Consider the following 208707-nt stretch of genomic DNA (forward strand, 5'->3'; position numbering starts at 1 on the left):
AGGTGTGGTATATACATAACAAATAACTAGTATAGGGGGCTTGTAGAAAGTTGCTATTTCCAACACTAGCAACTGTTTTGGAGGGACTCCATATCGCTGCAGTGGCTGTGGCACTGACTATACATACACTATCAATGGTGTGTGTTCTGAGGATGAAGGGGAATATTACTCTGGCCAAGGCTACACACCTCTACACAGTGATACACTTCAGCACAAAAAGCAGATCTAAAACATCTGTTTTTTTTTATTACTGGTAGTGCCAGCCTCCGTGGTCTCTTAATATGCAAAGTAAGCTTGGAGGCATACTCTCTGCCACTGTGCCATAAATTTCAATATTTACATTGTTCCTAATGGTAACCCATAGAATTGTAAATACTGAACAGGATACTAGCCAATTGTGTTTTAATAATATCATTAGTTACATTGTATATTTTTATATTCTAACCTTTTGTTTTTATTTGTACATTTTGTATAACTTCTAGGCTGAGCAAAGAGATGGAATATAAATCAGACAGACCCCCCCCCCAAAAAAAGAAAAAAAAAGAAAAAGAGATAGATGTTACAGGATCAGATAAATCAACCTCGGTTTTCTAAAAGACCCCAGCAATTTGATTGACAAATTGAATTGGGGGAGGGGGGTCATTAAAGCTATTGTGTAGTATTTGGAGAAAAAGTCCTGCTGCAATCTATATAAATAAAAATGTAATGTTGGTTTTTGGGATTAACGTAATTCAAAACCCACTGGACAAATTGACACCAAATTTGGACACAAGACACCTATCAGGCCAATGAGTGACCATCACTCACATAAACACTGAAAAACACAGTGGAAAATACTTAAAAAGCAAAAAAAACCCCAAAATTACATTGCAATGCCAATGCATGCACAAAACTAAACACACATATACACAAATATATACACACACATATATACACACAAAACACATATACACAGTCTGGGCCACAGCAACGTGGGCAGGGGATGACTAGTCTACATAAATAAAAATGTAATGTTGGTTTGTGGGATTAACATAATTCAAAAACCACTGGACAAAATGACACCAAATTTGGACACAATACACCTATCAGGCCAACGAGTGACCATCACTCATAAAAACACTGAAAAACACAGTGGAAAGGATGTTAAAAGCTAAAAAAGCAAAAAGATACTACAGTACATGCACAAAGATGACTCGCCCTGGCAAACAAAACACACAATAGCATATCCACACTCTCATTTGGACTACAGCTCCCAGCATCCCCTAGACCAGGCCCTTTAAGAGAAGAGGATGATCCAAATGCACTGCTTCTGAGATGCAAGCTTTCTCATCCTTGGATTTTTTGAGAGCATCCCAATCCCTGCATATTTCCAATTTCCTATTCCTGGACTACAACTCTCAGCAATCCTCCAGATAGACAGATTAGATAGAGATAGGTAGATAGGTACATATATTGACCAGGACGACTGCTGGGAGTTACAGTCCAAGAATAGGTAGAGAAGGAAGAAAGGGGAAAAAGAGGAAGAGAAAGAAAGGGGGGGAAGAAGGGAAGAGGAAGAGAAGGAAGGAAGGAGAGAAGGAAAGAAAAAAAAAGGGAAGGAGAGAAAGGAGAGAAAGAGGGAGGAAAAGTTGGCCACAGCAATGCTTGGCGAGTACAGCTAGTGTTGTTACTAAAACCCACTGGGAAAGAGCATCAGTAGATGACCGGATTCTTGTAAAAGGAGAGGCACTGCACAAAACATCCTCTTAAAACTTTCTGCCAGAATGACCCTTTATGTAGCTTCATAGTTTTCCAATTAGACAAATAGAAATCTTATCTCAAAAGCATATATCTGAAACCTTTTGACGATTACTTCTGAATAACTCGCTTCTTCCGCTGTTATCTTCAATCTTGCATCTGTGCAGGACATTGCTCTAGTGAGAAATGGGTTTGGCAAGCAGGCAAGAATCCAATCGGCTAATTGGTTCCAATCTGGATTTTATTAATGCATGAACACATGAAACAAAATAGTTCTCAGAATTCTCCAGAGTTAAAAGGAGAAAATGTTTTCCAGAATGAAGTGGCTGTATCAGACGGAAGGATTTTGATGGAAAGCACCCGCATAGTAAACATAAGAATCTGGACTCAAAGTTAAATGAGTAAGACCATTGGATTTCAGGTTTAATACACAACCATCTGAAATGTTCAACTTCTTGGACAGAAAAGAAAGGAAGCATTAAAGGATCAAGTAGCAATTAAAAGCCAGTGTTGACAAAATGTCACATCAGCTTCTGCTGTATTACATCAGACTCTCATGTGGTGCCAAAATTCAAAGCAGGAAGAGAAAGGCACTATTTAATATTTCTCAGAAACTAGCCTACATTCTCAGTCTAGGTTCTAATACAACTCCTGCCTGCCAATTCAACTTGATGAACCAGGAAGGGGGGGGGATGTATACTGAAGATTACCTATAGAAGATTTTGTCACTGGACTGGCTTACTACAGCAATGAGAGATCTTTTTCTTTTTGGCTCACCATTTGAGAAACTTCCCAGTGGCTGCATACCAGCAGAGGGTGTTGTTACTCTAAACACAGAGACATGTATACATGTAACACATCATTCCTACACAGATGCTAATCCTCCCAGACAGAATTTATCTACATGATTCACACATGTACATATCATCTTGCTAGTTCTTCTCTTCAGATAATGCATGCAGATCAGCAGCATGGGACAAATTTTCCATGAAAGAGTTTCTCACAGCGGTAACCAGGAGAGAAACACTTTTCTCCAATAAGTAGCTGATTGAAGATTAAAGAACAGCATTTCTTTTTATAGAACATATGTAAGCCATGTTCAGAGACCTCTTGCCTGAAGAACTGGGCAAAAACATTTCAACTAAATAAATTATTGAGACTAATTGGAGAAGTGTAGCACTGGTACTTGGGGGATAGCAATTGACTTTCAGCTTCATATTGAATAAGGCTGAGTGAAAATGCTCTCCTACTGTCAACACAACCATTAAACTTATCAGTGGTAAAAGTTCAAAGAAGAAGGTTTCATCTACTTTTTTTAGTGTGAAAAAGGTACCACTTATAAATGCCCCACTTCATTTTTATATCCTACAATATCACTTACGATGCCAAGAGAACCTCTTTTGCTCAACCAAATTCAACCCCCACAAAAACCGAGACAACAGTGAAGAATGTTGGGAATTATAGTTCAACAGTACTTGAAGGGCACAATCTTGACTTGAAAGTGTGAAGATCTAATCCAGCATTTCTCAACCTGGGGGTCACGAGGGGGGTGTTAGAGGGGTCGCCAAAGACCATCAGAAAACACAGTATTTTCTGTTGGTTATGGGGGTTCTGTGTGGGAGGTTTGGCTCAATTCTATCGTTGGTGGGGTTCAGAATGGTCTTTGATTGTAGGTTAACTATAAATCCCAGCAACTACAACTCCCAAATGACAAAATTAACGCCCCCCCCCCCATCTCCACCAGTATTCAAATTTGGCCATATTGGGTATTTGTGCCAAATTTCATCCTGTGAATGAAAATACATCCTGCATATCAGATATTTACATTACAATTCATAACAGTAGCAAAATTACAATTGTGAAGTAGCAACAAAAATAATTTTATGGTTAGGGGTCACCACCACATGAGGAACTGTATTAAGGGGTCACGGCTTTAGGAAGGTTCAGAACCATTGTAATCAGAATTAACAAAATTCAGTACGACTTATTCCCACTTAACGTGTATGAAGAAGTGGGAATTGTTGGAAGTCAACCCCACACTGCTGAAGTCTGCAGTCCTCAATAAGGAACAGTTAGCACTAAGCTAGGCTGAGGGAACCCCTTTCTCACAGGCTCGTGAATATCTGTTAATGTATCCATTTGTTCTCTCTCTGTTTTTCTCCTCCCACTTTCTAACTGAAACCGAAAGGTTTCAGTTCTACCTTTTTCTGCCTTTGCATACAGACCTCTTTCTACTTTGTGTGTTTGAAGAAATGTAATGTTTGGAGAGTTTTTCCTCTTTTTGAAACTTAGAAATAATGGAGTTAGAGAGAAGCTTAGACTCAATTCTTTTCTATCAAGAAATGCAATTCTTATATTTTTTAAATAAACTTTTTGAAACTTTAAAGAGTGAACTCTGCATCTTTGCCTCATAAGCTCAAGAATTCTTTTACAGCCACAATACTTCACCTTCTGCTTGCTGTGAGCTGACTGCTCAATTAAGTATCCTGTTTATATTTTTTGGATGCTCTGCTATTTTTTGGGAGAATTCCCTAGCAGGAATCAAGTGGTTGCCCAGATGTTGATGGACTACAACTACAGTATTCCTTGGCACTTGTTGTGGTGGCTAGGGTTGCTAGAAAGTGTACTCCCAAAACATCTGAAAGACTCTCTCTCATTTCTGAAGTATAGGATTTCAACCTAAGGATCATCAATAGGATACCCACAAGAAAAGTATTTCAGATTCTATACTATACAATTAGGTTTTCTATCTAGGCAGACCAATAGAAGCCATGCATTTCTTTTGCACAGTATGTGATTTATTTGTTGTACATTTATGTAGATTTCATTTTGTTTTTTAAAAAGTGCTTGTTTTTTTACATTATTCTTTACTTTTCTAGAAGATATAGAATAGATGGGAATATTCACACATGCCATTTTAAAAATGTAAAGAAGGATTTTCTAAATATTGTTGTTACCATTACAATGCTGATTTTATCATTTTTATCCACGTGGCAGCTTGATGTAATAATAAATAGCAAAACAGAATAAGTGAAACAGTTATCCTTAACCTGTTGTCCTCCAAATGTTTTTAACTCCCATGATTCTTCATAGGCCATGTTAGCTAGACCTGATGGGAGTTGTGGTCTCAAACATCAGGAAATCACCAATTTGGGAAAGGTCTTCAAATATAATCCAAGAAATAACACTGGTTAAATAAATGACAACAATAAAACCAGAAGTAAAATATTTTAAAAGCATAAAACCATACAAACACATAGAGGAACAGTAAAAAGATCAGTATTTTCCCCAAAGGCTGACAAAAAAACAAAAAAAAAACTATTTCCAGAAAACAAGCAATACAACCTTGAAATAGGGTGCAGTGGGGAATGTAGCCTTCCCAGTGTCGGCCTACAACTCCCTTCAGACCTAGTCAGCAGACTCAACTCAATGATGAGGGGTGATAGGAAGTTTAGCTATTTAAAAATTGATTAGTTTTTAATATCTTGTCCTATATCCAATGATTTCAGTGTGGTGTACAATAAAGTCAATTTAAAACAAAAAATAACAATACCTGTAATTCAAAATCTGAAAGGTTAAACATTCCTTCTATCAGGAATTAAAAAAGAATATTGGACTAAATAGGGAGCAAAAATGCCCAGTTGCTTTGACTTATTTGTCACCGTGCCTGTGAAAGCACAGCTCTTCAACTGGATGCTAAGGTTTATAGCTTTATTGGCCACAACTCCCTGAAAAACTAGGAAGTTGTTAATTTATTAGTCGGTATGAAAGAACATCTACATGGTACTGTGGTTATAAACAGTGTTAATCAGAATCAGTCAAGTTTTCAATAGAACAGACACAATAATGTCAGCCAGAAATTTTCCCCAAATCACTGGAAACATACTTGATTCACTGGCATTTGTGGAAGAACCCCCCCCCCCCCCAAACAGGCTGAAAAGCTCCAGTAGCCCAACCTTCACAATTGCTTTCTGTTCAGAACATTCTTCTGCAGGATTCGGAGTCGTGACATGACCACATCCCAATCTGCATAGGCACCTTCGAGGTGACGAGATATTTCTATTCCGGACTGATAGCTCTGCCGACCATGAAGTAAGCGCCAGTTGTCAAACACCACTATTTCACCTACAAAGAGGGGTAAATAAGGAATATAGCTGCCAGAAAGGTGACAACACAGAACCCACCAATGCAACTTTTTGACTTAATCGTCACCTTACTGAAATTCTATTAACTTGAGTGCTTAGTATGCCTCAAACAGAACTTGGTAAATGAATTTGTTTGGACTACATCTCCCAGAATCAATCTCCCAGAATCCAGGTGAATTTTGGGCATTGTAGTCCAAACCAATAATTTTTTCAAGCTCTGGTCACAACAGTTGGTGAGATGAAGATGTTCTAAGCTAGAGAGCAAAAATATGTGCTTTGCTCACATGATGAAGTCATGCTATATAATAAACATTTTCTTAGTGCAAAATTGGGATTACTTTGACAAAGACCTTTTTCCAAGCATGCCTTCTTGTTAGCAAGCATTTGGATGTGCCACTGGAAGTAAGCAAGAAAACTTTGTTCAGGTTTCTCTATTTGTGTGCACACCTACCATGAAATGACAAACACATTATTAAAACTTATTCAAATTCAGTATGCATTTCCAGAAAAACAAGTTTTGTATTTGGCAGAAAAGAAAGCTCCAAATCCCTTTAAAGCTATATAGGACTGAAAAGAACAGAGGATATATTTGTTATTCTTGTTAATGAAAGCCTTTTGGCTCATGCAAGCAATGTTAATAAAAGCCTTTTGATTAAAGTAAACAGTTTCTTTATTTACCTGGTTTCATTTTGTAGGTATATTTGTTATCTGTACTGTTCAAGAGATCAACATAATCCTTGAGAGCAGCGTAAAATGGCTTTACTTTTTCAGCAGGTACGTCAAATATAGTGTCTCTGGTTGCATTATTAAGGTTGATACGAATCACTTGGCCCTTTTCATCTATACTGTTGAGAAATGGAAAGGGGAAAATGTGTTTATCTTCAAAGTCAAGTCTTTTACCAGTTTTTGAGTGAGAAGAAAATCATTTTCTTGAAACTTTTTTTATTTTAGACTTTCAAGAATAAGACAGGCAAGTGCTTATCAGTTTCCAGGTTTCTTCATAAATGAGACATAAGGGATAGGAATTCAAAAATTTCAAAGATGGGACGGAAAAAAGAACTGTCAAGATGCCTTCATTCAGGCAATGGTCTTGAAGTGATTTGGCTTTTAAATGTCTGGGGTTTCAATCCAAATGTATTCATTCACATTTGTGGCATTGAATTATGGTTGCTACTCTTCTTTTTTTCTCTGACTGCTGCTATCTTTAAATAGATATGAGGCAGGCATATCAAATACGGTCCTCTGCTGCATGTTTGAAATTGCAGTTGCTATTGTATTTGCCATGCAGATGCCTAAAATTTTTGTATGGCTCATTTTTTTTAGTGAAGACCTAACAAAAATGCCTATATTTAATCTTGAGTGGGGAAAAATAATGTCAGCATTTAAAAAAAAAAACCAACACAACAACAAAACATTGACAGATTATCTGCAAGTCTAAAACAGGGCTTCCTTTAAAGTATTATGCTGAATTTTTAAAAAGATATCTATTAACAGAAGGCAGAATTCAATATAGAAAAGATAAATCTGCTAATGAAGAAATGAAAAGCATGTGTATTGCAATATAGTAAATCCAGCATATATATATAATTCTTAAAATCTGTCTTTCCCCACTAATCCACATGATGGCAGGCAAAGACCTACCATTTTTTGTTATTTCATTCAAAAAGGCATCTTCTGTCTGTAATTCAGGGTTAGACAGTGCTATCAGTGTGATAAACTGATGCTATTGGTCAGTACTATGATTGTTACTTACTCTATAATTCTTTGCTTGGATTCCATGGAGAAATCACAGTAATCAACTCCAACATCTGTGAAATTTACAAAGGTGGAGGTCAGGATTTTGAAGGCTTGAGGATTTAGTTCCTTAAGCTTATTTGCTACATGAAATCCATCCACAACTTCACTCTCGCCTCCAGCAGGAGTTTGTTTTATACAATGCAGCAACTGAATCTGTAACAAAATTAATGCTGGGTCATATCAGGAACCAGTCTAAGTACATCATCAGTCCGAAAAATTAGTGTACTATTTTCATTCCAAGTTTCAATTTTGACAATATACAACTCTTATTTCAAACCTACTAATACCTCAACTGGCAAATGGTTATAATTTGGATATTTTTGTGGCTTTTGTGCCCCATGAAAACCTTCACTGTTTACCCCTAGTTAAGCCCTCTTTAGTTAGAGGGATTGATATTTTATGCACAGTTTCTTGGGGGTCTGTCTAGACAGCTTCTTTGCATTTGAAGCCTCCATCGCCCTGCCTTTTTAATAATCACCTCGGGGGCGAAGCCTCAGGCAAGGCACTTCTGGTTCTTGGAAGAGTCTGCCTTTTGTGACTGGAGGGTGAAGAGAGGAGGGCCAGAGGGTCTACAAAATAGCATGTCCAGTTGGAGCTGTATGAGCTGTGTTCAAGTCCAGTCAGAGTTAAATATTGAAACCATCTTAGATTAACACCATGCAAGAAAGAGACAATAAGAAGAAATAAAGATTCAAGAACCTCAGTTCGGCCAGAACTGTGTCTATCTCTCAAAGACTTTACCTCTCCTCATAAAGACTTTGTAGTAAGACTCAAGAGGAGAGAAAGTCTAAAATTCTAGTCAGTTAATGAATTCTTGTTTGATTCAACCATATAGTCTCTGATCTGTTCTTTGCACAGCCAGTTCACCTTCCAAGTATTTAAGATAGCATGGCTTCTAGTCATTTCTGACGTACAACAATGCAAATATGTCATAGGGTTTTCTTGATTGTTTGTTCAGAGGAGATTTACCTTTACCTTCCTCTGAAGTAGTGATTTGTGCATGGTCACCAAGTGGGTTTCCATGCCTGAGCAGGGATTCAAACCTTGCTCTTGAGTTGTAGTCTAACACTGCAAACACTAAACTATGCTGGATCTCAATGGTTATAATATATTAATACAAGCATATTGCCCTAGAAATGAAGCATTCATAGTGAACATAACTTTGAGAATTTTCTGGCAAGAGAGAGGCCATTTCCATGCAGTAAACAGCTAGCTAATTTGGGCAATGAAACGAACTGCCGGTGGACACTATACAGATGCCTGAGACAGTTTTTGCAGTTATTCCAGAAAAACGTGGAGTCCACCAAGTGATAATTGCTTTCTGGAAATTCCAATTAGCCTCATTAATACAGAGGTATTTGGCTAGTTTTCCCTTATTTTGTGATACTTAGCTGTGTTAGGAACGACTGCCACGATCCCTAGCCAGGAGATCAAGGTGGCTGCAGTCTTGCACATCTGGAGGCCACCATGTTAGTAGGGAAGGCTGTACTAGGCATTTCTGTTCAAAAACCTGTCTATTTTATGTGTCTATTTTAATTATGTTGATATTTTAACTATGTTGATCGGGCTTGTGCCCATGTAAGCCATCCCGAGTCCCTTCAGGGAGATAGAGGTGGGATACCAAAATAAAGTTGTTGTTGTTGTTGTTATCTTTGAAGAATATATTTCATTGAGTCAAACAACAAAACAGTTACTCATCTAGCTTAGATGTGGGAAACCAGCATCTTGTAAAAAAACAATTAGTGATTAGTTTAGATAAAGTCTGCCCTTTGTTTTCACTTCTCCCTATGTGCTCTTTTGATCTATGTGCTCAAGCCTTTTGCTTCCTTCTCACCTGCAGATGTCACTTCCACCTTCTCTCAAGACATTAGTTACTCTTTGTTTTCCTTTTTCTAGAGCAGTGGTTCTCAACCTGTGGGTCCCCAGGTATTTTGGCCTACATCGAGAAATTCCAGCCAGTTTACTAGCTGTTAGAATTTCTGAGAGTTGAAGGCCAAAACATCTGGGGACCCACAGGTTGAGAACCACTGGTCTAGAGGAAGCATCCATGAGGCTCCAGCAAGGTATGCTTGCTTACACTCAAATAGGACAGCCAGCTTTTACGGGCTCTTGTAACCAATTAAAGCTCCACTTTTGCCCATTTCCTTTCCTATCCTAAGATGGATTTCCTGATACTATAAATGCATGATTTTCTTTTTTTTTTTAGCCCTACAAGTACATACAGAAACATTTATTCTGTTTCTACCACAAGCTCATGTTGCATTAATCCTGCTGCACTCTGCTTAATGTAGATACCAAACATTCCTACAATATATACCATTATATTATGGCTCATGACTAATTGAATTTTCCAGAGCACCATTTATCTGGGGAAGACAGTTTACAGAAAAATAATAATGCACAGTCTCTTCTCATATTAAGTATATTTGACTCATTGCATGTAGCAATTTGATGGGCTGTGGGGCATGCAATGGAGTTGAGGAGAATGAAGAATTTTCTCTCTGTGGCCTAGTCCCCTTTAACAATCCAAATGCCAAAGGACTTATTTGAAGAGCAGTAGGCTGTGGAAATCTCATCTACACAAAGCATTTACTGCAGTGGCCAGACAACCAATTCCAAATAAAAGCACAAAGAAAGCCCTTAATGTGCACGAATACTCCATGGTTTGTGCTATTATCATCTCACCATCACACTTGTATTCTTCCTAGTTTGATAAGCTGATAGATCTCAAAGTTGTGCGTGGGTTCATTTATATCTCTCCATCCTTTATTGTTGAAATATATGTTTGGGTGTGCCTCTGGGAAAAAGATGTGTCTTGTCTATGTGACAATAGGAGATGGAAGACTGGGTGCATCTAGATTGCAGAACTAATGCAGTCTGACACCACTAACAGGCATGGTTCAATGGGACTTGTAGATTTACAAAGTATTTCACGTTCTCTGCCAGAGTGCTGGTGTCTTAACTATGACTCCACAGCACTGAGGCACAGCAGTTAAAATGGTGGTAATCTGCATTACTTTTTTTTAGTGTAGATGCACTATAAATGCAACTGTGGCCAATTATGAGGAAGAAGGCTGTATGTATATGTGTATGCCTGACTGAGAGTGAGAGAGCTATTTTTAAATGTACCTTAAGATTTAATGGCACTAGTGGTCATTTGCCATGCCTACTGTGAAGAATGCTGACCATTTCTCTTTGCAAAAGTCAAGCCAGACATTAAGGGGCTGTGTTTTCCCTATGCATTCTTCTTCCCCAATGAAATAGAGATATGGGCACCAGCAAATTAAATGTCTGTTTATCTTCAGATGATCATCCACAAAACAAAACAAATGTAATTTAAGATGCCTCTGAAAAGCAATGTGACCTTGCAAGCCTTAGGACCAAGATCTGCAGAGACACAATGTTATATTTGCAACAAATAGGAAATGGTGGCAGTGAGGAAAGGACTCTAGCAGTACTTCTGAGACTGATTTATTTCAGTATGAACTTTTGTGGATTTCAATCCATTATTTCAGCTGCACTGATAAGAGAACAATAATAATGCCAAATTGTTTGATTATTGGACTATGATTCTGGAGATTAGGATTCAAATCTATGCTCAGCCATGGAAACCCACTGGTTATCCCTGGGCATGTCATATTCTCTCAACTTCAGATGTAGGCAAAGACAAATATTCTCTGAATGAAAAAGACATGTGATAGGTTTGCCTTAGGTCACAAATGGCTTGAAGACACACAGCAACAATAATTGTTGCGAGAGTTGGGATCAGAGTGCAATGGGATGCAGAATGATGCACATTATGACAATGGACATAAACCTCCAAAAGGGTTGTGCAAGACAATACATATCAGAATCTTTTTATTTTTGGAAGTCACATTTTCTTTTTTTGTGCGAGCTGTCCTAGTAAAGCTGCAGAAAACTGTAGTAAAAATAGAGTTAAAGACAAACATGCAAAGGAAACATGTAGAGAGAAGACTGCTTCCAAAATGTTTTTTAAAACCTATTTTTATTTCCTACAAGCATGTTAGTATTGAAGAGACTGAGAATAGCATATGGCAGAGTGTGATTCTTGGCACAAATGTGACAGTGAGCTAAGTTGCATTTGTTTCCAATTTGCGGAATACCCCTCCATTCCCATGCCATATCCACTTGTACAGAATCTAAATGAATTTTCAAGGTAGCACATTAGTCTGAAAGATTTGCTGGCATCTACTTAGCAGCACATGATCCTGGCCTGCTCAGGTCATTAATAATTTGATCTCTACAGATCATGAGAGCCTTGAGCAAAAATTTCCTATAGCATTTGGGCTGACCACATTCATCACTTGTCTTTGCAAAGGCAGGCAGAATGGTAGAAATATTGTCACCAGTGTCAGAAGTTCAGTAGTTCATTAAAGCATTGTACTGAAATACATTTTCATGTTTGCGCTTCTCTAGAAATGATGAATTTACTCCTATAAGAAGATCTATCTGAGAGAGTTTGAGGGTTTTCCTGTACTTTCTGTACATTCATAGCTATGCAATGAGTTCATGCACTACATAGCTGACCTGGAAGGTCTACTTTACACTTCTCCAAAGGGATGCTTGCTGTATGTTTTGAATTATAACCCTTATTGTCCTTGACCAAGTTTACTAGGGTGGATGAAGGTTGTGTTCCAAAACATCTGGAGCTTGGCATGCCAAAGAATGTTGGTTTACTTGAAAAACAATTTGGAACCAGTATAATTTCCACCTGAAGTTACATGGTTCATACTACTCAATATGCACTGCTTGGGGTTTGCTGGAAATTTAACACAAAATGAAGACACTCTTGTGAACCTTTGATCACATGGATTTGGTAGGTGGTTGTGGAAGCTGATAAATAGGCAAGAGACTTTTCTCGAGATTTCCATTTAAGGTTGCAGCATAAAAAGATTAAACTAGATTACCAAAAACCACACTAGAATTATTCCCTCAGCTTGCAACATGAGGATAGTTCAAAATTTAAATATGGAACATGTTTCTATTCACCAGACATCTGCATTGCACATAACTTTTTAAAAAGTAAGAATTTTACTCTCTTGAAAAGACTGCTGCCTTCTCTTTTCCTTCCAGTTTGCCTTGTCTTACCCCAGGTGGAAATTGAAGAACAGGATAGTCGGTGTGAAAACTTAGCTTCTCAGTGGTATACGCCACGTTGTTAGCATCTGCTTTGTCCTGGACTTGCCAAGTAGGCCTTTATAATTAGCAAAAAGAAAAAAAAAACAGAGAAAAAGAGAGAAATTAAAACAGACTGCTTATAAAACTCTAGATACACAGTACTACAACCACCAACTCTTTATAAAATTAATACCCATCTGAGTCGCCAAGGCCTCCCACTGTTCTGTATTCTGTTTCAGAAGCACCGAGACAAAAATAATGAGAACAGCATTGCTAATATCCATGATTTCAAACATCCCTCAATAAATAAAGAGAACAGGCCAAAAGGGTTGTTATAGTTTTTTTGGATTGTATGGCAATGTTCTAGAAGCATTCTCTCCTGAATTTCACCTGCATCTATGGTAGGCATCCTCAGAGGTTGTGAGGGCTGTACAGCCATGCTCTAGAAGCATTCTCTCCTGATGTTCCGCCTGTATCTATGGCAGGCATCCTCAGACCACACAACCTCTGAGGATGCCTGCCATAGATGCAGGTGAAACATCAGGAGAGAATGCTTTTAGAACATGGCCATACAACCCAAAAAACCTACAACAACCCAGTGTTTCTGGACATGAAAGCCTTTGACAATACATTGAACAGGCCAAAGCTCAGCAGTAGAGCATATACTTTGCATGCCAAACATCCCAGGTTTATTCCCTGGTATTTCCAGGAAGGGCTAAGAAAGACTCCTTTCTGAATCCCTGGAGTAATCATTGGATTGCTGGTTGATGATTATGAGAATTGCAGCCCAAGACCTTAGGTAGGCATCAGGTTTAAGAAGACTACTGTAGTTTTTGTGTGTGTGTTAGGAGCGACTTGAGAAACTGCAAGTCGCTTCTAGTGTGAGAGAATAGGCCATCTGCAAGGATGTTGCCCAGGGGATGTTTTGATGTTTTACCATCCTTGTGGGAGGCTTCTCTCGTGTTCCTGCATGGGGAGCTGGAGCTAACAGAGGGAGCTCATCCATGCTCTCCCCAGATTAGAACCTCCAACCTGTCAGTCTTCAGTCCTGCCGGCACAAGGGTTTAACCCATTGCACCACCGGGGACTCCTACTTCTGTAGGTGCTGTGAATCAGCAGAGACCCAAATATGTTGATCCACTAAATATTTCCATGTATTAATGATTAAACTCTGTAGCCCTGATTACTCATCTGGGGCCCCTTGTTCCTAAATTTGCAGTGAAACTGTAGTTTTTATATAGAGTAGACATCAAAGGCTCTCTGTCATGAAAACAAATTTTACCCTTCCTTTTCCTATTAAAAGCCAGTTGCCTAACTTATGTACTCTATTTCATTTTGTATTTTTCAAGATGAATGAGCTAACATGAAAAAGGGTGCCACGTTGACGATGGAAACAAATTATGTACTGTTAAACAGTTACAAATACAAGGGCACACAGAGCACCATATACTGCAATGCAATCAAAATTGGCTATAAGTGGCAAAAATTGGAACAGAACCCAAAGTAGAAAACCACATGCTAAAGTTTAAGTAAGATTTCTGTAATGGAATGCGGTCAGCAATGAAACCATCATAATATAGACCAGGCATCAGTGTGGGAAGCTTTTGGTCAAAGAACGTTGTAGTGTCTAATTTTCAGGGAACTGTCCACTTTGTCCTACAGCTTACTTCATTTAGCAAGATCTCTGGACCCTCTGCTACTCTGTTTCTGTCTATTTCTGGCTTTGTAATGGTTGTTCTTGCTTCCACATGCAGTCATGCTGTACATATATTTGGGTTTCATCCACTCTTTTATTTTTGCTTGAGGAGTGGTTAACTATGTTTCCTTCTACGAACTCAACACTTTCACCAACGCTTCTCCCTTGTTATATATTTTTGTTATAATAGCAGAAGAAAGAAAAGAAGTTCAACCTGGTAACTGGAAATGTAATGAGAGAAGGAAGGTAAGAGGAAAATTTCCATGGCAAAGGTAACACCTCCATTCAACACTTCATCACTGGGATCTCTGGATGAACCAAGACAATTGATACAGATGCAAAAGATATTCTATGTCTGTATCGGAAAATTTTGGGACAGACCCCCCCCCCCTCTGCCCTGAGTTTTAAAACACTGCAGCTAGTCCCAGAAATTCATGAAAAATGGACCATGTGGGATTATGCAGTGCGTGTTTTAGAATCATAACAAGTAAAATTAGGACATTCACCAAGACCTTTGGGCATTCTGGATGAGATCTCTGTAGAGTTGATGGAGAAGTCTGATTCTGTTAACCCAATCTAAAACTGGATGCAATCTCAGGTATCATATAAACTGTTTCAAAGGAAAGATATGAACATTTATTTGGTGTAGTAAAAAATATTCAATATATTGCTCAGGAAAAGAAGGAATAATTTGTTTTTATATAACATCTCCCTCATCAAAAAGATTTATTTGTTATTTGTCCATGGTCTGGATCTATGCTTTAAATTTGTAAGTGTAGGAACGAGAGAAAATCTTGAAAGCTGGCAAAAAGCAAATTCTTTTCCGCGAGATACAATGTCAAAGGGAATTCTACAAGGGGATGCAGTGCCTTATGTGCACAAGGGAATGCGAGCTCAGTTCTAAACTATGACAACCTCAACCACATTTCCACCATGCTTAATTTGATTTATGTCATCCTGGCCTGATGGTACATTTGGCCTCTTTAATTAAAAAGGTTCCAAACCAATTTTCTGGTTCCTAAGCAATTTTATCCCTGATTCTGAGAAATTATATCTAAAAAGGAAAATTAAAAAAACCCTACTTTTTAGAATCACCATGTAATTTTTAACAGCCCTTTTAATTTAATCTATGTCTTATGTGATGTGTGGATTTATCCCCTGGAACATTAGTTCCATGCATGGAGACACAGAATCACATGCATCCTGATGCCAATTTGAAGATGAACAGACTGGGTTGTAACTAGGAAACAAGAAACCTGATGCAATGATACTTGTGGGAGAAGGAAGGAGAACACAGAAGCTGAAAGGAAATCTGGGTAGGGGATTACAAAAAACCCCAAGATTATAAGATTGAATAGTTTTGGCTAGGGTGGACAATAGCCTGATGTGGAATTACATCAGATTATCTCTCTCTAATACTGGGATCTAGGTTTCCTGCCAAGTTTCCAGACCCCCCTGTGAATTCCACACAAAGCTAAAGAATTTCATTTAAATGGAAGAAATCCTACTACAGGCAGTCCCCAAGTTATGAACAAGATAGGTTTTGTTCTTAAGTTGAATTTGCATGTAAGTCGGAACAGGTACATTTTTGACTCCCCCCAGGGGTGAGAAAGGCGGTATATAAATACTGTAAATAAAAAAATAAAAAAATAAAAGATACATATAAGCTTTGGATAGGATAGGGTTAACACCCCTGTGGTGTTTGTCTTGCTGTGTGTGTTCCTGTTCAGAAGATTTCACTTCGCTTTCTGTCCCTGTGATAACTGGATTTTGAAAAATGTGGCTTATTGTGGAAACAAGGATTGGTGATAAAGGTTCAGTTGAGGAACCTTTTTTCCATGATAACTCTTTCAGTAGTGAATTTCCCTTCCGAGGGGTTGATTTCACTCTTTCTGTTGTCCCACTCCTGTTCTTAACTATTAGTCATTTGTAAGTCTGATGTTTGTAACTTGGGGATTGCCTGTACTAGGAAATCAGCATACAAGACAATTGAGCTAGGCTCCCTTTCTTACTGTTCTTTCAAGAAGGTGGCTCTTTCTATCTTGGCTACTGTATGTCCCCATGTACAGGAATAGGAAGTCAACAGTAAATGATGCCATGAGGCTAGTACTCCCTCTCTCCCTCTCTTTAGCAGCAGATGATTTCTCTCATACAAAGATCTGACAGGAGATTCAACAAAAGATTTCCACCAACTTCTAATGTTTTGCTTCCCTCTTCATCACATGCATAACCAGCCCCAGATTTCTTAAGATGGTATATTAGCATCTTTGAAATTTATGAATCTATGATCAGAATACTAAAAGGCAAAGACATCCAAGATGGATGGGACTTTCTTGAGGGTCAGAAACTGATAGCACAATAGCAAGCAATTCTGACAAGAAATAAAAGTGAGATGGGTCTAAAAAACCCACGATAGATGCATAAGATATTTTCAAATGCGATCAAATATTAAAAGGAGCATATATGAGATGCAGAGACAAATCATCAAGGAATTGTGCATATGTTTAGGGAGAGAGCCATTGGAGATTTCTGAACAGAACTTTGTTGGGTGCCTGTCAGAAATGATTTAGATGTGAGTTCCTACATTAATGGGACATGACCCTTGGGAACAATTCCAAATTTATGGTTGTACCTATGCCCCTGCAATTTTTGCTTGTGTATGCAAGAATAAAAATTCACTAACACGTCATTTTTTAAGTTCATATACACCTGTTAGCTTGAAGTGTATAAATTTTGAAGTTTGTGTTATCTATCTTCTGGGAATTAGTGATGATGATGATGATGATGATGTGACCTGTTATGTTACATAGCTAAGTAGGAAAGGTGCTAAGAAACCTTGATTTGTGAAGATGTGTGAGGAATGCCTGAAATCCATTTTCTTTCTCGAGATTAATATGTTTTTTTATTTTCAATTTACAAATTCATAAAACAGTGAAACAAATCTATATACATGTATATATGCATGAACAAATACAATACTTCAATATACAATATTTGTATTTGGTTATGCTCTCCCCTTCTTCCACCCCTCCCAACATAGTGACTTCCTGTCCTTGGGATGGAGACATTCATATATAGTTCCATTCTTCCTTCTTATTATATTGTTTTTCTATTATTCCTTCTGGCCTGCTATTTATTATTTTCCTTCTTAATTTTTTACATTATTTAGAAATGGTTTCCAATGCTTGATAAAGTTTTTTCACAGGAGGTTTCTACATCTTGTTAAACTCTTATTGGTTTCTGATGGTCATTGGGAATTATGGACATCCCATTGAGCATGGTCCAGTTGTGCATCAGTTTCATTGGTCACTTTGTTACCATTTTTTAACATTCATTTTAATTGATTTTAATGACTCAATAACAGCTTAATTTCTAGGCATACATTTTTTGCCATAATGTCCCTATAGGAAACAGTTTACATAAGAGCTCTATATTTAATTATTTTATGAAGTGGAGAGACAATGGTCCAATAGGGAGAATGTTACATGGTTTAGTAATAACAAATAGACAAAAGTTATAGAGTTTCGGCAAGGAGAGAATTATTAGACATCAAATCAGTGAATGAAAAACAAACATCATGAAGTTATCCATTTTTGGAAGAAATTAATTAAGAGCAGCAACAAAGACTCAGCTTAATTAGGTATATTATTTCATGTTTCTTCTAATAATTTATTCTAATGATTTAAACAGACCAAATCATATTAATAAATTTAACAAATTAAAAGTTGAAAGTGCTTAAAGCCATGTCAATTCATATTTGGGGGGGGGGCGCGGTGGGCAGTAAATACAGGAAATGGTCTATATGTATGAGCTAGTAATTTTAACTTCCCCTTCAAAAACATACTGTAGCAAAAACCATACAAAACGTTATGTGCCCCCCTCCCTCCCAATCTACTCAGTAGCTAGTACTGATGTGATTTTGGTTTTCTAAGAATTAATCATTATTTAAAAAGAAAAGGAATATCTTTCTATATAAAGAAAAGGAATATCAAATGATACCAACATTGGGAAATTCTTGCCTTGTAAACAAGTAGGAAAATACTAGAGGTAAAATTACATCTTTAACAGGGCAGGTTTTTTTTAATAGAATGAAAAAGATAATGGAATGGAATAGTTCTCTTTCAAGCCAAAGAAGTTTAAAAATACATCATCCCATGTTCTGGTTTTGCTTGAGGAATGGCTCCTGATTTTTTTTTTTACCTTTCACTGATAAAAAATATCAACATATAGCATTCCCATCATTTTGGAAGAGGATGGTCCTGATTAAACCTGTTGTTTGTCCTTTTCAGCTGCTTTTAAAATGGCCCAGTTTCTCCTTCCTTCTCCCTGTTTTCTCCTTTGTTCTCAGCTTATTTCCAATGTAGCAAACTGCATTCAATTTGTAAAGTACCACAGTACCTCAACAAGAAGGAGAGGAAAAGATTCAGGCATAAGCACACTGCTGCAATCTCTCCTAGCTTCAGTGTTCTCCTACATCAGTGGTTCACTGTGAGTCTCCAGATGTTTTGGCCTTCAACTCCCAGAAATCCTAACAGCTGGCAAACTGGCTGGGATTTCTGGGAGTTGTAGGTCAAAACACCTGGGGACCCACAGGCTGAGAACCACTGTCCTACAGGAATATTTTTTGCTACCTTGACCCCACTTTGTCACTTGCCCACATGGACGCTGCTTTTCATTTGTGAAATGTTGTAGGGTATGACACAATCGTAGGTGTGTGAATTTCATTGGGTTCTCTCAATAAAAGAGTACAATTACCCATAGATCAGTAGCAACAGCACAATCCTCCACAGTTGAAAATGATTTATTTTAGCTTGATTTATAGTTCTCTTTCAATACACTATACCCATGCTATATGAACCAACGAAGTAAGATCACAAAGTTTTGGATGGCGTGAGCATATTTTAGTTTTCACATAAATAGTACTCCAATAAAACTGGACAAACCTGCCAGTTTTGTCTGGCAGATATCTTGATTAATTGAACATTTTCCCTTCCTTAAGAAGGACCATTAGCCCATGGAAAAATCATTTAAGGGTTAGGCCAAAATTAGGAGTGGAACTTGCAGGATTTCATAGTTCTCCTGAAATGAACGGCTGCCTGTGTAACTCATGCAAAGGAAAGGAATAACCTTAACCGTGTTGATATTTGTAGTGGGGATGAGGAAGAGACAGTTTAAGCTCTAGCTTTCCAGTTTGAGTAGTAGTCAGTCAGATACACTTACAAACAAAATACATAGTTGTTTTGCTGGAAAGTCCATCATTCATTAATTAGGTCTCTTGCAGAGAAACCAGATAGCGTAGGGAAAGAAAAAAAAAAAGGAGGGGAGACTTCCTTTTCTATTTCCTCCTACTTAATTGGCTGCAAAGCTCCTATTAGCTATAAATCTCCTAGAGGGGTAATTTTTCTAATTAAAAAAGAGAAGTAATCACCATCACTATGCCTCCACTTCTTTCCTTTCTTTCTTCCACTTTACAGGACTCCCATTCCAAAATTTACTTACAGCCCAGAAGCTTTTTCACACAACACAATGATAGTTCCATGATTCTATTTTAGTTGCAGTTGTAGTTTGGTGTAGCACTAGAGCTCTTGGGATGAGAGTTCTTCATCTTTTTCCTGATCTAGAAATTCCAGGATTCTATCAGGTGGAAACTCTAACTGGAATCACAAACAGATGGGCCTGGAATCCTTTGAATGGAGACTTGTTTCCCCATTCTTCCTAGTGGCATGTATGCCTTGAAGCCGCATGTCCACTTTGGGAAACCTCCATAGGGTTTTCTTAGGCAAGGAATATTCACAGATCACCTTTCCAGTTCCTTCCTCTGGAATATAGCCTACGGTATCTGGGATTAATTGTGGAGGACTTAATCTAGGTCTTTCCTTTTCAGTCTCTGCATGTATGAAAAGGACACAGGGACCCTTTGAATTATCCAGCTATTGCACTACAATGCCACTTTAACTGCCATGTCAGCACTCAATTGAATCCTGAAATGTGTAGTTTGATGAGGTTTTAGAGCTGTCAGTCTGAGAATTCAAAATGCCTGTTCCTAAACCATCAATTGCAGGATTGCATATTCTGTTAAACCGAAGCCATAGCAATGCAAGTTACAGTAAAAAAAAGTCCAGTAGAGAGAGGGGGGAACTACTGAAATCTCTTGAGCTAAGAGTAACAGAGGATGTGCAGGTGCCTTTTTGTAGTTAAGAGTTGAATGTCACGTACAACTGCATTGCTGAGAGGATTGAGGTGCGTGTAGCCACATGTTTTGGTAAAAATCCTAACAGCACTTAAATAAAACCATTCCTCTATTTTTCTTTTTAATGAGACTCTCATTCACTGCATTTTGTTCTTCCCATCATTGCAGTCACACACATTAATATAGCAAATTTTCATGCCTCAGGTCTTTTCCACTCCTTTGGCTACTCCACTCTCAAACACCGCCTGCTTAATTCATCACATATTCACTATGCACAGCAGCCAATTGGCAAAAACAATGTTTCCAAATCAATGCCTTACTGTTATTCAGCTTCAGAATAATTGAGCAAACATTAATCTACTATCCTATGAAAGCTTTTGTAAGCAAACAGTTAATTTGTTTGCTTACTCCCACTAACCTAACCCATTGAAGAGTAATTACCAGATATACTCAGATATAAGCTGAACTTATGTATAAGTTTTGAGAACAAAATTATGGATTTTTGTATGATCTGTGGATAAGTAAGGGCAAATTTGTAGAAAGAAGTGCCACTGCCATCCTTGGCCACTGTTACCATTTTCCCATCCAAGCATTCAAATAGGGCAGAAGGAGTGCTGTGGCAAAGAAAATAGAGAAGGTTGTGGATTCTATGAGGTTTCCCTAGAACAGACTGAGCTCTTGTTTTTACTAATCTACTCAAAGAAGGGAATGATTTCTTTTTTTTTAAAAAAAGAGCTAAGGCATAGTACTCATATTGACACGTGAATATGTCAATCCAGGTTTTTTCAGTTGATTTTTTGACCAACAGTTCTAGACATTTATATGAGTATATAGATTAAGCTACTTTCTAAATGGGATGCAGATGAAACACAGGGTGGCAGGTTAATTAGCCAGCAAAAAACGAGCATAAATTGATCCCCCTTCCCTTGTTTGCACTTTGTTGTTTATTTGTTCAGTCACTTCCAACTTTTCGTGACCTCATGGGTCAGCCCATGCCAGAACTCTCTGTTAGCTATCACCACCCTCAGCTCCTTCAAGGTCAAGCCAGTCACTTCAAGGATACCATCCATCCATCTTGCCCTTGGTCAACCCCTTTTCCTTTTTCTTTCCATTTTCCTGTCTTCTCATTATGTGGCCAAAGTACTTCATCTTTGCCTCTAATAAGTATCCTTCCCTTCAGTGAGCATTCGGGCTTTATTTCCTAGAGTATGAACTGGTTTGATCTTCTTGCGGTCAAAGGCACTCTCAGAATTTTCCTCCAACACCACAGTTCAAAAGTGTCTATCTTCCATCACTAATCCTTCCTTATGGTCCAGCTCTCACATCCATAGGTTACTACAGGAAATACCACTGCTTTAACGATGTGGATCTTCATTGCCAGTGTGATGTCTCTATTTTTCAGTATTTTATCAACATTAGTCACTGCTCTATTCCCAAGAAGTAAATGTCTTCTGATTTCCTGGCTGCAGCCTGCATCTGCAGTAATCTTTGCACCTAGAAATACCGTACAAAGTTTGTCACTGCCTCCATGTTTCTCCCTCCATTTGCCAGTTATCAATCAGTCTGGTTGCCATAATCTTGTTTTTTTAAAAATATGTTTAACTGTAACCCAGCTTTTGCGCCTTGGTTATATATATATTTACACTATCCTTAGGTTATATCTCCAGGTTTTTTTCTATCCATTTGAACATAATCATAGCATACCTTTCCACTATCCTAACTGGGAAGGGGGGGGGGCAGAGATTCATAGACTGCCCCACCTCACAGAATACTACTGAGAAATTTTGGAGGATAGGGAATGACTTTTTATGATACAAAAAAAAAATCTCCTAGTATAATATCAAGTCATCTGAAAGTCATATTCTTCTTCGCAAGTTTGCTCGAGGAAGCACTTCTTTCAAGTCCCATCACCACTGATGGGATGTTTAATGAACATGTGAGAAAGTGTTTTATCAGTGGCTGCTTCAAGTGTCCAGAACTCATTGCCAAATGATGCTAGATTGGCATCCATTTTGTTGTCTTTCCACTGGAAGGCAAAATTTAAAAAATCCAGACATGTATTTGGCATTTAAGTTGGTTATTTTATTTGACTTGGTGCTTCTTTATTATTTATGTGTTTTAAATTATGATTTAATCCAATTTTTATTTGAATTGAATTATTACTCTAAGTTGCCTTGAATGCCCTTTTTTTTGGCAGAAAGGGGGGGATATAAATGAAATAAAACACATAAAAGCAATGGAACCAGAATAAACAAGCCAGGGAACTGTGACATGCAAGAGTTATAAACTGAAAATAAGTCAGTGGTGTGGTCTTTTTGTGTGCTTCCACAACCAATTTACTTCAGTTCTGTTCATCTTTTCAAATGGAAGTCTTCAGGCAGCCATTTGCTTCACTGTCTGCTTGTGCATACAGAAAGCAAGAGCAGCCTAAATGAGCAATCTGGGGGCATGTATGCACATGGAGCAAATGTGTGCGTGGCAAAGCACACCTAACAAAAACATGTAACAAAATCTAATTAAATTGGAAACTGGGGAAAATTTGGGGGGAAAAAATCAGGCTCAAAATAGAAGTTCATTAAAATGACAAAAATCCTCATTGGATATTCCACAATTGGTATGAAAACCTAACAGAAAAGCAATGTTTTGGTTTCTTCAAGATTCAGGTTTCTAATCTCTGCTCTTTCAAGGGCTAGGGTTGGAAACTTCAGGCAGGGACTGTTCTTGATGATGCATTCTCTTCGTTAAAAGGCGTTGGTGCATAAATTTTTATTATTTATTCATTTACAGTATTTATATTACATCCTTCTCACTCTGAAGGGTACTCAGGGTAGATCACAATGTATACATACACAACAAATATTCAATGTCTAGCCCAAAAAAAGCTACAGTAGTAGAGGAATGGACACAGAACATGTATGAGGTACCACAAAAATATGTATGTGTTCTAAGTATACAATATGGTCAGAAACAGAAAAAGAAAGAGAGAGGGGGATAGGGTAAAAAAGTAGGAATAAATCAAAAGGGCCCAACCACCAGAACAGCATGGACACAGTTTGGGATGAAGGGGGAATGACAATCTCAAGAACAAACAAAATTATGGACAGTAAAGGGACAGAAGTGCTGTGCAAAATATTGTTTTATACAATGTGATCTACCTTTAAATGTTATGTGACCTGGGACTGATCAATTAACCTGTACTAGCTTTAATCATACCGCTTTCAGTTGCAGCTGAACCCAAATTACAAATGAAGTTTTTAACAGGCTGACACTTGGCAGACATGCAGGTGAGTACAAAGTATTTAAAAATCATACCTAGTGGATGATTGCAATGTAAGGACAGTAATGTAAAGGAATGTGGTCCTGTACATTGTAGGATAGGTAGTCAAAACTGCATCAATGTATGTAGATTCCCCTCTGATATACAATGCTGAAAGGTATACAGTTGAATAAATCTGACTTTCCACAGCAAGCCCTAGATTGTCCTTAGGAAGTGCTATCTTACTTTTCTAAGGACACATCTTGCATTTATCAGATGTACTGTGTGTTTCAATCTAAGGAATTTGTATTTAATCTGTTCTATTTCACCATGTTTCTGATTTGCAAGCTGCAATATTTGGGGAAATAGTAAACTATGAAAAGCTGTCCACACATCAGCTAGGATGCAAGCTTGGTACTTCACAATTCCTCGGTGATCTGATTGTTTTGAAACAATGGGGTACAGCCATCTCCAAGAACCAGATTTATTATCTCTGAAGTCTACTGATTGCCTCATGTGTCTAGAAGCTACATTAACAAATCTTATCATTATCTATAGCAACTATAACTTTTATTACAGTTCCACAGACTTTCTCAAATCATACAGATTAAATCAAGTATTTCTAAATGTAATACAGAAATCTTCCTTCCTTTAAAAAAAATCACTGTTTTGTCTAGATGCAAGTCTGGCAATGCTAAAATCCCCTTTCTGTAGACTTGCTAACATAATTAACAATGTGACTTTAAATATTAGTTATAGCATAATGGAAATGCAATAAGGAAGTGCACATTCATTGTCAATTATTGTCTACTGAAAATGATTTTTTCTGTCTTTGTGCAATATTTGTGTAGACTAGAAATAGGAACATCCCAAATGTTATGTCTGTATTGTCAATGACCAACCAATTTTAGCATAAGAAGATGAAATTGTTGTTTTATTTCCATCATTTGCTGATTATTTGGATGAAGCTGCCACTTTCCTCATTCGCAAACAAGGGACTAATGACAGTGAAGGATCGGCTTTATTCATTCTCAACTTTGCAATTAACCACTTGGCTGGGCATACCCCACCCCCACCCCCTTTAATGTGCTATACTTATCCAACACTACATACACAAATACAATTTCCATGTGGCTTTGTACAAAAATATTATCAGTGGGAAGTAAATCAATGCCACTGCTTCTGTGCTCTAATATGGAAAGAATGTGAATCTTCTAGCCAAGCTTTGGAATATTTCTTGTCCTTTTCCTCTCCTTCTATTTATTTAAATAGCTTCAGCCAAAGGAAGAGAGACACAATTTGTTTCTCACATTGTTAAAGTTTGCTCAAAGCAGACATTTAACTGGATATGTTCTTTTATGAAGCAAAAGTTAGAGACAAAAAATTCCATCTTGGGTTTTCAGCTTTTGAGAATAAACTAAAATGTATCACTACATGTGGCATCACTACAGATGGTAATGTTTAAATGTGGGATGTATGCTATGCACCCCTCCTTTACAAGTCAAAGGAAATGATCAATTAACAGAATATCCATGCATATTTTGATGATGGCTGTACAAAGGTGGCTTTGGGATTTATGCAAGATCCCATGCAATCAGGAGAGAGACATCCAACGAATTAGGCTGGGCTCCCTCAGGCTTCAATCCAAGTGCTTCCCAGATAGAATAAGGGAGTAAGAGAAAGAACAGCTGGCAAAGGTATTTGAAAATTCAGATGCACTGACTGGTGCAAAAGGGGGAAATATGGCAACAGAATAGAGTTGCAAAACTGTGGTTAGCATTATTAGGGATGTACGAGCTTCAAATTATCAAAGGATAATACTTCTATCTCTATCACTTTACTGGGTGGAAGAAACTTTCTCTTAGCCTGAGAATCTGTAGTTTTGCAATGACAAAAATGATGACAGAGGACAGTTAATGTGTATCTTGAAAGGGTTCTCAACCTGTGGGTCCCCAGGTGTTTTGGCCTACAACTCTCAGAAATCCCAGCCAGTTTACCAGCTGTTAGGATTTCTGGGAGTTGAAGGCCAAAACATCTGGGGACCCACAGGTTGAGAATCACTGCGTTATTCAAAATATAGACTGGTTTCAAGCTTATCTGACCAAAATGGCCCTTAGTCATTAAATCCTTGGAAGTATTCTTTATAGAGGAAGCAGTATTGATATCTCCAGAAGACTTCAGTTCTGTCCTTCACAAGATCACAATTCCTGATTGATTGTTTGTTTTGGAAATAAGAGGAAGGCAACAGCAAACCTTTGAATAAATTTTGCAGAGAAAATCCTAACATAGGGTCACCATATGTTGGAGTCAACTTGAAGGAATGCAACATCATCAATGACAACATTATAATTTATGGTTATTTGTATTTGTATTAAATATAGGGCACTTAGAAGGGCTATTAATCCTTGAAAGGCTGTTTATAATATGCTAAACAAACTAAAAGTACATCCACATCTCACAAAAGCAGTCTGAGAGACAGTGGGCTCCTGATGCTGTCCAAACATCTGGAAGTGGGGACAACTGTTAAACCAACAGAGGAGTTTCTGCAGGATTGTATTTTGATCATCTGTTGCTGAAGTGACCCTACTTCATCACACTAGAGAAAACATCCACTTAAAATCCCGTTTCTGCCTCCTGCAGAATTCTGGTGTTTGTAGTTTAGTGAGGCTGTTAAAGTTGTTAAAAGTACAAATCCCAGAATTCTGCAGGAGGCAAAAACCAGGTTTTAAGTGGATTTTTTCCTCTAGTGTGATGAGGCCAAGATATACCATAAAGTCTGGCTATAACAAACCTCTCTTATGTTATGACCCAAACACACTGATATTTATGGTGTTTCACAGATTGCAATAGATCTGTTTTATAGGAGGGTAGATGTATAATGAAGTTTGCCCATGCCTTCCTTAAAGGTTAGGGGAGTCATTTCCAGGAAAAAGAGACTTTTTCATTAAAATGAGTTCAGGCATTTCTAGAAAGATGGACACTCTTTAAGGCAAACAAACTAGTCAAACATGAGCAAGGCAAAACTACAGTTAGGTTGATCTGTAATTGGTTATGTTAATGAACCCATCAGGATGATGTCCTTAAGAGCAGCCAGGTATTCCTGGACGACTTCTTTCCCAATTTGGGGTTGGATGTCCTCCAATCCCTCATCCACTCCATCTTGCTGAGGTTGAAGACTCTCTTTTTGTGAGAAGACCGAGGCAAAGAAGGCATTAAGTAGTTCTGCCTTTTCCCTGTCCCCTGTCAGCATTGCCCCATCTTCTCCTCGAAGAGGTCCTATCGCCTCCTTGTTTTTCCTTTTTCTACTGACATAAGAATAGAAGCCCTTTTTGTTGTTTTTAATGTCCCTGGCAAGTCTGAGCTCGTTTTTTGCTTTAGCTTTGCGGACCTTTTCCCTACAGGTGTTGGCTATTTGTTTGAATTCTTCTTTGGTGATTTCTCCCTTTTTCCACTTCTTGTGCATGTCTCTTTTGTGTCTTAGCACAGTTAGAAGTTCTTTGGACATCCATTCTGGCTTCTTTGCACTTGTCCTATTTTTTCTCTTTGTTGGCACGGTTTGCAATTGCGCCTTGAGTATTTCACTCTTGAGAAATTCCCATCCATCCGTAACTCCCTTGTCTTTTAGTATCTGTGTCCACGGAATGCTGCTCAGCGTTTCCTTCATTTTTTGGAAATCAGCTCTCCTAAAGTCCAAAATGCGGGTTTGACTTGTCTTAGTTTCGGCCTTCCTTTGTACCTCAAATTGCAGGAGCACATGGTCACTTGCCCCTAAGGATCCTACCACTTCGACCGCATCGATCAGGTCCTCCGCATTTGTTAGGATGAGATCAAGAGTAGCCAATCCCCTTGTTGCCTCTTCTACCTTCTGGACCATGAAATTGTCTGCAAGGCAAGCGAGGAATTTGTTGGACCTTGTACTCTTGGCCGAGTTTGTTTTCCAGCAAATATCGGGATAGTTGAAATCGCCCATGACTACTACATCTCTTCTCTGTGCCTGTTTGGTCAACTGTTGGCAGAAGACTTCAAATTCTTCCTCCTGGCTTGGGGGTCTGTAGTAGACGCCTACAACGACATCTTTTTGAGTCCCAGTTCCCTTAATTCTTATCCAGATGATTTCAAGCTGGTTTCCCAGATTGCTGTCTTGAATCTCTTCTGCAGCATAAGAGTTTTTGACATATAAGGCTACTCCGCCTCCTCTCCCCTTTGTTCGGTTTCTGTGAAAGAGGTTATACCCCTCGATATCTACATTCCAGCGATAGGAGTCATCCCACCAGGTTTCAGTGATCCCTATGATATCATATTTGTGGTGTTGTGCTAAAAGTTGGAGTTCGTCTTGTTTATTTCCCATGCTCTGTGCATTAGTGTAGAGACATGTGAGCCCCTGAGATCTTCCCTTGAACTGTTTAATTGGGATTATTGTGCTTTTGGTACTTGGTCCTTGTTGTGTTTGTGCAGCCCTCCGTTTAGCCTTCTGGCGATTCCTAGACATTATGGGTAAAGTAGTGTTCGCAAGGCTGTTGTCCCCCTCCCCCGTATTGATGTCACTCTGGATTGATGTCTGCCACTCTGCAAATCTTCTCTAAGTCTATACTGGTTATGAATGCTCAGGAGGTTGCCTTTGATCTAACTAAATGTGCCTAAACCTGCAATGATCTGTGAACTCTCATACAGTCATAGCATAGAAAAATATGTACCTTTATCCATTTTGAAATTACATTTTTGTAGCCCGGTTTTTTACTATGTGGGGATTAAATGACACAGAGAGAGCTTCAGTATGATTCAAACTTTGAGTCTGTCTTGAATAAATGTCTATTTCTCTTGTACATATCATAAAAGTATACCATTTATTTCCAAGTTGGGAAGATTTTGATGATTTTGGACAAAGAATTGGCAGATAAATAACCCGAATTGTTACGGATGAACTGGAAAGCAAATTAGGCAGAAAAGTTGGATCCAAAGTTAAAGTCAGTTCACTCTTGAATACTGATATAAGTTCTCATTCATGGACAGTGCCACTAATTATGATACTTGTCAAGCCGAAGTTATTGTCACTCGGAAAATTGCTTTATTGCTTGTGAGCAGCTTTAGGTCCCTCAAGAGGAGAAAGACAGCACAAAAATGCAATAAATGAGATTATGTATATCATAATTCATTTTGATGCCTACCCCAAGGGTTCAAATGGATTGCTCACAAGTGAATTTTGATTCTTAATAAATTCAAGTTCTATGTTGGACTGCTAGTAGACACTTCCATGTCATACTCCAAGAACTCTCTTGAAATGGGGATCACTGCTAATAACATACCTTCTAACTTCAATACTGCTGCTAAGGAAGTCATTTCTTTCCTTAATGTGTTCAGCTGAAAGGTTTTTTAAAAATGGTTTGTGGAACATTTAGGAGGTCTCATCCCATGCAACATCATACCATTCATCTGTAACCATCATTTGAATGTCATTCACATGTCATTAATTAAAGAACAACTCTGTACCAATTTGGTGTCTATTACCAGCGACAAATAATCCTCCAGTTATTGCACTCAGTTTCCAAGTGGTCTCAACCAGTAAGGGTCCGAATATAATAGTGGTCCTTAAAGAAGCAAATCCTCCAGTATTGGCACAAACACAGGTGGATCTTCTGCTAATTGGATTAGAAGGGGAACCCCTAGCCTCCTTGGATAATAAAGCATATTTATTTATTAAAATATTTCTATCCAGTTCTCTCTCTATGCCTGTCTGTTTCAAGACAGCATACAAGTAAAATCAAAACAGTTTCAAATACAAAATAAATAAATTATAACATATTACTTAAAATGAACAAGCATTAGACTATTGGAGTGTTTTTCCGAATTACCTTTTCAGTAATAGTAAATACCTTTGCTGTTGCTGAAATTACTGGAAAGGTAAACTGTCAAAGAAAACAAAGAATAAAAAACTGATCCATCCCAAGGAGGATTTGAATTGGCTGGAACGTTTTACTTTCATTTGAACCTTTTTGGGCTGCATTAGTATTACCAATGTAAATCAGAGTAATAGAATGTTCTTGTAAAAATTAACCAATGATGCAGTATTCTGAGATGTCCACTAGGATATACTTCTGAAGCACAAGAATGCATAAACATTTTAACTCACCCGTAAAATGTCAGGCGGAGGAATCCAATTCGTTGCCCTAGTTTAAGCAGCTCTCCCTGTCTACTAGCAGCTCCTGTTAGCAGTACGATTCCCATCTTTTTAAGGGTGGTCAACCATTTATATGCACTTGTGTCACTATGCAGGACCTCTTCAAAGGCCATTGTTGGAAGGTGAAGATCAGAACCCCAACACTGACGATCTGTAAAAATCATATTTCAAAAAAAGTACAAATTACATAGATTTACTTAGTCTAGAGTTAAATGGAATGAATTCATACTCATAGTATCCCTATTTTTTCTTGATATGTTGGGTTTATTTCCTCATGCTGATTACTATGAGCCTGATTCTAGCAATGGGCAGTAAGTAGGGTTGTGTGTCGATCCCATTTCCTTCGGTACCTGCGGCACATCAGGCACCTTCAGGAGCATGTAACGAGAAGGGGGCCCCTAACACAAAACCTTGCTTGACATGAAAGCAAGCAGAAGCCAATCATCGGCTTCCCTCTGCTTTCGTGAGCACATGGCACTCCATGCTTCCTTGCCTTGGAAAGAGAGAGTGCATGTTTGGCGTGCAGGCCCAGAAAGTTTGCGCCTGCCTGCAGCTGAGCACCTCTCCTCTAGTGTAAAACAGCATCAAATGATAGGAAGGGGAGCCTGGGAAGCCACCCCCATAATGGGCTGACAGAAAACTGATCTTTTGGTGCCCCAGAGCGAAAACAGATATCTGCCCTACTGATTTTGGGAGACTCCCAAAAAACAGATCGGGATCCCCACCAAAAACCAGGACATGAAATGGGTCAAGGTTTACCCTGAAAGCACAACCCTAATGGGCAGATTGATGCAGTTATCTCAGACAGCAGATGGTGAAGGCAGGTAGTGGCAGTGGAGCACAGGGAGAAAAGAGCTGCCACGCAACCTGTCCTGTACCCTGCAAGCTCTGTATCTGATGAAGTACAGATCCATGTCTTACAAGATTTTTTTAATTAGTACAGCTCAAAGGCTCTACATTTCATTCTTCTGTCTGCTTGTTGCAGTCTATTCGTTTTTTATATTTATGCTGTTGATAGCCTGATTATAAGATTCTTGTAGGTTTTTCAGGCTGTATAAAATGTTCTAGAAGCATTCTCTCCGTTCACCTGCATCTGTGGCAAGAATCCCCAGAGGTTGTGGTCATATTTAGGCTTTCCATCTGAACAAAACCAATTTGTGCAATGCAAGTGCAGTGGCAGTCTCTCCTATACGAATTGGTTAATCACTGCTGAGATTTTTCACTTGTCAATCATGCCTTTGCTGAAGACCTTGTGAGATTTGCCCTTTTATTGTTTTTTGTTGAATGCCACACTGCACGATTACTGATGACTAAGACTTAAATGGCCAGTGAAAGGGCTTTGCAGATTTCTTTTTGCTTACAACTGTGCCATTATAAAAAGGAAAAAATTAGGGGCAATAAGGAAGTAAAGTCCTTTCTTTCATTATAGGAAATTATATCAAGGAGCAAATGCAAGACACAAGTCAGGAACATGTGAAAGGCTAGTATACAAAGATGTAGCCATGTTAGTCTTGAATATCAGTATGCAAAGGGATTTTGTAGCACCTTAGAGATTAACTGAGGGAAAGAGGTTGGTAGCATATGCTTTTGTAGACTAAGTCTACTTTCTCAGGTACACAAAGCAAAGTATCTAAGAACAGACCCAGTATACCAACTCTGTTCACCCATCTACTTGGAAATATAATCACGGGGCCTAACAACATTACCAACAATATTAGATGTACTTTTACTTGCTCATGATGTAATGTGATATGCTGTATACCATCATCTGTCAACAATGCCCTTCAGCATTCTAGACTGTCAACCTTGCCAGTCTCTGTGCCAGAGGATAAATTGACATAAATCAGACATTAAGAATGGGAATTTACAAAGTCATATTTCAGAATGCTTTAATCTTCCTGGGCATCCCATCTGTGACTTCAGAATAGCTGTCCTTGGACATAAAAACAGTACAAAGGAAAATAGAAAAAACCCCAGAGAAATTGGAATACACCCACAAACTCAAATACATCGACAATGGGTTGAACAGAGACAATGGCTTTCTGGCACCCTACACCCAAAGGGCACAATTAAAACTGAATTTTTCACCTTATCACCACATCCACCATTTGCATGGCTATTCACACAGTCTGTCTCTAAGGTCTGTTTCCAAGAACTTCACTCCATGCATCTGAGGAAACAGTCTCACTCTACAAAAGCATATGCTACCAACGTCTTTCTCTCAGCTAGCAAAAAAACAAAAAACAAAAAAAAACTAATTGCTCTTGCAGCAGCACTTATAACAGGAAGTAATAAAAGTTAAAAACAATGCAACCAGGAAGCATTTAATGGAAGAAACAGAATGAGTTCCTCAGAGATGACCAACTAAGATCTTGGACATGGGAGCTGCCTCTTCTGGATAAAAAAGCTGCATGATTTCTCAGTGTGGAGACACATGATAGCAAAAAGGCAATGCTACAGAAGTAATAACTGCTTCTAACATGAAACTGATGTACATGCCATGTGATTTAAAATATTCCTTAGAAGAAGGCTAGGCAAAGTATGGCACACAGGATGTTCCTGGACTACAACTCCCAGCATTTCTCACCACTTGATATTCCCGCTACTGATAGTTTCAGCCTAGAAATCAGTTTTTGTCCATTCCTGTCTTCAACTGAATTTCCCCATTATCCCTTGAAGACCTAGAAAGATTGCAGCAGTTCCTGTCAAGACAAACAAGCTGAGCTTCAAAACAGAATTGCTTACACAGTGCCTACAACTTTGTGTCCATCTTCCATTAAACAATACATTAAACAAATGGATTCCTACTAGGTCATAAGCAATCCACATTAAGTATCAAGCGTACAATGTGTGATGGGAGTAAATGAGAAGACAGAGGCAGATAGATCACAAGGGAAGACATCTCATAGTAAAAAAAATATATCTCAAGGCTGCTTTTTCAAAAGCATTTGACTAGCTAGTGTTGCAAACAGGTTGTTGGATTAAATGAATTCCTTCTCTTGCCCTGTCAGGCTTTTCTCATGGATATATGAAGCCCTGTTGTCATGTGCTTTCCCAAGAACATGCAACGAAATAACTAGAGATCTATTTATTTACTTTTGGTGACATTACAAAGAGCCTAACTGATGCTAGATCATGAGCAGTGTGTGCGTGCCTTTAGTCTAAATACATGTCGAATATCCCTTATCCGAAATGCTTAGGATTAGAAGTGTTTTGGATTTCAGATATATTTTTGGATTTTGCAATACCAGTGTTTGCACATACGGTATGTATATAATGACATACCACGGAGGTGGGACCCATGTCTAGACTCAAGATTCATTTATGTTCAATATATACCTTATATTGGTCATGAACCGGTGCTTGGCCGCTGTCTTGGACTGGATGAGGGACAACAGATTGAAACTAAATCCAGACAAGACAGAGGTACTCCTGCTCAGTCGTAAGACCGAACAGGGTACGGGGTTACAGCCTGTGCTGGACGGGGTCACACTCCCCCTGAAAGCTCAGGTACGCAGTCTGGGAGTTCTCCTGGATTCATCGCTGAGCCTGGAACCCCAGGTCTCAGCGGTGGTCAGGGGAGCATTCGCACAATTAAAACTTGTGCGCCAGCTGCGTCTGTACCTTGGGAGGGCTGACTTGGCCATGGTAGTACACGCTTTGGTTACATCCCACTTAGACTACTGCAATGCTCTCTACGTGGGGTTGCCTTTGAAGGCTGCCCGGAAGCTGCAGCAAGTCCAACGCGCGGCAGCCAGATTACTAACGGGGGCTGGATACAGGGAGCACACCACTCCGCTGTTACGCCAGCTCCACTGGCTGCCAATTAGCTTCCGAGCACAATTCAAAGTGCTGGTGTTGACCTATAAAGCCCTAAACGACTCCGGCCCTGTTTACCTCTCCGAACGTATTCTCCCCTACGAACCATCAAGATTATTAAGATCATCTGGAGAGGCCCTCCTCTCGGTCCCACTGGCCTCGCAAGCACGCCTGGTGGGGACGAGGGACAGGGCCTTCTTGGTGGTGGCCCCGCGACTCTGGAACTCTCTCCCTCTGGAGGCCAGAACTGCTCCATCCATCCTAACATTTAGGAAACGGGTGAAGACGTGGCTGTGGAGTCAGGCCTTCGATGAATGAGATAACACCATAGGACCCTGGATGGAAGTTGATGTAGATCCATCTTAATAGGACGACTGACCACTGTAGTTTTATATATAGTGTTTTTAAAGTTGTTTTTGTAATTGTGATATATGATATTTTAATGAGTGTATATGCTTTTATGGCTGGAAACCGGGCTGAGTCCCTCAATGAGGTTGAGAAGCTTGGTATAGAAAACTGTGAAATAAATAAATAAATAAATATAAACGTAGCCTGGATGTAATTTCATAAATATTTTTTTAAAAAAATCTATGAATTGATTGATTCATATTCACCCAAGCCTGGAAAAAGACAAGTTTATAAAATTCAGTTCTGAAATGCTATCCAAGAGAAAATGGATAATTTGCCTACTGTTCCATGAAAAACTCATAATTTTTCATGGAGAGACCTGTTGAAGAAGTTAAAATTTTCAGGAAAAAATTAAATGATTCTACCATTCATAGATATTTCTTATATGCTCATCTCAGAGTCACAAGGAAAGGAAAAACAATGGATAATATGGTTGGGGTGAGTGGGTCAGAGGAAGGGAAAAATTCCAATAAATTCAGAGAGAGAAGGGGGGGGGAGATTTATTTTAAAAGTATAGCCAACTCTCTTCAATTATACAGAAGAAAAGAAGTTACAGTTATCATAGTTATAATTGTAATGTAATTTTAGAAATAGCAAAATGGAACACCAGAAGAAAGCATTAAGAACCATCTGCTCAAACCTAATAGTTTAATTACTTTAAAAGTTATAAAGCATATCATAATACTCATTTTTCTGATCAATGGCATGCTGATTGCACATATAAACATCTTTTGTCTCATAAAATTATTATAACCATGCAATATGTTTAATGGATTAATTATATTCTTCATTTGCTGAAAACCCCCCAATAATTTAACCTTGGCATGGTTGCAGTAGATATTTATTTTTATTTATTTATTTATTAATGCGCTTGTATACCGCTAATATCTCAGCCTAAATCGGCGACTCATTGCGGTTTACAACACTTAAAAAACAACAATACTCAGTTTAAAAACATAAAACACATATACAATACACAGTATTGGGCCATAGTTATAGTTTTCCAGGGGAATAGATGTAAATTGTGTTGTTGAGTTTTAGAATGGATCTTAGCAAACAGATTGTTTCGCTATCATAATTGCCCTTAACTAAACCATCAACTGTTATAGTGGTAACTAAGTGTGCCAATGGTACTCAGATGTGTTGTGGGAACACGCCTGCAAAAGGCAGGTGTTTCAATAAACATCTGGCATTGATATTGTATAGCAATGCCAAGATTGTGGACACTGAACTTATAAAAAAATTGGAGGCTCCACTATTGGGAATCAAGTTGGGTTAGCAGAAATTGTTTGTGATTTAACAATCAGAATCTAGAAGAATCTGATTATTCTTGGAATTGTGAAATACTAGTGTGGAACAAATTTGTTTGGAATATAGCCATGAACTTGAGCGCATAGTCCAATCAGCCTGTCTCCTGAGTCCAACCATGAGTGGGTCTTCACTGATCCACTCTACTGGGGCCAATCTGGCATGGTGTATGCTGGATTGGCCCCAGAGGTGCCAAATGCAAAACAGGAGCAGGAAGTGGATAGGTAATAGCATGTGTTTGCCTTACATTTAATAAACTCTCATATAATCCTTTTTTTTTTTACCTCAATTGCATCCTGACTCAAAATGCCATCTTTCCCCACTGCATGACCACCTTTGGACTATAATTCTTGTTCATTCCTGATCATTGGAGATACTGGCTATAGATTATGAGAGGTGCATTGCAAAATATGTATAACAAAAGATTGGGAAATTCTGCCCAATATAATGTATTGCCTTGCAGGCTATATTATGTGGGCAATGGATCACAAGTATTTTACCAATACATATCTCTGATTCCATAGCAAGTAGTATAGCTTTAACATTATTTCGGAGCCCAGCTCCATTTCTCCATGGTGCTTGTTCATTCAAGAGAACCCATAGGGAAAAAAACCTGAGCTGAAAGTACGTGGCTGGACCTTGACTGCAGAACATTCTTAAACCTAGGAATGATGTGGCAGAAGGAAACATATCCAGTTCAATTATTAAATTCCATTTTGGAAAGCAGGCTAAAACCAGAAACTTTGCAGATCTTCTGCTAGGTTTCTGGGCACAAATTCTGCAGCCTATCTTTAAAAATGTTACCCAGGATTTTTTGTTTCAAGTTTGTTGCCTCACATGTGTGTTTCTTGTGGCAGGCATGCAGCACTGTGCAGTCAGCAAAAGCTGCCCTGAGTTGATGACTGTGAGTAGTAACAACCATTTTTTATATCTGCAAGGTCTGCACTTTCCAACCACAACTAGCATGTCTGATTCCTCTGGCTTAAGCCTGTTAAGGGGAGAGTCCAAGAAACACAACACACACATCCTAATGTAAACCATCCACACAAATTATCTTTATATCTGACCTTGTGGTTCTAAGAAGCTGTGGCACGACTGACAAGTTGCTTGATTTTTCCAAATGTTCCTCAAATGAAAAAAGCACACAGTGTGATCCTTGAAGAGAAGTACAATCACACCTTATTAAAATTCCATAGCAAATTCCATATTTCTTAGTGTTTAATGTGTTGCACTCAATACAGAACCACTGTTTCAAAAAGCTTCTCCCCCCTCTAAAAACAGAGAATGTTTATTATCCTTTATAGGAAGTTATGTTGTAGTCACATCTACTGGTTCTTTACTGGAATAAGTAAACTTGCCAAACAAATCTATTTAAAGACAAATTTACAACTGATGTGACTGAAAGAGCATTGGGGGTATATGACAACTAATGGTTCAAGCTGTAAAGTTCATCTTCTAGTTTTTCATTTCCTCACATATACATCTATAAATGAATTTCCACAGCACATTGGATTGGACCCTGAAATCCAGGGAGTAGAGTTCTACTATGCAATGCTCCAGTTAATTGAAGGGAAAGCAATTTTCACCGATTTCTTTCACTTTCAAGTATTTTTCTGAAAATCTGTTCTCATAAATGGAAGATTAAATCATAAAAATGTGTAAGGTGACAGAAGGGGTGGAAAAGAAATGAAGAGGAAAATGTGATTACTGTTAAAATAGTATTTTCTTCTGCAAAGCCAGCATAACAGTAAAACCACAAGATAATAATAAATAATCAAAACACAAAACATCATGATGATCCAAGAGTTAGAACAAACTACAAAAGCCACAGTTGGGCAATCCAAAACAACCATATGTCACCAGAGTCACATTTCCGCCATATCTTGATCAGAGAAGGCAGAGCATTATAGATAGATAGATAGATAGATAGATAGATAGACAGACAGACAGACAGACTATAGATTCTTTCAAAGCTGCCAAGCCTCTTAGACAGGAGTTCCTTGTACCAGTATATTGTGGTATCTAGTAATGTGCCATATGGAAATTAGTTCAAGTCAGATTATTTATTTGTAACCCACTTTCAACTTTGCAAAATTCTAAAAGCAAAAAGCAGAAACTTAAAAAAAATCAAAATATACAAATTTGAAACATTAACAAGAATCCAATTCTGAGAATTGAATCAGCAACTCTTTCCAATAGCAAGGGGGAAAATGCTAAAATAAACATCCATTAAACTTGCCTAAACAAATATGTTTTTACTGCACTCCTAGACGGGTCAAGTTTTTTCACCTGGCAAATCTCTGATGTCAATTATTCCCTAGTTAAAGCTGAAAATGATAAGTTAGCTAATATTGATAGTTTCACTTCTGATGAAGATGCCATTTGCAACAAAATTGTTGGCTGCCCCTCAGTGTTTGAAAAAGGTTAATTAGAGGTACTAATGAATCAGGTCATTAAGCTAATGGAAGGTCTTCAGGATGTCAGACAGAAGTTCTTCACAAATCTTGACTGGCTACACTGAAGGTTCATATAGGAATAAGAGCTTTGATATTCCAAGGACGTATCTGGTGTTAAGAGAGAAAACAAACATCTTGAACTTATTGTAGAATCAACATGCTAAACACTAAAATGTTTGTAATGGTGGTGTTACACACTTCCAACTGGTTAACACCTAGCAACCAATGAGTTTCCAACTTAGTCCCATGTGTAGTAACGTTCTTTGTTCAAATTTGGAAGTTGCAAGGGCACTCCCCGTGATCTCAGGACTGCTGAATAAAATCCCACATTATCTGCTTTGAAGTGGAATATATGGCATTGTGGATTCAGATAGCCCAGTTCAAAGCAGATATTGTGGGATTTTCTGTCTTGATATTCTGGGTTATATGGCTGTGTGGAAGGGCCCCCAGACTCACTTTTCCCCCATTAAGGTAAGGAGGTGGTATATGAACCAAAGGCAATAGGTGAGTAGTAGGCATTGAAAAAGGATCAGGCTTCACAAACTCTACCAAGATGCAAATCTGTGGTCTCTTCATATAAAACAGTGGTTCTCAACCTGCGGGTCCTCAGGTATTTTGGTCTACAACTCCCAGAAATTCCAACCAGTTTACCAGCTGTTATGATTTCTGGGAGTTGAAGGCCAAAACATCTGGGGACCCACAGGTTGAGAACCACTGATAAAGCTTCCTTCTTTGGGTTTAGAACCGTTTTCAATAAATACAGCTAGTTTAGTTTCTAACACCACAAATTTATAGAAGTCTGCAAATACTCTTCTACAACATGGAAAATAATTAGCAACATGGATATGAAACAAACCACGATCATTAAATATAGTTTGATGAGTAATGTGTTCCAAGAACTTGAAAAGGAACTGAGCAAACACTAAGCCAAGCAGAGAACAAAAGCTTTTCCCAATGAAGTGATGAATGAACTGGCTGCTAAGCAAAAAAGAATGCTATATTATTCCTATATAGGTATTGTAAAAGGATGTGTATGGTGGGTCCATACATGCTGCCCATGTGCCTACTACCCACAACTTTCCTATATATAGTGGGAAAATAAATTATGAACACTTTTATAATTAGGAATCCAACACACAGTTCCCATTTCATACATTCTTTAAGTAAAACATATTTTTCTCATTTGATGGCATCAACACAAGTTCTTAGACATTTTCACAATGTCAGCTATGAATTAAATCTGTTCTTGGTTAATACTGATCCAAAACAAATGCATATGTACTAATTTGGCTTCCTCTCTATGTGTGGAGAGGGAGATATATATATATACTTTTTAAAATACACCAAAATTTTACAACTTCAATGTAATGGAAAAGTCCATCAAAGGAGTTTATACCTGTGGAAAATGGAATAAAACCACTCCCACATAGCAATTATGACATGCCATTACAACAAATACCTGCAGTATTGAATAGTAAGACTGCAATTTGAGATGGGCCCTTAAAAGATAGACTTTGGATCAAGTTTACAGTTTTTAGAAGATTTCTATTGTAACTCTAGTTACATTACCTTAGGTACCAACATACCTGTCTGTCCATTCATCAATTTGTGCAATTAGAGCTCAATATTTTTCAGTGTACAAAAAGGAATATTATTCCATTTAAAAAAAACAAAATCAAATTTAGCTACATCTTGAAAGTCTATTAAGTAGTGCTAAATAGGGATTGTCTTCTCTGCCAGCATTTGCTGGTGGTCAATGATTCTACTCAAATCATTCATTATTTTGCCATTTCAGCATGTCGCATTGTTTCCACTATTAACCACACTCAGGATAATTTCCACGTTGCTACTACAGGATAGAATCGAAGGCCATGAATTATGAAAACAGAGTTGTTAAAACATTCTAAAAAGGCATGCCTTAAATGCTCTCACAAACTAACTTCTTCCAAGGCAGCACCAAAATAGTTGGATTGAAAAATGTGTTTATTTTTCAAACCATATGCAGGAAATTTTAATAGCTTAGATTTCAGTGGGGAAAAGTCCACTAGTGTCTATTCATGTCTTTCAAAAGCAATTTTGCTACTACTGATGAAAAACAGATCTATGGGCTACCAAGAAAAAGAAAAAAAACCTTGCCAAAACACAACATGGACTTAATCAATGAGCTGTAGCACTTTTCACATTTTTCAAGAATGCATCATTCATTAGATAAACTTATTATATAATGCCCCCCCCCCCCCCAAGATGGTATCTGCCTTATTGGAAAAGACATAAAAACTAGCATGTCAGACAGAAAGCCCTTTGTTCCAAACATACCAGTACCAGTGAGTATGCTAGTGGGGAAGTGTTTCCCACTGGAGAGTGCATTGAAATGTGTGATTTCCCTACCCTAGGTTTGATAGGGCTAGTCTGCTGAGTGCATGTCTTAATTCTAATGCAAATGAACAGAACAAAGACCCTGACATCCCACCCGCAGAGATGAGGAAGGTGCCTTGGGTCGGACTAACACAGAAAGACTACATGGGCCTGTACCAACTGAGCTCTCAAGAGGTCTAAGATTTGGCCAGTGAATTTCCAAGGCTTTATTTATAGATCTCAAGGCGGTATAGAATAAAATCCATGTATTTATTGTTATTGATATTTATTTACTTTCTTGATTCATTAGTTTAAACCATGGGTCCCCAAACTAAGGCCCATGGGCCAGATGTGCCCTCCAAGGACATTTACCCAGTCACAGACCTAAATTTAAGACTTAGAGTCACCCTATGTCTGAAACGACTTGAAGGCACACAACAACAATTCTAATTAACTTGACTATGTCATCAGCCAAAAGCAGTCCCACACTTCCCATTGAAAAACTGGTAACTTTATGTTTGTTAAAATTGTTCATTTTAAATATTGTATTATTATTTATTTGCCCTTTTATACCCCCCTTTCTCTACCCTCAAGAGGTACATATAGGTAATTATATACCGTATATGCTCGAGTATAAGCCGACCCAAATATAAGCCGAGGCACTTAATTTTACCACAAAAAACTGGGAAAACAGATTGACTCGAGTATAAGCTGATGATGGGAATGCAACAGATACTGGTAAATTTCAAAATAAAAATAGATACCAATAAAATTATATTAATTGAGGCATCAGATTAAATGTTTTTGAATATTTACATAAGACTGTAATTTTTACATAAAATTTGCACACCCTTCCAATAAAAATAAATAGAGTAAAATAATAAATGTAATAATAACAACAATAATAAAGTAAAATAATAAATGTAATAATGATAATAATAATAATAATACATTTATTACGTATTTATAACCGAGTAAAATAATAAATAACCTTGACTCGAGTATAAGCTGAGAGGGACTTTTTCAGTCCAAAAAAAGGTCTGAAAAACTAGGCTTATACTTGAGTATATACAGTATTACCTTTGTACTATATTGTATCATTTAACATGACAGGTTGAAACAGTTTAAAACCACTCATATGCACATACTGGACAAAATCATCAGATTCCATATTTTAAGCTGGTGCTACAATGAAGAAATTGTTGGTGACAAAAACATTTCCAAAGTGAGTGCCACAAGAGAGAAATCTATCTCTCATACCACTCCACTGTATAGTGCCTCTACTGGTGCAAAACTGTGGACAAAAGGCAGAAATATTTCCTGCCAAAACCATTGATCAGGGCATGCAGATTAAAAGGAATTGTTTGTATCATGCCATGCTTCAAAAAATCTAGGTTTGATCTCTCTGTTTAAAACAAAAGCAGATTAAAACAAACTGTGAGAAGCAGGGCATCCAAGTGGGCAGTTAGCATAGATCATTAAATAATTCTCTTTTACAGAATGACATATTCCTTGTCAAGTTAGGAGATGTATTGGATTGTGATTTCGTGTAATATTGTGTATTATGTTTTTTATGGTTTTAATTGTATACTGTGCACTGTATATTTGGTGGTAAACCGCGTTGAGTCGCCAATTAGGCTGAGAAACGGCGGTATACAAGGACAGTAAATAAATAAAATAAATAAAACCTGACTACTGACTCTTGTTTGAAAGCAGAAATATCATTTTTAGTGTAAAAAATCAGCTCAAAAACTGGTATAACCACTCTCTGGCCCTCACTGTTGTCTGCAGAGATGTCGTTATGCTCCAAATTTTGAAGAGTACTTGTTTACAGTGGGGGACAAATTTTTCCTTATTCCTAGGGTGTAGGTGTTCATATTGCATAGAAACTTCATATTGTACAGAAAAGCTGCCTTGAGTCCTGCTGCGGGGGTGAGAAAGGCGGAGTATAAATGAAGCAAATAAATAAACTTTATACTATAATGGCAGTTCTATAGTTCCCTGCAAACAGCTGCCTGAACGCAGCTATTGTTGGAACAATAAAAAAATAGTAACAGTAACATTATAATCTTTTTGAAATGTATTTAACTAATGTGAGTTACAAAGGAGCTTTTGCTGGATAAAAGAAACCATCATGTCTAAAACTGAAAAACTGGCTTAGACAAAGAAGTAACTGTTGTTTGACTAGGTAACGCTTTGAATTCTTATACATATGCCCAATATGCTAATGAATATTAACTTTCATGCCACAGATGGGGCTTAATAGCCATTTTCTTTACATGGGATGCACATAACTGAAAGGTAACATATTTAAGGTGGGTCAGAAGATTGTGAACTCACAGTACCCAACAAATAGGAAACCGAGGGAGAAGCTATGAGGCCAGACTCAGGTAATATGGGGGAAGGGTTTGGACTGTTTTGTTGTGCTTCTCTGTGAAGGACACCAAGTCAAACTGAACTGGTTTTTTAAATAGACAAATCTTGCTCTTCGGACTGTCCTAATTTTTTGACCAACAGTCCTTTATATCACACACCCACCCTTGCATTGGACTATTTGACTTATATGACCTATCATGGCATTTAGAAGTGTGCTCACCTACTGAGAGGGGTGATTTGGAGCATTTCCAAACTCACCTTTAAGAGTGATTCAGTTGGATCCTCCTTAAGAAATTGTATTATGCATGGTACCCCCTTTCCCCCTCATTCATCCATGTATTGTATTAATATCTTAATCTTATTTCTATGTTTTTGATACATGTGTTTAACCGTCTGATGTTTTTAATCTATGTATTTTAACTATGTTGTACACTGTCTCAAGTTTTGAGGAAAGGTGGTTAAGAAATTATTATTAATATTACTATTAACAATCATAATCTTTCTCTGTTCACCATCCTCATGGTTCAATTGCTGAATTTATGCTTTCGTGCTGTTTGTTGTTACACTTTATTTATAATTTTATGGGTGTAAGCTGCCCTGAGGGCTCTGTCAAAAGTCAAAATAAAAATAATTTCAAAACATAAATAATAACTTAGAATACCAGAAAAATATTCCATGTCAACTAGGGATAATAAATACTGTTTTTGTCCAGGAATTATTGGAAATGTACCAAAATCACCGCATCTGTGAATGAAACATTATCTTGCAGAAGAAATGAGCATCACATCCTCAGCCACAGTTTGGATGAAGCAGACAGTCTAGTATAGATTTGCCAAATCTCACTGCTTCTCTAAAGGTGGGAGACAAAGATAAAAATTCTCTTGGCTTGCAGGATTCATCTCTAGGCAAGGGAAAAGGACTCTGTGCAAGTCTCCACCTAAACTATGGGAGCAGCAGCTTGCTACAGTTTGCAAGGCCGAATTGATTTGTTGATGTAACTGACAAAGGCTCTCCAGGGAATCTATGCATTTACTTTGATAACTTTTTCCTTCTCTCACAGACACAGCAGGTGGGGTCTCATCCTTGATCTGGGAACAATCTGCTTAACTAAGACTTGTGTCTCAATTATTAAACAGGAATATATATTTTGCTTGTGTTCCTTTGAATGATGTGAGCAAATGTCATTGCTACTTAATGCAACAGTAAGAACACACCATGGAACAACAGACTGTTTCAAGATTGGGAAAGGAGTCTGGCAGGATTGTATACTCTCACCCAACCTATTCAACTTGTATGCAGAACACATCATGTAATGTACGGGGCTTGATGAATCCAAGGATGGAGTTAAAATTGCTGAAAGAAACATTAACAACCTTAGTTATGGAGATGATACCACTTTGATGGCTGAAAGCGAGGAGGAGCTGAGGAGCCTTCTAACCAAGGTGAAAGAAGAAAGTTAAACATTAAAAACCAAGATTATGGCAACCATATTGATTGATAACTTGCAAATAGGGGGAGAAAATGTGGAGGAAGTGACTGACTTTGTATTTCTATGCACAAAGATTACTGCAGATGCGGACTGCAGCCAAGAAATCAAAAGACATTTACTTATTGGGAGGAGAGCAATGACCAATTCTGATAAAATAGTGAAGAGTAGAGACATCACACTGGCAACAAAGATCTGTATAGTTAAAGCAATGGTATTCCCCATAGTAACCTACGGATGCAAGAGCTGGACCATAAGGAAGGCTGAGTGAAGGAAGTTAGACATTTTTGAACTGTGGTGCTGCAGGAAAATTCTGAGAGTACTCTGGCCCACAAGAAGATCAAATCAGTTCATACTCTAGGAAATAAAGCCCGACTGCTCACTAGAGGGAAGGATATTTATTAGAGGCAAAGATTAAGTACTTTGGTCACATAAAAAAGAAGACAGGAAAGCTTGGAGAAGACAATGATGTTGGGGAAAAAGGAAGAGGGGCAGACCAAGGGTAAGATGGATGGATGGTATCCTTGAAGTGACTGGCTTGACTTTGAAGGAGCTGGGGGTGGCCATGGCCAACAGGGAGCTCTGGTGTGGGCTGGTCCATGAGGTCACAAAGAGTCAGAAGCAACTTAACGAATACACAACAACAAACTTAATGCATAATGCTAATGATATCATCATCACTCATTGGCTAGGTATCAAATTTTGGCCTGGAAATGTCAGGACCTGGAATAATCCTGAACTGGCAAAAGCAGAATGCCTTGTAGCTAAGCAGTGGAGATGCAGAACATTATGTTACTCTTGAAGATTGAGTTTTCCATTGTGTGTATGTGCATGTGTATACTTCATACTTCTCAGTAATCTGATTAATGAATCTTTTAAATAAATATACACATATGTTTTCCTAATATTTTATATGCAAACAAAAAATTCCGTCTCAAAGGAAAAGGCCACGTTGACCCCTCAAGAAAGCAAAGTTTGGCTCTCTCTGTTTGAAATCTGAAGAGGATTCCAACAAGTTGCTGACTTTACGCAACCATTTCCTTTCCTAGAACTTGGTTAAAGAACATTATGCTAATACCCAGGCTAACAGAGGTAGTTTATATTATTCAATTAAAGCATTTATGAACAGTTTTCTTTATTGATCTCAGGGGAAATTTAAGTTTCTGAATTGTAAAATGCTCTGGTTGGGGAACACAACAGCTCCTGTGTTTTATATTTTCTTTTACTGTCCCCATTACTCTACCCTTTTGACGGCTCACCAGAAGTAGGATGCTGAACTGGTTTACCTGTTTGTCTATTCAAAAAATAAGGCATAATGCTGCGTAAGCATTGTCTGTGTTGCTCAAGACAGCAGCAATACAGGAACTTAGAAACATCTTATTGGTTGCATGGAAAAGTAAAATAAATGGTTTTCTGTAACAGATGACACATTTCTAAGCTACTAGGGACATGCTAATGATTTCCCTTATCCATATTCAGCAGATATTCATAAACAGCAACATATTCATGATTGTATTTCAATCATGTGTGTCTGAAACTGATGTGGGACAGAAGGAGAACTTGTTGAATGAATGGAGACACCTGGGGGATTACAGCTTGAAATCTTACCTGTGTTTGTACTACCTCTATTGTCAGAAACTTTCAAATACTGCGGAATAACTTAATATTTAGCAAATGCAGGAAATCATATCAAACATTGGAAAATTCACTCTCCAACAAAGGAAATACCTATTTCATAAAACTGTCTGGCATGGGAACTTAGTGTTTATTGTGCATATAGCTTTAGGAATCTATGCATGGCTGCAAAAATTAATAGGATAGAATCCAGGCATAAAGTGAATCCAAGAGGCTGCATATACAATTGAGTGCGACAGATCTCCCTACCTATGATTTTGCAAAGTAGTTACTTTTATAGGTTGGGCACAAAAATATCCATCGCTTGTTCCAAGTAACATCCAAGTGACATTTTTAGGGAGACTGGAGTATTTACCATCACCATCCATTTATTGTGAAAAACTGTAGTGGTTTTGACAATGATGCAACTAATATTTATAAATATTTATTGCACTTATTTATTCCATTTACACCCTGAATTTCTATCAACATTTGGCAAATTTACTTTTTCTGGACAACTCCAAGAATCCCTTAGCCAGAATGGCATTTGTAGCCCAGAAAATAACTTTAATCCACTGACAGTTTTCAATCTCAAATATTTTTGAAAAATGTGAATAAAATCTTCTTAATTAGGGTCCTTCAAATGTGACAAGGCTGGTTCAGAAAAACAACTTACAAAATGTTCCCATCTATCCACTGGCCTCCTCCTGCTCAAGTAATATTTTCTCAAACATGGTCAAAAATGGACCCAGGAAAATTTGGGAAAAGTTAATACTTATAGCAGGTGGGGCAACTCTTCCCCTAACCCATAAGTACAGTCCTTAGTTGTGGCCTTCTTTTTCTGAGTGCAACATCCATCTCTTTCAGCAACAGAAAGAGATGAATGATGAAAGGCAAGCAGTCTTTCATGCAGCTCAAACATTGCTGTTGATGCTGGTTTTCAACTTTGTGACAGGTCACATGTAAACATTCTCTCCTCCAGAAAAGACTTTTAGATTAGCCTGGCACGAGGTGATGGTTTCATTTTATGGGATTTCTCCATAGCAATTCAGCTGCAGTTCTAAGGACAGCTTCTGTCTTTTTGGCAACAGGATGTGACAGAACTCACCAAAAATAATACTGTGGTGCCAGGAAGGAGTCCTTGGATAATCCTGATATGTGAACTAAAAACCATTTTTTTAAAACTTGTGCTCTTTTCTTATCCTTTTGACATTTATAAATCCCTTCTCTGTACAGTTGTAAGTGGTTCTATCAGCTTTTATTATTTAAAGCGTAGGATCTTTAAAGTGGTAGTTATACAGCCAAGCACAGACTGCTCCAGAAAAGGGCTAGCCAACCTATAGTTTGTGATTTGATTCTTGTAGCCCTCAGTCTAAGTTCTGGAGGCTTCCGCAGAACTTAGACTGTTTATCTCTTCCTCAGTAGCCCACCGGGTGGAGAGGATGAGCAAGAAACAGAGGAAAGACATAAAGGAGTGAGTTCAGTTATTTGTAGGATTTTCCCTGTGTATTGTTGCTGCTACTAAGCTTCTGACAGGTTTTCTCCAAGTGAATACTGTCCAGTTTTCTTTTAAATGCAAACTGGAGGCAGGTTTTTGGGTCAAATTCAGTTGCAAATGCCCTGTGTGTCCTATAGCAAAGATGGCAATATGCAGTATATATGAAAACTGGCATCCAACACTTCCTGTGTTGCCCAACCTTGAGTTAGAAGGTCCTCTAAGAACACCAGTGGTCTTATTTCAGGAGAAATTTCCAAGCTGAAATGTCTGCTGACTTTGAACCAGAAGATCCTTACGTGCCACAGAACGTGTCTCTACAGCATGTTCTAATATATAGATTCCTTTTTGTTTTCTTTTTACAAGGCACAGGCCAAATATGTTTGGCTTCATCATCATAGAATATCAACTGTGATTGCACCCTAGGACAAAACAAACATTACCTCATCCATTTGGACTAGAGGGAAAGATCAGTAGTTGTGGACTGTTTTTCTGTGAATTTGAAGCTGTTCAGAGTAACATGATCCCCCACCCCCCAATTATTAATGTTCTTAGTGAGGAAACCTGGATAAACTTCCAAGTAACCCAAGTGCTTTAAGATGCTCCATATTTGTGGGCTGAATGCAAGACTTCACAGATCACATGGATATGTGTGTGTGTGTGTATTAAAAGGATAAATTTGCTATGTTTCTCTGGTGTAGAGGCTGTCATATAGAAACAAAAAATTGTAGATTTCTAAAGGTATATTGTAATATGCTGCATATCAACCTGTCATCTTAAGACAAAAAACATATGCCATGATAAAATTACATTCAAAGGGAAATAAGTAATATAGTAAAGGAAAAATATAATGTAGTAAGGGAAGCGAGGAGGAAAAATGTTACAAAAATGGTATAGGACCCCTGCACAACTTTCACATTTTTACCAGGGGTAAAGGACATGTATTGGCATGGTTGAAACAAAGAAGTGTGTTTAATCACATGATATGGGAATGTGACAGAGTACAGGCATACTACAGAACAATTGAAGGAGAACGTAATAAAATGTTAAATAATAATAGTCAACAGAAATGTACTACTTGCAAGAATACCAGGAGTGTATAACGAGCAAAAGGAAAGAGCGGATGACAAATTAATAGCATGTGCACAGATTGTTTTAGTGAGAGTTGGAAAGATAGAACAAAGTGGACTCTGACAAATTGCTATAATTATATAGTAAATAGGTTAAATATGAAAATAACAAATTGTAAATTGAACAATATAGGCAAAATAGAAAATATTATAATAATTAAGGTATTGTGGGATCCAGTTATGAATCATTTAAAGAATGTATTAAGATGTGCAGTAGAAAAAATGAGATTAAGACTGACATTTCAAATATAATTTCTGTAGATTATTGTATGTTAATTGTATGTCTATGGCAGTGGTTCTCAACCTTTCTAATGCCACGACCCCTTAATACATTTCCTCATGTTATGGTGACCCTCAACCATAAAATTAGTTTTGTTGCTACTTCATAACTGTCATTTTGCTGCTGTTATGAATCGTAATGTAAATATCTGATATGCAGGATGTATTTTCATTCACTGGACCAAATTTGGCACAAATACCTGATACGCCCAAATTTAAATACTCATGGGGTTGGGAAGGGGATTGAGTTTGTCATTTGGGAGTTGTAGTTGCTGGGATTTATAGTTCACCTACAATCAAAGAGCATTCTGAACTCCACTAACGATGGAATTGGGCCAAACATCCCACACAGAACTCCCATGACCAACAGAAAATGCTGGAAGGGTTTGGTGGGCATTGACCTTGAGTTTTGGGAGTTGTAGTTCACTTACATCCAGAGAGCACTGTGGACTCAAACAATGATGGATCTGGACCAAACTTGGCATGAATTCTCAATATGCCCAAATGTGAACATTGATTGAGTTTGGGGAGAATAGACCTTGACATTTGGGAGTTGTAGCTGCTGGGATTTATAGTTCACCTACAATCAAAGAGCATTCTGAACTCTACCAATGATTGAATTGGGCCAAACTTCCCACACAGAACCTCCATGACCAACAAAAAATACTGTGTTTTCTGATGGTCTTTGGTGACCCCTCTGACACCCCCTCATGCCCCCTCCAGGGGTCCCAACCCCCAGGATGAGAAACACTGGTCTAGGGGGAGGCGTGGAGGGTAGGAGTGGGGTAAAACATCTTTAGAATAAAAAAATTACAAATCTTAGGCAACATCAGATAAGTGTAGCGATGCCTATCTGCAGCTGAGAAAACAGATTTAGTCTACAAAAGCTTATGCTATCAACTTCATTCTGTCCATCTCCAAAGCACTACAAGACCCCTTTGCATACGTTTATAAAGAGTTCTTTGTTCTTTCACAAACCTTCAAGTTTCTTGCTTTAACACATATTGTATTTTCATTTATTTTAGTCAAGAGCTTGGCCATGACACCTTCTTGCTCTATATTAAATGTTCAACTTATTTTAAAATAATGAGGCTGTGCAATTAAAAATTGTACTGTACTTGCCTAAATATCTTTAAAGACACTAGATGCTTGGAAGGAGGAGCCAGTAGTGAATTCCAGTTGCTGCGGCCTATTTTCAGATTGACAAATCCCCTCTGAGCATTCTTTGCAGGGAAAAAAAACCCTACGAAATCCATAGTGTCACATTATGTCAACAGGTAACTTGAAGGTGCATACTTATTAAAAACAGTGTTGCCTTAGTACAATTCAATGAAATGGTGTTCCTTACCTGGTAAAAACAACTCTTCTTGGACTTTTGCTCTTGCTTGTTCAGAAAAACATCTTTTTTTCAGCCATTCAGCCTCAAATTCACTGGTATGGTCATCTGGCCATATAATGTGCACCTTATTGCATAAAATATAAAAAAAACTTCGCTGAAGGAGGAGCAGGAGGTGAGTTTCACTGGTTCCTTTGCTACTTCCCTGCTGTTTCACAAAGCCCTCCAATACTCAGTTGCTGATTTTCAAGGGACAAAAGGGAGAGCAGGAAGAAGGAAGGGGCAGTTGCTGGCAAATGCTATCTCCTTCCCTTTTTAACTTGATGCATAGTTCAAGCCACTCAAAAGCTACCTGCCGAGGGAAGGAGCATTTCCACTTGTGGGGGAATCCAACTGAATGTACAGGTACAAAGCCTTTGTTCAAAGCACAGTCTTTCTGAGCTGTCCTAGACTTACTTCCTCTGAGGTCAGTCCCAGTGTGCTCAGTGAGACTTGTTCACAACCCTGTTAAGTGCAGAGTGTACAGATGGAAAACCTGTGACCCATGGGTAATTTCAAAAGCCTCATACAACTGATCAGTTAAGATCTCTCTAAAAACTACAAGTTCCTAACTTAGCAGCTTTCTTGGGAAAAAAAAGAACATAGAGGAGGATATACAACACAAAGTGACTGGAATGCACAGACATAAATACGGAAGTGCTACAAATAGATGGATGGCAGAGTAGTATCACCAAACTGTTGTGATTGATTATGGAAAGATAAGGGTGAGAAACAAAAAGGGAGGAGAGGAAAGGACCAAAAGGACCAATGTCTACTCCTGATTTTGGCCCTTTCTACCACAAGGTCCTGCCAAATGCTTGAAGAAGTTACTTTTGTATTATAAGGCCACAAAATCTCAAGACAGCACTGGGCAATTTGGAGAGTGGTAAACCAAAAGGTATTTCTGCAGATTCCAATTTTACCAGCTGTTAGTATACAATATAATTGGATATAGTTACTCCAGAGGAAATGAATATACACATCCCTGGTGTATGAAATTAGAGCCTTACATAATTTATCCCTGCCACAAAAAAAGAGAAAAGGATATGGGTTAAAATTAATATAAAATAATGTATAATAGGTTGCTGTGAGTTTTCCAGGCTATATGGCCATGTTCCAGAATCATTATCTCTTTATATTTCTGTGAAATGTCCAGGGTGTGAGAAAGAACTCTTGTCTATCTGAGGCAAGTATGGATGTTGCAGTAGGCCACCTTGATTAGCATTTAATGGCTTTGCAGCTTCAAAGCCTGGCTGGTTGCTGCCTGGAGCTCCTTTGTTGGGAGGTGTTAGCTGGCCCTGATTGTTTCATGTCTGGAATTACTCTGTTTTCTCCGTGTTGTTCTTTATTTACTGTCCTGATTTTAGGGTTTTTAAAATACTGGCAGGCAGATTCTGTTCATTTTCATGGTTTCCTCCTTTCTGTTGAAATTGTTCACATACTTGTGGATTTCAATGGCTTCTCTGTGTAGTCTGATATGGTGGTTGTTAGAGTGGTCCAGCATTTCTGTGTTCTTAAATAATATGCTGTGTCCAGGTTGGTTCATTAAGTGCTCTGCTATGGCTGACTTCCCCAGGCAGGAAGAAGCCAGGCTTTGAAGCTGCAAGGCCATTTAATTTGAAAAGCGATATGTTTCAGTGTGCATTTGAATGATGGTTAGTCCCTGTTCACGAATGCCCAGCCCTAATTTACTGAGAAGGTTATATTTCGCACTTTATCCTCAGCCCCGGCCCTATAGTTTGCTTTTTGCACAAGCCCATGCCGTGGCCTTTCTAATCTGATCATGCCCACCATATTCCTGTCGAGGGTGGTTTGATACACTTTTGCATTTTTTTAATATTTTGCCATTCTTAATTGTTTTAATGAAATTGTTAATGTTGTATATTTTTAACCATGTTTTAGCTGGTAAATTTTTGTTTAATGCTGGGCTTGGTCTCCATGTAAGCTGCCCCAAATCCCTTTGGGAAGATGGTGGTGGAGTATAAAAATAAATTTATTATAATAATAATATAATCAAGTGGCCAATTGCAACATTCGCACCTGCCTCAAGCAGACAATAGTTCTTTCTCCCACCCTGGACATTCCACAGATATATAAACCCCACTTGCCTAGTTTCCAACAGACCTCACAACCTCTGAGAGTGCCTGCCATAGATGTGAGTGAAACGTCAGGAGAGAATGCTTCTGGAAAGATGGCCATACAACCCAGAAAATTCACAGCAGCTCTGTGATTCCAGCCATGAAAACCTTTGACAAAATAATGTATAATAGTTAGCTTTAAAACACACACATACAATTACCTTTTTACTTTCTGTCACACCAATATCCTTTGCCTCAATATCAACATCTAGATTTTCAAGAAGCAGTTTGCGTGCTTTAGCAGAGTGTAAATAGCAGTCAGGGCACTGGCAGTTGTCTCGTAGCCACACAGAAGGGTAAAGGCTTTTACTCCCATCTTCCCAATGAATGCAAATAAACTGATTTGCTTCCAGAATTTCAACCTTCTTGATGGCTGCACTCATGTCAAAGGTCTGAACTGCTTGTGCTATCCCCGATGAATGTTGCCAAGGCCTCCTGCTCAGAGAGAAATGCCTTAGATGACTGAACTTGGCCTTTTGTGCTTGTAGCAGAGTTCGAGAATAATCTTGATGGACTTTCAGCCTTAATAAATATTTAACAACTGCAGTCCACATCTTCACCTTCTCTTGATTGATCTTCATGCCATAGATGAAGTCCCTTTGCCCCAATGACAGCTCCGACCTGTAGGAGTAAAGCATGTTGTTTAAAGGTTAGAAGGAAAAAGGTATTTCTTCCACTCCCTTAATATACTGTATTTATTTTCAATGTTCTATTCAAGTGTTCTAGAGCAAACATGTATTTTGATACTGAGTGCACAATTTTGATTTAAATGTGTTCCACAGAACCATGATTGTGGAAGGCAAGCACAGATTAACTGTGGTAAAATCAAGCAATCTGAATACTATGAGCCCTTTAGAAATATATTTTAGGAAAACTTTACCCACTGACACCTCTCCCTCCCGTACAAGGTGTGATACCACATCTGGAAAGTCTGATTCCTTGGGAATCCTGTTGAGCTCTTTGCCTACCTTTTTTTTTTGTTCTATAGATCTGCAGATATTTAATTGGCATTTTTAAAAGGCATTTTAATCAATGGCTCATCTACCTATATGTTATTAAAACTGAAACTACTAGATAGATATTTCTCTCTCCTGCCAACTACCCCCATGTAAAGTAATGTAATGTAATCGAATGTAATGTAATGATAAGTCAACTAGGCACCTCTGTATTTGTCCTGTTTGCAACAAGGTAGCCCAGGCTCGGTGTGGCCTGCAGCTCTGTTTGTATTTTACCTGGACCTACGTAAAGTGCTACCTGCCTCCAACTCTCCACTAACCAAAATTAGAACAATTTATGGGATTTTTTTTTTTAAAAAAAAAACCCTAGTGGAAATCCAGGCAGCTTGCTGTCACACACTTTCACACATGAAAGTTGAAACATGGCTAATCCAGTGACGCCCAAGATGTCAACAGTCCTGCTGATAATGAATCCATGCAAAGTTGATGGAGAAGCACACATTTATGATGCCAGTCTAAAGTTTACACAGGAAGGGTGGGAATTATATAGCTCTCCAGATGTTGTTGGAATGTAGACCTCAGCATTCCTTATTATCGTCTATGCTGGCTAGGACTCATGGAACCTGGAACCCAATATAACTCAATATATCTGGAGATCTGCATGGTTCCCTTCCCTAGTTTATTGGAAGGTCATGTTTTCCTGGAAAAATCATAAAGTTGAACTTTATAGTATTCGCTAATTCTATAAAGTTAGCTGGCTGGCTGGAAGCAATCATTAGTAAATGCGCGTGCACACATACACAAGAAGACATTAAGAATAGACTTGAAACAACATTAATACCCAGTTCCTACTACCTCATAGTCACAGAGACTGCCAAATTAAATATCTTTAATTTTTATGTTTTTTCTTTGCAAGCTGCAAAAGAGGGAACTGCAGACTGTATGAAATTGGTACATTATCTACTTGCATGGTACAATAATAAGGAAAATATGAGGTATATTTGTGCTCGTATATGTGCTGTGCCAGTCATTACCTTTTAAATGATTGGTGTGTGTTTGCTTAAAAAACATTATATACAAGGGAGTTTCTGTTTGACAAGACAAAATTGCATGCATATTGCTATTTCACCAATCCCTTGCATGTGCATAAGTGCTTTGTAGAGCAGGGTACTCACTAAAACCAGCAAGGTCTTTCTCACTAGCAGTATTCTCATACCTTATGTAGGATCTGTATGTGCCTCACCAAGAGTGCAGCAAGAAGGATGGGCAAAATGAGGTCATTGTACTAAGAATTCTTTTCCAAATATCTTGCATTTAAGAGAGTTGGTTGTTGCTTATTCGTTCAGTCGCCTTTGACTCTTTATAATCTCATGGACCAGATATACTGAAATTTGCTCACACATAAATAACATATATTGGTTGCACCTGTAGGCTTGGTTTACTTCCTCTTTGAGTGCAATGAGGCAGATGCAGACCCTGCATTCTATTATTTTAAAAAAGATTTTAAATGTCTTATTTCCAGACCTTTGTACTGGTCAGAGGTCTTGGACTAGGAATATAATAAATGTCAACTTCTATTGATTAAAGACATATGCAGAAGCCTCCCTTAAGCTGACATTACTTGAACTATGGAGAAAAATGAAATGCAGCTTTCTGGGCCAGATTTATATTATGTCTTTCCTTGAAACTGGATGGCATGAAGCTTCCATTAATATCAATGGAAAAAATAGCAATTCATTCCAGCTGAAGAATTTGCTCATTACAGAGCAAAAACATAATCTACAACAGCAAATACATTCCACATTACATTTTAAAAAATCAGGCAACATGTTCTTAAAATATTTTATAATATATAGTTTACACAATTGTCACAAAAGACATTAACCTCTTATACTCTTGATGAAATTGAAAATTGAAAGACAAGTTAATAAACAAATATGAAATTAAATCCTTGCAAGTTAGAGGAAGCAATGCATGAACCAATTATCTTGGCTCACTTTTCTACGCAAAGCAAATGCTCAAATTAAATCCATCCCAGGCATAAGAACTTGTTTTGAAATAGGCTAATAAATTTCAAATAAATCATCATTCCAAGTTCTTCTGATATCAAATCTTGGTGCTGTGGTTTAGGTATGCAAAGATTGCTGTGCTGACCTTTTTATAGCTCAAGGATGGTTGGAGCACTACAACAAACCTTTAATAGCTGCTGTTATTCAGATATAGCAGCAGCAATATTGGAAGAGATGTAGAACATGGAACACACTTTTTTTCTTCTGCTCCAGAGACAAGAATACTAACCAATGGATTCAAATGTCAAGGAAAGAGAGTCCATTTAAACATTAGGAAGAACTTATTTAAGAGCTAATGGACAGTGGAATATGCTGCCTCAGAGTGTAGTGGAGTCTCTTTCTCTAGAGATTTTTAAGCAGAAGATGGAGGGGCATCTTTCAGGAAGACTTTGGTTGTATATTCTTGCATGGAGGGGACAGTCTAATGGCCCTTGTAGTTCCTTCCAACTATTGGATTCTATAATTCATGATATATTCCAGGCCTCAAAACACTGAAGCCATAAGCTATCCTTTTCTATATCAGTCAAATAATTTTGTGAAGACATAGGAGACAAAGACTCCATTTACACCATCATATAATGCAGCTTGAAACTGCATTATATAGTAAGTATAGACTCATATCATGCAATTCAATGCAGTTAGACTACATTATATGAGTCTACATTGACCATATAATGCAGTTTCAAACTGCATTATATAGCAGTGTAGATGAGGCCATACTATGATTCCGTCTTATGTACTTATGATATAGGGATGATGTATGGGAGCTCTTCCCATGTGCTCTCAGGCTTCAAGCTTTCTTGTTGTACAAATCTTGAATTGCCCCACTCAATCTTACTGGGTATATGAGTGCCCTGTTCTAGCATCAGCAGGGACAACTGTGATGACTAGGCACTTGGACAAAGCTACATGGAATGTAGGAGGAATAGTGGTGACAATGTGGAGAAGCAAGTGTGCCAACATGTGGTCTATCATTAAAAGGTTTTAATCACAGATATAATGTGGTTTATTTTCTCTTAATTATTCAGTGGGATTGCAAATGAGGAGCACAAAACCATGTAGTGTAGACTTACTATAAATACTCATGTATAAGTTGACCTCAGGTATAGACTAAGGGCAGGTTTTAGGACCAATAATATGGATTTTGATATGATCTGTAGATGAATCAAGGGTCATTGTGTTGAGAAGGGAAATCACAATTGGCACTTCAGGGGGTCATCCACCCTTGCCTGCTGTCGCCATTCAAAAAAGCCAGAGCTGTCCAATTGCTGACAGAGTAGAAGGGGTTGGTACTTCTTTTGGATGGACTAAGCCAGTGGTTCTCAACCTGCGGGTCCCCAGATGTTTTGACCTTCAACTCCTAGAAATCCTAACAGCTGGTAAACTGACTGGGATTTCTGAGAGTTGTAGGCCAAAACACCTGGGGACCAACAGGTTGAGAACCACTGGACTAAGCTCTTGCCTTTCACCACTCTGCTCAGAGAAGGGCATGGTTCTCACAGTGACTCATGGATAAGTGTACTCCGGTTTTTTGGGTGTTGATTTTCTTGACTAAAGGCTCAAGAGTTTATACATGAGCACGAAGGATACATTAATTCTTTGCTTTGGGTCACTTTTGACAGCACAGTCCCTTAATTTCTCTTTACCACAATGGCATCTTTACAGTACTGCTAATATGCAAATATATTAAGAATTCAAGTTAGAAGGCTGAGAGCATATTGACTAAAATATGGCATTTCCTGGCAGCCAGAGCTTTAGTGTACATAGAAAAACGTAATTTAAGAATAAAATTATGAGGCAAAGAGGGAGACACTCAGGATGCTAGTATATGACCACTGAAGAAGTGGGAGTTCATAATATATGAGGTGAGATTTTAAATGCCTTATTGAAATGTGTTTTAAATAATCCTCCTGCAGTGGTTATACATTTTGTGAAAGAGTCAAGTCTTTTACAAGGCAATACTTGGCATGCAACATTATAGTATTTCATACTCTTACTAGATTAGTACCATACTGACCAGGAAGACCACCTATGCCTTGACAATGTAGAAATGGCTCAGACTGAATTAACTATGGAATAGTCTTTTAAAAGAGATCAGAGGAAGGTCCACTATATAAAAGGTACTGGTAGTTTTATGGCTAGTAACACTGCAGTTAACTGCACATAAACCCTAATGCATTAGCCAACTGCTGATGGGATGATAAAATAAGACATACTTGTCTTACACAAACAGTAATTACCTTTGAATCCCCTCTTTAGCCATTTGTACCAAACAGAATGGCTCTGCAAAGCCTTTGGGAGCAAAATCACTGCCGCAAAATGGCAGGCAATGTTTCCAATTGAAAGGGATAAATCTTTTTTAGATTTCTTGGCTTTGTTCTATAGAATCTTAGGGTTTGTAGTTTTGTGCGCAGTTATAAGAGCTGAGAATAAAACAAACAAACAAAAGCAACAACTGGAAATTCCAGGACTCCATAGGATGCTACCATGGTAATTAAGTTGGAACCATAGCACTACAGTGTGAAAGATGTTGGGGGTTGTAAATGTAAATAAACAGAAGGTTTACCACTGTTTCTGAACCAAAATATATGCTGCAGTATAATGTGTCACTCAGATTTGTGTAACGAGTAACAGTAACACAAGGTCAAACAGAGCAACAATATATATACAGCAGTCTCTCTGAATTATTACAGAGAACAGAGAGAATAAACAGTCCTTTTTACAGAGTCTTTAAAATATGCTTCATGCCTTAGAAATGATCAGGCTTCAGAGAGTTGTCAACCATTTCCTTCCTGGCTGTTTCCAGCCAGTGCCCTCTTCACTCTCTTCAAGGTGAAAGTGGCAGTTAAAACCGTTTGTCTCAGAGCAAGCTAGAGACAGTAGCCAGAATTCTGGCTCCTGGCATGCTCAGCCAATTAGCTGCGGACACATGTCTTTCCAGTCAAGCCACTACATCATGGTCTCTTTTTACAAATCCCCACAAAAGAGCCCTAAATGAAAGTTCTATGCTCATGTGAGAACAAGACTTACAAAAATCCCAGAATTGATTTTATTGTGCAATTCTCTTGATTCATTCATGGGTTCTTTTTCTGAGTGGGAGAAGGGTTCATTACCTTGTGTTTCATCTTCCCTTCTAATTTTCCTATTGTTGCTTTTGTCTCTTTTCTTTTCTTCAAAAGGAGAAAGCTGGGAGAGCTGTGCAGTCTCTTTTGCACAAGTTACTGCTCTTTGTCTAATATACCCTAAGAATGCTTGTGGCTCATAATTTAAAACAGTTTGTAGTCAGTGTGCTGAAGAACCCATGATCCTATCAATGCCATATGCAAAGTTAAATGCAATCTCCAACCCATGTATTCTGGAGAAACCGAGCTGACTACCGAAGAATTTGTGCATCACCATCTCAATTTGTAAGTTCACCTTATACAACCTCATGTCCCAAGAAGACTCTGAAACCAAAGTTTACAACAAATACCTTCACATTCAAGTACGACTTCAGTAAACACATTCCATGCATTTCGTTACAATAAATGAAGTGAATATGTTTGCAGAAGGCCTTATGATTCCATGGTGGTTGGAAAAAAATATAGAAAATGACACTGGCAACTTCTTTCTAAGACTACCCAAACATACCACATGTTTGCTCAATTGGATGCCAAGTAACAGATTTGTAAGGTATTGCTGTTCTATACAGAATTGCTCTTCTTTGGCAGAGCAACCGAAATGTCCCATCTTCCTTCCAGCACAGGATTCTTGTGTTGGAAGATAATTCAACATCTAACCTGAAAAGCTGCAGACTTTCAAACCTGGCTAATTCAAAACATATACTTTCTAACACTGAAGCCTTGATCCCAAGAGAATGAACTGATACAGTTACTGAAGACTCTTTGAACAGGCTTAAATATGCACTTTTATTTGTTACTGATGCTTATGTTTCTGGGTTTGATCCACTGTAGTGACTGAAAACAAATTCTAGGGCAGTGGTTCTCCACCTTTTTTTTTTTTTTTGACTAGGGACCATTTTAACCAGGGACCACTCTCCAACATTAGCATAAAAAGGGTTACAAATTAGTTTTTGGTCATTGGATAGAAAACTGCATTTGATAGACTGACGAGACTGTTTTATTGTTTTAATGCTTGTTGATGTATTGTTTTAATTGGGATTTATGTTTAATTGTGGTTTTACTATTGTAATTGTTTGTATTGGCATCATATCAGTGCCCAACGTAAGGCATTGACTCTTGCCATTATTTATGTGTAAACTGCTTTGAGCTCCCCCAGGGGTGAGAAAGGCGGTATATAAATACCGTAAATATGCTGTAAATAAATAAATAAATAAATCAGCTCTAGTTTCCACATCAGCTCTAGTTTCTGATATAGAACATATGCCATCCAATAGTCACCATCTGTTCACCCAGAGAAAATCATATTCTTTCTCAGGAACAGCTTATCTGAGTTGTGAGATTTTCAGAGCACAACCAGTGGCTTATGGGCCCTATGGTCCACAAGATCTGGAAGCAGGCCAAAACTTTATGAAGTTTCTTGCTAGACCTTTCTCTAGGAAACCAATACAGATGAATTAGTGTTCAAAAGTATCTTTACAATTCAATTCTATGTGCAATTGAAATTGGAAAGATAATTTCACAAGCCTGTGGTGGAAAAAAAATATCAACATTTGCAACATTGTAGTTTTTTAAAATGCCAAAATGATTGACCTACCGGTAATTTCAAAGCAGATCTATTTTCAAATCAGGTCCAACTTTTTGAAACACCCTGTATATTTTTGGAGCAATTATTTAGGGTTTTTTTTTTCATATGAGGAGTGACTTGAGAAACTGCAAGTCACTTCTGGTGTGAGAGAATTGGCCGTCTGCAAGGATGTTGCCCAGGGGACGCCCTGATGTTTGATGTTTTACCATCCATGTGGGAGGCTTCTCTCATGTCCCCGCATGGGGAGCTGGAGCTGACAGAGGGAGCTCAACTCACTTTCCCTGGATTAGAACCGCTGACCTCTTTGTCAGCAGTCCTGCTGGCACAAGGGTTTAACCCCACCAACAGGGCTCCAATGAATTAATAAATAAACACCCTAAAAGTGTTTGTGTCACAGGCATTTCTTTCTATATTACAGGAAAGAAGATTCCACCTGAACATTAGGAAGAACTTGAGAGCTGTTCAGCAGTGGAACTCCCTGATCCAGGGTGTGGTGGGGGCTCCTTCTTTGAAGGTTTTTAAACAGATGCTGTATGGCCACCTGTCAGGGATGCTTTGAATGTGATTTTCCTGCTTCTTGGCAGGGGGTTGGACTGGAAGGCCCATGAGGTCTCTTCCAACTCTAGAATTCTATATTGTTATCGATCCAATCATTACTTGATTTTGATTAAATGAAAACACTGATGTTCCAGTGCAATTTATTTTACTGCATTTGAAGACACCATACCAACAAATTAAAGTGTTTTGGAAGTCTTTTAGTAGACTTTTATGTCCTCATCACACTAGAGAACAAATCCACTTTAAATCCGGTTTCTGCCTCCTGAAGAATTCTGGACTTTGTAGTTTAGGGAGGCGCCTTTAGCAGTCTCACTAAACTACAAACCCCAGTATTTTACAGGAGCCATAAACTGGATTTAAAGTGGATCAATTCTCTTGTGTGATGAAGTTTAACCCCTTTCTTGCTGTTTACTTTTTGTTTCCTAAAAAAAATTCTTATTCAGTCACGTTTTAGCAAATATAAACCTCAAAGCATGGCTGTGTGTTGTACATGTGGAAGGGGAACCTGTAAGTGATGGAGCAAATCAGAGATCATTCCTGGATTTACAGTGGTTTCCACATTTTGGTCCTCCAGGTGTTTTGAACTTCAACTCCCAGAAGCCCCAGCCATTCTGGGAGTTCAAGTCCAAAAGCTTGGAGGACCAAAGGTCAGCTCAAGTCAGTCCTGGGGGAAAGGGCTTCCCCTTCCTTCCTCCTGTTGGGAAAGGAGGCCTGGCGCTTTCCCTCCTAACTTTCCGCCCGCCCGGAGAGAGGTGTGCGAGAGGAAGTGGGAGAAACACAAACACGCCGAAGTTGCGGAAACGGGGCGCAGCGTCTCCTTACCTGCGAGTCTCCTGAAGCGGGAAGGGAAGGCGGGGCAAAGGCTCCTCGCTCGGCCCCAGGGTCCCGCCTCGGCCTATGGAAAGGGCAGAAGGAAAAGCCGCGGGCGGGCGCAGGAAACACGCTCCAGCGAGAGGTTGTCAAGAGGAGGGGAGGGGAGGGGAGGGGAGGGGGGGGGGGGAGAGGTCAGCCCGGAGAGACCTTCCAGAGGCAGAGCGAGCAAACCCTTAGAGCGCACTGCATCACGGGACATAGAAGTTCTGGAGTTTCTTCCCCCTTCCTTTGCTCTTCAGTCTTCAGCGGGGAGCATCTGCACTGTAGAATTGTTGCACTTTAGCAGCACTTTAATTGCCATGGCTCAAGGCTCTGGAAGAAGGGGAGTTGTAGTTTCACAAGGTCTTTCGCCTCCCTTGCTTCTCCAAACTACAGTTCTGATGATTCCTGAGTCCTGGTAGTTAAAGCGGCGTCAAATTGCATTAATTCCACAGTGTAGATCATACATGGGCAAACTTGAGCTCTCCAGGTGTTTTGGACTTCAACTCCCAGAATTCCTAACTGGCTGTTTGGAATTGTGGGAGTTGAAGTTTGCCCCTGCCTGGGGTAGATACACCCTTACTGTCAGGAAGTTCTTCCTCATTTACAGGTAGAATATCTTTTCCTGCATATTGTTGAAGGCTGTGTTTTGAATCCAGGGCCCTGTGTCCCAGTCTCTTGAGCTTGCTCTGGGGCCCCAGGTGGCCCTTTCCCCATTGCCACGCCACTGGAAATTCAGGAGGTGACCTTGGGGACATCACACCTTCCCTGTTCCGGAAAACCAAGTGATGAGGTTACCATAAGATAGGAATGATTTAATGGCACACAACAGCAATGCATTCAGAAGAGAGCCCAGGCAGGCAAGAGCAGTTGCCCTTGTGGCATGTTTCTAGGTGCTGCAGAGTGGGGAAGGGTGGGGAATGCTCTCTGGAGCCAGGGCCGTAGCCAGAAAAAGATTTCGGGGAGGGTTGACAATTTCGGGGGGGGGGGGGGTTGAAAATTTTGGGGAGGGTTGAAAATTTCAGGGGGGGGGGTTGAAACCTGCCTCCTAGCCTACTCTGAAGCAAAGAGCACAGCAGGGGGCAGAGCAACCTTCAGTAGCCTGCAGCTCGCCCCTGTCAACCACCTCCACCAAGTCTGGCCTCCTTAATGAGAGCATTCAACACACACACACCCAACTTAATTGCTTCACTACATTGGCTATTGCTGTAAGTAATGACAGTGTGAATAAATTGTCAATATTTGCTTGAGATAGTGTTTACAGTTCTGGAGGGACTCTTAATTTTTTGCATCTCATAGACTTAGCATGGGGATTTGGTTAACCAGTTAAAATTCATGAGTAAACCAGGTTTTTTTTTTAAAAAATGAAATATTTTGGGGGGAGGGGGTGGGTTTGAACCCCTAAAACCACCCCCTTGCTATAGGCCTGTCTGGCGCATCCTCCAAAAAGTCGGTTGCCCTAACAAATTTGTGAACATCCTGTGGCTCCTCTATGATCCATCTGAACATGAGGAAGAACTTCCTGACTGTGAGAGCAGTTCAGCAGTGGAACTCTCTGCCCCGGAGTGTGGTGGAGGCTCCTTCTTTGGATGCTTTTAAACAGGCTGGATGGCCATCTGTCAGGGGTGATTTGAATGCAATATTCCTGCTTCTTGGCAGGGGGTTGGACTGGATGGCCCATGAGGTCTCTTCCAACTCTTTGATTCTATGATTCTATGATGACACGATGGCATCTTGTTGACAGGAAGCTTTCCACCAGAGTGGAAATCATCTATCAGACAGATGGCAAGCTATTTAACCTCAGCAGACTGAAAGCCAAAACCAAGGTTACAACAACATCTGTTATAGAACTCGAATATGCTGATGACAGCGTTATCTGTGCACATTCAGAAGCCACACTACAAGCCACTCAAAACACATTCGCAGAAGCATATGAGAAGCTCGGCCTGTCAATGAACAAAAGTGCTCTTCCAGCAGTCACCAGCCAATCCCTCTCCAAAGCCAGAAACACAACTTAATGGTGTAACATTAGAAAATGTTGACCATTTCAGCTACCTTGGCAGCCACCACTCCACCAAAGTCAACATTGACACTGAAATACAACACCACCTGAGATCTGCGAGTGCAGCATTTTTCTGAATGAAGCAGAGAGTGTTTGAGGACTGGGACATCTGTAGGGATACCAAGGTGCTTGTTTATAAAGCTATTGTCCTCCCAACCCTGCTCTATGCCTGCGAAACATGGACTGTCTACAGACGTCACATGCAACTCCTGGGACGATTCCATCAGCGCTGCCTCCGGAAAATCCTGCAAATCTCTTGGGAGGACAAGCAGACAAATGTCCGCGTGCTGGAAGAAGCAAAGACCACCAGCATTGAAGCAATGGTCCTCTGCCATCAACTCTGCTGGACCAGCCACGTTGTCCAGATGCCCAACCGCCACCTCCCAAAGCAGTTGCTCTACTCTGAACTCAAGAATGCAAAACGGAATGTTGGTGGCAGGAAAAGAGATTTAAAGACGGGCTCAAAGCCAACCTTAAAAACTCTGGCATAGACACTGAGAACTGGGAAGCCCCGGCCCTTGAGCACTCCAGCTGGAGGTCAGCTCTGACCAGCAGTGCTGTAAAATTTGAAGAGGCACGAATGGAGGGTGAAAGAAAGAAATGTGCCAAGAGGATGGCGCATCAAGCCAACCCCGACCAGGACCGCCTTCCATCTGAAAACCAATGCCCTCACTGCGGGTGAAGATGCAGATCCAGACCTTCCAGATCCCCAGGGAAGAGTCTGAGAAATTTTGAGGAGAATTTTTTAAACACAGTTGGGTGACACCAAACATGGTGAAATGTCCTCTACATTTCTATAGAGATAAATTTTGGAGCTGAATTTTTTTTGCCAAACTTCTGGGGGACTATGGTGGCCACTAGAAAAGTCCCAGGATATAGAATTTTGACGTATAATTTGTTTTAATTCATTTAAAAATTTGTTCTGTTCTCCCAGTTCACATTGCTAATGTCCAGACATATAACAAATGCCCAGAGGTGCTTTTCCAGTTAATGATCTTTTTAATAAATGTAACACATTGGAAAATAAGGATTGTATTGGTATTTTCAAACTTTACAGTCTAACCACTTTTGTGAACAATGTGATTATTTTATGGCTTTGCAATTTGTAGCAAATGTGTTATTTTTCCTCATGTGCATATTAGAAGACTTGAATTTCTCAGCTAATAAACAATCTACTGTGGATTTACATAAATGCAGAAGTGAGCTAACTGTGAAGTTGCAAGTGATGCTGAAAAGGAGCTCCAGATATCTACACTATGAAGTGTGAAGTCTGTTCATCACCATAGTACCAGATATGACATATGTGACAACTGCAGCCTTACAATGCTATCACACCAACATCTTGATCAAATATTACAACACTTCCAGAAAGATTAATTATTTCACAGATTGATGGAAATAATTATTACCAAAAGGTAATAAAGAAGTTAAAAGACTGTTTTGAAAATTAGTTTTTGACAACCAGTTTGGCAACCAGAGTGGAGAATTAACTCAAACTGAGTTTTGTGACATATGGAAAATCAAATATTTATGTTGGAAGCTGTATTTAATAGGACTCTCCAAGTGTCAAACCTGTGCAATAATTCATGTTAAATATGTCTGGGTCTGTGACATAAGTCACGTATAGTAGCATTAATTGTTTTAAAATGTTTCATATTAATTTTATCTTTTCCCTGTTGGGTTTTCCTCACTTGTCAACATTGTTAGATCAAAAATATTCAGCAGTTCTGTGTTTCTAGGTAACTGTACTCTGTTCTAACTGAATTAATGCTTTGGAAACCAGAAGTGCAATTATAAAATGAATTTGGTACTTTGATAATCAAGTTCTTTTTTTATATAGACAATGTATGCCCACTGGCTTTCTTTTTCTCTTTGCCCTCTGTCAAGCTGGAAGATTTTTAGTAGCATTGGTGTTGGGAAGATGACAAGGGAGAGCTGGAAATATAGTCCAAAACATTTTTATTCACTTAGGAAAGAATTACCTGACTAGATTGTTTGATTTCACAGGTGGAAACTGTTGCTTTTGCATATAAAGTTTACGAAAACATTTGAACTGCTCTTTTTGTTGTATAGGAATCTATCCCTATTCTTTCCACATTATTTATACCAAAATTTATGTTAAAGAAATATTGCCTAGTATCACATTTGATTCATTAACTGAAGTATTCCTGCATTTATGTTTTGGGGCAAGAAAAATCAAGGAACAAATACTAGGATCTAAATCGTTGCTAGTCCAACTACATCAGATCTATTGAATCAATACTAAATTCTAAGTCAACATGTGTAAATCACATGGGATCAGTGGGTCTGCTTGAGTTGGGACTGGCAACTGGATTTTAGTTATATATGTTTGTATGTGATATTCATCATCATAGGCTGTCACTCATGGCCGATTCGTTGTGATGGGTCCATAGGTGACTGCAGAGATCTGTTCTGGATCTGCATGTTCTTTTGCAGTGAGCACATCGGTTTCCAGATGGAAGGCAGTCCCAACAAGCATTGGCTCGACACACCTTCCTCTTGACACATTTCTCCATTTTGCTCTCCATTTGTGCCTCTTTGAATTCCTCAGCACTGTTGGTCACCTCTAGCTGGAGCACTCAAGGGCCTGGGCTTCCCAGTTCTCAGTGTCTATCCCACAGTTTTTAAGGTTAGCTTTAAGCCCATCCTTAATTTTTTGCTATCAACTAATATTTCTTTTTCTGTTCGTGAATGGAGATATAGTAATAGCTTTGGGAGATGGGGATCAGGCTTTCAGACAACGTGGCCAGTCCACCAAATTGATGGTGTAGGAGCATCGCTTCAATGCTGGTGGCCTTTGCTTCTTCCAGAGTGCTGACATTTTTTCACCTGTCTTCCCAAGAGATTTGCAGGATTTTATTTGGAAGCAACACTGATGGAATCATTTCAGAGGTTGAGAGTGACATCTGTAGATAGTCCATGTTGTGCAAGTATATAACAGGATTGGGAGGAACAAGCATTGTGATATCCCTACGAATGTCCCGATCTTCAAACATCCTCTGCTTTGTTTGAAAAAATGCCGGTCTTGCGGAGTTCAGGCAGTGTTGTACTTCGGTGTCAATGTTGACTTTTGTGGAGAGGTGGCTGCCAAGGTAGTGGAAATAGTCTACATTTTCTAATGTTACACCATTAAGCTGTATTTCTGGCATTGGAGAGGTATTGGCTGGTGACTACTGGAAGAGGACTTTGGTTTTCTTGATGTTTAACGACAGGCCAAGCTGCTCGCATGCTTCTGCAAAGGTGTTTAGAGTGGCTTGTAGGTCTTCTGAATGCGCACAGACGACATTGTCATCAGCATACTGGAGTTATATAACAGATGTTATTGTAACCTTGGTTTTGGCTTTCAGTCTGCTGAGGTTAAATAGCTTGCTGTCTGTCTAAAAGGTGATTTCCAGGCTGGTGGGAAGATTCCCATCATCAACGTGCAGTATCATATTATAATCAGTCAAAAATAAGAATTTTGTAAAGATAGAAAAACTGTGAGCTAGAAACATATTCTGCAGCTGCAGGTTTAATTCTTAAACAGAATCAGTCCCTCTGCAAGCAATGTAATCAGCCATGTTTACTTGATTGATATGTCCTATGAAATGTGTAATAGCTGCTGCATGAGATCCAAGTGGAAAATAATCTTGTCCAACTGAAATAAAGCACACTACCCTTCTAAATTACATAATAACTTAGCAAAAGTATGACTCATTACCATTATCCCTTTGTTCTCAGAAAACCTATAAAATGGAACTTTAAAACAGAAATATCCAAAGTAATGGGTAATGAAAATTTGGAACCCATTTCCTTTACAGTGTGTTACATGTTTTCATGTGTATACATATAGACAGTCACCATATCATTTTACAGAAATGTGAACCATTATGTTACCTTACTTATTACTTCTAGTCTCAGGTTGGCCATCATTACAGCCCAATTAACCTGGAGTGCTTTAACTCAAGGTTAGTTTATCCCATGTTTTCTACTGCCATGGAGCCAAGCCATTTTTCAGCCCCACATGTTCTTGCAATGACATATAGAATATATTTACTTGTAATAGTTTTACAATTCTATTCTCTTCTCCACTCACACCATTCCCCTGCATATTATTGTAGTCCAGATGTAGGTAGGGATAAAAAAGAGTAGCAGTTGAATACTTTGATGACATGTTTCTTTTTTCATGTCTCTTCTTTAAAAAAAATCAAAGCTTTTAACCATGGATTACTGAACCAAGGATTACTGAAAATAACAAGATAAAATATAACCAAGGATTACTGAAAATAACAAGATAAAACCAAAAATGAAACAAATGAGGACAAAAAATTAGACAAAATTTGAGAGGTTGGTGTGTGACTTCGGAGGATAAATGTCACTTGAATCAGTTTTGATGTAGTAGAATAAGTTTAGTGCTTGAACTTTGGATGATGACTCCAGCAGACCAAGGTTCTAATCTATTTTCAACCATGGAAACCCATAGGGTGGCCTTGGGCAAGTTTAATTATCTCAGCCTCAGAGGAAAGCAATTCCAACCTCTGAATAAATGCTGCCAAGATAAATATATGATACAGGTAACAGAAATCAGACACGACTCAAAGTCAATGGTAAATAAACACTAAGAGTTTTTAACCATGGCTATATTTGGTTCACATCTTGCCATTCTACCTCACATAACAAATATGACATAATAATCAGGTATGTCCCCAAATATTTTCTTGTCCAACATCAATGGTTGAGATGGTACAGTGGTACATTATCAAGCTGTGAGAATTGTGAAGATTGCGACTTAGAAGCTGTAGCTATATGTGGGGTTATACCAAGTTCCTCATAATGTTCCACATTATGTTCTCCAAAGGATTATGGTGTGGAAGATGGTAAGTTTGGCTTTTCTGTGGGTGATTTGTACTGTGTAAACTGTTAATATGGATACTAGTTTACTATATTATACAGGATGTGGCAAAGATGTAATGCATGACAAACATTTCTTACTAATGATCTCATGCTGACAATTGAAATTAAAGAGCATAAGCAGAGTGCTACTGAATGAGATCAAATGTTCATCTAATCTATCATTTTATTTTACAAGATGGGCCCACAATGTTTCTGGAAAGGTCATTTATTTAGGACGGATGCACCAAATGTCCAACTTCACTTGGAAGTAGCTTAAATGCTCTTGAGATGTATGCTAGTTGTCACTGATTGCAATACCTTGGAAACACAGGTTTTTGAAAGCCCATATAAATCACCAGTGATTGTCAAACAACAAAAATAGGTGGCCCCAGCCTCACATAAAGGAGGAAGTGTGACTGTTCAATACTTTTCCAGGAATAATTGAGAACAGATATGTCAAAACCTGGCATTTCTGAGGTCCTTTTTTCTCATTTTGCTGTTCCCGTTTCTTCTTACTGTAATTTGTATGTTTCCTTGTACTCTGACAATATAGAAAGGAAGGAAATCATAAAATAATGCTGGCATTTCAGGAACTTTTATGATCAAACAAATCAGTGAGACAAGTCTGTCAAAGAAATGGAAACCCTGCACAATCCAATGAAGATTAATGACCTTTATAAAGCAATCCTATAAATTGCATTGTTGTTGTCATGTGCCTTCAAGTCATTCCCTCTAACATTTTGCAGATGAAATGGACACATGACTCAGCAGTCAAGATTGCAAAAGCTATTGATGAGAAATAATGCACAGAGAAGGTGTGGTGGAAAGATATTGACCACTCTTGTCCTATCCCCAAACTGAGTTAAATGAGTGGAAACTATTTATGCTCTCTGAACTCAGTTTGCAGCAATTGAAGTACATGGAAGACAAAGGGGAAAAGTGGGAGGAGGAGAGATAAACAGGAACATTTTAAAAGCACCTGGAAAAGTGGGATGACAGAGGATTAATTGGAACTCTTCCCTGCCAAATCAGGTCAGTTGGAAAGTATGAAGCTGGAGTGCTGTAAATCTAGAACATCTAACCCATTCAACACCCAGGAACTTTGGGCTTTAGCATAAATGTTCCCTGGGCACAGGCCCTCTTTACCCACAATCCTAGTCTAAATTCAACCTCATGTTCACAGTTATAACTGCTGTTTCATTCAGGCTGACAACACTCTTTAGATACCTGAAAGGGTGAATTAAATGTCACGGGAAAAGCTAAATGAAAGACAGTTACATTTATAAATTTATTTAACAAAAATGCAAAGGGATCCATGCAATGGACAGAGAAAGTTGCAGAATCCCAAGGAAGGCATAATTAGATGTTTGTCCTTCTACATTTATATGAACGTGAACACAATAAGAACCATGTAGTGCCCTTGTAAGAATAGCTATAGCCCCCCTCCCTCCCTCCCTCCCTCCCTCCCTCCCTCCCTCCCTCTCTCCCTCTCTCTCTCTCTCTGTGTATGAATGTGCTCCACAAAGATGCAAGGATAGACCAGATCTATTTGGGGTACCTCTCCTCGCACATACATTGCTGTTTTTGGATCAAATGAAAGTAAACTAAAATGGTGAGGTAAACTAAAAATTGTGGTCAATCATGGCATGGAAGAGTTAATCATGCACTTATATTTCTTTCTATATAAACCAGATTTCAAAGGACTTAACTTTGGCTGGATTGTGTCAGAAGTTCCCAGTAAGATTTGAATGAATAAATTTCTGTTATTTCATTTTCAAGCTAACTATTCATGGAATCCAAGCCAACACTTAAATGTTGTTTTCTTTTAGCAAAATTTACAGGTTATAGTTTGGCCAGAGTCTAGACTCTTAAATAAACTGACACTCTTGTTTTAGCACTGTATTTTAGAAGAAAGGTCCTGCACTGAAATGTTTATATTTTAAAAGCCCAGACCTTAAAAGGACCTTGGGATTATTGAACATGACACAGTAATGTGATGTTGCCACAATGAATGCAAATAATATTTTAGTCTGCATTGATGGAAGCATAGTTTCCAAGACAAGCAAAGTAATAACCCTACTATATTCTGCACTAGTTAGGTCTCGTCTAGTGTACTGTATTCATTTCTGGCTACTTTATTTTAGAAAGGATACAGACAAGTTAGAGCAAATTCAGAGAAGGTCAACAAGGATGCTAAGAACTATGGAAAACAAAATGAATTAGGACAGTTAAGGGGCTGGTCCTGTTCAGACAAGTGAAAAGAAGACTGGAGGATAGTTGTGGTGTTATTTATATATTTCGTATCACAAAGCATTGCATAAATTAGTATAAAACTGATAAAAATAGAAGGAGCACAAGCAGATAAATGTCTTTTGATCAAAAAATTGGCAACAGTGACCACATGGTCTGTAGTCTCCAGCAATTTTTCCTCTGTTCATGAGGCAGGACATTGCGTACAAGCATACAGATGCGGAGTTGTCTGTTCTGCTCCACAATCACACAAGATGGAGGATTCTTTTAGGTAGTGCCATTTTGCCAGGTTGTCTTTCAATCTGCCCACTCCACTTCTGAGTCTGTTCAGGGACTTCCAAGTTGCCCATTCTTGGTTTGCCCCTGGAGGCAGACCCTCATGGTGGAGGGGGGGGGGGGCATCTAATTGGAATTTCCTGGTTTAGCTGCCCGGGGGATTATTCTTGCTGTTGCTGGGGAATCATTAAGAGGAGTGGTGGTTCTCATGAAGCTTTTTCTTGATTTGAGTCTACTGGGGGGAGGCCAATAGCCATGCAGTGGGTGGCTTTCACAGTGTTTAAGCTTATTTCCTATTGCACATCAGGATGGGGGTGGGGGGCAATTCCATTTAGCTTGTACAGTTTATCAACAGATGTAGTTTTAAGACATCCTTTGATCATTCTGCATGTTCTCTTCAATGCTATGTTTACATGCTTTCCATACACAGACTTGTGTGAAACAGTGCAGGCACACTCAGCAGTTGAGTAAGACGAGGCCAGGGCTGATGTTCTTATTAATTCTGGGTCTGCACCCCATGCGCTGCCAGTAAGTTTCTGCAGGATGTTATTGCAGGCAGGTATTTTGTGCTTGGTGTTCATGTAGTGTTTCCTATATGTTAGAGTTCTATCTAAGGTGACACTGAGATATTTAGGATGGAGACAATGTTCAAGCTCTTCACCTTCCCAGGTGGTGTCATGATCCTACTCTTTACACATCTAAAGGTCTGTGACAAGACAGGGCGGTTACAGGTTTGCTCTCTTCTCAGAGGGTTGGACCAGGTCTAATTATTGTAAAATCCAGGAAGGTGGATTTGGATTGAACATTAGAAGGGACTTCTTGATAATAAGAGGTGCTCGTCAATTGAACCAGTTATTTAGAGAAGTGATGGGGTATCTTCCTTTGGAAACCTTTAAAAAGAGGTACCTGCTGGGGATGCTTTGGTTGGATTTCCTGCAATGAAACAGGATAGTGGTGGTGGGACTCTGGAGCCCCTTCCAACACTATGATTCTATGACAGTTATTTTCATATGCGAAAGGTCAGATTCATCCTGATTGTAATGGAACTTCTGAATTATTTTAATAAATGTTCGCTCAGCACTATGGAATCCCAGAAGTTGTAGCTTTATACCTTGTTTAGCCTTTCTTGCCAAAGAGAGCTGGTGCCTCATCAAACTACAAATCTCAGAATTCCATAGCATTGAGCCAAGACAGTTAGAGTGGTGTCAAATTAGGGTGTTCATGCATCCTAAATCTCCATGGACTCTTACCATTAGCATTTATGAATCTTACTAGTATCAAATCCTGTATTTTTAAAACCAAACTTTAGAAAAACAAATCTTGGCTTGAAAACCTGAGATTTAACTCATACTCCTCAGTGATTGATAGCAATCCCTTTTATAAATAGCGACATAAATCCTTGAAGGGCTGTCAAAAAAGTTTCAAAATGCTGTAGTTTAAAGAACTCATGAATCATAGAACTGCAACTTATTTTCTTTAAATATTTATTAAGACAATACAAAGATAACTTGCCCTCTTGCAACAAAGAAGTTCAAATCACCTTCAAATTAGATTTAAATAAGAAATGTTAAAATTAGAACAGAGAAAAAAGCACACTTTTCATCCTGCTCTTTTGCTATTGTCAAAAACACAAAATGGTTTTACAAAACAAAAGCTAGCAAAAGTATGGAGACCCCAACATTAGTAGTACGTTAACAAAGCACCTCCCTTAACCAGGTTTTGGCTGGAATTCAAAGCACACTTAACATGGTATTACTGACAAGGTAACCAAATGAAAAAGATGACAAACCGATTGCATCCTTAAGAGCTGTGCAGAAAGGAACATTTCAAGAGGCATAAGTTGTTCTGCTAACATTCCCTGTTCTACACCACATTTTATACTCTTTGGTATTCTCTGATCGATAGCTTACATAACAGAGGCAGACACGCATGCTATAAAAAGTATATTCTCTAATTTTATTTTCTAAAATAAAATAATCACAGCTTTAAATACTCGATTAAGTAGGTTTTTGTTTTAAAAATAGAATTTAAACAATTGAAAATAACAGTCATAGCCCATTCCAGTTTCAGAATGCTGGTTGAAGTCAGCAGCAGATCATAGTGATATTTAATCAACCTGAAAATCCATATCTGAATTGCAGAGTGGGGAGCAACATAGTCCAATGTGCATACACCTGGATGCGAATCCAAGGTTCTTTGGTAGATCCATGTATATTTACTAAACTAATATTGAGGAGTGATCTTTGCCCTGGTAAAATGTAACTAGAAAGCTCTAGTTGGAGGAATATATCACCTGTAATTAAAGATGCACAATGGTACCAAAATACTTCTACAATATTAGAATGCTTATATTAATATTTTAGATTTCGATGTCATACTTGTTGCATACAATCTATTTTCAATTTGAATCAAATGGTCAAATTAAGAAATACCATAATCTGATTGAAGCAAATATGACTCCATCATATTTAACTTTGGCTGGATTGTGACATATACTGAGCTCAGATTCAAAGGAAATAGAGCTAAATTAAGCCACTGTTATAATAATTTGTTTCTATGGTCACTGATATCTCAATGCCTATGGATTATGTTTTATTGAAAGTTTACACCTCTTGTTGATTTCCAGCAAGGACAGCTGGGGGTACAAAAAGACCATGTCTTATAATTGGAAACCATTCTCGCAAACTAGTACAACTAGGATAGTAAGATGCTCAAGGAATTATATACTTATTTACAAATTTTCAAATACATAAAGAAGATGGTATTTGGGAAACCATGTTGGAATGCTTCTGGGTGTTTCTTACAGACTGATATACTGAACAATGCACAACCTGCACACATTCCCAATGTCAAGCACGAATAATGCTTAGCCTTTTTCTCAAAAGGGGATAACAAGGTTTTTTGGGGTCAATCTTGAAGTACTTCATTACAAATTACAGAAAGACATGGGTCAGTATGTTAATGACAGTCCATTTAATCATGATGGAAGGAAAATCAATCAATTTCTAATTTATAGAAATACAGAATAGATCGCTTTACAGAACTATCCTATAAACATCTGTGCAAAAATAAAATTCACTGGGATTTAAGTTTGAATAGATATGTCTGGGATCATGATGTCAGTTGGTCACCAGATGTTCCAAGATTTTGTTATATGGTACTATATGCACCAGTCATTAAAAAAAATAAACAAGTCAAGGGCAACAATGCAAGGTACTTACACAAAGTTGGGGAACCTTTGGCCTTTGGGTGTTTTGATCTGTAACTCCCACCAACACCAACCAGATGGCTAATAGTAAGGGAATATTGAGAGTGTAGTCAACTATATCTGAAGGGCCAAAATTTGCCATGAGAAGGAAAGGATGCAAGAACAGCCAAGAATTGTGATGTACTTAGAAGAGAAGACTATAAGATTTAGAGCACTTCGCTATGTGTGGTTAATCAGAAGTAAGAAGCACATTATATTGACTCCATTTTACTCCAAAGGAATCAAGCTTGGGGTTTGTAGCCTTAACTTTCTTAGGGTGCACCTACACTGTAGAATTAATGCAATTTGACAACACTTTAACAGTCAGGCACAATGCTATGGACTCCTTGGAGTTGTAGTTTTGCAAGATCTTTAGTATGATCTCCTATAGCAGTGGTTCTCAACTTGTGGGTCCCCAGGTGTTTTGGCCTACAACTCCCAGAAATCCCAGCCAGTTTACCAGCTATTAGGATTTCTGGGAGTTGAAGGCCAAAACATTTGGGGGCCCACAGATTGAGAACTACTGTCCTACAGAGTCTCACTAAACTACAATTCCTAGGATTTCATAGCATTGAACCATGGCAATTCAAATGGTGCCAAATAGTATTAATTCTGCAATGTAGATGAACTCTTTCTGAAGACTGTGTCATGTCCAAATACCCCAGCTCTGTAGATCTGTACCACAGCCACCGAAGCTTCAGAAATCACATATTGTTTAGAGTTGGTTTCATGACACTAAAAACAATAACACAGAAGCATTAATATTGCAGAAAAGCAACAAAGGGTGGCAATGATACAAGCTAAAAAGAAAAACAGTTTTTTTTAGCAATGTGAATGTAATGAAATCTACTGTCCCTTGGAGCCAACTGACTGCTGGGAACTTATGTTTCTCTTGGCCTCAGGCAGCTGCAAACTAGGACACAGAGAGAAGGTTTCTGCCCAGTGTTTCTTCCTTGATCAAGGTAGGAATTTTCCCCCTTCCTTCCTATATTTTTGGACAATTCTCATTTCTCACCATTGATTATAGTAGTCAGCGATACAGAGTGTTACAATATAACATCTGGAAGGCAGATCCAATTCCACAACTGTCCTGAATGCATGGGTTTTTTTTGTCTTGTTTCACCTGCTCTTCTTTTAATTCCATGTTCAATCAGATCTTTGGAAAGGCAGAACACTTTTTAAAATCTGGGCATGAGATGTCCTGAATGCAGTGGAATCAAGCAACAGGTTTCATGGACTGAGATCACAATTCTACTCTGTTTCTAAAGCAGAATGGGCTAGAGTTGACCAAATGTAGGACTAAAATTTCTATCACTGCTTGCCACTGGCCATGCTGTCTAAAGCTTCTGGAAATTGCAATGACATCTGGATTCTCACCCTGCCTTAAAGTTTTGGATATTGTTCTCATCCTGTATTACCATAACCAGAAACTTATTTTTATTGACAGGGAGGGTACATTCATATTTACTTTCACAAATGTAATGTTAAAATGCTGCAACTCCAACAGAACTAGGGTCAATGGGCACCATGGCTGGGAAGTGCCCTGCAGCTTTAAGTTTTGAGTTCTGGCAGTCCTAATCCGAAGGGAAGAACAGATCCAACTGCACTCTCCTGTTGTTGCTGGCAATCCAGCTGGGCGTTCTCCCAATGGGCAGGAAATTTATATCCTGGAGGGAGCCAAGCTACACTAAACAGTAGCTTCCAACTATGGTATTTAAAACTATTCTTGCAGAGGGAAGGCAGAGGGAAGATGGTAGTTCTTGCTTCAAGTCTAGCACTGTTTTCTATAGAGGCCTCAGGGTTTTGTATCTTGGTAACAACTGCTTCTTATTTTTTCATAATCCCATGATACAAATTCATTTGGCTCATGCAACTGGCCCTTTCATATCAAATATTCACCGTCCTAACAGTTATACTTCATTTTGAAATCTAGATCCATGCTGCCAGGGATACACAAAACTCAAAGCTGTATTTTTCATGCAAACTGAAGGTTTTGTGGTTATATGAAATGGTGACTGGCTGCAGGTGACTATGTGCTTATTGATGACATACAGTTGAAATCTGTGTCATTAATAGAAGATGGAGTAATCTGCAGTGGCTGAGACTCTACACCAGGCATGGGCAAGCTTTGGCCCTCCAGGATTTCAACTCCCACAATTTCTATCAGCTGGCAAGCTGGCTGGGATTTCTGGGAGTTGAAGTCCAAACACCCAGAGGCAGGGCCATAGCTGGGGGGAGGGTGAGGGTTAAGGGTTCTACCCACCAGAAAGAGTTCTACCCCCCCCCCCCGAAACTTGGTTTACTCATGAATTTATATGGTTAACCAATTTATGAGTAAACCAGGTTTCTTTTTTAACCTGACACATTTCAGGGCAGAGTTGAACTTTTATACTGCCCCTTCTGGTTACAGCCCTGCTAGGAGGGCTGAAGTTTGCCCATGCCTGCTCCACACTGTAGAATTAATGTACATTCACAATGTAGAAGGAATGCAGTTTGACAGCATTTTAACTACTATGACACAGTGCTATGGAATCTTGGGGGTTGTAGTTTGGTGAGGCAACAGCACTCTTTGACAGACAAGAGTAAAGAATGAAACTCCCATGATTCCATATCAACGAGCCACAGCAGCTCAAATGGTGTCTAAGTGTTAATTCTACAGTATAGATACATTCCTAGGGGGAAAATATGGAAGAAAAGAAGGAAAATATTGTTACAAAGTCATCTAGAGCATTTCTTGAACATTGCCAAGTTCATAGCTACCATTTTCTCATTCCAGACAATGTTTTAGGAGTGTGTGAATTCTCACTTCCCTCATAAACACACATGAAACATAAGGAAAGTGTTACCCTTTTGGTTCTCTTGAGGCCCTGCATCAATTAAATAACACTACCATTTTTTAATTTCTTTGTCAGTTATTGGAACTCATTGCAAGCAAGGAATGAGTCACATGAACTCAGCAACTTAGATTAAATTTAGATCAAATAATGGCCAAGCTTAACAGTTTATTGTGAATGAACAAAACCAACCCCATATAAATTATTAATAGTTACATTTTTGAAAAACTGAATTGTCTTAGAAATTCCACGTCTCTACAATGGGAAAAGAGGAGACAGTAACTCCCAAAAGCTGTTATCACGTATTTTCTCTTTTGGCTGAAGTGAGTCACTTCTCAGACTTACTGACCACAATCCAGCATCAAGTTAATTCAGTGGGCTTAAGTGTGCCCAACTCTGCTAAACTCTGAATACAAGGGCTAGTTAATGATATAAATATGCTTACTAGTAATAAAATGTTTGGAAAAATATACTGCCCATGTATCTGCTCGTGGGTGGAGGACAGGGTGAGCTGCTGACATCACCACAACTCTGTATGTACATTGAGAAAATGGGCATAACAATGAATGATGTTCCAGGCATTTAGTAGTATACAATATAAACCATGTACATATCTACCCAATAAGAACCACTGAGTTCAATGGGAGTCTCTGAGAAGCACCAAGTATATAGACTGCCAGCAATTCTTGGGTTATAACATCCTTCTCCATTGGCTGTTTAGAAATGATGGGTAATGCAGTCCCACAACATTTGGAGGGCCACATAGGACTTGCAATGTTATGTTATTTTTGGTGTAATTCTTTCTTTCCCCCCTCTATATATTTTATTTCCCAAGCTGAGGATGAACATGATGAAGCATGGCTGGCACCATGAGATCACAAGAAGTTCATGGGTTTTAAACATCTGTGTGAGAGATCCAACAAGCAAACCTTTTGACCGGCAGAGACTAGTCGCCTTTTTACATTTGCATGTGCTAGAAAATGGGATAAAAAGCAACACCCTTTCCTTTTTTCTTGTTCTTTGAAAACCAACAACAAGCCAACTCCAGATGGATATTTGAACAGAAAGGACAGCTTCAGGGGTTATTTGTTTTGGAAGATTAAACCAGCTCATTGCCATTTAGTAGTTTTTTCACATAATCTGAATCCTGAATAAAGGCACGGGTGGATGATACTGAAGTGTTGAGATTGGCCATATTACACAATCATAGCAATCTGACACCATTTTAATGGCCATGGCACCATCCTATGGAATCCTGGGACTTGCTTGTTCAGGGACCAGACAGACACGGGGTATATATCTATTCCTTGGAATTAGTGCAGTTTGACACCCTTTAACTGCCATGGCTCAATGCTATGGAATCATGGGAACTGTAGCTTAATGAGGGACCAACACTTGGTAGAGAAGGCTAAAGGCCACGTAAGAGGACAACTCTCATGATTCCATAGCATAGAAATGGCAGTGAAAGTGGTACCCAACTGATTGAAGTGTAGATGCAACCAGAGATGGAGACACACCTCACAAAAACTACAGACCCCAGCCATGGCTCTTCATGTGGTATCAATTCTGTGGTGTGGATTCAGCAGGCATGGACAAACTTGGACTCTACAGGTGTTTTGGGCTTCAACTCCCACCACTCCTAACAGCCTCAGGCCCCTTCCTTCCCCCCCTCAGTCGCTTAAGCTAAGCGCCGCCTCCTCCTCCTCCTGCTCCTCCTCACTGAAGTGGCTGAGGGGGGAAAGGAAGGGGCCCGAGGGCCCGAGTTGGCACATGCCTGGGATACAGCCTAAATGAGAAGGAATCAAGGAGCAGGAACAAGTTGAGGGTGTTCAACTGGCTGCCTGATGGTCCACCTGTGCAGGCAGCAGAGGCGAGCATCTGTTTGGCTGACCAAAGGGTGAATTGGGGTCTGCTTGGGGTGAAGGTGGAAGGAAAATTGCCCCTTTCCTTGGCCACCCACTTAGCAATAGGGAAGACAAGCAGTTTGGCTGTGCAGATGATGACATGGAATCGGTTGGAGGCCCAGATGGTGATGATAGATAGGACAGAGTGCACCTAGCAGATTGGCCCTTTCCATGACCACTTTCCTTGGCCACCCACTTAGAAGTTTTAAACTGGTACAGAAGACTGGGTTTGCTGTAAGTTTTATGACCATGTTCCCGAAGCATTCTCTCCTGACGTTTCTCCTGCATCTATGGCAGGCATCCTCAGAGGTTGTGAGGTCTGTTGGAAACTGGGAAAATGAGGGTTATATATCTGTGGAAGGTCCAGGGTGGGTTTGGCTGTACAGGTGATGACATGGAATCTCCCGGAGGCCCGGATGGCGATGACACAAACGGCAGAGCACTGAAGCGCAGCAGGGAAGAGTCTGCAGCCCGGCGGCGGCGGTTTGAAGCCGGCTTCGAAGCGCATGGGGCGTGCGTCTCCTTGGAGGCTGGTCCTCAGCCTTGGAGGTGCTGCCCGCGGAGTCGGCTGAGCCGGGCGCCGTGGCTGCGGACGGCGAGGGCGAGCAGCTCGTACTTGTCTCGGAGGCCGGCGGAGAGGGCGAGCGTCTCGGCGAGCAGGGCCCGCGCGGTGGCCACCTTGGCCAGGAAGTCCTCCCCGGGGCGCGCCCCGCCGCCCTCGCGCTCCTGCTCCTGGCCCTGCCGGAACTTGTGCTCCAGCTCGCCCAGGGACTTGTCCGAGTTGGCGTAGGCCTCGCCGATCTGGGCCGACTCCCGCCGCAGGTACTTGCCGTAGCTCTCCTCGCCGTCCAGGTCGTAGGAGATGCTCTTGCGCAGGCCCTCCAGCACGCGCGCCGCGTCCTCCGCCTGCCGGCCCAGCAGCGTGAACTCCTCGCGCAGCGTCAGCGCCGGGGCGGCGGGCACGGGCAGGCTCGCGGAGGGGCCTCGCGCCGCCCCGGACTCCAGCCCCGCGCAGCGCAGCCGGTCGCTCACCCGGAAGAGCAGCTGGCACTTCTCCGGGTCGTCGTTCTCCTCGTAGTCGCCGTCCGGCACGAAGTAGTGGTGCAGCGTCCCGTTGGACATCTCCGGGTAGAGCGGCCCGTCGAAGTAGCCCCGGCACGAGCCGCACCAGCAGCCCAGCAGCCACGCCGCGCGGACGAGGAGGAGCGGGAGAAGCATCCCGAGCCCAGGACGAGGACGAGGACGAGGGCGAAGAGGAGGCTCTCAAAGCCCCGAGGATCAAGCCCGCCCGGGAGGCATCGGGGAAGCCCACCCGAGGGAAGAGTTCGCGGAAAGGGAAGAGGCAGGAGGCGAGCTCAAGGCGGAGGAGGGGGAGGCGTCCCCTGCAGCCTCCCCATCCACCTTTCCCCTCCTCCTCCCACCTCTCTTCTCTTTGGCAGCCCAAACACAGAGAGAGGACACCTCCGTCCAAGAGCCGAGCTACAATCGATCTAGACCTGGCTGCCTGGCGCGGCTCCTACTCTTTTCCTCGTCTACATCTGGATTGGTGCTAACGCCGGAGTTTGGCTTTTGGCCCTAGGATCTCTCTCTCTCCTTCCTTCTCTCTCCCCCCTCCTCCCCCTCTTCTCCCCCCTTTCTCTCCTTCCTTCCTTCTCTCTCTCCCCTCCTCCCGCCTCGCTTCTTCTTCCTCCCTCTCTCTCTCTCTCTCTCTCTCTCTCTCAATCTTCTCCCCGTCTCTCTCTCTTTTCTCCCTTCTCCCCGTCTCTCTCTCTCTCTCTCTCTCTCTCAATCTTCACCCGTCTCTCTCTCTCTCTCAATCTTCTCCCCGTCTCTCTTTCCTCCCTCTTCGTCTCTCTCTCTTCTCCCTTTTCCCCGTCTCTCTCTCTCAATCTTCTCCTCGTCGCTCTCTCTTCTCCCTTTTCCCCGTCTCTGTCTCTTTTCTCCCTTCTCCCCTTCTCTCTCTCTCTCTCTCTCTCTCTCTCTCTCTCTCTCTCTCTCGCCCTCTCCAGTTAAGCCACCAGTTCCTTCACTCCTTCACAACGTCCAAACACCAAGTTTGGAAGGAAGCCTTTAAAACCTCGGTGGCGTTATTAAAGCTACAGGGTCTCATCTCTCCCTCCTCCCCTCCACACACTCACTCCCTGGTTTGGCAAAGTCAGGTGGCATTGGGGGAAAAGGGAAAGAAAAGGGCTGTTACTGGCATGTGAGTCCCAGCAGGTTTTGTGGAACTGAGCAAAATTCATGACACCCTGTTTTAGTTGGAAGGAAAAGCCAGAATCCAAGTCTGGCGAGCATACTTCTGTTCAAAACAGCTGGATTTAGTGTACAGGTTGAGCATCCCTCATTCCGAATTCCAAAACAGTACTCCAAAATTGTATGGTGTCTGACTTATTTATTTATTTATCGTGTCAGAAAGCAAATTGAGATCACAGTTACAATATATAAAAGACCACAAACAAAGTTTAAAAAATTGGCATTATACCTTACTTCCTTTGACCAGAAGTTGCCACTTGGAGTGCCTCTGGTGTCGCTCCAAAAAGGTCATCCTTTGTGCATGTGGCAGGGCTTAGACTGCATTGTAGTAGGTGATCTATGGCAGGCCGGTAGCCAGGATTTTGATTCGGGGAGGGGGGGGGCTGATTCTGAGTGAAAGAGGGTCTACCCTAGCAAACCTTTTGTATCATTACCCCAATACCCCCATGCATCTGGGATATATTGAGTATGGTGATCAGATCATGATATGAATAAACATAACAGTTTAAATAATGCACCAGTAAGGCCTTTTTGCAAACCACCATGAGAATTTCGGGGGGGGGGGGGGCTGAAGCCCCTCAAGGCCCCCCCCCCCGCTACATGCCTGGTCCATGGTTTGCTCTTCTCCACACTCACATGTTGTGGACTCCACTTTGTAGCCCCATTTCTGAGGATTGGCTCTGCATTTTGTAGTGCCAGAGTGCAGTCTGTCCAATGCCTTCCAAGTTGCCAAGACTTCTGTGTGCTCAGGAGGGAGTCTCCCTCCCTCCTGAGCCATTGATTGATTTTCCAGATTTTAACCTGCCACTTTTGGACTCTTGCTTTCTGAGGTGTTCCTGCGAGTATCTCTGTAGATCTTAAGAAGCTTTTTCTTGATTTAAGTCATTGACATGCTGACTGATATCCAAACAGAGGATGGGCCAGAGATGTCACTGTCTTGGCCCTTACCTTATTGGCTGCTACTTCCCAGCGGATGTCAGGTGGTGCAATGCTGGCTCATCAGCTGTGTTGTGCGAAGACATTCTTTGATAATGCGGCATGTCTCATGAAGAGCCACATCCACTGTTTTAGCATGGTGAGATGTATTCCACACTGAGCATGCATATTCAGCAGCAGAGTAGCAAAGTGTGTCTGACTGAGATAGCGTCACCTTTGTCTGATAGTTCAATAAACATAACATTTGTTTCATGCACCAAAATATTAAAAATATGGTGTATAAAATTACAATCAGGCTATGTGTCGAAGGTGTGTATATACATGAATTTTGCGCTTAGACTTTGTCCTCATCTCCAAGATATTATGTATATGAGCCCTCGGTGGTGCAGTGGGTTAAACTGCTGAGCTACTGAACTTGATGACCAAAGGGTCACAGGTTTGAGTCCGGGTAGCAGTGTGAGCTCCTCCTGTTAGCCCCAGTTTCTGCCAACCTAGCAGTTTTAAAACATGTAAATGTTAGTAGATCAATAGGTACTGCTCAGGCAGAAAGATAACTGAGTTCCATGGAGTCATGCTGGCCACATGACCTTGGAGGTGTCTACAGACAATGCCAGCTCTTTGGCTTAGAAATGGAGATGAGCACCAACCCCCAGAGTCGGACACGACTGGACTTAATGTCAGGGGAAAACCTTTACCTTAAATATTCCAAAATCTGAAATCAAAAGCACCTCTGGTCCAAAGCATTTCACACAAGGCATACTCAACCCCTATTTGTACTGCAATTAGAAACAGAAACTACTTCCCCCCTCTCAGTTTTTAAATGTGCTTTGCATAAGCTTTCATTTCTGTTATTACATGGTATCCCCTCATTCAGAGGGTCTCCCCAAGTTAAAGTTAATTTGATGGCACTTAACAACAACAACAACCCACCTGAAGTTTAGTTGTTGTTAAGTGCCATCAAGTAGACTTCAACTTGGGGAGACATCTGAATGAGGGGATATAATGTAATAAGAATAATGCCATGCTGAAATATGTACATTAGCTTCCATCTCAGTGGGACAGCAAAGCTATCATTGTGCTGAACCTCTTTTAGGGTATGATTCAGCACTTTGGATAGCTTCTTTATAATTCAGACGAAGACTTGGGAGTTGATTCATCACTGCATTGATATCCTTCCTGAAATCCCCCTCTCCTTGTTAGAGAATGCAGGTTCAACTAGATGAAGATTTCTAGCATGAAGGAATTTATACATCAAGCCCTGTCATTATAATGATGGTAGTAACATCACAGCACCCAGTGGTGCAGTGGGTTAAACTGCTGAGCCACTGAAAGGTTGCAGGTTTGAATCCGGAGAGCGGTGTGAGCTCCTGCTGTTAGCCCCAGCTTCCATCAGCCTAGCAGTTCGAAAACATGCAAATGTGAGATCAATAAGGTAATGGCGGGAAGGTAATGGCGCTCCATGCAGTCATACCCGCCACATGACCTTGGAGGTATCTAGGGACAACATTGGCTCTTTGGCTTAGAAATGGAGATGAGCACCAACCCTCAGAGTCGGACATGACTGGACTTAATGTCAGGGGAAAACATTTACCTAACATCACAGCTGAAGTATACTGTAAATCTTAAGGGATGCTCTTCTTAGAGGGCAGCGTACAGTACAATCCCCTTATCTGTGGTGTCAGTATCCATGGTTTCTTTTATCCATTCTTACAAACACATCCCTTTGCACCCTGGGAAATTATTGTGGGCCTCTCTAGGTCCTCCAGCACAATTTTATGGTATACTTCTAGCACAACTTGACTCTGGACAGAGATATCCTCTCTGTATTTTATTTTATTAGCTTTGGTTAAGTGGATGGCATCATTTGCTGGAGCTGCAGTCGATCCCAATGGAAGGTATTGGTCTGCACCTGGAAGAGAACACTAATCACCTCTACTGAAGAATAACAACAACAACAACAACAACAAGGAGAGAATGCTTCTGGAACATGGCTATACAGCCCAGAAAACTCACAGCAACCCAGTGACTCCAGCCATGAAAGCCTTCGACAACACATAATAAAGATACCCAGGCATAAAGTGAACTTAATGCCTGTGTATGTCACTAACAGGATGCCAGCTGTCATGGAGCCATGAAGCTTCCTGGATGGTCTTGGGCTAATCCTTCTCTCTCAGATTTGTGAGGAGAAAAAGAGAATGGAACATGCCCACAGATGCCACTTAATCTCCTTGAAAACGTCATATAAGGGAGAGAGAGAAAAATAAGATAGAAATTACAGAGATCTCTCTCAAGCCTTCGTTAGAAGATTGTGTCATTAAACAATTTGATATGAATTTTAAAAATCAAAGAGGATGTGAAGAACTCCACACAGGTTTGTGTGTGTGCACGCACGCTTTGTATTGATAGAATGGGGTAGAGTAGGAAAACAACCATCTGTTTACAACTAATTTGCTTTTTTAGTTTTAGATTTAATCCCATTTTCTCCAACATAGACTCCCAAAATGTTACATGCTTGCACTGGAAAGCAAGTGGATTGCATTTTTTGTTTCCAACAATAAGCCAAAGTGATGGGAAACAGTTTCAAGGTTATATTAACTTTGAGAGAAACAAAATGGAAAATGACCTTTCTCAGAAGGACTCATGGTAATAAAATGGTTACCAGAACTCAAAAAACAGTTGAGTGTTTTTCAAAACTTTAGCTTATGTTTTATATATTATAATAAAAATGGTAATGGTATTATGAGTCCATATGGTAGTAGTTTGTCATGAAATCGCAGAGAATCTATCTTCAGCTTACAATATGGGTGTCTCAGTGCCTTGTTTCTCTGAGTGAAATGGTCCTGTGATCATACAACTCCCTTGCCATGCTTTGAAGAGCTAATGCCCTCATCGTGCTGAAATAAAATGGGTCCTTTACAGTTAAATGTGAATGGCCAAGGATCTGTTTTATTTCAATACAAAGGGGGCATGAAAGACCCGGCTAGCACTTTATCTGATTGGAGATTTAGATCCAGCACCAGAACACAGTTATCTTCAAGAAAATGCCACAGTGCTGCCAGATTCCACTGCTGGTGGTCAAAGTCTTCCCAATTCCTTTTTAAAGACATATTTTTGGGACATAAGTATCAAGCCAAGTATGGCGTATTTTGGAGACTATAAATCAACCCAGACTGTGTTCTTGTCTCTGACACGACTAAGTCCTTTATCACTGTTCCTGAGTCACCTGATATACCTATTGGAGAAAAGTCTTATCAACTCCTTTGAATGGGGCATAGGGAGTGTGGTTGACTACGGGCTTCCTTGTTCCTGCAGGTGAGTTTTAAATTTTGCTTCAAACACTTTTAAAAAATTAAGTCTATGAAAAGATATCAAATTTGTCAATCATGTAAGATTAGTCTCATTCAAAGACTCATCCCTTAGCTTTAGTTTGCAAATGTGACAAATGCTTACTGTTCTCAAATGCTAGGGATAGGAATCATGAAGTCTTTCAGATGTTAGACTGCAACTTGAGGCCTTTCTGATCATTGATTGTGATGGTTTCCACCTTCCCCACCTCCTCTCCTTGTTTTGTGTGCCTCCAAGTCATTTCCAACTTTTTGTGACCTTGAGGCAATCCTATTATTGTGGTTTCTGGGTAAGATTTATTCAGAGAGGGTTTACCTTTGCCTTTTTCTGAGATTAAGAGAGTATGACTTGCCCATAGTCACCAGTAGATTTCATGGCTGAGCAGGGATTCAAATTCTGTTAAGAATCACATCAACAATGCACCCCAACAGCATTTGGAGGGCAAGAGTCCTACCCTTTCCTTGAGAGAGCAGAATCCATTTGGAGCTCTCCATGGTTCTGTTTCAAGTGCTTATCACACAAGAGGCCTTTTTCTTTACCTGTCTTGCTGCACCTGATGTACGTACTCACCTTGCACAGATTCTACATACCTGATAAAACCACATTTTGCAAGATTAGTTTTTCTTCTGCTTTGGATTTCCCTCACAACTGGCCCTATGAAGTGCCCCTAGTTTCCCTTGTTAGTTGCCATTAATCACAAGATGGGACCCATATTGCCTTCCCTGGTAAATGAGGAAGAAGGGTTCTTGCATATCTTGTCTATATAAGAAGCTGGACTGAAATACAGGACAAGTATTTTTCAGCCAATCTGCTGTGCAATGCTTAAAAACTGACACATTTCCTATTAAAATAGCATTATGTATGTTCCCATAGGTAAATTTCTATGTCTACTCCAAAAAAGGACTAATTTACTTGTAAGAAGTGTGCATACGATGACAGATTTAAACAGATTATGTTTCTCTTGGCTAATTTAGTTGATCACAGCCCTCTAATTAGAATGTTCCCTTCCATTAGGCTGACAGTTTATTTTTGCTTCAGTTGTTTTCTTTGGGCTCATTAATCTATTTTATCTCATTTCAGCACATGTGCTTTGTAAAAAGGTATAAGTTTTCCCCTGACATTAAGTCCAGTCGTGTCTGACTCTGGGGTGTGGTGTTCATCTCCATTTCTAAGATGAAGCGCAAGCATTGTCCGTAGACACCTCCAAGGTCATGTGGCCGGTATGACTGCATGGAGCGCCATTACCTTCCCACTGGAGTGGTAGCTATTCATCTACTCACACTTACATGTTTTCGATATGCTAGGTTGGCAGAAGCTGGGGCAAACAGCGGGAGCTCACCCCGTTCCCTGGATTTGAACTGGCGACCTTTCAGTCAGCAAGTTCAGTAGCTCAGCAGTTTAACCTACAGCACCATGGGGGGGGGGGGGGCTTTGTACCAAATGTTAAAAAAATTAATTGCCATTTGGTGGAAACACAGGACAACCAATCCACATAGGCAGAATTACCACCAATGTCAGATTGCCTTGTGGATCACTCATTCCAGGATCACCAATAATGCATCATCTCATTTTCATACTGGAAAGACTGGTGTTGCAATCACATTGAAAGTGGAAAATATTGACAGAAATGAAGTCATTAAAAATAACACAGAAAGGAAATGCCAACAGATTGACAGCAATTTTTAGATCATCCACCCCAGAATTGATATCTTCTAGAAATGCTGGACAACAGTTTTGATGATCAGCCATAGTGGTTGAGAAATAAGATGAAAACTGTCTTCTAACACATCAGGAGCTCAATACTTTAGAGAAACATGGGTCTAGATTATTTTCAATGGGGGAGTGAGTAAAGATTGCAAATTCGGGAGAAAAAAAGCACAGAAACAACCTCAGTTAAGAACTAAGCCTTAATTGAAGTTCCCTCCCTGTTATATTTTTCTCAGCATATAGAGCTTTAAAAATATTCTGGTAGGCCTTTGGCGTGGAATGCAGCTATAGAGCAGGAGAATGTGGGTGTTACCCCCCAAAAGAATTCCGCCTTGCCAAAGAAATCTTTCCTTCAGGATCTCTAGCATTGCAGTAACTTAAAACTTCAGTCAAATATTTCAAAATACAGTTTGGCATCCAAACAAAAGGAACAGGCAAATTTACCATGTAAATATGAACACAGCAAATAAAAGAGACATACGTGTGAATGAGTTTCAGAGTCCCATGCTTCTTGAATGCTTGAAGTGAAGAAACCAAAGGAAAATTTGGGAATTTTTTTTATTTGTGGGAGGCAATGAGTTAATTTCTTCTTTTCAATGCCTTTATTCATTTTAGTAGCTCTACTATTTTATTGGGACATACCTTGAATTCCAATCTCAGTTGCAAAGCTTGGGTCACTTAGTACTAATTGAGTCAGATTACAGCTTTCGCTCAGGCTAGTAGTGTTGAGATTGGTTGGTTAGTCTGTCACTGCCTGTTCATGTATGACTCTCCTATTTCGCTATGATTCTCCAACATCGGCTGGAATATGTTTAGGAATATCTTTCATGATGAAGAAACAGACTAAACAGTCTAGGAGTTACAATCCACAGTTTCCAAGGAAAGATGTCTATTCTAGCAGGATGTTCTCTGGAAAGTAGACCATATACTAAAAGGAGACAGTGAGATATACAATACATGATAGAAGAATGTATACTTGTTGAAAGAATGGCTATAACCTGAAGGCAAACGTTTTTTTTGGTTGAATCAGACTCAAGTTGAGGGACTACAATGACTATTCAAGACTAGAATCTCTATGTGGCGTGACGCTGTGTGACATGATAAAATTGGGTAACTGCAGAGCCTGAGCTTTATGATTTTAGGCAGGAACCTTTAGATATCAGTTCAATTATGATTTACACAACCAAAGTCATTTTTCCTTCTGTTTTCTTCCATCCCTTGGTTTATTCATGTTTCTACATTTCTGATGTGTTAGAGAAAGAGAGAGAAGAGAAGAGACATACACATCAGCCTTGTTTTTTAAAACAAGCATTTATATTTTAAACTCACAAATGATAACGTGGGTTGTTGTAGGTTTTTCAGGCTATATGGCCATGTTCTAGAAGCACCTCATAACCTCTGAGGATGCCTGCCATAGATGCAGGCAAAACGTCAGGAGAGACGTTGCCATACATGGCCATACAGCCTGAAAAACCTACAACAACCCAGCGATTCTGGCCTTCGACAATAAAATGATACCATCTTCACAGCTGTAGAAAATGAGTTTGCTTTTACCCAGGTACCAAGCAACCTCATTTGTGAAGATGTACCAAGGAAAAAGGATATGCAAAAATTAATAAAAATAGCATCTGTAACCATGCTTTTGTTGAAGCAGTCATCCCTTGATTGTAATTTGTTTCTTTAAACAAAAATGTGAAAGAAGAATGGATAATATGGGGAGGGAAATGTTAAGTTCTGTTTGTCTTTGGTACACTTATGCCAACCCAAATGTGGATGTCAGGTCCACTTAGCATTAAAATCTGAAGTATATCACCATTTTAATGAGGAAAAGAAAAGAAGTGTAGAACATTTGGCTATCTGCCGAAAATCCAGAGTGGTGTTTCTCAAACTGAGTTTTGCTTTTCTGAGGAACTGTATATGTCTCTAAAAAGGCCCTTTGGAAACTAGGTGGGGGGATTGTTGTAGAATGTGAGAAAGAAAGGACCAATTTTCCATTTTGAACTACTTATTTTTCTGGGATTATATAACACAGTTTACATAAACTCAAAGTGTGCTGAAACTGCTAAGACGTCCTTGCTTGAAATACCAGAACCTGTAAAACCAAAGCAGAGTGCTCTTAGAACAAGAAAAATTAAATACTAGCTGGCATGCGGAGGCTGAAGTTTATACAGCACTGTCTCAAAGTTTCCTTCTGCTTCCCATCTGTCACAGCCACCTGTTGTCTCTTGTTTTGACTTTACATTGTGAACCTTTTAAAGGCTGAGAGTACCAAGTGTTTTTTGCGCCAGGACAGTGGGGCCCTGGCTGAAGTTTCTAATCCCCACAGTGATAAAAATAGGAACTTATTGCTACTACTAACTCCCATGAAGCTATGCAGCTGCACAAATAGAGACCCTGAAATAAAACAAAGACCCATTTCTTCAGGCTATTAACAAAAGATCAAGGAAAAGCACAGTACATTTTAATAAGGAGGGAGTGGCAAAAAAAGTGGTTATGATGCTATTACTGAGGTCGGCTTAGTTTTCTAGAACTCTTCATTTTCCTTATGATGCTCCTGGGAGACAGTAGTCTCTACAAAGCAAAGAATGTCCATCTCTTTTCATTCCCCTGAGTACAATTCACCAGTCTGCAGGTAATAGCCTTGTCTGGATTTTGCTTTGTGGCTGCAATTTGTACCACATTTCCACAGCTTGGGAGAGAGTGTTTTACAACTCCCAGAAATCTTCCCCCTCTCACAACAGCCTCAACACATTTCCATGGAGTCTATAAGAAAGAAACAGGCACATTGATGCTATTATATGCAAGACAAAAGAACTTCTGCATCTGGTGTTGTCCCTTGAAGCTGTCTTAAACATCCTGATGACTTTAATGCTGTATGCCAATTGCAACAGATGTCTGCATATGGATTCTTGATATCTTTATGTCCAAATTGCCCAAGAGCATTTGTGTGTGAAAATACGTTGTATTTGTAAATAGAAAGCTCTATAGTTGATCCAGAGGCAAAAAGCCAGTGGACAGCTGTTGGGTACACACAATGACATCATCAAAAGACCAGGGTTTTTTTTTGTCATGTACAAAATAAGACAGCGAAGAACATTTTTTCCTGCTGCAGCTAGTTTGTCCCTCACGTGCAACCACTGAAGTCAATGCCCAGTGTTTTTCCCAGGACACTAGTGTTGCTACTGAAGTTGTCGGAAGCTGTGCACACTCCTCTGCCAAGAAAGGTGACCTCATGCTTCCTCATATTTAAAACAGTTCCCCCTCTGGGACTTGGCTGCAAAGATTAAAAGGACTGCCATTGTTCCACTCTGTTAAGAGTCATGATTGTTGGACAAAGGCTCTTTTCAGAATAAGACCTTCTGTTTCAGGAACTGCGTTTGAATATTATATTTATGATCTGTAATGTCCTAAAGGTCACTCAGGAATTTAAGGCAACTTTTACCAGTTAATAGACCTCATATTAACATTAAGAGTGAATTCAGATATAATTCAGAGAAGTCATGGGGACCCCAGACACAGGTATTTCAAAACAGGGGTGGAGACCTGTGAGATCCAAAAGTTGTGGGACTAAAATTCCCATCATCCCTCATCATTAGTTTTTCTGTCTAGTATCCAGGGCCAATCTGGAACATTTCTATTCCAGACTTTGGTGTAGCTGAATTATGTAGCTGTTCTTTCTCATCTGAGGTTGGATGGTTATAAGTGTTAATAATCTGTTGGCCAGGAAAACACAGTTCATTGCATATACAATGAAAAACATGGAGTTGGAAAAAATACTCCACTAAGGGCCATTATTTTTGTTATATCCTTATGTAGTGCAACCCTTATGAATAATATACATAGTGGCTTGGCTCTTAAAATGTTAGATCCAAGAATTCAAGGTTTCAGGTCTCTCTCCAAGCTAATGACCAAAGCCATTCCATCATTCTTGCAAGGATATTCCTTATCTAAGTTTACACTAAGAATGGAGAATTAGGGGATTGCAAGAATTCCTTGCCAAGAGTTAATACCCTGTGAGTAAACTGTGCAGGCAGGCACAGTACATTTAATAATACCTAGTCACAGTCTACCTGCCAGCAAAATGGACCATGTGTTTCTAATTAAAGTCTCAATGTTATTTCTAAACATGCACCTATGCTTATAAATAGCATGCACAGTTTTATTCAACCTTTTTTGAACCTCTTTTTTTTGTGTGGCAATCTTGCTATTCTAAGTATGTCCTTCTAGAAGATTCATCTGTTACCACTGTTTGGAAGTATTCAAAAAGATAGCTGGTTTTGCCTGCTTTAGCATAAAAGGACATAAAGAAATCCTGTAGCACCTTTGAAACTAACCGGGAAGCAGACATGTCTAGTATAAGTTTTTGTGAGAACAATCCACTTCAACAGATGCGATAAAAGCTTTCATAAATGTTATGGTTACCTTTCAACAATTTATAAACTAGGCCTCTGTGCAACATGTAGGAAATTATTCAACTCAAAATGAAGTAGAGACTGACTAACTGGCAGAAAGAAAATTTCATAAGAAAGGCTAAACGTTAACTTAGCCACTTGTCCTCCTCTTACTTAGTTGTGCCTCCTGAATGCTTTTATAGAAATAGGCTTTGAAGCTCTGGTCTTAGTCTGATCTCAGACTAGTTTTGTAACATGAGAAATTATTCCTTGGCTGCATTCCACCAGACAACAATGCCAAATTCAGGCTAGTCTGGAGTGCTCCCTTTAACTTCTATGGGGGTCTCCATGGAAGATTAACAATTCTGAAGTTAAGTGCTTTGTGTGTGAATCATGTCCTAGGGTTGAATCAGCTTATTCCATGGATATCCAGCCTTTTAGTAATGCTTGATTGGTTCCACATGCTTATCCATATTGTAGCCAGCCATGCTGTTGTGATGCAGCAGCATTTGTAAATGGTATGGTGCCAAGGCCCAATGAAATAATCAGGAATGGCACAGGCTGCCTTGAAAGTGTGAGCGAAAGCACTTCACCAATCATTTAAGTGGTGAAGTTGTGAGTGGCTGGGTTCTTGGGTAAGTGATCTGCTCTCTAGTATCAAGATTTAAAAAGCCAGCATTGTTGAAAACATCCCAGGAGGACTTTCCTGAAATATTTACTCTGTCCTTAATAGACTGCAAAGTTAATTTGGAAAACCTGTCCAAATATGCTATTTCCTGGTGTGTGTGTGTGTGTGTGTGTCTATTTTGCAACAAATTTAAAATGGTGCACATTTTTGAACCAAACAGCATAGGTAATCACATGTAGGGTTTCTCTTGTGAAATTTTTCACAGTTTTGGAAAGTAAAATACACCTTTAACAAAAACTTATCTGGTATTCTAAAATCTAAAATATTCAATAATTTGTCTACATGGATGGCTTAGACAATGTGATATTTGTTTTTTTAATAGTACAGTGAAACAAGCTGCTTCAAAATGATTAAAAATAATATTACAGATGTGTATGAGGTGTATATGAAATATAAATGACCCAATCTCCAACATATGCCATCATGTACATAAAGAAAAATGTGCCAAAAATGTGTTCTTGAGGGGAAGAAACCCCTCAAATGCAAAACACTTCTGGTCTCAAGCATTTTGGATAACTGATAGCCAACCTTGTATTTTTACATGTTCACATTGTAAAAATACCACAAATACACATATTAAAATATATTTTATAAAAGATGCTTATTAAATTGTATTTCTATAAATAAATATTGAAATACACAAAACAGAGATTAAAAAGAGAACACAAGTTTAAAATTCGTGCTTTAAAACTGGCTGGGTAGGCCTCCTGGAAGGGATAGGCCTTTAGATGGTTTTAAAATTCTGACAGCTCATTTAGCTGTTGGAGCTATTCCGGCAGGTCACTCCACATTCTTGGGGCGGCTGATGAAAAGCTCCTCTGGGTCATGGTGGCCAGTCAGGTTCTGGCAGGCTGGAGCAGATGCCCCCAGAAAACCTAAGTGTGTGGGGTGGATTGTACCAGAGAAGTTGATCCTTTAGGTAACCTGAATCCAACATGTAGGACTTTAAAGGTACTTTGCCTGGAAACTAATTGGCAGCCAGTGGAGTGACTTTAGGATAGGTGTAATACGTTCACTCCTAGATGTTCCTGTAACCATTCTAGCTGCCGTATTTTGAACCAGCTGGAGTTTCTGTACTTGGTACAAAGGTAGCCCAATGTACACTACCATCTTCAGGTCCTCCAAATCTAGGAAGGGGTACAGCTGGCATATCAGCTGAAGCTGATAGTAAGTTAATGTTCTGTATTCATCTTAACATGTATAGTTGATAATTTCACAGCTTTTTGAACATCTATGCATAACAGTACATTCATTCAGAAATAGCAGAAGCTTATCATTATTTAGCTGCCCCTAAAGCTTTATACAATATGATGAAAAATTCATATTTCCTAGTACAACATACTGTTTTTTATCTTCACAGTGTGTTCTGGGAGTCAATTTATTATCTCAACTGCTTCAGTAGCTATCGGCTGAAAGTTTCCATGCTGATAAGCAGCCATTTGAACCCTTGGCATCTGCACACCACAGAAACAGAACAATTGAAAAACCATTTGTCATACAGCACTACAGGGTTCTTTATGAGTTTTGGCAACTATAGACTTAAGCCAGATACTGTTCTGGAAAATTAGATTTTCTGCAGTGAAAGAAAATGCACTCATTCTAATTTTCTGAGGAGAGAGAAATGAGTAACTAGTTAAGCTAAACATATAGAGAACCATATTTAATATTCATTAATGCATGATTCATTAACATATTATATTTATATGATTCATTAATGTATCACTCATTAATTACATGAAAATATAAGTTAGTTGTACTGTTAAATTAATGTTAAATACTGTTCTCTATATTGTTTCATCTAAATACTGTCATTTTGAAAATGTCATACATTATTTTACAGTGGGAAAAGACACTTACTATAGGATTATGTATTCTAATCATTGTAGGAAAAGCTATCACATAAAAGCAAAAATATAGTTAGAGACTTTGAAACTATTTAGAAATATTTTAAACACCCTTAATTTTGATAGGTCCTTGACTCGACATACCTTGAAACATTAGTTAGAACAACCAATATAATGCAGTGCTGTGACCATCCATCACTGAACAGTGATAACATGATAATCTGTGTTTTGGATTATCACTGCTGAGATAAGAATTGCTTTAGCATGTCATTCTATACTTTCTTCTTAATAGTATCATTCCAAGCTATGCCTGCAGGGTTTTGGCTTTTGAGGTTCCTGATTCAAGTTGCAATCAAGGATTTGTGCCTTTAAATTCCAAACAGCAAATCCTAAGAACGTGTATAACATTTAAGCTTCTATTACAGGGATTGACAACTGTGGAGGAGAAGGGGACCAATTTTCTGCCCTGAACTCATTCAACAGTTTGCACAATATAATTTCCAATGTTAATTTTGAGTGATTTTTGGATTTCCCTCTTTGTTTTGAGGCACAGAAGGTAAAGCACCGCATTATGTAATTGTTGCAAGCCATTTGGCTGGGTGCTTGTGTGAATATATATATTTTTTCATTTTGGGGAGAGGATCTGGGGATTTTGAGGATTTTTAAGGGCCTCACTTTTCCCACTGCTATTGTATTGCCTTTTGGTAATCTAAGGGTGCATTTATTTCATAGAATTATTGAAGTTTGACACCACTTTAACTGCTATGATTCAATGTTTGGAATCTTGGCAGGTGTAGTTTGGTGAAGCACTGGCACTCTTTGGCAGAGAATGCTAATGATCTTTTTGAACTACAACTCCTGCCATTCCATAGCACTGAGGCCCCATCTACACTGCCATATAAAATCTAGATTATCTGATTTGAACTGGATTATATTGCAGTGTAGACTCAGGGTGGTTCCAGACAGCACCAAAATGTGGGATTAATATGTGGGATTAATATGTGGGATAAACAAACCCAGAATCTCAGAGCAGGTCCCCACACAGACCTGCCAGTCCCAGGCTTTCTTCCCTTGCCATCTTCACAGCCCTTTTGTGGGCGGACAGGGGATACCCACAAGATTTTTTTTTACTCAATTATGAGGTGATGCATATATGCACACATAATACAATTATGGAGAGATTCTTATATGTGCATATATGCATCAGCACATAACAGCATGATTTTTTTTAAAAAATGCCCCGGATTTCCCTCTTTTCTCACTTGCTTATTCACAATCTATTTAATATTATAAAGTTGAAAATAAAAACTTTCAGAGACCTCTAATGGTTCTCTGCTTCTATTCTCTTAAAACCAGCTGGAAATCAGCTGTCTCTCCCTTGGAGCCTGAACAGCTGATCAGCTGGTTTGGGCTTTTAAAAACTGGCAGGGGTGGGAAGCAGTTTCCATAGAAGGTAAAGAGGGAAATCCTAAACTTTACATGACTACAGGGCCATACAGTCATGGGAAAATCCAGTATTTTTCACCTGGAACTGGGATAAAGGAGGGCCTTTTTGAAATGGGTTTTTCCTTCATTGCTGTGATTGAGCATGCATTTAGTACAAACATCATCTGGACATCCCCGTTTTTAACCCGTTCTCTCCCAATTATAGGTACTGTGTGGAAGTCCTGATATTATCCAGTTCAAAACAGGTGTTGTGGATTGTCTACTTTGATAATCTGGATTATATGGCAGTGTAGAAGGGGCCTGAGCCATGGTAATTAAAATAGGGTTAACCTACATTAATTCAACTGCAGTCATTGCCTGTGACCAGGGGCAGATGCAAAGAATAACCACTAATTTTCTTCTCCCCCAGGAAAAAGTGGGTTTAATATATCAAAATGCCCTGCTGAAAAATCTGTCAACGAACATGAGTTTTGGAGGCATAAAAAAACTCTTGTGTGTTATCAAAAAGACTAAAGCTAGCTGGAGGAGCAGTAAAAAATTTAAAACTTAGTGCAGAAAAAAAATTGGTTTACAATGTACTTTTTTGTTAGTAGAAACAAAAAAGTATCATTTTACATACAAAACCTTTGCATGCAAAGGTTTTATAATGTTTTACACAAAATATAGAAAAGTCATGAAGATTTTTTTTGTAAAAAAGTTTTTTTTTAAAAAACCCCACTTTCTTGCAGATTTTTTGTACAAAATTCCCCCAAAGTCCCAAAATGTGGGCAAATTAATGAAAACAAGTACAAAATCTCTCACAATTACAACCACCAGTTGTGGGGGTAGACTTATTGGAAAAAAAACCCATTCTGTTACACAAGGATGTAAATGAAACTTTAGATTTCTACTGGTTACTCATGCTCCGTGCTTCATGATTAATGTTCAGTCTGCATAATTTTTCTTGCTTGTTTTCTTGGCACTGGAAATATCAAACATCCTGAGGTGAATTACTAACTGCTATGTCTGTCATTTCCTTTTGTTCACCCATTCAAAACTTATCTCTTGGCCATAAAATTTAGTTTGATCCCCTTTCTGACCTGTTTCTTATGCTTATACTCCTTGAAAGTAAAACTCTCCATCTTCTGTGTCCTCTTTTTAATTAAAATACTTCCCATCTATCCCAATTTGCCCAGAAGAGTTTCCATTAATCCTCTGCTATCCCATTTTTCAGCTGACTTTATAATGTCCCAGTTTTCCTCTCCCCCTTTCCACTATCGTCCACAGCTTACTTTAGTTGCTGTAAACTGAGTTTGTTGTTTGCACTTAATTAACTTAAAAGGAGGGAAATGTGGGCAGGCACAGAAACTTGTTTTTCCCAGTGTAGTTAAGCAAAGCATATTGATTTCAACTCTCCCAGTCTGCATGTTATTTTCCATGAAGAACTTTGGTCATCTTCAACTACCCTCTCATGCCTCCTGATCAAACATCTGCCAGTTTTTATCTGTGAGATGTTGCAGGTTATACACTTAAGGTTCTCTGTGGTTTAACCGTTTATTGTCATATCTTGCTCTTAGGGTGTATCTTCACTGTAGAACTGATGCAGTTCAACACTACTTTACCTGCCATGGCTCAATGCTATGGAATCCTGGAAATCGTACTTTAGTGAGGCACCAACACTTTTTGGCAGAGAAGGCTAAAATTCCCCATCATTCCATTGAGCCATGGCAGTAAAAGTGACATCAAACTGTATTAATTCTATAGTGTAGATGCACCATCAAGCACTCTGGCTTCCCTGGGTCACACAAATACCAGGCAAAGGAGCAGAATAACCCAAAGGTTAAGCCCTAAAACTATAGAGTTATAAACCTTAATCATTCTCCATTTATACAAGAGAGAAAGCCTGGAACTATTGAAAGTGACTGACTGCCACTGTAGAGGGATTAATGATCTGCCTCTGTATAAGGGAGCTTCTTGAATTCTTAAATGTATAAATTCTTAAATGTATAGATTTTCAACCTGAACATCTCCTCATATTGCTTTCAATATGCATGAACTGTTTCCCATGAGGCAGTCAATATATGCGAACCCCTAACCTACTCTCCAGTAATCTGACATGGAAGAGCATTGTTGCTAAAAGACATCAAGTGAACTTGAATTGTGTCAAACTATGGATGAGACACCTCCAAGTATTCTTCTTATCAGTTCTAAGGTGCAAAAGATGACATTGCGAAATGTTAAAAAATTGAAACATTACAACACTAAAACATATTCTAATGTGTGTATCTCCACATATACATTTGATAATTTGCCTTTTGCTTTTTTTGCATTGAAATTCTGTGGGCATTGAAACACACTGCTAGCACACTGCTAGCCTTCATATTGTGGCTTATGATATTAGACCCAGTTATTAATATCAACAGAAGAGATTATACTAACACAGGATCTGGGGTCAGAATTTCCTGCATAACTGTTTCTTCATCTTTTCTGTCTTGGGTGATCTACTCCTATGACAAAGGCAATTTCTATATTTATCCAGATGTACTGGGGTAAATAGCTCTAGAACTACTGTGATGTATCCTGGGAGCATTGTCAGAGCCCTTTTGGCATCCAGACACCCAGCCACGCCAAGGGCACATTAGGGTCATTGCTGTTGCCACTGTGTCACTAGCCACAATAGCTGCCTCACAAAGACTGGACAGTAACATTGTTTTTCCTGGTCACATGACTGGACATCATGTTGTGACCTCACCAAAAGCAATGCCAGAAGCAAGCTTCTGCAAGAGACTTGCTTGTGGCTGTGGCTGGAAGCACAGTGGACGGACATGTTGACAATGGATAGGGCCACATCCATCCTGACAGTTGTCCATATCTCCAAACTTCGTGATCCCTCCAGAGTAAATCCCATTTCCCCTTGCTACACTTCTGCAGTGAATCCAGCCATGCATGTGTGGACTTCGCTGAAAGGCCAGTCCACATTATTTGACTTGTCAGACACGGCCAAAAAGCTACTTCAGGATAAGGATTTTCATTTTTTATATATTCAGTAAAATTAATCACTGCAGAGTTTCATCTGTAAACTTATAAAGTTTACAGGGATCAATTAATATAGTGAATTGGGTAAACTAAAATTTATTAAATTTTTAGTGACGCGCCCTATATGACAATTTCAAGGAATTTAAAATCCACAACTATTCACTGCACACACACATTTTTCACAAGGACTACATAAATAATGCTTTCCAAAAGAATAGCCTGATGAATTTTCTCAACCAGATGTGACTCATGTGGGAAAAATTTCTAATGAATCAACTGAAGATCACTCCCAGATTTTGTACTTGACTATGTGGTGGCTGTTCTACAGTCTATTCTCTTCAACTATGTGAGCTATTCATGGGTAGTCTTTTATAAAGTAAAAGTATAGACCATATTTTGTAGTGGCTAAAATCAAAAACTATAATTGGCACATAGTAATTAAATTATAGGCTTTCTTCTTATTTAAGCACCCATCTGCCAGTGTGGCCACAGAGAATTTCTATCTGGAGATGATTTATATCAAGAGAGGACAACTTCCAAGCCTGTAAAACAGGGCATATAGGATTCCCACAAAAACTTGGAAGGCCGCACATCATTCCTGGCATGTGTCCTGTTTTTATTTTATAAAATCCCTTGAAGACATCTTCTGGTCTATTTGCTGGATGAAAAAAGTATTTGCTGAACTTAAAATTTAGACCCCCAAACACAGGTTAATGGGGACCTGTTTTTAGTTTTAAAATAATCAGATTTGAGGGTTCTGGGGCTTCCAAAAAGCCTACCGGCTGCATTTCTACATCCTTGGTTTATATACACACCCTCTAGCCCTTTATTTATTTCATTTATATCCTGCCTTTCTTCCAAACTGAGATCTAAATATAACTAAAATGCTTTCAATACAAAACTTAAAACCCAAGTAAATCATATTTCTGGTTTTTTTCAAAAAAAAATGCAGGTTAAAGATGCATGTTAAGAGTAGTTTGAAATACATAATAAAATAATAACAACCTTCACCCCCAATTAAAAGCTTTTATTTGACATCAAAAACCAAAAGCCTCCTTAAATAAAAAGGTCTATCTGTGGGAGAAGGCAGCAGGGAGGACCCCAACAAGCTCTCTTGAGGAAGAGAACCCCATTGGTATGGCAGGCCCACTCTATTACTTCAATGTGTTTTGTTTTATGGATTTTTGTTTTATGTTTTGTGGACATTTTGTCCCATATGTAAGGTGTCCTGAATCCCTTTGGGGAGATGGTGGCGGGGTATAAGAATAAAGTTATTATTATAATATTATTATTACTCAATCACTCAATTTTTCTGCCATTTTTTAAGTGTAGCAATTTATCTCTACTTGACCTACTTTCCCCCTTCATCCTGGCTTACTTCAGTTGCTGCAAACTGAGTTCAAAGTGAAAAGGGGGAATGGAATCTTGCCCTTCCCAGACGACTCAGGAAAAAGCAACCTGCTGCAGCTTCTCCTAGCCTGTGTGTTTGTCCTCATTAACAACTTTTCTTCTTGGTCACATTTGTCCTTGTTATGAATGTTGGAAGGTGTGCACTAAAAAGAAGTAGAACTTTCTATTAAAACAACGTGATGGTACTTTCCCCTCCTATCTTGACTTCAAGAAGCACTGGACACATACTTTAAAAAATAATAATAAAAAATAAAAGCTTGGAAGTTTATTGCATGAAGCTGCTATTACGAGACAGCAGCTATGTGATCATTGATAGTTGGTACATACTGGCAAAAATGTCCTTGCAAATACATGTCTTAACATTCATGCAACTGATCCATGATCCTGTACTCCTACTTCTGTCTAGCCTCTTGACCCCTTCCTCCCACATGTTTGGTACTCTGTCATTTTTTTTTAAAAACATTTTCAAGTAACTTGGGGGCCAGTAACTCTGGGGCCAATGTACCTGAGGGACCGCCTCACCCCCTACCAACCCCAGAGATCCCTCCGTTCTGAGGACCAAGATCTATTGGAAATTCCCAGTGTCAAGACCTTGCGTCTAACAGCAACCAGACGCAGAGCCTTTACAGCAGTGGCACCATCACTCTGGAATACTCTGCCACCTGAAGTCCGTGCCTTGCGGGACCTATCAGCTTTCCGCAGGGCATGTAAGACATATCTGTTTCGACAGGCCTTTGATCTCTGGCATTGTTGGGTTTTTTTTAATTGTTTAAAATTGTTTTTAAATTGTGTTCAGTTTTAGCTTGTTCTTGTAAGCCGTTCCGAGCCCAAGGGGAGTGGCGGCATATAAGTTCGAATAATAAATAAATAAATACATAAAGCTTAAAATGAAAAAGTACTGTCTTAGGAATAGTAACGGGGACTAGAGGATCTTGCCTTCTGACACCACTTTTGTGCTGTCATGCACTTCTGTACTGTCATGCTGGCACAGAAGTAGAATAGCTATTGCACCATTTAGATCAGTGTTTCTCAAGCTTTCTAATGCTGCAACCCCTTAATATAGTTCCTCATGTTGTGGTGACCCCCCAACCATAACATTATCTTTGTTGCTACTTCATAACTCAATTTTGCTACTGTTATGAATCATAATGTAAATATCTGATATGCAGGATGCATTTTCATCAACTGGACCAAATTTGGCACAAATACCTGATGCTCCCAAATTTGAATACTGGTGAGGTGGGGGGGGGGGTGATTTTGTCATTTGGGAGTTGTAGTTGCTGGGATTTATAGTTCATCTACAATCAAAGAGCATTCTGAATTCCACCAACAATGGCATTGAACCAAACTTGGCACGTAGAAATTTAATTAATTTATGAGGCCATAAAGAAAAAGGACTCCGGGGAATGTGGAATGCGGAAGAACTTCATCGGTGTCGTTGATGGACAATGAAAAGCAGCAGCTCCCCTGGCGGCCAGAAAAAAGTTAAATAGCCTCGGTGTATTTGTCTGTTAAACGTTGTTTGTCAAACTGGCATTGAATGTTTGCCATATATGTGTTTACTGTAATCCGCCCTGAGTCCCCTGCGGGGTGAGAAGGGCGGAATATAAGAACTGTAAATAAATAAATAAATAAATAAATAAATAAATCTCCCATGACCAACAGAAAATACTGGAAGGATTTGGTGGGCATGGACCTTGAGTTTTGGAGTTGCAGTTCACCTACATCCAGAGAGCACAGTGGAATCAAACAATGATGAATCTGGATCAAACTTGGCATGAATACTCAATAAGCCCAAATGTGAAAACCAGTGGAGCTTGGGGAAAATATACCTCGACATTTGGGAATTCTGAACCCCACCAATGATAGAATTGGGCCAGACTTCCCACACAGAATCCCCATGCCTTGAAGGGACTCCCTCCATCCTCGCACTTTCCCTCGCCCACACATGCATACCACGCTGCCATGAGCTGAGCATGCCTGCTCTCCCCTCTCCACTTGGAGTTTCAGAAACAGCCCTCCCTTTGGCTGAGAGGCTGGTCAATCGCAGCAGAGAAGGGCTCTTGTGGGGGGGGGGGGATTAGCCATTTATTTCCAAAAAGAAAGAGGAGGGCAGGTGGAGAGATCTCAAGCTGTCTCTGCCAAAGGGGTTCCTAAGACCATCAGAAATATATATTTTCTGATGGTCTTTGGTGACCCCTGTGAAGCCCCATTGCGACCCCTCCAGGGGTCTCGACCCCCAGGTTGAGAAATGCTGATTTAGATGAAGGGGACATATTTAGATGAAGGGGACATTACACAGTCTGTACACCCAGATTGAGTAATGTTGCAGCCTAAACAGGGCTGGAGTAAGTGGATACAGTATGTAGAGCAAAACAAGAAACAAATTACCCTTTGTCCCAGAACTCTCCAGTCAGTTAGGAGAAGAACATTGTTTGATATCTTTCTTTTGTTCCATTACCACATCTGAGCAAATAAATCTTTCATCTTTATTTTTTTATTTGTCTTTAGTAAGCAGAACCTGCTTACTAAAGACAAAACAGAATGAGTGTATATACCATGAGAAGTGTTTCAAATTACCTTCATCTTTCTGGTCTGAAACCTCTGTCATTGTCTTGAGCTAAATTTAACCACATTTAATTTTCACTGCAACAAATCTGAAGTTTGATTTGATGTTTGGAATTCATTACTGTTGGTAACAAAAATCCAGTAGAAAGTAGCAAAAATAGGTAATAATCTTCAGTTGAGTTATCATTTCTGACACAAATGTATGAAACAATGGGGATCAAGTTTCTAATCACAAACAATTAGCATTACGTTCTTTTCTTAGTTACTAAAACCAGTATGGTGGGTTACTTATGGAAAATATCATGAAATACTGGTTGTACTATTTGATGTAATCTGATAAGAAAATTGCCAAATCAAATTTAATGTTGAGGTTAAATTATAAACAACATTCTCTTCTCTGCCTGGTGGTTTTTCTATAGCCCAAAATGTCATAGTTATTCATTTTTGAATGCAAAACATCTGCACTATAACTGATTGCAAGTGAAAATTACAGACAGATAACACATATTGAATCAAGAGAGCAATACCATCCAATGATTATAGGTTTGTTTGCTACACTGCTTAGTCAACAAGCAATTTGCTTCCATGGAATATTATTTAGTGGTTTCAGCAGTGTAAATGTGAAGCATGGCATATATAGAAATAATAAGATAAATGTAAAATTGTCTGTGTTGCAGTGCTTTGCTTTTTCACTGTGTTTATTAAATCACAGCACATTTACAGCATGACCCCTGTATCTGCAAGACTGGTTCCTAAGGGTTCATTTACCCTGTCTGATAAAACATTCCTCAATCCTTCAAGTGATTCTATAGTATGCTTCCACTAGAGGTTGGCCACAGATCCATGTTGGAGGACCTACTGATGCCTAGAGAGGTTTCTTCTCAAAGCATTTCCTTGGTCCTCCAGTATGACTTGATGGTAAATTTCCAGCACAAGTCATTCTTTCTATAGAATTCACCTATGAATATTTTTGCATATCCATGTAAAGCCATCTAATACCAGGAGGTATTAGCATTAAAAATGCTTTAAACATACCTCCCAGTCTATATTATTTACATTTTTTAAAAAAAACAACAACAACTCCAATTCAATTAATAGAGTACACTCCATGAGGGGGGGGGGGGTGTTATTATTCTTGCCTGCACAGCAGTCTCATGAGCCTGTCCAATAACATTACAATTTTAATGTACAGGCAGTTGAGTTGGAGACAAAAATCATCAAATGCATGGCAGAAAGAAGACTTGGACCTAAATCACAGAAACCAACTTTCCACTCCCATCAGTTTCCACTGAGTTTGCACTAGAGAAACTACAAGTGGATTACGACTCTTGGATTAGCAGTTAAGAGGGAGAGGCTTTCTTCAATAAAAGCAGAACTTCACAACCGGGCCTCCTAGGGATCAAAACTGCCAGCTGTTATGGAGCTATTGTCAGAATCTACATACTCCAGAGAGAAAAACAATTAGTAATTATTGTATTTTGTAATCTTTTGCTTCTGGAAAGAAATGTTGCATTGTCTGCAGCAAGGGTGGGGAAGCCTTTTTGATCTTGGGATCCAAATTCAATTTCACAGATGTTGCCAGGGACTTCATTCCAACAGTGGGTAGAAAGAAAGACAAATGGGTGGGACAAAAATATCAGTATCATTTAGCTTAAAGCTTTTATTGGCAGTAGCCCAGCTTAAGGAGAAGCTTTTAAGGCCTCATGTACACGGCCATTCAATGCACATAGGCTAATGCAATTGAACCAAGGGTAAGCCAATTAATCTGGTTTGACCCTGGGTTGAAAAAAAATCTTGATTTGTAATATCTATGCCCCAAATGGACCAAAGTTAAAATTTATTGAATTCTTAAACTCTAAACTGAAAGAAGTGGAATTTGATGATATGATCTTGATAGGAGACTTTAACGGGGTGATTGATTACCAAATGGATAAAAGTGTGAAGAAAAGAAAAACTAAGGAAGGTACACTACCACAAAAATTTATGGAACTCCAAAATGAATTCGATCTAGAAGATGTATGGAGGAATAGAAATAAAGATAAAAAAGATTATACTTTCTTCTCAAATAGACATCAGTCATGGTCAAGGATTGATATGGCGTGGATAACTAGGAAGCTCTCTGCCAAAGTGAAGGAAATTAATATTCTACCACGAGATCTGTCGGACCACTGTCCTCTATAAATCTATATTAATCATAAAAATAATTGCAGAAAATGGAGATTGAATGAGAACTTAATAAAAACAGAGTTGGATAAAGAATATTACAATAAGATAATCCAGGACTATTTTCAAATAAATAAATTGGAAGACATGGACCCACAGGTGGTGTGGGATGCCTTTAAAGCAGTTCTGAGAGGACATTTTATACAACAAGGATCAAGGAAAAATAGAGAAAGGAATAAAAGAATAAATGAATTAGTGGGTGAAATAGCAGCTAAAGAAATGGAATTAAAAAAGAGACCAGAGAAAAAAATAGAGAGACAATTGGCAGTTTTAAAACAAGAGAAAACCCGTGTGGAGCTAGAACTCCAGGCTAGACAAATGAAGTTCTTAAAGCAACAGTCTTTTGAAAATGCGAATAAACCAGGGAAATGGTTAGCAAATCAAATACGGAAAAAAAGACAGATGAATCATATATCCAAAATAATTACTAAAGAGAGGGACTTAAGGATGGATAAAGAAATAATAGAGGAATTTAGAAAATTTTACAGTCAATTATATACAAAAGACAAGATAATGAAAGAAGATATTATGGAATACATTGGCCAAATGAAGTTAAATAAAATAACAGATGAGGATAGAGAATTATTAAATAAAGAGATATCGGAGGAGGAAATAGAAAAAGCAATAAATAAAATGGATGCGGATAAAGCCCCAGGACCAGATGGGTTTACGGCTGGTTTTTATAAATCTTTCAAATGGCATCTAATACCAACACTTAAAGTCATTGTAAATGAAGCGATGAAATATCAGAAAATACCAGACTCATGGAAGGAAGCTGAAATTACAATAATACACAAGGAAGGATCCCCAGAAACTGATACTAAAAATTATAGACCGATCTCTCTCCTAAATACGGATTATAAAATATTTGCGAATATTATGGCCACAAGATTAAAAGCATTTTTAAGTGAATGGATTGGAGAAGAACAAACAGGTTTCTTACCAAATAGATTTATGAAAGACAACATTCGTAATGTCCTAGACCTTTTGGAATATTATGAGATGAATCATCAAAAAGAATTTGCCATCTTATCAATAGACGCCGAGAAAGCGTTTGATAACTTAAACTGGGATTTCTTTAAGATATTAATACAAGAATTGGACATGGGAGAAAAATTCAATAATGCAATTAATGCAATTTATAACTATCAAAAAGCTAAAGTGAAAATAAATGAACAAATGACACAAGAATTTGAGATTTTAAAAGGTACTAGACAAGGATGCCCATTGTCCCCATTGATTTTTATAATGGCAGTTGAGATCCTAATGAAGAAAATTAGAGAAGATGAGAATATTAAAGGAGTGAAAATTGGTAAATTTGAATATAAAATACGGGCTTTTGCGGATGATTTGTTAGGAACAATTGAGGATCCGGGTAAAAATTTACACAATTGGCTAAGAAAAATAGAAGAATTTGGGAAAGTGGCCGGTTTTAAAATGAATATGAAGAAAACTAAACTTTTATTCAAAAATGTGGAAAAGGAGAAACAAAGAAAGATTGAAGAACAACTGGGGATAGAGAGTGTGAAAAAAATTAAATATCTAGGAATCTGGATTACATCGAGAAATGGCCAACTTCTGAAGAATAACTATGAAACTACTTGGAAGAAAATTCAGAAGGATTTACAGAAATGGAGCTACCTGAACCTATCACTCCTGGGTCGAATATCCTTAATAAAGATGAATGTTTTACCAAAACTTACATTTCTGTTTCAAAACATACCGATAATAAGAAATCAGATTCTATTTAAAAAATGGAAGAAAGATCTACTAAAGTTCATTTGGAAAGGGAAAAGACCAAGAATAAATTATATTAATTTAATTGACTAAAAAACAAGAGGAGGTCTGGGATTTCCCGATTTGAAAACATATCATGAGGCATGTGCCCTGTCATGGATAAGAGATTGGATGACTTTAGATAAGGAAAAGTGTCTAAATTTGGAAGGCCATGATCTGAGAGTAGGCTGGCATGCTTACGTTTGGTACAATAGAGAAACTAAGGGAAAAAAATTGGAAATCATTTTGTGCGAGCCTCCCTACTAAGGACATGGTTGAGATATAAAGCCCTCTTCTATAAAACCACACCACTATGGGTCTCGGCAATGGAGGCCCACCAAAGGAGACTGTTAGGATGGAGGGCATGGCCGAGACATCCTACATAAAGGGAAGATGGAGATTAAACCTTTTGAACAACTTAAGAGCCTCTTTGGTAATATTACTTGGTTACATTATTTACAAATTAAAGAACATTTTAAAGAAGATAAAAAAAATGGTTTTGACTGGGAGGAAAACACATGGGATAAAATATTAAAAGCTGGAAAGAAAGTAGTAACAATACTCTATAATAAACTGGTACAATGGCTCACGGAAACTGAACAGGTGAAAGTGTGTATGATTAAATGGGCGGAAAATTTGAGAAGGCCCAATCAATTTAGAGAATGGGAACAAATATGGAACAAAAAGTTGAGATATACTTATGCTATGGACTTGAAGGAAAATTGGTATAAAATGTTCTATAGATGGTATCTGACCCCAAACAAATTAAGTCACATGTATAAAAATGTCTCAGACAAATGTTGGAAGTGTGGTGAACAATCCGGCACATTTTACCACATGTGGTGGACATGCAGAGAAACATCTAAGTTCTGGTTATTAATTCATGAAGAACTACAAAAGATATTCAAGAGGAAGTTTAAAAAGAAGCCGGAATATTATCTACTAGGTTTTACGGACTCAGACTTAAAATTGGATGAGAATGAAGACAAATTACTCATATATTTTACTATGGCAGCAAGGATTATCTTTGCCAAATATTGGAAAAATGAACAGATTCCGACTATGGACGAATGGAGGGAAAAGGTTATAGAAATAAGAGATATGGATGAATTAACTTTTTTGTTGAAGAAAAATACCGGGAAACCGTTAAAGAGAACAGACTGGACTTTTTTCTATGACTATGAAAAGAAAAATATAGAAAAACATTAGAGGTTAAGAAAATATAAGTTAGTTTTAGAAGAAATGAGAGAAGATCCCGAGGCTGGAGTGGAAGTCATTTTAGAATAGTTTAGGTGTGTTTTCTTTTTCCTTTTTTTTGTTTTTGTTTTTGTTTTTTGGGCCCTATTTTGTTTTTTGTGGCCCCCCCTTTTTTTCTTTTCCCTTTGATTTTTTCCTTTTTTCCTTTTTTTGGGGGTATTGGGGATTCCTACTTTCCTATCCTCTTTGTTATTGTTCTCCCTCTTTCCTTGTGTTGATGTGCAAAATGTTCAATAAAAATATTTAAAAAAAAACACAGGGAAAGGTCTGAATCATTCAGTAAGATTTGGACTTTTCCCAGTTTTGGAGCAGTGAGAACTTCTATTTCAGACCCTCTTGCAGGATCCAAGATCCTGTCCTTACAGCCACCCTGCAGCAGCCATTGGAGGTGGCCCTTACCCAGCGGTTCCCATGAAAGGCAAGCTTTAAAGACACTCCTCATTTTTCAGGCTTTTTAGTGTAGGCCTGATTGAGGCATAATTTTACTCTGTATTTCCTAGGCTCAAATAAAGACTCAGGGCTTGAGGGTCTCCTTCTCTTAGTCTAGAACATGGCCATTAGTTTAAGGTAAGTATGGGCAAACTACTGGCTGTTAGGAATTGTGGGAGTTGAAGTCCAAAACACCTGGAGGGCTGAAGTTTGTCCATGCCTGGTCTAATGCCAGCGTTTCTTAGCTCTCAGCATGCTTTCAATAAATATTAGAAGATGTTAGGTAACAACACACTAAAATTTGCTGAACCCAAGCCTTTACAAACCAGCCAGCTCATCCACTGTCTAAATACTGAATGAAAAATGATATGTTCAGTAAAAGGCCAGGATATTAAGCCTCTTGAAAAGTGATTTTTAATTTTTCCTGGTTGATTTGTGAGTGTGTGTGTTTTTGCCATTAATCAATTTTATTTCTCATGTCACCAGTAAGAACTACCACTTCATTATTTATATTTCCATTTCTCTTTTTTTTAAAGTTTTTTTTAACACAAGCTTGTTAAATCAAAATAGTATTCCACTCTTTCTGCATTCCTACTTTTGCAATATTTTCCTCCCAAATTAATGAAAGTAGCCAGTCTCTCAAAAAACATATTCATTAAAGGCGATTTCTTCCAGGGTGTTAGATTAAATACCTGCCTCAGGCAAGAACACTCAAAGTGATTTAATAGGTTTATGAAACATACCCCCTTTTCATTGTGGTGTAACTGATTTCCAGTAGAAAAAAATAGTTTAAACAGTTGCAGCGGCAATTGAAGTTGACCCTTACACGGCAGTTCCCATGAGAGGCAGGATTTTGACGACACCACTCCTGCTCATTTCTCAGGCTTTCTAGTATAGGCCTCATTGAGGAGCAATTTAACTCTTTCTTTCCTTGGCTCAAATAAAACAGAATATCCACTGCATGTGCATTCCTTTTGAAAGGATGTCATAAGGAAGAGGAAGCAAACTTGTTTTATACTTCCCTGGAGACTAGGACTTGGAGCAATGGGTTCAAACTACAGGAAGGAGATTCCTTCTGAACATTAGGAAGGATGTCTTTGACTGTAAGAGCTGTTCAGCAGTGGAACTCACTGTCTTGAAGTATGGTGTAAGCGCCTTCTCTGGAGGCTTTAAAACAGACTAGATGGCCATCTATCAGGGGTGCTTTGATTGTGCTTATCCTGCATGGCAAGGGGTTGGACTGGATGGTCCATACTGTCTCCTCCAACTGTATGGACTTCATCACATACAGTAAAATCAGTGTTTCTACACACTGTAATTATTTTTTAAAAAGATAAATAATCAAAATTATTGAGGGATAATGGGAGTACAATGTACAATGGGAGAACATGGCTATAGGGCTTCAAGGGAGCAGCCTACGTGCCTTATGCTGTTGTCCGCTTTTGGAAATTGCTGTCCACTTTGCTCTTGTCTGCTTTGACTTTAGGTTAGTTGATTTTGTGTAGTTTTTATTCCTGGTAAATTTGGCTCTGTGTAGAGGGAAAGTGAGAGAGATTAAGAGAGGGAGAGAGGCTAGAATAAATACAATATGAAAACAATGATGCTTCTGCATTCTTCACTTTGTGCTTTGTGCTTTCTTGCCACAACTTTGTGCTTCTACCATTTTAAATTTGAACAGTCTTTTTTATTGCTCCACGTGAATGTGCATTTAATTTATACATTATTTGTTATTTATAAAATACATTTCTTATTTAAAAACAAATGACTAATATAAGTTATAGGCAAGTTAGGACTCACTTTTAAAGGGACAGTAACTTTTACATACCAGGTGCTTAGTTGGGGATTATTCCAAGCTCCATCCTTGTTACCAGAGACCATACTGTCATAATTTATCAAAATTGAACGGAAATAGAAACATTTTTAAGTCCTACTGATTTCAGTGAATTTTTAAAGCATGTGCTTCAATCCAGTAAAATCGGAGGAATTTGGAAGCTGGTAATAGTGTGTGTTTTAAAATATTTTTATTGCAACATTCCAGCTAGCTCTCTATGCAGCAAATATCTGATGTTTTCATGGAAGTTTTATTGGACCCCAAGGCACGTCTGGATGCCACAGAATTGGAGCTGAAGATTTCCAGCCCATTACCTACCTAATTGGTGAATTTGTTGCCCAATATTTGAATCAGCACTAAAAGCTTTGTTCTGAGGCTCACTCAGAAGCACTGAAATATATAAATATACATATTTATTTTATTGCAACTGGTTGGGAACAGGGGATCCAGGCATACTGTCAGGAATACATTTGGTAGCAAACACACTTTATTCAGCATAAATTATTATGGAAAGTATAATGAGGGGGAAGTTTGGCACACCATTTGGAGTGTTATGGAGCTAAACATGTTATTTTTGTGAGCTGTTCTTTCAGGTCTACATTTCGGTTTATTTTATGAGGCTCAGAGGCAAGAGGCATTGTTATATGCTGGAGGGAGCAAAAAAATGTCAAGGACTAGGAGCCAGGGCATTCGAGGATGAATAGTTCATGGTGGCAATGGGTAAAGAAAAGCATGGGGCAGGAGATCTGTGTGCTATGGATGGGTAAAAGTACAAGGGGGTAAAACTGAACATAATAACAGGAAGTGATGGAGGTATTAGTTGAGTTCAGAGTGCTGGTTTGTGGGTAAGCGGCTGAGTTCTACATGTATAATAACAACAAAATCTATGTCAATATATCCGCCTCCTCCACAGTATGCTTCTGTGACCATACTTGAGTCACAGAACTTTGATGCTGCTTTAATTGTCATGGTTGTATCCAACAGAATTATGGAATTTGTAGTTTGATTGAATACTCAGACAGAGAGCAGTGCTCCATTCCCCTGAACTACTTCTCTTTAAGTACTTCACCAACTTAAAGTGGTCACAACTCTAAAGTAAATGCACTTCTAGAAACAAGGCATGAACTCTAAGGAGAAGACTGAGATGTGTAGTATGGAAATTATTTTTTTCTTTACTAGCTGTAGTTAATTAATGTCTGTGCATCATCTCCTGTACTTGGAGGCAGGCCTGAGATATTAATTTCCCCACTGGCCATATGGGCAGCTCCAAACTTTTAAACGTGTTCTGTGTTATGGTGAAGTGCAGAAATGCTAACAGTCATGGATAACTCGCCATGTGTTTAATGTATAGAAATCTTAACACCTCATACACACTCCTCTCCAGCCCTTGGTGTGCATTAGAATTTGTTCAGGCCTAAAAGCTTACTATACTTTCAACTGCAAAATAAGCCTGTGTAGCCTTATTAATGTCTAGTGCCTAGTTTGTCTTACAGGATGTCATGCCCATTTAGACGTTGAGCATTTCTATAGGCTTTCAGAGAAGTAGATAGCAGCTTTGATGGGAAAACTCTTTGAAGTAATTTTCTTGTTTTTTTAAAAAACCCAAAGACATTAAAGAAGAGATACATTCTCTGCCATGACATCACCATTAAACATACAACAAGCACGTATTTCTTGGGCTTCAAGCCATGCTAACTCCTTATGTTCTAATATTGTAATAATCTTTGTCTTTCCAAAACATCTGGGGGTTAGAAAAAAGGCAGCCTGCCTTTGATTCAAATGGGTTGCTTTAATAACTTCTAAGCAAATGTGAAACATCAAGCATTAGGAAAAAATGATTTTAGGATTTGGGGTTTTGTTTTTTTTTGCAACATGACAGAATGCTTTGAGCACAGTTATTAAAATTATCCCCTAAGGTAATGAGAAAGGACACATAAAACAATTTTCTGATTTTATTATCAATGATGACAGTGGGATCAAAACTCAGTTTGGCCTTGGGCTCTTGAGGTCAACTTCTGCATATTTTTATTCCAGGACTTAAATTTGCCATATATCAAGTAATGCAGTGTTCAGCACCTCCCCAAGAGCTTCAACGTACATTTCTTTTATCATTGAATTATTGCAGACACTCCTTACACCCGAGCAATGAAGGCAGAGAATGAAGAGATCAAACAGTTGTGTTTTCAGTTGGCTTCAAGCCCTGGTGGTGCTTTCCCTGGAAAGTGGTGTCTGCAACATACTCTTTTGAATAGAGATCTTGTGCCAGTAACTCCCATAGAACACTGCTGGTTAAAGTGTGGATCCCAACCCCAAATAAGGTCCCCTTACTACAAAGCTGGGGTTGCAAAAATATTGGCAATAGTAAAAGGTTTCTGAATGCCACCTAGACATTTACATGAATTTGTTGGCAACAACATGCAGTGTTTACAGTGGACTCTGCAGAAAGTGCTTCAACTGTACTTCATAAAATGGAAAATTAACCTGTCTAGCAAGCCTTATGTATGCTGATTTATTATCAGTAAATGTTTGATTTGTATACCTATTTTAAATACCTACTTTTTGTCTGGTAAAGTTAGATTAAAGTGATCAGATATCAAGTTGACTGAAAATATACACAGGAGTGTTGCATATGTAACTGAAAACTTCATTACACTAGACTAGAGCATTTATCCAACCCATTTTAATTCTGGTTGCGACCTCCTGCAGAATTCTGGGGTTTGTAGTTCAGGACCTCTGTGGCTGAGGGGTTTAAAGTAGGCCTGGGTAACAACGCAAAAATTTGTTTCTAAAATCGATTTGTAATTGGGGTGTTTTTTTGTTTCGATATTTAAAATAATTACAAAATTTTCCCCCAAAAAAGTTCGGTATTTACGAAATTTCGTAAATATTTACAAAACATTTTGTAAAGATGGCGCCCTTTTTTTTCAATATTTTTAAAATATTTTTTAAATTTAATTATTAATTTAGTAGAATAGGGAGGAGAAATTATTATTGAGGGAAGGCAGGCACTCACTCTGGCGGGCCCTCTCGCTCGCCGCTCGCTCGCCGCACATCACCACAAAAATAACAACAGAAATCAGATTCATAATGGAAGGCTTCCTTGATCCTTTCTATCCTCCTCCTGGAATCTTTTCCTATGAGACCCACAGCAGGAGGACACGGCGGGCAATCCACACACACAGGAAGGGCCTCGCTGGCTATAAAAAGCTGCCGGCCCTGGGACACCATCGCGCCTCTCCAAAGCGGAAAAGCTATCCAAATAAACAGGCCGAGGGAGACGCAAAAGGTCCAAAGGAGAAGGAGACAAGAGGCTGGGCGGCTGCACCGGCGCCCAAAGCAAGTTCAACTTTCCCCTCCTAACCTCCCGAGGTCTTTCAGTTGGATCCTTCAGCCTCTTTTCACCTGAAATTGCTGGGAACGTTCCCCACGTTCAACCTTTCCTGAAATGAAATTGCAGCCTGCTTTTCTAATACATAAACATGAACTCTACCATTAGATTGCTAGTCCTTAGCACGCGCATGCGCTCTTTTCTGTGCGATTCCGGAGCTCGCGCATGTTGCCTCCTCTCAGCGCCAAACGAAATCGAGCCCATCTCCCCACTCGGGGTTGATTTGTGCGCTTCCTTCCGTTTGTCCTCAAATTCTGCAAACATTGAGGACCCGTTCTGCCCACGGAAATGTAAGTAGAATTGTGTGCTAGGAAATTAAAGGTCAATCTTGATCGACGGCGCCGGACTAAGCCTGGGATCGAGCCCCTCCATTGGATCGAAAAAACCAAGATGATGCTCATCACACCGCCGTATTGCTTTCCTTCGTTCAGATTTCTTTTCAGGAGGGGGGAAGGGGGTCAATGCAAACAAGCAGGTTTCTGTTTGACGAATGAACGCTCCATAATGTAGAAGAAAACGTGTTTCCTATTAGAGGAAGGAAGAAAGGTAGAGAGCTCCCAGCAAGCCAGGCGGCCATCTTACGTATTTCCAAAATGGACGGAAATACAAAAATTTTTTGGCGCCTGCCGTTTCGATATTTAAAAACACTTCCAGGTTTAAAAATAAGTTTTGTAATCGTTTTGTAATTCAAAAATTAACGAATTTTTTAACGAATTACGAATTAACGAAACGAATTGCCCAGCCCTAGTTTAAAGGAGGAGTCCAAACAATGCCTCTGGTAAAAATGAATTATTTCAAAATAAACCAAAGTTTTCTTGGTTTGTTCTGAATTAATTAAATATCTCTTTCGATCCAGACCTTCCTGAAAGGCCCAGGTCTAATAAAGTATTGGGCCTGCGGCGGAGGGGGGGGGGGGTGACTTCCAGGTCTGTCTCCACTGCCATCCCACACCTTTTGGCCTTCTGGAACCCAAAAGTGTGAGAGGGCATACATCCCATTCCCCCAACCCCCATTTCCACCCTAAACTTACTTTTAAAGGACCCTGGCCACCATAAAGCCTCTTCTCGCATTCTCCTGATGTGAGAAAATGACATGCGAGGAGACCAGTGGGGGGAGGGGGAGCAGAGGGAATTTCCTCACCTCTCCCATCTCCAGGAAAGCCCAGGATTTGAGTAGGTGGGTGTAGACAGGAATCTGCAATCAAGTGGGGCATTTTAATCCTATTTGGCTCAAGTTTTATGCCTGTGTAGAAGCACCCTAGGTACCACAGAATTCTAATAAAGTACTTGGAAGAGTGCAAAAAAGATGATGTGTAACTGAAATGGAACAGCAAAGGATTGAATACTGGAGGCTGTTCCAGAGAAATGGAAATAAAAGAAATGAAATTTGAGATTGTGGCGGCAGCATATGAGGATAGGGAAAGTGAAGAAGCAGTTAAGCCTGGAAAACTGCTGTAAGGGAGGTTTATTTAACCAATAAACCTTAACTAAAGCTCCATCTGCACTGACCATTTAGTGCAGTTTCAAAATGGTATGGAAAAGAAGTGATTTTACTGTGCAGATGGTAACATAGGAAATCCTGGAACCCCTTTCGACCCATATGGCGATTACACAAACCACAGAACACTGATGCACATTAAGGGCTTTCTTTTGCATGCTTTTGTCAGTTTTTTGACCTTATCACATGGGGGAGCACTCCCTCCCCCGTGCCGTTTCACCAGCAAGTGTGGTGAAATGGCAGTTATGAGGGGCGACTCTGTCACATGGAGGGGGGAGCATCGTTCAAACAGGGCAAAAGTGTGCTGGCTCCATTGGAGCTAGCGCAACATGAGAACACTTCTGTGTTTGGGTTAAAGCATCCAAGGATGTCACACAATGTCATGTGATGGCTGGTGTGAGTCTCCAGCCCAGAAGAAGGCTCAAAGTGTCCTAGGACACTTGTTTTGGTAAGTATGATGGGGTGGTTTGTCATCTGGCTGCTGCAGTTTGAAGCTAGCTTTGAACTGCATTAAATAGTGTAGATTAGGCTGAATAAACTTGTCTCTTCAGGAGAGTTACAATGATTTAAATCAGGAATGCACAACTGTGATGGGGAGGGGGCAAAATCTATATTTTTTAATCCACCTCTATAAGCCTCATCATTACTCTTGACATGTTATGCCATTTATAGATTTGTAAGTTGGCTAGAATTTGTGTTTTTTGGGAGGGTATTATAGGGAAACGTAATCCTAACTATATGGTTGCTTGGGTGATATTTCACTGATTTTGGGTGAAGGATTGGCTATTTTTGAAATTGGAGTGGGGAATCAAGGGTGTTTGTGGTAGTTCAAAACTTGTCAAATGGAAGCTGGGGGCTATATGCAATTATATTTTTAAGGCAAGAAAATGATTTGGTACCTCTTCCCATCCCATTTTTGTGGGGAAAATTTGAATGAAAATGGAATACATCGTAGAGATGTTACCAGATAAGTAAACTACAAGACTTAAGGAGTAAGGCTCAAGAGTTAAGAAGTCTAAAAAAAAGTCATCATATTGACTGTGGCAAATCGAGGTGGGGGGAGTAGGCCAATCCTGGCTCACCATGCCCTACCTCACCATCACCAGATACTTCCTCATCACACATGGGGACGTGTTGCTGCATGGCTTCTCCCATGGTGGCCCCGCTGTTCCTAATAGAACACTCAGAGGTTCCCTTGGTGACACAGCATCATAGGATGCTGCTGCTTCAGTTGAGCGACAGGGCCCAGCTGGAAGTGAGTGATGGGTGGCATGAGATTCCATGGCTCAACTGGGTCAGAAGAATCCTAGCATATTGATATTTCCTTGTGTGATGAGGTTGTAAGTCTTTGGGACAATGTAAGCATGGATTGGCTATGTCATTGCACCATCGACTCTTTATCCTACCCCAAATCACAGTAATGGAAGACCCTATCATAAACAGGTGTCAATCTGTCTCTCAACATCCTTAACACATATCTTCGAAAGATACCATAATTCATGGTATTGCAGATCACCAAAAGCTACAAGAGAATGAACAGAGATGCATCCCCCTGTCTATTCACCAGTGTAGATTTCAATTATTTAAGTTTTGGACTTAAGTTTCTAGAATTCCTGGGGATTCTGGAGGTTGAAGTCAAAAACACCTGAGGGGACAAAGACTGGAAACAACTGACCCTTTTGTATCAGAAAATGTGTTAGGAACCAAAATTTAAAATTCTGGTTTCCTGCATATTTTCTGCCCACACAGGCAGCTAAAAATCTCACCTTTTTGTTGAGGGGTGGTCACATCCCTCCTATGTCACACCAGCATCAGCATGAGGTGGGTGGCTGGGGTATAAATACCTCTTGCCCTCCTTCGCCCCCTTTTCTGGCTTTAAAGTAGTTAAAAAGGGGTAGTTCCCAAGATTGGAGGCTTTGAAGGATCTCATAGAGTGTGAAAATGATGTGTGGAGCTTTCAAGGGTTAATTCAATTTGAAAGCTTTGTACTTCATTTTCAGGTGCAACAGAGCTCTTAGAAGCCTTGGGAAATACCCCCCCTTTTAATTGTTTTAAAGCCATAAAAGGGGTGAGGGAGGGGAGGATGGCATTGCCATCCCTCTTCCATGGGCTGCTAGAGCCCATGGGGGTGAAATGGCTGTGTGGATCGCCCCTAGGATTGCAGATGGCAATGCCTTGTCAAAGAGAACTGGTTCAAAAATCTTTTAAGTTGTGAGTGTTGGAATTCAACCCCACACTGCCCAAGTCTCAAGACTTCAAGAAGGAACTGTTGGTTAGTTACTTTAGTATAGAGTAAGGGTTTCCCTTCCCCTATGTCTCTTGTATGACAGTTGGGAATGCATCTATTTTTTCTCTCCCCTGTTACTGTTCTCATTCTGATTAGTTGTGTAGAATGGATACTTTTCTACTGTAAGCCATTTAAAATCTGACTTCAGTTTCTTACATATTGGTATGTGCTGTGTGTTTTGAGATCTCTCTCTTGTGTGTGTCAGAGATATGTAGCAATTGGTATTTTCCCCATCCCTTTTGAAACCTTAGAAGAGATGGGTGTTAGAGTAGCTCAGACTCAATTCTTGATGATTAAGAAATGTGGTTATTTCTTATTATTGTAAATAAACCTTTTGTGATTTTTAAGATTGGATTCTTAAGATAATATTTTAAGATAAGATTCTTAAATTCTTTACAGCCACATCACATGGCACTTCATGCTCTGCTTGCTAATGAGATGAATGCTCAGCTTTAGTATCCTGTTTATGTTTTTGGATGCTCTGCTATATTTTAGGGTAGTTTTCCCTAACAGTGAAGATGTCTTAATTCAGAAAAGACTTTGATAGTAAATATAATGAATTAATATCTTCATTCTTCATGGCCCCCTTTCTCATTTTATATGTCAGTTTTCACATAAGGCTATTCACATACCCCACACCTGAAAGATCCAGATCTTTGCAGGTGTTTGTTTTTAAACTTGGACTAAACCTGGATTTTCAAATTGATTCCAGCTTAATTTTTATTATCATGAGGCATCATTTGGATGCCTTGGTGTTGCCCAAGAATGGAACAATGGAGAATGGACAGACATTACCGATATTTCCTGGCGGCTGGTATTCAGAATCAGACTAATAGCTATTGCTAGATTCATATCATAATGACAACGAATAGCTATCAATATTTTTATCTCCCTAAAGTATGTCAAAAAGATTTTCAGAGCCACCCAAGTTAGTGGTGATACGTTATAGTTAACGTCATAGATTAACTATGTACTGTGTAATGATGTATCTTTTTTTATTTGCCCCTAATTTCCCACCATTCAGATCCACTGGATGACTCTGGATTCTAGCTTTATGAGAGAGAGAGAGGGGGGGGGGGGGGAGAGGATGAGAATGTTCTACTTTTTTCATAAAATACATAACATTGTAAATCTAAAGCTGGAGTCAATATTGTAACAATATTATGCACTTCTCCACGGTTCTGCCCTTTAGCAACATTAGACCCCAAGCTTTATTCAGCAAAGTGTGACTGTTTTGTTGTTAATATATTGTTTGCCAGTTGTGTGTGTGATGAAATGTATTCCAAATGGTAAGAGTGGAAAAATCCCAGTTTGCATAACATTCTGTGTTATAAAATTGAACATATGGAGCACATGTGGTGTGCATGAAGGGAAATGTACCTGCTTTCCCTCTCCAAATGCCTATTTTGTAATTCATGCAAACAATAACAGGCCTGTTTAATCTAATGCCATCTGAAGAAAGGTAACATGGCTCTTGTATAATATTATTTATAGCATCTGTCAAAATATTAATGTATACCATCCATATGTTTATTCATCTGAATATGTTGTCATTGAGCATGATTGCCCTGTCTGTTGATTTATGGTCATTTATTGCCTTAATAAGGAATGATAGGATGAGGGAAATGTGATTTCTTACGTGTATTTCACATGATTCAACAACACATGAATGAAACAGCAAGGGTATAATCTTTTTGAGCATAACACATTCAAGCAGAAAGTTTTGGCTCTCAAAATTGCATTGGAGCTTTCTTTGTTCTTAAGAGCCTCAAGAAACTCCTGTAGTGAATTTGAAAGGTCTTTATTCCAATGGCTTTGCAAATCTTACAGTAATGTCATTTTACTGCTGAAATTGTGTTTTACTTATGGAGGCCCCTGTGTTCACAGGGAATAGCTTTCTGGCTGGACCATGGTTATCTGAAACTGTGGACATATCCAAATGCCTTTAAAAACATGATTCACTGTCCTGGCATACCAGAATTGAGTTGGAGGACCTAGAGATTTCTAGAGAGGTATCATTTCTGGGAATTTACTAAGCCCTCCTATGCAACTCTATAGCAACTTCCAGATTCTCTTGGAACAGCAAGAAAATTCCCAGAGAGACACCACCATTCCCACTATGCATACATAAAACTGCAGATATGGGATTCAATGGTTATGGAGGTCTTACTGCATTTAGTTACATTGTATTCATAAATGCTGCAGCTGGAGATCCTGCATTAAACAAGGGTTGGACCAGATGGCCTGTGGGGCCCCCTTGACACACACAAACACAGTGACACACAGTAATTTTACAAATCATAACAAGCAATAATTAACCATTAGGCATCCTATAGGGCCTTAAATTATAATTAATTATTTTGTTAAATATTTTTGTTCATGTGTAGACTGATGGAAAGGGAGGAGATGTTGCATGTGGGCTGAGTAGTAATGCCTTGTCAAAAGGATCTGGTCCAGATTTTTTTCAAGTTGCCAGGATCTCTATATTCAGAAAAGCCTTTCTTAGCAAATATAATGAATTAATATCATTTTTAATAAAGTTATCATCTTCATCCTTCCTTGCCTGTTGCCTCATTTTATATGCTAATTTTTACTATACACTGTCCCAGAATACTTGTAGGATGTCAAAATACACACAAATAGTCTATGAAAGGAAAGAATACTCAAAGAGCATAAAGAATATAAATATTCAGTACATGATTCAATACAGTCGCACTTTACTTAGTGTTACTGTACTGAACCATGTACTGAATATTTATATTCTTTATGATCTTTGAGTATTTTTTTCCTTTTATAGACTATTTGTGTGTATTTTGATATGTTAATTTTTCACATAAGTCTATCCTCCAAACTCTTGATTCCATTCCATTGCTAAAAAGATAGTACAGATAGTAACAATATTGTTTTAGTTACTAGAAAATTAATAATAATTTCATACTAAGTTTTCAATCAAGCATCTTTTATTTCTCAGTTCTTGTGGGTTTTTTCGGGCTATATGGCCATGTTCTAGAGGCATTTCTCCTGACGTTTCGCCTGCATCTATGGCAGGCTTCCTCAGAGGTCTGCTGGAGCTGGGAAAAAAAGGGGTTTATATATCTGTGGAATGACCAGGGTGAGACAAAAGGCTTTTGTGAGTTGGGCTAGGTGTGAATCTTTTCAACTGACCACCTTGATTAGCATACAATAGGCTGACTGTGCCTGGAGCAAAAAAGAATCTGTGAACCCCACCTCCTCCAAGATGAACTGAACCACCTCAACTGGGCTCTACAGGCCAATGGATATTCCACCTCAGACATCAGAAGAGCTGCAAGACCAAGAACAAGCCACAAGAGTAAAGATGAAGATCCACCCAGAGGAAAAGTGTTCTTGCCATACATCAAGGGAACCACTGATCGCATAGGAAAGCTGATGAGGAAACACAACATACAAACAATCTACAAACCCACCAAGAAAATCCAACAAATGCTACGTTCAGCAAAGGACAAGAGGGATCCTCTCACCTCTGCAGGAGTCTACCGTATACCATGCAGCTGTGGACAAGTCTACATAGGGACCACCAAACGCAGCGCCCAAACAAGAATCCAGGAACATGAAAGGCACTGCAGACTACTCCAACCAGAGAAATCAGCCATAGCAGAGCACCTGATGAACCAACCAGGACACAGCATTTTATTTGAGAACACAAAAATGCTGGACCACTCTCACAACCACCATGTCAGACTACACAGAGAAGCCATTGAAATCCACAAACATGTGGACAATTTCAACAGAAAGGAAGAAACCATGAAAATGAACAAAATCTGGCTACCAGTATTAAAAAATTCTAAAATTAAAACAGCAGAGAGAAAAACAGGCAGGGACATCTAATCACCTTTCAAGAAGAGTTTTGCTCCAGGCACAGTCAGCCCATTGTATGCTAATCAAGGTGGTCAGTTGAAAAGATTCACACCTAGCCCAACTCACAAAAGCCTTTTGTCTCACCCTGGTCATTCCACAGATATATAAACCCCTTTTTTCCCAGCTCCAGCAGACCTCTGAGGAAGCCTGCCATAGATGCAGGCGAAACGTCAGGAGAAATGCCTCTAGAACATGGCCATATAGCCCAAAAAACCCCACAAGAACTGAGTGATTCCGGCCATGAAAGCCTTCGACAATACATCTTTTATTTCTTTAAATTAACAATCCATCAATGTGGCACAGGAAGCAATATAAAGCATAACAATTTGAGTCTTCAAGCCTTCAAATAAGAACAAATTAAGACTTGTGGGTTATGAGTTGCATTAGGCATGTCTCTTTTGGTGAGTGGCTAAAGGAAAATTCCAAGAACAGAAATATCACTTAGTTATGCAATTATCCCACCACTTCACATACATAAGAATTTGGTTGTTTCCATATTATCTAGTTTATTATGTACAATATAATATAACAGATTTATGTTTTAAACATGAAATCTCCATGTTGGAATTCTTTCTTCTTTCATGAAATTTTTGAAGGGTTCCCAATTGTTCTTAGATATTGAAGGGTCTTTGAAGCATCTCATGACATTTCTGTGCAGATTATTAGGACAAATAGTTAATATATTGTTTTCAGTATAAATATTTCCAACTTGAATCTCTTGGAATATGGAAAATAAAAAAAATAGTTAAAATTAATTTATAACTAACAATTTCACTGCTCCCAAGGCTTTCACTGAAACATCATAAAAATGTAAAAATAAAAATGACACCACTGTTAGCCATTTTAAATAAGGTTTCCAAGCTCTTGGACTCTATCTTTTTTTGGATAAACAGTATGTTGAAAAGAGACCATAAGGTAGGCACCCACTAGGAAATTATTTCTTTTGGCTGCTTTTAGGGAATGTGCATGTGTGTGTTCTGCTTTGGGCAATTTTACAAACTTTCTGCACTTTTATATATTGCAATGTTGGCTTTTCCCAACAACCTGACTATTAATTTGAAAGGGGAAATCTTTACAATCACCAATATGGAAAATATTTTAGAGTTGTGGTCAGCCCTCTAGCATGAATGTGGATGTTTTGTGCCCCAATTTTACAATGTTAGCCTTGGCACAATTCCCATTTACTTTAAATAACACTATTGCGGAGGTCAGGTTATTACAACTGGGCTACAACAAGGGAACAGCCAGTGAAAGGCTTGTAAATTTTTCACTACACAATTTAATTTCCCTGGGAGGTTGCCCTTTTTACTCACACAAAGTCCTTCGCTTTCTTTCATTTGTAAACAGTATTCCCAGCAGTCCTACCCAACAGATAGTCTCATCAAGTTTGGTCCTTGTTTCCTGGCTCAAGAAGATTCTTAATCAGGACAAATATGGTAAAGTATTTTTGCACATTATACTTTTATAAGAATACATGAGAATAACTACAACTTTTGAAGCAGGGTTTCTGTGTGGGCGCTGTTTCTGTTTCCCTTTGTAGTTTTCTTCAATAGTATAATGTTGGTGCAAAGATAAAATGGATGCATAGGGGGAGATCATTCACTGTGGTTAGTGAGTGTAGCTTGATCCAGTCTAGGGGATTCAACACCTCCATCAACCACAAAATAATTGTGGCAATGTGTGTTAGTACTTGGAACCAGCCTTCTGGTGTGGGAATTGGGGAAACCACCTTCTGCAATGTCCAGTGCAAAGTATGTATTTCCATAACTCTGCTTTAGGTGAATACATGTTACCAACAAGATTTCACTCATAAAATCCTTGGAGGAGTTGGATGATTACTTGTGCAAACCACACATGGAATAAATAGAATAAAATAATGAATTGCTTTGGCTATTTCAGATACTTCCTTTGCTATATCATTCCATCACTAATAATTTATTATGTTTATCTATCTATTATCCACCCATTATGCTATGTTCAAAACCCGAGTTGCTACATCCTATGCAGTACAGTCTCTGAGTTACAAACAGCCAACATACTAATAGTTAACAACAAGAAAGCAAGAGAAATCTACCTCGGGAAGGAAAATGCATTCCTGGAAGAGCCATACATTATTTAAACTGTTATGTTTATTTATATCATGATATGTTCACCATGCTCAATATATCCAATATGCATGGGGGTATTGGGATAACGATACAAAAGGTTTGCTAGGGTAGATCCTCAGCCCCTCCCCCCTGAATCAAAATCCTGGCTATGGGCCTGGGCCTGGTGGTCTCTTCAAACTTTAGGATTCTGATTGTATGTACTAAAATACATAGTATACCAACTGGGCATCCTATCACTCTTATGAGTTAAAACTGAAGACCTATTTAAACAAACAAACAAAAAAGGCTTTTTGTATTGGTGCAAAGTTGTCATGTTGGCTAGTGGACTCAGGGAGTTTTACAAGGCCTGGTCTGGGGTCTGTTATTGTTTTTCTTTCCACATTCACTATCCCTTGTAGTTTATTAGCATCTGCTTTTAATTATCATGGCTCCCAGAATGAAGGACTTATGAAGTCTCCTAAGTGCAAAACCTTTTGTGCTAGTGACAATTCAGCCAGCTCATGAAGTAGAAGTATTTCCCTACAAGATTAGGAAGGATTCAGAATTGTGAACTGTTCCACAATGACAGTTAATTAAATCTGTCTCTTCTGAAACACAACAAATGGCCAGTGTCTGTTGCTGGCTAATTCATGTTGGTTCCAAACTGAATGCTCACATCTGGCTATGAAGAGAAAGCAAGAGCTCAAAGAAACAAAGAAATTTGGGAGTTGAGAAAGGCAGACAGACAACTTTTTTGTTAGTTCTAAAACACTAATACGATTTGTTACCTTTCACAGTAATAAATAAAAAGTTATTCTTCTTGCAGTAACATAGCAAGCTCTTACCTTAGCCAGAAACATCCCAAGGAACAAGGCCAACTTTCCATAAAGGCAACATAGCAGTACATTTATCAGGGGTGAAAAATCTACTGAGTTTGTAGCTGGTTTTTCATTACAGAAATGTGAAAGACTTTTGTGTGTACATTCCAGAGCTGATAAGAAAAATGGGTGGAATCCAACTATGTTCTCTGGACTGATATAAGGTCTTCATCAGTAGAACGAGGAGGGAGTGACTTCTTTCTTCTCTCTGCAAACTTCCACAAATCTGCTCTGGATTTAGGATGGTATGGGAAAGGGAATGCAATGGCAAGGGAGAATTGTTCTATTTCTGTCCTACTAATAGAAACTTTCTATCAGAGAAGTATACTTCACTTGATTCTACATACCTCTGTCAACCAAAGAGTTTCAAAAAAGGAAATTTTGGATTTTATTCCAGTTTTTTTGGAGTCTTGCCTTTCGAACTAATTAATAATGCAGTCAATGACTGATTTAATTAAAGTGAAAGTCAAAGCTTAGACCTCACTTCATTTTTTCCCCAATCTGGATATGTCTGAGGGATGGTATTAAGTCAACTTGCTTATACAATGACTTCACTTTTTCAATTTCCTTCAGAGAATTTGGCATGCAAAGCAGCTATATACATAGTTTTAAATAAGCACTCACTGCCAAGTACACATTGCAGACTCAATTTTCATGTCTGCATTTCATCAACTGTTAGTGCAGTTTTGTATAACTTAAGCTGACCTCAGAACGGACAAGGAAGCAAATTTGTCTTTTGGTATTGAAATGGTAAAGTCTGCAATTTGGAGGAATATTAATGAAGTACTTCAGAGGTTTGTCGTGTCAGGAGTGACTTGAGAAACTGCAAGTCACTTCTGGTGTGAGAGAATTAGCCATCTGCAAGGAAATTGCCCAGGGGATGCCCGGATGTTCTGATGTTTTATCATCCTTATGGGAGGCTTCTCTCATGTCCCCGCATGGGGAGCTGGAGCTGATAGAGGGAGCTTATCCATGCTCTCCCTGGATTTGAACCTGCGACCTTTTAGTCTTCAGTCCTGCTGGCACAAGGGTTTAATCCGCTGCACCACCGAGGGCTCCTTCTTCAGAACTGTGCAAGCAATCAAATATTAATTCAGCTCTTTCTAAACACAATAATGTGGGTTCTCATGCATTTTCTGTATTATCATAAAGCATTTTTAATTTTTTTTTTTTTTACATAGGATCACCTTCTGGATCCGGAGTGGGACATTATCAGGCCTTTAGGTTTGAATGCAGCTGATCCATCCAAGGATCTAGTCTAGGTGTACTACACAGCTTACCTTTCCCAGCTCTGGGCCTCCCCTGTCCACTGAGGCTGTCCATTGGGTCCTCCTGAAGAGAAAGACTTACTGTCACAGATCAGTCATCTTTGATCAGCAAGGTATTGCTGTATTCTTTGGTTGTTCTTTGATTCTGCCTCCTGATTTGCTCTTCAATCCTGCCTTGATATGTGTTACTCGGCTCTCTAGTTATTCCTTGGTTCTGCTTGCCCAACTTCTCTTTTGTCACACAACTCATGGTTTTTGACATACTGTCCACTCATCCTTGACATTCTGGTGAGAAAATGTATGCAGCACTTACTTCATGCTTTGAAGTGTTTCAGAATCCATAAAAGCTCTATGTGTCACTTGAGCAACACACATCTGAAGCTACAATGAACATACTATCCTGAAGTGATACATGTATTAGCCACTATCCTGAACATTTAGGCATAGGCCTCAATGTTCCATATTATTTACACAAGGCAGTACTTTCAGCCTCTACTGTTCTTTAGCTGGCTGTGTAAGTGATTTGTATTTTCTTTCTTGGAAGGAGGTTCTGTAGTGGTGTTCCTTTTCAACTTGAAATCATAATCTCAATAAACTCGTAAAATAAGTCTGAAAAAAATAATTTAAAACCTGGGTTTGCAAAGGCATCTTCTATTGCTACCAGTTCCACTATCCAGAATGTGTTGTTATGAATTCCAAATGCCATCAAAGCCATTTGCATTCCATCTCAAGACATATTTTTGGAGTGAGATAGCTATGAATGCAACAAAAACAAGTTTGCTATGGTTATTTGCTATCTACTTTCATATGGGAATGTAAATAACCTCAGTCAAATATGAGACATTTTCATCACTTTAAGGTCATCCTCTAAGCCTTGCTTCTATATAAATCTAATGGAGATGAATCTTAATACCTTGCAATACAATACTTTGATATGCATACAGCATGGAGAAGACAACACAGGATGGCTTTAGCTGTGCTACAAAAATAACACTGTTCAAGAACAGATAGATTGACAATCAGCAGATTATGATGGGTGAACAATGAACTCCATGATTATTTCTCTATAAGATTTACTTAAACTGCACATTTTTGCATGGCAGGTCTATGATTCTATGATTTTATAACTAATTTATTATTCAGGATAAAAGTTCTCACTGTTAGATTAAAACATGATGGCATTCCAATTTTTAGAGCTGATATTTTCATTGTTTGTTCATAGGCCAGTAGAAAAAAATAGTAAGAGAATTCCCAAACACAAGCTTCATGATCACTTGTCTTGTCATTAAGACATCCACATACTTCTCTCGGTGATTGTATCCTTTGTGGGTGTACATGAGTATTAACAAATAAGCTTTACTTCACAGGATTCCTATGCCATGATGTGTCCTAGTTACCACAAAACCCCGTGGAAAAGATGCACACTCCTTGTTCATGTTCAGTTCTTTGAGTGATTCTCATCACGTACAAGGACCTAGTTCACTGTGATATATAATGCAGATATTGCAAAATTCCCATTACTTACAGAAAGCTTTTTTCTTTGAACACAACTAATTCAGATTAGAGGAGAGAAATTTAAGGTGGCCCGAATGTGTATGTGAGAGAGTGTCAATACTGTACATGTTTTATTAGCTATAGGTCTGTAATAAATGAAGTCTTATTATATTTTCCAAAGTGGCTTATGAGTTTGTCAGAAATACTTTGATATTTCATGATATATCTTTATCCTTGAGGGTCTTGTCTGGTTCTTTCATAGCTGCCCTTCCAAGTTTTAGTGTTTTTCTAATTTCTTGACTGCAGCCCTTGTTTAGAATAAGCACTGTGTCGAAGTGCAAGAAATCTTTCACTCTCTCTACTGATAGTGAGCATCTACTGATACTAAAAAACCTGTTTTTTGATACCTGTGAATTGACGTTTTTTTTTAATTCTAAAGAATTCACAATATACGGGGTGGTTTGTTTTGCTGTTTTAATATATGTTTTCATATTAAGATTGTTTATTAGATATTCTCGACCTTAGAAGAGACTTGCAGGTCAGTTAGATTCTGACATTGTTGAGACCCTAGTATTTCAAAACTCAGTGCCGATTCAAAGCTGTGCATAGCAGCCAGAAGACTCTGAGTTTGGGTTGTTTCATGGTTTGCGAAGATAAACAAATGAAGCTGATTTCCAGCCAACAAATTGCATGTGCTACAAAAAGCTCTTTAATAAGACAGCATCTTTTCTTTTTCTCTAATAGGTCTGTAGAAACTTAATCCATCCTCTTGCCATTCCTGTGATAACTTCTTCAAGTTGTGATTTCTGGACCTCTAAAAAAACCTTTTAAAATAACATAATGGGTGAATATGGCTTGAATGAGCTTATAGTTAACAGAAAACTGATCTTTTTTATGAGGGAAAGCAGGGTGAACCATAGCCAAGCAGACTGCTCGGGTGTTTAAGAAATGATCACAGCTTGCTTAGATTTTCTGATGGTTTTGTAGGAGACAACTCCCACCAGAATATATGCATTACTGTGGTAAATCCAGTGCAGACAGATTTATTCTAGATTACCAAATGACTCATTCTCTACCTTGGCCCTCAAAAAAGTTACAGGAGAAAATATATATCTAAAAGGGGGATTTTCAGTTTTAAAAACCAGGAACCCAAATGTATTATAAAATTATAGTTCCAAGTTAACTGCCATGGTTCTGTCCTATAAAGTCCTGGGCTTTATCTGCAAACCTGTGATTCTGTACAATGGAACCATGACAGATAATGTGTAATAATTGTGTAAATCCATATTGCTGGATTTGACTTCTGTATATTTGGTTGTACATGGATTTGATTAAATGTTCCCTCTAGAAGTCTCTAGGTTCTCCCATGCAATTCTATGGTTAATTTCTGGCAGAAGTTGATACAGAGTCATGCTGGAGGACCTAGATATATCTAGATAGGTGTTTTCTCATGTTTAAAAAAGTTAGCATTTTTAAAATTAGCATTTTTTCTACTTTTGCAGGGTTCCTGCATGCTTAACCCCAGAAAAGATGGAGAGCTTACTGTAATGGGCCACAGCTAATCAGCTGGAAACACACATTCCTTTCTTTTAAAATGACAAGGACCCAGAGCATTTTTAGGTCTTCAGGCTGCTCAACATCAGTCACGCTGGTAGCTGACTGGGTAGAACCTTTATCATTTTCCCAATCTCTATCCATTAAAACAATAGAGAGGTTGATGGTACAATATAGCCATAGGCAATAGGGCAGTGATTTATTGTTATTGCAGAAAAATGGAGCCCTCGGTGGTGCAGTGGGTTAAACCCCTGTGCCAGCAGGACTGAAGACCAACAGGTCACAGGTTCGAATCCGGGGAGAGGCGGATGAGCTCCCTCCATCACTCCAGCTCCTCATGCGGGGACATGAGAGAAGCCTCCTACAAGGATGATAAAACATCAAATCATCCGGGTGTCCCCTGGGTAACGTCCTTGCAGACGGCCAATTCTCTCACACCAGAAGCAACTTGCAGTTTCTCAGGTCACTCCTGACATGACAAAAAATAATTGCAGAAAAATAATCTTAAAATAAAATGAAAATAGAAGAAATGTTGGTTTAAGAAAAGACAAATGAGAAAAAAAATAAGTTGATGCTATTTGCCATTAATCCAACTTTAAGATACAAAATTCAAAAATTACTCCATAATAAAACTTAGTTTCTTTAATATATGATCATGCTCCAAAGGAAATTGCCAATGGGCACAACCACATCAGATGTCTAAAAGATATGCAAAAGGAATGACCGTGCTAACTATCAGTCAATGTGATTTACTAAATAAAGGTTGTGGTGTCCAGTACATATGGTCTTTGTGTGTGCTATGGATTGTTATCTAAGATTCATAGATCTTATTAGTGTGACCATGCTCCTGCATTTAGTCCAAGGACTGGGGCTGCATAGAGCTCCAGATGTCACTGCAGTACATTTGTCTATGCTGGCTAGACTGATGGGGGCGGCAGTTCAATGACTATGAAGAAGCATTCCTCCCCTATCTTTGCTGTACTCCTTCCCTGCTGATGAACCCTGGTAGAAGAGGACAGGGTCCCTTCATCTTTAGTAGCTGTATAAGGAAAAGAAAATTCATCAGCACAAGTAGTCCCCAACACTAATTTATCTTCACAATGCCCGTGATATTCCTCCCAAGTTAGGGATATCAAGGTGCTTGTTTATAAAGCTATTGTCCTCCCAACCCTGTTATACGCCTGCGAAATGTGGACTGTCTATAGAGGTTGCGCTCTACTTCTAGAATGATTTCATCAGTGTTGCCTCCAAAAAAATCATGCAAATCACTTAGGAAGACAGGCGGACAAATGTCAGTGTGCTGAAAGAAGCAAAGACCAGAAATATTCAAGTGATGCTCCTATGCCATCAACTCTGCTGGACAGGCTATGTTGTCCCAATGCCTGATCACTGTCTCCCAACTGTACTCCCAACTCAAGAATAGAAAATAGAATGTTGGTAGACAGAAAAAGAGATTTAAAGATGGGCTTTAAGCAGAGTGTTAAAAATTGTTACATGGACACTGAGAACTCGGAAGCCCTGGTCCTTGAGTGCTCTAACTGGAGGTCAGCTCTGACCAGCAGTGCTGTAGAGTTTGAAAAAAGCACAAATGGAGGGTGAAAGGGAGAAACATGCCAAGAGGAAGGCACATCAAGCCAACCCTGACCCGGACCGTCTTCATCCTGGAAACCAATGTCCTCACTGTGGAAGAGCGTGGGTCAAGAATAGGGCTCTACAGTTTACCTACGTATCCACCACCAAGACACCACACCTGGAAGGCCATCATACTTGGACAACGAAAGATTGCCAAAGTAAAGTAATTCCTCTTAAGCCCCTTGAACCTCCACCATTTCTTCTGATATGGAGATTTTTCTACCTAAAAACTATATCAAAGGTAGTGAAATAATGCACAACTGTAGTAGATTGCTTTCACTTCCAGACATTTTCCAATATTTTCTTCAAGCCAAAACTTGACAGAAAATTGTGACATTACCATTTGGCATGTCACAATGTGGCGGTGAGACTCATGGGTGTGCTTGAGGAGGTGAAGATTGTCTCCTGTTTCCATGCACTGTAGTTGCAAACCCCAGCTATTAAGAAAGAGTGTAACTAATCTTGGAATCACTGAGCTCAACAACGTCTTCTTCATTTTCACAGTTCCCTGTGGTTTTTTTTTTTTTTTGCTAGTTTTCCAGCTGGCAGGTGCTCTGCTTACAGTTTGAACATAGTCCCTCCTTGCACCCTGAGCCCCATGACATGTACGGAGAGGACTTACTGAGATAAACTGAGCATAAATGACACTGGATTCCTACATTTAACTGCTGCTTTTTTAAAATTCAGTTTCCAGTAGATTCCTATCCCAGAGCCTTGCTGCAGTCAAGAATTGTTTTGGCATTATTTTCCTTTTGAATTTACCATAATGAAAAGGATTTATTTCTGCGTTTCAGATTAAGCATGAAGAAAAACAGTTTAACTCATGACAGAGCTAGGAAGATGTCATTTTGGAATCCATCAAATAGCATAGCAACTTTAGTCTGGTTTTTAAAGTTCCCACAGCCACCCTCCTTTCCCCCACCCAAAAAACACTAAAACAACCCACTGACCAGTCTTCTTTGCAAAGTCATTTCTCATTGCTTTCGCTTCCTCAGTTTCTCACCTGTCTCTTCAATAGAATTCATTGCTAACTATTAAACTACCAATTTCCAGTAAAATGTAATATCTGCAAAAACTTTGGATGTATCCACACTACCAAACAATAGCATTTATACTACTTTAACTCCATGACTCCATCCAATAGAATCCTGGGTTCTGTAGTTTGGTGAACAAATTTAACATTCACTGCTTAGAGAGCAACCCACTGTTCCAATCCAGCACTAGAGCTCTTCACCAGAGAATTCTATGTACCCTGCCTCACCAGACTACAAATCCCAGGATTCAGTAGCACAGAGGCATGACGGTGGCAGAGATTTTAATGTGTTATAATTGTGCATTTCTGGAAATATCCTCTGATCTTTTAATTAATGTTTTTCTGAGCACCTTAAGAGGGCACTCTACTATCCAGATTGTGATGCATAATAATAATAATAATAATAATAATAATAATAATAATAATAATAATTTTATACCCTGCCACCATCTCCCCAAGGGGACTCGGGGCGGCTTACATGAGGCCACGCCCATCAATACAGTAAATACAATATAACACAGAAACACAACAGAAAATCAGAAAATAAAATAACATAAAATACAAAACCAATGTAAATAAGCAGTAAAGCAATATAAAAGGATTCATTCAGGATTCTTTTATATTGTGGTAAATGTAATAGCCTTCGGCCACCTCTACTCAACAGATAGTTCTTTGTCCTTCCACAAAAAAGAATTAGGGCTTTTAAATCCTACCCCCACCATCATAAAATGTTCTAGAAGGACTTGGTGTTTTTTTAACAGGTATGGATTTTTGCAGATGTGTATAAAGTAGACCTATGAGACTGAGTCAACTGTGGCTGTGTATGTTTTCACTCTGCCAACAGATCTGTTACCAAGAAACAAATATTGCTAATGATGCCATGGAGGATTATTTACAAGTGCTTTCTATGCCTCTCTGTATGCAAGAAACGCCTTTTAAAGTTCAGAATGTGAAGAGACACAGAGATTTGAAAAAAAATCTTTTACAACACTACTGACATTTTCCTTTCACAATCTTTTTTCATGTTTGCATAGATTGCAAAATGTCAGGCTTGATCTTCTTGGAACATGAAATATCCACTGGTATGTTGGTAAAACATTTCTGTATTAACAACAGTGAAAATAGATGATCCATTGATTTATAGACTTAATGGAATGCAGCTTTTAGAATGAGAATGTTTATTACTAGTGGCTGCTGGGAAGGAGAATGTCAGGGAGACCTTTGCTCAAAAATATAGAATTACAAAATTATGGTTCTTTCCCCATTAAAGGATCATAGTTTAATATGTACCACCTCACCTCCTCCCACTGCCATAATGTGAGAGAATGGGTCAGACACATTCTGCAATTGGGTACTATATAACCTTTTTGTTGAACGGATGCACAAGAATGACTCATCAAGAAGATGCTGGTCCATGTCTTTAAATATAACATCTGGTATCTGCAGCTCATTGAGGATGGCTTGTTGTTAGCATCCATGAAATCAAGTTTGACCCATGGTGACCCTATGAATTACCCTATCCTCAACTGTTCTGCTCAGATCTCAATGCAGCCATGGCTTCCTTGACTGAGGACCTCATCAGATGGGCTACTTGACCTGTCATGTGCTTGTTCTCCCCTTTTAGGACAGAGCCCATTATAAGATGCATGTGTACTTCCAACTGGGCTCCATGAAGAAATGGGAGAGCTCCATGGAATAGGAGCCAAGACAAGCTGCCCATGTGTGGGTTCTCCTGGCTCCCCACCCCCCGCCAGGAGCCCGTGGATTTGCCATGATGCATGGTGAATCCATGGGTCTTTGTGATGAGGCCTTGAGTCTTTCTCTTTTCCTATTGCCTTGTAATTTTTTTTTTTTAGCACTCCATGGTATCTGACAGGGGATTATCTGGAGGGTACCAAGTTGGTGAAGACTGAAATAAAGGATTTATGATCTACTAAATGACTACTTTCACATCATGTTTTTATGTCATTAATATAAAAAACATAAAGACCCTCTGACCTTTTCTAGAAGCCTGACTGGTGCACTTACATATGGAAAACTGGTCACACACACAGAAAAGCTTTGCTGATTTTGTTTCATTAAGCCATGTCTAGATTGCACATGTTTAAAAGAAATAAGTTAATCTATGATGTCTAGACTCTCTTTCCCACATGACTCTACCATGGAAGGTTTTGACCAATACTGTCCAAGTCTTTATAATCTATACATCTGTAGCATATTTTCACTGTGCACAAGCCAAGTTCCAACAGCAAGCTTGCCATGGAACTTTCCCAATCATTCTTTTTTCCTTTCCTTTTTCACCCCCCTCCCACAAAACCCTCTGTTTTACATTCTGTATAGTTTATTTGTTGTATAATTTATTTTCCATTAAGAAAATACAAACTTACCTGACTGGAAATTATGTTACTCCTTCCCATTCTAGCAGCTCGTAACTGATGTTAGCAATTAATATCTGCTTTTGTTTACACATACAATGCCAAAGTGGTACAGTATAGCCAGCCATTCTATCTTTGCATGTGTTCATTAGCTGAACACTTAAATAGTGTGTGATTTCATCATCTACTTTATGCATGCATAACAAAGTAGTTACTCTTGGTATGACTCCCCTCAAACATATGTTACCAGGCAGCAGTTGTGTAGAGAGATGAAGATCTAGAAACCCATCACATTAACTTCTGGCTCCATCCTAGGACTCTTCCCAGACGGAGCCAGGATGAAGTCTGATGGAGCCCATCACATGATGCAGGGCTACTTCGGTTGGGGCTCTGTCCAGGAAGCATTCTAGGACAGAACCCAGAGAACTCGGGAGGGGAAAGTAGTGATGGAGGGAACATGGGTCATGGGGTGATGGTTTTTCCTGGCTGCTTCACAGATTCACCAAGCTGCCCACTGAATACCCTCACTGTCACCCATCGTCACTGGGAAAGGCCATGACAGCTATGTGATGCAGCAGCTAAAAAAGGTCAATGTTGCATCAATAGATATAAGAAATACTCTAATCTGCTTTGGCCAGACTTCATCTGAAATATTGTGTCCTGTTCTGGGCATCACAATTTAAGAAGGATCTCTACAAGCTGAAGTGGATCCAGAGAAGGGCAACCAAAATGGATTTAAGGCCTGGAAACCAAGCAACATGAATAGAAGATTTGGGAGTTTGTGTGGTGAAGGCTCCTTCTTTGGAGTCTTTTAAACAGAGGCTGGATGGCCATCTGTCGGGGTGCTTTGAATGTGATTTTCCTGCTTCTTGGCAGCCATGAATTCATATTACAGGAAAAAACTGCTATATGGTAAGAGACATTCAATGGTGGAATATGCTGTCTCCTTCCGTGGGCCATATGCCAAGAGTACTTTGTGTTTTTCTGCATGGTAGGGGGTTGGACTGGATAGCCCATCCCACCCAGTCACTAGTTTAATAGACCTCTGTATCTTTGGTGTGATTGTTGCTTAGTAAAGTATACTTAGGAGGGCATTTATGATTGCAGCTGTAAACATAATTTAACTACTTGAAATAGTTACACATATTAGTAGAATCTCTTGTTTGCTTACTCCAAATGAGCCTTAATGTGTTTTGTGGAGTGCTTTCTCTATTAACTGTGTTCAGTATTGCAGGCTTAATTCTTTAGACTGCATTAAGTAAGGACTCCCCCTCACTTTGATTTTCCATCTGCAGATGACAAATGCTGTTCATGTTATACCATACCATATCAGTTCTGCTGAGAGGCAATGTGAGGGAGAGTTTTTCAGTTCATAACCCTCCAAATAATAAGATTGACATTTGGAACACTCAGGCATGCTCTTTTCCAGGAAAGTGGAATTAGCTATATCTGTGCTCTCTCTCAGGATTTATTTAGAGTTCCAAAAAGCAATTCGGAAAACTTAGACAAATATGATACTTACCTCAAAGAAGGAAATCTCAAATGTTTAGAGGGAAGTGAAACTTTCACTTTTAGTACTTGGAAAAAGCCACTCATTCTCCTGTCTTCCACACTAATGTCAACAAGAGTTATGTCCAAATGCTGACTGGAGGTTAGGACTCAGGGCATAAATCCTTAACTTTAATAAGAGCACTTAAAATGTCTACTGAACACACAGTCTGCTGAAGATAAGAAAGCATTTTGTCAGCTAATACTGGAAAACATTTTTTCTCGCTGATAGGTGATTCCTCACTTAAGATTTGCTGAAAACATTAAGATATGCTTTGCATAATTAATTATGGGGGAGGGTATATAAATCAACAAAATTACTAATGTAGCTAATATATCTATTCCAATGGATAGATTAATCCCAGTCGGATATCTAAAATTATGCTGCAAACACACAATGTTGCATATACCATTGCTCTGCCACCACTTCTAAGAAATCTATTCTAATGATGACATCTAATTACTGGTGTGTACATGTATGTATGTGCCTTTAAGTCACCTATCGACTTATGGTGATCTCAGGAATCACAGAATTTTCTTAGACAAGGAATACTCAGAGGTGGTTTTGCCAGTTCCTTCTTCCAAAATACAGCCTACTGCACCTGGTATTGATTGGCAATCTCAAATCCAAGTACTAACTACTAGGGCTGACCTTGCTTAGTTTCCAAGATTAGACAGAAGCTGGTGCTTTAGGTTATTTTAAAATTAATACTGCTACTTTAAATCCATTCACATTCAGAAAACTTTGATGATGATTGCAAAGCCCCAATTCGTATCTTGATCATTATAATTGCCAATATAAAGAAAACTGCAAGGTTAATAGGAAAATTGAAGCTTCACTTAACCTGCAACTTTCTGCCTAGTTGCTCTCCTGATTGGGAAGCAGCCAAATGGTGTGAGAAGCCAGTGGGCAGGATAAGTAAGGGGGACTTGAGGAATATACTTTCAGGATGAATTTGGATGGTAAGCCACCATACTTGCACATTTCTTTTCAGTGAACCAGAGGAAAGAGAAAACATTCACTATCTCCACATTTTAAAGATTTTCCTTGCATATAAACCTTGCAACTGAGACTCTGGGAATTTTGCAGATTATTTATGGAGTGGCAGTGCTTACCTTCCTAAAATAACATATGACACATCTATACCATAGCATGATTGCAGTTCCATTTAAGTGCCATGGCTCAATGCTATGGAATCATGGGAGGTGAAGTTTTACAATGTCTTTAACCTTTTATGCAAAAGTATGCTGTTGTCCCACAAAACTACAACTCCCAGGATTCCATAGCATGGAGTCATGGCAAATCAAAAGTTAAAACTGCAGTAATCCTACAGTGCAGATTCACCCTCATTCCCCTCAAAACATAGGAAGCATACAACATTAAATTAGGGACTTTCTAATAAATAATAATAATAATAATAACCCCACTTTATCTCCCCTGAAGGGGACTCATAAATGAACATAAACGGACATAGCAGCAGGACTGTCACCTTTAATGACCATATCTATTGTAGAACATTATATTAATTATTACAGTTGGCCCAGCCATAGGTTTTTAAATGTTATTGTGTTATTGTTGATGTTTACTGCCTATTTTTGTTTATGAGTTTTATTTTATTGTTTGTATTACTGTTGTTGTTTTTTGCTGATGTATTGTGGGCTCGGCCTCATGTAAGCCGCACCGAGTCCCTTGGGGAGATGGTAGCGGGGTACAAATAAAGTTTTATTATTTATTATTATTATTATCTGGATTATATGACAGTGTAGATGGGGTCTGATTTGGAAAGGATCCTCAATGCTTATTCTCATCCATATCGTTAGTCATTCCAAATCATTTTTAAGCCATTTGATTTCTTCCAAACATACAAACTCCTCAGTCATAATTCCTGCTTAAGCCTTCATTGCATATCTCGCTGAGCCCGAGAGAACCTTGAGAGAGCCGAGGAGCCGGGAAAAAAGGGCCAGGAAGGCGGAGGTAGGCAAGGGAGCGCCGCCATTACAACGCGGCCGGTTCCCTCCTCAAGAACCTACCTGGGGAGGCCCTGATTCACAGACCAGCTCGTCGACCCGCCTGTGCTCCGAGCCCGGTGCTGCGGTGCCAGCTGATTGGGCTCTCCCGCAGCGTTGCCGCCTGGGCTGCTGCCGAGGCCGCTGCTGTACGCGCCGCGGTTGCCGCGGTCGCCATCTTGTCATCACTGCCAGGTCTCACTCTCGCGGGGAAGAGGCTGCTGGAGGGAGAGGCAGCCGGGAGTCCGAGAGGAGGCGGACTGCTGCAATCGCGGTCGCCCTTGCCAAGGCGGACCGCCACCGCCACCAAGAGTCGTCCCGTTCCCTCTGCGGAGTGCTGGGGAGGAGCGAGTCGGGGCCGACTGTTGCCGCGAGGTGGGGCTTTTTGCAGCAGCCGGCGCCGAGGCCGCCGCCGCGAGCGCCACGAACGCTGCTTCAGCTGGGCCTCCACTGCGGGGCCTGCGCCAGGCGGACCGCGGCACCGCGAGGGCTGCCCGAACCGGGCCCTGGCCGCCTGGGCCTTTACTACCCTTACCATCTGGGCCTTTTCGAGGCCTTTTCGGGACGGCCCGCTACCGAGGTTCTTCCCCTCTGCGGAGTGCTGGGGAGCGAGTTGGGGCCTATTGCTGTGGCCGAAGCCGCCGCCACCGCGAACGCCGCGAGCGCTGCTCCAGCTAGGCCTTTGCCATCTGAGCCTTACCAAGCAGGCCGCTGCGCCGTGAGCGCCGCTCCGGCTGGGCCCTTACCATCTGGGCCTTTACCATCTGGCCTGTGCAAGACGCCTCACCGCCAGGCCCAACATCGCCTAACATCGCCGCTCCTTACCATCTGGGCCTTTACCATCTGGGCCCGTACCAGACGCTGGGCCACCACTGCCTGGGCCCTGCCAGGCGGGCCGCTGCGCCGCGAGGGCTGCTTCAACCGGGCCCTGGCCGCCTGGGCTGCTTCAACCGGGCCCTGGCCGCCTGGGCTGCTTCAACCGGGCCCTGGCCGCCTGGGCCTTTACCATCTTTTACCATCTGGGCCTTTACCATCTGGGCAAGCCGTGTGTAGACCTTTTTTGTGCTGACCTTTTCTGTGTTGACCGATATTGTGTAGACCTTTTTTGTGCTGACCTTTTCTGTGTTGACCGACATTGTGCTGCCTGATTGTGCAACTCAAGCTGGGTGTAGACCAACTTGTGCTGACCACCGCCGTGTTGACCATCTCCGGAAGACTGAGAGACTCATCCGCTATTTACATCAGCCGTCCATAGACTACACCTTGAATCACAACAACTCTACCAACTGATATTACTGCCAACTCCTTAGTGTTGTGTTTACATATTGCTTAATATAGCACTTTATTGTTCCTTGTCTACCCTGCTGCTAATTGGTACTAAGAACTCAGTATAGCACTTTAAGGCGCCTGCCTCTTTTGCTGCTAAATCGTACTAGCACTTAAGCTCCCTCTCCCTATCCCTCCATGCCGCACTTTAGATAGCGCTGAGAGCCAGACTTGGGTATTTTGTCGTACTTTAAGATCCTTGCACTTTATGAATTGCCCTAGTGGCACGCAGCTGTGACGCCTACTGTGTTTGCATTTTAAGACTCTTGCACTTTATGAACTACCTAACTGTCGCGGCTGAGACGTTTACTACACTTTATTACTATCAATCTTACTGAAGTGTACTATTATTACCCATGTGGTTCCCCATTCCCCTATTTGTATTATCCTTGATATTAGTGACTAGTGGAAGGGGCAAGGGACGAAGTGGGCTGGAATCCGTGGGCAACAATGAGGTGAGGAGGGGGGGAAAGGGAATCAAGGGAGTTGGCAAGAAAAAACTCCAGCAAACCAAACAACTACAAACGTAACAGAAATTAAGACCTTGGATTTGGACTGCGGCATGGAGGAGGGGAGGTGTTCCACTAGCCGAGGGGCCCCCATACAGGTCGTGGTGGGGAGGGGGAGATGCGGGAAAAGGAGACCTCAAATTCGGCCTAATTCGGACCGCTTATCCACATTAATAATCCCAAACCGGTCTCCTATGGTAAATTGGTGTAACCAGGTTGGCGGGCCCTCCGGACTGAAGGTGGTGCTGTTGAACGCCAGATCTGTCAACGGAAAAACGACCTTTATCCAGGATCTCATCCTGGATGAGCGGGCAGATCTGGCGTGCATCACGGAGACCTGGCTGGATGAAGCTGGAGGCGTGAATCTAACCCAGCTTTGTCCTCCAGGTTTCTCCGTGCAGCACCAACCAAGATCCGGAGGGCGGGGAGGCGGGGTCCCAGTGGTCTATAGAGATTCCATCCATCTGACCAGGAGCCCCATCCCGCAGTCAACAAATTTTGAATGCGTCCACCTGAGGGTGGGTGACCGGGACAGAATAGGGATTCTGTTAGTGTACCGTCCACCTCGCTGCACTACAGTCTCCCTACCTGAGCTAGCGGGGGCGGTCTCGAGCCTGGCGTTGGAGTCTCAACGGCTTCTCGTGCTGGGAGACTTCAATATCCATGCCGAGGCGACCCCCACAGGTGCGGCTCAGGACTTCATGTCTGCCATGGCAACCATGGGGCTGTCCCAGCAAATATCTGACCCCACCCACTGTGCTGGACATACATTGGACTTGGTTTTCTGCCAGGGATGGGAGCAGGGTGGCGGTGTGGAGGAGTTGTCCATCTCTCTGTTGCCATGGACCGACCACTTCCTGATCAGATTTAGGCTCACTGCGCCCCTTAACCTCTGCAAAGGTGGAGGACCCATTAAGTTGGTCCGCCCCAGGAGGCTTATGGATCCGAATGGATTCCTGACGGCTCTTGGGGATTTTCCCGCCACCTCGGTAGGTGACCATGTCGAGGCCTTGGGCGCTCTCTGGAATGGAGAGATGGCCAGGGCAATTGACATGATCGCTCCGGAACGTCCCCTCTCAAGTAGCTGAGCTAAACCAGCTCCTTGGTTTACTGAGGAGCTGGCAGTGATGAAGCAAAGGAAGAGGGAACTAGAGAGCGTGTGGCGTTCGGATCCGAGCGAGTCAAATCGAACACGGTTTGTGTCCTTTCTAAGGGCATATGCCGCGGCAATAAAAGCCGCAAAGAAAACCTTCTTTGCGGCCACTATTGTGTCTGCAAGGAACCGTCCGGCGGAGTTGTTCCAGATTGTCAGAGGTCTTTTAACTCCCGCCACCTCAGGCGGGAGCCCTGACAATTCGGCCACGCGCTGCAAAGCATTTGCTCAGTTCTTTGCAGACAAAGTCGCTTTGATCCGCTCTGGTCTGGATACCACATTAAAAGCAGTCTCTGAGGATGTAACATGAGCACCTGCTTGTCCTATTTTGATGGATTCTTTTCCATTAGTGAAACCCGAGGATGTGGACAAGATACTTGGAGGAATGAGGCCTACCACATCCATCCTAGACCCCTGCCCATCCTGGCTTCTAAAGGAGGCCAGAGGGGGATTGGCTGAGTGGGTTGAGGTGGTGGTGAATGCCTCCCTTCAGGAAGGCAAGATTCCAGCGAGCTTAAAACAAGCTATAATAAAACCGCTGTTGAAAAAACCATCACTGGACCCCACTAAATTTGACAACTTTCGACCAGTGTCCAATCTCCCCTTTTTGGGCAAAGTCCTGGAACGTGTGGTGGCCTCACAACTCCAGGTATTCTTGGTAGACACGGATTATCTGGATTCGGCACAGTCTGGTTTCAGACCGGGACATGGAACTGAGACAGCCTTGGTCGCCTTAGTGGATGACCTGCGCCGGGAGCTCGACAGGGGGAGTGTGTCCCTGTTGGTGCTCCTGGACCTCTCAGTGGCCTTCGATACCGTCGACCACAGTATCCTTCTGGGGCGCCTTGCGGAGATGGGTCTCGGGGGCATTGTTCTGCAGTGGCTCCGGTCATTTCTGGAGGGCCGCACCCAGAAGGTGTTATTGGGGGACACCTGTTCAACACCACAGCCTTTGACTTGTGGGGTTCCACAGGGCTCTATACTGTCCCCCATGCTGTTTAACATCTACATGAAGCCGCTGGGTGAGATCATCCGGAGTTTCGGGGTGCGGTGTCATCTGTACGCAGATGATGTCCAACTCTGTCACTCCTTTCCACCTGCTACTAAGGAGGCTGTCGAGGTCCTGAACCGGTGTCTGGCCGCTGTAATGGTCTGGATGAGGGCGAACAAATTGAAATTAAATCCAGACAAGACAGAGGTACTCCTGGTCAGTCGCAAGGCCGAACAGGGTATAGGGTTACAGCCTGTGCTGGATGGGGTCGCACTCCCCTTGAAGGCGCAGGTTCGCAGCTTGGGTGTGATCCTGAATTCATCGTTGAGCCTGGATCCCCAGGTTTCAGCGGTGACCAGGGGAGCATTTGCACAGCTCAGGCTCGTGCGCCAGCTGCGCCCGTACCTCGGGAAGTCTGACTTGGCCACAGTAGTACACGCTCTGGTCACATCCCGCCTTGACTACTGCAACGCTCTCTACGTGGGGCTGCCCTTGAAGACGGCCCGGAAGCTTCAGCTAGTCCAGCGCGCGGCAGCCATGTTACTAACAGGAGCGGGACGCAGGGAGCATACAACGCCCTTGTTGTTCCAGCTCCACTGGCTGCCGATCTGCTACCGGGCCCAATTTAAGGTGCTGGTGTTGGCCTACAAAGCCCTAAATGGTTCCGGCCCAAAATACCTTTCTGACCGCATCTCGGCCTATGAGCCCACGAGGACCTTGAGATCGTCTGGGGAGGCCCTTCTCTCGATCCCGCCTGCCTCACAGGCACGCCTGGCGGGGACGAGGGATAGGGCCTTCTCGGTGGTGGCCCCCCGGCTGTGGAGCACCCTCCCTGTAGACATCAGACAGGCGCCCTCCCTTATGACATTCCGCGAAAGACTAAAGACATGGTTATTTGAGAAGGCGTTTGACTAAGTGCTACAACAATTGGCAATGATGACTGGAACGGAATATGGATAACGAGATTGGTTTATGATTCTACGATGAGACGGCGTGGATGATTTAGTGTAATTGTATTTTGATAGTTATGTTGATATTATTGTTGTGATATTCCCCTATTGTAAACTGTTTTTATATGTTGTACACCGCCGTGAGTCGCCCTAGGGCTGAGAACGGCGGTCAACAAATGCAGTAAATAAATAAATAAATAAATGAATAAATAAATATCATATGTAACTATTAAATACAGCATTAAAAACAACATGCCCCAATTTTCTGCTAAAGTGCAGCATCATATCAAGTGATATTAACTAGATATGTAAAACATGATTCAACAGAAAAGACAAAATTGAGAAAAATGAAGGGCAATAGGGCTGAATAAAGGAAAGATGTATTGACACAATCTACATTACAGATAGATTGGCTCAATGAAGGAAACCAAGTCCTGATTTTGTAAGGCCTAACCTGTGTTCTTTATGATAAGGTCTTTGAGGGACGGGGGTGTTCCTCATTTGTTGGGCCACCATATATTGAAGTTGATTTAGTAGCATGTAATAAGATACAGGTATTTAAACAAACAGCACCTCTGAGTTCCAGTTGTTAAACATTTTAACTGGGAAACAGTTGTCTGTGTTCTGAACTATGGTGCCACCACTTTCAGGTACTTTGGATATAATTGAAAATTTCTGAATCCACAGATTTAATATCTAAGGACTTCATAAGATGGGCAGGAGAAAAGTGAGGGAAAGCAGAGGGCACCATCTTATTTCATTTCCTACCATCTTTCCCTGCCTTCTTGGATGCCAGGCCATCCCATGTTGTTTCCTGTCATTTCTCATGGTTTCCCAACTTTCCAGACTTCCTCCCTATTTTCTTCAGTTAGAAATTGGGTAGCACCAATTCCTGAAAACAAATGCTTTTCTCTGTTTTCAGGTGCTGGCAACACGAATTTCCTTGGGCAGCCACCGGAAGTGGCCATGCATCATACGATGGCCCCTGTGGGACTCTATTTTGCCTGTGCTTGAAAATGAAGAGAACATGCAGAGAAGACTGTGTCTGATGAGGCCCTTAGTCACACATGGTCTCAACCTAGAGGGTAATACATTGCATCATCATCTATCTAAGACTGTGGGACTATATATATATACTCTCTATTTTATATATGCTACCTTGGCTGCAACTCACTATTATTTTAACAACTCAAGAAAGCTGAAGCTCAATTATTTTTGTTGTAGTACAGCGTGATAGTAACGTTACTACTACTGGTAGAAGGGAGAAGAGGACTGCGCAGGTGTTGGAGGAGGAGCAGCAGTGAAAGGAGATTAGAGACATATTCATGGCTCCAACTGATTCCGAATCCTACGAGGGTTTCTCAGACTGTGAAATGGGGGAAGGAGAGGGAAGCAGGGGAGTTAAGCAGGCTACTCGTGAACAAGAATCTGATGAGGAGATCCAAAGGAAGCATATCCGTGATATACTTAGTGCTCCACAGAAGATTTTATGGGTTTTTAAAGGAGTGATGGGACTGGGAGTGACATTGAGGAGGAGGATGATCTAGACTGGACCTGTGTACAGGAAATTAGGGACATCTGTACTCAGCCTTCCTCCAGTGATGACTTTGAGGGGTTTGCAGAAGAGTGGCAATTTGGGAACACTTGGGAGGACCTAAGTCTTGACAGACGCTGGCAAAGAGGAGAGATGGAAGGCAGTGCTCGGCTGCAGGGAATGGGGCAGCTGAAAGTGATGATGAAAGCGTGGGGAGCAGTTCATCCTCTGATGAGGAGTTATAGGATATACGTTGGTTTGGTTTCAATGGGTCTTTGCAGAAGGCAAAGTGTCTTTTCGGGTGTGAATCTTTGTTACTGCCATTACTCTCAAGCTTGGGTCCTTGGACTACAGATCTTTGTGTTTCCGTGACTTCTGGCTGATACTCCGTAAGTGCTGACTTCAACTCTCCCTTTTGATTCCGGACCGTGTTTTGACAATGACTATGTTTTTTTGGACTGCTTCTTCTTACCTTGGACATGCCTGGACTATGGACTGTTTTTGGACTATGGACTGTTTTTGGACTCTGATTTTGCTTGCTCCCACCTTGTTTTTCTGTGCCTTTTGGACCTTTTGAATTACAAGCAGATTGCTGTATATTTTTGTTATCCCAGATTATACTTCGGAATAATCCGGATTATATTTAAATTGGGTTTTTTACTTAGCGGTTGCTATAGACTTTCAGTTTGTGCTAGAGACACTGAAGCAAGTGTCTCTAAGCCTTTTTTGTGTTTAATAAACCCATGTTTGTACCCTTTTATATTGTGTTTGGCGTTTTTGAGGCTTCTGGGTCTTGACAATTTTGCTAATTAAATTATATTTCTTAATTCTATCTATCTATTGATTCTCACTCTCTCTCTCTCTCTCTCTCTGTGTGTGTATATGTCTTTGTGAGTCGCTTTAGTTACATATAGCATGATAAGTAAATGTATAGTGTGTGTGTTTCTATTTAGCAACATTACCAGTCAATAATCAAAACCACGTACTTATTCTCACTTATTCTTGGAAGGTACTACTCTGAGGAATACAAGTATTTGAACTTAAGAAAGGAAACAGCTGCAAAGGAGTTCATGTTAAATATCCTGAATTAAAATGGTCCAAGATTGGCTACTTGCTGCCATATATGTCTCATTCCAAACATGTGGTTGCACAGCAGTTACAGGTTCAGGCCAAACTCACAGTGATAGTCCCAGGGCTACTGTTGTGTACATGGGAGTTCTATTCAAGGCAACAAAAATTATAGGTGTGTGTGTGTTTGTACATGGATGCTGAGGACCTCAGTTTCAAGCTGATTCACATCTTAATTTTCTCCCAGATAGAATTACTAGTAACGGTAGAGTTCTTTAAATGTGTAAAGAACTTAAGGGGTGAGGGTTTGTACATGATTTCTATCCATCTGTCTATCAGTCCATGAACATAGTATTTCTTAACTTGTTTTATGAGCCAGTAGGAACCTAATAAAGCCAACTTTTGCCTGCTTTCACTTTATGCAAAATGTGCTTCATTTTCATTCTCGACAACTCTTCAAATTTCATAGTCTATGCAAACTACTTGAACCTAGATACGTGTTTAGTTGAAGGTGCCAAAAGATGTATCTTTTTCAAAAAAAATTAGAACATTCAACAAACTTAAAAATGCAGTTATGAAGCGGTTATTGACCAGAGGTTGGAAAAACAGTTTACTGAAATTTTCTTCATTTGGAAAAGAACTTCAGGAGCCTGATGCCAAAGACCATTCCCAGAAGCCAAAGAAATAGCAAACACTGCCTGTTTAGGAGACTGCACAGAGGCTGATGTGTTCCTAGTTTTCAATATATTTTTTCTGTAGCTTGAGACATGATCTCTGAGTTGCCTTATTCTTCTAAAATTACTCTTCCATGGAGAAGGTATGTAGATATTTCTACATGTAGTTAGAATTGTCAATCACGCTTGCCTCTGAGAAGTTATAAGTCAGTAGTAGGTCTCTTTCACACTACACAGGTACATTATTTTGATGCCACTTGCACATACTTTTGGTATTGAATCCTGGGATTTTTAGTTTGCTAAGGGCCCTTCCACACAGTCATATAACCCAGAATATAGAGACAGATTGTATCCTTATCCACCTGAGGAAGAATTATTATTTTGGAGAACTTGATGTCCACTCCATTGTACTCTTCGCACTTCTCCAACTGAGGAAGACGTTAAAACCGGTCTGGAAATCCTCTACATGGATATCCTCTTACAAGGGATTGGAAACTCCACTCAAGAGTATCTTTAGAGAAAGTAAGGGATCTTATGCCCTTAAGAGAAGTCTGCTTTACAGCAAAAAAGACTCTACTTTTTTTACTGATGTAAAATCACTGTATAAACGACAGTTTTTTGTTCATTGTATATTGCTCAATGCTGCATCATATAAATTGGTTATACGTTTAATATTATATTATATAAGCTGAAAAAAATATTTACCTTTGTGATTTATGTACTATGACTTGTAGTGGATTTGTGTTTGTTGAGATTTTGGGAATCCATTGCCTTTTGTGTTAATTGAACTGGGTTATCTCAGTCCACACTGCCATATAATCCAGTTCAATGAGAATTCAAAGTGTCCCTCCCTAAACTGCAAATCCCAGGATTCTCTAAGGACATCAACTCCCAAGGAGGGGATAGTGGGGTGGAAGTATCATCTAAGTATGACATTCAATGGACTTCTGTTTCCAAAGGAAACTGAGAATTTAACAATAGTTCTCATCCCACCTTAAATACCCAGTTTCAATCATTTATATGGACAAGGAGAGCAATGAAGTTGCTTCCTCCCTGACTTCCCAAGCCTTGGTTTCTAAACACTTTAAAGATGAAATCTGCCTGAAACAGTCCTGCATCATTTTTATTTTATTTATTTATTATTTAAACTTATATGCTGCCACTCCCCTGGGGCTCAGAGCGGCTTACAAGAATAGCTAAAATCTAACAAAATTTAAAAGCAATTTAAAACAATTTAAAAACAACAATATCAAACATTAAAAGCCTGTTGAAACAGGTATGTCTTACATGCCCTGCAGAAAGCTGGTAAGTCCTGCAAGGCATGGACTTCAGGTGGCAGAGTATTCCAGAGTGATGATGCCACTGCTGTGAAGGCTCTGCGTCTGGTTGCTGTTAGACGCAAGGTCTCGACACTGGGGACTTCCAATAGATCTTGGTCCTCAGAACGGAGGGATCTCTGGGGTTGGTAGGGGGTGAGGCGATCCCTCAGATACATCGGCCCCAGACCATGCAAGGCCTTAAAGGTGAGTACCATCACTTTGAAAGTGATCCGGTGCTCAATTGGTAACCAATGCAGCTGCAGTAAGATTGGGGTGATGTGGCATCTCATCGGAATTCCCGCAAGAAGCCGAGCAGCTGCAGTTTGTACCAACTTGAGCTTCCGGATCACCAACAGAGGAAGGCCAATGTAGAGGGCGTTACAGTAGTCCAGTCTTGAGATGACCGTGGCCTGGATCACTGTAGCTAGGTCGCCCCTGGACAGGTAGGGGGCCAGCTGTCTAGCCTGCTGCATATGAAAGAAGGCGGTTCTGCTAACGGCGGAGACCTGGGCCTCCATCGTCAGCAGAGGGTCCAAAAGGACTCCCAGACTCTTTACCAATGATGACGAGCGTAGTGCCTCGCCATCCAAGGTAGGCAGCTGGATGTCCCCACTGCCCGGTCAACCCAGCCATAGGATCTCCGTCTTTGCTGGATTCACCCTCAACCTGCTGGCACGCAGCCATCCAGTAACGGCCTCGAGGCACTGATGGAAACAATCGGGTACAGAGTCCGGTCAGCCTTCCATCTACAGCACCAGCTGAGTGTCATCGGCGTACTGATAACACTCAAGCCCAAAACCTCAAACCAGCTGAGCAAGTGGTCGCATATAGATGTTAAACAACAGAGGGGAGAGAATGGCTCCCTGAGGAACCCCACAAGATAGAGGGGACCTCTCAGAGACCAGGCCTTCCCTCTCCACTCGCTGTCCACAGTTGTGAAGAAAGGAGGACAGCCAGTTTAAAGCTGTTCCCCTGACTCCAGCAACAGCAAGGCGGTGGGTCAAAAGATTGTGGTCGACTGTGTCAAATGCTGCTGTGAGATCCAATAACACAAACAGCGCTGACCCGCCCTGAAGGTGATCCGTGATGGAGACCAGCACAGTCTCTGTCCCATGCCCCGCACGGAAGCCGGACTGGAAGGGATCTAGTCCAGCTGTGTTGTCTAGGAATTGCTGCAACTGCTCTGTTGCTGCCCTCTCAATCACCTTGGCCAGGAACAAGAGATTCAAAACTGGGCGGTAACTGGAGGGAACCAAACAATCTAAGTCTGGTTTCTTCAGCAGGGGAGAGACCACCGCCTCTTTTAAACCCTCTGGAAAAACTCCTTGCTCAAGGGAGCTGTTTATAATCTTCAACAGAGGGTTGCATAATCCCTCCAAGCAGGATTTCACCAACCAAGAGGGACACGGATCGAGGAAGCAAGTGGTCGGTCTAGCTGCAGCTATGAGCCTATCGACAGCCCCTGCGTCCAGCGGGATGAACCGGTCGAGGATGGGCCCAACAAGTGGCTACGGAGTCTCAAGTTCTCTCACTGTATCAATTGTGGCGGGGAGGTCCTGGCGAAGTAGCGAGATCTTGTCTGCAAAGTAGTTCTGAAAAACCTCGGCTGAAGGGGCCTGATCACCACTTTTTGGGACGGTAGGAACTGTCATTAGAGATCGAATTATTTTGAACAATTATTTTGATGGACTCTTTAAAGTAAATAGAAACAATAAGAAGCTTTCCCCTCCTTGTGGGATGAGGACATGAGAGGGGGGTATAGCCACTAAAATAGTATCAGAGTACAGTACAGTGGAGTGTGACCAAGATGGTGTGCTTTTAATGCATGATGTTTTTGAAATTTCTAACTAAAGATAATTGGAAATATTCCTGCAGCAGGAACAAAAAAATTGGTTTACTGAAAGGAGTACAATTATGAACCCTGAGAAAATATCTAAGGAATCAATATCTATTTTGCTAAATAAGCAGCTTTTAGGCTAATTCAATTGTTGGAATCAAAGTGTAGTCAGGGAGCCACCTGGCAGATAACTGGTCTGGGGGAGTGGAAGACATCATGCCATTTTTTTTAATCTAAGTGGATGAAATACTTTGGGAAAACACCTGTGCTGTATATTGATAGAATCATTAAAGAACATGTTAACTTTGCCAATGTAAATCTATGATGCAGCTAAAGGTTGTTCATGTTTACACTCTGTCTGTTTTTCCCATTCATCCTGCAATAGCCATAGTTACATTATTATATACATGATAAGAAAGCATGGAAGCTTTCTCCTGTGGGTGTGAAGAAGAGAAAATGTTTACAACATTGTGAAATGTTAGTGTATTTGCACATATGTGACTTTAAGTCACCTCTTAGCGTATGGTAACCCCATGAATTTCATATGGTTTTCTATGGCTAGGAATACTCAAAGGTGGTTTGCCAGATAAAGAATTTGCACTCAGTGAACCTATTGCAACAAAGGAGTTGTGTGCTCTCTGTAGCCAGAACTCATTAACAACTTAATGGCGATAACTTGTTGGAGAAGTTTGGATTTCTAACCAATCTTTAGAGGAAGCTTTTCATACAGCATGTTACGTACCACCACCATCATCAGACCAGACATTTCCAGGGATGATTGCAGCTGACACATTAGCTAGATTTATGTTTGGTTTCAACCCCCAGCAGCTAGCTTTTGGAAGCTATGGTGTTTTAGAATAATATTCCAAGATACCATTGGCAAATTTTTAATAAGTATAAATTTTGGGAGTGTGGGGATAGGGTTGTTATTTATCTTATTTAACTGTATGTGGTTGTAAGTTTTTGAATTTCTGGTTATGATTTAACTGTAGTTGCAAACTCAGAACCTGATATGCGAAGAACTTTCTCATCACGGATTTCAAAGATTGGTTAGAAATCCAAACTTCTCCAACAAGTTATCGCCATCCAGCTTCACATGGGTGGCTGGATGATTAGACCACCTGGGTTGAGTTTGTTTTTCAGGCCACAGTTAATTATGTAACCAAAGTTTATACCGTCACCTAAGGAGAGCATAAAGAATTATTTTACTCTTCTTAGCCTGCCCATTTTGTCAGTTGGCTTTAACTTAACCTCTTTAACTGGAGATGCCTGGATCAAACCAGGTACCTTCTCTGGGCAAAGCATGAGCCAGGGTGGGACATTCCACAGATATATAAACCCCACTTGCCTAGTCTCCAACAAATCTCACAACCACTGAGGATGCCTGCCATAGATGTGGGTGAAACATCAGGAGAGAATGCTTGTGGAACATGGCTATACAGCCCAGAAAACTCACAGCAACCCAACTGTCAATCATCTTACATTATTGGAGAGGGATGGTAGGGTATACTTAAGAGCGGTGGTTCTCAACCGTTGGTCCTTCAAGTATTTTGGAATTCAGCTTCTACAATTTAAAATTCAAAATAGAATTTGAAGAAAATGGCACTCTCTAACTTGATGCCCTCCAGAGGCCTTGGGCAAATGCCTCCATAAACCCCAAGTCACATGGCCAGTGACCAAAGGTAAGGTAACTTGGGATGATGGGAGATGTTGCCCAATTTATCTGGCAGCTGGCTGGGAGTAAGCTCCATTAAGATTACTACTGACCAAAAGTTCATGAGTTCAAAGCCAGCCCGGGTTGGAGTGAGCTTCTGACTAATTTGTGTAGCTTGCTTTTGCAGCAAGGCAGTTGCACCTGTCAAGTAGGAAATGTAGGTACCGCTTATGCGGGGAGGCTAATTTATGACATCATAAAAATATCCAGCAAGCATGTATTTTATTTATTTATTTACTTTGTTGTTGTTCATTCGTTCAGTCGTCTCCGACTCTTCGTGACCTCATGGACCAGCCTACGCCAGAGCTCCCTGTCGGCCGTTACCACCCCCAGCTCCCTCAAGGTTAGTCCAGTCACTTCAAGGATGCCATCCATCCATCTTGCCCTTGGTCGGCCCCTCTTCCTTTTGCCTTCCACTTTCCCCAGCATAATTGTCTTCTCTAGGCTTTCCTGTCTCCTCATGGTGTGGCCAAAGTACTTCAGCTTTGTCTCTAGTATCTTTCCCTCCAGTGAGCAGTCGGGCTTTATTTCCTGGAGGATGGACTGGTTGGATCTTCTTGCAGTCCAAGGCACTCTCAGAACTTTCCTCCAACACCACAGCTCAAAAGCATCGATCTTCCTTCGCTCAGCCTTCCCTAAGGTCCAGCTCTCACATCCGTAGGTGACTACAGGGAATACCATGGCTTTGACTAGGCGGATCTTTGTTGCCAGTCTGATGTCTCTACTCTTCACTATTTTATCGAGACTGGACATTGCTCTCCTCCCAAGAAGTAAGCGTCTTCTGATTTCCTGGCTACAGTCTGCATCTGCAGTAATCTTTGCACCTAGAAATACAAAGTCTGTCACGGCCTCCACGGTTTCTCCTTCTATTTTCCAGTTGTCAATCATTCTTGTTGCCATAATCTTGGTTTATTTTAATGTTTAGCTGCAACCCAGCTTTTGCGTTTTCTTCTTTCACCTTGATTAGAAAGCTCCTCAGCTCCTCCTTGCTTTTTGGCCATCAAAGTGTTGTCATCTGCATATCTAAGGTTGTTAATGTTTCTTCCAACAATTTTTATTCCAGCCTTGCATTCATCAAGCCCCGCACATTGCATGATGTGTTCTGCATACAATTTGAATAGGTTGGGTGAGATTATACAACCCTGCCATATGCTTTCCCAATCTTGAACCAGTCTGTTGTTCCGTGGTCAGTTCTGACTGTTGCTACTTGGTCCTTGTACAGATTCCTCAGGAGAGAGACAAGGTGGCTTGGTATGCCCATCCCACCAAGAACTTGCCACAATTTATTATGATCCACACAGTCAAAGGCTTTAGAATAGTCAATGAAGCAGAAGTAGATGTTTTTCTGAAACTCCCTGCCTTTCTCCATTATCCAGCGGATATTGGCAATCTGGTCTCTCGTTCCTCTGCCTTTTCTAAACCCAGCTTGAACATCTGGCAACTCTCGCTCCATGTATTGCTGGAGTCTTCCTTGCAGGATCTTGAGCATTACCTTACTGGCATGAGAAATAAGGGCCACTGTACGGAAGTTTGAGCAGTCTTTCGCATTTCCCTTTTTTGGTATGGGGATGTAAGTTGATTTTTTCCAGTCTGATGGCCATTCTTGTGTTTTCCATATTTGCTGGCAAATGGCATGCATCACCTTGACAGCATCATCTTTTAAGATTTTAAACAGTTCAGCTGGGATCCCATCATCTCCTGCTGCCTTGTTGTTAGCAATGCTTCTTAAGGCCCATTCAACCTCACTCCTCAGGATGTCTGGTTCTAATTCATTCACCACACCGTCAAAGCTATCCTCGATATTGTTATCCTTCCTATACAGATCTTCTGTATAGTCTCGCCACCTTCTCTTGATCTCTTCAGCTTCTGTTAGGTCCCTGCCATCTTTGTTTCTTATCATACCAATTTTTGCCTGAAATTTACCTCCAATGTTTCTAATTTTCTGGAAGAGGTCTCTTGTCCTTCCTATTCTGTTGTCTTCTTCCACTTCCATGCATTGCTTATTTAAAAATAGTTCCTTATCTCTTCTGGCTAACCTCTGGAATTGCGCATTTAACTGGGCATATCTCCCCTTTTCACTGTTTCCTTTTGCTTTCCTCCTTTCTTGGGCTACTTCCAGTGTCTCAGCAGACAACCATTTTGCCTTCTTGGTTTTCTTTTTCTTTGGAACGTACTTTGTTGCCGCCTCCTGAACAATGTCGCGGACTTCTGTCCATAGTTCTTCTGGGACTCTGTTTACTAAATCTAGTCCTTCAAATCTGTTCTTCACTTCCACTGTATATTCGCTAGGAATGTTAGTGAGATCATATCTAACTGGTCTGTGTATTTTCCCTGATCTCTTTAGTTTTATTCTAAATTGGGCAATAAGAAGTTCGTGATCTGAGCTACAGTCAGCCCCAGGTCTTGTTTTCACCGACTGGATGGATGTCCGCCACCTTTGGCTGCAAAGGATGTAGTCAATCTGATTTCGGTGTTGACCGTCTGGAGAGGTCCATGTGTAAAGCCGTCTTTTAGGTTGTTGGAAGAGAGTATTCGTTATACACAACGAGTTTTCCTGGCAAAATTCTATCAGCCTGCGTCCCGCTTCATTTTGTTCTCCCAGACCATGCTTGCCTGTGATCCCAGTTGTCATTTGACTTCCCACCTTGGCATTCCAGTCTCCTGTAATGAAAATAATGTCTCTTTTTGGTGTATTATCCAGTAGGTCCTGCAGATCCTCATAGAACTGATCTACTTCTGCTTCTTCAGCAGCTGTGGTTGGGGCGTATATTTGGATCACTGTGATGTTGAAAGGCTTTCCTTGCACTCGAATTGAGATCATTCTGTCATTTTTTGGGTTGTATCCAAGCACCGCTTTAGCGAATTTCTTATTAATTATGAAGGCTACTCCATTTCTTCGATGTTCCTCTTGTCCGCAGTAGTAGATCTGGTGGTCATCTGATGTGAAGTGGCCCATTCCAGTCCATTTCAGTTCGCTGACCCCCAGAATGTCTATCTTTAGTCTTGACATCTCACCAATAACAACATCCAATTTGCCCTGGCTCATAGATCTTACATTCCAGGTTCCTATGGTGTGTTGATCTTTAGAGCATCGGATTCGTCGTTCGCCTCCAGTACCGTCAGCCGCTAGCCTTCCTTTCGGCTTTGAGCTAGCTGCGTCATCACATTATTTACTTTACTTTACTTCTATACCGCTGTTCTCAGCCTGGAGGCGACTCACAGCAGTTCACAGCACACAGGAAACAGCAAAATTCAATGCACCAATATAAAAACACATTTAACAACCTAATCTAATACACAGTTAGTACACAATTACTAGAATAACCATTCACTAGTGTCTCATCACTAAAAAACACTATCCAGATTCATCATCCATTGTTCCATTCCTATGTCATTACCAATCATTGCACTAAATTATTCGAACGCCTGCACAAATAACCAGGTCTTTACTTTTTTGCGGAATACCATTAGAGATGGTGCTAATCTAATGTCTGTGGGAAGGGCGTTCCACAGCCGGGAAGCCACCACCGAGAAGGCCCTATCTCTCGTCCCCGCCAGCCGTGCTTGTGAGGCTGGCGGGATCGAGAGCAGGGCCTCCCCGGAAGATCTCAAAGTCCTGGTGGGTTCATAGGCCGAGATGCAGTCGGATAGGTAGCTTGGGCCGGAACCGTTTAGGGCTTTAAAGGTCAACGCCAGCACTTTGAATTGAGCCCGGTAGCAAATCGGTAGCCAATGGAGTTGGCGCAACAGGGGGGTTGTATGCTCCCTGCGTTCCGCTCCTGTTAGAATCATGGCTGCCGAACGTTGGACTAATCCGAGCAGTCTTCAAAGGCAACCCCACGTAGAGAGCGTTGCAATAGTCTAGGCGGGATGTAACCAGAGCGTGGACTACCGTGTCCAAGTCAGACTTCCCAAGGTACGGGCGCAGCTGGCACACAAGTTTTAACTGTGCAAATGCTCCCCTGGTCACCGCCGAAACCTGGAGTTCCAGGCTCAGCGATGAGTCCAGGATCACACCCAAGCTGCGAACCTGTGTCTTCAGGGGGGTGCGACCCCATCCAACACAGGCTGTAACCCTATACCCTGTTCGGCCTTGCGACTGACCAGGAGTATCTCTGTCTTGTCTGGATTCAATTTCAATTTGTTCACCCTCATACAGACCGTTACAGCGGTTCAGGACCTCGACAGCCCCCTTAGTAGCAGGTGGAAAGGAGTGACAGAGTTGGATATCATCTGCGTACAGATGGCACCGTACCCCGAAACTCTGGATGATCTCTTCCAGCGGCTTCATGTAGATGTTAAACAGCATGGGAGACAGAATTGAACCCTGTAGAACCCCACAAGACAATGGTTGTAGGGTTGAACAGGTGTCTCCCAGAAACACCTTCTGGGATCGGCCCTCTAGGAATGACCGGAGCCACTGTAAAACAGTGCCTCCAAGTCCCATCCCCACGAGGTGTTCCAGAAGGATACCGTGGTTGATGGTATCGAAGGCCGCTGAGAGGTCCAGCAACACCAACAGGGACACACTCCCCCTGTCGAGCTCCCGGCGCAGATCATCCACTAAGGCGACCAAGGCTGTCTTGGTACCATGTCCCGGTCTGAAACCAGACTGTGCCGAATCCAGATAATCCGTGTCTACCAAGAATACCTGGAGTTGTGAGGCCACCACACGTTCCAGGACTTTGCCCAAAAAGGGGAGATTGGACACTGGTCGAAAGTTGTCAAATTTAGTGGGGTCCAGTGATGGTTTTTTCAACAGCGGTTTTATTATAGCTTGTTTTAAGCTCGCTGGAATCTTGCCTTCCTGAAGGGAGGCATTCACCACCACCTCAACCCACTCAGCCAATCCCCCTCTGGCCTCCCTTAGAAGCCAGGATGGGCAGGGGTCTAGGATGGACGTGGTAGGCCTCATTCCTCCAAGTATCTTGTCCACATCCTCGGGTTTCACTAATGGAAAAGAATCCATCAAAATAGGACAAGCAGGTGCTCATGTTACATCCTCAGAGACTGCTTTTAATGTGGTATCCAGACCAGAGCGGATCAAAGCGACTTTGTCTGCAAAGAACTGAGCAAAAGCTTCACAGCGAGAGGCTGAATTCTCAGGGTTCCCACCTTGAGTGGTGGGATTTAAAAGGCCTCTGACAATTCGGAACAATTCAGCCGGACGGTTCTTTGCAGACGCAATAGTGGCCGTGAAGAAGGTTTCGATCCGAACGCCACACGCTCTCTAGTTCCCTCTTCCTTCGCTTCATTGCTGCCAGTTCCTTGGTGAACCAAGGAGCTGGTTTAGCTTGGCTACTCGAGAGGGGACGTTCCGGAGCAATCGTGTCAATTGCCCTAGTCATCTCCCCATTCCAGAGAGCGACCAGAGCATCGACAGGATCACCTACCGAGGCGGCGGGAAACTCCCCAAGAGCCATCAGGAATCCATCCGGATCCATAAGCCTCCTGGGGTGGACCAGCTTAATGGGTCCTCCACCTCTGCAGAGGTTAGGGGATGCAGTGAGCCTAAATCTGACCAGGAAGTGGTCGGTCCATGGCAACGGAGAGATGGTTAGCTCCTCAACACTGCCACCTTCCTCCCATCCCTGGCAGAAAACCAAGTCCAATGTGTGTCCCACACTGTGGGTGGGGCCAGATACTTGTTGGGACGGCCCCATGGTTGCCATGGCAGACATGAAGTCCTGAGCCGCTCCTGAAAGGGCCGCCTCGGCATGGACATTGAAGTTCCCCAGCACAATGAGCTGCTGAGACTCCAATGCCAAGCTCGAGACCACCCCCGCTAGCTCAGGCAGGGAAACTGTGGTGCAGCGAGGTGGACGGTACACCAACAGAATCCCTATTCTGTCCCGGTCACCCACCCTTAGGTGGACGCATAAAGAATGAGGAGGTACTTCATTAATGTCACAAACGGATGGTGAAGCGACAGCTCCGCAGCTTGTGCAATTTCAGTCAGGTGGCAACTGGGCACAACTCTTCTTCCAATTGAAAGAAGAGTTTCTCTAATTTTCTGTGCACAAACTATGGGTTCAACTATTGGGGACAATTCAGTGGATGGTACAATGATCCATCTGGGGTATGTGGTATGGCTTTCCCTTCTACATGCTGCATTCCTATGTGGAAGGACTGAATCAATGCCCTTTGAGATATCATGACATGTTACTAAGCAAATTGTACTGAAAACTTCTGCCTCCTTAGAGCTATCACATGAAAACAATACATTCAGACTCAAAATAAATCTTCTCTTAGGTTCCACCAAGCTGCAGACTTACTACACATATGTTTAGCATGCCTCAAAAGCACACAGTTTGGACAATGTAAAGGCACACCCAGATCCTCACAAAAGCAAATAAGCCTGCTGTTTTGTACAAGGACCCATGTTGAGCACTGGTTATATCATTAACTCTCTTGCCCTGACACGTAATTTTAAGATTCTGTACTTTGGTGACAGTGTGCTGATTTTTAACCAGTCTGCATCTGACTTTGAAATTGATATGTCTTTAGAAATAATGATAAATTATCAACACCAAGCCATAGCTTTGTTTCACCTTGGAAATATCTAATACACAGCAGGACCAACTGGAAAATGGTAGTTAACAAAGGTCAACATGAGTGGTCAACCTTTGCTCCCAGAAGCTGACTTACGTAATAGGAGAATTATATTGTCCCCCTAAGGGACATAATAAAACAACGGCCAATTTCCTGCTTTGACCTTTTAATGTCAGCAGCCATTCACTCAGTCTCATGCTTTATACTTGGTAAATAATATTCCCTAAATAATGTTTGTGAAATCTCCTGGCTTGCTATTTAAAAAGTAAACATCTGCTGCCAGAATATTTTGGTGTGCCCATCTTCTTTTTTGATAGATCTCTCTGTTGTAAATAGTAAATACAGCCCATAGAAAAGTTGTTGGAGGCAAAATGATTGTAGCCATGGCATTCACTTGAAAGTTAATTTAATCTAAAGATGATAAACTTCTGTGAAGATTTTTAGGAGAAGAACAGGGCTTTAATGTATTGGATGAAGTGACTTATTGTTGTAAATCATGTTCCACAACAAGGCTGGAGATGAGAGGGAGGAGGAAAATCTTTCTGGATGCATGACACATATTATGTTTTTCCATGGTTTCCCATATCTGATTCCCCCCTCCCCATTTGAGTCAACCTTTTGGTACAATGATAGCCATCTGTGAATAATTGTATACAAATCCTTGTGCTGGTCAGTCTTACACCAAAGCAGATGTTGATTTCACTGTCAACTGCCAAATCTCTGCTATGATTTAAAGCTTCTGATATTTTTTTTCTCAGCAATAGATCTGTCTTTCAAGCCTAGTGGGAACTCAGTGTAGCTAACAAGCCAGGAATAATTTTTGTGAGGTACCTGCTCCAATAATCTCTAAGGGAAGTCTGGCAGCTACAGAACCATATGTATGTAAATATTACAGACTAACAGACTGTCCACCAATGTGACAACTGAAGATGGGAGAGGAAAAATACTCACGTACTGCAGAGATCAGCAATAGTCAGTGTGTTTTGGCATTCAGAGATGCTGTGCTTCTTCACTGGATTCTTAGCAGGAGAAGACAGGTCTCCAGACCTTTGGGAGCCATGCAGTGATCAAAATTTAGACAGGTAACATTTTCCTCACAGGTACACCACAAATATCATGTACTGTGTGCCAGTTTGGTATACTGAATTAGATGTTAGACCAAGATTTCAGTGACAAATCCTCATCAGGCACGAAGCTTGCCAGGTAATATTAGTCAAGTACTCTACAGTGCCCCTAAAGCATTCATCTCAAAAAAACTTTTTCTAAGCCCAATTTTCCTGACATTTTGCCAAAAACTTAATGGAGCAGCCATCTAGAGTAGGATAAGCAGCTCCGAAGCCAAAGAGCTTACCAGACAGTGGAAAAGAAAAGAAAACCAGAAGAGAATGATGTCCTCTTTGGGTTTTCAAACAAAAAGTTGAACAAATGTTTCTGATTTTAAACATCCTGGGGAAGAATCTGTGACTTGTTTGAAAGAAATGAATTGGTGGTTTTGGAGGCATTCTTGGGAGACATTTCCCCCTTTTCCTAGAAAAACGGTGGCCTGGTAGAGATGGGATGAAATTTGGGTTTCAAAACAGGCTGAGGTTGGAGGATTGGATGCCGTTCTCATATCACACATTGCCCGTCCTATTCTGCAGAGAATAACACATGCATGTGGCAGAATGAGTCATAATACAGAAACAGAATAAGCTATTAACAATATAAAATTTGAAATCAGTGTGTGACATATTATTTGGCTATAAGAAATGACAAAAATGAACAATGTCTCCTTCTACTGATTATTTGTCTTAGGATCTCAAGGATACATTCAATATATTTTCTTGGAGTTTCATGTTGTAAGAGTTTCAGTTTAGCAACTTCCAAGAAGCACCCTCTGCAGTTTATTGTAGCTAATGAATATCTTAACATAGTTCTATTTCTTCATCTAATTAGTTTAGACGATCCCAATGATGTTTTTGCCAGATCACCTAAATAAAGGTTTTGTGACATGGATCTAACAGCTGTATGGATAAACTACTTCATAGCTTGAGTGAGATCCTGCATAATATGGCTGCAGAACCTGCAAACCTCTTATAGTGGAATTTATTTTTCACTGCAGATACAACTCCCCTCCACCTTTAACTTTGTAGCACGAGTGATTAATTGAATACACATTTGTACTGCATTGTACCTATATGATATGGTTATTACATTATATACTTTAGGTATTTGTATCTTATAGACACATCATAGGAAAAAAGGCAGCTGGTGAAACAATTCAGTATGAAAATATTTGCACTGGGGACTTATGAGAGTCTCTTTTGTCTTTCACTTCTGAAAAGGAAGATGTCTAGCCTGAAGAAGTGTCTTCCCAGTGCCATTCTCAGTCAGCTAGTGGAGTTGTTTAAAATTAAGTATTAAAAGTTTATGTTGTTGTTATTATTTGCTTCCAAGTTGTTCTTACTTATGATGTCCCTAAGGCAAATCTATGGGATTTTCTTGGCCAGATTGGTTCAGAATAAGTTTGTCTTTGCCTTCCTTTGAGGTTTGAAACAGTTTGATTTGCTCAAGGTTATCTGGTGGGTTTCTATGACTAAGAGGAAATGTGAACTCTGGTCTCCAGGGTCATTGTTGAAAGGTTGAGCCACTTCAACACACTGTCTCCCCATTTTATACAGCTTTGTGTGATCATGTGTTTAGTTTAAATATGTATCATTTAATAGCAAAAATGTGGGGAATAATATGACTGGTCCACTCACTTGACTTTAAATTTGATCACAAAGTTCAACTACAGTGTGGTCAACTTGCAGAGTTTGGCTGGCCATACTGCTCTCCCAAGATCTCTCCCCCAGATTTTTTTCAATTGTGGTACAAACATGGTAAACCTACCCAGGGAATGCAGAGAAGGAGCCATATGCCCAAATGGGGTTTCCTCGTGAGGCCTGTCTGTTGAGCCAATCAGAACAGAAAAAAAAAGCTATGAAATGTTTTTTTGCCAAGCTGGGTCTCCATTTTTCTCTTGCAAGCAAGCTTTTGAGAGAGACAGATCATGCTCTAGTCCTCTGGTGATCTAAATGCCACTTGCAGCTCTGCAAGTGTGTACTTTCTACTCACTTAAGAAACTGCCACCAATGGTCCCCTTTACACTAGGTAAGCTTCAAATATGGCATAGAGGTCGATGGCAGAAAGGGTGGTTTCTTAAGTATGAGAACTTATTCCAGGTGTTATTGAAGGATTTCATGAAAACAATGCCAAAAAGGTGGTTTCTTACATCTGGTGCCTTATGACCTCTTCATATGGGATAAATTTGGTGGCATGCATCAATTTAGCCCTGGTCACCTAATGAGCCAGACGGCTCCCATCATGTGATGCTGGCATGGCTCTGTGGGTGAAGATGAGTGCAGCCAGTGAATGCTGCTATCAGGGCAACACTAGAGGGCTCCCATATTGCTATTGGAATGCATGGGAGTCCATGCGTGGAGAGCTAATGGAAGACAGGTATTTTGAAATAATGTTCACCTAAGCTGGAAGAAGAAAGCCATCAGGGTTTTTTTATTAATCAATTGATTAAGATCTCACTCTTGATCATTCACCAAAGTAAGCAGAGATACCATATACAGCAAAAAACAGACTTCTTATACACTTCAACACAGAGCTGGCTTTGAATTCCATTGTTAGTGAGTCATTGAAGGTCATTTAGTGGTTAGCTAGGGAATGTCTTCCGTGGGCTTTCCCAAGTGTGAGGATGGCTACATGTATGCCATTCTGATTAAAATCATGATGGAAAGCTACCCTGAAGCCCCCCAATTTCACCCTAAAAGTTAAGTAAAACTTCCGGCCACCATAACTTTCTTCCTGGCATGAGGAAATGACACACCAGAAGACTGGGGGGGGGGGGAGGGGGGGGGAGATTGAGGCAAACATTAGGAGGGAACTTATGATAGCCAGGTACATTTTATTTTACTTTTAGGGGTAAATGGGGGCTGAGAGGGAAAAGAGGGTAGATACCATCTTGCAGCTTTGGGCTCCAAGAGTCCAAAGGGTTTGGGATAGCAATGGGGACTCTCCCCCAGCTAGTCCCAGGACTACCCAGAAGTGTGTCCCACAGGCCCAATTAGGCCTGGGCCATTCAGGAAGGCTTGGATTTAATGGGATACCTAATTAATTTGGAACAAACCAGGGAAACCTTGTTTTGTTCTGAATTAATGTGTTTTTTTAAAATAAAAAAACCCAGAGGTATTGTTTGGACAGCTCCAGTAAAAACTGAGACAGGTTCCAGAATATGGGCTCTGAGAAGCGTTCAGAATCCTTCTACTGGTAGGATTTTTATGGATTCCCTTTTTCTGCCTACATCTCCATGCATCCATTGACTTGCTATGCTTGCACCTCCCTCTAGAGCAGATGTGGAGGGAGGCAAGGAATTAGAGGGGAGTATTAATTAACAATTTACCTTATTCCATTTTGGCTTTTTGAGGTCAGAAGCTTCTCATGAATGGAAGGAGCCTTTTTATCTTTGGAAGTCAAACTGCATCCAACCCATTATATTTCCTCCAAAGTTCCTTAGAATAGTGTTGCTATATGCTTAAATAGATTTCCCCTGGATAAATATATGCTTGAATGGCATATAAAGGAACATATAAAATTTCTCATTTAAAAATAAACAATTACACCATTTTTTCCCAGGCATGAAAGGTTTCCTAAGTTAGAAGGTTTGATCTCTCTGTTATATTTGCTTCACATGGGTGCACAGGATTTTATATGGCTGCAATAAAAACTCACAAACTATATGAGACACTATGGTTTTCAAAGATTATTGTTTGTATGTGGAATTTTACTAACTGGATTACATCAAGTAATATCAGTTCCAGCTTTCAGGTTGAATTTTCTTGCCAGATTGGTAAGCAGCAAGGAAAATATTCTGCCTCTCAGGTATTAATAAATGGGTTTGGTAAACCTCAGCTTTGGGAGCAACAAATATGTTGAAACATTAGCCATAATATTTGTGAACAGTATCTTTTCAAGAAAAACATTTTAAAAATCAGGGCAACCTTACTAGATCTTCGAAATATGTGTGGTAAAATAATAATCATTTCCAAATGAAGTGTGGTGATGTATATAGGCAGAAGCTTGTGCGATCCAAAGTCATTAGACACTAAAAGAAAAACAGTTTTGACTCTTAGGGAGGAAAATTGATACCATTCCATGAATTTAGATAGTTAAGCCAACCCAAAAGTTACTGTATTATTACCATTATTACAAAATCTTATACTAAATTAACATTGAGAACATTTGGTTTAGTGTATTCCTCTCTTGATATTCCCTTTCACACAGTTGGATTTGAGAACAGTGCAAACCTTACTGGCTGATTGCAAAAACACATGTGCTCTTTCACATCCAGGACATTAGTTCTTCCCGCAGTGGATAAACCACTGGCAGATAATAAAGAAGCTGTAGCACAAGGGAAAAGCTTTGGTAACATTGTACTCATGTGAAAATTAAAACTGCACTAAATTATTTTCCAGGTTCTAGTTTCACAAACTAGTAATTTCAGAGTGTTAGGATTTTTCTTGAATACATTTCAGTCATATGAATTACTCTTTGTCCAGTCCTGTCCAGTAATATTCTACTAGTTCTTCTGGTAAACATTTTTCAATGCCATGTTTAATTCCATGGCTGTCATACTTTCCTCCTCTTCTCGAAAGCCATGAACTTCTTATATTTACCCTAATCAGAATTCACACAATGATTGGCATTGGGTTGGTGACTGACATGCATGGAAGTACAGTTTATGAGTGCATAAGTCCATTTTCAGATGGAGCACAGAGGGCTATTCTCTTGGCCTTGAGCTCTTTGCCCAGACTTCTCATAGCAGGCAGCTGTCAAACCTTGAAGGGGCAACTTTTGCTGCTCTTTCTTATGAGAGAAGGGGGGTGGGGAAGAGATGGTGCACATCTCAAAGATCCAACTCCTCTGAACTCCTTGGGGAAGGAAAAGGTTGTTGTGCTCAATTTGAGGGTTCACCCCCATTTCTTCCACCCAAAATGCAAACTAACACTAAATAATTCACAGCAATAAATTATTTTCCTTATGTGTGCTTGCACACACAATTTTCGGCAGTCAGGTGGTTGCAGTATAATTAATACTTTATGTGGATAATTTGCAACAGTTAGTCCTTGAGACAGACCACACAGTTCCTTCCGCAGTACTGGTATCTTCTGTGGTCCTTCCAAGTGGCTTCTGTAATATTTAAAATCAGTACTTTGATTAACTTTGTTTCCTGCATGAGCAGCCTGCAAGTCTTTGCTACTAATGTAAGTATTTATTTATCATGTCACGAGCGAATCAAACAGTTGTATTGTATTTTTTAAAAAACACAAAGTTTGCAAACTTGGCATTCTATTAAATGTCTTTTGACCAGTAGCTGGCCACTTGGAGTGCCTCTGGTGTTGCTATAAGGAGGTCCTCCATTGTGCATGTGGCTGGGCTCATGTTGCATTATAATAGGGGTCTGTAGTTTGCTCTTCTCCACACTCGCATATTGTGGGTTCCACTTTGTAGCCTCATTCCACAAGGTTGGCTCTGCATTTTGTGGTGTCAGAGCGCAGTCTGTTCAGTGCTGAACAGAATAACGTAAGTACTGGACAGAGAGAAAACAACGTACTGAACAGACTCTGTTTCCTATACCTGAGGACAGAAGGGGAGAAGCAATTGATCTCACCTCTGTTTGGGATCACACAGGTATAGTTTTACAGAGTAGTCTGTTTATACCTGACTTTTTAAATTGACTGAAAAAGCAACATAGAGTAACAACATAGAGTAACATAGAGTAATTCACTGGTAGAGTAAGATCTCTACCAGTGAATGGGGTAGAGATCTTACAATGGGTAAAGGAGATATAACTGAACAATTGAATGTAAAAGTAACGAGGACCCCATACATTGTTACCAAACACTGTACTTCTAGGATGGTGCTACTCAAAGTGGTGGTTCATGGTCCAATGTCAATCCACAAGCCATTGATTGCTGATCCATGGTGAATTTCCAATACAGGAAGATACAACTGTAGTCAATCATGCAAACATTGTACTGATCCTTGCCATGTAGGAAAGGGGCTATCAGCCCCCATATGAGACAGCTGATATATGTTTTCTATAGTGAGAGCTGTGAGTTAGCAGTAGAAGTAACACAATGTTAAAACTATTAACATGCCATTAAATTACAAATTATTTGAAAAAAGAAATGGTGGATGCAAATGCCAGACAACAGCAAGAATAATAGAACGAAATCTATGACAAATAAGCAGATAATTGACGTCTCAATCTAATCATGGCTTATTTTTCAATGAATAGCTTTTGTTTGAGGGATTATATGTTCTAACTGAAACAGACTAAACATTTCTAATTTTGTTTTTGTTAAGTAACTCTTTGTACATTTACTCATAGTCCCTTTAGACTGTCAGTCTTCATTTTCCTTCTGTTTGTTCACTTAGTTTCTACTTCATTTAAACTCATTACTTCATTGAGGAAGTAATGCTACCCCTCTATTCTGCTTTGGTTAGACCACATCTGGAATATTGTGTCCAATTCTGGGCACCACAATTCAAGAGAGATATTGACAAGCTGGAATGTGTCCAGAGGAGGGCGACTAAAATGATCAAGGGTCTAGAGAACAAGCCCTATGAGGAGCGGCTTAGGGAACTGGGCATGTTTAGCCTGAAGAAGAGAAGGCTGAGAGGAGATATGATAGCCATGTATAAATATGTGAGAGGAAGCCACAGGGAGGAGGGAGCAAGCTTGTTTTCTGCTTCCTTGGAGACTAGGACGCAGAACAATGGCTTCAAACTACAAGAGAGGAGATTCCATCTGAACATTAGGAAGAACTTCCTGACTGTGAGAGCCGTTCAGCAGTGGAACTCTCTGCCCCGGAGCGTGGTGGAGGCTCCTTCTTTGGAAGCTTTTAAGCAGAGGCTGGATGGCCATTTGTCAGGGGTGATTTGAATGCAATATTCCTGCTTCTTGGCAGGGGGTTGGACTGGATGGCCCATGAGGTCTCTTCCAACTCTTTGATTCTATGATTCTATGATTCTATGACTTTGCATGCACACAAAAGAACCATCACTGGATGTTTTTGAGTGCAAATGGTCCTTGGTGCTATTATATGTAAAAATGTGAAATTCCAAATAAGGAAGGAGCCAAGCTGGTTGTGCATTCACGCAGTAAATAAGTAAGAAAGAAACTTGGTATTCGGCTTACTGGTTAGTTAACAGTAGCTACAGGTGCTAAAAAAGTAGGTGTAACCACCAATGCAGTAATATATCAAGTGTTAAATGGAGATTGTCTGTTTTTGACATAATCTGTAAAGATGTGAACTCTTCTAAAATCTTATATGTGAAAGCGAGACTGAAAAGTAACAGCTAACTACACACAGCCTATGTACTAAGCAGACTTACAAAAACTTCTGTTGTAGAGAGTATATAGAAATGTGTCTTTATTTCTTCCTTTGGACTTTTGGTATATGATATTCTTCTGTGGTTTTGCAATAATAATAACTAGAGCCACAATGTTGACAAAGTGCCCAGATACAGATGTTTCATCTGTTTTCTCAGCTGTCTAATTTCCAATCATTGTCTTTCCACTTAGATAATTTTGCCTAGATTCTTCAATAATTAAACACACATTTACATGATAAATGGTTAATGTGACCATTTGATTTTTAAATTGGATTTATTAGAAGACAATGAATTCAATTTGTGGGTGTCAGACAAGATTCTGGAGGTTCAGTAGGAAGCTGTCACGATGCTCATGAAAAATCTGTTGATTCAAACCCTGATTATTCATTGTTGTTATAGATTGAGAAAGTGTGGCAATAAATGGATGGCAAGATCACAACTTCATTAACTAACAGAGATTTGTACAGTTGTCCTTCCATATTTGTCATCTTGGGTTTTGTGGATTTAATTATTTATGGATTTCATTAAAAACATCCTCTCTAGATCTCTCCAGGCCCTCTTTAGGTGTGACTCTACAGCCAAGTTCCTCCCATCATGTTAGAGGACCTCTAGGGATTTCTAGAGAGAACATATTTCTAGAATCTCTAGGTCCTCCAATGTGATTACATGGCCAGCTTCCAGTGGAAGTTGACCATAGAGACATGCCGGAAGACCTAGAAATTCTTAAAGAAGTGTTTCCTCTGTAATTTTTAAAGCAATTTCTTAATTAGTTGTTTTTCCACTTTTATGGGGACTCTGTGCTCCTAATCCCAGGTAAAGTGAAAAACAATTAATTAAGAAAATGTTGTGTGGAGGGCTGACAGAAATTAGGTTCAGTAGTACATAATGGGGCCCGCCTAGCTGCTGAACTGCTGACCAAAAGGTTGGTGGTTCGAATCTGGGGAGCGGGGCGAGCTACTGCTGTTAGATCCAGCTTCCACCAACCTAGAAGTTCAAAAGCATGCAAATGTGAGATCAATAGGTACTACTTCTGTGGGAAGGTAACAGTGCTCTATGCAGTGCTCTATACTGGCCACATGACCTCGGAGGTGTCTATGGACAATGCCAGCTCTTCAGCGTAGAAATGGAGATGAGCACCAGCCCCCAGAGTTCGATATGACTAGACTTAATGTCAGGGGAAACCTCTACCTTTACTAAATAATGATTGGGGGTGGGGGAGGACTCATGTTAAGTACCCAATACCTTTAGGGAGTTCACTGTTTTCTCTTTTGAATGACTGAGTGTCAGCCTGATCTTTTGGATAACTGTCTCAAGGCACTCAATCAACAACTGTATTCATCAGTATCTTTCTGACTTGCTGATCATAAAGGCAATGCAAGTGGGTTCTACTTTTTCCAATTTAAGTGGGCACTACTTCTTTCAACCAGAACGATTTGCATAATTAGATATAATATTCACATTATATGGCCAGATTTGGGAAAGCAGAATATCATAACCTTCCTTACAGTACTAATAGCATTAGATAGATAAAGTGACCTGAAATGCCTTTGCTTCTTCTCTATCTATCTTGAGCCTCATGTGGTGTAAACTGACACGGAGGGATTTCTTTCCTGCTTCTTCCTGCCAGCCCTCTGTCAACACTCCCCTTGAGTGAAAACCTAGCTGAGCAGTACCCTAAACAACTTTTGTTTTTAGAAAGAGTTCTTGTAATAAAGGCTTTAACTTTGGTTTTTTTCTGGATTGATCTCTTTGTGCTTTAATCTCAGACACAAATACACTGTACTTGTTTTCTTTAAAATGCATTGAGGGTAAGTGAAGAAGTATGCTGTTGGCAGCATACTCACTACAACAAGGAAGTCACTTGGCACTCCAAGTAGCTGAAAAGGTGACTGGTAAAATAATTTTACCAATTTTGTTTCCAGACCAATGAAACAAAATGGCAGATAGCCCAAATTCAGGGGCAAATTATGTTACACTGCTCATCTTATTGGCATCTATTCCTGAGCTTGTGTCTAGTGTAGTTTCTTATGGACTTAATTGCTGGGTGGGACACATGACTGAATGGTGGTATTTTAAATTGATTTGTGGAGTTGGTCACAGAAGATCAGCTTCCTAATGATCCAGTCAGCTTACTTAAAATGAACTATTTGCATACAAACTTTCATTTCAAAGATTGAAACTTGGTATGTATGGAGAGAAGGCAAAATGAGAGCATGAGAGAAGCCTCCCATAGGGTGGTATAACATCGAGGTGTCCCCTGGGCAAGTTTTTGCAGATGGCCAATTCTCTCACACCAGAAGCAACTTGCAGTTACTTCCTTCATCCCATTTCTTTCTTTTTCTTTTTCTAAATTGATTTTATCAATTGAAAATAATGTAACAAATGTAATGACATCACAACAATAGGTAACCAATCAATTTTGGCTATGTAAGATTCACAAGTATTAACGGAACTTTCAAAACTTTTAGATGAGTATAGTAGTACTTGAGTTGAAGATATAGATGTAATAATTATAACAATGATAAGGTCCTTCTTCCCGTTAGTCCTCTTCCTCGGTGACATAGTAGTTATTGACATAGTTCTAATTTACGAATCAGAGCTCTGCCCTTCTTAGTTCTCTTTTCTTTGTGTGAATTTTTTTTGAAATCTATATATATAAATTTCCTACTGGCGTCCAACGAGGAAACAAAACTCTAAAACCCCTCCACACAACTCTACCAAAATTGCCATGCCCCAAGGACAACCCACTAGGTACAACTAATCCACTCAGAAATCAAAACCACACAACAACAACCACAAAAAATGGCAAAACAACTGAGCATGCGCACTGGTGCAAACTCCCTGGCGCGCGCACACACATGGCCCCTCACCCTCCCCCCCGGCCCGGCACACACACGCACGCGCGTGCGCACGGCCCCTCACCCCCCCGGCGCGGCACACACAAACACGCGCATGCCCCCTCTCCCCCCCGGCGCGGCACACACACACGCGCGCGCCCCCAACCCCCCCTGGCGCGGCACACACACGCGCGCACACACACATGCGCATGTGCCCCATCTCCCCCCTCCGGAGCGGCACACACACGCATGCATGCGTGTGCGCCCCCTCTCCCCCCCCCACGTGGCACACACACACGCGCGCGCGCCCCCATCCCCCCTCCCCTCCTCCCTCTTACCCTCCTCACGTTACCTCCAAGTCACGCCCCCTTCTAAACCCATCCCCCCTCCCCTCCTCCCTCCTCACGTTACCTCCAAGCCACACCCCCTTCTAAACCCATCCCCCCTCCCCTCCTCCCTCTACCCTCCTCACGTTACCTCCAAGCCACGCCCCCTTCTAATCTGTCAAGGAAGAATCATAGAATCATAGAATCAAAGAGTTGGAAGAGACCTCATGGGCCATCCAGTCCAACCCCATTCTGCCAAGAAGCAGGAATATTGCATTCAAATCAACCCTGACAGGAGAGAAAGAGGGAGGGAAAGAAAGAAGGAAGGAAGGAATGAGGTAGAAAAGGAAGAAAGGAGAGAAAGAGGGAGGGAAAGAAAGAAGGAAGGAATGAGGTAGAAAAGGAAGAAAGGAGAGAAAGAGGGAGGGAAAGAAAAAGGGGGAGGAAGGAAAGTTAGAGAAAGAAGGAAGGAGAGAAGGAAAGAAAAAAGGGAAAGAAGGAAGGAAAGAAGGAGCGAAGGAAGGGGGGAAGATGTAGAGAAAGAGGGAGGGAAGGAAAGAGAAAAAGGAAGAAGGAAGGAAAGAGGGAGCGAAGAAAGGGGATAAAATGTAGAGAAAGAGGGAGGGAAAGAAAGGAGGAAAGAGAGAAGGAAGAAAAGAGAGACAGCAGAAGAGAAAGAAAAAGGGGGAAGGAAGGAAAGCGATAGAGAAGGAAGGAAGGAGAGAAGGAAAGACAGGAAGGAAGGAAGGAAACAGGGAGTGAAGGAAGGAGGGAAAGAAGGGGAAATAGGGGGAAGGTTGGCCACAGCAACGCGTGGCGGGTACAGCTAGTGCCTAATAAAACCTATGGGGGAAAAGTATGAATGGAACTGGATGAGAGCAGGGAAATGTTTTCTGGATTGATCATGTCATTGCTAGCACTCAAAGAACTTTATCTGAGAACTGGAGATATATTGACACAGTGATAATGAATAAATAGTCTGGCCTGGTATTAGGAGAATCAGGCAGTTTAATTTATTGCACTGTGACCTCCTGAATCCCCAATCCAGAATGACCACTAAGCTGACTGAGGCTGGTTACAATGACTCCCTTGTGAAACAATTTTGTTGACTACCAGATCTCTTTTCAGCACAAATCAAAGTGCTGGTTATGACCTATGAAGCCCTATGAACAGCTTTGGTCCACACTACCTGAAAGACCCTAATGAACCTGTTAAAATTTTAAAATCAGTGAGAGAAGGTTTTCTCTTAATCCTTTCACCATCATTGGCATATTTAGTGAGGACATAGGAGAGAACTTTCTGGGTGGTTGTCACCCACAATGTGGAATTCCCTTCCACAGGAAGCTACCGTTGGCCACAGCTGAACCCTCTTTCCACTGGCAAGAAAAGATCTTTCAGTTTATGCAAGCATTTGAGCCTAACAGTAGAAATTCTTTTAATGGGGTTGTATTTTATTTTTAGCATTTTTACTGTATTTTAACAGTTTCATTTATGTTTTTAATGATGGTTATTTGTTTTAAACTTTTGCATTAACTGTGGTTTAAATGCTGCTTTCTTTTAATAATCACCTTGGGTTATGTGTTGGGAGAAAAGTGGGACACTGAATGAATGAACACTAAACAATTGCATTTTATCACACAAAGGTTACATCAGAAATGAAATATGCCAGCTATTTTAAAGAACCAGGCTTTCTGACTCTGTCAGAAAGAAATCGGACAGCAGTTACTTTAAGGAAAAACACACACATATTCTCTTACTCTTACTTGTCCCAATCTCTTTTCTGGGCTTTTCAGCTTCTGAAAGCTGAAAAGGTGGTCAGGCATCTGGACAACGTGGCCGGCCCAGCGGAGTTGATGTTGGAGGACCATCGCTTCAATGCTGGTGGTCTTTGCTTCTTCCAGCACACTGACGTTTGTCCGCTTGTCTTCCCAGGAGATTTGCAGGATTTTCCGGAGGCAGCGCTGATGGAAACGTTCCAGGAGCTGCATGTGACGTCTGTAAACAGTCCACGTCTCACAGGCATATAGCAGGGTTGGGAGGACAATAGCTTTATAGACAAGCACCTTGGTCTCCCTACGGATGTCCCAGTCCTCAAACACTCTCTGCTTCATTCTGGAAAATGCTGCACTTGCAGAGCTCAGGCGGTGTTGTATTTCGGCGTCGATGTTGACCTTGGTGGAGAGGTGGCTGCCAAGGTAGCGGAAATGGTCCACATTTTCTAATGTGACACCATTAAGCTATATTACTGGCATTGGAGAGGGATTGGCTGGTGACTGCTGGAACAGCACCTTGGTTTTCTCAATGTTCAGTGACAGGCCGAGCTTCTCATATGCTTCTGCGAAGGTGTTTAGAGTGGCTTGTAGATCTTCTTCTGAATGCGCACAGACGACATTGTCATCAGCATACTGGAGTTCAATAACAGCTGTTGTAACCTTGGTTTTGGCTTTCAGTCTGCTGAGGTTGAATAGCTTGCCATCTGTCCGATAGATTATTTCCACTCCGGTGGGAAGCTTCCCATCAACAAGGTGAAGTATCATAGCAATGAAGATGGAGAATAGAGTTGGGGCAATAACACATCCCTGTTTGACACCGGATTCCACTTTAAATGGGTCACTTTGGGAGCCATTGCTGTCCAAGACTGTTGCCATCATGTCATGGAGGAGCCGCAGGATGTTCACAAATTTGTTAGGGCACCCAATTTTGTGGAGGATGGTCGAGAGAGCGCTGCGATTCACTGTGTCGAATGCCTTTGCAAGGTCGATGAATGCCATGTACAGAGGTTGGTTTTGTTCCCTGCATTTTTCTTGGAGCTGTCGTGCAGTGAAGATCATGTCCACTGTTCCTCTGGAGGGGCGGAAGCCTTTCTGGGATTCTGGGAGGGTGTCTTCTGAGAGAGGCAGAAGGCGGTTTGCAAGGATTCTTGTGAGGATTTTCCCAGCTGAGGTTAGAAGGGAGATACCTCGATAGTTTCCGCAGTCTGTTCTTTCCCCTTTTTTGAAGAGGGTGATGATGGTGGTGTCCTTGAAATCTGCTGGGTTTTTCTCGGTCACCCACACTTTTTCTATGAGCTGGTGGAGTTGGTGTGTCAGCTCAGGTCCTCCCGCTTTAAAGATTTCAGCAGGGACCCCATCTGGTCCACTGGCTTTGTTATTCTTCTGCTGGCTGATGGCCTTGCTGACTTCTTCCAAACTAGGCAGTGCTGCAAGCTCATCCCTGGTTTGTTGTTGCGGGATTTGTGAGAGGACCTCTTCGGCCACATAGGAGCTGCGGTTCAGGAGGCTTTGGTAGTACGGTTTCCAACGTAGTGCAATTGAGTTTTGGTCCTTCAGGAGTTTGGTTCCATCTGATGAGCATAGAGGCTGTATGCCATGGTTTCTCCGTCCGTAGATGACCTTTGTGGCTTTGAAAAATCCCTGAGCATTATGGGTATCTGCCAGGTGTTGGATTTCTTCGGCCTTCTTTGTCCACCAGATGTTCTTGAGTTCTCTTGTCTGGATGCCTGACCACCATCTCCCAAAGCAGTTGCTCTACTCCGAACTTAAGAACGGAAAACGGAACGTTGGTGGACAGGAAAAGAGATTTAAAGATGGGCTCAAAGCCAACCTTAAAAACTCTGGCATAGACACTGAGAACTGGGAAGCCCTGGCCCTTGAGCGCTCCAGCTGGAGGACAGCTGTGACCAGCAGTGCTGCAGAATTTGAGGAGGCACGAGTGGAGGGTGAAAGAGAGAAACGTGCCAGGAGGAAGGCGCGTCAAGCCAACCCCGACCGGGACTGCCTTCCACCTGGAAACCAATGCCCACACTGCGGAAGAAGATGCAGAGCAAGAATAGGGCTCCACAGCCACATACGGACCCACAAGGAAATCCATAATGGAAGACCATCTTACTCGTCCAACGAAAGATCGCCTAAGTAAGTAAGTAAGTAAGTAAGTAAGTACTTGTCCCAATCTCTTTTCTGGGCTTTTCAGCTTCTGGGGACAAGGAGATGCAATGGAAGAAAAGAGATAACATCGGTGCAAAAAGCACAAAACAGTGCATCAAAATACAATGGCCTCTGTAGTATGCAAGTGCATTTTCTCGCCCATCAACAGTGTTCATTATGATAGAAATTTTACTAGACAGGAATACTTGCAGGCATGTGGTTCTGAAGTTGCCAAACTCCCCCATATGATTATTGACAGAGTTGCCGAATATGCCTGTTTGGATTTGGTTGACTGTGTTATTGTAAAGGTCCCATTGGAATTTTAAAGATCATTCCAGTGCTGAGAAGAAATTTACACCAGGAGCTTTAAATCATAACAGTTTGCCATAAATAATTGGAACCCATGTCTGCTTGATTTAAGGATGGCTAGTTGATTTTGAAAATTTTTTTGGTATGCATTGTACAGAGTTAAAGAATTGGAGTATATTGTTACTGAGTTATAACTGTGCCAAAATTTGGCCCTCAAATATGGCATATTACTTGAAAATCAGAAAGTGTAGTTAGTTCAGGTGTTAAGATTTGTCTTTTCTCTCTTGTCTTCAGCCTACATTTTGGAAGACCGTGTAAATCACGTCACTCCAGCCAGCAGATCTTAGCTGTTTTATCCTGCAAAATAGCTCAATGGAAATTCAGACTTTAGCTAGCTATTAAATTACTGAAGGCCATGACTATTTTGGCATGAATTACTGCTTTGTGGTTTGTGTACTTTGAGAGTTCTTATGACATGTCTTTTCCTCTTTGCTGTGTTGATTCTTCTAGTTTAGGCAGGATTGTCCTGCAGTGAGAAGGAAAACTGATGCTTACACGTGGCCATTTACAAGGCTATTCAAGTTGGAGACTGCCCATCTTGAATGCTATCCTCTTTATACTGCTTTCCCATTTTCTTTTAAAAAATAGTGTGGCAAATATATACCCTTTCAGCAGAGCATTTAGGAGAAACAATGGGCTCTACCAGACTGCCTCAAAAAATAGGTTTTGTTCTGTTTTGATTGTTTCTGCATATTCACTTCTTTTCGTCTAGTCCTCTTGCTTGAAATATTACGTCTTTTCCTCCCTCCTTCTTTGTGTCCTTTTCTTTCCACCTTCCATTCATCACATATCACGTATAGTATTAATGCAACATTTCAGAAATGTATTTTTACTATTTTTCACTGAATCTTAAAAAAATATCAGGGAGTTATAGCTAAATTGTAAAGTGCTTTAAAAATTTTGTATTGAGTAACTATTAGAAACATTTTGTTTAGTGTGCATCTACACTGCAGAATTAATGCAGTTTGATGCCATGTTAACTGCCATGGCTCAATGCAATATAATCATGGGAATTGTAGTTTCATAAAGCCCTTAGTCATTTCTTTTTTTTCAAAGTTGTTTTTATTTAGAATATATTGCTCCCTAGGGTGGAGCTGAAAGAAAGATAGAGAGAAAACTAGAGTTTCTCATTGGTACATGGAAAGAGTGTGAACAAAAATTGAATGAGAGAAATGAACTAACCTATAAATGATAATAAAAAAATAAAGAATTAAAAATAAAATAAAAAATGAAATAAATTAGTGCAGAACTTCCAGGAACTTCCAGGTTAGTAAAAATTATCATAATTGTTCACTTCTTGAGTTGGCTGCTTCCTGGTGATCGACCTTCAAGATTCTTTTAAAGCGTATTAATATGGATTTCTTTATATTCTTTCTTGATAAATTCTAAGAAACTTTTCCAATCAGTTCTGGGAGGTTTTATATAATTTTGTGAGATTCTATGGGTAAGTATATCCATGTTCATGATATCCATTGTTTTTAAAATCCATTGCTCTACTGTGGGAATTTCGCTAGACCTCCATACCCTAGCCAGGATGATTCTTGCTGCTGTTGTAAAATAAAAGAATTTCTTTCTGTATTTTTATCTGTAATAAAGTCTGTTATCCCTAATAGCATTGATTCAGGTTTTAGTTCGAATTTGATATTTAGGATTATTTTGATCTCTTCATATATTTTATGCCAAAAGATTTTCGTGCATTTCCACCACATGTGGAAAAAATTGCCTTTATGCTTTCCGCATTTCCAGCAGTCATCTTTTATTTTCCCTTTGTTGATCTTTGATATTCAGGAGTCAGGTACCACCTATAGAATATTTTATACAGTCGTTTCTAACAGAGTGCTGGTGCATTAACAAACTGCAAATCCAATGATTCCATGGCATTGAGGCATGGCAGTTCAAATGGTATCAAACTGAATTAATTCTACAGTGCAGATGCAGCTTTTGTGAAAACGCATCTCTTTCACTTGCTTGATATCAGTTGAATCTGTGTCCTGGAAACAGTTGCTGTGCTTACTTGATGGCCCTACGTCCTGGGTTTGAGAAAGTAGATATATATAGACAAATAATTAAAATATGCCATTCTGGAAAGCACTTGGTTAATTCTAACCAACCTAGGGTGTGGAAACAAAAAGTTTTTTTGGTAAGCTGGAATTTCTCGTAAATGTTTTTAGGATATGTAAAATCAATTTGTACAGGAATAAAACTTGGCATTTCCTGAGACTTTCTCCATCTGGAGATGTCCTATTTCTGGTCCTGTTCTTTGGCAACATGATGCGTTTTTTAAAAACCAAGGGGTGGAGGAATGAAAAGTAGGCATTGGATTCCCAAAACTGAATGGCCTATTGGTAGCTACTAGTGGCTTCTATGTCATAGAGCATAAAGTCTGCTCTGGATTTCAGTCTGATCTTTAAAAGAACTGTCCAAGATCTTGACCATGTTCTGCAAATGGTTTAAGCACATCAAAGAGATCCTTTAAGAATTGGACTGAAACCCAGAGGATCCACTACCCCAGTAACATGTAAGTCACCTGTTAGTAATAGATGGAATGGCAAATTCAATTTGTTTTTCTATCCAGTTTTTTTTTTTGAAAATCAAGAAATCCCAGGACTGGCTTCTGCACCCTGTTATATCATTTTGGAGGCACTAGTGTAAATCTGGTTTCTCAGACATACATAAATATTATCTTAACTTTCACTATTTGATAATAATTGTTATAAATAATAATAATAATAATAATAATGAATTTATTGCCTGTGTCTCCCTGCAGCTCAAGGCAGAATGCAACATCATTAAAACAAGAGAAAAACAATTAAAATAATACAACAAGATACAAAGTGTTAAAATACAAGATAAAATCTGTGGCTAGGCTGCTCACTGGAGCAATGTACAGGGAACGATCAACCCCCCTGTTGGGGCAGCTCCACTGTTCCCAGTTTGCTTCCAGGCTCAAGGTGTTGACTTTAATGTTTAATGCCCTGAATAGTTTAGGCCCAACCTATGTATCTGACCACACCTTCCGATATGAGCCTGTCTGAGTACTACGATCTGCTGGAGAAGCCCTACTCTCAGTCCCACCCCCATCTCCGGTATGGCTGGAGGGAATGAGAGAGAGAGAGAGAGCCTTCTCGATGGTAGCCCCTCAGCTCTGGAATCCCTCTCCAAGGACATCAGAATGGCTCCCTCACTGCTATACTTCAGAAATCAAATAAAAAGTTTTCTTTGGAAGGAAGCTTTCAGGGAAGACAATCAGTAACCATATGAAATGGCAATGGACTTCTGCTAAGGGAATGACACAGTGCTGGTTTTTAATACAGCTGGTATTAATATTGTGTTATTATATAAAGGTAAAGTTTTCCCCTTGACATTAAGTCTAGTCATGTCTGACTCTTGGGGGTGGTGCTCATCTCAATTTCTAAGCCAATGAGCCAGCATTTTCCATAGACACCCCCTAGGTCATGTGGCCAGCATGACTGCATGAAGCGCCTTTACTTTCCCACGGAAGTGGTACCTATTGATCTACTCACATTTGTATGTTATTATGTACTGCTGTTCTTTATGAGTTGTTAAAAATGCTTTGTGTTGTTTGTGCTACTTGTGATTTGACTTTGTACTATCCTAAGTTTGAATGGCATCAAGTTGTTGTCAAATATTGGACACTCTGAGCCCAATGAGGGAGAGAGGTTGGAGTATAAAACAAAGTAAGTAAATAAATAAATAAATAAAATCGATAAAATGCAGATTAAAATTCATGGATTTCATGGTTCTATACTAGATGGCATTATCAGTTGGATTTAGGTCTTTATTACCCCCCCCCCCTCAATTATTGGTACCACTTTGCAAAGGTCAGTCAAACTGTAGAAGAATCAGGCTATATTCAAGTTAGGAAAGGTGGGAGGAGAATGTGAGAAGGACCATCTAACTCCCCTTGGTTAGTAAAAAGAGGATAGAGAACCCTGCATGTTTTGTTTAAAATGTTTAATATTGGAATAGACAAGGATTTCAGGAGCATGTGAAAGATTTGTCAGACACATTGTTCAGTAATTCTGTACTACGTCTGTATTTTTTTTCATCTTCAGCATTAATGAAGTAGTGAAATCTGGAAAAGCTCAATCAGCATTCAGTTGCCAAGATAAACATCAGAAAATAACCAAGCTTCTAATAAGCAGTCATTGCCTAGAGTTTTTGGAACAACATACGGACTCCACTTTTATTGTGGGAACAGGAAAGTGGAAATATGATTATAAGGAATACCAGAACACCCCCATCCCCTGGTAGGTGTTCAGTATTGGGCAAAGGGAGGCCCAGAAGTGAAAAACTATTCAAAAGCTCCAGTGTCTTTGAGCAACAAAAGAAAACAGCTGTGCAATTGTCTTTTAAAAAGCAAAAGAAATGGTACTGATACAGTCTCACAGCATCCATACAGAAAATCTAAATTGTCTAAATAAGAAATTGCAAATGTTCAATTAGATTGTATCCTGCAAGCCAGGTTCTGCTCATGGAAAGAGAACTCCTTTGTATTTACTAATGAAAGATGGAAGCCATTTTCACTTTTTCTCTTTGACCCTTCAATAGCCAAGACTTGGGAGGCTCCAAGATGCTGAGATGGGAGGACCCGAACCTCCCATGCAATTGCCTCTCCATAGAGCTTTTGCATGACACAGTCTTGGAATTACCACCTTCATGATCATTTGATCCATAGAATCATAGGAGCCTAGATTTGGAAGAGACGACAAGGACAATCCAGCGCAATCCCCTGACATGCAGTATCATATAATCAAATCACCCTTGACAGATGGCTATCCAGCCTCTTCTTAAAAACCTCCAGAGAAGGAGATTCTACCATGCTCCCAGGCAGGGTATTCTATTGCTGAATAGCTCTTACTGTCAGTAAGTGTTTCCTAATGTTTAGATGGAATCTCTTTTTCTGTAATTTGAATCCATTGCTCTGTGTCCTAGTCTCCAGAGAAGCAGAAAACGTTTCTGCCCCCTCCTCACAATGACATCTTTCCAAATATTTAAACATGGCTATCATGTCCCCTCTCAGCCTTCTTTTCTACAAGCTAAACATACCTAGCTCCCTAAGCTGCTTCTCATAGAGCTTGGTTTATAACAACATCTGTAATAGGACTCCATATGCTGATGACAATGTTGTCTGTGCACATTCAGAAGACCTACAAGCCACTCTAAACACCTTTGCAGAAGCATATGAGATGCTCAGCCTGTAATTGAACATTGAGAAAACCAAAGTTCCCTTCCAGCAGTCACTAGCTATTCCCTCTCCAATGCCAGAAATACAGCTTAATGGTGTAGCATTGGAAAATGTTGACCATTTCCTCTACCTTGGCAGCCACCTCTCCACAAAAGTCTACATTGACACTGAAATACACCGCCTGAGCTCTGTGAGTGCAGCATTTTTCCAAATGAAGGACAGTGTTTGAGGACTGGAACATCTGTAGGGATACCAAGGTGCTTGTTTATAAAGCTATTGTCCTCTCAACCCTGCTATATGCCTGTGAGACGTGGACTATCTACAGACATCACATGCAACTCCTAGAATGATTCCATCAGTGTTGCCTCCGAAAAATCCTGCAAATCTCTTGTAGCGATGGTCCTCCACTATCAACTCCGCTGGACTGGCCACATTGTCCGGATGCCCAACCACCATCTCCCAAAGCAGCTGCTCTACTCCGAACTCAAGAATGGAAAACATAATGTTGGAGGTCAGGAAAAGAGATTTAAAGATGGGCTCAAAGCCAAACTTAAAAACTCTGGCATGGACACTGAGAACTGGGAAGCCCTGACCCTTGAGTGCTCCAGCTGGAGGTCAGCTATGACCAGCAGGGTGGTAGAATTTGAAGAGGCACGAATGGAGGGTGAAAGAGAGAAACATGCCAAGAGGAAGTCGTGTCAAGTCAACCCTGACCAGGACCACCTTCCACCTGGAAACCAATGCCCTCACTGTGGGAGAACATGCAGATCAAGAATAGGGCTCCACAGTCACCTATGGACCCACCGCCAGCACACCGATCTTGGAAGACAAGGGATTGCCTAAGTATGTAAGAGCTTGGTTTCCAAACCTTTGATCACTTTGGTCATACTTCTCTGGACACATTGCAGCTTGTTCAATATCCTCCCTGAATTGCAATGCCCAGAACTGGGCACAGTATTCCAACTGAGGTCTGACCAAGAAGAATAAAGTAGGGCTATGGCTTCCCTCAATCTCAATACTCCTGTTGATGCAGCCTAGAATCACATTAGGATCCTCAAAAATGATTTAAAAAATAAAAATGGTAATACAACATAAAATTTAGTTGAATATAGTAATATTGTAACTTCTCTTAAATTTTGAAGCTATGAAAAGGTTATTAATTTTTTTAACATGTTGTTTAATATTTAAGGGGGACCCATTTGCCATTGGGCAAGCTGACACCCTGGCCAGTCTACCACAGTTTAAAGGGACATGATCACTCCTGCCTAAGAAATCCACCACTTCCATTCTATTTACCAGGTCATAGTTGTTGATTAGGACTACATTTAAAATAGCTGATCCCCTTGTTGCCTCCTTCTGGACCATGAAATTGTCTGCAAGGCAAATGAGAAATTTGTTGGACCCGATATTCCTAGCAGAGTTTGTCTTTCAACAAAAATCTCATATTACTATTACACCTCTTCTTGCTGAATATATGACCACATGTTTTAATAAGGCATCATCCAAGGAGGTCTGTAATAGATGCCCAAAGTGACGTTCCTTTCTTTTTCCCTTAATTTTTATCCAGATACTCTCAACTTGGCTTTCAGGATTTACATCATGGATCTTCTCTCAGATGTAAACATCCTTGATATACAAGGCTACTCCTCCTCCTTTCCTCTTGATCTATTTTTCAGAAAAAGGTTATAACTCTCTATTACTACATTCCAGTCATGAGACTCGTCCCACCTAGTTTCAGTAATGTCAGTTATATCATTTTTTGCTCTGTTGTATTAAGAGTTTAAGTTCAACTTGTTTATTCCCCATACTTTGTGCATTAATGTAGAAATACCACAGACCATGGGCCATTCCCCATAGCTGTTTATTTAAGGGTTTTTCATTCCCTTTATTGAGTTCTTGCACTTTTTGTCCAGTGCTTTCTATAATAGTTGAGATAATATCTCTTGATAAACTCCTGCCTACCTGAATAGTCTCCCTCAGTTTAAAGCCCTCATGATCATGTTTGTGAGGCTCTTAGCAAAAACATTATTGCCATTCCCTGCCAGAAGCCCAACTTTATTAAACTTCAGACCATGATCCAGGAAGCCAAATTGTTCCTGGCATCATCATCTGAGAAGCCAGTTATTCATTTCCATTATCCTTCTCTCCCTTCCTGGGTTGCATCCTTGAACTTATTGCAAGTATTCCCTTCTGCAATATATAAGAAACAGGTTTTGAATGTGGGTTTAAAAGAAAGAAAGTGTAGTAGCCTTTGGACCTCAAATAAAAGGTACTTCTCCTTTTATGCAGAATGGCATAGGAGGCACAGGTTTCTTAGCTAAAGGAAATTAGTCAGAGAAGGATGCAAGATGATTGTAGCTTCAGTAGAAGATGAGAATGCAAGAGAAGAACCAATGAGAGCTTTGGGTTTGGGAAGAATGAGCCCCTGGAGCAAACTTTGTATCAATGTTTTAAGAAGTGAATTACGTTTTTCTTAAGGCTAGCAAGAAGGTGATTATAGCACTGAAGGCATACAACCAGACAGCAGATGGCTTCATTAAAGATTCGTTTATGACCACTTTGAGCATAGGTTGACAGCTGAAACAGCCAGCCTAAGATGTTAGAGAAATTGTCCAATATTTTTATTTACACAGGAGGACAAAGTGCACAGACCAAAGAAGTAGACCTGGAAGTAATCAATATGAAGTCCTGGAGAATGACATGTTCCAGAGAAACAGTATAGCAACGATGAGAAGTGGGCTATTAACAGAGCCAGTTTTAGAAATAATTGAAAGCCAGCCGTTACATAATATTCCCCAGCTGAGGCCTAGGTAGAAATGTCTTTTCCAGTTGGAATAGCTTGGTCCATGGCTATTTTTTGTTTCCTTTTCCTTAGCCAAGTTTTGGTCCAAAGAGACATTTCTTCTTCCAGTTAAAGCAGAGCCATTTAAGTAACCAAAACTCTGTCTGGCTAGAACTTTCCAAGTAATTTGTGTGTATTACATACCTAACAAATGTTTAAATTGTTCTGATTTAGGATCACCATCTTCTCCCAACTCTCTTCTCCATGTCCAAAAAACCCTTTACAATAGGAATTGCAGAGTCAAGACAGATAGAAACAATAAAACTTTACTTATAAAGTGCTGGTTTACAAAATGTCTGTTTGAATAATCTAATCCACTGTGACAAATGTTGGGCATCAATCCAACCTCCCTTTAGCATAATGTAAATATCTGAATGTGAACCTACATTACACAGAGCCACATGTCCTCCCCTTGTCTTACAGTATATTTTACACAATGATTTTGTGTATCACAGCAAGCAGGCAGAATAGTCATGGCCAAATGCATAAAGAATTCAGGATACTGAGCGCCATGGAGGACTTCCATAGACTTCAGCACTGATGTCATCATTGTGCATCTGAATATGGGGATGTAGTCACGCAGCTGCTCCTCCAATTCCGCTTTCTCAACTTCAAGGGCTCTACAGTAAGTAATGGGAAGTGTATCGAAGCTGCAGAGAGAAGGAAATACTAAACCCAGCAGTGCCAAACATGGATATTCACATGTGTAATGGACATTTACATCTGTGTATGTCCCTAACAGAAATGGTCATCATTAGTTAATGGAAGTAAATGCTACAGTACATAAAATTTAGATTTATTTTAAGAAGTCAGAACAAAACAAAGAAGTCAGTGACTAAAAACATTAAAGTGGATGGAGTGGAACAGAGTGAGGTGGAAAGCACTGATCCAGAAAATATTTTGCCAAATGAATAATCCTGAAGAGGGGGCTTTAAAAGGGGAGTAAAACAGTTTGTCAAACACACACATAGAGGAATTATTTTAGACTTTGCAAGCAATATGGTAAAAGTATGGTCAAATTCCAATGAGCTATAAAGAATTTCAAAACATTAATCAATATTGTTTATTAGCTATGTAGAACATTATCACACGTGTCTCAAAAAATGTTCTCCCATCATAAACCCCTCTGCATAGTGTGCCTGTTTAGCACCTCAGCTGCTTGGGGAAGAGGTCCATTCTGCCAGTGATCAGAACATTGTTGAATGACTTTCCTGACAGATTGGGGGTGATATACATTTATTTAAGTTAATTATGTAGCATGCTGGTGGGCATCTCCAAACTGGTTTAATAACAAACACAGAGCATCAGATGACACTATCTTTTTTCCAAAAGTTACTTATGTGTAGTAAGTTTATCAACACAGATTAAATCACCACTCCTCCCTTTAATAAAGGAATCTGTGCTTTTAGCATGCAAAGTTAAAATGTGACAGTGGGTACTCAGAAAGGTAGATAGTAACCAGTGAGTTGGTCACAGACCCTTCCTAACTGGCTATATAGTGTTCTCACATGCTTTCTATTCATTTAAACTTCTTGTACTTGGTTTGGGTGGGGAAATAACTTGAACATTAGAAGTTGTAGGGTATTTTCTAAATACAGTAAGAATTCCAATGTCCTGAGAGTTAGGCTTACTTCTTGCAGATCCCAGTTAGAATCTCCCTCAGATGAAGATAACCCACAGAACATGTCACTTCTGCTTCATTGCATCTTGGTTTGCTGGAAGCATCAATAGAATATGTGTATGTGTTCCAATAGATTATTGTGGCTGGAATGAAATGGTACATCAATTCTAAACAGTATTGAATTTGTTAAGATCAGTTTTGTCCCTGCTGTTTTTTTTTAGACTAACGACTATACATGACACATTGTTGAAATTTAGAAAAAAGAATGGTTTGTGACAATGTCACAGAACACCTACATTGCTAGTCTAGTTTTGTGTGTCTATGGTGTAAAAATGTCCCAAACTGGTTGATGACAATGAAACAAAGAATGTACATAGTTTCCTAGATATTCTCAGTCCACTAAACTAATTGTAATGCTTAATTATGATGCTACATGCACACTATTTTTGATTTGCTCTGAAGGAACATTTCTATGCATTTATATCAACTACAGATGTTAAATGAATAGCTGGTAGCTTTCTAATGCAGACCATTTCACCACTCTTGCTGGAATATTGGCACCATATTTAGAAGCTTCCAAATCTCAGCAAAACCTTACATGAACTTGGGAAATCCAGTGGCTTTCACTGTAAGACCTAGCCATATCTCTTATAAAGCACCAGGATAATAATTGCCTGTAGGGTCTCTGGTTCTACACACCCATTGCTTCCCACATTTCTGTACTTCATTTACACTGAGGTTACATTTCCCTCCCTCACAACATATGCGGTAGCTGCTGTTAGAATGCAAGCATTTCCTCAGAGATGAAAAGCATATTTGCAGTCCGTGCAATGGCCCAACCTCTTCCATGGTGGTTTTACAGCTTTATTTTATTTTTGTAGCACTCAAGCATTTAGTACAGTGTGTACTCCAGAAAACGTACAAGAAAGCTCTTTAAGTGGATACAGAAAGGAACAAACAAATAGAAGGAGATGAGAGGAAGATTCCTGGAATGATCTTCATGCTTTGTCTCTACTGATGACAATGTGCACTGATTGGATTAAGGATAAAAAAGTCTATCCATAAAAATAATACCAAACAGCAGGACTATGCTGATACCCCATCCTCCAAGAATAAGTGGATTAGATAGTTGAAACCAAATAAAAGCACAGCCAAGACAGGTGTGTGTAAAACTTTCTGGTGTTTATAGGCATCTAAATTCTGCAATGGATGGTAGAGCATAGATCCTGTTGCATTGTACAGACCAACAGGGAAGATGCACATGTCCTGACAAACCAATTCACTTCTGAAAGGTCAAAAGTCTCATTTTCCCAGTTCATTTAGGGTTTTATCTCTGAACAAATGCAAGCTACATTTGGTTAATGGTGGTCACTTTTCCCATTAGCTGATTGGTTGCAATGTTTTGCATGTGGCATGGACAAAAGTCAAAATGAACAAAATCTGCCAGTTTTGCCTGCCATCATAAACCTTTCCCAGATGTCCTACTTCTTATGGAGTTGATGGAAGCATAATTTAAATGTAGCCACAATGTGTTCAGTTATATATGAATCAATGTAAACACACCATCTAATTTTAATATCCATTAGAAGCCAATAGGATGAAGCCTTTGACCCTGCCCGGGATTGTGACTTATATTGTGCTGGTGTTACCAGGTTGAATTCAGATATCCTATTCCTCCAATCAGGTCCATAGCCAGGATTTTGATTCGGGGGGGGGGGGGGGGTGAGTTTAATGGGGGGGGGGTGAGTTTGGTTCGGGGGGGTGTCAGGATCTACCCTAACAAACCTTTTGTATCATTATCCCAATACCCACATGCATATGGGATATATTGAGCATGGTGATCAGATCATGATATGAATAAACATAACAGTTTAAATAATGTACCAGTAAGGCCTTCTCATGGGCCTGCCTCCAGTGGAACAACATGTGTTAATGAAAAACAGAAGAGAAATCCTTATTTTTACAGCTACCTGTGTACTCAGACTCATTGTCAGAATCTGAGGAGGAGAATGGAAGGAGCAAGATGTTTCATTAATTAAACTGAAGTCTATTCACAAATGTTGTCTCATGGGCAACTTGTGGTCTACTAAGACTCCAAGATCTTTTTTACATGTACTCTTGTCGAGCAGCACAGAACACATCCTATATCTTTGAATTTCATTTTTTCTGCCTAAGTGCAGTATCTTATATTTCTTCTTGTTGAAATTCATTTTGTTACTTTTGACCCAGCTTTCTAATCTGTTAAGGTCATTTTGAATTCTGATTCTGTCTTCTAGGGTATTTGCTATCCCTCCCAATTTGGTATAATCTGCAAGTCAGCCCTTAAAAGAGGTGTCAAATGTTGGTGTTTACCAGTGGAAAAGAGAAAAAGGCATAAATGTGGGTGTTTTGTCAAATGGAGTGCAATCACAGTGCTCAGGTGATGGATATATTGTACTGCTCAGTTATATACCCAGCAAAGGGTAGGGTGGAGTCTATTCCTGTCCAGCTTATTCTCCTTTACACTTTGCCAGAGTGGTATGAAGTCCTTGTATGCTGAAATGACTTCCATGCCATTTCAGTAACTTATCACTTGTCCCCAAGTGACACCCCCCAAGTGGTATTATATAAGCAGCTAAAAACAACATCTGTGCAGTACCATAAAGACAAGCAGCCATGTAACTAAAATACACTAGTAAAAATGGTATAATCAATCAATCAATCTCTGTATAGCTTATGAGCTAAGATGCTCTTAAGTAAAAATAAATAAATGAGAAAACATCTGTTGGTTTTGGTCCCATTGTATACGGGTTTTGTTCAGTTTTTTAATTAGTAATTTGGCTTTTTTAAAATAATTTTTTTATATGCAGTCATTTTTATGACCATTTTAATTGTCCTGTTATTTTTTGCATGGAAATTCCTCCATGCTCAGTGTTAGTAATTAATAGATATTTGTTTTGAAACTTAAAATACTGTGCAATTGAAATGAAATATAGAACACATTAAAATATTGCAGCATATTTCAAGTCCCCAGAGTCCATTTGGGTACAAAAAGGAAATTGCTTGCATGGAATGTTTATATTCTCTCCCTCTCTCTCTCTCTCTCTCTCTCTCTCTCTCTCTCTCTCTCTCTCTCTCTTTCTCCAGTTCAGAGAAATACACTGTGTATGGCTCAAAAAGGGAAAATGTTCTTGTGGAACCATTGCAATATTTTCACACTGCTTTTAAAACACATTTTGAGAAATAACAAATGTAAGCCTCATAGTCATTCTGTGAGGTTGGGAGATATAGTGATTACTTTCCCAGTGTAAAACCTCAGAAAATAAGCTGTTGATGGAATTTCCTGGTATCCCCAGTGAGTAAGTAGAGTATACATTTCCTGATGTCATTTCTAGAACAGAACTAGTTTGAAGATATATATGCCTATGGGATTGAAAAATGATAAGTTCCCTGACCCATGGGGTCTTGGTCTGCTTATCTCTTTGCTTTCTCACAGTTGCAGCCATCTTTATATAATCAGAAATGCAGGGGATGTGATTCAGACTCAATTGGTTTTCCATATTGACTTGATCCTACTTTTCCTTCATCGTTTCTTTGATTTTTGAAGACATGTAATATAGAGAAGGAAGAATCACTTATGTAATCTCCATTTTACAATTAATTTATATTATCCTGGCCTCTCATGGCCAAGGCATTCCAGATTTATTATTCACACAGCCTGATGTCTTTTCCAGATGTAAGATTGTGAAAGAGAGATAATTTGTCAAAGACATGTCTCATCTTCTGCCATGTTTTCCATCTGCCCCTGAATTCCCAAAAGTTGTTAAACAACCAGCAGAAAAAATGTTCTTATTCCATGGTACATGGGCAGTGTGATTATAATGTGTGGTGATTTATGAATAGTGAGAAAAATTGCCAAATGTTTTGTTCCAGTTGGATATGTTCACCTGGTATCTTGAAGTTTGAATTTTATAGGATGCCAGTCACTGCAATACTGCCAGAAATAGCACTTCATGCCAAGCTCTCTCCTTATGATGTGTACTGAAGAAACACATTGTCTCCTTGACATGAACAAATAAAAAAAAATTCCCCCTCCACACAGTGTACCAGCCACTCACCACCACCATCATCAGAGCCAGACTGCTATAATATGCCATGAGATTTTTTATTTATTTCATATCAAAAGCATTGCATAAATTAGTATAAAACTGATAAAAATAGAAGGAGCGCAGGTGACTAAATATCTTTTGACCAAAAACGGGCAACAGCAATGGCATTGTCTGTAGCCTCCAACAATTCTTCCTCAGTACATGAGGTAGGGCATAGTGGACAAGTATACAGATGCAGAGTTGTCTATTCTGCTCCACAGTCACACAAGGTGTGGGATTCTTTTAGGTAGTGCCATTTTGCCAGGTTGTCTTTTGACCTTCCCACTCCACTTCTGAGCCTGTTCAGGAACTTCCAAGTTGCCCATTCTTGATTTGCCCCTGCAGGAAGACCCTCATGAGAGGCCATCCAATTAGATTTCCTGGTTTAGCTGCCTAGAGGGACACCCTTGCTGTTACTGAGGGGACACCAAGAGCAGTGGTTGTTCTCATAAAGCTTTTCCTTGATTTGAGTCTACTGGGAGAAAGCTGGCAGCCATGTAGTGGATGGTTTTCACAGTATTCAACCTTATTTCTCTCACATTTAGCAGCAACTTCCCATCGTACATCGGGGGGCAGGGGGCAATGCCAGTTACTTGTAGAGTTTATCAACAAGTATATGGTTAAGACATCCTGTGATTATTCTGCATGTTTCATTCAATGCTATGTTCACCTGCTTTGCATGGGCAGACTTAGGCCAAACAGGGCAGGCACACTCGGCAGTTGAGTAAGACAAGGCTAGGGCTAATGTTTGTATTAATTTTGGGTCTGCACCCCATGTGCTGCCAGTAAGTTTTCGCAGGATGTTATTGCGTGCAGCTACTTTGTGCTTGGTGTTCAAGCAGTGTTTCCTATATGTTAGTGTTTGATCTAAGGTGACACCGAGATATTTAGGATGGAAACAATATTCAAGCTCTTGACCTTCTCAGGTGACTTTCAATTTCCTGTTGGCTTCACGGTTATATCTTGGCAGGGCTAGGCTTTGGGTGGTTATCGTTGTAGTAACTGGAAAGATCTTTCAAGGCATTTGTAAGCTGTATTTCAACTGTTTCAAAGTCTTTTGCTTGTGTTGTTAGGCCACGGTCATGAGATGATGGTGCCACACATTTGATTCAAATGTTCTTTCTGGGAATTTCTAGATCCTCTAGGATGATTTTAGAGTCAAGCTCTACAACATAGCACTCTTCTGGAGAATATTTTTCTACTTTCGTGGGGGTCTTGTGCCCTAAGGCAAGAGAATATGGAAGGCTAACTGTATATTCCAATGGGAAATAAAGAGATATTTCAACTGTGGTCAAATGGGCAACAGATTCAAACTACAGGAAAAGAGATTCCACCTAAATTTTAGGGAAACTTTCCTGAGAGTAAATGAAGTTGTACCACAATGGAATATACTGTCTTGGGGTATGATTGCCAAAACTTGTGCACCCAGGTTCAGGGTGAAATACAAAACAACACTCAAATTGCAAACTATTGCTAGCAGGAAGGTTTTTTTCCTGTTTTGAAAAAGGAATTTTAAAAATGATATTCTTTAGTGGGCAGCCAATTTTTCATATGTTGAAGAAAACTGGTTTGGCACACATCAGCTTCCATGATGACACTCAGAATCTGGGCTATATCTTTTCTAGAAACATATAAATGCCATTTGCAATGTTATTTTCTCCAGTACTACTTCTTAATCCTTTTGAATATTCTCACCAATAGCGTATAGCAACATATAAGAAGCAGCATTTATCATTTTTGTTTTGCAGCTTAACTCAAGTATAACTAGTTTCTTGAAATGGCTAAAATCTTCCAAGTTCTATTAAAATGATGGAACAATTTCAGAAGTAAGATCTTTGTTTAAAGTTCACTGTTTAAGTGCATTCTGATTTTTTTGTGTGTAATGCACTGGGCATCGATATCAGCAGGGCATTTAAAATAAAGCCCCTGCATGAGTTCTGTTTCCAACCCAGCAGGATTTGATAGTACAGGAATTTGTAAAAAGAATCAGAGTAATGTGTACTATTTAACAACTGCCAATAGAGTGCGTTCTTTCCCCATTTTCCCCTTTACCCTTAATGATTGGGCAAGGAAACAAATCAAATTCCATTAACAAACAAACAAGCAAACCAAAAACTCTTTCAGTTAAGCTTGTTATATCAGTAGCTTTTGTGAGAAAATGCTAGGAAATGGGGTCCTCTAAGGGTCACACACCCTCTTGCCAGGCCCATTACTTAGTCCATATGGCTAAGTCATCATATCCCTTTCTGTGCTTAGTTCCAGTTCAGCACTCTTTTGGATACTTGTCAGAGTTAGATGTTTATCACATGAGGCAGGCAAATTGCAATTACAGTGGGACAAAAGCATTTCCCCCTGGACTTGTCACATGATGCAACTCCTTTTCACCATAAGCGACTTGCAGTTTCTCAAGTCGCTCCTGACACGACAAAACAAAAAACAAAAAAATAACAACTCTTGGTGGCAAACTGTTAAAAGATGTTTCTTTTACAAAAGGAGATAACTGTATTTCTAAAAGAAATATTTTGTAGACTGTATCCCACTGGGAGAGCAGCGGGAAAGGAGCAACATCATGTGATAAGTCCTAGGTAACAATACTGTTGTTCTGCTGTAATTGTGATTTGCCTGCCTTGTGTGATAAACTCTTTTGAGTGTTGGATCTAGGTCTGCTGATTTGAATGGATAAATGGAATCTATGCCCTTAAAGTTATGATGTTAAAGAAGCTGCCACTTCAATTTGCAAACAAGTACCCAACTAGCAACCATGAATGGACACTACAGAAGCTGCTGTTGTAATACTAAAGCATTGCACATTAGGGCAACACAACATAGTAAATCACAACACATTAAGATTTAAATGCCTTGGCATCACGATTTGCTACACTGTTGGACTAAAGTACTGGGAACCAGGGTTTGAATCCCTGATCAGCAATAGAAATCCACAGGATGACTTTGGAGAAGTCAAAGTCTCTCAGCCTCAGAGGAAGGCAATTGTAAAGCCCCTCTGAACATATCTTGCAAACCCCACCCCCATAAAGGTTGCCATAAGTTGAAAATGACCCGACGGCACACAACAGCAACAAAAATTCTCCTGTAATAAAAATAGGCTTTCCCTCAATTGTATTGAAAAATTACTGTCTGGTGTTGATCAAGGAAATTTAAATTCTTACATCTAAGCAACGAATACAATTAAAATATGATTTCCCTGTATTGTGATGAAGGAAAAGGGTGATGGGGTTGCAGATGATCATCTAGCGCAAGACGAAAAATCTTTGCAGGTTTGAACTAGTTCACAACTTACATATTCCTACCTTGTCTAGATGAATATTAAAATATCTCATAACTGGAAAAGTTATGGAATTGCAATGTAAAAACACCCTGCTAGTCTAATTGCTCTTTTGAATTCTAATTCAAATTCTATTGCAATACAAGCCATTACTACTTTCAGTAACAGAAAAAGTAATACATGAACAAGCTATCACAAATTACAAAGGCTGCAAAGCATATTTACCTTGTGCTCTTTTATTATTTATTTATTTGTGGTATTTGTATACCACCCTTCTCAACCCCGAAGGAGACTCAGGGCGGTTCACAGTGTCTTTTCAGTTATAATATATTTTAAAGGTCAGACATGTTGGCCTATTTCAGAGAAATAACAATGACACTTTAAAAACTTTCACTCAGCCTTAGTTTTCATGTGTTTCAGACAAAGCAAAGGCTTCTCTCTTGATCTTTTCATGAATTTGTGTAGATCCCGGTATTCACTTTCTCATTGACAAATACTGAACACATTTGCCAACACCATGGAAGCCATTCAAGCAATCAGGAACACAATAAAGTGAATTTTAAGATATATGGATGTATAATACACTTGAGAATTCTTCAGCCATACTCTTCCCTTTGAATACTGTATATCCATGTGCAACAACAGAGATATAAGTGCACAGTGAGCCATATAACATATAGCGACAAGACTTTCACCAGTACAATTTATTAGCTATGAACTGGCTGGAGGAATTGCTGACCATCCATAAAATAATTGGGGTCCACTAATTTCAGTTTGTTTCAATTTGGTTTGCAAACAAAGTTTGCAGAACAAGGTAGAGAGAGGGTGAAATGCAAGGACAGTTAATGAAAACACCATGTGCAACCCGTAGGGCTGGCTTTCACAATAAAACTGGCCCAAGAGCCCATATTGACTTAAGAACATAAGAATTACCTTTTGGATGAGATCAAAGTTCTATCTAGTCCAGCATTCTGTGGCCAAGAGTAGTTACTCAAATGCCTCTGGAAAGCTCGCAAGTAGGTTTTGAAAGGGATAATGTTCCATCACTGCTGAGACAGTTTTTCAGATGAGTTTCTGGCTGAAATCCCACTGAATTCATGAAGATTTATTTCTGCATCTACACATGTTTGTTTGGTAAAACTACAGTCTCCTGTTGTTTGGCATAGGCATGTTCAAGGACCTCATTCAAGCAGAATTTTGAACTGAGCTGATCAATCTGGACCTCCCAGACTAATGGATGGATCAGAATGCAGATCTCTTAAGCTTGCCATTTTTTCTAAAATTTGTGATGCTGTTCATGGCTTTAAACCAGAAAACATATTAGTATTTGGCAGCTAAATGCAGGCAAAGATGCATGTCTTAAGAAATATATGTTCAAAAGTATGCATTTCCATGTGCATATCTTATAAGTCAGAGGGGACTGAAACACAATATTATACATTAATGTAGAAATTATGGACTTGGACAAGAATAAATGTAACATCTGTGCTCCCCTAAAAGCACAACAAGAACAAGCTGATCTATCCACTTTACTTGAGAGAAAACTATATCAGAATCAGAAGTTTCAAACCATAGAGACAGATTCCTGTATTTATATGTTGATCTTTGATTTATGGCACAGTGCTGGAGAAATTGCAACAGGCAAAAGACACATGGAATAAAAACTTGGGGAAAAAAAACAGAAGAAAGAAAATATGCTATCTGGCATGAATCAAGAAAAAGGAAAACAAAAAGATCCAGCTGCAACACGACAAGGCAAAAACAAGTATTTAGGAAAGCAGTGTTTCCGGAATACTTCTTGGAAGAACATGGCATAGTTGACCATCACTATAAATCAGGCATGGGCAAACCTCGGCCCTCCAGGTGTTTTGGACTTCAACTCCCACAATTCCTAGCAGGCAGTACATGGCTTGCTTCACACCATCTACTTAATATGTAAACAGCTGCTCATCCATAAATGCTTCATAAAGTTGGGTTACAATTGCACAGCCCCTGCATTGGAGTAGTTGGTTAACTGTAGACAATCTTTTGCAGACTATAGTGTGCAATTTTTGAATCGTAATGGACCTCTAGCAATGGAACTGACTACTGCATAAATGAATGGATTTTAGATTGGGTTGTAATCTTTTGTTTAACTATGTTTGTGCTAGTTGTCAATTACATTGAGGTTGCATTTTAACAAATAATGTATTTCCTTTATTAGATACAATTATGATAGTGCTGTTAATTTTTGTTGTATGTTATGTTTTTCTACTTTTTACATGTTGTTCACCACTTTGAATTCTGAGTTGGGAAAAAAGCGGGATACAAATAAATAAATACATAAATAAATGCACAATACTATGTCTACTAAAAAGAAACCTCTGTTAAATTTAAGAGGACTTATTCCCAGGTAAGTGGGTAAAAGACTGCAACTGAAAATTCTTTTATCTTCTTTTAAAAATCCCTCTGATGTTTGTACTGTGAAAGTACACCAACAAATGGTTTAAATTTCACTTGAAGGAAAACGTTTGTGGTCACTCTATTGCATGCTCATTTCAGGCAGGCAAGCCAAACCACTTGCAATAGTGAATGGAATTTCTCTTTTTCTCTCAGAGACCAGTAGTAATTTAGAGGCATTTTTACCAACTAAATATCAAGCGGTCATATCCTCAAAGTAAGCTAGAGACATCTGCTGGGTTTCCAAGAGTGGATTTTAGTTGTGTGTGTCGACTATGAATAACACACTGTTGGTAGTTATGGCAATTCCTGATGAGCTACAGAAAAAGGGAAACCCACAGCATCTGATGTAGAGCAACTCCACCCTTACTTTTATAGCCAGGCCAAACTTAGAAGTACCATATATAGCATATATACTCATGCCTAAAATTTCTAGACTAATACATGAGTATATTCTATTCTAGTCTATTTGTTGTTGATCCACTCTTTTGGGCTTCATGCAAATCTATCATTTTCCAAAAATCCCATGCTTTTCTTTTCCATTTCTGGCTGAATAGCTTAACCATTGGTTTGTCCCATCAAGTATGAAATCTGCCAAAGGGCTGCTTGTGGTCTCTTGGTACCCAATTCGTTAGTCGCCATGTACATCTGTTTGTCTTTTGTTTGTGCCATATACCCTGCCCTTCTTCTTTTTGCCTCATAGATCTCATTGACCACATTGTGTAACCCGGTTCTTTGACACAGCTCTTTGTTGCCTTTATTTATTTATCATGTCAGAAGTGAATTGAGAATACAGTTATAATGTAAGAAAAACCACAAAGTTAAAAACTTGGCATTGTGCTAAATTTCCTTTGACCAGAAGCTGGCTACTTGGAGTGCCTCTGGTGTCGTTGTGAGAAAGTCCTCCATTGTGCATGTGGCAGGGCTCAGACTGAATTGTAGTAAGTAGTCTGTGGTTTGCTCTTCTCCACACTTGCATGTTGTGGACTCCACTTTGTAGCCCCACTTCTTAAGGCTAACTCTGCATCTCGTGGTGCCAGAGCACAATCTGTTCATTGTCTTACAAGTCACCCAGTCTTCTGAGTGCCCAGGGGGGAGTTTCTTATCTGGTATCAGCCACTGATTGAGGTTCCAGGTTTTAGCCTGCCACTTGTGGACTCTTGCTTGCTGAGGTGTTCCTGTGAATGTCTCTGTAGATCTTAGGAAGTTATTTTTTGATTTAAGACATTGGTTTGCTGGCTGATATCTGAAAAGAGGATAGGCCGGAGATGTCAATGCCTTGGTCCTTTCATTACCGGCTGCTACTTCCCTACAGATGTCAGGTGGTTCAATACCAGCTATACAGTATAATTTCTCTAACTGTGTAGGTCCCACTTGATGGTCTACAGTATCTGATTCCAACATAGTAGATGATAATTTAATGATAAATCCAATTCTACTCTGTTAGTAAGTCTTGATGTTATATCACTCCCCTTTTATACTATATGCTAAAATAAACTATGCAGGTGTTTGATGCAAATGTTTCCATTCTGACCCAATTTCTTCTCAATTTTCTCTTGTTTTCTCTAGTTTACTTCCATCCTTCTAAAAACAAGTGGTCTGTGAAATGTTAATATGCAGATTGGAGGAACTCTTGATATGCAAAACAGAAATAGGCTTGTGGTTATAACAGTGTGCCCTGTACACATGAATACATCTGATCTAAATTCAGTATTTTCCTGAACTGTTGTACAGTTCAGCTGCACAAAAGTTGAACTAGTTATTTTCAGTGTCTCTTCAATATGCATTAAAGAAAACCAAGATCCCCCTTTAATCTATTCTCTTAAATTAATACATTAAATTGAGATGAGAAACCTAAGCTATATGGATATTTATGAAGTGTTTTAAATTGAAGGTGGGCAATAATATAATAATATAGATCATCATCATCATCATCATCTTTATTTATACCCTGCCAATGAGGACTCAGGGAGGCTTACATGAGGCCAAGCCCAAACAACAAATCACAACAAGATTCAAATCAGTACACCAGCAAAAACAGTAAAATACACACATATAAATAATAATAATAATTTTAAAAAGCAATATGCAAATACAACATCCACAGTCACAATGACGAGCGGGCTGCATGTTCAAGATAAAATGTTAAAAACTCAGGGTGAGATAATAGGAGTAGGTTATTTGCGAGGGAGAGCTCGTATAAACATGGGTTGAACAAGGCCTTCATATAAGGGGGGGGGGGGGGGGAGTGATAAGATTATGAATGCTGTAGGTTAGTTTATGCACAACACAGGGAACAGTCAAATTCTTACCTGCTAATGAAAGCTGGGTTGAGGACTAAGCCAATTATTAAAGCTAATATTTTGCTCTGATAACACATTTGTTATAATTCTTGTGTTACTTCACAGGAAATGACTACAACTCAGATTACAAAGCATTCCTTTTTCTGGTGGAGGATGGGAAGAGACTTACCTTAATAAGTTAGTTCTTAAATTTCACTTTTTTGGGATGCAAATTCTTTCAGAAAGGCAAGATCCTGGCCCTTTTTCATAGGGTTCACATTTTCCGGAAGTCATACAGCAGTAAATATTCACCAAAGTTGAGAAGATAACACAAAATAGGAATAAAACTAGGAAGTGGAAATAATTAAGATCTTATAGTATTGAGATACTCTAGGGAGAAAGGGTAACCAAAAAGCACATTCAATGAAGTGGGCATTTTTGGCTGAGTTAAGTACATTGCTGGAAGGATCAAGTGAATCTGGTATATATGTATGTGCTTGACACGGCTTTCCTGTGTATCCCCTTCATAGGTGACATCACTCGGGGTGTGTGAAGAGTGTGGATTGCAACAGATGATATCATCATAGGGAGGAGCGAGTCCATGCTTACCCAGAAGCTGTGGTGGTCCTTGCCTACCCCTTCGACAGGGTTAGGCTCTATAGCTTCACTTCGGCTCCACTATGGCTGTGGTTGCACATCCGTAACCAGCACAATGTGCTGGTTGATTTCACCTCCCACAGGAATTTCCCCTTCTTCCTTCCACTCAGTCTGCTTGGTGTCCAAGAAAAACATCGTAGACTATTGAGTAAAGTGGAGATATCTCCTCACTCCACTCCAGGTTGATTTTTCTACAACCCTGGGTTGATCTTTGCTGTTCCCCTATGTCCAGAATTGTTATATCCAGAGAGAGTTGGGCAATATGGTTCAGATAAATATCCCAAAGGAATCAGATTCTGATGATTGTGGAAATTAAGCAGGATCAGTCCAGGTTAGTACTTCTATGGGATACCACCAGTTAATATCCAGGTGCTGTAGGCTATATTTCAGAGGAAGGAACAGGATTCCATATGATTTAGTAGGGGAGGAAATCCATGAGGGGAGGGGACACCACGGGTTCACTGAGTAACACCAAATCTAGTGTCCTCTGTAGAGTGTAACTGAAATGTCAACAAGATAGAAGCACTATTTTGGGTTATGTCCCACAATTATGGCATGTCATCCTGCAACATGCTTGCTGACAACATTTCTAAAATTTATTTGGCACCTAAATCATTTAATTAACCCAAGCTTTCACAATTATTCAAGACTAAAAATATGTGTTCCACCATACTTATGGAAGAAATAGGAATACATGAGAATACTTCATATGTATCTGTCTGAACCCTTTGAAGGAAAGTGTATAATAGTTGTCTTCAGCAAATGCACAATACAGTACTTTTCCCTGTAGATGAATAACACAGAGACTAGCAGGACTTTCTGTTGGGGTTCTAAACATTGTTACCTTTGGAAGCAGAGAGCCAATAATAGATTATGCTGCATGATATCTCATGTCACATTTCTTTAGAGTTTAATAACCCAGACATTTGAAATTACACCAGACTGTGTTTTAGGAATATATTTGCCAGCAGCTGAGCATGTAAATTCCATCAGCATTAATGGCAATGCAAGAAACTGGAAGAAAATAAATGACATACATTTGGTTTTGTAGCCAGCTTAATTTATACTTTACCCAAAGGGATATAAGCTAATTTATTTTCTCAGTGCCCTTGTGATGTTTGATTTCCTAATTATTGCCTTTGCTCAACAGAACTCCTATGAAAATTAAAATTTGACAAGAAAAGCATCTTTAAAATGAAGCATTTAAGGGCATTCACTACTGAAACAGTAGTCATGCATTTTAAGGAAATATTACTTTGCTGGCTTGAGAAGTCAGTTTTGATTTTAGAGTCATTGACAAAAGGGCAGGGAATCTACAATAAGGTTGAGAAAGGATAGATTTCCCTGTGGTCTGCATCTCCAGTGGAACCAGCCAAGTACTTGACAGCACTCTCAACACATGGGAGACTTTGCAGATTTCCCCAGTGAGTGTCAATTTATGTAACAGAGCTAGTATGTACCGAGAAGACTCAGGCAAAGCCTGTCATCTTGTATGTGGCTTTTTTGAATCTGAGATATATATGTTTCCCCACCTCGATGGACTGTCACCTTGTCGTGGTGAGGGGGCTTGCATGTTCCAATGAACCTGCGGGCACAACGACTGGAGTCGTGCACTCCCAGGAGTGGCCGTGGGGGAGATTCCAGACCAAGCACAGTCCGTAGACCCAAAGACCTCAACGGCAGAGCAGGTGGAGGATAACATGATACATGTTACAATGGCTGTGAAGGCAGAAGAAGGCTGCAACAGATTGAGAAGCCATGGTCATCTTGGTAAACTATGCCACCCGAGGAGCCTCACTCTATGAAGACTGTGTGTTGATCAGTGTGCACTGACCTCCACACATTAAAAAAATCCACGTACAGGTGTCTTCCAATGGAAAAAAACCCAACAAAAGTCAGCGATCAGCGAGTGGCGATGGGGGCAGGACTGTGAAATCTGGAAGCCCCTAGTCACAGATTGGCACATGGGCGGTGGGTACGGACTCAGTCATTCTACCTCAAGGTCTGAGGCCGTTGAGTAGTTTGGCAGCTGTATTCATGACTGAGCAGCCCTTTTGAGGATCCACTCTGCTCACCCCATGCGGGGAGGGGGCTAGAAAAGGTGCCCTAAACATAGTCTGCCTCTCTTATCCCTGACTGGACTGCCGCGTCCAGTGGGATCACCACCCTGCGGCCAAAAAAGAAAATGAACTTTGGTACATGGAACGTACGGACACTGATGGACAACACTGACAGTGAATGCCCCGAATGCAGAACTGCCATCATTGCAAGGGAGTTGAGACACTTTAACACTGACATAACAGCCCTTCAGGAGACCCGGAGAGCAGGAGAGGGACAGCTGAAGGAAGAAAAAGGAGGCTACACCTTCTTCTGGAAGGAACTGCCTCAAGAAGACCAAAGAATGCACGGAGTTGGCTTTGCTATCAGAAATGATCTGGTGAAACATCTGACCGAAGCACCCACTGGTATCAGGGGGATTGTGTGCTCCCTGTTCCCAGCTCCACTGAGCAGTCTGGATGCCATCCATTGGACCAATTGGAGCTTCCGAACAGTCTTCAAAGACAAATCCAAGTAGAGCGCATTGTAGTTCTCTATACAGGATGTAACCAGAGCATAGATTACCTTGGCCAAGTCTGACTTCCTAAGGTACGGGTGCACTGGCGCACAAGAAAACAAACAATAACTTTGGCAATTTCAAACATCAATGTTTTAACTTTTGTCTCTGTAACTTCAGAGTTACAGAGACAAAAACAAAGCGTGCATGACCAATATCTGATGCATACAGATATTGTATGACTCCCATCCAAGACCATTCCACAATATTGTAACTAAAGTATCTGAAAATATAAAAAAAAAACAGTATAAAAAACTATAAAAAACTTGCTGCAGCATAAAAAGAAGACATAACCATATGATTTAAAGAGGCCTTGTAATGGGACTAATAATGATACTCCGACCAGAGTGCATGCACATTAGATGGTTAAAAAAATTAACATAGGTAGATTGGAGAGGTTTTTTTTGTTACAATACATGTAAGCTAGGCAGAATATGTTCCAACTGCAGATATACTTTTATTTAAAAAACACCAGAAAAGTAATCAGTATTGTTTCAATTTGCAGTGGTGGAAAAACTCTTTGTTTAATTTGGAAGGCCTTTATGAGTGCCAGTATCCTAATGTAACCTCTTATGCAAAGAATGAAAAGGAAAATAGCATTGTCAACTAATTGTATTCTTAAAGTCAGATTTAAAAGGTGGTGCCATTTATGGTCAAAGTGCAATTTCTTTTAGCATTTATGTAACTTTTTCTAAAAGATTTTAATATTGTTTGTTTAATGGTAGTTAATATTGCATAACATTTATACTTACAGTTATTAATTATTCAATGGTGGCTTCCATGTCAGTGGGAAACTGAATCCATTCTTGGTGTTAGTCTGAGCTTTAAAGTCTGACCTACTTGGGTTCAGGACCTTGCATAGTTTTTTTAAAGTTCATACTAAAAGCAGGAATGGATTCTCCACCCCACTGATGTGAAAATACTCAGCCACAGTCACATTCAATATACTTTGCAAATGTTGCAATATCTCCTTCCTTCTTTTGCTTGATTGTTTAAGGAACAGAGACTATTAACACAATAATGGGCATTTTTCAGTCCCATTAAAATTCTGATATATATTTTGGTTGGGAATTCCTGTATTTACTTATCTCTTCTCTGTATCACATGGATTTTTAGAAGATAGATTACAAACAGTGTACCACTTCTTTGTTGTTACAAGTAAGTCTCATTACATTCAATGAGACACTTCCAAGCACATTAAAAGAAGATAGCAGTGTTGTTATTTTGTAACCCTTTGTGCCAATTTATAGGGCTGGGTGGTTTCGTTTTGTAATTTCGTAATTCGTTAAAAATTCGTTATTTTTTTTATAACGAAGCTATAACGAACCATTCAGGAGCATCTAAAAAACGAAACGAATTTTTAAATTCGTTTCGTAATTGCTTCGGATTCGTTTTGTATTTGTTTCGTTATTGTTTTGAAATCGTTTCGTTATTATTTCCGCATGTCTGGGGCAAGTTTTATAGTTGTTGTTTGTTTAATCAGTGAAAAAAAATTATAAATATCACACCAACGGTCAACAACAGAGGGAGAGGGAAGCTTCAGAAGTTCCCCCTGTCCCATTTGGAGGTTTTTTAGCGTATTGCGCGGTCGCGTCCGCCATTAACAAATCGATTCGTAATTGTTTCGTAATTGTTTCGTAATTGTTTTGTAATTTACGAAATTTCGTAAATATCGAACTTTTTAAAAGAAAAATTTCGGAATTCTTTTAAAAATCGAAACGCAAAACCCCCCCCAAAAAACAAATTGATTTTAGAAACAAATTTTTCCATTGTTACCCAGGCCTATATAAGAGTAAATACTGATGAATAAAATATAGTGTTTTGCAACTAGATCAGCATAAAATCAGAGTTTTACGGATTTGTCATTTTTGCATATTTTTTTGCTGGAATTTCAAAATTGCCATATACGATTACCTTACTCATAGTTCTGGTCAAATGCTAGTAAGAAACTTGGTGGAAAAAGCACAATTAAATATGAATAGGCTGCCATCTTGTGGTTGCAATATTTTTCTTCATTGTTATCATATCTGTGACGGTTAAATAAGCTTATATAGCTAGAAATACATTAATATACGGTCATATCTATATATATTTCCCAATTAGAGAAGAAACAGATGACAAAAGAGAATAGGACATTTCCGAAAATAAAACAAAAGTCATATGTTTATTTCAATCTGTATAAAATGACAGTTGAAAAAGTGTAAACTACACCTGTTAATATTAATAACCAAACTAATTCTGTAATTTCAGATTCCAGTACATTGAAATACTGTACTTTTTAGTGAGTGGGATACAGAGACATGCTTGTGGAACTAATTTTAATAGTGCTGCTTATTTTTGTTCTGTAGAAGATACAATTATGAAGATATGATTATGAAGATACGTATTATGAAATGTTTTGGCAACTGTTTTTTGGGGGGGTGTATGTGTGTGGAGGGAGAGGCGGGGGTTGAGTTATCCTCAGCTGAGCATAAATCTCACAATCAAATCCTTGGTATAAGAACTGGGATCATGAGATTTAAAATCTAGAACATTTGGCAAGTTTTTATCCTTGAAATTAATTTGTTAATGACAATCATTAAAAATTGGGAGATTGATTTGTTGCTAATAACAATACCTTGTGCAGTTCCAAACTGGAGCTTCAATTCCAAATTGGGTTTCTAATTCCAAATTAGGGTTCCAATTCCAAATTGGGGTTAAAAGGGGTGAAAGGAAGAGAAAATATGCAGCAGGCCAGTTCTGCCACTCATCTGCTTCCCTTTCTCTCTTTCTTTTTACCCTATTTAACCCCAGCAACACAGAAACCTTTTATTTACCTTTCAGTCATCATAAATTGTTTGAGACATCACACCATTCTGTTCTTTATGACAGAATGGAATGATTACCATCAAAATCCCTTTCAAAATGCCATTTAAGATAAATTTTGAAAGTAACTAGAATACGTTACTGGCTATACCAAAATAATTCAAATTGTTTCTACTCTTGAAATTACTTTTGAAATATAACTCAATTGTGCCCTTATTACCATGGAGAAATAGGTTGTGCATTGTACACATAGTTATATTGTGGAACTTGCTAGTGATGGGATTACACAACTTTATGAAGGATAAGACTGCAAACGGCTTCTGGTATTTGGGGCTAAATATCAGGAGCATGTTTGTCAGACCCAGTTTCTGGAGAACAACAGGATTCTGATCAGAATCCTATTGTGTCTGTGTCCTGTTTTGTGGGGCTTCCTTGGGCATCTGGGTGACCATTGTGAGAATCTGATCTAGCACAGCTCTTTCTTCTTTCTCTATATCACAAAATGATGCATATATTTTTCTTCTAGAATTCACAAAGCTTTCTCATAAGCAAGTCTGGCATGAACGTGTGAAATGTGAAAAACTTGAACAACATTGGAATGAAACATGTAATTAACAAGATCCATTGTATAGATAAAAACAGCAATAGAAGATCAGCAGTGACTGACAAAGTTCAAGCTTTGCAATCAAGACACTCACAGCACGCACAGATAGCATAAAGACCTTGTGACAACACTTTGGGGATATAAAATTAGATGAGTGCCTTTGAGAAAGGGCAGGTCATTTATAGCTTCAGGAAGCACACTGAATCCTTGGCATTGCTCTCCTGACCTTCATTATAAAATGATAAGGAAGAGTGTCTCCTTACTTGGAGGAGTAATCATTAATGAAGCAATGCTTTTGAAAAGCCAAAGTCCTTTGCCATCACGAAAGAACAATCTGAACAATAAGTACACATTTTACTTCAGCGTATTCTAGGCATTGGATGTGCTTTCCTTTTAACCAAATAGTTAATGTTTTCTTCCTAGACAGACATTTGGGGGAAGGGTTTTTGGGAGGGAGCATTCACATTTTAAAATTATATTCCTCGCATCTTTCACACAACAAAATCAGTATCAAAAGTGGTTTCATGAAGAAACATAAATATGACTTGAAGTCAAAGAATAATAAAGAAAGGATGTAACAAGAGAAGTAATGTGCTTGATATCATCACCATCATTCCACTGTTCTTCCAAACCGAAACTCATTTTTAAAACAAATCTAGCTAAAATGTAAATCATATTAACATTAAAATATAACTATGCATTTAAAAGCATAACCATTGAAAAGAGGAGTAGTAAATATATACAAAAGTCAAAGTATGCAAATAGCTTTTTGGCCAAAACAGAAAGTTTTTGTCAATGAAGGACAGCAAGGAGTCATGAGTCTAACCATTATAGGAAGGTTATTCCAGAGCATGGGAGCAGCCACCAAGAAGTTGAGGGTGCTGGTACAGAGGCAAAATCTCAGGACATGGATGGACTCACATTTAGGGCCCTTCCACACAGCCATATAATCCTAAATATCAAAACAGATAATCCACATTATCTGCTTTGAACTGGATTATCTGAGTCCATATTGCCATATAATCCAGTTCATAGACTTTGGAGAAAGTATTGAAGAAAAACCCTCTTTAAAATATCACTTCAAGTGCACATAGATTTGATGCTAATGGGAGTTTTAGGTAACAATAAGGTTTCTAATAAAAGGTAAATAATTATTTAAAGTCATACTTTTAGCAGAACAAGCAATGATAGCATGAAGTTGAAAAGAAAAAATGGACTATGGAAAACTCAATTGTTGCTTACGATCTAGTACAATCTGATATTATAGCATGTCTAATTCAAGATACTACATGTGAGTGTAAAAGAAGAGAAATCAAAGATAAATTGATAGTTTCTATGGAATGGATAAAAAGTGGTGAAGCCAATTTGAATATTGTACACAAATTAAGAAAACAGTGCTCTTGGATAAAGATATAGAAGAAGTTTGTGGTCTGGTTGATGGATGGAGGGGATGGGAAGTTTTTTAAAATAACAATTAAAATAAATAAAATTATTGTCAAAAATAGAGAGGAGGGTCTGCAACCCTTTTAGACCCTCTATTTCACTCTTGTATAGTTCATATTGTCAAAAGTTCTTTCTACCATTTAGGTGGAATATTTTTTTTTTTTTGTAATTTAAATCAATAGATATGTACTCAATGACCTCATCAGACAGGGCAGTTTTTTGCAGCTGATTACTCTGCAGTTTTGTGACGGAGCCCATTGGCTCCCATCCCACAATGTAGAACTGCATCCAGTGGAGTTCCATTGCAAAATTGCAGAGGAACCAGCATATGCCACTGCGGCGGCAACACAGGAGACTTCCCATGTTGCGTTGGGGTCAATGGGGAAGCCGGGTAGTGAATGCTTCCCCCTGTGGGATGCGGTAGGGTGGAAGTAGGGTGATGTGGGGTGTGGGACAATGGGTTCCCCACTTCCCCTGCTGGGCACATCAGATTTGCCATGATCTGTGGCAATTCCAGCAACATGTATGATGAAATTGCTAATCTTCAGAACAGTGGAAGACAACCTTATTTTATCCTTTACATTAAATTACTCCAGATATTTAAAGATGGCTTTCATATTACTTCTCAGGTCTCCACAAATACAGAGCTCACAAAGCCATTTCACACAGGCTGTGGTTCCCACAATTTTAACTATCTTGTTGCCCAGTTTTGTACATACTTACATTCCAGAGTGTTTCAACCTGCTGCAGCATGTTGCCTAACTCTCAACTTCCGAGCAAAAAAGTTGGCTCCGTTTAAGTTGTCCAAAAATAGGCACTCTTTCAGTGCTTCAATTGGCTCATTTGTGCCACCATGTTTGCATTGTCTGCAACAATCCCTGGGGCCTCAATTAGATGCTGGTTCTTTTTGGAAGCTAATGAATACACCGTCAGTAAAACAGGATCCTTACACTCAATTACCCTTCTAAATAAGGCAATTGTTTAATGGATTGATAGGGCTCCTCAAAAAGTGCAAATGAGTCTTCCTTCTGAGAAATGAACTAAAAAAGAGGAAGCAAATGAATATCAATACACAGTTTTACTACTTTACATTTTTTACAGGTGGATTCAGGAGCAAGGGCATTCAAAATCTGCTTGCTGATTTCCTCTGATGTGTTTTGATTGCTTTCTCCTCTGTGAACTTGTTTTTATGTTGATTTGCTATATTAATCCTATTGATGCCTGTGATGAGAAGCAAGCTGGAATAGGGGAGTAATCAAAAATATTCTTTCTTTTACCATCTTCTGAAATGTCTTGCTCTTGTGATTTAATGTATCTGTAAGTAAAGGAAGCAAAAATACTACCCTGCTCACTCAATCTGGAATGGGATTTAGCTGAGTTTTATATGCATCAAGGGAATCATTAAATCTCTAGGTAGTGGAGAGCTGCTGAGATGCCTGACCAGAACTTTATTTGAACTGGGGTTTGGAAATCCAGAGATGCATACACTATAGAATTAATGCAGTTTAACACTGGTTTAACTGCTATGTCTCAATATGATGGAATAATGCAGTGGTTCGCAACCTGGGGTTCCCAGATGTTTTTGGCCTTAAGCTCCCAGAAATCCTAACAGCTGGTAAACTGGCAGGGATTTCTGGGAGTTGTAGGCCAAAAAACATCTGGGGACCCCAGGTTGAGAACCACTGGAATAATGAAAGTTGTAGTTTTACAATGTCTTTAGGCTCTTCTACCACATAGTGATTCTGCTTCCCCAAAGAACAACTCCCATGATTTAATATCATTGAGCTGTGGCAGTTAAAGTGGTGTCGAACTTAATAACAATAATAATTTTATTTCTTACCCGCCTCTCCTTGTGGCAGGTTACAACATAGCTAAAAACACATAATCACTATGTAAAATACACATATTAAAACATATTTCTACAAAATACATTTATTAAAATACACAGAACAAAGATTTAAATATAGTGAGTTATTTATAGAGGGACTCTTGAAGGTCTTTCCTTCATAGGACTTCCATAAGTCCACACCAACTTGACAGAAAATAACAGCAACAAAGTAAATAAGTGCATCGAAAATATTCAGATAGTTTCCAGCAATGTTACTAATTGGGGCTGAGATGCAAGGATATGTAAGACACAAAGAAAGTAGGGCAATGCAAACATAAGAGAAAAGTGAAGCAGCAAGAAAAGTTTACTGCTTCACAAAACTAATTACATAGGCTTTTTCAGTCATTTGTCTAAAATGATGAAAGCAGCATCTATATGGAAACCAGGACACAAGCATCGACAAAAGAATGCAGTGATGAATAATAGATGCTCTCGTTGGTGCATAGATGTTACTCCAGGATAAGGCCTTCTCAACTTTAGGAAAAATATATTTTGCTGACATAATGATGAGAGAAAATCTTTTGAAGAAACACCTTGTTATAGTAAAAATTTATAGCTCCCACAGTTATTCTAGATTACATATACAGTACTTTGTTTACTTAATCAACTAAAAATATGTTTTTCAGAACATCCCGAATTGTGCAAGTAATTTATATGGATTAGATAGCAGAAAAACCAGAGATTGATCATCTGATAAATTGCTTTGGTGGCTGTACAATACCACTTGTAGCTGTTGTTCTAAAACTGGTTGTCTCTTAGCAAAGTGAAAATGAAATCTAATCTGGCACTTTCAGCTCTTGTTTAGACTGCATGTCTGCCCTGAAGACTATGATTCTGAGCAATGGATTCAAATTACAGGAAAGAAGATTTCACCTGAACATTACAGAGAATGTCCTGACTATAAGAGCTGCTCAACAGTGGAACTCACTGCCTTGGGGAATGGTGGAAGCTCCTTCTTTAAGGCTTTTAAACAGAGGCTGGATGTCCATCTTTCGGGGGTACTTTGACTGTACGTTTCCTGCATGGCAAGGGGTTGGCCTGGATGGCCCATGTGGTTTCTTCCAACTTTATGATTCTATGCCAGTTCTTTCCTCCTAATATAGGCAAAGAGGCAAGTACGTAGACTCTGACATTTGCTTGCTCCATCATCTGACATTCTATCTCTTGTTTGTTTGTCATCAGTGTGGCTTTTACTTATAGTTACTATGAAACTCTTCACAGGATTTTTGGGGTAATAGACAATCAGGAGTGGTTTATCATTGCATCTTTCTGTGCAGCATTGAGGTAGCTAAAGTGTCATTGCTGTTGTCTCTGGGAGATCTCCACCCACTAATGCTGCTGCCTCGTAGTTTTTGAACACATTTAGGACCTCATCACATTGAGGTGCAATTTGTGAGTGATAGTAGGGGATTTGTCAGGCAGAGTGGTGAATCTGGTGGGCAGTGAGGAAAACCATTGCCCCCATCACCCACATCAACGCTTTTCCTAACCCATGGGGGAAAGCGTCACTGCCTGGCTTACATCCGTTATTCTTGATGAGAACAGGGGAAGCATCCTGTGGTCTCTGGGCAGTGTCGTAGGATGCTTAGAAAATACTGGGAGGATGGAGCTTTGCTGGAAGTAGATGTGTATCATCTGATGGGATCTAGCAGGCTCCATCCTCTCCGCGTCCAAGGATGCTAAAATTGTGTCATGTGTCCTTGGTTCTTGTTGTTGCTAGGTGCCTTTGACTCTGCTTTAAGGAAACATTCTCTGTGTATGTGACTTCAGGTCATGTGGCAACTTATGGTGACTCATGACCTTCATAGATATTCATAGGCAAGGAATCTTCAGAGGTGGCTTTGTCAATTGCTTCCTCTGAAATATAATCGAATGTACCTGGTATTTATTGGCACTCTCCCATCCAACTGCTAACCAGGGCTGACCCTGATTAACTTTGGGGTATTTGGGCCCTATGGAAACCCCACTGTAACATTTCTTAGGAGTTCTATTGTTTTGCTTTGAGGCTGAGAGACTTGCCCAATGGAGCAGGGATTCGGACCCTGGTCTCCTTGTTTAACACTGAAACCACTATACCGGGTTGACTTTTTAATAAATATTTTTCTCACTTAGGAGCCCCCACCAGTGAAAATACTACTATCAGAACTGTCTCTTTCTGCATGGGAGCATGTAATCCCACTACCATGGAATAACAATCCTCATCTGCTGGGGGTAATGCCATGGAGGGGTTTGGCTCTGCCCATTGAAAAAACATCCCATCTCTAATGCTTTCAACAGAAAGAGTTAAAGAGTCTGTGTTGCTGTCAGTGTGTGCTGCTGGGGAATATCAAGACATCGCTGGAGACAAATGAAGGTCAATGGTTGTTCTGCACTACTTATTTTCAGGCACATGGGGTCTTTAATTCTGGTTATTGAAATCAACAGAAATCTTAGTCTCAAAATCTTCCAAGTGCTTTGAAGTTAAGTTGGGATTCCTTTGTGAGAAACTCAAATAGACAGGCATCTTGAGAGGACCTGATGGTGGTAAAGCAAGTGAAGTATATATACTGATGAGACTGTTTTACTGTTTTAATTATGGCTTATGTATTGTTAATTATGCTTTTATGTTTAATTGTGGCTTTAATTTTGTAATTTGTTATGTAATGGTTTCAGAATGGGGCCCATTGTAAGCTGTCCTGAGTCCCACTTCGGGGTTGAGAAGGACAGGATAGAAACATGAGAAATAAATAAATAAATTGTGGAATGTCCAGGGTGGGAGAAAGAACCAATGTCTGTTAACCAATTGTGAATGGTGCAGTTAGCAAGTTGATTTGCATGTGAGTAACTAAGAAGATTGCATAGTCCATAGTGAGGGCATCTGCCTAGAAGTTGCCTGGCCTTTGTTCCCTTTGAATGATTGCCTAGAGAGTTCTTTTGCCTGGGTGATGTTCACTAACTTTTGATAACTTACTGCTTGGAGGCCTCCTGTGCCTGGGTGGTGGTCTTCAGTTACTGTCTTGATTCTGGTGTTTTTCAATACTAATAGCAAAATTTTGTTCATTTTCATGGTTTCTTTCTTTTTGTTGAAATTATGCATGTGGATTTCAATGGCATCTGTGTAGTCTGATAAAGTGGTTATCAGAGTGGTCCAGAATTTCTGTGTTCTCAAATGATATTCTGTGACCAGCTTGATTTATCATGTGTTCTGCTATTGCTGATTTAACCAGGAGTCATGCTTTTACTGTGAAAACTCTGAATATTTTGCAATGAAGTTAAAAGCCAAAGTCTGAAGTTGATTGAATCTCAAAGAGCAATCAAATGAGATGTTCAAAACACTCTTGATTCTGCAAACACATTTCTATGTACTTGGGAATCCCCCCTCCTCTTCTCCTCCTCTTGTTTACTGGGCTGGTACCAATAAGTAGCTTATGATTGGAGTGGGGGGCACCAACATTGAGGTATAAGGTTGTCTCTGGCAGGTGTTTTAATTGTAGAACCAGCAAGAGGTAGGAGCAGTCCCCCCCCCCCCCCCAGTTTTAACCTTATTTATTAGCAATATAATGATCATCTCATAGGTTGTGCTGGTGTTGTTCATTTTATAGTTACTTACTTAGGTGATCCTTTGTTCTTTGAGTATGATGGCATTCCAAGTGTAATGTCTTGGCTGTGGGTCCATAGGTTACTGTGAAGTTCTATTCTTGATGTGCATGTTCTTCCACAGTGAGGACATTGGTTTCCAGGTGGAAGGCGGTCTCGGTCTCGGTTGGCTTGACATGCCTTCTTCTTGGCACATTTCTCCCTTTCACCCTCCACTCTTGCCTCTTTGAATTCCACAGTACTGCTGGTCACAGCTGACCTCCAGTTAGGGTGTGCAAGGGCCAGGGCTTCCCAGTTCTCAGTGTATATGTCACAGTTTTTAAGATTAGCTTTAGGCACATCTTTAAATCTCTTTTCCTGTCCACGGACATTCCATTTTCCATTCTTCAGTTTGGGAGTATATTAAGTTGTTTGAGAGATGGTGATCAGGCATTCAGGCAATGTTTTGACCTATGCACAACATAGACCGCTTCATCTTACAGAAAAGCAGTATAGAAGTATTATATATATATATATATTAGGCCTGTGCGGTTTCGTTCGTTAATTTGTTATTTCGTTATTAAATCGTTATTTTTACCATATCCGAAGCGATTTCAAAACACATTTTCAAACCCGGAAGGGTTTAAAAATATCGAAACAGCAGCCCCATATATTTTACGAGCTTCAGCTCGTGTCGTTAATGGGATAGAGGCTGCTGAGTGCTGCTGGTGCCTGGGAGCCAATCCGGCGCTCCCAAGCACCCCAGCAGTGAGTGCACCG

The 208707-nt window shown here is 40.0% G+C and overlaps 2 protein-coding genes and 1 long non-coding RNA gene across 5 annotated transcripts; 1 reads left to right on the forward strand and 2 right to left on the reverse strand.

Moving 5' to 3' along the window:
* Positions 1-5062: 5062 nt before the first annotated feature.
* On the reverse strand, positions 5063-124182 carry BBOX1 (gamma-butyrobetaine hydroxylase 1). Of its 2 annotated transcripts, none has more exons than XM_067462698.1 (8): positions 124103-124182; positions 52536-52995; positions 50210-50324; positions 30088-30286; positions 12789-12894; positions 7636-7832; positions 6561-6727; positions 5063-5862 (listed from the first exon to the last, which is right to left on the reverse strand). In XM_067462698.1, exons 1-8 carry the CDS (start codon positions 124162-124164, stop codon positions 5696-5698), a joined length of 1473 nt encoding a protein of 490 aa, XP_067318799.1. In that variant the 5' UTR covers positions 124165-124182; the 3' UTR covers positions 5063-5695. The 2 variants fall into 2 exon arrangements, with proteins under 2 accessions (XP_067318799.1, XP_060621951.2); XM_060765968.2 differs by lacking the exon at positions 124103-124182 and adding an exon at positions 61487-61634.
* FIBIN (fin bud initiation factor homolog) lies at positions 72933-80663 on the reverse strand. The gene has a single exon (XM_067462697.1). It carries the CDS (start codon positions 80198-80200, stop codon positions 79520-79522), a length of 681 nt encoding a protein of 226 aa, XP_067318798.1. The 5' UTR covers positions 80201-80663; the 3' UTR covers positions 72933-79519.
* Positions 91907-143450, forward strand: LOC132769223 (uncharacterized). Of its 2 annotated transcripts, none has more exons than XR_010908938.1 (4): positions 91907-92249; positions 122518-122606; positions 125317-125516; positions 142898-143450. It is a non-coding gene; the product is annotated as an uncharacterized lncRNA (long non-coding RNA). The 2 variants fall into 2 exon arrangements; XR_009630810.2 differs by lacking the exon at positions 91907-92249 and adding an exon at positions 115380-115434.
* Positions 143451-208707: the final 65257 nt, after the last annotated feature.

The sequence above is a fragment of the Anolis sagrei genome, chromosome 1 (genome assembly GCF_037176765.1).
Source record: "Anolis sagrei isolate rAnoSag1 chromosome 1, rAnoSag1.mat, whole genome shotgun sequence".
Taxonomy (NCBI): Eukaryota; Metazoa; Chordata; class Lepidosauria; order Squamata; family Dactyloidae; genus Anolis; species Anolis sagrei.

Bases quoted from the DNA above. Each gene is read 5' to 3' on its own strand.
- FIBIN (XM_067462697.1), bottom strand. From the start codon at position 80,200: ATGCTTCTCCCGCTCCTCCTCGTCCGCGCGGCGTGGCTGCTGGGCTGC.
- BBOX1 (XM_067462698.1), bottom strand. From the start codon at position 124,164: ATGTACTGCTATGTTGCCTTTATGGAAAGTTGGCCTTGTTCCTTGGGA. The intron at 52,996-124,102 runs GTAAGAGCTTGC...TTACTCCTACAG, and splicing joins TTGGGATGTTTCTGGCTAAG to GTCGGAGCTGTCATTGGGGC. The intron at 12,895-30,087 runs GTGAGTTAAAAT...CTAATTATAAAG, and splicing joins CTCCGCCTGACATTTTACGG to GCCTACTTGGCAAGTCCAGG.